Genomic DNA, 288358 nt, shown 5'->3' with positions numbered 1-288358 from the left:
CAATTGAATTCTGGAAAAATAATTATCAGCATGATATAAATCCACTGTAAAAATTAAGAGCCATTTCAGGTCTACACTAAACCTAGAGGCAATAAAGATGAAAAGTAGGGTAGCTTTGACACAATCATTGGACTAATTCATTAAACTGTGGGTTTGGGAGAAGCTGTGTGAGTTTGAGCTTTTCCTCTTTCCCTGGGGTTAGTGATGGGTAGTTACACCTGCTTTGTCCCTCACCCCAAAAGTGAATGATCTGCCTGGCATGTAAGTGATGAGAGCTGGAGAAAAAAGAGCACTGAAGTGACCCTAAACTTCCATCAGGACAGGACAGCAAGAGAAAGGAGAGTGGAGAAGATGAAGCAGGCACTTGCCTCCAGGGTGACATTGTGAGATGCTGTTCTCCGAGACAGCTTTCTGTCACAGGAGGGTGACACTTGCCTCCAGGGTGACATTGTGAGATGCTGTTCTCTGAGACAGCTTTCCGTCACAGGAGGGTCTGACTGGGACCAGAGAAGAATGCCAGATAATTTAGATCCCAAGAAACGATAGCGATCCCTATGCTCACATCCAAAATCACACTGCTCACAGACTCTACATGCGCTCAGACCCTGCCCAACCTCCAAAGAGCACGGACAACCACTAAGAATTTGGGAACAAATACTAAGAAATCAAAGTAAGGAAACATTACTATGCAAACAAGTGAGAAATCTTCCAAGTCATTATGTTCCAAGGAATCTTTTACCCATCTATTTGCTGCTTAACCAACTACTGTCCTGGTGGCTAAACGCAACCGTTTTATTCTCGACATTTGTGGGTCAATAAATTGGTCAGGTCTCCTCTTGATGATTTTTCTATTACTTATGTTACCAGGCAAGGTCACTTGGTCAGACAAGGCTGACAGATGAGCTGGTCTGAAGGGTCCAAGTCACATTCATCACATGCTTTGGTGCCTCGACGTCTTGAAGGAAATGGCCATAAGAATGGACTTAGCTGGACCTGTCATCCTAAGGTTACCCCTCCACATGGGGGTCTCAAGAGCAGTCGGACGTCACACACGAGGGCTGGCTTCCCCAGAGCAGACGCCAAGAGCATTAGCACCTGGTCTTGGAGATTCAAGATGTCAGATCTTCTCACATTCTACTGATCAAGCAAAATTAAGGCCACACCAAATTAAAAGGGGAAAAACAGAGTCCACCTCTCAATGTCAGAAACAGCAAAGGATTCATGACCAAATTCTTTCTTGAATTGGTGAGAGAAGGACAGTTTCCACTTCTGGCCGTACCAGAAAAACCCTCCTGCAATCAGCAAGCAGGTAGCCAGAAATAAGCATAAAACAGCGGCGGTGGAGGATGACAGTCTCTGAGAGAAGAAAAACGGAGGAGGGGACCCAGCAATCGCCTGGCCTTCTGCCAGGACACACACTTCCCAGAAATCAGTTTTGGGAGGGGAATCCGAGCAGGGCACAGGGGTGCAGATGAGCTGAGAAGACAGAGATTGAATTGTAGGGAGGCTGAGGTAAGTGAAAATCACAGAAAGGCGTGCGCACGCCTGCCTCGGCAGCATCACGGGTTAAGGTCCAGATAAAGTGTATGTGGCCATGAAGTGAGTCACACAGAGTGTGTGGCTTCCCCGTGCGGCCCACGTACACACGAAAAGACATGTCTGCTCTACTCTGTCAGGTGTTCAATAGCATGATGTCTAAAAGATGTACATACTTTAATTTTTTAAATATTGCTAAAAAATGCTAGCCATCACCTGAGCCTTCAAGTCATACGACTTAGTGCTGGCCTTGCTTCCATGTTAGTGGCTGCTGACTGATCAGGGTGGTGGTTGCTGATTGTGACAATTTCTTAAAATAAGACAGTAGTGAAATTAGTCATATAATTAATGCTTCCTTCCATGAGAGATTTCCTGTAGCATGTGGTGCTGTTTGATAACATTTTACCCGCCGTAGAACTTCTTTCAAAGTTGGAGTCCATCTTCACAAACCCTGCTGCTACTTTATCAGCTCCAGTTTATGAATATTCTAAATCCTTTGTTGTCATTTTAACAATGTTCACTGCATCTTATCTCAAGTAGATTCCATCTCAAGAAACCACTTTCTGGCCAGGAGCTGTGGTTCACACCTGTCATCCTAGCACTCTGGAAGGCTGAGGTGGGAGGATCCCTTGAGCTCAGGAGTTTGAGACCAGCTTGAGCAAGAGTGGACCCAATCTCTACCAAAAATAGACAAACTAGCTGAGTATGGTGGCAGGTGCCTGTGGTACCAGCTACTCAGGAGGCTGAGGCAGGAGGATAACTTGAGCCCAGGAGTTTGAAGTTGCTGTGAGCTATGATGCCATAGCACACTAGCCTGAGGTAACAAAAAAGAGACCACTCTCCTTGCTCTTCCATAAGAAGGAACTTTAGATCTAACCTTAAAAAAAAAAAAAAAGGTAGTTCCAAATAGATTAAGCTGATATGTAAATACATATAATTCCCAAATTATAATGGCTCAACTTAATGATTTTTCGACTTTGGTGTGGTGTGAAACCCATCTGTGATTCACTTTCAGTACAGTATACAAGAAACCACATGGGATGGTCAACCTATATTTTGTAAAATAGGTTTCGTGTTACATGTTTTTACCCAATTGTAAGGTAATTGTAAGCGTTCTCACCATGTTTAAAGTAGGCTAAGCTATGGTGTTCAAGAGGTTAGGTGTATTAACTGCATTTCAACTTATTTTCAAGTTGCAATGGGTTTTTCTAGATATATCCTTATTGTAAAGCATCCGTAAATATACGTCCAGTCAGAAAAAAAATCAGCATACATTAAAAGAAACAACAAGGCTTGGCACCCTTAGCGCAGACTGGCCGCATGCCCTGAGGCAGGCAGTTAGAACCCTGCCTAGGCCGGCCAAATAACAATGACAACTTCAAAAAAAAAAAAAAAAAACAGCTGGGCATTGTGGCTGGTGCCCGTAGTCCCAGCTACTTGGGAGGCTGAGGCAAGAGAATCGCTTAAGCCCGAGAGCTTTAGGTTGCTGTGAGCTGTGATGTCAAGGCACTCTACCAAGGGTGACATAGTGAGACTCTGTCTCAAAAAAAAAATGTTTTCCTCATTAGAAACTGCAGGAAAAAAACTATACACTGAAAATCATAAAACACTCCTGGGAGAAATTAAAGAAGTCCTGAATAAGCTAAGAGTTACAATATGTTCATGGGTCAGAAAACTCAATATAAATTCTTTCTGAATTAATCTATTGATTCAGTGAAATTTCAATGAAAATACCAGCAGGCTTTTTTTTTTCCCCTTAGAAATTGACAAATTGATTCTGAAATTTATGATAGATTGCAAAAATGTACAGGAGCTAAAATAAATTTGTGAAGAAGAAAGTTAGAGAACAAATATTACCTGATTTCAAAGTTCATTATAAAACTATACTAATAAAATGGTTCTTTCTTAGATAAATAGATCATCAGAACAGAACAGAGAGTTCAGAAATAGATTCATGTATACATAGATAACTGATTTTTTTTTATAAAGGCACAAAGACAATTCAGTGTAGAAACAATAGTCTTTTCAATAAATAATGTGGAAATAAGTGAATATCTATATGCTTACAGACTTTAACCCATATGTTGCACTATATACAAAAAGTAATTCAAAATGGATTATATACATAAATAATAAAATCTAAAACCACAAAACTTCTACAAGACACTATACAAGAAAATATTGGTGACCATGGATTAGCAAACATCATTTAAACGTAACACCAAAGGTATATTCTATAAAATTAAAAATCGATGAATTGATTTCATCAAAATTAAGAACTTCTCTTTGAAAGACGCTATTAGTAAAAAAGAATAAGTTGGCCAGGCACAGCGGCCACACCTGTAACCTGTAATCCCAGCACTCTGGAAGCCTGGGGCAGAAGGATTGCTTGAGCTCAGGAATCTGAGACCAGCCTGAGCAGAAGAGGGACCCCATCTTTACTAAAAATAGAAAAAAATATCCGAGTGTGGAGGCAGGCATCTGTAGTCTCAGCTGCTCAGGAGGTTGAGGCAGGAGGACCACTTCGAGCCCAGAAGTTTGAGGTTGGTGTGAGCTAGAGCTAGACTGAGGCCACGGCACTCCAGCCTGGGCAACAGAGTGAGACTCTGTCTCAAAAAACAAACAAACCAAAAAAAAATAACTCTAGGCCAGGCACAGAGGCTCACACCTGTAATCCAGCACTCTGGGAGGCTGAAGCAGGAAGATCATTTGAACCCAGGAGTTTGAGGTGCTGTGAACTAGGCTGATGTCATGGCTCTCTAGACTGGGCAACAGAGCGAGACTCTCTCAGAAAAAAAGAAAGAAAAAGAGAAGCCACTGGTAGGGTGAAATAACTCAAGTCAAATATATAAAAAAAGACTTGAATTCAGAGTGTAGAATTTTTTTTTATTGACACCGAGTCTCACTTTGTCACCCTGGGGTAGAGAGCTGTGTCTTCCTAGCTCACAGCAACTTCACACTCTAGGGCTTGAGCAATCCTGTTGCCTCAGCCTTCTCAGTAGCTGGGACTACAGGCACCCACCACAACACCCTGCTAGTTTTTTTATTTTTAGTAGAGACGGGGTCTCTTTCTTGCTCAGGCTGGTCTTAAATTTCTGAGCTCAAGTGATCCACTCCCTTCAACCTCCCAGAGTACTAGGATTACAGGCAGGAGCCACCAGGCCTGGCCAGAGTATGGATTCTCAAACTTCAATACAAAGAACATAAACATGCCAATTAAAAATGGTGACTCAAGGAGTAGGGCACCAGCCCCATACACCAGAGGTGGCGGGTTCAAAACCGGCCCCCGCCAAAAAAAAAAAAAAAAAACTGCAACAAAAATTGGGCAAACAATTTTGAACAGTCTCTTCTACCAAAGAAAATATATAATGGCAAATAAGTACATGACACGATGTTCAACATCATTGGTCGTTAGGGAAATGCAGATTAAAACCACAGTGATATACTGCTACACGCCTAGTAGAGTGGCTCAAATTAAAAAGACTAACCATGGCTCAGTGCCTGTTGCACACTGGTTACAGCGCCAGCCACATACAGCGAAGTTGGAGGGTTGGCACCCAGCCTGGGCCAGCTAAAACAACAACAACTGCACCAAAAAATAGCCAGGCGTTGTGGTGGGCGCCTGTAGTCCCAGCTAGGCTGAGGCAAGGGAATCGCTTGAGCCCAGGAGTTGGAGGTTGCTGTGAGCTGCGATGCCACGGCACTCTACCCAGGGCGACAGCTTGAGGCTCTGTCTCAAAAAAAAAAAAAAAAAAGTTAAACATACACATACCTTACAATCCAACAATTCTACTCCTTAGAATTTATTCATGAAAAATGAAAGCGTATGTGTATAGAAGATTTGTGGATAAACCTTGATTGCAGCTCTTCTTCTAATATTTCTAATAGCTCAAATTCAGAAACAACCCAATTATTTCATACAGTGGAGTCCTTTGCATTAAGAAAAAGGAATGAGGGCGGTGCCTGTGGCTCAGTCGGTAAGGCGCCGGCCCCATATACCGAGGGTGGCGGGTTCAAACCCGGCCCCGGCCCAACTGCAACCAAAAAATAGCCGGGCGTTGTGGCGGGCGCCTGTAGTCCCAGCTACTCAGGAGGCTGAGGCAAGAGAATCGCTGAAGCCCAGGAGTTGGAGGTTGCTGTGAGCTGTGTGAGGCCACGGAACTCTACCAAGGGCCAAAAAGTGAGACTCTGTCTCTACAAAAAAAAAAAAAGAAAGAAAAAGGAATGAACTCTTGATAAGAGCAAAAAATATGGGTAACTCTCAGAATAATTACGCTGAGGGAAGGGAGACAGACAAAATGAGTAAATTCTGCATCTTCTATTTCTATAAAATTCTATAAAATCTAAACTGATTTTTAGTTGGAGAAGGCAAGAGTGGTGGGAGGAAAGGATTTTAAATGTGTGCAAGAATGGGTGATGGGTGTATTCACTTTCTTAATTGTGTCAATGGTTTTTTGGATATATACATGTTTCAGAACCTTTCAGATTGCACACTTAAGTATAGTTTATTAAATGTTGATTACACCAAAAACCGTTTAGAAAATAAAAGTAATATTAGCCAATTTTTTTTCTAAATTTGATGAAAAATATAAACACTCATATCCCTAAAGTGCAATAAACATCAAGTAGAATCACACATAGAAAACCACACCAGCAAATGAAACACACAGAAACACACCACTCAGGTTTCCCTCCTAGGAAGGATTTGTTGCCTCAACTTGGAAGTTCCGTCAGCAAACAGCCTTCAGCTTTGAGCTCTTCAGCAAAGGTTTCAGGTATGCAGAGAGCTGCCTCCCCCAAGGTCGTGCCCTTCTAACAGAGGCCCTCTTTCAATGATCGATCTAGTTATCCAGAGCTCCTTGTGGAACTGACTGGGGCTTTGGGGTATTCAGCACAACCTAATGTCTCCTTCTATCCGCTTTCTTCTTAATTACCATCCTTTCACAGGCTCTGAACCCATGGGTACTCCCTAATAATTGAACCACAGATTAAATTCTGTCTTTGAATTTCCTTCCCAGGGAACCCAACCTGATCTGTCAAGATAAATCATTATCAAATGGGTGTAATTCAAGAGCAAAGAAAAAATTTCTAAAAGCAAACAGAGGGGCCAGGCATGGTGGCTCATGCCTGTAATCCTAGCACTCTGGGAGGCCGAGGTGGGTAGACTGCTTGAGCTCAGGAGTTCAGGACCAGCCTGAGCAAGAGTGTGACCTCCATCTCTATTAAAAATAAAAAAACAAAAACAAAAACAAAAAAACAACTAGCTGGGCATAGTGGGCATGCCTATAGTCCAAACTACTTGGGAGACTGAAGCAAAAGGATCACTCAAGCCCAAGAGTTTGAGGTGGCCGTGAGCTATGATGACACCACAATACTCTCAAAATAAATAAATGAATAAAATAAAAGCAAACAGAGGTAAAACACATTATTACATACATATTTTTTTTTTTTTTTTGAGACAGAGTCTCACTCTGTCACCTGGGCAGAATGTTGTGGTGTCATCATAGCTCACGGCAACCTCAAATTCTTGGGCTCAAGTGATCCTCACGCCTCAGCTTCTCGAGTAGCTGGGACTAAGGCACCTGCCACAATACCCAGCTAGTTTTTCTATTTTTGGTAGAGACAGGGGTCTCACTTTTGATCAGGGTAGTCTCAAACTCCTGGCCCAAGCAATATGCCTGTCTCGGCCTCCCAGAGTGCTACACACATAATTTTTAAGTCAACTTATCAAAAACACTGCAAGCCAGAAGAAAATGGAGCTATATCTTTAATGGATATAAAAGAAAAAAATGTCAAATTTGGATTCCATATCCGGTGAAAATAACCTTCAAAAATAAAGGCAAAGTAAAGACTTGCTCAGAATAACAGAGGATAAGATAATTGCCCCCCAGCAGACCCAGGGCCTGTAAGAAATGATAAAGTCCTTTACAGTGAAAGAGAAGGAAGCTGCAGGGAAAGGCATGGAGAGGGACGGAAATGATTGATAAACGATAAGTTAGATATCAGAGACTTATTACTATCTTCTTGTTTTTAATTTATTTCGGTTATAATTGACTATTTAAAGCAATCAATAATAACAATGTATTCTAGGGTTTAAAACACATGCAAAATGTACAAAAAGTAGCTCCAAGGACAGGATGGAAGAAACGGAAGTGTACGGGCAGAGTTTTCATGATGTGAGGTAGCCAGTTTGCAAGATGCCCCTCCGTCTTCCCCTTCTGATATTTAGGCAATTGTCTAGCACCCTCCCACACCCAATCTCATGATCTGTGCCCAGCAGAACGCCACAGCATTCATTTTGTGTCTCTTTTGAAGTTAGATTATATAAGGCATTATGATTTCTGGCTGTCTCTTGAAGTACTTAGCCGAGGGAAGCCTGTCCCCATCACACAAGGACACTGGACCGCTATGGAGAGTAACCCCCTGGGGAAGAGCTGAGGCCTCCCTCCAGAACAGCCACCACCTTGCCAGCCACCTGCAGGAGGTGCCTCAGACGCGTCCTCAAGACCCAGTGAAGACTTGGGATGACAGCAGCCACAGGTGACAGGCCCAAGGTGGAAATGTCAGTTGAGCCACTCGCAGTTTTTGGACCCTCAGAAACCAAGAAAGATTTTTTGAAATGGCCATTAGTGTCCTAAGCCACTAAGTTTGGATGTAATTGGCAGCACAGCAGGAGGGGCTGAAACAGATTTTGAATCCAACAGTTTGTTATAGGGAAGTGACTTTAAGTAACATGGGCCACTAACTAACACAGCCCTCTAAGGCTGTTGTGTTTGTGTCTGGTGCTGGACCGTGAACGCTACAGGAAGGCAACTGGGAGAAGGAAAAAAAAAAAGACTAGAAGGGGGAGTAAGGACTCACTGGAAGCCAAATGTAGTCTGGATGAACTGAGTTATGCCAGTCTCCCCGTAATTCCAGCTTTACTGAAAAGGGACTACAAGACCAGCTGGCCCTGGTCAGGGACCCGGACACGCAGCTCACTAAAGGCAGGAAGCTGAGGGAGGACCCGGGCAGGAGAAGTGGGGCGGCTGCCTGCCGCTGTTGCCAGGAGGCAACTGACACCGGTACGGGCTGCCACACACCTGGTGCCCCTGCACGACCTTCCGAAAATAAAAGTGGCATGAACTTAAAATATCTTTTATGTTCCACCATAGCCAGAAACATAAAAGGAAGGGACTTCTGAAAACAGGTGCGCCGAGTTAAGCCGACACGTTTACAAAACCATCACATATCATGCACTGAAGCATATGATGTTATTTAAAAGAAGACTATGGGAAATTAAAGATTCATATGGCAAGCATTAGAGCAAACTTTATAAAAAATACCAGAAAGAAGAAAGACAATAAGCTAGTAAATAACACAAAGTGGAAAACTAGAAAATCCTCAGTTAATTCACAAAATAATAAAGAGGGGCAAAGAGGCCAGGCAGGTGGCACATGTCTGGAATATTAACACTCTGGGAGGCAGAGGCAGGTGGATCACTTCAGCTCAGAAGTGGGAGACCAGCCTGAGCAAGAGCAAGAACTTGACTTTTCTAAAAACAGAAAAATTAGCCAGGTATCCCCGTGGGACACCTGTAGTCCCAACTACTCAAGAGGCTGAGGCAGGAAGATTGTCTGAACCCAGGAGTTTGAGGTTGCTGTGAGTTCGGCTGAGGTCATGGCACTCCAGACTGGGGCAGCAAAGTGAGACTGTCTCAAAAAGGGGGGCAGGGGAGAGGAAGGATGGAAAAGCAGTAATATAAAGAAGAAACATTTTATTGTATTTTATTAGTAATTAGATTATGTAAATGTTTTGGTACACCAAGCAAATAGATTAAAAATAAAAGTTTGGACCAAGTGCAGTGGCTCACGCCTATAATCCTAGCACTCTGGGAAGCAGACACTGGTGGATCCCCTGAGCTCGGGAGTTAGAGACCAGCCTGAAAAACAGTGAAACCCAGTCTCTACTAAAAATAGAAAAATCAGCAGGGCGATGTGGTGGGCACCTGTAATCTCAGCTCCTTGGGAAGCTGAGGTTGCTGTGATGTGATGAGTTGTGATGACACCAGGGCCCTGTGCCCAGGGTGCCAGAATGAGACTCTGTCTCTAAAGAAAGAAAGAAATAATTATTTTTCAAAAAGGCCAGGAAACGATATAATTCGCAAAAAATAAGAAAGCAGAAGTGGCTACATTTGTTAGACAAAGTAAATTTCGGAGCAAAAAATATTGCCAGAGATAAAGAAGTTCCGTTTGTAATGGCAGAGGATTAATTCACAATGAAGATGTAACCAATATGAATGTACATAAATCTATCAATAATAAATGCGCCATTATAGTTGGGTATGTCAACTCTCCAATTTCACTTATGATAGAACAAGTAGGAAATCATTGAGGATGAAGAATAAGTGTGCAGGAAGATACAGGGAAGCTGAACAACAGAATGAACCACTGTGACAAAATCGAACATTATCCCTAACAACTGTAGAACAGGCATCTTTGTAAGGGCTTGTGGTATATTCACTACGTTGAGAGCCTGTATCAGCCCACGAGACATGGCAGGAAGTGGGAAAGGACGGAAACCAGACATAGCACCTTCTCTGACCACAACAGAATACAGTTCTGAAATAACAACAAAAAGATATGCAGAATATTTTCAATAATTGGAAATTAAATAACATACTTTCTAATAACTTAAGAGTCAAAGAAGAAATCACAAGGAAAAATAGAAAATAATTTAAACTGAATTATAATAAAATTATAGAATATAAAAATGTTTAGGATGCAGCTACGTCAATGATTAGGAAGAAATGTGTAACTTTAAGTATTTATATTAAAAAAGAGGTGAGATTTTAAAACAATGATCCAAAGTCCCACCTTATGAAGCTAGAAAAAAAGAATAAGTCAAACTTAGAAGAGAGAAAATAAAGGTAAAAAAGACATAAATGAAAAAAAAAACTAATTTTTAAAAAATTCACAGAACCAAAAGCTCGATTTTAAAGAGATCAGTAAAACTGATGAACTTGGGAATAGAATGATCTGAGAGAGAAAGAGAGAAAGTTTTAACATTAGAAATGGAAGATTAGATATTCCTACAAATCCTGCAGATATTTAAAGGGTAATAATAGAATATTATGAGGATTGTTACTCCCACAAATTTGACAATGTAGATGAAATGGCAAAATTCCTCAAAGAAGACAAATTGCCAAAACTGCTACAAAGGACAGAATATGGGAGCACACCTTTTACCTAGTAAAGAAATTGAATTGGTGACATGAAACCTTCCCATAAACAGAGTTCTGAGCCAATATGACTTTACTGGTGAATTTTATCAAACATTAAAGGAAGAAATAATTCTCATCGTATATAAATTTCATTTTAGAAGCATTACCCTTATTCAGTCTCCCCATTCATTTTATAAGCATTACCCTAATATCAAAATCATATAAAAATATTACTAAAAAAAAACATAGACAAAGACCTACAGATGAAGTATATTTCATAATTAAAATGAAATACAAGCAGGCTTTATACCATGAATATAATGTTTAAAAATTGAATATTAGATTGCAGGAGAAAAACCATATGATCAGCCGGCCCCATATGCTGGGGGTAGGGGGTTCAAACACAGCCCTGGCCAAAAACTGCAAAAAAAAAAAAAAAAAGATCTACAAAATACATTACTTATTCATGATTTTAAAATAATAATTCAGTAAACTAGGAAGAGAAAGGACCTTCCTGGACTTGATATGGACATTTGTTTGTAAAAAGCAGCATTTCACTTAATAATAAAAGATAGCATATTTTCTCTAAGTTTGTAAAAAAAAAGGCTAAGGTGATAGCTCTGAACTTCCAGTCAACAGTGTACTGGAAGTGTACTGGGGGATCTAGCTAAAACAAGGCAAGAAAATAAAAAGAATGTATCAATAGATTGGAAAGGAGTAGGTAAAATGGCCTCTATTGCAGATAAACATAATCAAGTATATAGGAAATCTGAAGGGGTAACCAAAAAATTAAGAGAACCAATAAATCAATGTAGCACAGTCACAAAACACAGGTCAACATATAAAATTAACTAATATTTACATTACTAGCAAGAAATTATTGCAAAATAAAATGCAAGTAATACCATTTTAAATAATACCAAAACACATAAAATACTTAAAGTATATGCAAGATCTATATACTGTGCAAGATCTATATACAGACACTACAAAAATTTCTGAAATTAGAGAAGTCCTGAATAAATGCAGAGATACACCATGTTTGCAGCTTGCGAGATTAAATACCATTATGATGTCAATTCTCCCCAAAGTCATTTAGGAATCTGATGCAATCTCAATCAAAATCTGAGTATATTTTTTGCCTAAATTGTCAAGCTGATCTTAAATGTATATGAAAGTGCAAAAGACCAAGACTAGCCAAAATAATTTTGAAAAATGACAAAATTAGAGGACATAGGCTGCCTGAGTTTTAGACTTACTACAAAGTAAAAATAAGATATAAAGTATATAGTATGGTATATGGTATAAAGATAGACATGCGGATTAATGAATCAAAACTGAAAGTCCAGAAATAGACCCCCAAATATATAGTCAGTTCATTTTCTTATGAAGGTGCCAAAGTAATGAAATGGGGAAATGATAGCCTATCTTTTCAACAAATTTACTGAAACAAGTGGATATCATAATCTCCAAATAACTGGGGGGAAGAGAACCTTAAATGATTCCCCACATCATACACTAAACTCACTAATGATAAAATAAAAATTATACATGGCAGTTCATCAAAATTAAATTTTCTATTTCTAAAAGGCACTACTTGTGTTGCAAATAGTTTACATAAAAAGTCAACCCACAGTAAAAAACTATTTGCAACACAAATCAAGGATATATAACTAGAATCTTTACAAATCAATAGTGAGAAGACAAATGACTTAATCTACAAATGGGCGAGAGGTGTGAACAGGCAAACAGGAAGATACAGGGAGGGCCACAAAGACATGGAAGACGGATGACATCTTTACACATCATAGAAACACCTGTTTAACCCATAATGAAATACCACCATATGGCCATTAAAATGGCCATGACATAAAATCCTGACAGTAACAAGTGCTGGTGACCACCAACTGGTGAGGTGATAAGCAAATCATGACAGATTTGTACAATAAAATACTACTCAGAAATAAAAAGGAGGTAACTCCTGCTATATGCAACTGCTTGGTTGACTCACACAGATAGTATGGCTACCAAAAAGCAAGAAACAAAAGTCTACACAACATATGCTCTACTTATACCCAAAACTAACGTGCAGTGATAATTTTCAGGCAATGGTTGTCTCAAGGAGGAAGAACAGGGAAGGACCAAGGGCACCAAGTCATAAGGGAATTTTAGAGGCGATGAAATGCCCTGCATCTTGTTCAGAGTGGTAGCTACATGGGTGTATATGTTTGTCAAAACTCATCTAACTAGAAACTTAAAATATGGCAATTTTATAATATTATGTGCATATAATTTCTCTATAAAGTTGATTTTTAAAAAATAAAACTCTCATAAATGAAGACAATGTGTCTCTAAATTCAATAGGTAGAATAAATATGCAATGGACTCATTCAAAGATCAATTTGTTCATTTACTTATTTATCTATCTATTTATTCATTTTTGTTTTTGTGAGACAGTGTCTCATTCTGTTGTCCAGCCTAGAGTGTAGTAGCACTATCATAAATCACTGCAACCTCAAACTCCCCAGCTCTGGTGATCCTCCTGTCTCTCCCTCCTGAGAAGCTGGGGCTACAGGTTTGTGGTTTCATGCTCAGCTAATTTTTCTATTTTTTTGTGGAGATGGGGTCTCATCACATTGCTCAAACTGGTCTTGGACTCTTGGCCTCAAGTGATCCTCAACCTTGCCCTCCCACAAAGATCACATTATTGAGCTCAAAGATCCAAAGCAATATTTCTGACCAGCTTGGCGGCTCACGCCCATAATCCTAGCACTCTGGGAGGCCAAGGCAAGGAGGAACACTTGGGCTCAGGAGTTCGAGACCAGCCTGAGCAAGAGTGAGACCTCGTCTTTTACTAAAAATAGAAAAAAAATTAGCCAGGAGTTGTGGCAGGGGCCTGTACTCCCATCTACTTGGGAGGCTGAGGCTGGAGGATCATTTGAGCTCAGGAGTTTGAGGTTGCTGTGAACTAGGCTGATGCCTCTGCACTCTAGCCTGGGCAATAGAGTGCGGTTATCTCAAAACAAACAACGTAATGTTTCTTAGCCCAAAAGATATAGCAATATCAACTATTACCGAATTGTTGAGGATTTCAGGCAATTAAAAAGTTCCAATGACCTTAACTGGAATACTAAAAAAAAAAAAAGAATAGGGAATTATTTAGAAGAAAAAAACAGTTTTCCAGAGTTCTCTGGAATTTGATTGTTGAGCCTGTTTATCAGGCACTATTTCCATCCGTAACTACCAACTAGAAACAGTGGGGAAGAGCAGCGCCCCTGTGGAAATTCTAGGCAAACCCCAACTTGTGTAATAATGTTCAGGGCTGTGAACTCAAGTGTGGACGGGGGAGACAGGGAGGGGAAGCTCACGGGAAGAGAGGCAGCGTGCCCGGTGGTCCTGAGTTCAGCCTCTTGAGCTCAAATCACTCAATAATCACTGTCTCATCACTCATAAGCTTCTCTCCGTGGCCCAGTTTTCCTGACTATGACATGGAGCCGAATATTATGGGCCTCACAGGCCTAGGTGGATCCAGGTAGTGTTACTAAAGTGGGTAGAAGCCTGCCCGCTAGAAGGCAGGGGCTACAAGTGTGTTTATAAGTGGATAACACATGTCTCATGGGGAGTGCCTTTTCCAGAAAAGTAAAAGTATATGGCTAAGCCCTATGGCCAAGTGCTGCACAAAGAGTTAAGTAGCATAAATGCAACTTCAGAGAACCTAGGTCAGGTCTGCCCCCCTCTCCCCATCCTCAACACATTGTTTGGGGTTAAGAAATTCTGTTACCACAGCTCGGTGCCTATAGCACAGAGAGTAGGGTGCCGGCCACATGCACTGAGGCTGGCGGGTTCAAACCCAGCCCGGGACAGCTAAACAACAATGGCAACTGCAACCAAAAAATAGCCGGGCATTGTGGATGCCTACAGTCCCAGCTACTTGGGAGGCTGAGGCAAGAGAATTGCTTTAGCCCAAGAGTTGGAGGTTGCTGTGAGCTGTGACACTATAGCACTTTACCTAGGGCGACATAATGAGACTCTTTGTCTCAAAAAAATAAAAAAGAAAGAAAGAAAAGAGAAAAAGAAATTGTGTTACCAAGAGAAAAACTCAATTCAGGTTGGGAGGAGGAGGAAGGATGGGAAGGGGGGGGGGATTGGTGTGCTCCCACCTAATGGGCACAGTGTAAGGCACACCTTAGGCTGGATGGCACCTTACATTGGATTTATACCTTACAGTGTACGGCACACCTCCCGGGTGAGGGGCACAACTACAACAGGGACCTTACCTAATAAATGCAAACATTGTAACCTAATTGTCCATACCCTCATATTAATCTGAAAAAAAAAATAAATAAATATAAATACATAAAAAGAAATTAAAAAAAAAAGAAATTGCATCACCAGGAGCTTCCTGAAATATACAAATGTCTTCCAGAAGCTAAGAAAAGGTGGATAATTCTTATTTTTAAATTTCAGATTAATATGAAGATACAAATGATTGTGTTTCTAAGGTAAAGTTCAAGGTGAGTTGAGCCCTCCACCCAGAGGGTGTGCTGTACACCTCACACCGTGCACGTTTCCCAAGCCCCCTCATCTCCCCCCACCCTTTTTATAATTGTGTTCTTCTCCCGTGAGGTTATGTAGTTGTTTTTCTCTTGGTCTCATGTTCATATTGAGGGCATTGGATACTTGCTTGGCCATTCTAGTGACACTTCACTGAGAAGAATGTGCTTCAACTAATCAGGAGATACTTCACCAAAGTCTTAGTAAGGTCCTTAGGCAAGGCCTAGGATGCTTCATTTTAATAAACAGGAGCCAGAGAGTAAATTAACCTAACAAATATATACATAGGTCATTATGAAAGTTTTGAGACAAACTATTTTATGGTTCATTATTTCACTTTCAAAACATAGTTGACAGTATTCTTTCTGATTCACCATGCAAGTTCCAACCTGCTTGGCTTATCTGTGTTGCTGGGAGGGCTTCATTTGTTTTGTTTTGTTTTTGAGACAGAGTTTCACTCTCTCACCCTGGGTAGAGTGCTGTGGCGTCGCAGCTCACAGCAACCTCAAACTCTTGGGCTGAAGCGATCCTCTTGCCTCAGCCTCCCAAGTAACTGAGACTACAGGGGCCTGTCACAGTGCCTGCTAGCTTTCCTTTTCTTTCTATTTTTAGTAAAGACAGGGTCTTGATCTTGCTCAGGCTGGACTCAAACTCCTGAACTCAAGCAATGCAGCTGCCTTGGTGTCCCAGAGTGCTAGAATTACAGGCATGAGCCACCGTGCCTGGTCAGGATTTTACATTTCTCAATTTCTGTGTATCTTAAAACTTGGGTAATGACCCACATATTTCCTGAGAGTAGCTGAGGTGGGCTTGCTCTTTCCTGTTCCCCATGTCTTGTCCTCATGGGCCTGCATGTCCAGGCCCCCTGCATCTGGGAAGGGAACGTGAAGCTCTCCAGCGCACTATGAACACGGTGACTTGGTGACAGGACGCTCTGTCAGGTCATGGCAGACAGAAGGTACACTTGCTACATGCTCCAAGGACGTTGAAGTCCTGGGTCTCTAAGGACTGCACAGAATGGACCTTCCCCCTGCCATAATTCCAATCCAAGTTTTCTTCTTGTTATAGAGCTTAAATTGGAGCCTAAGAGTTAATGGGGCTTTGTTACTAAGATGCTCGATAAACGATATTACTTCACTTAAAACCAGCTTTGCTATTGAAGCTGTAGATCCATATTAGATTGCTATGTGAGCAAGCAATAAACTTTTATTGTATTAAACCACCAAGATTTGGAGGCTGTTCATTATAGCAGTTACCCTATCCTGATCAAAACACTCAGCTCTCCTACCAAGGACAAGGCCAGGCGTCCTGACTGGTGTGTGTAGCTCAGCCTCAGCTGGGCTTTCCTTATCTGTTGTGATCCAGATACACTGGTGTGAAGTCCTCTCCTGAGATCACTGAAAAGTCTGTGAACTTACACTCCTATGCTCACCTCTGGCCCTGATCCCTGGTTCTGCAGAATTAGAAAGTGTATTAGTGGGCAGCGCCTGTGGCTCAAGGAGTAGGGCGCCGGTCCCATATGCCGGAGGTGGCGGGTTCAAACCCAGCCCTGGCCAAAAACCAAAAAAAAAAGAAAAAAAGAAAGTGTATTAGTATTTACGCTGATTCTCCAGGGCTCTCTCTATTCCTAGTAGGATCGGCCAGACATGAAGTGAGACCTACGCTCAACTTCCACCTCCTCTCCCCCACCAAACTCCAATCTCACGGAGGTCTTTGTTACAGGGTCAACTTTACTGCATGTGAGAATGTGGTGAGAAAGTGGAGACCTTTACCCTGTACAATCAAAGAACTTCAAAGAGAATTTTGTAGAAGTCTTTCAACTCGACTCCACCTAATGAACTACCAGAGATAATCTTCAGACTCACTACAATCCTTCTTTCTTCTCAACCCTCTGATTCAGACGGCCCTGATGTAAAAACATCAAACTCTTCTCCCCATAGTACGTTATTCAGTAGTTTGAATTTAATCAAATTTACTTTATTTTTTTATTTTTTTTTTTATTGTTGGGGATTCATTGAGGGTACAATAAGCCAGGTTACACTGATTAATCAAATTTACTTTTAAGCCCAAACTCACTTTAGGCCCATCTTTGCAAAGCCAATTCCATTCAAAGCCACCTTCAGTACAGAGGGTCCCTGTACTTCAGGGTCCTTGTCCCAGACGCACAAAAAATACACAATTGTGACCACAGGAGATGTGTAGTCTGGTGGACGAGGTAAGACAAATACACAAATAGCTACAAACTAGAGCAGATCATTACAGCTCCTCAACCAGGCCACTTCACCCTTATCCCACAAGATTCTGGGACAAATTTGCAAGGCTGGGGTGGTCCCTTTCTGCTGCACCCCACGAAAAGATCTCTGAGCTTCGGGGGAATTAAAAATCGTTTCCCATGGGTGGCGCCTGTGGCTCAGTGAGCAGGGTGCTGGCCCCATATACCAAGGGTAGCGGGTTCAAACCTAGCCCTGGCCAAACTGCAACAAAAAAATAGCCGGGCGTTGTGGCAGGCGCCTGTAGTCCCAGCTACTTGGGAGGCTGAGGCAGGAGAATCGCCTAGGCCCAGGAGTTGGAAGTTGCTGTGAGCTGTGCGATGCCACGGCACTCTACCGAGGGCAATAAAGTAAAACTGTCTCTACAAAAAAAAAAAAAAAAAAAAAAAATAGCTGGACATTGTGGCTGGCGCCTGTAATCCCAGCTGCTCGGGAGGCTGAGGCAGGAGAATAGCGGAAGCCCAAGAGCTAGAGGTTGCTGTGAGTCCTGTGACATCATGGCACTCTACTGAAGGTGGTAAAGTGAGACTCTGTCTCTACAAAAATAAATAAATAAATAAATAAATAAATAAAAATAAATAAATAAAAATCGTTTCCCCTCCCAGTAGGGTGAGGACCTGCGGTCTTCAGCTTTTTAACATCATGACAGTCTTCTCTCCCCCCATGGAGAGAGAAGTAAATCCTAATTCTCCACTCCTACCCCTGAAATAATAAATTAAAGCTACAAAGACCAATCCAATTCAAGGTTCCTTCTTGTTGTGAGCACTAAATTGGAGCCCTCGAGTACACATTCTTCAGTGCCATGAATGGTTTTATGCTTAACACCAGCCTTGTTATTGAAGCAATGGATAGATGACTCTCAGAAATAGCAAACTTTGGCACATCGATTCCGGAATATTACATTTTAAGTAAAGTACAATGTAGAAAACAACTCAATACCTTAAATGTTTCTAAAATGGCTTTGCTGCTATTATATGACTGATTCTGGGCCAAATAGTTTATCGTATCAGATAACATAAATTGGAGTTCAAGTGCAGAGGAGAATATTGTGTGATTACAAGCATCCTCTACAGGGCTGATATTTGATAGAAAGTGCTAACTCATTTTCATTGTTAAGCATCCCCTAAAAATGCAGGTATTAGCATAGGAGGATGATCTCTGCATCAAAGGCTTGGATTTTTATTAGAATCTCGTGGTTAAACATGTCCTTAATTGATAAATTGAAATAATAAAGCTCTTTTAACTTAAGGCGATATGTTTTTAGGTCACAGAATTCTTGTTTTCTCTTTTGTTCTTTAAGCATTAATAGGTGGAATCTTTGTTTTACCAAAGTCATAAAGAGAAGCTAAATTCCATTACTGTTTTTTTTTTTTTTTTAATTCAGCATAGTTTCTAAGTTTCCACTCTGAATCACTGACTGGACTCCTCTTACATGGAAGTACATAAAGGTTAATGAGAAACTGAAGAGAGTTAAAAAATACAATACAAAAATACAATAAAAATATTGTATCTCCACTTGAAAATACTACATGTGCTTTCTAAGCCTAGCACCACTGAACTGGTATTCAAAAACAGCTGAAAACAGAAGATCCTAGATAAACCTCGTGTTCTAAATTATTGTTGGGTGATTGACTGTACCTTTCAATCAGTGTATTATATTTCACTCTGTCAGAAACAGCTGCATTTCAATAAACCCTTCATGTTAGCCTGCTCCAGAGAGCGAGCGAGAGAGCTGACCTGTCATCTGCCTGCGTACTCGTCCAGCATCTATAAGATCATCTGAAATAAAACCACAGATTTTAGGAACTGGAAGGGACTTTTGACTTTTCAATTGTAATCCAGACACCCTACTTGCCATGGCATCTGCTTGAATACCAAGAAAAATCTCACTCAGACTTTGAAAGAGAATAAAACGTAATTTTTAAAAACCAACATTGTAATAGATTGAACCATAGGTAAGAAGTATCAGAAAGGGGATTATTTTTTTATCTTGGTTTTAATTTGCTTTTAAAAAATGATTCAAGAGTTTTGTTTTTAATCAATGATTTTTTTTTTTTTTGAGACACAGTGTCACTCTGTTGTCCTGGGTAGAGTGTCATGGTGTCACAGCTCACAGCAACCTCAAATTTCAAGGTTTAAGCAATCCTCTTGCCTCAGCCTCCTGAGTAGCTGGGATTACAGGCACCTGCCACAATGCCTGGCCAATTTTTCTATTTTCAGTAGGGGGGTGATCTCACTGTTGGCCTTTGCTGGTCTCAAACTGCTGAGCTCAAGTGATCCTCCTGCCTCGGCCTCCCAGAGCGCTGGGCTCACAGGTGTGAGCAAAATCCAGAGGCTTTATGGCTTTGGGCACATTTTGTCACACTTCATTGATTCCCTGTTGAACCAAACTTCAAACAAAAATAAAGATGATAAGAAGGTTGGAAGTGTTTTCCGTTTTACACTTTTTTGTGGGCTCTTTTTTTGTGTATGTTTTGTAAAACTGAAATAACATTATACTGTGTATGGTTGAATTGATTGTATATGTGTTGAAGGTCTGTGTTTATGTAGAGTCTTTTCCTAATATATAAACGTTAGTATCACAATAAATGTTGGTTTTTCTTTCCCTTAGAGATTTGATTGGTGGCTTAGGAGGATGTGGTGGGAAGGGCTACAATAATGAAAATGTACAGCAGTTTTTATAGGCACAAAGGAATGTGATTCTGTAACTGACTCAATGTTAGATCTGTAGTTCCACCGAAGACCTTGCTTTCTACTGTGCTTATTAACAATTCAGCTATAGTGGTGCACAAAGGAAGTGGTTTGTATTTACTGAGAAAATACTGAACCTTCTACTGAAGATAAGGTTATACAGTCTAGCAATAAAGATGTATGCATGGGTAATAGGTTACTATCTTTTCCGGGTTGACTGAAGCTCTAGTAAGTCAAAGGTGGTTATTACCTCAGTGAGGCACGGCTGTGAAGGAAAGAACACTTGCTGATTTCGTGATTCTCATCTTGTTCTCTGCTAGAGAGCAGTTCTGAGATATTGGGTAACAGATAATACCGAAAGGTCAGGGTTCAAAACAATCTGGCACATGTCATAGAAAGCGCTACTGGTCTATATGTGGGCACATCTATACAATTTTTTTTTGTGTGTTTTTTTTTTGGCCAGAGCTGGGTTTGAACCTGCCACCTCTAGCATATGGGACTGGCACCCTACTCCTTGAGCCACAGGCACCACCCACAATTTTTAAGTACATATGTATGTATGCAATATTTCCACAAGCTAAATATACAAAGTTCTTATATTCTTTTTTTTGAGACAGAGTCTCACTTATTAACCCTCGGTAGAGTTCTGTGCCATCACAGCTTACAGCGACCACCAAATCCTTGGGTTTAAGCGATTCTCTTGCCTCAGCCTCCCGAGAAGCTGAGACTACAGGTGCCCGCTAAAACGCCCAGCTATTTTTGTTGTTGTTGTTGCAGTTTGGCAGGGGCTGGGTTTGAATCCACGGTATATGGGGCCGGTGCCCTACTCACTGAGCCACAGGTGCCGCCCGAGTTCTTATATTCCTAAACTAAGAATTTCAGAGTTCATGAACTGGACAGCATTTTTTTACAGGCCATCTAAAAATATATTATCTTTTATTAAGTCAAATGCCCTGGAACATTAAAAATTTAAACATTAAAAATGTAGAGATGACAGCACAAAGTACTTTTTATAATACCTGCTTCTTGCTGCCTTAGAGGTTTTTTTTAATTAAAAATTTTTTTTTTATTTTGAGACAGAGTTTCACTTTATCACCCTAGATAGAGTGCCGTAGCGTCACAGCTCACAACAACCTCCAACTCCTGGCCTTAGGCGATTCTCCTGCCTCATCCTCCCCAATAGCTGGTTACCACAGGCTCTGCCTTACAATTTTTTTGCTAGTTTTTCTAATGGTGCGAACATCATGCTGATGCCTGAGGTAACTGCAAGCTGGTATGTGAGGTGCTGATGTCAGTGTGATAATTAGGAGTGTGGTTCTATACACCCAGCACACACCTGGGTGTATTCCAGACCCACGATCCCAATATCGATAATAGCTAATGTTTATTAAGTGCTTAAGTTTGTCAAGCTTTGTGCTAGATATTTTACATATATTAAATCATGTACCCTTAACTGATGAGGAAGTAAGGCGCCGAGAGGTTAATTGACTGGCCTAAGTTTACTCAGCTGCAAGAGGCAGAGTCAGGATTCAGATGCAGGGCGTCTGACTACAAGGCCACACCCTTAACAGTTTTCTGCACCGCCTTCCCCACGGGATCACCGCCAAACTCCAGGAGGTCTCTGTGCTCACATTTCATCCACAGAGCCTGGTTCTGGTGATGTGTTCAGTTAATATTCCTAAAGAGTGAATAAACGATGTTGGTATTTCTCAAATCACTTGCTGTATTTTGCAAATAATTTCTTTTAAAAAAGTGTCAAATGAGGGCGGCGCCTGTGGCTCAGGGAGTAGGGTGCTGGCCCCATATACCGAGGGTGGTGGGTTCAAACCCAGCTCCAGCCAAACTGCAACAACAACAACAAAAAAAATAGCCGGGCGTTGTAGTGGGCCCTGTGGTCCCACCTACTCAGGAGGCTGAGGCAAGAGAATCACCTAAGCCTAAGAGCTGGAGGTTGCTGTGAGCTGTGACGCCATGGCACACTACTGAAGGTGACAAAGTGAGACTCTGTCTCTAAAAAAAAAAAGTGGAAAATGGGAGGCTGAGGCAAGAGAATCGCTTAAGCCCAAGAGTTAGAGGTTGCTGTGAGCTGTGACACTATGGCACTCTACCGAGGGTGACATAGTGAGACTCTGTCTCAAAAAAAAAAGTGTCAAAGTTTGCAAACTGTCCACTTAAAAATAAACTAGAACAGAATGAAGGTTGTTGGAAAATAGTGTCACACTTTACTCATTTGCCTTCTGATGTGGTAATGAACAAGCCCAAATATCTCAGTAGCTTAGCCTAAGAGTTTATTTCTCACTTAACACCAAGTCACCTGCAGACAGAAAATCCGCAGGTCAACTGTCCTCCCTACAGTGCCTCAGGTGCCACCACACTTGTGGACATGCTCAGTAAAGAACCTACAAGGCCACCCAGGGCTCTGCACAGCAGCCTGACGGAATGTGTAGTGGACACAGCATCACTTCCACTGTGAAGTTACTATCTGGAGGCCGGACATGGTGACTCATGCCTATAATCCCAACACTCTGGGAAGTCAAGGCAGGTGAATTGTTTGAGCTCACAAGTTCAAGACCAGCCTGAGCAAAAGCCTGGCTCTACTAAAAATACAAAAACTAGCCAGGCATTGTAGTTGCAGTTACATTGGAGGCTGAGGCAGGAGGATCACTTGAGCCCAGGAGTTTGAGGTTGCTGTGAGCTATGACAGCACAGCACTCTACTCAGGGTGACAGAGAGAAACCATGTCTCAAAAAAAAAAAAGAGGAAGAAGAAGTTACTGGCCAGAACAGTTAGTGGCACTCACTAGCTACATGGGATGAGAGAAGTGCAGCCTTCTCTGGTCCAAGGAAGAAAGGAAAATAGGATCTGGGTGAGTTCTAGTAACGTCCTCCATAAAAGGAAGGCCACTGGTCAGTGCTGGCCTTGCTCACCACGTGGAAAGGCCTGAGGAGGCTCCCACACACTGATGGCTGTGGCCTTCAGGGGAGCAGAGAGACAAGATGAGGGGGAGGCATAATTTAAAGTGTGCTGCGAGAAGTCATTACAGTATCACCTTTCTGTCCACGACTTGGAGAATTAGTGTACAGTTTGTCAGACACAACAGGAGGAGGAGGAAAACTGTCTGGCCATATACAAACAAAACATTGTAGATGGGGTAATGAGCTAAGTATAAAAGGAAATCTCTAAAAGATTTTCAAATACACAGGAGAGCATGATTATTACCCGAGGCCAGGAAAGCCCATCTTAAGAGACAGTACAAAACCTATAAAAGAAACAGATTTTTAACTACATGAAAATTAAAGCTTCCCTTTAACCGAAGACACAAGAAAGTTAAAAGACAACTGTATCACTGGGAAAATACATTTGTAACATTTTCAATAGAAAAATAAATTAATATCCAAAATGCATAAGGAATTCTAAACATTAAAAAAGACCAAAAATAATCAATGCCTTGGAGAGGAGATAGCAAGCACCAACAAGCTGATGAAAAGATGTTTTACCTTAGTGATAATCAAGAAGATAAAATTAAAACAGAAATAAGATAGATGGAAAAATCTAAATGATTAATTAAAGCCTGAGAACCTTGTGCAGAATTATACCTTCCTATATAGCACTGGTGGAAATTTAATGGCCATGCCAGAAGGCTATTTGGCAATAGTGATTAAAATACACATTCTACTGAACCCAGCAATCCCACCTCCAGATTCCTATTTTACAGAGATTTGTATGTACACACAAATGTATGGGCAAGATGGTCACTGAAGCATTTTTCAGAGCAGAAAAAATGAAAACAACCTAAGTGTTCAATAGTAAGTAAATCACAGCACTCTATGCCATAGACTTTTACCAAAAGCAGTGAAAGAGAATGAAATTAAGGTAATTAGAAACTCCAAGAAAAATGAAAACAAAACTCCCTAAGAAAAGGAATGATGCTAATATTTTTAAGTGTGGTATGATTTCGAGTAATTGGAAAAAGGAGAATACACTGTATGTTCACTGGATATTAGCAGTGTTGTTACAAAATCTCACTTTGTCACCTTTGGTAGGGTGCTGTTACGTCGCAGCTCACAGCAACCTCAAACTCCTGGGCTTAAGCGCGTCTCTTGCCTCAGCCTCCCAGGTAGCTGGGACTACAGGCGCCCGGCACAACGCCCGGCTATTTTTAGAGACAGGGTCTTGCTCTTGCTCAGGCTGGTCTCGAACTTGTGATCTCAGACGATCCACCCGCCTCGGCCTCCCAGAGTGCTAGGATTACAGGCACCTGGACACATACTACCGGTGTCATAACGCTGGAACAATAGGAAAGGAAATACAACACATTCTTTATCTCTGCAGTGAATAATATTTACGTGGTCCTGATAAAATAAGAACCAGCTTATTCCTTTCCATCTTTTAGAATCAACCTACAAAGCATTAAAAATTTAAGGTTACAAAAAGATTCAAAATATATCAACAAAAATTATTACCAATCATAACAGTATTACAGTAAAAGGAACATTGGCATAAAATGTGGCCAGTGGCAGGCACTGGGAAGCAGGATGGCAAGCAGTGTCACCGTGCTGAGACCCTTATCTTTCAGAAGGGGAGAGGCACAGTCAAGGGAACTTTTGCTAGATCTATAGTGTTTCCAATTTTTAACAAATTTAAACTAATGTCTATTATTTAAAGAAAAAGAAAGCCAAGGGTAAGAATAATTTTTCGAAAGCTCTCAAAGACCTAGTTAAATATCTCAATACCTCTGTGAATGTACTTTTTATTTAATTATCTGGAAAAACATTTTTTTTTTATTTTCCGCTTTAGGTATGTAGAGTAAAATCATTGTTAAAATACAGTACATTTTAAAAATGTTTCCAGGCTGGGGCAGCGCCTGTGGCTCAGTGAGTGGGGCGCCGGCCCCATATGCCGAGGGTGGCGGGTTCAAACCCAGCCCCGGCCAAACTGCAACCAAAAAATGGCCGGGCGTTGTGGCGGGCGCCTGTAGTCCCAGCTGCTCGGGAGGCTGAGGCAAGAGAATCGCGTAAGCCCAAGAGTTAAGAGGTTGCTGTGAGCTGTGTGACGCCATGGCACTCTACCCGAGGGCGGTACAGTGAGACTCTGTCTCTACAAAAAAAAAAAAAAAAAAATGTTTCCAGGCAGTGCCTATAGCTCAGCGGCTACAGCGCCAGCCATATACGCCGAGGCTGGTGGGTTCAAACCCTGCCTGGGCCTGGTAAGCAACAATGACAACTGCAACAAAAATAATAGCCGGGCGTCGTGATGGGCGCCTGTAGTCCCAGCTACTCGGGAGGCTGAGGCAAGAGAATCGCTTAAGCCCAAGAGTTGGAGGTTGCTGTGAGCTGTGATGCCACAGCATTCTATTGAGGGCAACATAGTGAGACTCTGTCTCAAAAAAATAGGGTGGCACCTGTGGCTCAAAGGGGTAGGGCGCCAGCCCCTTATGCTGGAGGTGGTGGGTTCAAACCCAGCCCTGGCCAAAAACTGCAAAAATAATAATAATATATTTTTTAAAAGTTTCCAAGTATATCCATATAAAAGAGCCCACAATATCTCTCTTTAATTTCCCCATTCAGATTGATATGTATTAATGTAACACATTTGAAATTTCTATAATATTTAGTAAAATAACAAATGAAAAAAACAGAAAAGAAATACCATCATATCATTCAAAAAGGACTTACTTGTCCAATATAATTATCTGTTAAGCCTCAATTATAATATATTATTATCCTTATGAAAAAAACAACTGTCTGAGTCATGGATAAATGTGTAGGATTAACATGGGAGGTTGAGGCAGGAGGATTGCTGGAGCCCAGGAGTTTGAGTATGCAGTGGACTATGCCATGATGGTCCACTGCAGTCCAGCCAGGGCAATGAAGCAAGACCTCGTCTAAGGAAAAAAAAAAACAAAAACATTTATTCTGATAGTCAATTATCTATTTTTTAAATTACCTATTTACTATTTTAAAAATACCTCCACGTCCTCTAAGTTCCTATGCCATGTTCCTTTCGATCTCAAATAAAAATTAAGAGGAAAGTGGAGGCATAACAACGTGTTCACAGAGCTAAGCTCTACCCTGACCTATTATCTGCTCCCTCTGCATCTTCCCTGGCGAGCAGGATGGTCCCTGGCAGATCCTCACACAAAGCATCAAGAGCTTCTGCCTCCCAGAGTCTGGAGGTTGCTGGAAACCCCACTGACTTCAAGGGCTGCCCATAACCCCAGACTGAGCAGAGACCAGGCATGGTTACCACTCCCTTCCGCCTTCTAAACCCCTCAACAGTACATTTGACTGGCAGAGCCCAAAGTGTATCTGAAACCCTACTGGCAAAGGAATACCACAAATGTTGTTCCCAGATTTCTAGCCCCTGCAAGACAGGGGCAATATAATGGTGAGAAAGTCTCCGATCTCTGGCCTGCTTGTGCATTAACACCTTAGCTAGGGGGCCTGTTTTACTGCAATGGAAGAATACGTATAAACAGAGAGGGCTGATGGCTGGTTGGGGAGCGTTGGAAAGAGTGGGAAGGAGAGGAAGAGAGAGCTAGACCTCAGGCAGAATAGACTGGACAGATATTTACTAGGGATCAACTCCTGTCCTTCTAAAGGAAAGTTGCATTATGAGGACAGTCCTTTAGGACAGGGACAGAATGGACCTGGTATAGGAATGGAAGAGACTTAAGAACAGACACCTTTTAAGAGGTAATTCGAAGAACCCACGAGTGAGATTGGGAGGCTTCATAAATGAGGGTGAAAGTTCTGACAGTGGAAACCCCAGGATGTGTGTGAGACACGTGGCTGGATCCAGACGTTCTCCTAAGTCCCTGAAGACACTGTAGTGTCCTCACCACCAGCCATGTCACCTGACTGACCTGTGGATCCACAGCCAGCCTCTGGAGGAGCAGCAGCCCAGGAGAGGAGCACACCCAGCCACACCTCCTGGCCTCTCCAGTCAGCCCCCCAGCAAAGGGTCCAGGGGCGCTTCAGCATTTTCGTGTCCTTTCCAACCTATTTGTCATACTCACACCAAATATGGACACGAGATCAGGAGAGCCCAGAAATTCCATCATGTTCCCTCTCCCACTGCCTAAAGAAAAACTGCAAACTCAACGTTCTTACAACTCCCACTTCCCTCCTCTTTCCTTCCCTTCCCCTCCCTTCCCTTCCCCTCCCTTCCTTTCCCTTTCCCTTCCCTTCTCTTTCCCAGAGTGCTGAGATTACAGGTGTGAGCCGCCATGCTGGGCCTAACTCCATTTTCTGCTCCAACCCTGCTGGAATGCTGCTTCAGCCAGGTTGATCTACCACCTCCTGCCAACAGGCATTTATTCATTAATACTCTCTTCAGTCCACAACTTACTGAGTACCTATCCTATCTGAGGCCCTGCTAAGGATTAGAAGTTAAACAAGAAGAATAATATAATGAAAAATCCCTACATCATAGAGCACATTCTAGTAGGCCCAGGCAGACAGGAAGTAAAATATGGAGTATGCTGGAAGGTGAGTGCAGGGAAGAGAAACCCTACCGGGTGCTGCATACCTCGAGATTTCTCTTTTCCTTTTTTTTCTCTCTCTCTCTCCTTCTTTTTCTCTGTTTTCCCTCCCCTTCCCTCCCCTCCCCTCCTTTTTCCTTCCTTTCTTTTTTTTTGGCTTATGCCTTTCCAAACCCAATTTACTTTTCAAGATTCAGACCAAAATTTCTTTCAACTGTCTGCCTCACCTAAGCCCTTCAGCCCCAAACAACCTGTCTCGTTCAATGGCCCTTATTGCCTACCCAAGTATCTGTGCACTGCTGATGCACACAACACTCCCCTCTTCCAAAAAGGATTATGTGGAATAGATGTGGTCACAGGCAAATGCAGGAGCTTGAGGATTTTTCTTTCCAATGTTCAGTGAAATTATATGACTTCTGTAGTAATAAGATGTTAACATTTTATAAGAGTCTAATTGACATAAGAAGTAAAACTTGGAAGCAAAAGACATCATGACCAATAGAAGTTGGGGGTTAGAAAAGTAAAGGACAGACTCCCTCCCCTACATCCTCACCGCTCTCGCTCTCTCCTCGCCCGCTGGGTGCTGAAGTAGGGCAGATGGCAGCGAACCGGCTATGCTAGAAGCCTGAGCAGGTCGGCCTCGCGCCCCAGGATGCAGCGGTGCGTTGCCCACACCTCCAGGCGACTAGTCCACAGGCACAGAAACTTAAAGAGCAAGAGGAAGTGAAACGAAAATTAGGGCAAGGAAACAGAAAAAAGAAATCACTCATAAGGAAGAATCAGCAGAAAACTTCAGGCAACATAATAACCAAAAGGAAATCCAAAAACAGAATCAAATAAGAGATGAAAGATATGAAGAATACAGAAAAGATATAGCAGAGCTAAAGGAAATGAAGCAGTCAATTAGGGAACTTAAAGATGCAATGGAAAGTATCAGCAACAGGTTAGACCATGCAGAAGAAAGAATTTCAGAAGTAGAAGACAAAGTTCTTGAGATAACTCAGATAGTAAAAGACGCAGAAAAGAAGAGAGAGAAAAGCAGAATGTTTACTGTCAGAATTATGGGATAATAGGCATTCCAACATACGAGTTATAGGAATCCCAGAAGGGGAAGAAGAATGACCCAGAGGAATGGAAGCCATACTAAAGAATATTATAAAAGAAAATTTCCCAAATATCACCAAAGATTCTGACACACTGCTTTCAGAGGGATATTGGACCCTGGGTCAAATCTAACCGAGCTTCTCCAAGACACATTGTGATGAACCTGTCCAAAGTCAAGACAAAAGAAAAGATTCTGTAAGCTGCCAGGAGTAAGCACCAGTTGACCTACAGAGGCAAATCCATCAGAGTGACTGCAGACTTCTCTAATGAAACTTTCCAAGCAAGAAGACAATGGTCATCTACCTTTAATCTACTTAAATAGAACAATTTCCAGCCCAGAATTCTGTACCCTGCTAAGCTAAGCTTAAAAATAGACGGAGAAAGTAGAGGCGGAGCAAGATGGCGGCCGAGTAACAGCTTCCTTGCATCTGGGCACCGTGAGTCTGGGGAGATAGGACTCCACGCATCTCTGGCTGGTGGGATCTGCCTATCATCACCCCTGAGAGGATACAGGGAGTCAGCGAGAGACTTCTGGACCCAAAGAGAAGGACTAAAACAGTGGAAAACTGGCAAGTGGTCGCGTGTGTTCAATCCATCTAAACCCGCCCGCAACTGCAAGTTCAGTAGCAGCGAGACTGCAAACCAGAAAGGCCTTACCTGTGAACTGTTTTGGTGTCTTTGGACTTGGCACTCAGCTGAACTGCCCTGGGGAGAGCCTGAGCAGGAGTGCGGAGAACTTTGGCCATTGTCTAGGGCCCCAGTCTGAGCTGCTGAGCCAGACGGAGCTGATAGTGTTTGGCTCTGGGTCACAGGCAGCCATTGTGAGCGATCTGCCCCGGCAAGCTCCGCCCTCAGGGTCGCAGAGCTAGAATTGGATGGGAGCTGGTAACCCAGCAACCAAGTAGCCTGAGGGCGAGGTCTGAGCCCCTTGCAGCCCTAACCCTTGGGGGCAGAGGGAGACCAGTTTTGGCACACAGGGTAAGTGGACAGCCACTTCAGCAGTGATTCCAGCGACAAGCACTTCCCCTGGGAAAGCTTCTGCTCAGCAAGTGAACAAGTTCAAAGTGCCTTTTAAGTGGGCTGAAGAGAGATTTAGGGTGTCTACCTGCTGGGGTCTGAGAAACTAGCAGCCTCCAGTCGTATCAGAACTGTAATTAACATCTCATACCCCAGAAGACCATGTGTTGCCCAGACAATATTCAATAACATATACATACTGCTTTGTTTTTGGTTGTGTTTTTTTTTTGTTTGTTTGTTTGTTTGGTTGGGTTTTTTTTGTTTATTTTGATGTTGTTGATTGTTGTTTTGTTTTTTAAGTTCAACCTTTTCCATACAGATCCTTTTTCTTTCTCAATATTTCTAGTTTAATTATAATTTCCCATTGCTGCCTATTTCAATAATTAGAACTTCATTTTTGTTAGTGTTTCTACGGCTATTATTTGGTTTTTCCAGCCAATTTTATCCTGTAAAGTTTTCTGTTTGCTTGTTCTGGTTTGATTTATAGCATTTTTGTCTTTCCTCTCTACTTGGTGGAGGTGGGGTACTGTGTCTGATCAGGTTAGCAAAGACCTGCTGACCTCAAGGGAACCACCCAACTGGGCACCCCCAGAAGGTGGTTTATTTTTTAAGGTTGTGTCAAAGTACCCTACTGTACACCTATATTGCTCTGTCTCCCTCTTTCTGTGCCTCTCTTCTTTTTGTCACTATTCCTTTTACCCACCCCCTCTCCTTTCTCTATTTTTCTTTTTTTTTTTCTTATCACTTGGTCCTCCTTTCTTTCATCGCTTTTTTGCTCTTCAACCTTCTCACCCTTCTGGTCCTGTAACCCTTAGTCTACAGGCACGAGAACTTAAAGAGCAAGAGGAAGTGAAAGGAAAATTAGGGCAAGGAAACAGATAAAAGAAATCACTCATGAGGAAGAATCAGCAGAAAACTCCAGGAAACATGAAGAACCAGTCCAGAACAACCCCACCAAGGGAACATGAGGTAGCTACTGCAGAGGATTCCACCTATACAGAAATGTTAGGAATGACAGAAAGGGAATTTAGAATACACATGTTGAAAACAATGAAAGAAATGATGGAAACAATGAAGGAAACTGCTAATAAAGTGGAAATTAACCAAAAGGAAATTAAAAAACAGAATCAAATAAGAGATGAACAATATGAAGAATATAAAAAGGATATAGCAGAGCTGAAGGAAATGAAACAGTCAATCAGGGAACTTAAAGATGCAATGGAAAGTATCAGCAACAGGTTAGACCATGCAGAAGAAAGAATTTCAGAGGTAGAAGACAAAGTTTTTTAGATAACTCAGATAGTAAAAGAGGGAGAAAAGAAGAGAGAGAAAGCAGAACGTTCACTGTCAGAATTATGGGACTTTATGAAGCGTTCCAACATACGAGTTATAGGAATTCCAGAAAGGGAAGAAGAATGCCCCAGAGGAATGAAAGCCATACTAGAGAATATTATAAAAGGAAATTTCCCAAATATCACCAAAGATTCTGACACGCTGCTTTCAGAGGGCTATCGGACCCCAGGTCACCTCAACTCTAACCAAGCTTCTCCAAGACACATTGTGATGAACCTGTCCAAAGTCAAGACAAAAGAAAAGATTCTGCAAGCTGCCAGGAGTAAGCGCCAGTTGACCTACAGGGGCAAATCCATCAGAGTGACCGCAGACTTCTCTAATGAAACTTTCCAAGCAAGAAGACAATGGTCATCTACCTTTAGTCTACTTAAACAGAACAGTTTCCAGCCCAGAATTCTGTACCCTGCTAAGCTAAGCTTCAAAATTGACGGAGAAATCAAATCATTTACTGATATACAAACATTGAGGAAATTCGCCACAACAAGACCAGCTCTACAGGAAACACTTCAACCTGTTCTGCACACTGACCACCACAATGGATCAGCAGCAAAGTAAGAACTCAGAAATTAAAGGACAGAACCTAACCTCCACATTGTTGCAAAAGATAAAACTAAGCAATGGACTCTCACAAAATAAGATGAATAGAATACTACCACACTTATCAATTATCTCAATAAATGTTAATGGCTTGAATTCACCACTGAAGAGACATAGATTGGTTGACTGGATTAAAAAACACAAGCCATCCATTTGCTGTCTGCAAAAAACACACCTGGCTTCAAAAGACAAATTAAAGCTCTGAGTCAAGGGTTGGAAGACAATTTTTCAGGCAAATGGAATTCAGAAGAAAAGAGGAGTTGCAATCTTATTTTCAGATACATGTGGATTTAAAGCAACTAAAGTCAAAAAAGACAAAGATGGTCACTTTATATTGGTCAACGGAAAAATACAACAAGAAGACATTTCAATTCTAAATATCTATGCACCCAATTTAAATGCTCCCAGATTCTTGAAACAGACCTTACTCAGTCTGAGCAATATGATATCTGATAATACCATAATAACAGGGGACCTTAACACTCCTCTTACAGAGCTGGACAGATCCTCTAAACAGAAATTAAACAAGGATATAAGAGATTTAAATGAGACCCTAGAACAACTGTGCATGATAGACGCATATAGAACACTCCATCCCAAAGATAAAGAATATACATTCTTCTCATCACCCCATGGAACATTCTCCAAAATTGATCATATCCTGGGACACAAAACAAATATCAACAGAATCAAAAGTATTGAAATTTTACCTTGTATCTTCTCAGACCATAAGGCACTAAAGGTGGAACTCAACTCTAACAAAAACGTTTGACCCCACACAAAGGCATGGAAATTAAACAATCTTCTGTTGAATAACAGATGGGTGCAGGAAGAAACAAAACAGGAAATCATTAACTTCCTTGAGCATAACAACAATGAAGACACAAGCTACCAAAACCTGTGGGATACTGCAAAATTAGTTTTGAGAGGTAAATTTATCGCTTTAGATGCCTACATTCAAAAAACAGAAAGAGAGCACATCAACAATCTCACAAGAGATCTTATAGACTTGCAAAAAGAAGAACAATCTAAGCCTAAACTCAGTAGAAGAAAAGAAATATCCAAAATCAAATCAGAGATCAATGAAATTGAAAACAAAAGAATCATTCAGAAAATTAATGAAACAAGGAGTTGGTTTTTTGAAAAAATAAAATAAAATAGATAAACCATTGGCCAGACTAACGAGGAATAGAAAAGTAAAATCTCTAGTAACCTCAATCAGAAATGATAAAGGGGAAATAACAACTGATCCCACAGAGATACAAGAGATCATCTCTGAATACTACCAGAAACTCTATGCCCAGAAATTTGACAATGTGAAGGAAATGGATCAATATTTGGAATCACACCCTCTCCCTAGACTTAGCCAAGAAGAAATAGAGCTCCTGAACAGACCAATTTCAAGCACTGAGATTAAAGAAACAATAAAAAATCTTCCAACCAAAAAATGCCACGATGGCTTCACACCAGAATTCTATCAAACCTTCAAGGAAGAGCTTATTCCTGTACTGCAGAGATTATTCCAAAAAATTGGGGAGGAAGGAATCTTCCCCAACACATTCTATGAATCAAACATCCCTTGATACCAAAACCAGGAAAAGACCTAACCAAAAAGGAGAATTTCAGACCAATCTCACTCATGAATATAGATGCAAAAATTCTCAACAAAATCCTAGTCAATAGATTACAGCTTATCATTAAAAAAGTCATACATCATGATCAAATAGGTTTCATCCCAGGGATGCAAGGGTGGTTTAACATACACAAGTCCATAAACGTTATCCACCATATTAACAGAGGCAAAAATAAAGATCATATAATCCTCTCAATAGATGCAGAAAAAGCATTTGATAAAATCCAGCATCCTTTTCTAATTAGAACACTCAAGAATATAGGCATAGGTGGCACATTTCTAAAACTGATTGAAGCTCTCTATGACAAACCCACAGCTAATATTTTACTGAATGGAGTAGAACTGAAAGCTTTTCCTCTTAGAACTGGAACAAGACAAGGTTGTCCTCTGTCACCTTTATTATTCAACATAGTGCTGGAAGTTCTAGCCAATACAATTAGGCAAGACAAGGAAATAAAGGGAATCTGAATGGGAGCAGAGGAGGTCAAACTCTCCCTCTTATACATGATCGTATACTTAGAGAACCCCAAAGACTCAACCACAAGACTCCTAGAAGTCATCAAAAAACGTAGTAATGTTTCAGGATATACAATCAGTGTCCAAAAGTCAGGAGCCTTTGTATACGCCAATAACAGTGAAGATGAGAAGCTAATTAAGGACACAACTCCCTTCACCATAGTTTCAAAGAAAACGAAATACCTAGGAATGTACCTAACGAAGGAGGTGAAGGACCTCTATAAAGAAAATTATGAAATCCTCAGAAAGGAAATAGCAGAGGATATTTACAAATGGAAGAACATACCATGCTCATGGAGGGGAAGAATCAACATTGTTAAAATGTCTATACTTCCCAAAGCAATCTACGTATTCAATGCCATTCCTATCAAAATACCAACCTCGTACTTTCAAGATTTGGAAAAAATGATTCTGCGTTTTGTATGGAACCGGAAAAAACCCCGTATAGCTAAGGCAGTTCTTAGTAACAAAAATAAAGCTGGGGGCATCAGCATACCAGATTTTAGTCTGTACTACAAAGCCATAGTGCTCAAGACAGCATGGTACTGGCACAAAAATAGAGACATAGACACTTGGAATCGAATAGAAAACCAAGAAATGAAACTAACATCTTACAACCACCTAATCTTAGATAAACCAAAGAAGAACATACCCTGGGGGAAAGACTCCCTATTCAATAAATGGTGTTGGGAGAACTGGATGTCTACATGTAAAAGACTGAAACTGGACCCACACCTTTCCCCACTCACAAAAATTGATTCAAGATGGATAAAGGACTTAAATTTAAGGCATGAAACAATAAAAATCCTCCAAGAAAGCATAGGTAAAACACTGGAAGATATTGGCCTGGGGAAAGACTTCATGAAGAAGACTGCCATGGCAATTGCAACAACAACAAAAATAAACAAATGGGACTTCATTAAACTGAAAAGCTTCTGTAAAGCTAAGGAGATAACAAGCAAATCAAAGAGACAACCTACACAATGGGAAAGGATATTTGCCTATTTTGAATCAGACAAAAGCTTGGTAACTAGGATCTATAGAGAACTCAAATTAATCCACATGAAAAAAGCCAATAATCCCATATATCAATGGGCAAGAAACTTGAATGGAACCTCCAAAGAAGACAGACGAATGGCTAACAAACATATGAAAAAATGTTCATTATCCCTATCTATTAGAGAAATGCAAATCAAAACCACCGTGAGATACCATCTAACCCCAGCGAGAATGGCCCACATCACAAAATCTCAAAACTGCAGATGCTGGCATGGATGTGGAGAGAAGGGAACACTTTTACACTGCTGGTGGGACTGCAAACTAGTACAACCTTTTTGGAAGGAAGTATGGAGAAACCGCAAAGCACTCAAGCTAGACCTCCCATTTGATCCTGCAATCCCATTACTGGGCATCTACCCAGAAGGAAAAAAATCCTTTTATCATAAGGACACTTGTACTAGACTGTTTATTGCAGCTCAATTTACAATCGCCAAAATGTGGAAACAGCCTAAATGCCCACCAACCCGGGAATGGATTAACAAGCTGTGGTATATGTATACCATGGAATACTATTCAGCTATTAAAAAAAATGGAGACTTTACATCCTTCGTATTAACCTGGATGGACGTGGAAGACATTATTCTTAGTAAAGCATCACAAGAATGGAGAAGCATGAATCCTATGTACTCAATTTTGATATGAGGATAATTAATGACAATTAAGGTTATGGGGGGGAGGAAAAGCAGAAAGAGGGATGGAGGGAGGGGGGTGGGACCTTGGTGTGTGTCACACCTTCTGGGGGGCAAGACATGATTGCAAGAGGGACTTTACCTAACAAATGCAATCAGTGTAACCTGGCTTATTGTACCCTCAATGAATCCCCAACAAAAAAAAAAAAAAAGAAAGAAAGAAAGAAAAGTAAGGGATAGATGGGCAGGATTGAGCAGATTTAAAAGAGCTGAAGAGGTCTTTTTACCTTTTTTTTTTTTTTGAGACAGTCTCACTATATTGCCCTTGGTCAAGTCCCGTGGCGTCACAACTCGCAGCAACCTCAAACTCTTGGGCTTAAGCAATTCTCTTGCCTCAGCCTCCTAAGGAGATGGGACTACGGGCGCCCACCACAACACCTGGCTTTTTTTTGGTTGTAGTTGTCCTCGTTGTTTGGCAGGCCTGGGCTGGATTTGAACCGGCCAGGTCCAGTGTATGTGGCTGGCACCCTAGCAGCTGAGCCAGAAGAGGTCTTTCTAAATGAAACCATGGTGACAGGAGAGAAAGGTGGGTAGAGTATCTTAAGAGGAACCTTGTGAGAGGAAGACTTAAGAGAAATAATATGAAGACTCAGAAATGGAGTAGGGGAAATAACACGTGAAGGAAAAGTGTGTTAATACAACTCTGTTCATGATAACGTCCTAGGAACTCAATATTTATTACCAGAGCAAGGCTAATCAGAGATAGCCTGTGGACTAATAATTCTCAAATTTGGTTGCTAAGAAAAATCCTCTGGTGTGTTTTTAAAGAATATAATAAATTCCTGTCTCTATCTCTAGGACAACCGAGTCAGACTCTTTCTGGGAAAAATCTAAGGAATGCATATTTTTATTTAGTATGTATGTTAGGTGATTCTTTTGATCTGGCAAGTTTAGTAAACGTGTCTCAGCAAAGCTTATGCAGTGGGTAGGAGATTTTACCATCTATAACACTTTCTTTTTGTCACTAGCTTTGAGAAAACCCATAAGCAACAACGGGTATGTCACGTCTCTGCCAGTTTATATAGTTAACACTTGAACAACAGGGGACTGAACTGCCTGGGTGCACTAATATGTGGATTTTATCCAACCCAACGCAGATGGAAAGTACAGCGTTCCCAGGAGGCCAACCGAGTGCAGGGAGGGCTGGCTGCCTTTCCTGTGTGTGAGCTCTCCAGAGCCAGCTGCGGGATGTAAGTGTGTGCGGGGGACAGTGTCCTGGATCCAATCCCCTGCCGCATACCAAGGGATGGCTGTATTTGAAAGTCCTCACGGATGCTGTTGGTTGACTGATCTAGGAGTTGTTCCCATCTTGTTGCCACTTTTCACTAGATAGTCTGGGATAGCTCAATACTCACGGTCCCCGAAGCCCTTGCTGCTAGGCACGTCCATGTGACCTGTGTTGGTCAACTAGTGGCAAGTTGAGGTTCCTTGGGGACTTCTGGGGGTGCTTTTGTTTTCTTGGTGTAAAAGAGAGACGCGACTGACCCCTACCCTGTGCTCACTTCCTGGCTTCGGACACCTCCCTAACCGCAGCAGCTGTCTTGGTTAATCCCAAGGCCACACGCACGCACTCAGGCGGCAAGGAGACGCTGACCCTAACACTGTGGCTATCGATTGCTTGAAGAAGAGGAGGAGGAGCGACAAGACACCAACTCTATTTTTTAAAGTCATTTAAAAAGGTTTTCTGTCACTTAACAACTGGAAATACTCCTAAGCCAATCAAGGGAAACGTTGAGTAAGCCTATCTTTAGAAATATGCATACAATAAATAATTGGCTTGGATTCTCTTTAGGGGATGGACGAGAACAGGATTGCAAAGATATTTAACCCTGGAATCTGAATCTGAGGAAGGATTCTAGGAAGGGAATGGAGTAACTAAAGTTGATACTTTAAGCCTCTGTTATCCTGATAGGATAGTTGACTAGAATAAGGCAAAATTAATTTGCATGGCTTAATAGGATGTATTTGATAACTTCACATTACCTCAACAGTATATAAAGTTGGCCCCAACATATAGTAGTTGAGGCCTCAGCTACCAGTGCATCTGTTGGCGGTCTCATGGTGGTAAAAGCAAAGCATCCAGCCGGGTGCTGTGGTTCATGCCTATAATCCCAGAACTTTGGGAGGCCGAGGCAAGAAGACCGTGTGTGGAATTTCAGGCTCCGAGCCAAGACTGAACCACTGTACCCTAGACTGGGTGCCAGTGAGACCTTGTCTGTTAAAAAAAGACACAGCATCTGATGAATTAGTAACTTGCTTTTTACTGACAATTTCATCTCACCTTGGGAAGAGGAAACAACCAAGATAATTGTTACTTTGAATTTATTTCTAACCAAAAAGGGAGAAACTTGTTGTGAAATGAACATGGGGTGTAAGGAGAAACCGCCCAGGTCACCTTTGATTTTGTGATACATGTATTCAATGAGTTCAAATGTGCTATTCACCAGGAAATTAGACTTTAGGAAATCGAAGGGAAAGGTACAACCAACAGAAAGGCCTAAAATTCTACTGGAAACTTTATTTTAAAAGCCTTCAAAGGCTAGGGCACCAGCCACATACACCTACCAGGGCTGGTGGGTTCGAACGCGGCCTGGGCCAGCTAAACAACGACAACTACAACAACAACAACAAAATAGCCAGGCATTGTGGAGGGTGCCTGTAGTCCCAGCTACTTGAGAGGCTGAGGCAAGAGAATCTCTTAAACCCAAGAGTTGGAGGTTGCTGTGAACTGTGACACCATGGCACTCTACCAAGAGTGACATAGTGAGACTGCCTCAAAACAAACAAACAAACAAAAAAGGCTTTAAAGAATGAAATATTCAACTCAACAAATATTTACTGATGACTGGCAAGGTGGAATGATTTGTAAGAGAGGTTGTAATTCATTTTTTTTTTGTTAAAAATATTTATTTAATACATTCTATTATAAATAAGTCAGTAGAGGTTCCGCGCTGCCAGATGCATCTGTGCTATCCAAATGGTGACCATCTGAAGGATGTCCCATCTCTTACTGCAGCCAGAGCACAAATTCTTCCATGCTGTTCCTGTCCACTGATTGCTTCCAAACCCAGATGACCAAATAGCGTTTTAACCCCAAAGCAAGCTCAAAACAGTTGGCTCAGGCATTCCAGGATCTGCACCCCTCTTAAATCCCAGATAAATCACGAGAGGAATAAAGCCCCAACGGATGACAAACTGGCCGCCCTTGAAGAGCTGCTGCAACCTCTGTTTGGCCTCTTTCCTCAGCTTCACCATGGTGATGGCCGGGCGGCACAGCCAGGACCCCCTCTATTTTTTTTTATTGTTGGGGATTCATTGAGGGTACAATAAGCCAGGTTACACTGATTGCAATTGTTAGGTAAAGTCCCTCTTGCAATCATGTCTTGCCCCCATAAAGTGTGACACACACCAAGGCCCCACCCCCCTTTTGAGGAGTTTATAGGCTGTGGAGGGAGGAAAATGAGAGACAAGCACTCACACACTCATCTATTTATACTATTTATTGAACATCTACTGTTAAAATGATACAATTAATAACATATAACATATATGATATTTAAAAATACCCTGGAATGCAGATATTATCTTCAGTTAACAAGCAAAGAGAGTAAGTGTTTAAATTGGTTAAATAAATTGCTCAGAGAGTCACACTCACCAGGCAGCCGCAGCCCCAACCCCAGCCCGACTCCTCTGCGTTTGTTGAATCAGCTCCATCCCCGGGGCTGCTAGGGCAAGAGGAGACTTTGCTCTGTCCTGTTTCTGCCTGTTTCTGCACTATGTATTTATTATATTTATTTATATATGCACTATGTATTTATTATATGTATTTATTCCCTAAAATTGGCAACTATTAGCAGCTGACTACAAAGTAATAAAATTAGTTTTATTTTTAACATTAGGAATATCTGCTAAACTTCTGGCAGGAGAATAAATTCTCTAAATGAAAGACCATTATTAATCCTCCTCTATTTAAAGTCTCCTGAACTGTCAGGACCTTTGGTAAATCATCACTTAAAATACAGCCATTTAATGACAGAATGTGTTAATAAAAAAAAAGAAAGAAAAGAAAAAACTTACCTTAACCATTCTAAAAGAAGGAATTTTTTTTTAAAAAAAGACCAAATCTTTAATATTGAAAATAACTTAGCTGCGCAACATGTGTAGAAACCTAAAATGTTAAAAAGTAGATCAAATTCTATCCTAAGAGTTTTTTCAACATTTAATAAGTTATATAATAGATGAAAATAGTTGTCTAAATAAAACTGATTATGTGCTGATTAATTTTGGCATATATACACATATAGATATATAGATATTAAATTTCAGTGAAACAAATTAAACATCTACTTGCTTCTCTATGGTAGTTAATCCTTGACTGAATTATTAGAAAATTAAATTTACATTCCACATTTATTTATGTATGTAAATTCAACTTACACGTTTTAGTTAAAAATCATAAAGACAATGAGGTTGCTAGATGGAGTGGTGCAGGCATTTAACCCCTAGAACCTCACTGCTTCTGGTGCTCCAGGGAGTAGGACGAGGTCATTTCAACCAAAGAATTTCATTGCATTGAAAGTGACATGAATAGAACCTTCTCTAAAGAAGACAGACGAATGGCTAACAAACATATGAAAAAATGTTCATCATCCCTATCTATTAGAGAAATGCAAATCAAAACCACCCTGAGATACCATCTAACCCCAGTGAGAATGGCCCACATCACAAAATCTCAAAACTGCAGATGCTGGCGTGGATGTGGAGAGAAGGGAACACTTTTACACTGCTGGTGGGACTGCAAACTAGTACAACCTTTTTGGAAGGAAGTATGGAGAAACCTCAAAGCACTCAAGCTAGACCTCCCATCTGATCCTGCAATCCCATTACTGGGCATCTACCCAGAAGGAAAAAAATCCTTTTATCATAAGGACACTTCTACTAGACTGTTTATTGCAGCTCAATTTACAATCGCCAAAATGTGGAAACAGCCTAAATGCCCACCAACCCAGGAATGGATTAACAAGCTGTGGTATATGTATACCATGGAATACTATTCAGCCATTAAAAAAATGGAGACTTCACATCCTTCGTATTAACCTGGATGGAAGTGGAAGACATTATTCTTAGTAAAGCATCACAAGAATGGAGAAGCATGAATACTATGTACTCAATTTTGATATGAGGACAATTAATGACAATTAAGGTTATGGAGGGGGAAAGCAGAAAGAGGGACAGAGGGAGGGGGGTGGGGCCCTGGTGTGTGTCACACTTTATGGGGGCAAGACATGATTGCAAGAGGGACTTTACCTAACAATTGCAATCAGTGTAACCTGGCTTATTGTACCCTCAATGAATCCCCAACAATAAAAGAAAAAAAAAGAAAAAGAAAGTGCCGTGTAACTAACCACACCCGTTCTCCTGCATATTCCTGGGAGGGGACTATGCCCAATAAACTGAACACGAAGATTACTTCATACAATTTTTAGTGCACATGCCACCAGCTTTCCTGGAAGTTCAGGGGAAAGCTGCCCATGCTTTTCTTTTAGTGGTAAATAATGTTGGTATTTGTTCATTCACATCTCTCCATACACAGAGAAATTAGAGAAACTCAAACACACGTTTAATCAGTTCTCTGCTTTATACAGAGCCACCCATTCAGGGCTGGTTAGGGTAGATATGAGGGGTTGCAATCTAGCCTGATCCTCTGGCCAAGCCTGCTCCTCTGGCCAAACACAGAGGTGTGTTTTCTTCTAACCAGTCCACCCAGAATAGGCACAAAGGACCTGGCAGAGGCCCCGCTCTGGTAATGAGGACCACAAAGGAGGATGCCTAGAAAAAGGTTTTCTTATAGGGGCATGGATGAATACACAGGTGCAACCTCAACTTGGCCCTTCTGAGCTCTGTGCATTCTTGAAATCATAGCTCTGAGACTACAGAGAGTAGGGCCACAGCCTCTGTGCTGTGCCAGCAGGAGTGGGACAGAGTGTGATCGGGTCTGCCTGCAGGTCGACAGGAATTTCTCTGCCAGAGGTATTTACAGGTTCCTGCTGCCTCTGCAATATAACCTTACTTGCTCCCAAAATCTGACCCCAAACAGACCTAGGTGTGCAAGCTCAAAACTATTTTATGGTGCTAATGGGAAAAATATCTTTAAAATTGCTCTCTTCCCACCTTATAGTCTTTTGCCCCTGGGCCCTAATTACTTCCTGACCTAGAATCCCATGGTGTGAGAGGGGGAAGGATCCTTTGAGATCAACCTCTCACCAGCCTCTTGCTCTCTGCACGACAGGATGAAGGCACCTTCCTGCTGTCTGCCCCACTTCATTCTTCTGATACCTGTTCACATTTTGCATCCTTCACAACTTCTGGGAAGTATGAGCTAGGAAACTTTGCTCACTGAAAACCTCGCTCTGCATGGCCTTCAACCAAAACTAAAGAACGTGAGAAAAAAGAAAATGGGAAAACTACATGTTTGAAAAGTTAGAGCACAGTTGCTACACATTAACAGTATTATTTGTTTACCATTAAGCCTTTTATTTCATTAGTTAAAAATTTCTTTGGAAGTAGGGGCTGTTTTTTTAAAATATCTTTTAATACATATAGAATCTAGCATAGTATCATGGGTCCCCAGGAGTTTAATGAATAGTACTCACTGACGAGGGGCTAGTCCATCCCCCGGCCACCAGCACGATCCCACATGATCATTCCAGACAGATTGAGAATCCAGCCTCGATTTTAAAGATCTCGAGGGAGAATCTAAACCTCCCTCCATAATTCATTTTACTGTCTAATAAGACTTGGAGTCTGCTGGAAGATTCTCCCCCACAAAAGGGATATTTAGGAATGTTGCGGAGTGAACCCTGGACTCCCCCCCAAAAGTGTTGGGACCAGGGACTTGAATTGCTAGGGACTACCCAGAGTGGGGACATAGGCTGGGGAGCCTAGGGGGGTTGGTGGGGAAGGTGGTCATATGAAGAACAAAAAGGACAAAGAACAGGATTCTTTCCTGCTCAAAGGAAGGGGCACTATCTGCATTTGTTATGGTAATGGTCCAGTGTGGGTGGTAGTCTGAAAGTAGTGGAGGCCGGGAGAGCTCTACGTGCTGGCAGGTGGTAGAAGGCACATGGGCCATTGGCTTCCCAGCTTTTTACACCCCTCCCCAGAGCTATCTGTCTGTGAGGATAAAATTGCTGTTACTATTCCTCATTACTATTCCATAAACATCAGTGTTAGTTCCTGTTAATAGACAAGGAATCTTCATACCCTAGGCATGCAGCAAGTGATCTGAGTACTTCCTCTGCAGTTGTGTGTGTGTGCAAGCTCAAGTGTGTGTGTGCATGCTCGAGTGTGTCTGAATGTGCATATGTGCAAGCTCGAGTGTGTGTGCATGTGTGTGCAAAGTTTGAAAGTGTGTGAATGCTCGAGTGTGTATGCATGTGCAAGCTTGAGTGTGTGCATGTGTGTACAAGCTCAAGTGTGTGTGTAAGCTCAAGTGTGTGTGCATGTGTGTACAAGCTCAAGTGTGTGTGTGTAAGCTCAAGTGTGTGTGCAAAGCTTGACTGTGTGTGCATGTGTGCAAAGCTTGAGTGTGTGCATCTGCATGCGTGTGCAATCTCGAGTGTGCACATGTGTGCAAGCTCAAGTGTGCATGCATGCTCACATGTGTGCAGGTGTGCACGTGTGTGCAAGCTTGAGTGTGTGTGTGTGTGTGTGTGCATGAAGAAGCTTGAAGGCAGGGGAAGGTGTGCGGAGCTAGCGTGATAGGAAGCGAAGGAAGGAAGAGTTAATGGGAAACTACCAATCTCTCAGGCCAAAGCAGACTGAAAACAAAGATCCAGATGAGGGCTGAAAATCAGAGCTGACGCCCAAACTGAGGAACTACAGACACGGTGCAGGTCTGGGAGAGGAAGGGAGAACAGGACTGAGGGAGGAAAGCCCTGGACAGAGACCTCTGTTGAGCTCTCTGCACTGCATGGGGGTAAAACGTGTCGGCAGGAGCCAGGTCAGAAGTAGGTTTCAGCCCTCTTGTCCAGGTACCCGTCAGGGCTTCCAGCCACCCTGTGCCCATGTCCTGGACTGTGGGAAGAGCAACCGGAACGTTGCGATGGTGGGAACCAGGCAGCAGGAAGGCAGGGAGGTGGCCTGGCCTCTGTCTTCCTGAGGGTTTAAGAGAAAATGGAACTGAATGGAATAAATGCCCATGTATGGATTTGAGGACGTATCCAGCCCTGATTATCTGGAGCAGGGAACAGGGCCTGCAGCTGGAAGGCTGCATAGGGGTAGTAGCCAAGGGCAGGGGGTGGGGGCACCTCAATGACGACAAAGTAATCAGTCACTTCAGAGAACTGAGGTCAGTTTAGGTGAAAAACTTCCTGGTCCGCCATACTTCATGTACCTCTCTCAGGAGCCCTGCAGACAGAGCAAGCCTTTGACTGGAGAACAGTGGGAAGCAGTGGGCTCCCAAACCAGGAGAAGAAGCCCTGGTGGTGGCAAGAGCTGGGAGGAGCCTGGAGCAGAAACAGTGGCTTGTGAGGCTTCTAGGTGCTGTGGGCCTCTGGGCAGAACGAAGGCTCCGTGCACTGTCCCACCCCGTACTCCACATGAGCCCCACAGCCGCGTTTTGTAGCTCTGCAGGCACCTGATAGTATTTGCTCAAATTGTAAATGATTTATTTTATGGATGTTGAATCACAGGACTACAGTTGAGGAAAACAGTCTTGACATGAAGAAGCAAAGCCCTAACCTGCTCCTTACACTTACTTTCGTCCCTCACGTGTTCGTGTGTATATTGATTATGATCCATACCAGATATCAGTATTTTCATTAATGCACAAGGTTTTTTGTTTTGTTTATTTTTTCTCAAGCTGTCACCCTGGGGACAGTGCCATGGTATCATAGCTCACAGCAACCTCCAACTTGGGCTCAAGCCATCCTATTGCCTCAGTTTTTCTATTTTTAGAGATGGGGGTCTCACTTTTGCTCAGGCTGTTCTCAAACTCATGAGCTCAGGCAATCTACCCACCTCGGCCTCCCAGAGTGCTAGGATTACAGGCGTGAGCCACCGCACCTGGCCTAATGCACACATTTTGAGGAAGTTTTAGTCAAAACTTGAATCCAAATTCAAAGCTGGCCAGAGACCTAAATATCATTCCTACTTTTCTGGGAATTTTCAGATTTCTCTGGCACATTTCTATGAAAAATAATGATATACTATTTATTAAACATTTTTATTGGGCGGCGCCTGTGGCTCAGTCAGTAAGGCGCCGGCCCCATATACCGAGGGTGGCGGGTTCAAACCCGGCCCCGGCTGAACTGCAACCAAAAAATAACCGGGCGTTGTGGCAGGCGCCTGTAGTCCCAGCTACTCGGGAGGCTGAGGCAAGAGAATCGCTGAAGCCCAGGAGTTGGAGGTTGCTGTGAGCTGTGTGAGGCCACGGCACTCTACCGAGGGCCATAAAGTGAGACTCTGTCTCTACAAAAAAAAATAAATAAACTTTTTTATTATAGTGGGTGGGCCTTTTGTAAATACTCGCTCATGTGTTACTATGTACCTGGTTTGGATTAGACGAGCTCATTTAAAGTGTTTAGTGAATGCAGATTAGAATGCTAATCTGTCTGTGGCAACATAGTCCTGAGATTTATTTGTTTGCTTTGTGGTCCAGGTGAGGGTACATCATCATAGCTCACTGCAACCTCAAACTCTGGGACTCAAGCAGTCCTCCTGCCTCAGCCTCCTGAGCATCTGAGACCACAGGTGCCTGCCACTACCCCTGGCTAAATTCTCAATTTCTGTGTACAGATGGAAACTTGCTCAGACCTCTTCTCCCTCCTTGGCCTCCCAAAGTGCCTAGGATTATAGGCATGAGCCACTGCCTTCACATTTTACTAAATTAAATATTTCCTGTATCAACCAAGGATGTGTTCTTTTTTTCTTTTCTTTTCTTGAGTTGAGACTATCCAACTTTAGAAACAATGTTTTACACATGTTGATTTAACTTTAAGTAATTTCGAGGGTGTGAGGATGGATTTTACTTACTGTTAAAATTCTAATCTTACATTTTAAAAAGATTATAGACAAGGAATCTTTCTTCTATACTTGGGATTTGTTTTATAATTCTCCTTTATAAGCACTTCTCAACCTTCCCACCTTCCACACCTGATGGTGGGACTCAGGCCCTGAGGCTGGATGGAGTAAGGGATGGGGGCAGGCTCTGCCCAAGGCTCAAAAGTTCTTTAAGTTTTCTTTTTAGATTAAAATACTATAATATTTCTTTGTTATGCTATAAACATACCCCTCTCTATACTAAACCATGAACAAATTGACCTTCAAAACAATATGTCACATTTACCCAACAGCTCTGCCTCCTGTGTTTCTGTGAACTTATCAGATGGAACAGTCTGACATCATAATTTTCTGTTTTTGTCACTTTGATAGTAGTAAACACATAGATAGCATTTTAAAAGATTCCAAATGAAAAGTTGCTGTATTCCCGACGTATATGACAATTGTAGCTCGCACTGCATGTGGATTCTCTCTGTGCCTTGCACATTAGTGACTAACCTGAGCTCGCTCTGCCAACAGGTACCCCCGGTTTAGTGGGTGAGACAGGCTGTCAGTCCTATCCTAGAGTCAGACCCCTGCCTGCAGAACGGCTGCCACGCAAGGCTGTGCTCTGAGCACAGGGAGGGAGCAGAGACTGGTATAAAGAGACCACATGGACAGCAGGGAGGTGCGGTCTGGTCCAGCAGTCAGGAAAGTCTTCTGCAGGAAGCGAAGCTTGAACTGAGACCTGGAGGGGAGGTGAAGGTGTCCCAGGCAGATGCCAGCCCAGTGGCAAAGGCTTGGGGGTGGAGGGAGAGCGGCACCTCTGATGAAATGGGAAGAAGCTCAGCCCTGCTGCCCCACAGAGCCCAGGGACAGATGGGGCACAGGAAGACTGGGGCGCTGGGCAGTGGCCAGGCCATGTGGGGCTTTGGAGGACGTAAGGCATTAGAGGTTTTTAGATGGTTTGTGTAAGCGTTTTGGAGGAAAGCTGGAAAGCCGGCAGCGAGAGTAGTGGGTAGGTTATTAGAGATGACAGGTACCCAGATATTTTTAATTAATTCCTACAATTTATGGAGATCTCTAAGTTGAAATTTATTTCAAAGCTTTCAGGTATTAATTGACCTAGACTACTCCAAGTAGGAAATTCTCCATGGAACACAAGCCTAAAGTTTACTCCGGGGCAATTTTCCCACTGCTGTCTGAAGTCCAGCGGGGAAGCCTCGGTCCACACGAGAGCCCTTATCGGGGCTGTCGGGTAAAGGGCAGTGCAATGAGCTCTGTGGGTATGAACCTCCCCAAGCTGCATTAGGCAGGCGCTAGGCCAGGGCTGTGGAATAGGGGAAATTGCTCCCAAGACCTTTCTGCCCAGCCAGTCACCTGCTTCAGGCCTCTGAGCCAATGTGGGCCAAACCCCTCCACCGGGAGCTTGCATTGGCACCTTCCTGTCTGTTTTCTTTCCCTACACTTCATATTCCTATTGAAAACTCTTTTGTCCTTTGCCCCATACCAATAACTTTCTCTGTATTCTATTTTATCTAGTCTCTCTGACACATGAACTCTTGTTAAATGTATTAGAAAGTTCTAATAATTTGGAAATTGTGGGTTTCTGTCAATTCTTAGGTGAATACATATTTTATAAATTCCCTCCCTTCCCCTCCCCTCTCCACTTGAAAATCATGCCTTTGTGTATTTAAGAATACCTTTAAATCCCAGCTTGAGATTTAAGCTGCTTGAGACCAGGAGTCTAGCCTGGGCAACATAGCAAGATCCCTGTCTCTTAAAAGACAGTGGTTAGCAGGTCACATTTAAGGTGGTAAGAGAAGATTGTTTTATGTCTGGCTATGAGACAGATAGTTGTGTACAAATGGTACGATTATGAGCTGTCCTTCTATTAAAAAGACATATAAATTAGCCAGTCATTATGGCAGATGCCTGTAAGCCCAGCTACCAGGAGGCTGAGGCAGGAGGATCACTTGAACCCAGGAGTTTGAGGTTGCTGTGAGCTGGGCTGACACCATGGCACTCTAGCCTGGGCAACAGAGTGAAACTCTGTTTCCAAAAAAAGGAAAAAAAAAAAAAAAGACATGTGAAGTTGCTTTCTTATTGAAAATCAGGTTACTTACAGGAGACATTATCCTTGAAAGTCAAGTTTACCAAATGGTACTGTTCCTTCTTGCTGAGGGCAAGCTCTTTCCCCAAACCATTTTTGGCCACCAAGAGGAAAGATCACTACTCCCATTTTTCTCCAATAATGCTGAGTTTCATTGCTCTGATTGTCGGGCATCAGCTCCCAGATGGAATGTAGCATGAAGCATAATTCTTGCAGAGTTGCTCATGTGTGCAGCTGTGCATGGCATGAAAATCCCTAGAGCAAACCCATAGGTTGCCAAACAGAGTTAGTTTGAGACCAGGAGTGGAACATACCTCAGATTTCATGAAGCATCACCATAGTCTGAGCTTTATGCCCTTTTCCTCATCTGAGTGCCTCTCCCAGTCCTAGTGAGACCCGATCTGGAGTTAAAAGGCCAGCACTGGAGAGGGGGGACAGGGTTAGCCTCGGGTAAAATGGTGAGGTTTACAAATTATTTCTTTAGGGCGGGAGTGGGCAAACTGTAATCCACAGACCAAATACAGCTGCAGCCCCCAGCCTGGAGCTACGATTGGACTGTGTATTTTCAAATGGTTGGGGTTGGTGGGGGCAGGAAATGACAAAGGAGCTCTGCAGACAGAATGGGCTCCACCCGGCCCTGCGTGGCGCAAGCTTGCTGGTTCCAGCTTCAGAGCCCCTCCCATTCCCCCTCCTTGGCCTCCTTCCTCTTTAAAGCCTCTTCATCCTCGCTAGAAGGGAGTCCCAGTGCAGCCCCCTGGTTTATTTACTCCACAAGTAGAGCGAATCCTTCTGTCCAAAGGCATTCCTCTGAACTGGCTGGTTTTTCCCAGCCAGCAGGAGAGCTGGCCTTCTGGCCCTTCCTCTCCTTCTCCCCACTCACTCCTCTGGTGTCCATGGTGGGGCCAAAGGACAGAGCTGCCACTCCCTGGGCTGTGGGTTTGCTGTTCTCAAGGCCTGGGGCAAGGGTTCCTATCAGCCAGGAGTTTCTGCAGACCACTGTGTATCCTCTGCAAGAGCACTGCAGAGATCTGCTCCAAGGGATCCCCTCGGCTCTGGACACCTGTTGTCCTAAGAGAGGCTTTACAGAACTCCAGGCTCACTTGGTGACCCAGGACACTCTGGCTGCCAGCCCCACTACAGTTCTTTTCCTCTGTTGTCAGGCTGGGATCTGTTTATCCTGTGGATTGGCAGTTAAAGGCATGAATTCATCCACCTACGTAGAAATCAAGCTCTGACATTTACCAGGTTGGGAACCTCGGTCATTTAACCAGCTTGTTGTTTGACTCCTCATCTGTGAGAGGAGATAATAATAGTTCCTGCTTCACCAGGCTGATGATTAAATGAGTTAATTTGCCTAAAATGGGTTTGAACAAGGTCTAACACCTGGTGAATTCTCAATAAAATGCTAGCTAGCTCTTACCATTGTTTGATACTCATTTTTTTTTTTCTTTGAGACAGTGTCCCATTTTGTCACCCTGGGTAGAGTGCTGTGGTGTCATCACAGCTCACAGCAACCTCAAACTCTTGGGCTCAAGAGATCCTCTTGCCTCAGCCTCCCGAGTATCTGGGCTACAGATGCCCACCAGAACACACAGCTAGTTTTTCTATTTTTAGAGATGGGGTCTCGCTCTTGCTCTGGCTGGTCTTGAACTCCCGAGCTCAGGAAATCCATCTGCCTTGGCCTCCCAGAGTGCTGGGATCACAAGCGTGAGCACCACCCTGCCCTGTGGTTGGACATTCTGAGGTTAAGCTGTGCTCTGCCTGGTCTTGGAGCAGGTCTCTACCTCCTTTGTCTGTTCCAGCTGAAGGTGAGGTCTAGAGCTTTCCAGTACAGGCCAGCTCACCCCCATAGGCAAAGCGAAGGTCTGAAACATGTGAACTGTGGTTCCCACCCCCTTATTCTTTATGCCCTTTACTATACAGAGAATAATGACTAAAAACACCTTGCTTTTGTATGGAGGTTATGACATTTAATTTGATGCATGCAACAGTCCAGTGACATTAGCTGGCACATGGCAGACACCCACAAATGTTGCCTGAATGAGACATGTGAACTGGGAGGCTGCAGGGCAGCAGACTGCTCCCCTATGGTGCACCCACCATCCTCTATTCTGACTGGTTGGTGCCCAGGCACAACTAATTGGTAAGTATTTTGAACACTCGAAAACAATGTAGTTAATGTGGTCCCTATTTGATTAATAAGGAACAGAGTTTCTGAGCCATTTGATGCCTTGTCTAAGAACACACAAGGATGAGGGTTGTAGAGCTGTGTCTAGAACCCCACTGCCATGCTGTTAGACCTATTGCTAACCATGTGTACAACAAACTTGTGTTGTTCGATCATGATAATAAACTCAGTATTGGCATGCAGGGTCTTCCTGGTTTTCTGCTCAAGGAAGATTCACAACATCAGAACGCCGTGCATAAAGAAGAGTGTGTCAGTCTGCTCTGTGCTGCTGTCACACAAGGCCCAAGGTGGGCAACTCACAACGAAGAGAGATTTATTCAGTTCAGTGTTCTAAGGCTGGAGAATTCAAGAAGCATCTGCGAGGCTTCTGCATAGGGCCTTTGTGCTTTATCATAACACAGAGAGAAGTCAAAGGGGGCACAGACCCATGAGAAGAGGAAAGACCGCCTGCCCAGAGCATCTCGGTTTATAACCACCCCTCCCCAGAACAAATGCCATCTCCAAAGAGCAAGAACTCACTCACTAAGTGATCTGTCCCCCAGATCCAAACACTTTACCCTGGGCCCCACCTCCCCACATGCCCCCACTGTGCATCAAATGTCAACCTAAGTGTTGGGGGGGGACAAACCACATCAAAACCATAGCAGGCAGGCCAGGTGCAGTGGCTCACGCCTGTAATTCCAGCACTCTGGGAGGCTGAGGCTGGTGGATTGCCTGAGCTCAGGAGTTCAAGACCAGCCTGAGCAAGAGCAGGACACTGTCTCTACTAAAAATAGAAAAACTAGCAGGCACAGTGTCGGTCACTTGTAGACTTAGCTACTTGGGAGGCTGAGGCAAGAGGTTTGCTTGAGTCCAAGAATTCGAGGTTGCTGTGAGCTATGACGCTATGGCATTCTACCCAGGGTAACAGAGTGAGACATTATCTAAAAAAAAAAAAAAATTATAGAAGACAGACAGCTCACATACCCAAGAAGAGTTCTCTGCCATTTTTATAAGGTCCCTTTTCCCCATACAAGAAGTGATGTACCAGATTATGGGAAGGGAGTGAGTGGGCACAGGGCTCAACCACTTCTCCTCTCTCTTTGAAGGGGCACTGGCTCAGGACAGTTTCTCTTGCCCCTGCCCCTGCCTAAGCAGTTTCCTTTGTAGGGGAGGCTGCAACTGTTGAGTTTTGCCTGTAGCTGAGTGGGATAAGTTTAGGGAAAGGAAAATATTAGGCAGCCCGTTTGGTGGCATATCTATGTCTTGATCTTAAAAAAATGAAAAATTAAAGGACCAAGAAATAAAATAAAAACATTTTACCACATAAAAACCCAGTTTTCCAAGCTATTCTACAGAATGGGAACTTTGCAAGATTTTAAAAGATCTGTGTTTTAAAAAGGAGTGTTCAGTGAGGCTTGGTGCCCGCAGCTCAGTGGTCAGGGCGCTGGCCACATGCATGAGGGCTGGTAGGTTTGAACCCGGCCCGGGCCTGCTGAACGACAACAAAAAAGTAGCCGGGCGTTGTGGCGGGTGCCTACAGTCCCACCTATTTGGGAGCCTGAGGCAAGAGAATCTCTTAAGCCCAAAAGTTTGAGGTTGCTGTGAGCTGTGACGCCAAGGCACCATATAGAAGGCAACATAGTGAGACTCTGTCTCAAAAAAAAAAAAAAAAAGAGCTCATAATATTTTCATAGTGCGAGTTCTCTCAGTCTTTAATATACTAACAAACATTGCAAATCCCTAGAAGGAGAATTTAACGTGTGCTATTTCCCAAACTTCTATAATGTTGGAATGCTTTACTTCCAGAAGCACTATGTGTCCATTATGAGTGGAAAAGTGTGCAAAGTGCTGACATAGGAAATGACAATGATGACAGCTGTCACCTCACCAAAAGGTAGGTGACAGAATGAGGTCTGCTCACTTTCCAATGGCTCTATCAAGGTTATGGGGTGTGTGTGTGTGTGTGGTTGGACCTGCAAAGCCAGCCACAGAGACGTGCGCATGCACAGTTAATTTCTGCAAGAATTGGAGCCCCTTTAGTAGAAAAACATGAAATGATTCAGGGTGAGATGAACAGATATAAAATGTAGTACGTAAGTGAAGAGAGTCCAGTCAGGAGTGTCAGCGAGCTGCAGGAGGGGCACGTATTCAAATCATTTGAAAGAAACAGTCCAGTCAGGATCTGTGGACTCGCATGGTGGTAAGACAAACCCATTTGAAGGCAGAAACTTGGAGCTCCCCTTCGCTGACATTAAGGACAGCTCAGCACATCCAGGTAGCTCCGAGGAAAAGCTGCCCTGATATCTGCATCTCCAGCCAGAACCGGTCAGGACAATAGTCCACTCGGCCGACAGGAGAGGCAGGCATGTGCTGTGATCTGAATGTTTATGTTCTCCCCAAATTCACATGGCAAAATCATAACCCTAAAGTGATGATATGAAAAGGTGGATGGGAGGGCCAGGAGCAGTGGCTCATGCCTGTAATCCCAGCACTCTGGGAGGCCAAGGCGGGTGGATTGCCTGAGCTCACAGATTCAAGATCAGCCTGAGCAAGAGGGAGACCCTGTCTCTAAAAATAGCTGGGTGTTGGGCGGGCACTTAAGCCTAGGAGGTTGAGGTTGCTGTGAGCTATGATGCTATGGTACTCTACTGAGGGTGAGAATGAGACTCAAAAAGAAAAATAAATAAATAAATAAATAAATAAAAGTTGATGGGATCAGTGCCCAGTGTCCTTATAAAACAAGGAAGCTTCTTCGCCCCTTCTACTATGTCAGGACACAGCAAGATGGCACTATCCACTATCTAGGCAATGGATTCTCCCGGAGACCAAATCTACCAGCACCTTCATCTTGGACTTCCCAGCCTCCAGAAGTGTACAAAATAAACTCCCATTGTTAAAAGCCCCCAGGTTTGCTGCTCGGGAGGCTGAGGCAAGAGAACTGCGTAAGCCCAAGAGTTAGAGGTTGCTGTGAGCTGTGTGACGCCACGGCACTCTACCCGAGGGCGGTACAGTGAGACTCTGTCTCTACAAAAAAAAAAAAAAAAAGCCCCCAGGTTTATGTCTTTTGTTATAGCACCAAAACTAAGACAGCATTCCAGCTCCCCTGGGTCAGGAGAATTGTTTGTTTATTTGAGACAGAGTCTCACTCTGTCTCCCAGGGTAGAGCGCTGTGGCACCATCATAGCTCGTAGCAAGCTCAAACTCCTGGGTTCAAGCATTCCTCTTGCCTCAGCCTCCTGAGTATCTGGGACTACAGATGCCTACCACTATGTCTGGTTAGCTTTTCTATTTTTAGTAGAGACTGGGTCTTGCTCTTGCTAAGGCTGATCTCAGAATTGTTTATTTAAAGTGTAGGTTTCTTTTAGACTTAGGAAAGCATAAAGTTAAGAGATAAAACAGTTTAAATTCATAGTACTATGATTTTTATTTGTTTAGAAATATTTGTGCATATTTGTATTTGGTATTTTAACCATGTATAATCTTTAACCTGATTTGACACCTTAGAATGCCTAACAAGTTATACTTGTGATATCACAGTATCTAAATAAGAGCTGTAATTGATTTAGATTTATGATTTTAAGTGAAAAATATGAGAACTTTACTAAATCTGTAAACATTTTTGTAATGCTCAAGAGAACTTAAGACTCGTCATATTTTAAAATGAATTAGTTAACTACTTGTGATTCTTTTGTTTGAACAACTGAGGTATTTTAAAAAGATTGAGTACATTAAATTAATTAATGCAGTTAATAATTCAAGGGAATTTAATTAACCGAATTGTAAACATTCCCTTAAAAGGGAGAGCTAGATTTGTAACTTGAATTTCAAATCTTAAAGGAAAGCTAGGTTTTCAAATTTGAAATAAATTAAAGTAAGTTACTGTCTATTGTCTTCCTTAGCCACAAAACCTGTCTTTAAGAATGGCACAGGCCCAAACTGCCATATAGTGAGACAAGGAAAGAGGAGCTGGTGGGGCAGGTGGGGGAAGTGGGACTGGTGGGGCTGGTGGGGCAGGTGGGGCTGGTGGGGGAAGTGGGACTGGTCTGGTGGGGCAGGTGGGGCAGGTGGGGCTGGTGGGGCTGGTGGAGAGTGAGTGGGACAAAGGTCTTGCTCTCCTCCTTAGTAGATACACTAATAACATCAAACACTGTAATAGAGGAAATCCAAATGATTATAACCATGTGAACATTTTTCTAGATTCTAGTCTAAGAAATGAGGGTCATGGGTGGTGCCTGTGGCTCACTGAGTAGGACGCTGGCCCCATATACCGAAAGTGGCGGTTTCAAACCCAGCCCCGGCTGAACTGCAACCAAAAAATAGCCGGGCGTTGTGGCGGGCGCCTGTAGTCCCAGCTACTCGGGAGGCTGAGACAGGAGAATCGCAGAAGCCCAAGAGCTAGAGGTTGCTGTGCGTCCTGTGACATCACGGCACTCTACTGAAGGCAGTAAAGTGAGACCCTGTCTCTACAAAAAAAAAAAAAAAAAAAAAAAGAACAGAAATGAGGGTCATATAAATGTGATTAAGATGTAGCTTTTCTCCTCAAGCAGTTTCTCCTTTTTTCTACTTTGCGTTTCTCTGCTCTCTCCATTCAGTAAGGCGCTTTATAACAAGCATTTGCATCTCCCTGCCTTGACCTGCTGACTTCCACTCAGCTGAAAAGCAGATCCCGCAGTCAGACAGCATTGAATTCAAGTCCTTGTTTTGCAGCATGACTTTAGACAAACTACCAGTATTTGGTCTCAGAGATATATTATTTACCGGTTATGATCTACATGTTTGCATTCTCCCGAAATTCATGTGTCACAACAGTACTCCCAAGGGTATGGTATCAGGAGGTGGAGCCTCCGGAAGGTCATTAGGTCATGGGGTGCAGCCTTCAAGGTGGGGAACTGACGCCTTCATATGCAGAAATAAGCGAGCACTTGCTTTCTGTCTTTCTGCTCTCCACTATGTGAGGACACAACAAGATGATGGTCATCTGCAACCTAGGAAGAGGGCCCTCACCAGAGCTTGGCCCTCACTAGAGCTTGACCCTCACCAGAGCTTGGCCATGGCCCTCACCAGAGCTTGATTTCAGACCTCCCTGCTTCCAGAACTATGAGAAATAAATGTTGCTGTTTAAGCCACCCAGCCTATTGGCATTTTTGTTAAGGCAGTCCAAACTGACCGAGGCCCTACCTTTTTAAGTTGTTGAGAAAATTAGAGATAATAAGCATAAAATACCTTGAAAAGTTCTTGGCAACATGCTTCATAATTATAGCAGTCTGTGGTTTTCATCAATGTTCTAATGGCCGGAATGTCACCTTATGCTGACCTGTGAGGAAACACATTTAGAGGCTGGGCACGGTGGCTCCTGCCTATAATTCTAGCACCCTGGGAGGCCAAGGCAGGAGGATTGCTGGAGGCCAAGAGCTCAAGACCAACCTGAGAAACAGAGCGAGACCACATCTCTACAGAATCAAAATATAATTTTAAAAGGCTGGGCATGGTGGCTCACACTTGTAATCCTGACACTCTGGGAGGCTGGGGCGGGTGGATGTTTGAGCTCATGAATTTAAGACAGCCTGAACAAAAGTGAGACCTGTTTCTACTAAAACTAGAAAAACAAGCTGGACATTGTGGTGGACTCCTGTAGTCCTACCTATGCAGGAGGCTGAGGCAAGAGAATCACTTGAGCCCAAGAGTTTGAGGTTGCTGTGAAGTAAGATGCCAGGGGGCCCTCCAGCCTGGGTGATAGAGTAAGACTTTTTCTCTTTATATACGTATATATATATATATATATATATATATGAAATTTTTAAAAAGGGAAACATGTTTAGGTTTGACTGCATCAGCAGCAGAGGAGAATTGGTAATAAAAGGACACATCTGAGGCAGGAGACAGCCGAGCAAACAGAAAACCTGACTATTTTACCTACTCAGAGATCCTCAAACTTTTTAAACAGGGGGCCAGTTCGCTGTCCCTCAGACCGTTGGAGGGCCAGACTATAGATTGAAAAACACCTAAGAACAAATTCCTATGCATACTGCACATATCTTATCTTGAAGTAAAAAAACAAAACAGGAACAAATACAATCACACCGCCGCATATGGCCAATGGGCCGTAGTTTGAGGACCCCTGCAAGGTAATGGCCTATAGGCCTGTGATTTCAAATATCATTATTGATGAGTCTCAAAATTCTAACTCCAGTTCCAATATTTTTTCTGAACACCAGACTTACATGTCTGGGTGCCCAGCCAACATCTTTATAGAGATATCTGATAGCCACATCAAACTCTAAAAACTCTCAATTTTTCCCTCATCGACTGGCTTCTATTCCAGCCTTTCCCCTCTCAGTAAGAGGCAAATCCATTGTTTCATATACCCGGCCTAAAATCTTGGACTCCTATTTGGCTCTTTTTCCCATATAACATGCTGCATAATATATTCCAATTCTCTCCTTTAAAATTTCAGACTGATCTAACTTCTTCTAACAAGCTCCTGCTACCATCCCCAATGCCACCATCTTCTGGGATTTCTACGCTAGCCCTCTAACCAGCTGTGCTGCCCTCATACTGATGTACCATTGCAGTGTTCCACACGGTAGCCGGAGGAGCCCTTTTAAAACAGAACATAGTTCAAGTCACTTCTCTGCCCGAAACCTTCCCAAGGCCCTTCACAGCTGGTCTCCCTCCCCCTTTCCCACCATGCCTTTGCTTATTTCATGCCAATCATCTGACAACATTTTGATTCCTAAGATAAAGCACCCTTCCCTCTCTGTTCCTTCCTACTTAATATTCCCTCTACCTGGAACGTTCTTTTTTCTGATATTTGCACACTCAGTCCTCCACTTCATTTAGTTTTATGCTCACTTGTCACCTTAACTGAAAAACCTTTTCTAAACTAGCTATCATATATGCCTGACTCTCTCCCCACTTTTTTGTATATAAGGTTGCTTGTCGATCGCCTGAATTAACTAGCAATTACGTGTGGTTATATGACTAAGAACTGGCCAATAGACTATGAGTGCAGGTGATAAGGGCAAAGCGCCAGGATGTGTCCTGAAAGAAATGGCACAGACTTCTATTTTCCTTCTTTCTTTCCAAATGGCTAGAATTTGAATGTGAATGCAGAATCTGGAAAAGCCATCTTATACCAACTGATGGAAGATGTAAAGTGAGATATAGCAATCTGGGTCTTTGACACTTTACTCTGGAATGCTACATTTCAATGTTAGCCACATGAGAGAATAAACTTTCATCCTGTTTAAGCCATTTGTTTATATTGCTTTTCTTACAGCAGTCAAACCATAGCCTATACAGACATAATTTTGTGAATGTCTGTCTGTGTTCCCAACCCCCACCAGATATGGGACTGGGATGTAAATTCCATGAAACAGCAGGGGCTATGCTTGGTACACTATAAACAGCTTCCCGAACTGTGCTTAGAACACCAAGCATTCCATATGTGTTAGTTTAATGAATGAATAGCAGAAACATCAACTATTCAGAATAAGTGATGGGTACAGGAATGTGCTGTGTGCGTGGTTGTTTCTCTGTTCTGACTGAGTCGCAAATGCATGCTATACCCTGCTATTTTCATTATCTGAGAGGCATAAACACTTTTAAGATGGTTGTGTATTTTTACTTTAAATGCAGAGTCCTAAGTAAACTTCATTACTGTAATTAAGTCAGAGAAGCACAGACAACTGTGACAGGGCTCACACTGACAAGGAGCGGTCCTCAGCAGCATGCTACCCGCAGAACAGGAGCTCTCACGCTGCGGTCCTGAGATGTGCAGCTGGGACTCAGGTCGTCAGGACCACAAAGAATTGCGCAAGTCAAAATGAAACAGAAACATATACAGGGTAAAAGCTAGACACCTGGGGGTAAACGCTACAGACAGAAAGCCCAGAAAGCCACGGAGTGAGTTCCAGGGTGGCTCAGTCGGTAAGGCGCCAGCCCCATATACCGAGGGTGGCGGGTTCAACCCCGGCCCTGGCTGAACTGCAACCAAAAAAAAAAAAAAAAAAAATAGCCGGGCGTTGTGGCAGGCGCCTGTAGTCCCAGCTACTCGGGAGGCTGAGGCAAGAGAATCACTTAAGCCCAGGAGTTGGAGGTTGCTGTGAGCTGTATGATGCCATGGCACCCTACCGAGGGCCATAAAGTGAAACTCTGTCTCTACAAAAAAAAAAAAAAGAATTTAAATGAGTGACAGCACCAGGGCACTATTTTTGGTATCAAATATCTTTTTCATTCAATTAAGTTTGTTTTGAATACTTTAATTACGTAGATCAGCTAACGTAAACAATTTCAAACTTCATGGTGATTTTAAAGATATACAGTGTACAGTAATGAGACCTGTAGGCCTAGGATTAAGCCAGCGTAACTTCAAAATGTTCTATGTCTTGAGTAGTAAAAGTTGCAAAGGTGTGGGCTATCTTGCAATACCACATCTCCTGGGTGTACTATTTCTGAAGTAAAACAAGTCAGGATTTGCTTAGTCATTTTGCATTATACATGTAACTTCTGGTAAGAGCTACTGGTTCAAGAGAACTTTTGTAATGTGCCCCTTTGCTTTATAACTTTTTAGTAACAGTAATTTCTACTTTCTCAAAACATATTTTAGTGGAGCTAGTTTATGGTACAGATCCCCAACTGGTGATTTCTATCATGGTAATCAAAAGAAGTAATTTACACACAGTAACACAGTGAACTACAGAAGTAAAGGCGTGGATCACTGTTATTATGATGAGGCTCAACTGACACTGAACAACTTCAGGAGGCAGCTTGGGTTAGGGCAGTGTTTTGCATTTTTTTTTTTTTTTTTAATCTACTGACACACTTGAACCTATAGTTAAAATTCCATGGCACACTTAAATTATGTTGATAAAAAAAAGAGTAAAAAGAGAATATATTTAACTGTGCTTTTAACTTCTTTCCAGAATAATTCAATTAATGATCCTTACAAATTTTCCTGGCACAGCTAAGGTCCTCTCATGGCACACAGGTTGAAAATCACTGGTGTGGGGTAGAAGCCCTTCAGCTGGAAACCCTGACTGTACCAACCTGAAGGAGGCTGGGTCCTCCCTTGAGGAGTGAGGGATAGGGGTTTTTTAGGAGAAGGATAAGTTTGGGGCCCCGGGTTACTTGGACATGACCCTTTAAGAATCAGCATGGGTGGGGTGGTGCCTGTGGCTCAGTGCTAGGGCCCCGGCCTCATATACTGAGGGTGGCAGGTTCGAACCTGGCCCCGGCCAAACTGTAAGGAAAAATAGCCAGGCGTTGTAGTGGGTGCCTAGCTACTCAGGAGCCTGAGGCAAGAGAATCACCTAAGCCCAAGAGCTGGAGGTTGCTGTGAGCTGTGATACTGCAGCAGTCTACGGAGTGCGACCAAGTTATTTTTATTTAGAAAAAAAAAAAAAAAAAAGAATCAGCTTGGTTGGGAAGTCCACATTCCCTGCAAGATTGGTTTCATTTTAAAGTAGCTGCTGTCTGGAGAAGTCCACTGGAATAGCACAATGTACCACTTCAAAAACGTCTCGGCCAATATATTTGTCTCGTTGGGCAGCTATGATAATGCACCCTGATTGTATTGTGATAGTTTGCTTATTGAAGAGAGGATTATGTTTAGTGACATACGTGTCATTAATCATCTCTTTAAAAAATGAGAAGATATGGTTCGGTTCCTGTCGCACAATGGTTAGGGCACCGGCCACATGCATTGAGGCTGGCAGGTTCTAACCCACCCTGGGCCAGTTAAACAATGACAACTGCAACAAAAAAATAGCTGGGCATTGTGGCGTGGGCCTGTAGTCCCAGGTACTTGGGAGGATGAGGCAAGAGAATCTCGGCACCTGTGGCTCAAGGAGTAGGGCGTCGGCCCCATATACTGGAGGTGGTGGGTTCAAACCCAGCCCCAGCCAAAAAAACAAAACAAAACAAACCCTGCAAGAAAATGAGAAAAAAACCCCCATAAGCCCAAGAGTTGGAGGTTGCTGTGAGCCGTGAAGCCACAGCACTCTACTGAGGGTGACATAGTGATATTGTCTCAAAAGAAAAAAAAATTACTTTCATCACTTTCTGAAATAAAGTCTTTGTGAAGGTGCTAGTTTTAGAATCCAAATGAAATGCAGAACTTGCTTTCTTTGTGCTGTTTTCCTGTACACTCTGCACAGTGTTTTGGAAACCTACAGTTATCAAAATTCCCATCGCGGACATTGTTTAATCTAACGTCCTCACTTTCCTACATGAAAGGTCTAAGGGCACATCACTCATAAGCTTTGAACTCACTTTTTGGTGGTTAGAAGGGAGTTTCCAATCCCACTCCATTTCCTCTGATGGTTTTCCTGCCCCACTAAGTTCTTCCTCACTGACCTTGGTCAAAAGAGCACTAATCACTGAGCTTATTGGGACCCGCAGAGCCCGGATAGGTCAAAGTGACTTCAAATTTAGTTTTCTGATGTTGAGAAGAAAAGATTGCTTTAAAATGGATAACTTACACCCATTTCCAAACCTTGTAATTAAAGTATGACAACAAAACCCCTCACCGAAGACATAAACATTATACTACTTTGAAGACAGTAATAACTGAAAGTATGAACAACAAAAAAAGTTTCAAGTCATATATGAAAATTAAAAGGATGGCTGTTTTTATTTCTTAAGCTCATACAAAGGTCTAAGGAGCATCTCCACCCTTGGTTACTGAAAGCTTTAGAAAGAATCAACACCACCACGTTTAGTTTAAAAACTGAGGAAACAGCACCCTCCTTCCTCTCCCCCCCAAAGAAAAAAAAGACACCAAACCCACTGCACGCCTCTCAATTACATTTCCTGTTGTCACATTATCACTCACCCAAGTTCTACCCTATAAACTGCCTTCATGTGCCACACACAGGCAAGTGCGTAAAGTGGGTAAACTTCCGGTGTGACGCCGCCGTGGAGGTATATATTTAGTAAACATTTCGTTACATTATTTTATTTTTGTGAAATAAGAACTGATCAACCAAACCTTTTAAGCAGACCTACCAGATGATAAATACCACCATATGTCTGATTCACAGTACGTTTGGGCATAAACATTTCAATTACAGCTTTGTGTTTAGCACCAGAAACCTCCTCGCGCGCGCGTTTTCTCTCCAGACACGGCGCTGCGCTCCCATTTCGCAAAGCGCCCATCACAGGGAAAGCGCCTTTCCAGGTACGCGCCCGAGGGCATCTGTATTCACGCACACAAAGGTGTGCACCGAGCTTTACACACACACACACGCGCGCGCGCCCAAACCAAGCCGGCGCCGCGCTCCCCGCCAGCCGCGCAGAAGCCCTCGGCCTCCCGGGGAGAGCCGCCCGGCGTCCTCCGCCCCGGCCCAGCCCCGAACCCGGCTCCGGCCCGCGCGGCCCCAGCCCAGCCGCCCGCACGGCCGCGCGCGGGGGTGGGGGCGGGGCGGCGCGGCCGAGACGGGAGGCGCCTCGAGGCGCCCGCGGGGCTCGCGTTATTTTTAAAAGAATGCGCCGCCCCAGCCCATCCCCCAGCGCCGCGGCAACCGGCCGGGGAGCCCCCCCCGCCGCCGCCTCCTCCTCGCGTCCGCGGCGCCCCTCCCCCGCCAGCCCCTCCCCCGCGCCCGCCCGGCGCAGGCCGCTCGGGTTTGTTTTGCTGCGCGGCCGCCGCCGCCGCCGCCGCCGCGGGCCTCGCGAGCTCATTTGTGCCTGGCTGGTCCCCATTCCTCTCTCCCCAGTGTTGAGTGTCTGAGCCGTTGGCTGCTCCGAACCGTTTGGCTCTTTCCCTTAGTAACAGCTTTTACCTTCTGCCTCAATTCCTCTCCCCGCTCGCGCCCTTCCCCCGCGCGCGCCTCCCCCCGCCGCCGGCCGCGTGCGCCCCCGCCCCTCCCCCCGCGGCGGGAGCACCTCCGCTCGCCACCTGGGGACCCGCGCCGCGCTCCCCGCCCCCGCCCGCGCCCATCCCCCGCGCCCTCCGCTCGCCGGGGTTATAATTGCTTCTCACCCCCCGGAGGGGTTATTTTGGGGGTGGTTGGAGGCGGTGGCGGCGGCGGCGAGGAGGGGAATTTCCTTGTGCCTCCGTTCCCGGGAGGGGGGAGCGACGTTGGAGGCCACGGTTTCCAGGTAAGCTCGGGGGCCCCGACCCCGGAGTGGGGGGTGGCCGCGGGCCCGGGCGGGGGGCGCAGGCCGGAGGAGGCCCGGGGCGCGGGGGGATGGGCGCAAGTGGAACATGCGTTTTTTTTAACTTAGCCCAGAGGGGAGCTGGGCTTTGGGTGGGGGAGGGGAAAGGAGCGAGGGCACTTGGGGTGCCCCATCCCCCCCTTTCCTCCTTCAGGCTTCTCTGAAATACTCACGTGCCTGCCCACCCCTGTTCCTTTCCTGGTCTCGGGGGATCCTCACTCTAATTATGTTGTCCCCGAAAAGCTGCCCCTCGGCCTTCTCCCCCACTTCGCCCTTCCGTGCATTACACTCCCTTTTTGTGCGTGTGTGTCGGGGGAGGCTTTCAGGAAAGAATTTGCAGCAAATTGAATCAAGGAGCCATCACAAGGCGGACTCCTTTATAGCCTATTTTTAGCCGAGGAGAAGGCTCTGTTCGGTGCACGCTGTTTTGCTGAAGCTCGGGAAGCTCAGCGGCCTCCTTCCCCCGGGCGCGCCCCCGGCCCGCGCGGCGACCCCGGCCAGCTCGCCGGCCTGCGGGCGGCTGTAGGGGCCGCGCGTCGGGGCGGGGGCGGGGGCGCCGGCCGGGGGAGGGGCGCGGCCGGGCCTGGCCCCGGGACGTGTCTGTGTGTAACTTGGTTCTCCCCGGTCGTCTCGGGAAGGCATTTGGGTAGAACCTCTTTGAAGTTGGGTTCAGAGTGTAGAATTGGTAAAGTTATAGCCAGCTTCCTGGTAAGTTTTGGGTGGCACAGAGTCACATTATTTTCTGACTTGTGTAAAGGCCACGTTGTGAGGGTGGTTTCTCAGCAACTTCCTCTTTACAACCGATTTAATTTTTTTTTTTTTTTGAACAGGAGCAATCTTTTATTTAAGGGTAATATTAATTTTAAATGGCAGCTCGAGGGAAGCCATGCATGTGTTAACGTGTTCAGTATTTTTGGAAGTTCCTAATTTGCTGAAACCGGCGTCACTTTGCAGTGGCACCCGGGATTAAATTTAGGTTGTGAAAATATTGTGTTTCATGTAAAATTTGGGTTGTGGTGGCTTTTGAAAAAGGCTCTCTTCGTGGGTTTATCTAACACTGTTTCAAATAATTTAATGATTACAAATGAAATGTGTTGGAACCTAGTTAAAAATTGGGTTTCCTTCGTGTCTGGAGTTTACTTAACAATCTTGGACTGCGCAGGCACCAGGGGTGAAGAGTTTTGTGATTTACACTTGACTTGAAGTTTACTGTTGACTTTCTTGTTTTCCAAACAAGAACTTCAGCAGATCTGAGCAAACTTGTTAATAAAGTGTGGTGGGTGAAATGACAGTTTGTTTATTTTTAGTCTGGATTTTTAGACTGGATGGTTTCTCCTTTCCTTCTCCCCCCACACCTGATTAAGTTATCATCTTCCTCCGTTCCCCCGCCCCCCCCCTTGTTTCCTAAACACTCATTCACTTGTTTGGATAATACGAGGTCCTTATGGTGTTTGCATCCACTTACCTAAAGCAGCTTGCAGTAAGTATTCTGATTATGCTCAGAAGATACAGGGAGTGACTTTTTGGGTTTCCCAGTGTGATTTATTTTCATTTCTATTAAAAGAGACACATGCTACATTTGTGTATTTTAGTAATTCTGACTTTCTTGGACTGTATGTTCTCAACATTTTAATACGTTTATAGTTTAGGGAAGTAGGGCAGCTTTGTCACCATGAAACATCGTGTTATGTTGGATTGTATCATGGGAGTTGATGGCAGTCTTCCCAAATTATCTCTGAGAGTTCTAGAAATAGTTTGCATTTATGTGTGGGGGATGGGACGCAGAAAGAAAATATCTGCGAGCCTTGAGGCATGTGATGTGTTTATACTTTTTCTCCTTAAATTGAGGTTTTCCTGCTTGTTTGGAAAGCAGTTCTGCCCTCCTGCACTGTGTGATGTGTGTAATCATGACCGTTAAATTCATAAGTAGTATTTTTTTGCCATTTGAATAGTTGGAGTCAGACCTTTAGGACAAAATACTAAACTGTTACGGGGGATGAAAACAATGTGAATGGAAAACAGTTTTCTGTTAAGGAACTTAACTGACACGTTAGTGGCTTAAAAATTGTTGCCAAACTATCAGTTTTTCCTTTATGCCCGCCTTAGTTATTAATGTGGGAGACATGGATGGTAAATGGAGTGGCTCCTTGTGGAAGTGTATTTTTGCATTTGCTACTTCATAGAGGTATTAAGCATTTTAATAACTTTTTGACTGTGTTCAGGAATCTTTTGATACTTGTGTTCTCAACACCTAATTAACGTTTTTGCATGATTACCATGGTACCAGTCTATCAAGACAGCAAGGAAAAACTTCCTGTGCACTTAGAGCCTTCCAGGCTGCCGTGCTGAGAGGGCAGGTGTGGGCGGAAGCAGAGGTTACTGACCGAAGGTGTGATGGGTGGACTTCCTGATCATCAACCTGTTGATTAAATCCATCACTTCACGTGTAGCAATGCAGTATAAATACAACCTTGTCCTGTGAGTAGCTGATCAAGGAATCCCTGAACACATTTTGATGAAGTTGATTGAAATAATTTGTTGGATTTTTCAATTTTGATATTGTTTATGTAAAGGATAGAAAAGAATGTGAATGGTAGGACGTTGGGAGGAGAATGGCAGAAACACAGGCGGCGTCTAGGACTTGTATTTTCTACTACATGTGAATTTGACTGATTTCACAAATAACATTTACAGTGAAAGTCACTGAAATGCAAAAAGGGAAGGCAGCTAATGTGAGCCATTTATACTTTGTACGTAAGCATTTTGGTAGTGGAGAGGGGCTGGGACCTTAGGGCTGTGTGGTAAAAGAGTTGGTTATAGTACACTGTTAAATTTGGTGTTATCTCTTGGTCTGCCGCTGGCAGAAACGTAAAATTAAAAAAGGGGTACTGTGTCAGAGCTGACGCTATGGGCTGTTACTCTGGGATTGAACTCCAGGACTACTATTAATTGCTCTGTTACATAGAGCCAGAGAAAGGATTGTCTGCTTGGGCTGTGCTCTCAGAGGTGTGTGTACTTTGTTATTTACCTCCGGGCTCAGTGCCCTGAGGTAAATGCTGTTGGGCCCTTTTGTGGGTGATGAAAGAAGTGCAAAGAGGTTATTTCACTTGTCCAAGGCCACAAAATGATTAAGTGGCACACTAGGACTCAAACCTAGATCTGTCTTAGATGACAGTTTGTGTGCCTTATTTCCCCAGCTGACCTGTCAGTCTTGATGCGTAGATATCCTTGTAAAAACTTGGGTATTTCTGATCAAGTTTATAATTCTATAGTTGGGCTTCTCTACTGACTGGGTTAAGTGATTGTGTGGATAAGTGAAATTCGTAGGACTTGTGTCACTGGACTTAACTCTCTAGCTCCATTTAATAATAGTCGCATCCCCATGGGGGGAGTCAGGGGCTGCCTGTTTTCATGTTGTCTTGACCCCCACTGCCACTGGTACGGGTCTGTTTAATAAGATGCAGTCTTGTCAGCTGATTGGCAGCGGTGGAGTAGCCTCTCCAAATACTGACAGCAGAAATGAGAAAACGGTGTTTGTGCCAATGGTTAAGAAGGAAAAGCAAGTAAATGAGACTCTAGCTATCCTTGGAGTGTATATTCCTAAAATGTTGTGTTTAATAAACTCGTGCAAGTCTTTGTAGTGTAGTGGTTTGCGCAAGGGCTCAACCTCAGGCTCTGCCTCTTGCTAGGTGTCATTAGGGGCTGTCATGCCCGTTGGGTCTTAGCTTCTTCCTGTGTGTTGGGGGCAGACAGCTCCCTAGAGTTGAGGTTTGGGGAGTCAATAGTGTAAGGTATTTCCCAACATGTGGTGTAAACTGCTGCTGGTAGCTTTGGTTTTTAAAGTTTGTTTCTTTGTATTACATTTTATTTGCTTGTTATTTATTTTAGTGGGAGCATAATGCCATAGAAAGTATTTGGCAATTCTATTTCCTGAGTTGCTAGGCAATATTTGAAATAAACTTAGCTTGATTTCCTCTCAGAGTTGTGACTTAAGGCTCTCACACACCCTGAATTAGTGTTTTAACACTGAATGGGAACAAGGTCAAGCTAGGGCCTTGGTGTGGGCACAGTGATGGGTTTTCTGCCTCGTTCTGTCACTTGGGCTTGGACTTAAATCTCCTTGGATTGTTCGAAATATTTTGCAACTCTTTAAAAAAAAATCTTGGGACTGTAATTCAGCAGAACCTAGAATCTGCCTCTTAGTGATTGTTTTGGGTAGGGATTTTTCTTCTAGCCTTGACCTCTCACCTGTTTTCTTTTCCGTATTACCAAAGTTCCACTCCTGTGAGCCTTGTCTTACTTCATGTCCCATTTTTTACCACTCTTAATTCAACAGCAGTGTTCATTACTAATAAAGTTCCATGTGTTGGGACTGTAACAGGTACTTGGGTGTTTGTGACAGGTGGCTGATATCCTGAATTTGAGTGAGGAAATTGAGGCTCTGGTAGTACAGGCAGAACAGAGATTCTAGTTTGACTCCTAGGCCAGTATTCTTACCTGGGTTCTACTATCTTTAAAGTGAATGAATGAAAGGTTTTAGATCTGGGTTATTGTGTTAAATAAATTTTAGTTGGTTGCCCTGAACAACCTTTCTTCTCCATCTCCTGTAACCACTTACAGTGTAATTATTTAAAATCCTAGTTTCATCATGTCCTTTTTCCTGCTGGAGACCCCAGAATGGATTGTCTTGGCCAGCAGGATTGAGTTCACAGGTCCAGTCTGGCTTTTAAGGCTCTTTTCTACCTTTGCAGCGTCATTTCTCACTCTTCCCCAACTGGGTCCCTGTCTGCCTCTCACACGCTACAGTCTTGCCACACTCACTACTCCTCTGCCTTTCCTGCCTCTCGGCCTTGGGAATGTGGTCCCTTCCCTTTGTCCTTTTTATAGCCTTGTTTCAGTCCCACTTCTTCCATGAAGCCATTCTTAGCCATCCTGACTCAGGATATTTATTCTCCATAGTTCCATTGCATTTAACGAATATACCAAACACCATAACTATTTACTGTTTTGTATTTGTTGAATTATTCCAATCACATTTCTTGACGGGAAGGACCTTTTTCCTTCTAGTATTTGTCAGTCTTATTTTCTATATCAAGAGCTCAAATGATACCATTTTCATGTTAAAATGGATTATTTCTACAGAGGCCCATGTTAAAACGAGAGTGGTGACAGTTCCAGTCCATAGGTAGCACTCGTCGTTGCTGTGGCAGAATCGCCTTTTTTTTTTTTTCTCTCGAGATAGAGTCTCACTTTGCTGCCCTCCGTAGGGTGATGTGGCCTTACAGCTCACAGCAAACTCAAACTCTCCTGGGCTTAAGCCATTCTCTTGTCTCAGCCTCCCAAGTAGCTGGGACTACAGGTACCCGCCACAATGCCTGGCTATTTTTTTTTTTTTTTGGTTGTAGTTGTCATTGTTGTTCTGCAGGCCTAGGCTGGATGCGAACCCACCAGCTCTGGTGTATGTCGCTGGTGCCTTAGCCGCTTGAGGCACAGGCGCTGAGCCCGGCCATTTTTTTTGGTGGTGGTTATTGTTGTAGTTGTCAGCGTTGTCTTGCAGACCTGGGCTGGGCTCAAACCGCCAGGTTGTGTGTGTGGCCGGAGCTCTAGCCTCTGAGTACAGGTATTGAGCCAGAATCTCCTTTTTGGATTAGGCCTTTAAGATTTAGGTGTATTGTATTGTAGTCACATTTAACTGTTCACTTGAATGTTTTTTTTTTTTTGTAGAGACAGAGTCTCACTTTATGGCCCTTGGTAGAGTGCCGTGGCATCACACAGCTCACAGCAACCTCCAGCTCCTGGGCTTAAGCAATTCTCTTGCCTCAGCCTCCCAAGTAGCTGAGACTACAGGTGCCCTCCACAGCACCTGGCTATTTTTTTTTTTTTTTTTTTTTTTGTTGCAGTTTGGCTGGGGCTGGGTTTGAACCTGCCACCCTCGGCATATGGGGCCAGCGCCCTACTCACTGAGCCACAGGCGCCGCCTGTTCACTTGAATGTTAATGCTACTTGAGTTGCTAAGGAAGAAAAAAACTGGGAGAAAAAATCTGGGATAGTAGGAACAGTATTGGGGGAACCCTACTCTAGTTAGGAATCACATCACACCAAGTTGACTTTCTGGGGATATATATATATATATGGCAGGCATGAAGATTTGAGACTTTTTAAATCTCTCAGGCTTTTTTTGCTTATGATTTTCTCAGTAGAGTTCCTAAATAAAATTGTGTTAGCTCTCCCTCTGTGTCACAGCATTCCAACCACATTGGGGTTTCATTTGAACCACTACTAGGGATGCATTTAACGCTGAAAATGTAGGTGTGTCTGTTAGTGTGATGGGTTTAATCTACCAGTAGTCATAATCTTTCCCTTCAGTAGGTTTTCATGGGTAGACTCTGCTATTTTAGTTTCAGACAACCAGGTAATTGACTCGAAAGGCAGCTAATTTGGTGTTATATCCTTTCAGAATTTTAAATGTTGATAGTTTTAAAATGTAAGCTTTTCAGAATGATTTCAAGCCCAACAAAATGAGTTGGATGTTGCCCTGCTTTCTGAGAGCTTAGATTTGTAATTCAGAATTTGTGAATGAAAGATCAATAATTTTTAGTAAACACAGAAATAGTGTCTAAGGAAAAGATTTATGTGAAATGAGTATGTTTGAGGAATGAGTGAAGAAGAATAAATGTTTAAAATAAAAATGGTTCCATGGCTGAGTTTGCCCCTATTTTCCCCTTTATCTGGGTTCTTTCAAGAGGTAGAATTTAAAAAAGAGAACTTGAGGGGCAAGGGTCAAAGATGGTCATTCCAGAATCTTAGTAGAAACCCTTCTTTCATACTGGACTCCTATTAAACTTTCTTTTTCTTTTCTTTTTTTGAGACAGAGACTATGTCACTGTTGGTAGAGTTTTGTGGTGTTGCTCACAGCAACCTTAAACTCTTGGGTTTAAGTGATTCTCTTGCCTTATCTTCCCAGGGGGCTGGGACTACCAGCGCCCACCACAAAGCCTCGTTATTTTTTTGTTGCAGTTGTTGTTTTGCTGACCTGGGCCGGGCTCGAACCCGACAGCCTCAGCATACGTGGCCGGCCCTACCCACTGAATGACAGGTGCCAAGCCTACTAAACTATTTTTTTAAGTAAAGGAGAAGTTTGAAAATTAAAATTTATTTTTATTTATTTATTTTTATTTTTAGAAGCTGAATGTCAGTCTACTTGATGTCCTCAGCTTTGTCTGAGATCGGAAATGGTATCAGGGCTCTCCTTTTTCCTTTCATCTTGTCCTCAGCATTCTGGAGGGCAGGGCCTTGTAAAGGGGCAATCAGTGACTCAGTTTTTAAATGGATGTTTGTGTTTTTTTTCTTACTGTTGTATCTCCTTGAATGGTGTATTTTAAGATGGATTAAGCAAACAAAATTTTTAAATCATTTTTTGCAAAACCATAGCTGAACCTGCTCAGTGCTTTAATTCCTGTATTGAAATTCTGAAATTCTGTTGTTTCATTTTATGATTTTGGGGGGAATCTGTTGGAAATTTTTCTCGTAGCATGTAAGGACTAAAAATCTACAGCCTTACATGGAGTAACAGTCTGGGAAGTACTTAAAATTAATGTAAGCGAGCACTTTGCCAGACATGTTGTGGTTGTTAACTGATTTTGGTGGCTACCATCACTTGTAAATAGAACCAGCTTATGGGGTAGGGAGAAGTGTTTTATACTTTCCCTTTAATTTGAGCAGCTAATTGGACAGAGTGTATACGTTCTGTTTCCACTTAGTGGCTATCATATGTCATTAACTCATAGTATAAGGCAATTGGGTCATCTACTTGGGGTTGTAGAACTAAGGTAATGGGAATAGATAATGAATGAATTTCCTTAATATTCTTTTTTCTTTTGCTGTGTAATTATCCTTTTATGGGCTAGGGGTCATCATAAATGTATGAATTTTTAGATACTATTTATAGCTGTACAATGTTCTTTGGCATTTTTTAATGTAAAAGTACAATATGATTTGTGCTTAAAATTTTTTCTCTAATAAAATGATGGGTTTTCTTTAAATCACCTTTCTCTGTCATCTTTACTAATTGATGTACATTCGTAAGATTGTGGATTGGGGTTAGGAGTGGGAGCTGTTATGGTGTCAGGGAAATAGTTTCCCATTGTTTGTGTGGGGGGGCAAAACCCAAAACTCAAAAACCAGACCCTCCTGGGGGTGCATTGTTAACCGGTGGCTCCTCATGTCTTGCCAGCAGAGGTCAGCGGTTTTGACACATAATGAGGGATTTTTGAGTGAACTGTTCCTTTATAGATTTTAGATTTGTTGTTTACGACATTCTTGTTAAAATTTAAAATATTTTCTCAGGGATATGTTTAAGTGAAAAAAGGGGGCAGGCAATTTGTATAGTCTGCTGCTCTTTTAACTTAGGGAGGGAAGAATGGAAAAGAGGGCACATCCTAATGTGTGTACACCCTAAAGAAGACAGTCCTGATGTGTGTACACCTTAAAGAGGGCACAGCCCTAATGTGTGTACACCTTAAAGAGGACACAGCCCTAATGTGTGTACACCTTAAAGAAGACAGTCCTAATGTGTGTACACCTTAAAGAAGACAGTCCTGATGTGTACAGCTTAAAGAGGGCACAGTCCTAATGTGTGTATACCTTAAAGAGGGCACAGTCCTAATGTGTGTACTCCTTAAAGAGGGCACAGTCATAATGTGTGTACAGCTTAAAGAGGGCACAGTCCTAATGTGTGTACGCCTTAAAGAGGGCACAGTCCTAATGTGTGTACACCTTAAAGAGGGCACAGTCCTAATGTGTGTACACCTTAAAGAGGGCACAGTCCTGATGTGTGTACACCTTAAAGAGGGCACAGTCCTGATGTGTGTATTCCTTAAAGAGGGAACAGTACTAATGTGTGTACACCTTAAAGAGGGCACATCCTAATGTGTGTACACCTTAAAGAGGGCACAGTCCTGATGTGTGTACACCTTAAAGAGGGCACAGTACTAATGTGTGTACACCTTAAAGAGGGCACATCCTAATGTGTGTACACCTTAAAGAGGGCACAGTCCTGATGTGTGTACACCTTAAAGAGGGCACAGTCCTGATGTGTGTACTCCTTAAAGAGGGCACAGTCCTAATGTGTGTACAGCTTAAAAAGGGCACAGTCCTATTGTGTGTACTCCTTAAAGAGGGCACAGTACTAATGTGTGTACACCTTAAAGAGGGCACGGTCCTAATGTGTGTACACCTTAAAGAGGGCACATCCTAATGTGTGTATACCTTCTGTGTGTGCTCAGAGTGACTCAGACATGGAGGAGACCACTGAACAGTGGGGAAGGGAAGGGCTGAGATGGACAGATTATGTGGTCAAATGTGTGAGAGATTTAGTTCATGTATAACTTTTTGAGCTGTTTGAATGTGTTTGTATTGCTATTTTGAGAAAAGTAGGGTTTAAAAAATTAAGGCATCTGGTTAAGAATTTTTAATCTTTCTACTTTTAATTTGAATAGTCAGAAGAAGAGAAACCTGTTAATTTCTCCCATGTTTTTCAGTCCCGAAGAGCTGGAACTGTATATATATGTATATATATATTTTTTAGATAGTCTTACTCTGTCGCCCTTGGTAGAGCGCCGTAGCATTATAGCTTACAGTAACCTCAAAACTATCGAGCTCAAATGATTCACTTACCTGAGCCTCCTGAGTAGCTGAGACTACGGGTACCCGCCACAATGCCGGGTTAATTTTAGACATGGGGTCTTGCCCTAGCTCAGGCTGGTCTTGAACTCCTGAGCTCAGGCAATCCACCTCCTTGGCCTACCAGGGTGCTGGGATTACAGCCGTGAGCCTCCTGCCATACCCGGCCTTGGAGTTATATATTTCTGTAAGGACCTATTTTTATTTCCACTATTTGTTTTCAGAATTAGAGTAGTTGTATGATTAAAAAGTGTTGATTCTATTTAATGACTGGGTCATTAGACCAGTGGTGAACTGATGACTTTTGAATCCTATTCAACCCTGGTAATTAGAAATTAATTCAGTACAAACCTTGAGGAGGTTTTGGTTGTCTAGAAGTACATAACTGTTACCTTATTTCAAAGGTATTGCTTTGTCAAGAGTTTGGATATCTGGTGAAAATTGGTGTTCTCAAACAGAGTGTACAGTGATTTTCAGCTGTGTGCTGGGAAAGGATCATAGATATGCTGCAAAAAATTTTAAAGATCATTAAATTATTTTAGAAAGAAGTTTAAAGCACAGTAAGTTTGTTTTTTTTTTTTTTAGACAGTCTTTGTTGCCTTTGGCAGAGTGCCATGGCATCATAGCTCATAGCAACCTCAAACTCTTGGGCTCAAGGGATCCTCTTGCCTCAGCCTCCCAAGTAGCTGGGACTCCAGGCATTTGCCACAGTGCCTGGCTATTTTTAGAGACCGAGGGGTCTCACTTGTGCTCAGGCTGGTTGGTCTTGAACTCCTGAGCTCAGGTGATTCACCCATCTGTGCCTCCCAAAGTGCTAGGAATGTGTCCTTTTACTCTTTTCTGATCAACATAATTTAAGTGTGCTGTGGAAGTTAACTCTAGGTTCAAGTGTGCCGTGATATGGGAAAAAAGGGTGAAGAACTCTGGTATTTGATTAAAATCAGCTGCTGTTGATGTTAATAATTACGATAGTCGGGATAGTCGGATTTGTGGAACTGTAGTTTCTGATGTTACACAGGCCCTGTAGTGACTTAGGGACCTGTGTGTGTATTGTTGACTCCAAGGAGGTAGATAGATTTTGAGTCAGTGTTGGGTTGCAGTGGGTGCACTGGCAATTAATTCTTCACAGTTGGTTTGCCAGAACAGGGGCTTGTGTGCCCTCCCCATCATCTGGAGCACCTGTATCTTGCACCTTTTCCTGCTTCACCCTGGCTCTCCCCAGGACATGCCCTCTCCTCAGCAGTAAGGGAGACTAGCCTGGTGAGCCCTGTGTCTCCCTGTTGCTGCCAGCTCTCACTCTCGGATGTTACAGTGATGAAGACCTGAACCAGGCATACCCTGGTTTGAATCTTATTATTCCTACCAACTTGTATGACTTTGGGAAATAATTTTTCAGGTGGTTTCCAGGTTTGAAAAATAGGAATAAAGGGTACTTAATACTTTCTTCGTATAGCGGTTGTGGGACTTGGAATAGGAATGCATTTATAAAGCAATTAGCATAGGGGCTGGCACATAGGAAGCACCCAGTAAAAGCTGGCTACTGCTTGGTTAGCCGCATTAGCAGCAGCTGTAAAGAGAGGCAGAAAAGTGACACCCTTCCTGTAATCTTCCTGTAAATCTGTCATGGCTTACTCTGGCAACTGTAGAGATGGGATGGGTAGAATTTCCAGTGCAGAATGCTAGGTCTCCATTTAGTTACCGAGCTTTTGCTGTTCACTCTAGAGTGAGAATGTGTACCATGGAGTTTTGTTATGCGTCTGATATATATATGTGTGTGGGGGTGTTTCACAGTAATATTTCATGTTGAATTTGGTTGCATTTTGGTAAGATGTTTCAAGAAAAAGAAGATCGCTGTCTTTCTTAGAAAATAGTCTTTTTGCACTCTGGAATAGAATTGTTACTCTTCTCCAGTCCTTAGGTTGTCAAACATGGCTCTGCTTGGATCATCTTTATTTTTGTAGAGATGGGGTCTCACTATGTTGCCTAGGCTGATGTTGAACTTTTGGCCTCAAGCAGTCGTTGTGTTCCAGCCTCTCAAAGTGCTGGGATTACAAGCATGAGCCAGTGTGCCTGGCTGAAATCAGTCAATTTAAATATCAACATGTTACGTTTTATGCAAACTTTGACATGAACTCTCACTAAAAATATATTGGGCACAACATAGTTTATGCGGCGCCTGTGGCTCGGTGGGTAGTGTGCCGGCCCCATATACCGAGGGTGGTGGGTTCAAGCCCAGCCCCGGCCAAACTGCAACAAAAAAATAGCCGGGTGTTGTGGCGGGCGCCTGTAGTCCCAGCTACTCGGGAGGCTGAGGCAAGAGAATCGCCTAAGCCCTGGAGTTGGAGGTTGCTGTGAGCTGTGTGACACCACGGCACTCTACCGAGGGCGATAAAGTGAGACTCTGCCTCTACCAAAAAAGAAAATAAATAAATAAAATAACTGAAATAACAGTTCTCAGGCATTAATACTTTGATACCTGGAGACACACTGATTTTTTATAACTAATATAACTTCATTTAAAAATTTTGTTACTTAGGCTTGGCATCTGTAGCTCAGCGGCTAGGACGCCAGCCACTTTGTGGCTGGTGGGTTTGAACCTGGCCCAGGCCTGCCTAACAACAATGACAACTACAACAAAGAAAAATATCTGGGCATTGTGGCAGGTGCCTGTAGTCCCAGCTACTTGGGAGGCTGAGGCTGGAGAATCGCTTGAGCCCAAGAGTTTGAGGTTGTTGTGAGCTGCGACACCACGGCGCTCTACCGAGGGTTACATAGTAAGACTCTGTCACAAAAAAAAAAAAAAAAAAAATTAATGAATTTAGGAAGTACTAATATAAAAGAGTAAAAAATTATAATTTTCTGCCTTTATAGAATTAAAATCAGTACTTAGAATGAGAAATAAATTGACATTCTGAATGGTAGAGCATAGATAAGTTACATGTCTTGGTGCTAATGGTTTTAGGTGGTATTCTGAGGCTATATGTTAGGATTCTGAAGTTCTGGTGCTCTAATTGTATAAGGCATAGATACGAAGTAAGAATAAGAAGTAAGGGATAAGATAAGAAGTAAGGAATTTTGGTTGCTATTAAATGTGACTATGATTTTTTTTTGGAGGGGAAATCTCCAAACAGCTCTGGATTAAAAACCAAGGTAGCAGTCATTAACAAAGGAATGACTTACATTAAGTTTCTTGTATCTCATTAGGGAAGTTTAAATATTATATTACACTTTTAACAATAAAAGTGAGTATGCTGTAGCATGTTGCCTATGTGAAGTTACACTGTTTGATTGAAGACTAACCTTCTTTCCATGACAGAAGTTACCATTCTGGTTTCCGGCATAGACTTCTTGGTTAGGAAGTATTTTGTTGATTCTCCTCAAAGGCAGGTTTTTCCTTGAGGACAGGTGTCTCCCCCGTGTGTACCCTTAGGACCTGGTCCACTGCCTGACACGCTGTAGACTTCCTACTCATGCTGATTTGAATCCCATGAGGCTCTCTGGTTTTCGGGTTATAAGTTTCCTAGTACAGTAGAACCTTGTCTGTTTGAGGATGATTCACTAGAAAATGGATTCTTCCAGTTTCACAAATTCATTGCCCCTTGGACTCCTTGTGTAGGAATTGTGAGGGGCTGCTTTGTAACTTTGCACCCTGCTCTGTGGTTTTTGGCATCTCCAGAATCTTTTTTGGCTTGGGAGGAGCGTGGACTTGGTAGGAGAAGCAGATAGTCTCAGAACCTGGATTGAAGAGACGGAGACCTTGACCTGCCTGAGCAGGTCGCCCTGAGTCCCGAGTTGCTGTGTTTGTCTGCTTGTTCCTGACACTTGTGTGCTTTTTGTAGTCTGTTCCTCTTTGTCCCTCTCCCCACAGTTCGATCCCTTATTTTGCCTGATTTCTTGGTATGTCATTCTTCCGTGGCTTTTATTCCTGGTTCTTTAAACCAGCCATAGCTACTTAAGTGATTTTTTCTGAACTCCTGTCCTGGATCTACCGTTACCCACAATCTAGCATGGGGACATTTGTGCTTTCTTGTGTGTTTCTCCCGTTCAGCGTGGCAGTAGGTTTTTGTTTAATGGTGATGAGTTGTGACAAGACAGAGCTGGAAGGTAGAGGAGGTTCAGAGTTGGAAGAAATAGGGGTAGCTGATGGTAACCCTGGGGCAGCTTTGTGTACTGGCTATTGATGACAACATCCCTGATGATCTGAGACCTTGGATGGGGGCGAGAGGTCTTGGTAGATTGGCTTCTAGGATCATTTGAAGCCTTCCAAAGTAGAAGATGACCCTTTTGTCAGAAGGGAGATTAGTCGAGCTTCTTTCCAGAAACCAGAATTCTTTGAACTAAAATAAATGTGACAGTATCTCAGTGATATTCTAAAAAAATACTTAAAAGTTTAAAAAATTGCCAAGGATAATTAAGATTAATTTTTCATCTTCTTTTGAATGTTTAAAACAGACTGGGACTAAGATAGTGTTAATGTGTGTTCGCCTTTGTCTTGTTCCCCTGGCTCGTGCTCACGCCGGTGCTGTCTCTGTACCGTCTCTGGGCTCTCCCCTTTTTGTATGTTTCTGATTTGTTGCATCTTGCTTGGTTTGTTTCCCTTCTGGGGTCAGATGCTGTGAATCTGGCTGCCTTTTTATCTAGTGTCATTTGCCTCTCTTGTGTTTTCTCCCAGGTGACTCATGTGTGTTTTGTTAGTAGATATATTGGTTGATTTGTTGGTTTGGTCTGTGAAATCAACATACAAGTGACTTCCCGAAAGTGAGAACCGGTAGTGGCAGGAAAGGTGGCTTTTAATTTTTGGGAACTGTGAGTAGTAATGGTCTTTTGATAAGTATGATGATGAATGAGTACAGTCTAATTTTAAGGTCCTGGTTTGAAGCCCTTTGAAGAGTAGCTGCTGGTGTTGGATAGAAGGGAAAAAAAAAGTTTCCTGGAATAAATTCTGCATCTTTTTTTTTTAACCCGATACCTCCGGTATATGGGGCCGGCGCCCTACGCCTTTGTGCTGCCCTAAATTCTGCATCTTTTGCTCCCCTCCCTGGGAAAGTTTGGATACTTTTTACATGCCTTTCTTTAACTTCAGTTCATTTCCAAAACACCAAGTTCTTAACTCATAAGGATCTAATTAGAATATGCGTACAGTTTATTTATTTATCTTTGAGACAATCTGTCATTAATTAGAATATATTTATTATTTTTTTGAGACAGAGTCTCAGTTGCCCCGGGTAGAGTGCCCTGGTGTTATAGCTTACAGCAACCTCAAACTCTTGGTGTTAAGAGATCTTCTTTCCTGCCTCCAGAGTAGCTGGGATTACAGGTACCTGCCACAACACCCATTTTTCTGTTTTTTTTTTTTTTTTAGTAGAGATGGGGTCTTGCTCTTGCTTAGGTTCGTTTTGAACTCCAGAGATTATGCAATCCACTCTCTCGGTCTCCCAGAGTGCTAGGATTAGAGGTGTGAGCCACTTTGCCTGGCCTGTTTGTTTTTTTATTTGGGAGGCTATCATCCAGGTTAGAGTTCAGTGGCATGGTCATAGCTCTGTGCAGCCTCAGACACCTGAACTCATCTTATCCTGCCTTAGCCTCCCAAGTAGCTGGGACTGTAAGCATGGGCCACCATGCCTGGCTAATTTTTCTATTTTTTTTTTTTTTTGTGGAGATGGGTTCTTGCTCTTACTCAGGCTGGTCTTGAACTCCTGGCCTCAAGTGATCCTCCTACCTTAGCCTCCCATGTGCTGGGATTGCAGGCATGAGCTATCATATGCAGCCTAGGATCTAATTAGAATAAAAGAGGTCACATAGGGGCGGCGCCTGTGGCTCAGTCGGTAAGGCGCCGGCCCCATATACTAAGGGTGGCGGGTTCAAACCCGGCCCCTGCTGAAATACAACCGAAAAAAAAAAAAATAGCCGGGCATTGTGGCGGGCGCCTGTAGTCCCAGCTACTTAGGAGGCTGAGGCAAGAGAATCGCTTAAGCCCAGGAGTTGGAGGTTGCTGTGAGCTGTGTGATGCCACGGCACTCTACCGAGGGCCATAAAGTGAGACTCTGTCTCTACAAAAAAAAAAAAAAAAAAAAAGTCACATAATTTAAACTTGTGGGGGGTGGTGCCTGTGGCTCAAAGGAATAGGGCGCCAGCCCCATATGCCGCAGGTGGCGGGTTCAAACCCAGCCCTGGCCAGAAACTGCAAAAAAAAAAAAAAAAAAAAAAAAACCAAAACAACAACAACATAAAAAACTTGTGCTCCATTGTGTGTTCAAACCCTGAATGGGCTCTTGTGTGATTGATAAATGGGGGAATTGCGGCAGTATAATAAGGAAATTGCTCTGGTTCTTACATTATCTCCCCAACATAGTCACATTTTGCACTAAGTAACAACAGCTGAGCTCAAAGTGCATTAAGCACTCTAGATGCAACAGGCCACAGACATCACTCTTGAGTTTTTTTCCTTTTGGACTAGTTTGGCCACGTTTTCAGTCTAGGAAGTTCTTGGAAGGGCTTGTGCAGTTCTCCCTAATCTCTGCATTTTGCCTCTGTCTTACTCAGCAGCCTCAAGCGTCTTACGTGCTCTTTCTGTGCTGCTTTCCCCCTACAGGGGTGTGTGCACATGCACATATATGCGTATTTTCTTTTGGTAAATAGGCTCTCACTCTGTCACCCACGTTGGAGTGCAGTGATAACTTCATAGCTCACTGCAGCCTTGAACTCCTGGGCTCAGGGGCTCCTGCTGCCTCAGTAGCTGGGGTTTGAGGCAGGCACCACCATGCTAGGCTAATGTTTTCTTGCATAGGTGAAGTCTCACTTTGTCGTCCAGGCTGGTTTTGAACTCCTGGCATCAAGTGATCCCTCTACCTTTGCTGCCCAAGTGCTAGGATTACAGGCATGAGCCACTGTATCTTCTGAAAGTTGTGTGTGTGTGTGTGTATGTATTCTTTTATTAGAAACTCGATAGTAACAAATTTTATTAGCAATTTTATTTGGATTGTTGATTGCCTTTGTTAATATTTTGGTTACAAGGTGGCATAAGTTTTGCTTGTCTCCCTTAACCTTGTTTTTTTCCTGATAAAGTGTTTCTTATTTTTAACATGTGACTTTGCATTAAGTGAACTTTTCCACAAATGCATGCATTGTTTTATAGAATGGGCAGGGGAAACATTTCTACGTATTATTTTGTCTGGCACCATATAAGATACTCAGTTAATTTCAGTTTCCTTCCCCTTCTCCTTCCTCAAAAGAGTTTTCATTAACAGTATGAAAGAAATTTAAACGTCTTTCCTGTGCTGGTCCCTCGTGGCCCAGCTCCTGCCCTGTGGTCTGCCCTCTGGCCGCCTTGCAAGCCTCACTTGGCAGCTCCCTGCCCATGGAGCAAGCTTGTTCCAGTCTTACTGTCTTCATTGCTTTGTTCTTTGCCTCATGCTTTGCCCTGAAATTGTCATACAGCTAATTCTTTTATGTCATTTAGAGCTTAGTTCCTAGGCCACCACCTCAGAGAGGTTACAGGGAAATAGCTGCCTCCCCCAGCCATTTCAGTCACAAGATCCTCATTCTGACTGCACTTTCCTCTCTGAAATGGCTCTGATGGCTTTTTTTTTTAACTTCCCTCTACAATTGAAACTCCCCAGAACAGGGATGGGTTCTGTCTTACTTGTCAGCCTGTCTTCATCCACTAACTCCAACAAGACCTGGTAGGTGCTTATTAAATATTTGAACAGATTGTTGTCTTAGGAATGTTTTCATGACTAGCTGTTAAATTGGCTCATTTGTACAATAAAATACTGGAAATAATTCATTTCAAAGTCAACATTTAGGGGAGGGTCAGAAGGGACTTTACTAAATTAGTGTTTAAATTTGGACACCTAGGGACATATGTGAGTATTGTTTGCTTTTCTTCGAAGAATGTACTTATATTTGAGTCAATGTGGAAAAACAAGTAAATGGGTGGTTGATGACGTGGTCTGAATGTGCGCGTGGTGCCAGTCTCAAGTGTCAGACTTGAGAAGTTAATGTTTTTTTCTTTTTTAAGTTATACGTATTTCATTGTTCAAGTAGTATGGTGAAGGCGAGGTACCCCCATTTATATTTAAATACAGGTTCAGGAGATTTCTGTAGTTTGCTTTTAGTTAAATTTACCTGTGGTGGTGCCTTGATGAATCATGATCCACTTCCTAATGTTGGTATGTGAGTCAGGATTCTTAGTGGCATGATAAAAACCCAATTTAAATTTTTGGCTTAAACCCAAAAGGGGATTCATTGGGATGTAGACCGCTAGAGTGGCTCAGGTCAGCTATAGGAAGGGCACTCGGTCAGCCGGGCTTCAGAGACCAGACCCATTTCAACACTGCCAGAAATCCCTGTCAATAGCCCTGCTGTTTTATTTTCATTTTTTTTATTTTTTTAACATGTTGGTTCATTCTCTCCTGATCAAACGGCTTTCTTTACATGGTGGAAACATAACTCGGCAGTCTTACATTTTTATCTTCTGTTTTTCTCTGATGTGTAGTGACTGCCTTTTTGTTTCATTTGGGAAATTAATAAAGTTTGATTTGGAAGGTGCCTACCATGGCCGTATAAAAACCATGGCTGTAGGTTGGGTGTGAGTTGTTCATGCCTGTAACTTCAGAACTTTGGGAGGCTGAGGTAAGAGGACCAGTCAAGGCCAGGAGTTTGCAACTAGGCTGAGCAACATAATGAGATCTGGTCTCTACAAAATAATAAAAAGCCGAGGCAGGAGGATTGCTTGAGGTTACAGTGAGCTATAATGATTCCAGCGTGCTCTACCTTAGGTACAACAAGACCCTGTCTCAACAACAACAACAACAACAACAAAAACAAAAACAGATGAAAATATGGCTGTTTCCAAGTCCCTGGAGTAGGGAAGAGCAGTGGATGTAACATTCGAGTAGACAGGGGAGCCTAAGGGGAGCCTGCCACCCCTGCCAAGATGTCCATTTATAGCTGGGGAAATTGTGCCTTTAATCCTTGATAGAGTGTCACTTAAAATTCTCTCTCTCTCTCTCTTTTTGAGACAGAGTGTGACTCTGTCGCCTGGGTGTCACAGCAACCTTAAACTCCTGGGCCCAAGTGATCCTCCTGCCTCAGCCTCCCCTGTAACTAAGGACTATAGGTTCTGGCCACAGTGCCCGGCTAATTACTCTGTTTTTAGTAGAGACAAGGTCTTGTTCTTGCTCAATCTGGTCTGAACTCCTGAGCTCAAGCAGTCAACCTACCTCTGACTCCCAGAGGGCTAGGATCATAAGCGTGAGCCACCGTGGCAAGCCTTTAAATTTTTCTTCTAACTAGAAATAACATCTGTTGATCTCTGGTTCCCATCCTTTTCAAATACACAATCCATTTTCAAAATGAAAAGTTGAGGCTCCTTCATGTCATAGTAATTGCAATTTTATGTACTCTGTGTATAGTTAATATGGGTTTGTCTTCTCAGAATGAGATACCTAGTAAAAAAAAATGATGCTGTTAATTTTGGTTTTCTCTTTGACATCACTTCTGCTAATATAACAGCTAATGGGATCTGGTGTTTGAAGGCCCTTGGTAGGAAATCATCAAGTTCATTATCCAAATTTAGGGGATACTTTAATCTCTGAGGAAGATAACCATGGTTATTCTAAGCAGACGTTTAAATTTAGCAAAATTTGAGGGATATTTTAATCTCCCAGGAAGATAACAGCCTTTATCCTAAGCAGACGTTTAAATAATTTCAGTGCATAACAAAACAAACAAGTTACAAATTCAATGCTTCGTTCATCAGGTAACCAAAGTAAGAAAATGGGTGTAGCCTGTAGAAGCAGTCTTTTGCAACCTGAGAGATTGATTTTCCTGGGCTTTAGTTATTTCATCTTTAAAACATTGGATTGAGTCTTAGATTTCTTCTGACTCTGATGCTGTTTAACCATATGATACCGTATATAATTAAAAAATTAAACATCTTCAGCCAGATTACGTGGAAAATCTACAATACTGATCTTTGCTTGATCTGATTTTTTTTCTCAAAACATTTACTTTTTCAGACTCCTGATCACTTATGTGCAAATTAATCTTAAAATATTTTTTAGGTATCTGAAGAAGAAACTTATATCATGTAATTAATCTTGTGAGTTCAGGTGCATTTATTACATTTAATTTCATGGGAGAGAAAGTTAAAACTTATCAGCCAACACGGTTTTTAGAATGGGTTCTTCCCTTTAATGCCCTTATTTTCATGCTATGATTCCTACATGTCAGAGCCAGTTCTTCAGCAGTTAAGCTTTTCATTTGCTCTGTGTGCTGCATAGTTTAGAAATTGTACACTGGAAGTGTATTTTTAAGTACCATGAGAACATGCTATTCACATTTATAACTCTTAAAATATTTAAAATAAGTTTTAAGAGCTTTTCATGTTAACTACTAATTGAGAATTAGCATATGTTAAGATAATTTGCAATAAAAATCCACGTGTGAAGGAGGAGGGAGGGTTTCAGGGCATAAAGATGCCAATCACACAACCTGGTGTTTTTGGCACTTTGGTTTCCGGCTCAGGGTTGGTTTCTAAGTTGGAAAGTGATGAGAAAAGAGCCAGAAAAATAAACAGGGATTGATCATAAGTGATATTTTTTTCTGTCCAAAGGACTTTGGACATTCTTTTGTTACCAGGAAGGTAGTGAAGGATTTTCAGTAGAACAGGATTATGATTTTTTTTTTTTTTTTGAGACAGAGTCTCACTATGTCACCCTTTGTAGAGTGCTGTAGTGTCACAGCTCACAGCTACCTCCATTTCTTGGCCTTAAGCGATTCTCTTGCATCAGCCTCCCAAGTAGCTGGGACTATAGGTGCCCACCACAACATCTGGCTATTTTTAGAGGTGGGGTCTTGCTCTGGCTCAAGCTGGTCTTGAACCTGTGAGCTCAGGCAGTCCACCTGCCTTTGCCTCTCAGAGCGCTGGGATTATAGACGTGAGCCACTGTGCTGGGCCCTAGGATTATGTTTCAACCCTGGGTGGACTGCAGGCAGGATGGAGTGAGGGCATGGGGGGAGGGACTGAGCTCTGGACAGAGGGGAGAGAGTTGAGCGGGTAGGAGTATTCACACTGGTCCATGTTTCTGCATTCTGTAAAAAAAACAAGTGGACGTTAAGGAGAGATGGAAACTGAAAAGAGGTGAGCATACAAGGTTTCTTTCTCTCTGGCTTGCTACTGCTCGTTTTCTGGGGAACATAAGGAATATGAATGAAGACTGGGAATTTTTTGGGAAGGAGAGTTAATTTGCTGTCTCAATAGTTAATGGATAGAAGCTAAGCCAGTAGGATGAGGGATGAGAAATTGCCATTGAGAATGAGGAATTTCGGCTCGGCGCCCGTAGCTCAGTGGTTAAAGCACCAGCCACATGCACTGGGGCTGGCGGGTTTGAACCCAGCCTGGGCCAGCTAAACAACATGACAACTGCAACAACAACAAAAATAGTCAGGTGTTGTGGTGGGCACCTGTAGTCCCAGCTACTTGGGGGGCTGAGGCAAGAGAATCGCTTAAGCCAAGAGTTTGAGGTTGCTGTGAGCTGTGACGTCATGGCATCTACACAGGGGGGCAAAGTGAGACTCCGTTGCAGGAAAAAAGAAGAATGAGGAATTTCTTGTCATCATGATAAACCTTACTTAACCAAAGGATAATTAAATTAGATGCTTATTTGAGAATAGTCACAAGGAAGACAGGTTGGTGTAGCATTACCAGTTCATGAATATTCTAATGTATAATTTGCATCAAATTAGTACGTTTTTATGTATTTTTGAAACTATTTACGTTAATGTAAGTTACTAGAATCTGAGTTTGGTAACATTAGAGATTTAATCTGGATTAAGTACTATAAAATAGATTAGAATTATGTAAATATTAACTTTATAAAACGATTTCACAATAATTTTGGATTTAACCCAAAGGAAGTTGCAAGGGTAGTGCAGAGTTCCCATGCTGCGTTCATTCAGTTTTGCCATTGTTAAAGTCTTACATAGCCGTGGTGTGTTTCTCAAACCTGAGAAATCAGCACTTGTACAGCGCTAAACTAAACTAAGGTTTTATTTGGATTTCCCTACAAGTATCTTTTCTTTCTTCTAGGGCCCCATGTTGCATTTACTTGTGGCTTTTATCTTCTCCAATCTGTAACAGTTTGAAGTCTTTTCTCTTTGTCACGACTTTGACATTTTTGAAGGGTATTGGTTTGTCTCATATTTGCAGTCATTGGACTGAGGTTGTGTGTACTTGGGAAGAACACCGGGGAGCTGATGGGCCTCATGTTCCTAGATCTTTGTCACTGTGGGATTGAGTGGAGACGCAGAGTAGAGGTGTGGGGAGGGAGGACATTCCAAGAAGAGGAACAGCATGTAATTAAAGACCACTAAGCGTAGTCATGTGTGAATCAGGTCCAGGGGTAAGTGTGCGTATGGATGGTTGGTGGGGGATGGATGGAAGGATGTTAGCAGGACCCACATTATGAGGGCCTTGTGGATAAGCCATAGCTTTGGAAAATTACTAACTTGTTGAAGGCATTTGATCGGGAAGTAACGTACTCAGATCTACTTGGCAACACCTTGGGGAATGTATTGGGGTTCAGGAAGCTATTGATGCGATGGAGGTGAGAGGTGAAATTCTTAAGAACTGCGACAGCGGTTCTTGGACTTCAGTGTGAATCAGAATCACTTGCAGGGCTTATTAAAACTCGGCCCCACCTCTCGTTTCCAGTTGGTAGGTAAGTGTGGGATGGGGCCTGAGAATTTGTTTCTAGCAAGTTCCCAGGTGATGCTTACGCTGCTGTGGATAATGCTGGTTTGAGGACCATACTTTAGGGCACCTGAACTCTGCTGAAGGGGAGTAGAGAAAAGTGAACTAGGGGGCAGATTGAAGTGGTGGTCATCATTGAACTAGGGGGCAGATTGAAGTGGTGGTCATCGTTGAACTAGGGGGCAGATTGAAGTGGTGGTCATCATTGAACTAGGGGGCAGATTGAAGTGGTGGTCATCGTTGACCTAGGGGGCAGATTGAAGTGGTGGTCATCGTTGACCTAGGGGGCAGATTGAAGTGGTGGTCATCATTGAACTAGGGGGCAGATTGAAGTGGTGGTCATCGTTGAACTAGGGGGCAGATCAAAGTGGTGGTCCTCGTTGAACTAGGGGGCAGATTGAAGTGGTGGTCATCGTTGAACTAGGTGGCAGATCAAAGTGGTGATCATCGTTGAACTAGGGGGCAGATTGAAGTGGTGGTCATCGTTGAACTAGGGGGCAGATCAAAGTGGTGGTCCTCGTTGAACTAGGTGGCAGATCAAAGTGGTGATCATCGTTGAACTAGGGGGCAGATCGAAGTGGTGGTCATCGTTGAACTAGGGGGCAGATCAAAGTGGTGGTCATCGTTGAACTAGGGGGCAGATCGAAGTGGTGGTCATCGTTGAACTAGGTGGTGGTCATCGTTGAACTAGAGGGCAGATTGAAGTGGTGGTCATCGTTGAACTAGGGGGCAGATCGAAGTGGTGGTCATCGTTGAACTAGGGGGCAGATCGAAGTGGTGGTCATCGTTGAACTAGGGGGCAGATCGAAGTGGTGGTCATCGTTGAACTAGAGGGCAGATCGAAGTGGTGGTCATCGTTGAACTAGGGGGCAGATTGAAGTGGTGGTCATCATTGAACTAGGGGGCAGATTGAAGTGGTGGTCATTGCGGGTCTTTGTCCCCTCATCTTTCTGATGACAATGCTTGTGCAGGTTTGATCTTGGTCTCATTTCAGTCCTTTTAGAGCTCCTGTTTTGCTGACCAGTGACAACAGAGTGGAGAATGGTTTTTAGAAACATTTACATGGGTAAGTGTGCAATTTGTTCTGTAGATTAACAGTGGCAGAATTTTCTTTTAGTCCATTACTTGGAATACTGGTGGTTTCTGCCTTGAACTTTCTGGTGATGGTGGTTTTCAGTGGCCTCGCCTTAGTCTTCATGTGGTGATTAGCTTCCAAATTTTTCATGTCATAGACTTCTTTTGGATAGTTGTTTTTTTAATTTTATTTATTTATTTTTTAATTCGGTGTATTTGCTAAGACCATGCTTTTTCTTAGCTTTGGTTTAGTCTCCTAGAATTCTTGTGATAGTGACTGAAATGTGAATTTGATTGTTTTTATAACTTGGAATCTAAAGTTAATGAAGTGTAGTGTTTTTACAAAAGCACAAATAATTGTAAAATTTAAAGATTTATCTACTTTTATGGCTACAAGGTGGTGGTTATTTCTCTGTAAAGATTACATGAGATATATACCTTCTAGATCTAAAGTTTCAAGAAGTTGCTGTCCATAGAATTTGGTCTGTTTGGACATTTGAATGTATTGAAATGATAACCCCCCACTTTCTCTCTTGATCAATGAATAATACTCTCCAATAAAATAATATTGTTATTGCATTAATAACTGAAATGGAGTTTTCATTTTTTAAAATATATAGTCAAGTTTTAGGGAGTCAAGAATCCTAAAATCATAAGAAAAAGTAAATTTTGTAGGTTACAAGAGAAGTACTGCTTGATTTAAGATGACTGGTTATGGGAGTAATTGGACGGATAAAGCAAAAGGTAGACAAGGGAGGGTTGGAAACTTGTTTGTCTTCCCAAATCTGAATTTTTTAAACAGGGAAAACAAAAATGTGACTAAAGATTTCAATGAAGTACATACTTTAAGTAATTGTAAATCAAAGACTGGAGGTTTTAGGTTTATTGGGCAAATGTAACGCAGAAATGGTTGGCTTTTTTATTTTAACACTTAAATATTTTTTGAAAGTATATGTTGGGGGCGATGCCTGTGACTCAAGGAGTAGGGTGCTGGTGCCATATACCAGAGGTGGCGGGATCAAACCTGGCCCCGGTCAAAAACTGCAAAAGAAAAAAGAAAATGTAAAAATGGAGACTTTACATCCTTCGTATTAACCTGGATGGAAGTGGAAGACATTATTCTTAGTAAAGCATCACAAGAATGGAGAAGCATGAATCCTATGTACTCAATTTTGATATGAGGACAATTAATGACAATTAAGGTTATGGGGGGAGGAAAAGCAGAAAGAGGGACGGAGGGAGGGGGGTGGAGCCTTGGTGTGTGTCACACTTTATGGGGGAAGACATGATTGCAAGAGGGACTTTACCTAACAATTGCGTGTAACCTGGCTTATTGTACCCTCAATGAATCCCCAACAATAAAAAAAAAAAAAAGAAAAAAGAAAATGTATGTTGGTATTGTAGTATCAAATGTGCACTACTTTGTAGAAAGAGAAAAGTTCAGTATTATATTCTTTAATGAACACTTCAATACTAAGTAAAGCGGTAACAGCTGATGGTGAAATATTTCATATTTGGAGCATTTGGAAAATGGTTTTTATTTCTACAGCTTGTTCCATGTTGATTTGTTTTCACTTGAATTAGTAATATATTTCTTACAGTTGTGTAGCCAGGGGAACACTTTAAAATATAGTAAAATGTGGCTTTGTAAGTTTTTAATTTACCTGTTAGAGAAACCTGGTTTCCATGTTATAATGCGGCCTGTTGTATTGTGTTTATACATTTACTCATCAGTTAGAAGAATCTAGCTTATGATAATGGAAAGATTACAAGTTGTTGGTTATTTTTAATTTTATGATTTCAAAGTATAGGGTTCCCAAAAGTTACCCTGAAGTTGCCATACATAGGGAAAATGGGAGACTGTAGCTAAATGCCCCTTTATTTACAAAATATTCATTATAAAACTTTACAAAGATGTGGCTAACACATAGACAATATTTTAATATTTTGTAAGCTTTTGTAATGAGTATTTTGTAAATAAAGGGACATTTAGCTACAGTTACCTGTTTTCCCTATGTATGAGGTCTGACAATTAAGTTTGCGAACTTGCTACCATGCACTTGCCATTGGCAGCATGGTATGAAGCAGCTCAGCCGGGTTTCGAGTTCGTCCGCATCTCACAGCTGTGTTCCTGTCAGTGTGTGGTGGTGTCTTTCTGAATGATGTTCATTATCGTGTGTTCTTGTGTGCTGTCATGAGAATGTCAGAGCTTGAATTAGAGCCATGAACAAATAATTTTTTTGTCGAAGTTTGCAAGAATGGAAGTCAGGGACATGTTAGTCTCAGTTTGTGGGGATAATGTCATGAAGTAAACGGCAGTGTACAAATGGAGCGAATGGTTTTCTGAGGGGAGAGAAGGCATCAGTGACGAAGGGAGGTCAGGATTACCAGCAAGGAGCAGAACTGAGTAAAACATGGCAAAAACTGGTGGAGTTGTGCATCACGGTTGTTGGCTGTGAGAAGGTAGCAGACTAAGAAAACATCAACAGAGAAACTGAGGAAAATTTTAACTGAAAGTTTCGCCTGCACCATCTCACGTGGCACCGTCTGTGAGGGGTTTGTAGTCTGTACAAAAATAACTGTATGGGAGCATCCTCCCCATCTGGCTCCCAGTGACTTTTTTATTTCCCTGAAGATAAAAGAAATATTAAAAGGAAGAGGTTTTGATGACATTCAGGACATCAAGGGTAATAAGATGACTGCTCTGATGATCATTCCAGAAAAAGTTTCAAAATTGCTTTGCGGTGTGGACCAGGTGCTGGCGTTGGTGCTCAGCTCCCCGAGGGGAGGACTTTGGAGGTGAGCATGGTGACACTCAGCAACGAGGTCGGAGCTCGGCTCCCCGAGGGGGGGACTTTGGAGGTGAGCACATGACACTCAGCAGCGAGGTTAGAGCTCGGCTCGCTGAGGGGGGCACTTTGGAGGTGAGCATGGTGACACTCAGCAGCGAGGTTGGAGCTTGGCTTCCCGAGGGGGGGACTTTGGAGGTGAGCACATGACACTCAGCAAGGTTGGAGCTCTGCTCCCCGAGGGGACTTTGGAGGTGAGCACGTGACACTCAGCAGTGAGGTCGGAGCCGAGGGGGGCTTTGGAGGTGAGCACATGATACTCAGCAGCGAGGTGGGCAGCAGTTTTTCTAGGATGAATGTCCAAACTTTATCGTCAGACCTTCTGTGGTGACGTTAGGGGCAGGAACACCCTGTGTAAGAGATGTAGTTGCAAAATTTGTAATGATGTTTCTGTTTTATAACAACTTTTTTTTAAAAAAGACAATTTTTGAAGATTAGTGGTAGGTTCACAGCACAATTGAGAGGAAGACACAGCTATCCCACATCCCCTCTGCCCTGCACATGTATGTAGAGCCTCCCAATCATCAGCACGCTGTTCTGGAGGGCATGTGTGTCACAGTTGGTGACCAACACTGACATCACCCCCCCCGGGGGGGGGCGCACAGATATGACATAGGTCAAGCATTACTGTGTCACACAGAGTCTTCACTGCCCTAAAGATTTTTTGTGCTTTATGTTTTCATCAATCCTTTTCTAACTGCATTAACTAATACTCATAACAAATTTTTGTGTACTGAAAGAGAGGAAGTCATTAAGGTTTACTAAAATTATACTATCAGTATACTTCTCTTTCTTTCCATTGTAAAAAAAAAAAATTTGAAAAAAGGAAACTCTTCCAACAGACTCTAACATGTTTAAAATATTTTAAAGTAAAAATATATTGTATTCTGTAACATCAGAGTATTTAAAATTTTGAGACACCATAATCTTGTAGTTCATAATCTGTATACAGCCCAGCTCTAGAAGATGTAGTTAAAAAGTAAAAGTAACCTAGAAATAAGTGGTGATAGGTGGAAGATGCCATCCAGGCTTTTAACAATTTATGGGCCATTTGGGGGGGTCCTTGCAGGACGAATATTCTAATATCAAACATCATAGAAATTTTAAACATGAATGGTTTTCAATGTCTAGTGGGAGAGCCTTAACTGACCAAGCCATAATGGTAAGTTCTACTGAACTCTGCCACATGGATTTAGAATGTTTCTGAGTTTATGTACGTGGAAGATAGACTGGTTGAATCTACTTGGCTTTCTTTATAGTTGATTTTTTGTTAATAATTCTCTGATCAAAAAAAAAAATAATTTCCAGGGACATCATGGGAATGTGTTTGGGGCAGAGTGAGTAGTGCTGTGTTTTTACCCTTCAGTTGTAACAACTAATTCAGACCATTGGTACTTTTTATGAAGTATAAACCAGCAAAACTTGTGTAATTCAGATTGTATAGCAAGTGATATACAGGAATTGAAGCTGATAACTACATCAAAAAAGATTTATTGACTAGGTAATATATTCACATTGCTCAAAATTCAGAAGTATTCTGTCTCTCTCAGATCTCCCCACTCCTGGCCACCAAGTTACTTTCTAAAGCCAGTCACAGACACCGGTTTCCTTTGAAAAGTAATTACGTGCTACCTGCCTGCTTTATACCCTTTTCCCCGTGCAGGCAGTCTCCCAGCCACAGACGACCCTACTTGGCTGACTTGAGGTGTTCTATACTGACGCTAATTCATCATTAAATAATTAGTTACTGGGGAACTAGTTTTCTTTCAGGCACAGAAACCGTCCCACTTGGCTTTAGTGTGGTTCATTGGCCTCGCTTGTGGCTGGCCTTGTTGTGTATGTGGTTGTTTACACACAGCATCCCTTTGGTCTTGGCTTTTTTATTCATTTTGGTGAGTCTGTGTTTACCCTTATGACCATGCCTCCGAAGCAAGCGTCCACTGCAAGTCCAGTTGAACTGTCAGTGAAGGGAAAGGTGATCATCGAGAAGTGAAAGGAGAAATAATTATGCGCTGGGAGAAAGGCCAGGTGCCTTCACTCATTGGGAGAGAGTTCGGTTTCAGTCGCTGGAGGACTGGAACAGTTAGAAAGGATAAAGTGAGAATAATGGAACGTGTGAAAGGCAGTCCTCTAATGAGAGCATCAGTTATTACCAAGCAACACAATAGATTGATTACTGAAATGGAAAGGTTATTATTATTGATTTGGTTACAATATCAACATGAATGAAACATTGGTATTAACCTAGCATTGATGCAATGTTAGGTGTTAACTGCTAATATTTTTTGAAATTTCATTTCCTACCCTAAGTTTTTGTAGAAGTTTGTTTTTATGTTCTGTTTGTTTGAATTAAAAGAGCAAGCCCAGTAGTTTCTGTACCTTATTGTACCAGGGGTATTATTATTATTATTATACTGTATTATTATCACATGCAAGCCTTTAAACAGGGTGTCCCAGAAGTTACGATATGTAGGGAAAATGGGAAATTGTAGCTAAACGTGTCTTTATTCACAAAATATTCGTTAGAAATTTTACAAAGAGGTGGCCTACCTGTAGAGAATGTTTTGTGAATGTTTTGCAAATGGTACGGTTAGCTGCAATTCCCCATTTTTTCTGTGTGGCTACTTCAGGGGAGACTTTGGGACATCCTGTCCCATTCTTGTTACTGCGTATGTGCCATTCATCTGGGGTCTGAGTCACATACAGATCTGAACTAAAGAGGTCTCAGGAACTCCCCTTATCTGCGACCCAGGGATCACAAATAACAGCCAGGCCCAGGAACTCACGCCTGTAATCCCAGCACGCTGGGAGGCCGAGGCAGGTGGATGGCCTGAGCTCAGGAGTGGGAAACTGGCCTGAGGAAGAGTGAGACCCCGTCTCTACTAAAAATAGGAACATTTTAGCCTGGCATGGTGGTGCACGCCTGTTGTCCCAGCTACTGGGGGTGCTGAGGCAAGAGGATCACTGCAGCCCAAGAGTTTGAGGTTGCTGTGATCTGTGTCACCACAGCACTCTACCCAGGGCGACAGTGAGACTCTTGTCTCAAAACAAAACAAACAGAAGTAATAGCCTCTTTGCTGTATCTTGCTGTTTTTAGCACATGTATTTTGTATTTTTTCACATCAACATGAAGAGCTTTCCTGTTTTTATTTTTTAATGGCTGATAGGCATTTTATTGTGTGGTATTCATCGTTTACTCAACTGGTCTCTCAGTGGACAGATGCTTACATGGCTCCATTCTGTTGCTGTCACCGTGTTACAGTGACTGTCCTTGCTACTTATGTCATTTCCTGTATCTGTATGATAAGGAAGTAGAGCTGTGGGGTCACAGGGTAATCAGCAGGGCCCTGCCAGGCTGATGGTGCCAGGCTGACTGCGTAGAGGCGGGGCCCGTTCACACTCCTGCTCCTGTGTAATCAGCAGGGTGGTGCCAGGCTGACTGCGTAGAGGCGGGGCCCGTTCACACTCCTGCTCCCGTGTAATCAGCGGGGCCCTGCCAGGCTGATGCATAGAGGCGGGGCCCGTTCACACTCCTGCTCCCGTGTAATCAGCAGGGTGGCGCCAGGCTGACTGTGTAGAGGCGGGGCCCGTTCACACTCCTGCTCCCGTGTAATCAGTGGGGCCCGTTCACACTCCTGCTCCCATGTAATCAGCGGGGTGGTGCCAGGCTGACTGCGTAGAGACGGGGCCCGTTCACACTCTGCTCTCAGGGCGACCAGCTCTCTTCTCACCTTCTTGCCAAAATAGTGTTAACAAATATTTTGCTCTTTGCTAATCTGGTAGTAGAGATATTATTTTGGTGTCCTGATTGGTTTTTAATTTTGAATGACGTTGAGTATCTTTTCATATATTTGAATCATTCATACATTTGAGTTATTCTATTTCTTTTTAGTGGACTATTTTATTTTGGACTCTTCCACCATTTTTTATTGTGGTATAATTTACTCAAGGTAAAGTATATACTATTTATTCTAAACCCAGTAAAGTTTTTTTTGGTTGAGGTATAACTTAACTTCCAGTAAAATGAACAGATGTTAGGTATACAGTTTTGGTGAATTTTGATAGCTTTTATCTGACCATCTAACCTGTTCCAGTCAAGATTTAGAACATTTCCATCCCCCAGAAGGTTCCCCGCCCCCCAGTCCCTTTCCAGACACCTGGGCTGAGTGCTGTGGATAAGCCTAGCTCACAGCAACCTCAGACTCCTGGCAATCCTTCTGCCTCAGCCTCCCAAGTAGCTGGGACTACACAATACCCACCTAATTTTTTTATTTTTAGTAGACATGGGGTTGCTTTCCTTAGGCTAGTCTTGAACTACTGAGCTCAAGGAATCCTCTGCCTCAGTCTCCCAGACTGCTAGGATTACGGGCAGGAGCCACCTATTTCTTTCTGTTATATACATTATGGTATTGTACGTTATGTGAGAGGGAAAACATAAGGAAACAAATTGGATTTTTTCACATTTAGGATTCACCTGAATCACTGTTTGACTTCTCAGTATGTTTGTTTATATATATTTGCCATGAAGAATTAGAAGGGGCTTTTTTTAATAGAACCCAGAAAAGAACTAAATGCCTTTAGTGCCAAGCTCTTAAGCTGACTTTGCAAATATAGAACTACCTGTATTTTTACTTTACCTGTAGAGATCTTCGTAAACTTTTCTGATTCTCCACCTTCGCATGAATGATTTAGTGTCCAGAGGTTAAAGACTCTCCCTCTGTTGTTTTCCTCTGAAATTGCAGACCACCATTATGTAGTTGTTGCTGGTTGCATATTTACAGGAAATGACTAATTTGACATGTTAGTTGGCCAACAGTAATTGTAATATGAATTCTGGTTTCAGATTGCGTACCCTACTTCAGATTCTGTTATCTTGCATTACTTTGATTTCAGTGTGAAACACAGCCATGTGTTGTTTAATGGTGGGGACAGTTTGTGACAGTGTGTCACTGTGCGAGCGTCACAGAGTGGTGCGCCCTACGTGGCATATTCCACATGCCCAGGCCTTGTGGTGTGGCTGTCAGGGTGGGACCTGTGGCCTTTTGAGTAAATCCAAATTTTACTGTGTGTGTAGCTGAACCATTTACTGTCTTGTAAACATTTGCAGCTTTGGTCAGTGGTGCTTGGGAGAATCAGTCCGGTGCTGATGGCTGTTTTATAATTACTGCCTTTCCTGTGGGTTCCACACGCTCACTGCTGAGTCCAGTCTTTAATTTGAGTGTTATTAATTGAAAAATGGAAGTGACCTAACTGGTTCACAGTGTACATAAAGACTCGAGGTATGTGTAAGAAATAATCTCTTTGCCTGTTGCTTGTAAAAATCTTCAGTCAGGTTTGGGGGACAAGAATCCTCAAAGGGCACGTAGACCAGCTAAACAGCCACAGAGAATTGAGGAAGGTGGGAACTGGAAAACCATCAGAGTACAGGAAAACAACGCTTGGAACATTAGACATGGGGAACGAATGGAGTCAAGCATTTGCCAAAAACGAATGGAGTCAAGCAGCTTCCAAAAACGAAACAAAAACCAGTGTACTCAATGTTTGTGTGCATTGATGTGTGCGAGATTGTTGTTTAACTGGCTTGGCTTGTTTAGTGCTCAGTATACACATTTTAAATTTGTTATTTTACAGAATGTTTTATGATTTAGTACTCTTGAGTTTCTAATAGCAAAGAGTAGTTGGGAGCCTGATGAGAAAGGAAAATTTAGGATGTTCCTCATGAAACCTGGTGCAGGTGTGTGTCCTGGAGCGGACTCTGGAGACTGTGCTGGACGTTGACTGTTTTTCCCTCTGTGCCAGCGGTATACTTCTTTATAGTTACATGATCCACAAGGCAGCAAACCGGGCTTCCGGCAGCCCTTAAATTCACTAAGATTTTCTGAGCTCCTGGAGAAAGCTCTCTTCCCTTGTTCCCTCCCTCCTCCCCCCTTTCTCAGATTAAGTAATGAGTGTAAGGTCACATGCAGATGTGACTGTCTAGCTGTGCTGTTAGCCACTACTTTATATTATATTATTACATTAAATTAGATTTAAACTATGAGGTTAGATGCGTTAATGTGGTGGTATCAAAAACCTCGATAAAGCTATTGATAAAGCTTTAAACAGTTTTAAACAGATCAGATAAACATGCTAACTTTTACTGCCATAAACAAAATTGTCGAGTCCTTACTGAAATATGTAACTAGTGACTTTATTTTTTTATTTTTTATTTTTTTGTAGAGACAGAGTCTCACTGTACCGCCCTCGGGTAGAGTGCCGTGGCGTCACACGGCTCACAGCAACCTCTAACTCTTGGGCTTACGCGATTCTCTTGCCTCAGCCTCCCGAGCAGCTGGGACTACAGGCGCCCGCCACAACACCCGGCTATTTTTCTGTTGCAGTTTGGCCGGGGCTGGGTCCGAACCCGCCACCCTCGGCATATGGGGCCAGCGCCCTACTCACTGAGCCACAGGCGCCGCCTGTAACTAGTGACTTTAAACTCAGGCCAGAATGGCTTGTCTTAATTTAGTAAAGTATCCCAAGAATGGAAGAAAAAGTACCCAATGTACACAGCCCTACTATGAAACTAATTTGAGACTCTCACATGAAAGCTATAACCCAGCTACAACTTAACAATAGGGGGAATTGGGAACGGGGGGTGGGTAGAGGGAGGGGGATCGGTGGGATCACACCTGTGGTGCATCTTACAGGGGTATTTGCGAAACTTGGTAAATGTAGAATGTAAATGTTTTGGCACAGTAACTGAGATAACGCCAGAAAGGCTATGTTAACCACTGTGATAAAAATGTGTCAAATGGTTTATGAAGCGAGTGTATGATGCCCCATGATCATATCAATGTATACAGTTATGATTTAATAAAAAAAAAATATCAGCCTGACAAGAAAAAAAAAAAATAAAGCTATTCTAATAAAAAAAAAAAAAAAATTTAAGGGCGGCGCCTGTGGCTCAGTGGGTAAGGCACCAGCCGCATATACCAAGGGCGGCCAGCTAAAACAGCAATGACAACTGCAACAACAACAAAAAAATTTTAATTTAAATCCTTATCATCAGTGTTTGCCAGGACTTAGGCGGAGGCAGAAACATACTTTTTACTTGCTTGCTTAGACTTTCTTGGTCTCATAGGGTCTGGTATTGCTTCTTGATACCTAGCACAGATTGCAAGTATTTACTGACCTTTCTTCCTTCCTTCCCTTCCCTCCCTCCCTCTGTCCTTTCCTTCTTTCCTTCTTTCTTGACAATCTCACTCTGTTGCCCTGGGTAGAGTGCTGTGGCGTCATAACTCACAGCAGCCTCAAACTCTTGGGCTCAAGGGATCTAACTGCCTCAGCCTCCCAAGTAGCTGGGGCTGCAGGCGCCCGCCACCATGCCTGGCTAGTTTTTCTATTTCTAGTAGAGACAGGCGTGTGTTTCTCAGGTTGGTCTCTAACTCCTGAGGTCGAGTGATCCAGCCTCCTCAGCCTCCCAGAGGTTGTGATTACAGGCGTGAGTTGCTGCACTGGCTATTAACTTTTTGGTATACCCATTACATTGTTAAGGACTCGGATATCTTTAGTGGTTCAAAGGGGGGCTTAAATACTTAATTTAAAAAAGAGAGCGTGAGTATGAGAATTCGTGCTCAGAATTTTATGTCTAGGTGTTTTCAAGTAGTTACTTTGATCAGACTTGTCATTGCTATTTGTATAAATTACATATATTGACTTTTATGGTTTTTCTTTTTAATCACACAGTTCTCACAGCAGCCTTAAACATGCTCTATTTTAAAAGAGTTCTTATTTTATAAAATGTATACTTTAGAAGGTGCTATAAGTGGTAATTTAGTTACAATTTTTGAAGTAATCTTTTTGCCCTTAGAGAACTGATATAATTTCAAGACACTGGTTCATTCAGAATTGGAAGTGAGTGACTTTTCAGCATCAGGAATCAGGCTCAGCATTTTAAACCCATGATAGGAACGGAATTCTCCTTTGAGAAAATCCAACTGAGGGCCATCTAAGTAAAAAACATCTTTGTTGCTACAGGAATTGTAAGAAGAACAGGAAGAATTTTTAAAATTTTATTTCATAACAGGAGATCTAAAACTTTTACCAGGACATCGCTACGTTGAGGCTTTTTGAAAGCTAACATGTCATTTTAGTGGCTTTGGCACTTTATATGTGTAACCCCCGGGGATGGATGAGTTGTTTGTGATATTTATTAAGTACTACTTGAGGGAAGTTCGGGTAATTTCCTGAGTTGATACCACCTCAGGGCTGTTAGTGGTTGTCCTTTTTTTTTTTTTTTTTTAAGCTAGTGGTGCTGCACTCCAGTACTGAAGGCTCCACAGCTGACTCCCAACCACTCCCGTGCCAGCCTGGGCATCTCTTCTTAGCCCTGCCCGCTGCTGTCCAGCTGCTTCCTGAAAGCAGCACCCCAGCAACAGGGTTTGCAGCCTCTGATTTATAGAATGAAGCTTGGAAATGTGCTGTGAGGATAAATGGTCCTCTGCGGGAGTTGTGGCCTTGTTGTAATAAATTCTTGTGTGTACACTAGGATTTGCAACCGGTTTTTCTTTAGAAATGTTGTAACAGCTGTTTAGTTCTCTAGTGGTAAATGTTATCTTCCTTCTCATGTAGATGTTCTAGTGAAAACTGCCGTCATGGGATGTGAGATGAAGGAGAACAGGAGCAAACCTATTACAGCCTGTGGGAGAAATTACTTAACAAAGATACTATTTATGAATTTAAACTTTATTGAGCTATGCCTTATGAGTGATATTCATTTGAACCATCATTCACTGAGTTTTGAATTATAAAGAAATGTATATACGTGTATAACAACCACAATTCAAGACAAAGATGACGTTCGTGTTGTGAGAAGTCCTGTTCCCAGTTAGTCAGCTCCATGCTCCACCCTACCCCAAGCAACCATGGCTTTGCTAACACCACTGACTAGTCTTGCTCCTTCAAAAATGTTATGTAAATGGATTTCCATTTCATTTTGTGGTGGGCAGAATAAAGGTCTCTCAAAGATGTCTGCATTGACTCACAGAACCGTGAAGATTTTACCGTACACTGCAAAGGGGATTTTATTTTACACACGTGATCAAGTTTAGAGCCTTGATGCAGACAGCAGTGCCAGGCCCACCGAGTGGCCCGAGGGGTGTGCCCAGGAGTGTTCTGGCTTGAATTAAAGATGCTGTTTCCTTACAGTAAGTTCAAGATTTTATAGTACTGTATAATGCATTATGTAGGTCGGTCTAATCTAATCGTGCAGGTGTCCATAACATGTAGTCATAGGGAGCTGGGCCAACTGATGGCGGATGAATGTCAGAGACAGAGGATGGGGACATGGGGGGTGGGGGAGCTTTGTCTCTGTAATCTTCAAAGGGTGAAATGAACAGGTTTCTCCTATGAGCTCCCAGACGGGAATGGGGTCCTCTTTACACCTTAATTTAGCCCAGTGAGACCTGTGTCACATAAGGGGAAAAATTTGTATTATTTTAAGCTACTAAGGTTCTGCTCATTTGTTATGGACGCGTAACAAAGTAACGCGTACACTGTGTATTTTGGGGTTGGGTTCCTTCTCTTTCTTTTCTCCTTCCCTGCCTCCTTCCCTCCTTTCTTTCTCCAGCCCGTTGCTGAGGTGGTAGGTAGTTCCTTTTTATTTCTGAGTTACCATTCCATTGTACGGGTATGCCACAAGTATTTTTTGTTTGAGACAAAGTCTCTGTCCCCTGGTCTAGGGTGCAGGGGTGTCATCATAGCTCTCAGCAGCCTTACTCTCCTAGGCGGAAGCGATCCTCCTGCCTCAGCCTCCTGAGAAGCTGGGACCACAGGAGCACGTCAGGATGCCCAGCTAAGTTTTGTGTTTTTGGTAGAAACGGGGTCCAGCTCATGCTGAGGCTGGTCCCCAACTCTTCTCCTCAAGCAGTCCTCCTGCCTCTGCCTCCCCAAGTGCTGGGATGACAGGCGTGAACACTGTGCCTGGCTGTTAGTTGTGGTATTGAGCTACATTCTAATGTGTGGTAGTATCTCCTTGTGTTTTAAATTTTTATTTCTTGATGACATGTATATATTTTTGTGATATTTTAAATATTTCTCTCATTTAAGATTTTTGAATTGTGTGTCTTAATATAATTGTACTTTTCTTTATACTGGATACAAGTCTTGTCAGAATTTTAGTATGTAGTTTTTTTTTTTCCAGTACATGGTTTGTTTTTCTATTCCTTTTAATACTCCTTTTTTTTTTTTTTGTGGAGTAGAACCTTTAAATTTGGATGAAGTCTACATTTTTATAATTAAAAAAACAATTTCTGGTTTTTGTGCTTAAAAACTGTTTCCTTATAGTAGTTTTAGAATTTTAGCTTTTACATTTAGACCTGTGATCAAAAATTAAGACCATTTAATTTTTGTGTGTGGTATGAAGTAAAGATTGAAGTTCATTTTTTTTTTCGTATCCAAATATCCCGTTATTTCAGAACCGTTTGTTGAAAAAGATCATCCTTTCCCTTGTGAAGGACCTAGGCATCCAAAGTCAGCTTTCTTTTGGTGGATAACTTACTTAGGAACGTCTGTGTATGTGTTCTCATGTCTGTAGACAGTTTATGCTGTGTGGTCTGCCGTTGGTTTCTGGCTTTATTTCGGCTGTCTAGGAGCCCAGGCTGTGCCGTGCATCTGTGCCTGATGCAGGACAGTCACACATGGTTCCCAGGCTTCGAGGCAAAACGTTCTTTCACCATCTAATAGGATGTTAGCTACTGGTTTTTCATAGATGTTCTTTTTCTGCTTGAGGATGTTTTATGCAATATTCTGTTGCTAGTTTGCTGAGTTTTTAGTCGCTAAATTTTGCAGGTTTTGCTATCTACTGAGATGATCATACTTGTTTTCTCATTTATTTTAGTTGCCTGGTCAGCTGGTTGAGACAGGGTCTTGCTCTGTTTCCCAGGGTGGAGTTGAGTGGTACGATGGTGACTCCACACTCCTCAGCCTCCTTATAGTTAGGACTACAGGTTCATGCCTCCGCGTTCAGCTGGGACTACAGCTGAACTACAGTGCCTGGCTGTTTTTAGAAATGGGTCTCACTGTGCCTCAGGCTGGTCTCAAACTCCTGAGCTCAAGCAATGCACCTGCCTCCGCCTCCCAGAGTGCTGGGCTTATAGGTGTGAACCACTGTGCCTGGCCTACATTTTCTTTTAAAGGCACATTTTGGCTTGTGATTATTTTTCAAAAAACTGTTAGAGCAATGTTTATGAAACCATGGAAAGTAAAAAAATCTATGTTGTTTTTGAATATAAGTTCTCTTGTGGAACCAGCACAGTGCAGACAGCTTGAACTATGAACAGAGTGTTGGAAGGATGTGGCTGAGGAATGTGCAGAATGTACATGAGAAGCTCCGTCCTGGGGATTTTAATCTTGAAAACGAGCCCAATGTGGATAATGAGGAGCTGAAAGCTGCAGTGGAAGCGAATCATCTCAGCTTTGGAGTGGATTAGCAGTTGCTTGGTCAGCACCTGACATTACTATGCCAACATCACTGGACCATTTGAAATAAATCGGCAAGGTAAGGAAGCTGGATAGATGGGCTCCCCATTAATAAAATGAGTGTCAGAAAAGAAACAGTCTTGAAGCTTGCCTTTCTTTCCTGTCATGACATAAAGATGAGCCACTTTTACATCTTGTATTGTTCCAAACGATGAAAATGCGTCTTTTTGACATCACAAGTATTTAGCACAGTCGTTGGATAAAGTCGAAGTACTGAGAGAAACACAATCCCGAACCAAATATCCATCACAAAAAGCTAATGGTGTCCATGTGGACATCCAGCGCTGGTATTACCCTCTACACTGGCAGTGGATCTCAACCTGTGGGTCACGGTCCCTTCGTAACAGTGACAACACGTTGCAGCATTAGGAAGGTTGAGAACCACCGCTGTATGGCTTCGTGAAACCTGGTTGGACCATTGCAGCGGATTCCACTGCAGCCAGCTGGAGGAAACGGTGAGGATGCCGAGATTGAGCAGCCGAGACTGGTCAGTGGAGACAGGCCCGTCCTCTCACAAGACAGCCGTCCACCACGTGTTGTACAAACAGAGCCGCTCCAACCACAGAAGCTGGACTTAGAAGCTGTATCCATTGTATTCACCAGCCCTCACACCAGCTGATGCCACTTCTTCCACTCTTTGTGAGGAAAAATATTTAGTTCTCAACAAGCTGTGGGAAACGCCTTTTGTGGTTTCACTGCCACTCGCTCTCCAGGATACTTTGCTGCTGCTGCTGCCACACACAAGCTGCCTTTAAGATGGCAGAATTAGGGCGGCGCCTGTGGCTCAAAGGAGTAGGGCACTGGCCCCATCTGCTGGAGGTGGTGGGTTCAAACCCAGCCCCGGCCAAAAACTGCAACAACAACAAAAAATGGCAGAATTATGTCAGCAGTTTAGACGCACACTTTGATTAATTGTTCTGCTTGTTTGAGATATAACAAACTCAACTTTCGATTTGATAGTGGACATTTTGCATTTAATGACCTAATTGGTAAAGTCTTTGTTTCGTTTTCATTTTTGGAGGTTATTTGCACTGGGTATGGGAACATAAGCTGTCGTCTTTTTATGTGAGCAGTTTCTAGTATATTCTGCCTTGCATTGTTTTGGATGAAATGTCTACAGTTCTTTTATTTCTTTATGTTTAGTTTGTTGGGTATTTGGGGGCTGCTTTTATGATTTTTCTCTTTGATATTGATTTTTAGCAATTTTATTTTAATTTGACTTTGTATAGTTGCCTATTTGCTTGGGTTTTATTGAGCTTCTTAGATACTGGATTTCTAGTGCCAAATAACTCAAAAAAATTGTGATTCCCCTCCACCCCCCAAATCTAGCCTTATTTCTGTAAATGTAATTTATCTTGTGTGCTTGACCACTTGTTAGATTAGTGTGGGTTTTTTTTTTTTTTTTTTTTTGGTTCATTTAAAAAGAAACATCTGACTTCTGTGGCTCAATGAGTAGGGCGCCGGGCCCATATACCAAGGGTGGTGGGTTCAAACCCAGCCCCGGCTGAACTGCAACAAAAAAATAGCCGGGTGTTGTGGCAGGCACCTGTAGTCCCAGCTGCTCGGGAGGCTGAGGCAGGAGAATCATGAAAGCCCAAGAGCTGGAGGTTGCTGTGAGTCCTGTGACGTCATGGCACTCTATCGAGGGTGGTAAAATGAGGCTCTGTCTCTACAAAAAAAAAAAAAAAAGAATTAATCTAAATGTTACAGAATAGTCGTGGTTCTTGATAGATGCTTTTAGTATGTGGTATCTGTTTTAAATTTAAAGTCTTCTGTGGTTCCTTTCTGAGTTCTCTGTGGCCCAGTTGGGAACTGTAGGGCTGCGGCTGTATGAGAGAGTTGTGAAGCCTTAAGATACAGTCTTTGGGTATTAGTGGCCTGTTGGGAATAGAATTTTATTTTATTGAGGATGCTGGAATTCTACAGTCTTTTTTAAAAAATTTTTGTCTTTTCTATGGCCTTGAATCTTAATCAGATTTGAGTTCTTTAGTTTTAACTTTTGTACTAATGTGATGAAATACATGTAACAAAATTTAAACTAGTTTGAAGTGTACAATTCAGTGTCATTAAGAAGCCCTCATTATCATCTGTCTCCAGAACTTTTTATGATCTTAAGCAAACTCTGTATTGATTACTCTTCATTCCCCTTCTCCCCATCCCCTCGTGACCTTCATTTCTTGCCTCTAAGGATTTGCCTGTTCTAGTTACCATGTAGAAGTGGAATCATAGAATGTTTACTTTTGCATTTGGCTTTATTGCACTTAACATATTTTAGGGTTTGTTGTGTATCAGAATTTAATTTTTTTTATTGCTAAATAATTTTTTTTTTTTTTTTGAGACAGAGTCTCACACTGTCATCCTGGGTAGATGTTGTGGCCTCACAGCTCACAGCAACCTCAAACTCTTGGGCTCAAGAGATCCTCTTTCCTCAGCCCGCCTGGCTAGTTTTTAGAGATGAGGTCTTGTTCCTGCATGGCCGGGTCTCGAACTTGTGAGCCCAAGCAGTCAGTCATCCATCTTGGCCTCCCAGAGTTCCAGGATTACAGGTGTGAGCCACCACACCCAGCCCTGCTAAATAGTATTTTGTTGTATTGTTTATCTATTTTTTAGGTTGTCTTTGTTTTTTGTTTATTGTGAAGAGTGCTTTTATGAACATTGGTGTAGAAATACCTGAATCCTTAGTTCTTTTGTACTCAGGATTGCTGGATCGGACGGTGATTCTATATGCTACTTGAGCAAACAGCCGTCTTGTTTTGCAGTGGTTGTGCTGTTTTACATTGCCCCTGTGCAAGGGTTCCATTTATCCATATCCTCATCAACAGTTATTTTTGTGTTTTGTGGGTTTTTTTTTTTTAACTTTAAAATTTTTCTTGTGGTAAAATACACATCACACAGAATTTATTATCTTAGCCATTTTTTAGAATACAGTTTAGCAGTGTTTGGTCACATTGTTGTGTAGCCTGTCTCCAGAATTTTTTCACTGTTCAAAACTGAAACTTTCTGTGCACACTTATTCTCTTATTTTTCCTTCTTTCCCAGCTCCTAGCTACAACCCATTTACTTTGAGTTTATGAACTTGACTGTTGAAGAAACCTCATGAAAGTGCTGGTGCACAGCGTGCAGTTTCTGTGAGGAGCTGTTTACACCTAGCATCATGTTCTCAGGGCTCACCCCTGTTGTAGCTTTCCTTGGGAAGGTTGAGTGCATTCCATTGTGTTTATACACCCCATTTTGTTTATCCATTCATCCATTGGTAGACACTTGGAGGGCATCCACCTTTTGGCTGTGTGAATAATGCTGCTCTGAACATGGGTGTACAAATGTCTCTTTGAGATCCTGATTTTGATTCTTTTGTGGAATTGCTGGATTGTATGGTGATTTGATTCTTGATTTTTTGAGGAACTGCCTTTCTGTTTTCCATAGCAGCTGTATTATTTTACATTCCTCCCAGCAGTGTACAAAGGGTCCAATTTTTCATATCCTTGCTACATTTTTTGTAGGAGACACCCTAATGGAAGTGAGCTGATATCTCACTTGTGTTTTAATTTGTGTATTCATAGTGATGAGTGATGCTGAGGATTTTTTAATATGCTTTTTGGTCATTTGTACATCTTTGGTGAAATGTTTGTTCATGTTCTTTGCCCATATTTTAATGAAGCTGTTTTCTTTTTTGTTTTTGAGTTTCAGGAGTCCTTTATATTCTGGATATAAACTCCTTAGCCAGTATGTGATCTGCAGATATTTTCTCTGATTCTGTAGGTTACCCTTTTACTGTTGGCTGTGTCTTTTGATGACCTATTTATTTATTTTTTGAGACAGAGTCTTATTTTGTTGCCTTGGGTAGAGTGCCGTGGTGTCATAGCTCACAGCAACCTTAAATTCTTGGGCTCAGGTGATGCTCTTACCTCAGTCTCCCAAGTAGCTGGGACGACAGGCACCTGCCACAATGCCTGGCTATTTTTAGAGACGGGGGTCTGGCTCTGACTCAGGTTGGTCTTGAACTTGTGAGCTCAGGCAGTCTACCCACTTTGGCCTCCCATAGTGCTAGGATTATAGGGGGGGTGAGCCACTGCACCTGACCCTATTTATTTATTTAAAAAAAAAAATGCCATGCTAATGGATGTGAGGTGGTATCTAATTGTGGTGTTGATTTATAGTTCACAATGCCTCATTAAGTGCAGCTGTTTTTCATGTGCTTATACAGTTACAGGTTGTCTTTGGGAAAGCTTAAGATTTTAACTAGTGTTTCTGTGCACTGGCTCCCTGCTTTCATGTACAGAGGGTGCCAGAAACGTCAAATACATTTTAAAAGGCAAAATTAAATTAAATTTGTGTTTACAATTTACAATAATTTACAATTTACAATAATACAATTAAATTGTATTAAATTTGTAATACTGATGTATGTTTGACTTCTGAAATTATAATATAGAGGCGCTCAATGTGACTTGTATTCCTCTTATTATTGGTGTATATTGAATATTACAATTTTAATGCAGTTTTTCCTTTCTTAAAATGTGTATACATACTTTTGACACCCTCTGCGTTTTTTATCATTGTATTATGCATTAGTTTTAGTGTTTTAATTAATATTTCCATTTTTATCTGCTCTCTATTATTTTTGAAACAGAGGTTGATGCGATTCTAGATAAGATGAAATTCGGGTTGGTGAAGAATTACTTTTATTTTATTAAATCTTGGGCTTGCCATTAATTATATGGGCAGGTCAGTTTATTTTTTTATTGAGTCTATAAAAGGCAATAGTGATACATGTCTTGGTTACATGCCTGTCTTTAAGCCACGTGGTTCTGTTGGGTAGCATCAGGTGGGGAGGAATGTGAGAGGGAACTGTGGGAAATAGAGCAGGAGCCAGAAGTAGGTGGAAGAAACAGCAATTCAGTTAGGGCTAATCGAGAGCAAAGTAAACGGGAGTTCAAACTCTGAGGCCGCTGTAGAGAATGATGGCCAGAGAGATCTGTTCAGTTAAGGCTAATTGAGAGCAAAGTAGATGGGAGTTCAAACTCTGAGGCCGCTGTAAAGAATGATGGCCAGAGAGATCTGTGTAGAAAACAAAGGAAGAAATTCATAGAACCCAGGGCCAACATTACAGAGTGGGTGAGGGAAGTCAGTATGGATACAGCAGCGAAAGTTGAGAATAGGATGGGTCTTGAATTAGTCAAGTTCTTTGCGCTAGCAAAACCAAACAAAGAAACAGTGGTCTAGGATTGAAAAATAAAAGGCACAATCCAGAGTGAATGTAGCAATTTAAAGGAAGGGTCCTGTAGGCTGACTCCAGGGCACTGGTATTTAAAATTATTGATCACAATCAGTTACAGATTGTTTTTTTTTTTTCTTTAATTCCACTGTTTCACTTGACTAGCTTTTTAAAGGCTAGTCAAGTGAAACAGTGGAATTAAAGAAAAAAAAAAAACAATCTGTATACTGGAAAAGAAGGGTGGCTGCTGTGAGGGTCTTTAGAAGATGCTGTACAGCATAGCCAGGCCAACTGAGCAACCTAACTAAAACTTTCACTTTGCTATAATCGTATTTAATTTTTTGCTCAAATTCCATCACACTGTTACCCACTTGAATCAAGTTGGAACAAATTGTATTTAGCAGCATTTAGGACAAAAGAGCACAGTCCGTAATGGGAGAACTTACCTTTGGGTGGTAAAAAATTATTCTGAGATTTCACAGTAGCTGAGACAAGGAACGTACATCAGGTGTCCCCGAGTGCAGCTGGTTTCACGGTAGCCTGTTCATTACGTCATCACACAGTGTAAACTGTCAGTAACAGAATCACATGCAACTGTTCTTAAATATTGCTTCTCACACAGGCTGGTAAAGTTAAGCTGTAGTGAGACATATACTTTAAAAATACCTCCTGAGTAGCGGTGGTTCAATCTGAAAAACGTGTGGCTTTGAGATTGGTAGGTTTGGCTTTACTCCCAGCTTTGATTTTTGTGTATCACTGTAACCGTGTGGGAGGGACTCAACCTTCTCGTCACTGTGAAGTAAAGGAGATGAACATGGTCTTTAAAGCGTCCTAGGGTTTTTATTATTATCATTAATAATTAACTTTTCCGAGCTGCCTTACAAGCAAGTATATTATATACATAATATATGTACATTATATATTATATTTTACATTATATATTTATCCTTATTTTAAGGAGAGGATATGTTTTAAATTCTGAACAACCAGTTCACATTCCAGTATAGTGAGGTCAGAGCTCAGATTGTGACAAGTACTTCCAAATATGTGCCTTAATTTTTAAGGGAAGGTTAAAGACACACCTGTGTGACAGTTTCTCCTATTAATACCTCTTGCTCCATTTCCAGCCTACCTTAACTAGGATTGTATCCTAATGTCCTTAGGTAATTACTTTGTTAGTTGCCTTTTAAGCTGCTTGACACTTGGACAAAGGCTTATAGGACACACTTTTCCACAGAGAAAGCCATTTTGGGGGTTGGGGATGGTCATGTAGAGCTGGGGATACTACCAACAAATAGGACGAAGAATTCACGTTGAACTGTATGACAGGGAAGGGCAGGATTCAGAGAGGGTTGGTTTTTTTTTGCTAGGTAACTGTGTAGTTGCTGGAGGAGCAGGAGAGGATGTGGGACTGCCCTGGTAACTTCTGGCCTGTGGATTTTGGTGTGCTGAAAGGCACCCATCCTCCTGTCAGGCATTTCCCAGCAGCTCCACAGTCCAGTCATTTGCCCGTAAGTTTCTGTTCAGTTTCTGGGGAAGGTGAATAATTAGGGGCATATTTGGCTCTAGGCTGTCAGCATCTTGATTGTTCTGAAAACAGCTCCCTTTGACACTAACTTCTAGTTTGATACCCTTGCTCTGGAAACAGAAAAAAAGGGGACTTTCTGGTTTAATGATTTAGTAAATTGTATAGTATGCTGTATTTATTATTCTCAAAGTTGATAATATGGAGTGATATACATCTTTAGCTACTTTAAGATTTATTTACATCAGCATTTCCTTTTATATTAATTTTAGAGCAGAGGTCAACATACTTTCTGTAAAAGGTCAGATGGTATTTTAGACAGCGACTCAAGTCTGCCGTTATAGTGGGGCCAGCTGTAGATGGAGTATGAATGAGGAGTCATGGCTGTGTTCTGATAAGATTTATTTATTATACACTGAAATTGAAGTTCATATGATTTTCATGTTCTTTCCCCTCCCAACCATTTAAAAATGTAAAAACTATTTTTAGCTTGTGAGCTATACAAAAGCAGGTTGATTTTAGCTCATAGGCATAGTTTACCAACTCTTCTTTTAGAGCAATGATGATAAATGTTTCAGTTACTTTCCTGTACTATTTAAGTAATTAATTATAGAAGTGGTATAATACAAATTAGCAAAAAGGCTTTGAAATCTAAGAAGTGTTATTAGCAAACTTAGTCATTTTAATCTGTTTCTAATATGTAAGATGTGCATAATTATAAATTTTAGTTCTGCACTATAAACAACAGAACTCATGTATCGTAATCAGAGGAAGGAATTCCTAAAGAATTTCAGGTCTTCCACGGAGTCATTGGGAATGCTGGAGACATAGATCTGATTCCAAAGCTTCTGGGAGCATTGGCTGAAACTCTCCTGCAGAGCTGTGTTTGAGAAAAGCTGGTCCTCAGCACTGAGCACCAGCACTGCATGTGACTAGTCGTGAGCGCTGAGCACCAGCACTCCATGTGGCCGGTCCTGAGCCCTGAGCACCAGCACTGCACGTGGCTAGTTCTGAGCACTGAGCACCAGCACTCCATGTGGCTGGTCCTGAGCCCTGAGCACCAGCACTCCATGTGGCTGCAGACACTGCCTTAGTTGCTTTTGGTGTCGTTTTCATTGACAGGTGCTCTGAGTTACGAGGCTGACTGGCAGCTGGCTGACATCTGCTTCTGCCACTCTCAGAAGCCTATACCTTCTGCTTTGTGCATGAGAAAAAAGGGAAGCTTTACCTACTGTTCTCTTCCAAGTCAAGGTATCTTGGAAGGTTTTTTTTTTTTTTTTTTTTTTTTGAGATAGTTTCACTAGGTCACCCTTGTAGAGTCATAGCTCACGGCAACCTCAAACTCTTGTGCTTAAGTGATTCTCTTGCCTCGGCCTCCCAAGTATCTGGAACTACAAGCTCCAGCCACAGCGCCTGGCTATTTTTTTGTTGTAGTTGTCATTGTTGTTTAGCAGGCCTGGGCCAGGTTCGAACCCACCAGCCCCAGTATATGTGGTTGGCGCTGTAACCACTGAGCTATGGGCGATGAGCCTGGAAGGCTTTTTTTTTTTTGAGAGATTGAATAATATCTTATGTCCCTAGCTATAAAGGAGGCTGGGATTTAAAATTTTTAATTTCTATATTAAGTGGTATCTGTAATACATACAAATTAAAAAGTCTATTCAGCCTGCATGGTGGCTCACACTTATAATCCTAGCACTCTGGGAGGCCGAGGTGGGAGGATGGCTTGAGCTCAGAAGTTTGAGACTAGCTTGATCAAGAGTAAGACCCTGTCTCTACTAAAAATAGAAAAATTAGCCAGGTGTTGTGGGTACCCACAGTCCCAGCTACTTAGGAGGCTGAGGCAAGAAGATTGGTTGAGCTTAGGAGTTTGAGGTTACTGTGAGCAATGATGCTAGGGCACTCTGCCCAGGGCAGCAGAGTGAGACTCTGTCTCAGATAAAAAAAAGTCTCTTCAGACTTTCAGTAGTGATGAATATGACAGATGTCCGCAGTAGTAGAATTGTCCCCATCAGCATAGTTACCTCCCTTTATAAACTTTAAACAACGGGAACAACCTCTCGCCATAAAACTCTACAACTTATGGGAGGTTTGTGTTCTAATGTGGTGTGTGAGTTGGTTATTTAGAACCTCCAACTGGTTTTCCATTCAAAACAAAAGGCTTATAAATAGTGGACTTACTTCCAGGGTAGCCTGAATACTACAGTTGCTTATGAAAGCTGTTTGTCACCTTCACAGAGCGGAGTATTGCTGTCTTGCTTGTGGGGCTCTTTGCCCTATGGAATATGGTACTGTTTGGCATGGGCGGGTGGGGAGGGAAGCACTAGTAAATTGTTATTTATAATAGATCATGGTATTGCAAATTAATTGCTTCTCTTCCTTGCTGGGCCTCTCTCTGCAGACCCCCTGCGTATGGGAGGAGGGGGACTTACTTGTTCCCTTGGCACCAGGCTTGCCCGTGGAACTTGCTTTGGCCGGGGAAGACGAATAGAAGTGGTAACCACTGTGTCTAAGCAGAAGCATTAGGGGCCATTTCCTGAAGCACTTTTTACTCATGTTCCTCTGCCCCAAGAAAAACAGGTGCCAGATAAAGCCTGTTTTTTTGACAGATTCCAGAATGAAGCACATACGTGTAGTCAAACCAAGATTGACTTAACAAAAGTGAGAATACATTTTTATGTATTTAAAATTAGTGAAATAGTGGTTCATTAAAGTGCTGCCTATTAAACCTAGGACCCTGTTATGGTTTAAACATATTTAATAATCCTAATTGCTTTTTTCATTATGTTGACATTTGTACTATGGTTCAAAAGTGGTGCTTTGGTCTGGGTGTGGTAGCTCACATCTGTAACCTTAGTATTCTGAGAGGCTAAGGCAGGAGGAACAGCCTGAGCAAGAGTGAGAGACCTTTTCTCTACAAAGGATAAAAAACTACCCTGGCATGCTGGGGCACACTTATAGTCCCCAGCTACTCAGGAGGCCAGGAATTTGAGGTTGCCGGAACTAGGACGATGCCACTGCACTCTAACCTGAGTGATAGAGCAGGACCCTATCACCAAAAAAAAAGCGATGCTTTGGACAACTTGGTGGTTAGGAAAAATCAGTGCAGTTGCTCCAAACTGTATTCACCACCCCCACATATTTAGAGTATACAAAGAGTATACAAAAAGCTTTAAGAGTATGCAGCTTTGCAGTAGTCTTTGTGATGAAATGAGAAGTTCATAAAATACCTCTGTGGAATTATGATGGTTGTCACAGGGAAAGCATGTGAGTATTTGATTATGAGCCCAACTAGTCTCTTTTCATTCTTAACTTGAACGATGACTCACTGTGAGCATTTGAGAGATTTTTTTCAAATGGACAAAGTGAGCCTTCAAGGAAAACAACCAGCAGTGCTTTTTGCCAATGATAAAATCAGATTTCAGTTGAAATTTAGGATTTTGGAAAATTGTCAGCCACTGGGAACTTGACAGCTTGTTTGCCAGTGTACTGAGGTTTTTATGATGAGATTGGTAGTGATAGTAGTGAATAGAATTTTGAAAATTTTGATGCTTTACAATGAAATGCCAACATTTGGGAGATCTGACTTGTAGACCAATATTTTCTAGTTTTCTAATGTTAAAAATGCATAGGTAAAAAGGTTTATTCAATATTGCCAAACCAGTGGATCTTAATATAAAGGTATGGAAAATTCATTAATGGGATTTAAGATTTCACCCTGCAGTGAACTTTTATGAAATTTTCACCTGTTGAGTTTTGGTGTAATATCAAAGAATAAAAGTCAGAGCAGTCTGAACAGAGTGTGAAATATTCCTTTTTATTGGTAACTACATATATATGTGAGGTTTGATTTTTTTTTTTTCTGCACATGTTTCAGCCAAAAACAATGTATTTCAGCTGATTGATGCAGAAGCAGAGAGGAGAATCTACTGTCTTCTGTTAAGGCAGACCTGAAAAGACTTGCAAAAACATAACACTGAGAATCTGAGAATTTTTTTTTTAATTAAAAATTTATTTATGTTGTGGCTCAGTACCCATAGCTCAGTGAATAGGGTGCAGGCCACATACTTTGAGGCTGGAGGTTTTGAGCCTAGCCTGGGCCTGCTAAACAACAATGACAACTACAACCAAAAAATAGCCGGGTGTTCTGGTGGGCACCTGTAGTTCCAGGTACTTGGAAGGCTGAGGCAAGAGGATTGCTTGAGCTCAAGAGTTTGAGGTTGCTGTGAGCTGTGACGCCACGGCACTCTACGAGGGCAACATAGTGAGAGCCTGTCTCAAAAGAAAAAAAAATTATGTTAATATGTATTGGTTATTTAAAAATCAAATAAATACATATTTTGTAGATTCTTCATTTTAATTTCTAATGTAGTAAATATAGTTATAACTTAAAAACCCACAAGTCCTTTTACGGTGATGCATTTTTAAGAGAACAAAGACACCATAAGACCAAAACGTTTAAGAACTACCATTGTAAACTATTGTTTATCACTTCATAACCTGGAACAGTGGTTCTCAACCTTCCTAATGCCGAGAGGGGGTTGCGACCCACGGGTTGAGAAACACTGACCTAGAAGCAGATGGTGCTTTGTGGGCGTAGCTGAGTCAGCCTTGCTGGTGTACTGAGAGTTTTTATGATAAGATTGGTAGTGATAATAGTGACTGGAAGGACACTTTCCATTTTCTCCATGGCTGAGAAGGACAGGTTGGTGCCATTTGTTGGACTTGCTTTTTGCCATCAGTGCTGAGGTCTAAGGACCAGATCATCTTGCTTCACGTGGTTGATTCCACATGATCACTGTGTCTTCTGCACCGTTGGGACTTCTTGGTGAAGACTTCACATGGGGCAAAAACTCTCTGACACTCACTCAGTTCTGATACCTCTTCGGATTCATTGCCCATCCTTGCTCCTTCTGAGGCCTGGCCTGGGAGTCCAGCTCTGCTGTGCACCTACTCACTTGCCCTTCTTGACCATATGGACCATAAAGTGTTGTGTCCAGTGGGAGGATTTCTCCTTTTAACTTTTCTTTAAGAGCTTCCCCACCATGGGGCAGTATGATTGAAAATTAGTTTCTGAAGATCTCCACCTGACCTTCCCTGATAAACTGCTATCCTGTTACTCACGCATGGCCTCAATGTGGGGACTTGGTCAGTTGATGGTCAACTAAGATAGCAGGATACGGGGCAGAGTCGTCTGTAATCCAGGATTATATTTTTTCCTTCCCAGCACATCATTAAGGAATCCCCTTTGCACATGGAGGGCTTGTTTGAGGAGGGAAGAACATTTTAGTAGGAGTAAATACATAGGACACGTGAGCCGTGTGCCTGAGCGTGGAGTTCTGTGTAAACCACTGACACAGGGTGGTGGAGTATTTGTCGTATCATCGGATCGTGCTGATTCCAGATGCGCAGGTCATTGTTCACACTCACCTGTGCTTAGATGTTTATTCTCCACCGGACAGGTATACAAGTAGCAAAGAACTTTTTTCAGAGAGAATCGAGAATCTTGGTTTGAGAAAGAGGGCATGACAGTGCCTAAAACACTCCTAGGGGTCTTTGCTGAGATTCTTCTACGTGGATTTGTCACTGGCTCCTGTGGCACTGTTGAGTTGACGGTTGGAGTGTCATTGCATCGCAGTCATGGAATCACAGTCAAGTCCACAGAGCTAGTTACCCTGCAGCCTGGATGGATGAGAGTGATGCCTGTGGGGTTTCAGGTGGCTCCGGGAAGAGCAGAGCAGCACACATAGAGTGGTGTGTGTTGTCCCCAGTACCAGAGAGGCCCAGAAGCTTTTTGCTTCTCAGTTGTAGGACATAAAAGGTGCAGAAATTTGTCCTCACTTTGCAGGGCCATCCTGACATGCCAGGGGTCACTGCCCCTAGAAATTTATTTGGGTTCACAAGGCCCTGTGGTTTCTTGGTAGGTGTTTTCTGTTTCCAGGCGCACGTGTGTCAGGGGTTCTGGGCGGCTGCTACTCCTCCCACGGTGCTCTTGACCTGATGTCATGAGCTAGTGGACCAGCCCTGACATCCAGTGGTGTGGTTGTAATTAAGAAAGGTAGAAAGTTGACTTAACCTGAGGCAACACAGTGCTTGTGTATTGGTGTCCAAGCCAAATGAAAGCAAATTGCTTTTGGAGTTCTGTTTGTGAAGATAAACCGTTTGCTGGGTGCCATGTCCTGCCCTAAATAGGTCATATTTGGATACCAGCTGTACTTTTAGTCATTAAGATTAAAATACTGTCTGCCACAATACTGTCTGAATAATATTTCTGTTCTATATTAGCCGGACAGTTGTATTAAGTAATATCTGCTAGGGATTGTAACCCTGCCTCTTCCAATTTTTTGATAATTCTGCGAATGCAATATTAATTTTATTTGGAAGGAGAGCTTTAGGTATCTCCACCTGACCTTTCCTGATAAACCACTGCCCTGCTACTCATGCGTGGATCACTGTGGAGACTTGTCAGTTGATGGTTAACTGAGGCTGCTCTTTGCAACTGTATGTTCTACACCTGGGGAAGATAAGGACAAGATGGGAAGATTGATCCCCTCTCTACAAACTTGGACCAAACATACCTTATTTGACCCCTGTAATCTGCCATTCTGACTCGAGTATCACAGTGGTGCTATTGAGGTCTTCAGAAAGTAGTTTGAGTTAGATTTTATGGTTCTGGAAAGATGCGGGTATTTTAGTAAGTGGCTATTGATCTTTGTGTCAAGCCAAGAGGAAAATCAGGGTACTTGTGACATGATTACAGAGCTTTTCCGGAAGCACATTTTTCTGATTTTTCTTTCCTGGTAGTTTACGTCCCTTTCGTCAGGCCTGTCTGCATGCTGCATGGAGGAGTTCATTTGTACAGATAACGCAGTCAGCAGACTTTTTCTCTATGAGGCCAGATGTACGTAATCACTGAAAAAAAGATACCCACACTGTCGTCATCATAGTGCTCCAGCAGCTCTGGAATATACATGCACGAGCACGTCTGTGTTCTCATAAAACTTTATTGACAAAAACACAATGGGTCAGATTTGGACCTCAGGTGCTGTTAATAGATTTCACATTTCTGGTACCGATCACATACGTAGTATTAATGGAGTGCCCTTTTGTTATGGTTTTAGGGACTTTATAAGGTCCTTGAAGGTAAACCCGTTTGATAACCAGTAGGCTCCTGTTTCTTTAACCTTGCTGCGCACCACTTGATGTTTATAACTAATCAGCAAAACCAGATTATGCATTTGATTGTTTGGCTTTGAAAGCTTTAGTGTAAGGGTTGGCAAACGGCAGTGTGCAGGCCAAATGTAGCTCACCACCTGTTTTAACTTGTGGGACCGTAAGTTAAAAATATTTTCATATTTTTAAATCATTAAAAAAATCAAAAAAAAGATAATGTTTCATTACAAGTGAACAATCACATGAAATTCAAATTTTTATACATGAGGTTTTATTTCCAACACAGCCACATTATTTATGTGTAGGTTACGGCAGCTTTTACTTCAGAACAACACAATAGGTAGGTGCGAGAGAGAGCTATGGCCTTAAAAACTCACTTTCTGGCCTTTACAGAATGTGTTACTCCTATTCCGGAGAATGGAGAGAGATGGTTTTATCTTTATCAGTGCTGAGTCAGGGATTTGCCTTGTGAATCTCTGTCTTTTCTGAACTCTTGGGCTCAAGTGATTCAATGCAAGTGGGGGTGGGGTTCCTAGAGACAGAATCAAATGCTGTTGCTGTGGCTGAGTGTAGTGGTGTCATCATAGTTCACTGCAACCTCAAACTCTTGGTCTCAAGCAATTCTCCCACTTCCCGGTGTGCTAAGATTTCAGGTGTTAGCCACTGTGCCTGGCCCACTTTCTATTTCTGAACTCTGTCCAGTGCCGTTAGAAGCAGTGGTCCCACTCCACTGTCCTTGTGTTTCCAGCATGCCCTTCACAGTTTTCTACTGCAGTTGAGCCTTGTTTTCAGTTGGTTTCATTATGGTTGACCACAGTGGATAGTTCATAACGAAATTAAATTATCAGAGTCCTAGCTTCTGTAATTGTGTCCGCACTGAACCCAAACCTAAACAGTAAGGTAATTTTTTCATATGCCCATTGCACTGAGGTTTGCTTATATACCTGCCGCACTGGGTGGTGGTTAAGACTTGACCGAGGTAAATATTATCCAGTGTTAGTGAATCTTTGTGCAGAGACTGAACCAAGTACTTCTCATACATAAGACATAGTTGAAATGCCTCAATAGTATTCGATAAAGGTTAACTGGTATTTTTCAATTTAGGAGTAAATACTTCTCACATTATTATTTCATGTACTGTTAAAAAAAAAAGCCTTCATTAATCTTTAAAAGTTTTAAAAACCACATTAACATTAAAGTGGTTGATATGAATTAATATTTTTGCCTGTAGTCTTTTTTTCTTTAGACTAGTAGTGAAGTGCAGTTGATTTCTTTTTCTTTTTTTTTTTTTCACGACAAGAGTCTCACCTTGGCACTCTCTGTAGCACGCTGTGACATCATAGCTCACAGCAACCTCAAACTCTTCGGCTCAAGTGAGTCTCTTGCCTCAGTCTCCTGAGTAGCTGGGACTACGGGCGCCCACCACAACATCCAGCTGTTTTTTTGTTGTCGTTGTCATTGTTGTTTGGCAGGCCTGGGCTGGGTTCGAATCCACCATCCCTGGCACATGTGGCCGACACCCTAACCACTGAGCTACGGGTGCTGAGCCACTATTTTGGAAACTATTTGGCTTAGAGACATGGTCTCGTTCATGCTCAGGCTGATCTCAAACTTGTGAGCTCAGGCAGTCCACCCACCTTGGCCTCTTAGCGTGCTGGGGTTACAGGTGTCAGCCACCGCACCCAGCCGTACAGTTGATTTCATTATTCACAGTAGTTATATTCTGTTAAGTCTGTGTGAACACTAAATCAGCAACTATGGGGGAAATGCAGGGTTTGGTTCCTACGAGTCTCTGGTCACATTTTTGTGAACTAATCAGCACTAATCTTGGATTTCTGTTTAAACACCTTATTTAATACATGTGTGTTGTTCATTCATTGAACAAAGCTTATCTTTCACACCTATTTTCTGAGTGAGGAACATTGCTGCCTTCCTTTCTTTGTGCTTCTTTTTATTTTTATTTTTATTTTTTGAGACAGAGTCTCACTATGTCCCCCTTGGTAGAGTGCTGTGGCGTCACAGCTCATAGCAATCTCAAACTTTTGGGCTTAAGCAGTTCTCTTGTCGCAGCTTCCCAAGTAGCTGGGACCATAGGCACTTGCGACAGCACCCAGCTATTTATTTGTTGTAATTGTCGTCATTTAGCAGGCCCGGTCTGGGTTTGAACCCGCCACCCCCAGTGTACGCGGCTCATGCCCTAACAACTGTGCCACAGGCACTGACCCATGACCCAGTGCTGCCTTTTTGAACCTATCAACATGGAGATAGTGCTTTAGCTCCGTATTTAGGGCTAAAAAATCCCACATACAGACATTTGTTTACCGTGTGATAGCTTGTTTGATCTCAGCTGGCTGTGGGGTGGGAATTCTGTGCAGGTCTGTATATGACCCCAAAGTGCCACAAGTATTAATTTCTGGGTTGCATATAAATTTTAGCAAACAGACAAAATTCACAAATATAAAAATCCCTGAATGAATGAGGATGTTACTGATATATTATTTAAATTTGTTTTTTATTTCTAATTTTAATTTTAAATAAAAATGTTTTAGATTTTATTTACTAATGCATTTTTAGAGTAAGGGTCTTCCTTTCTCACCCAGGCTAGACTGCAGTGGTGTCATAAAGCTCCCTGCAGCCTGCTAACGCCTGAGCTCAAGCAATCCTCCTGCCTCAAGCCTCCTGAGTAGCTCGGAGTGCAGGTATGTATGGATAGCTAAATTTAAAATTTTTTTATTCTATTTGCTTTTTAAACTTGTTTTTAATTGTAAAATACATGTAACAAAATTTACTATCCTAACCATTGTTAAATGTGCTACGGTTTGGTGGTGTTAAGTACATTCATGCTGCTGTCCCACAGAACTTCAGCATTCTTTACCTTACAGGCCTGAAACTCCCACCCATTCAGGAACAACTTCCCATTCCGCCCACCTCCCAGACACTGTTCTTTCTGTCTGTCTGAGTCCGACCACTCTTGGGACTCAGATGAGTGTGGGCCTCCATGCTGGCCTGTGTGGACGCCCCGTCTTACCACACTTAGTGCGGTGTCCTCAGAGTGTCTCTGCATTGGGGAGTGTGTCAGAATTTCCTTCTCTTTATTTACTTATTTTTATTTTACCAACACCTTCATGTTAGCCCAAGAATTTCCTTATTTTTAAAGGATGAATAATACTCCTTTGTGTGTAATTACTACATTTTGTTTATCCATTTATCGGTTGATGGGCATTTTGGTTGCTTTCACATTTTGGCTGTTGTTAATCATGCCGCTCTGAGCACAGGTGTTCAAACACCTTTGGAGACTCTACTTTTTCCTCCTCCACTTACAGTTTTTTATGTGCCATGTAGACATACTGTAAAAATGAGGTAAGTAACCAGATAGAACAGGTGTATACTATAAAGTGATAGGTGAAAGTTCTGTTTGAGCTTCTTTATAATAATTCACCAAAGACAGCTGTTGTTAAGAGTTTGGCATATAACCTTGGAAATATGTTTGTATATGTTCAAGTGTATTTTAAAAACGTGAGAAATATTTATCATGCCTTATATATGTGTACTTAATAATTGGGATTATACACATACTGTTCTGTTGACTTGATTATTTAATACATTGGGGATATTTCATATAAATACAGATAAAATCTTATTCTTAACTACTACCTACTATTTTAATGTCTGTATATACTATACTTCTTAGAAATTAAAATCAGTTTTTAAATTATTTAAAAATAATACATATGTGTGGTAGAAAAAGCTCCAAATAGTACAGAATGATTCAAACAGCAAACGAGGGCTGTAGAGGCAGCCACTGTCAACAGTTCAATTTCTTGCTTCAGTTACTTTAATAAATTATGCCAAAGACCCTTACATCTCCATACATTAACCAGGGGATGCATCTTGTTCGAAAGCTTTGAGGAAGTTAGGGCTTTTATTCTTCCGTATATATTTTTCCTCTTTCCAATTTAAGAAAATATATTATTTTTAACCAGTGAAGGATTAGAGTTGGCAACTAGTTTTGTAACTCTCTCCTCCCATCACCACAGGATGATTAAAACATGGAAAACAAAATTACTAATTGTTACGACTTATTTACTGTGTAATATTTACGAGGAGGGAGATATCCGGTGTCCTTAAACCTTTGGTGTCCTTAAACCTCTGTTAAATGAGATTCTTTTTCACTTGTTATTTCTGGTTCCTACTCAGCTGCCACTGTTTCTTTTACCTCATGTTGTGTTTTCTTGGATTCCTTTTTTTGGTTTTGCTGTTATATCTTTTCAGTTTTTTTCACACAAGTACAATTTCATTTCTTGAATATACTAAATGTTTTTATTTTGACTTTGAGAGTGATGCTTTTCAAATTTATCATGTCACAACGTATAAATCTTTTCAGTTTGACATCTCGTTCTTTCTTCAGCTCTTGGAAAATTTAACCTGCTTGTTTTTTGATTAATTACCCTCCATCTCTCTTCCCCACTTTTGAATGTCTTATGTAAGTGGATGTTGGACTCCTCCAAGACTATCACAGTTTAGTGTTTTTCTCATATTAAAATAGTGCTTTTTTCTTTTTTTAACTTTACCTTCTGAGATTTTATCTCGCACTTTTAATCTGATGTTTAGTCATGCCCATTTTATTCATTAACTACAATTACATAGTTATTTTTTTTTGGCTTTAATGATTATTAATTGCCGTTATTATTGTTTCTTTCTTGACTGTGACCTATTTTTATCTTGGAGTGTTTTTCTTCAGTCCCTCTGAAGATACTACTGAGAATTGAAATATATTTGTTCCTAGATTTCTGTTCTGTCAGCCATTCTGTTAGTATTGCTCCTTTTTTATGGAGACTCCGTCTCGTAGTTGGTGGGTCTCGGTCAGCTCCGGCAGTGGCGTGTTTCTCTCCGTGGGGTCCGTCCCGTAGTTGGTGGGTCTCGGTCAGCTCCGGCAGTGGCGTGTTTCTCTCCGTGGGGTCCGTCCCGTACTTGGTGGGTCTCGGTCAGCTCCGGCAGTGGCGTGTTTCTCTCCGTGGGGTCCGTCCCGTAGTTGGTGGGTCTCGGTCAGCTCCGGCAGTGGCGTGTTTCTCTCCGTGGGGTCTGTCCCGTACTTGGTGGGTCTCGGTCAGCTCCGGCAGTGGCGTGTTTCTCTCTGTGGGGTCCGTCCCGTACTTGGTGGGTCTCGGTCAGCTCCGGCAGTGGCGTGTTTCTCTCCGTGGGGTCCGTCCCGTACTTGGTGGGTCTCGGTCAGCTCCGGCAGTGGCGTTTTTCTCTCTTTGGGGTCCGTCCCGTACTTGGTGGGTCTCGGTCAGCTCCGGCAGTGGCGTGTTTCTCTCCATGGGGTCCGTCCCGTAGTTGGTGGGTCTCGGTCAGCTCCGGCAGTGGCGTGTTTCTCTCCGTGGGGTCCGTCCCGTAGTTGGTGGGTCTCGGTCAGCTCCGGCAGTGGCGTGTTTCTCTCCGTGGGGTCCGTCCCGTAGTTGGTGGGTCTCGGTCAGCTCCGGCAGTGGCGTGTTTCTCTCCGTGGGGTCCGTCCCGTACTTGGTGGGTCTCGGTCAGCTCCGGCAGTGGCGTGTTTCTCTCCGTGGGGTCCGTCCCGTAGTTGGTGGGTCTCGGTCAGCTCCGGCAGTGGCGTTTTTCTCTCTTTGGGGTCCGTCCCGTACTTGGTGGGTCTCGGTCAGCTCCGGCAGTGGCGTGTCGGTCAGCTCCGGCAGTGGCGTGTTTCTCTCCGTGGGGTCCGTCCCGTACTTGGTGGGTCTCGGTCAGCTCCGGCAGTGGCGTGTCGGTCAGCTCCGGCAGTGGCGTGTTTCTCTCCGTGGGGTCCGTCCCGTAGTTGGTGGGTCTCGGTCAGCTCCGGCAGTGGCGTGTTTCTCTCCGTGGGGTCCGTCCCGTAGTTGGTGGGTCTCGGTCAGCTCCGGCAGTGGCGTGTTTCTCTCCGTGGGGTCCGTCCCGTACTTGGTGGGTCTCGGTCAGCTCCGGCAGTGGCGTGTTTCTCTCCGTGGGGTCCGTCCCGTAGTTGGTGGGTCTCGGTCAGCTCCGGCAGTGGCGTTTTTCTCTCTTTGGGGTCCGTCCCGTACTTGGTGGGTCTCGGTCAGCTCCGGCAGTGGCGTGTCGGTCAGCTCCGGCAGTGGCGTGTTTCTCTCCGTGGGGTCCGTCCCGTACTTGGTGGGTCTCGGTCAGCTCCGGCAGTGGCGTGTCGGTCAGCTCCGGCAGTGGCGTGTTTCTCTCCGTGGGGTCCGTCCCGTACTTGGTGGGTCTCGGTCAGCTCAGGCAGTGGCGTGTTTCTCTCCGTGGGGTCCGTCCCGTACTTGGTGGGTCTCGGTCAGCTCCGGCAGTGGCGTGTTTCTCTCCGTGGGGTCCGTCCCGTAGTTGGTGGGTCTCGGTCAGCTCCGGCAGTGGCGTGTTTCTCTCCGTGGGGTCCGTCCCGTACTTGGTGGGTCTCGGTCAGCTCCGGCAGTGGCGTGTTTCTCTCCGTGGGGTCCGTCCCGTAGTTGGTGGGTCTCGGTCAGCTCCGGCAGTGGCGTGTTTCTCTCCGTGGGGTCCGTCCCGTAGTTGGTGGGTCTCGGTCAGCTCCGGCAGTGGCGTGTTTCTCTCTGTGGGGTCCGTCCCGTACTTGGTGGGTCTCGGTCAGCTCCGGCAGTGGCGTGTTTCTCTCCGTGGGGTCCGTCCCGTACTTGGTGGGTCTCGGTCAGCTCCGGCAGTGGCGTTTTTCTCTCTTTGGGGTCCGTCCCGTACTTGGTGGGTCTCGGTCAGCTCCGGCAGTGGCATGTTTCTCTCTGTGGGGTCCGTCCCGTACTTGGTGGGTCTCGGTCAGCTCCGGCAGTGGCGTGTTTCTCTCCATGGGGTCCGTCCCGTAGTTGGTGGGTCTCGGTCAGCTCCGGCAGTGGCGTGTTTCTCTCCGTGGGGTCCGTCCCGTAGTTGGTGGGTCTCGGTCAGCTCCGGCAGTGGCGTGTTTCTCTCCGTGGGGTCCGTCCCGTAGTTGGTGGGTCTCAGTCAGCTCCGGCAGTGGCGTGTTTCTCTCCGTGGGGTCCGTCCCGTAGTTGGTGGGTCTCGGTCAGCTCCGGCAGTGGCGTGTTTCTCTCTGTGGGGTCCGTCCCGTACTTGGTGGGTCTCAGTCAGCTCCGGCAGTGGCGTGTTTCTCTCTGTGGGGTCCGTCCCGTACTTGGTGGGTCTCGGTCAGCTCTGGCAGGTTTCTCCTGTAGCAGGTGGTTCTTTCTGCACAGCTCCTGCATCTCTCTTGAATGGCAGTTGTGTTGATGGTTCTGTGAAGTAGGGTCAGATGTGGACCCTCAGGACTCCTTGTGCAGAATGTGGTTAGGGGTCAGGCATGGTGGCACCCCACTCCTTAGCTGGGTATTTTAAATGTTTCTTTTGGATAGTAATTGTGACACCTTTCCCTTTCCCTCTTTTTCCTCCCCTGTTGCCCTCTAGCTCCTTTTATTTCTTCCTTAGCACTGACAGTCTGGTGTGTCTTCTCTTTCAGGCCTGGGTACTCTCACAGGAAGGCTTACTTGGGCTGGAATGTCCACTTTTTTAAGTGAACTGGCCTAAAGGCAGAAAAGCCATTTACTAGGGGAGAGGATGGGCCGCTGTCCACAATGCAGGTGATGTGGTGCCCTGATCAGAGTCCATGGTCATCTTCTCCCCTGGTTGAGATGAAAAGCTGTTCACTGGGGGGAGGATGGGCCGCTGTCCAGGATGCAGGTGATGTGGTGCCCTGGTCAGGAACACGGTCATCTCCTTGTGGATTGTGACTAGTGTAATGGTAACTTGGAAGCTTTTGTGTGTGCCCTTGAAAAGACTGGTGATGTATTTTTTATATAGGTTCTTTTTTCTTCAGTCTTTTCTATCTTTAATCTGTCCAGAACTCTTTAACATTTATAATGACTTAGTGACATCTTGTTGTGTAATAGTGCTGTAGTTTCCTTTTAATTTAGGTCTTTTCTCTGCCATTTTGGTGGGACCTTGGGAAGGGGGAGCCATAGGTAACATTGATTCAGCTGCCTTGGACTGAGATTGACTAATTTCTGACTGGTTGCAGTCTCTCCCAATGTGTCTTTCTCTTGAGTGCCATCACTTCTTTTTGCATAGTGCCTTAAAAGAAAAGTTATTGCTTTTCCTCCATTAACAAAGAACACTGTAACGTTCAGTGTTTGAAATTTACTGTACTGTCCTTTGGGTATATGGCCCCTTGTGGAAAAAGCCTGCACAGCCCTCCTCATATTGCCTGCCATCAGCTACTGAGTGCTTTTTGTGTATAAAGTTATACATGTGGGAGAAGTCATTTTTTTTAAAGGGATAGTCAATATAGAAGAATATTTATCCAATCACTCATAAAAATGGTTAGAAAACTGATAAACTTGGGTTGTTACCTTTAGTGAAGCCTAGGAAAGTAGGGAAACAGTTGTGAAAATGACTTGGTAAAAGCCCTGGGGTGGGGAAGAGAGTGTGAGAAATGACATGTAGTTTACTTTTCGTCTTTGCCATCTTATGAATGTGCAGTGTAGTTTTAAGGTACATTTTGTCAGTGGAGATGACAAGTGCCTTTTCATATAACACCTTTTAAACCTTTTTATTTTTGTTAATATATTTAGCACATTGTGTTGGATTTTATTGCCAAATGTTTTAAACATCAATTTTGATGGACAATTAAGAGGCTGTGTCAGTACACACAGCAGTTGTGATGATGGTGCCTAGTTAGGCCCAGGGCTTCCACACCGTGATAGTGATGCCCAGGAAGGAACAGGTGAACGTCGCTGCCTTGTACATGTGTGTATAATACTGAAGTGGGAGGATCATAAAACAGTATTTACCTTCGTGTGATGTACACGTACTGTTTCATTAAATAAGGGTCTGACCCACTATTATCTTATGATCTGCAAATTGGTTGTGACCTGCAGTTTGAGCACCCTTGATTCTATCTTAATCTCTTGGAAAAGTGTGAAGTTGGAGAGATTTGAATGCAAATAGAACTAAGATCTTCTACCTCAGGTTTTATGTTATTTCCCTCTTTGAGTCTGTTTTTGCAGTTTAGGGAATCATAACATCTTCTTAGCTGAATGTGAGAATTAAAAGTATATGCAGGGAGCCTAGCAGTGCTAGGAAGGATGCAGATATTTGATAGTCAGAAGCCTTCTGTTATTGATGTTTTTACTATGTCCTAGCTATAGTATTAAATAGACACTGAGGTTCAAACATTATTCTTGCTGTTAAGGAGGTAACATTTTATTACTATGGAGTGATTTTTCAGCCTTTTTAAAATCTCACAATGCACTTGAACCTATAGTGAAACTTCTGCAGCACACTTAAATTATGTTGATCAAAACAAAAGAGTAATAAAAGGATGTACTTACTGTGATTTTGACTTCTTTCAAAAATAATGTTTAATGATCTTTAAAAAATTCCACAGCATACCTAAGACCCTTTCACAGCACACTAGAGTGCTGTGGCATACCAGCTGAAAATCACTCCTATAGAGACATACAGACATCTTTGCCACACAGGGCACTGTTATTAAAGTAGATGACAGGTGTGGTGATCTGGAGGTGGAGGACAAGGTGGGGAAGTTACAGGTGTGTCCTTTTAAAAAAGTTTTAAGGAGCAGAGTCTCTTAAATTACCTCCAGTTCCAGTTACTTAAAGAAATTGGGGATAGGGGTGAGGTGGTGTGGTAAGAGAAAACAATAATAATTTTAAAGCTGGGAAGCCAGGAATTTTAGAGAATTGCAGCACTGCTTTGATCGTAACTGATTGTTTCCACTGTCTGGCTTTCTGTATAACTGGCCTCTGTTCCAGAATGTAGCACAGTCTTGGAGACTGGACTGTCGCGTCCCCTCTTAACAGCAGTTCCAGGTGTCTGTGTCCTGCACCCTGTGTCCCAGTCAGCCCTCTCTATCCTCCCTCTCTGTCCTCCCTCTCAGCAGACGACGTGTCCAGCACCCTGTGTCCTGGTCAGCCCTCTCTGTCCTCCCTCTCAGCAGACCACATGTCCAGCACCCCGTGTGTCCGTCTGCTGCTCAGCAGACCACGTGTCCTGCACCCTGTGTCCGGGTCAGCTCTCTCTGTCCTCCCTCTCAGCAGACCACATGTCCAGCACCCCGTGTGTACGTCTGCTGCTCAGCAGACCACGTGTCCTGCACCCTGTGTCCGGGTCAGCTCTCTCTGTCCTCCCTCTCCGCCCTCTCAGCAGACCACCCTTCACTCCTCTGCTTTGTGCTTCCTGCTTGTTGCACTGTGACTTGTGCTGACCTTTCCACAATCTTGGTTTCTTGAGTCCTAGTTTTTTGGCTGAAAATAAAGCAGTATAGTTAATTGAAGCAAAAAGGAGGATGTATAGTAATTCATTGTATTAAAAAAGCCCGGGAGAACAAAGAATCTAGGCTGTGGGAATCAGGGACTGACTTGGCAGTGGTTAAATATCAACTGGAATTATTTTCCTGTACATTCTCTCTTCTTGCTTGCACATACCCAGGAAGGTGTCTGCTCTGCCCAGTGTGAGTTCTTTGGCCAGGGGAGGAGATAGCGCTGTGATTGAAAATCCCAAGACTACGTACAACAAACTGCAGTTTCCCGAAAGCAGAATCAGAGGACTAAAAACAACAGACATCCAATATAGTGTTACTCATAAAATGATACATGCATATATTATTTTATTCGTCCTTAATCATTATCCAGTACAGTGTGTGTTTATTGCGCATATATGTGGTATAAAAAATGAGTGGAACTTTGGAGCAGTATGATAGAGTTAACAGTATGTATCTCAACTGTCATAGGAAGGGAGAGAAAGAATAAGGATCATGTCAACCCCAGGATTTTGGGTTCAGTTATTTTAAGGTGTGAAACTACATAATTGTGTTTAGAGCATTCACTCTGGAAGCACCCGTCAGTGGGGAGTGAGGGCCAGGGCTGTGTGCGCAGGCATAGGTCAGCGGGGGTTGCGGGGGCCAGGGCTGTGTGCGCAGGCCGCCAGGGTTGGGGTGTGTGTGTGTGTGTGTGTGTTCTGTAGAGAGAGTTGGAGTCCACATTTCTGAGGCCTTCTGGCATCTGGCCGCACAGGTACCTTGTCATTTCCTCCCATTTGTCCTTTGCTTACCATTCTCCAGCCACACTTACTTTTGGCCAGAGTCCAGCCTTGTTGTTGCTTCAGAGCCTGTGGGCTTGCTGGGGTTCTGACTCCTGGAAATCCTCTCAGCCCTCACCACTGGCTTGGATTCCTGTCATTTGACTTCTGCCTCTGTCTCCCCTGCACCTTTCCTGGCTGTATTTTATAATCTCATTGCCTCTACGCCATTGGTTCTCAACCTTCCTAATGCCGCGACCCTTTAATACAGCTCCTCATGTTGTGGTGACCCCCAGCCATAAAATTATTTTTGTTCCTACTTCTTAACTGTAATTTTGCTACCGTTAAGAATTGTAATGCAAACGTCTGATATGCAGGAGACCCCCAAAGGGGCCTCAACCTGCAGGTTGAGAACCACTGCTCTATGCATTTTATATTCATATTATTCCGTTCTATTTTTTAAAATCACAATTTTGTTTTTAGGTCCACTAACAGTGGCAAGTAGGCAAAATTTGATTGCTATTTAAGACCCACATGACCCAAAATGACAGTGCTGATCAATTTGTGGTTTACTGTTGTAACTTCTTGAAAGAAAGGTGCTGCCTCGCAGTGCTGGAGCTGGAGGGGCAGCGCGGGAGCTGCCCTCGTGCAGGAGCTGGAGGGGCAGCGCAGGAGCTGCTCTTGTGCGGCTGCAGGCCATGTGGGGGTCGTCTCTCCCAAGATCAGGATCAGTTGTGTGTTCAGGGCACACCTCAGGACTATGGTTCTTGTGATGGGGTCTCAGCAGGGTTTATATCCTGCTGGCCACATAGGCATATTTGTGCTACATAACTGGCCCCCGTGGAAGAGCCCTGTGCGTCTCACCACACACGTGCAAACTATGAATCTCACAGGTAACACTGCGCAGTGCTGAGAAACTGCACAAACAGGCATCCGCTGGTGGGACTGTGGTTTCACTGCAGCGCTGGGCGTCCCTGTGTCCTGTGCTCTGACCAGCATCTGTCTTTTCAGGGGTATACTCAGGCCAGTTCCCAGCCTTCTGGGATTAACCCGCAGAGTGCTCTTTATTTACATTAAAAAAACAAAAAAACCTCTTGCATTAAATTGTAGTTACCAGGTACAGCACAAATCTCATCTTTTCTGGAAGATGTCAGTACTTTCCTTAACGTGTGTAAGACTGGACAGAGGATATGGAGAATGGCCAAGCATCTTGGGTCTTTTACATTTAGGTTCTTTTTCCCCCGACTTTTATGGGTGGGACACAGCATCTTTGGTACCGCAGGTGCTCCGTGCAGTGAGTGGTGAGAAGGTAGGGTGTGTAACGTGAGTGCTCTTCTATCCCCATCTTCTCAGTCCCTCATTTCTCCTTCACTTTCTGATCTTTATGATTACAAGAATAAGGTGGTTCTACTTTCTCTGTGTGTTGCACATCTTTGAGGAAGAGTTAGATGTTCAGGAAAGAATTACATCAAACATGTTAGTGATAACATAGCTACCATTTTTTGAATGCCTTTTATTCACCAAATGTTGTGCAAAGTTTTTTTTTAATATATTAGGTCATTAAGTTTGAAATGTCCAATTTCAAATCCAAAGTTTAGTTTATTATATTTGCAAACAAGAAGCAGTACAATTAATCAAGAGAATGAGCCTAACCTGTCCACACAGTTTTGCTATCTGAATGGTAGCTTGTATGCGCCAGCAGGGAAGAAGCTTGGAGAACTAGTGGCAATAAAATCACAAAAGGCATTTCCCACAGCTTGTTGAGGATTAAATATTTTTCCTTGCAAGAAGTGGTCCAGAGATTGGGAGAAGCCGTCCACTCTCTAGTTGAAACAGCATTGTTTGTGTGATGTGGTAGAGGGTTGTCTTGTGAGGGGACGGGCCTGTCCACACTGACCAGTCTCGACTGCTCAATCTCAGCATCCTCACCATTTCATCCAATTGGCTGCAGTGGAATCTGTTGCAATGGTCCAACCAGGTTACATGAAGCTATAGCGGGTAATGCCAGCGCTGGACCACCACACAGACACCATTAGCTTTTTGTGATGGATGTTCGGTTTTGGACTGTGTTTTGGCTCTTCATCTTTACATAGCCATTGTGCCAAATGCACACGATTGTCAGAATCCATCTTTCGTCACATGTGACAGTGTGGTATAGATATGGTTCACCTTTGTGACAGCAGAGACTGGCAAGCTTGGGAACGACATCTCTTCTGACACTCACACAGAGCCCACCTGTCCAGTTTCTTCACCTTGCCGATTTGTTTCAAATGTTCCAGTGTTGTTGGAATATAAGGTCAAACCTCACTGCCAATTCGTGGGTAGGTTGAGATGGATTCCCTTCCATTTTCAGCTCATATTATCCACGTTGGTCTTAGGTGACCCGAGTGGCTCGTTTTCAAGATGGAAATCGCCAGGACGGAGCTTTTCAAACTGTAGGCGCACTGTGCATTCATCAGCCACATCCTTTCCAAACACTTCGTTAATATTTCAAGCTGTCTGCCCTGCATTGGTTCCGTAATGGAACTCATATTTAAAAATAAAATGAATTTTTGACTTATGCATGTTTCACAAAAATTGCTCTAAAACATTCTTTTTGAAAGATAGAACCACAAACCAAAATATGTATTGAAAGAATGAGGATGTGTGTACCTTCACAATTTAAAAAAAGTCAAAGTGAAATGTCAGAGATGTCAACTGTTGAACTTAATACTTAAGGAAATCTGATAATTTCATATTTAAATAAACTAACATATTAGCTCTGCTAATTAGGGGGTCCATGAGGTGGGTAGTAATATCCCTATTTTACATAAAGGTAAATATTTTACAAGGGTAATCTGGGGCTCAGAAGTTAAATACTGGGCTCAAAGGTGGTCTCCTTGCCCTCCCCTGGCTCTCACTTTGTTGGTAGGGTGATAGTACAGCTCACTTCAGCCTCAAACTCCTGAACTTGAGTAATCCTCCTCTCTCGAGGTAGCTGGTCCTACCTACAGGCGCCTTCCACCACACCTAGTGAATTTTTCTGTTTTTGTAGAGACCTGGGTGTAGCTCTTGCTCAGACTGGTCCTGAGCTCCTGTCCTCAAGCCATCCTCCCGCCTTGGCCTCTCAGAGCACTGGGAGTGCAGGCGAGAGCCTCCGTGCTGACCCTCGAGAGAGTGCTCATTAATTTCTTGATAGTGGTAGATTTGGACCTTCACTATCTGGCTCCAAAACCAGACTTCTCAATGTGCCCTGTAGTGGAAGCAAAAGCCGAGAACCTCGTCGTGAATGTAGCTAGCATAACTTCTCAGCATGTGTTGGAAATAGAGGCGAGAAAAAAAGGTCAAAGTTCCCTCTCTTTCATCTTGCTGATTGCAGAACAGCAGTAACTTTGGAGGGCTCTGTCTTGTTTATTTCTCTTTTTCCTTTTCATTTTGATTGAGAACTCTCAAATTGTCTCAAGATATCCTGAGTTGGATGCCCCTGGGTTGTCCCATCACCTGGTTTCTGTTTGCGCGGTGCCCCTGGCCTCACTGTGCACTCTCCTGTCTCATTGCGCAGCACAGCTAAACCCCAGTATGGGGGGCTTTCTTCCAAAGCATTTCTAGAGGACCCTTCTCTGAGAATTTAGCCATTATTTTGTCTAGATTATTTTGTCTGCTCGTCTCTTTATGTATCTCGATTCTTGCTTTTCTTTCAGGTAATTATTTTTTAACTTGTTTTAAACATTCTATCAGGTTTTATATTTAAAATGCACACAGCAAACCATCTTCCCATACTTGTCCCCTGTCCACCTGGTTTTTCTCTGAAGCAAACAAGTATTATCAACTTCTGTATGTCTCTCCGGGGGTGATGTGACTATGTACAACCAGTATAAAGGAATGTTCTTTCCCTTTTTTTCCTTGAAAATATTGTATTATAATACACACTGATTTGCTTTCCCTCCCACCTCCCTTGATAGCCTGACAGTGTATCCTGGTGATAATGCCCATATCAGTTTACGAAGAGTTTCTTATTTTTTTCACTGAATAGTATTTCATTGTATTTCCAGGCCCCTATTGATAGAGGATAGGTTGTTTGTTTTCTTTACCTTTTTCTTTTTTTGGTTAATGCTACAATGAATAACATTGTAAGTTACTTTGCATGTCTGCAAGCATATTTTGAAGGGTAAATTTCCTTCAGTGGTATTTCAGAGTTAGAGGATAAGTGTATTTCAAAATTTCACTGCCAGATTATTGTAATTGATGCTCTTACCAGCAGTGTGTGACTATACACAATAGAATGTTACAGGACATTTTTTATCTTTACCAAACTGGTAGGTGAAAAATGATACCGTATTTTTTTTTAAATACACTTTTCACTATGATATACATGATATGTAAAAAGGCAGAAAGTACAGATTCATGAATTTCACACATTGAACATACTCACTTAACCACCACCCAGTCATTCCTCCTTTCTTGGCCTCTGTAAGGTAACTGTTATCTCGATAATGAATCTATTCATTATTATGTATAAATCATACAGTGTACGCTGTTTAGTATTATAACCAAGATTCCTTCAGATGGTATCAGTGAAATCTTAATTTGTGTGAATACCTTTTCATGTTTTAAGCTCTTGTGTCTATGAGTGGAAGATTGTTTCCTTGTGATCTCTTCCTACGTGAAGGAAGGTGGAGGTTATCTGGGGTGTGAGTTGTAACTACATTCTTTCCTTAGTCATGCCTTAAAAAAAATACACAATTTTAACTGCATGTCAATTTAAACAAAATAAAGCTAAAAAGTTACAATATGAACAACCATTTTCACATAAAGATTAAAGAAAATTGTAATTTGAGGATTTTTATTAAACTAAATTTTGTTCATTTAATTCCACTCTATTATAACAGGTCCTTTGAAAGTGACCTATTACATATGGAAAATATACGACCTTGTTTTGCTTAATAATTAAACACTTTTTCTTACTCTTTCTTGAACTACAAATGTTATTTATTCAGTCATGGCTTTCCTTTATTGCATGTGATGGTCTTGCCATGGAGAATTCTCTTTACAGAGTTGCAATGTGATGTAACATGTTGTGCTCTGCAGTTTCCTCCGGTTCTGTTGTTTCCTCAGAAGATCTGCTGTCTTCTCAGCATCCCCCAACTTCTGTAAAATCACACCTTAATATCTGCAAAGGTGAAAGTGCAGTAAATAAAAAGTGCTGACTCTGAAAGTGAAGTTGGAAGCAAATGTGAATGGAGTCAGAGGAGATGTGGCCGCTGGGAGGTTTTGTGAGCAGCACGTGGAGGGTCTCAGTGGTCAGCAGAGCCGGCATGAGGACCGAGGGCAAGGCCTGCAGGAGGCGGCCTAGACAGAAGAGACTTCACACCAAAGAGTGCTCTCGTGACTTGGAAAGTATAAAACATAAAATGTTAGAAGCTGGTCCTAAACTTAGAAAGGTGCGTGACGGTTCCCCAAGATGTAGAAAACGTTCTTGCTCTGTGTTACATAACGGGAAGTGCTGTTCCAACTACTTGATGAAGTATTTACAAAGAACTGAAACAATTTGTAATAGTTTTTTTTTTTTTTTTTGTGGAGACAGAGTCTCACTGTACCGCCCTCTGGTAGAGTGCCATGGCGTCACACGGCTCACAGCAACCTCTAACTCTTGGGCTTACACGATTCTCTTGCCTCAGCCTCCCGAGCAGCTGGGACTACAGGCGCCCGCCACAACGCCCGGCTGTTTTTCTGTTGCAGTTTGGCCGGGGCTGGGTCCGAACCCGCCACCCTCGGCATATGGGGCCGGCGCCCTACTCACTGAGCCACAGGCGCCAATTTGTAATAGTTTTAAGTTACGGTGTACAAAATTAATATGAGTTTCATAAAATTTTTTCTGTGCTTTTATAACTGATGGTAAGAGAATTTTTAATATTTAAAAAAAAAATTTAAAGGTCATGGAACAATTCCCACTGATGAAGATCACTTTCACAGTACCTTGCTATCATCCAAATTGAGGATTGCCTGTATATGTTTAAACAAAAGCAAACCCCATAACTCCTTAAATTGACTTAATGTTTTGCACAGTGGCCCTGTTGTTTGTTCTGACCGTGGGTCTATCACGGGGTAAATTGAAGTGCATATTTGAGGTTCTGGAGCTGCCTTAGGTCTTTTTTCTTTCCTAAATTGTCAGAAATAGATACTTGTGGCTGGGTGCGGTGACTCAGGCCTGTGATCCTAGCATTCTGGGATGCCAGGGCATGCGGATTGCCTGAGCCAGAGCCGAGACTTTGTCTCTTTAAAAAAAAAAAAAGAAAAAAAAAAAATAGCCGGGCATTGTACTGGGTGCCTGTAGTCCCAGCTACTCGGGAGTCTGAGGGAAGAGGATCACTTGAGCCCCCAAGAGTTTGAGGTTGCTGTGAGCTATGATGCCATAGCACCCTACAAAAGGCAATAGAGAGACTTTTGTCTCAAAAAAAAAAAAAAAATACTCTTGTGGTGCTAATAGGTACTAATAGTATTGTGAGCTGTGTGAGCACGAGGATGCAGGCTCATGAGTAAGCACCTGCTGCCTGCCAGGCACTGTTACGCTTTGGAGAATATAAAGATAAATAACATTTCTTCTCCCTGTTTTCTTTCCTTCACAGTCTACAAAGGGCAGATAGGTAAAAGATAATACAGTGGAGTTAAATATAAAACTATCATAGAAGAGTGATAGTTAATGACACTGAGAATTTCACATTATTTCTGACATTTGTTAAGGTGCTGCTGAATTCTGTGCTGCTTTCTGTGACGTTGGAGACACCACAGAGGAGCCTTTCTGGACCGGGCTCGCTGGCTCACTCCTGCAATCACAGCTCAGAGTGAGGCGAATCAGGAGGATCACACCAGGCCAGGAATTTGAGACCAGTCTGGGCAAAATAGCAAGACCCCATCTCTACAAAAAATAAAATTAACTAGGTGTGATGGCACACACCTGTAATCACTCAGGAGGCTGAGGCAGGAGGATCCCTTTGAGGTTGCTGTGACCTATGTTGATACCACTGCACTCTAGCCCAGGCAACAGCAAGGGTAAAAAAAACAAAAAAATGATTATTGGTTTCAAGGGGATTTCAGGATACACGGCATAACACAAAGATATTTTTAATGTGAATGACACATTATGGAAAGAATGACACTTGGGTACCAGGTCTCTCTTTAAAACAAATAGCCTGACTTTGTATTGTGAATGAATTTTATGAGAAGTAAACTGTAGGTTAGTTGACTAACTGAGGAGTTCTGTTGTAGGTTTTTGTTGAAATGAGGTTTGAAGCCTCCCATTCTAGTGTTCTGATTCTTAAGGCTAACCCTAAACGGTTAAATGCCATAATTTAACATTACACATAGTCATTTTACATAATGTCTGTGTAAAATCCAATTATGTTTTTCTTTTTTTTGGGGGGGTGAAATTAGGATATATTCATTTTAATAATTTACTAAATGCATACTCAGTCTTTATAGAAAGTTTGTGCTGGCTCAGCACCTGTAGCTCAGTGGATAGGGCGCTGACCACATACACCCAGGCTGGTGGGTTTGAGCCCGGCCCGGGCCTGCTAAACAATGACAACTACAACAAAAAAAATAGCTGGAAGTTGTGGTGGGCCACAACTTGTAGTCCCAGCTACTTGGAAGGCTGAGGCAAGAGAATCGCTTAAGCCCAAGATTTGGAGGTTGCTGTGAGCTGTGACGCACGGCCCTCTACCAAGGGCCCTCTACCATAGTTGAGACTCTGTCTCAAAAAAAGAAAGCCTGTGCCAAGAATTCTAAGGGTATGGAAACCTCTGGCAGTAGACTGTTCTGGAATTCAGTTTAATACGTGAGAGAAGTCTTGAGTGTGAATAGTCAAACAAATGCTATGAGTCAGCAGCCCTTACCTTGCAGTGAGGTTACAGGGAACAAGCAGTTACTCCCAGCGAGCAGGCCTCAGGCGTGCAGTACTTGAGGGACGTCTTGGGGCCCTGTTAGTAGCTGGACCAGTTGGAGCACACAGCTCTAGGAAAGTCTTGGTGGTATAAGGGCTTCTCTGCTACCTCTTAATTATTTTACTTAACCCATGTTTGGTAAGTGATAATTTGACAAGTGATTGTTGGATCATTAGTATTAACTTTGTTCTCAAACTATGAATTAGCTGAATCAAGATCATATAGAGGCTTTTGAAGTGCAGTTCTTGGCAGTACCATCCTCTGGTAACTCGTTAGAAATGGTAATTCTGAGCTGAATCCCAGATACAGCAGTTTGGTCAGAAAGTCAGGGATGGAACCTGGCAACCTGTGCTTTTAACAAGTCTTTTCTCGTTTTGAGAGGGGTGGGCATTTCTAGTCCATTGTTACCTTTTTAAAAATGTGGTATCTGTATTAGATTTATTAAGCTATTAATGATTAAAAGCCCATTCTATAATTTTACTAAAAGTCACTTCAGCATCCTATTTAAAATCTTTGTCAATTTGAAGGGTAATTTTTTTTACTTGAAAGTCTAGGAATTGAATAGTGAGCTCTTTTAATTGCCTTGTCAGTTGTAAGAAAACTGCCAGCACTTTTCTTTGGCATGTCAAGTATACTGGCTATTCTGTTTGCCTCCTAGAATTTAAAAACAAGTTATTATAGTTGTTGATGATAAATACATAGAGCAAGGAACCACATCCTGATGTATTTTTTTATTCTTGTGAAATTTTACAAATGACACCTATCAATTTTATATGAAATATGCTTTTGAAATTCTAGTAATGCATAATTTCTAGTGAAATTCTAATGATTGAATGACCAGATTGTTTTCCAAACCGATTGCATCATTTCCATCAACAGCAGATGAGGCTTCCGTCTCTTTTTCTCTGCCAGCCCTTGTTACTGAGCTAGCCTGCTGGGTATGGGGTGGGGTCTCAGAGTGACTTTGATTTGCATTTCCCCAGTAGCTAATGATATTGAGCGTATTTTCATATGGTTATTGTCCATTTGTGTATTTTTCTTTAGTAGAGTATCTGTTCAGATTTTTAAAATTGATTTGTCTTTTTTTGTTGAGTTGTAATGCTTCATATAGTCTAGATGCAAAGATATTCTAGATATTCTAATCTAGATATTCTAGATATCCCCTGTGTGATTTACAAACTTTTCTCAGATTCTCTGGTTATTTTCACTTTCTTGATAGTGTCCTTTGACGTTAAAAGGCTTTCAATTTTGACATCAGTTTTTTTTTCTTCCCCTGTGGTTTATATTTTTTTGGTTATAACTAAGAAAACTTTGCCTAATCCTAAATATTTACCTATATATTTTCTTCTAAGGTTTTGGATCCATTTTGTCATATTCTTTTTCTCTTTTTTTTTCCAAAGGAACGGGGTCTTGGCTCGGCGCCTGTGGCTCAGGCGGCTAAGGCGCCAGCCACATACACCTGAGCTGGCAGGTTCAAATCCAGCCTGGGCTCGCCAAACCCCAATGATGGCTGCAACAAAAAATAGCTGGGTGTTGTGGCAGTTGCCTGTAGTCCCAGCTACTTGGAAGGCGGAGGCAGGAGAATCACGTGAGCCCAGAAGTTGGAGGTTGCTGTGAGCTGTGATGCCACGGCACTGTACCCAGTGCAACAGCTTGAGGCTCTGTCTCAAAAAAAAACCCCACAAAACAAAGAGACGGGGTCTCACTTTGTTCCCTGGGTTAGAGTGCAGTGTCACAGTCATGGCTCATTGCAACCTTAAACTCCTGGGTGCTAGTGATCCTTCTGCTTCAGCCTTTTGAGTAGCTGGGACCACAGGCATGTGTCATCATATGCAGCTAATTTTTAAGGTTCCCTCCCTCTACGTGAGATGGGGGTCTCACTGTGTTGCCCAGGCTGGTTTTGTGCTACTGACCTCAAGTAATCCTTCTGTCTCCCAAAGTGTTGGGATTACATGTATGAGCCACTGGACCTAGCTGTAAGTTTTTATGTGGTATGACACAGGGTGTAACTTTCATTTTTTTTTTTTTTTTTTTTGAGACAGAGTCTCACTTTGTTCCTCTGGGTAGAATGCCGTGGTGTCACAGCTCACGGCAACTTCAAACTCCTGGGCTCAAGTGACCCTCTTGCCTCAGCCTCCTGAGTAGCTGGGACTATAGGTGCTGGCCACAACACCCAGCTATTTTTTAGAGAACCCGGTCTCACTCTGCCTCAGGCTGGTCTTGAACTCCTGAGCTGAAGTAATCTATCTGCCTTGGCCTCCCAGAATGCAAGGATTATAGGCGTGAGCCACTGTGCTCAGCCCACTTTTATTCTTTTACATGTTGTCTCAGCACCATTTGTCCGCCTCAGTTATGATGTAAGATTTTTGTGAATGTTTATCTTAGACTTTCTTATTAGCAGTTGAAGAGATTTCAAGTTTTACTCCCACCCCATTATCCAAATTAAGAGCATAAGTTTACTAAGTATTGAAAAAAAATGCAGTGAAGAAAGCACTGAATTTTATTTCAGGAATCTTTTTAAGGAAGACAGAAACTGGAGCAGGTTTTGAAATTATGTTACAAAATTTTACAATGGAAAGCAGAATATTGGAAATGAGAGACTGGCAGAAGGGCCTTCCAATAGCTAAAAAAATTTTAGAGCAGAGTTAAGCTTGTTTTGTATGGCCCCAGAGCCTGTGAGTAGTGGTAGTAAACTAGATATATTTTAGAGAAGAACTTTCAGACAATTACAACTCTCTACTAACTCTGTAAAATGGTGCTCCTCATCAGAGATGCTCAAGTGAGGTTGAATGATGGGTTATTGAAAGTACAGGAGGGATGTCTGCATTGAGACAGGCTGTTTAAGAGGTGTTCTGAGATATCTATTGTTGTAACTGAATTAGTTGGATTTGCTATTTCTATTTGATCTAGTTTACTTTTATATTTGTGAAGATTGTATCCTGGGGTTCATCTTTTTCCAGACTTCTATCAAGTATCAGGATGAAAGTGAGGGAAAATTATTGTCTCGAAGGATTAAGTGGTAGAAATACTTCAGTTTTTGGTTAGCTGAAACAGGACTGTATTAACTCACTTGGAAAGAGTCATTGTGTTAGAGTACCCCCCATGAGGCACCACGGCAGCAAGTGAAAGTTGAGATGGCAACTAAACATTAAAGTATTAGTCCCACACACAGAAAATAATGATGATGATGAAGTATTAGTCTCCCATCACTTATGACTTGTAGATTGTGAATTGAGAAAAGCTTGTGTGAATTGTGAATTGCAGGGCAATATAAGTTGTGATAAGAACTATCACTGTCATTCCTTTCAGGAAGATAAAGATGCCTTTACTAATTCAGAGACATAATGTTCTTGCTTTGTAAGAGTAGATCGTCCCATATGTACTCAGGAGAAGACCTGCTGGCTCGTATTTGTACTTTTGTGATGGGTGTGTTTGAATAATACGTTAAAAGGTTCGGAAAAACATGATGATTATTTAATCTGATGCAGGCAAATGAGTGAATTTAAACATCTGGCTTTCAGATAGAATAATTTAAGGATTTCTTAGGTAGAAGACTCAAACTTCAAAGTACTAGATTGCTCAAAATAGAATTGGGAGCAGGATAAATTAGATGTCTTTTTCTTTGATGTGAGATTTTTGGAATAATCTTTTAAATAGGGAAACCTTTTAAGCTTAATCTGTTCTGTGTTTTAAACATTTGTCTTGTTTGTCCAATTGTAGAGTCTTTCTGTATTTGAAGGTTATTCCGGTTATTGGCTTCAAACAGAAGCTTGCTTTCTCTGATGTTGGTGTAAGAATGGCTCAGTGAGCATTTGGTGCAAATCCATTAAAATGGAGATGGTAGGCTACTTTGTAAGGCCTACTTTTTTAATGTGATGAGTTCTCTTTGGAGTTAAGACACATTTCTTAAAAACAATTATAGTTTACTAATATTTTTATTTCTTTTTGAATGGGCTAAAGATTGCTTCTGTTCAGTTTTCTCTCCATGGTTCTAACAGACTTCAGTTTCCCTTCCCATGTAAGGCACATAATGTGCAGGAGAGGACTGAATGTGGGGGTACTGCCTGTGTTTTCCTCTAGCTGATTTCTCAGAATGCTTGACACTCCTGTCACTTGAATTTAGGGAGGAATTCATTCTTTTGGAGTCCCTCTCCAGTTATAATCTACATTGTAATTTTTGAAATGCTGATAAGAGTTGGAAGGTGAAGACGTTGTTGATGCTAGTTCTTTGGTGTTGGGGAATGAGCCTGAAAAGACTAACGTTTGGTCTTTTCTGCACTTAAGAGGTGGCCTGTGCTTTGATTTGCAGCACTGCCACTATTTAAAGAACCTGTTGCTTTTTGCAGCTGCCTCCTCTGGCCCTGTCTGCTGGAAGCCGTGGATGCAGCTCTGCTTTTCCCCACACTTGACTGTGTCGGCTTCAGGAAAGCCAGCCCCACAGGACTGAGTCCTGGCAGGGTCACTGGGCTTGTAGTGTCTTAAGGTGACAGACCTTGTCATTGTCAGTGCGTAGAGAGCCACATTTGACATCTGTGTTAGAGGCACGTCTCATGATAATGTTCAGGGCTTTGGATCCTTACTTGGCAATTTGTAGGGGACGAGCCACGCTTCTTGATGGTGTGTGTAGTTCTGTCGCATCAGCTCTTGTGTGACCCCAGCCTGGAGTGACATTCTTGTCTGAATTCCGAGATGCGTTGGTTGACACAGGTTTATGTGTTTACATCTGTCTTGTATTGCAGTTACGTGTCTGTCTTGTCTTATTTAGAGGAGGGGTATTTTAATCGTGCACTCTGTGTTACCTAACAGTACATTCCATTTAGTGAACACAGTGTTAGGAGATAAGTAAATCTGACAGTAATCCTCAAAAGTAGCATTTTGGTAAATTTATCAACGTTGTACGATTGTGCCTTAATTTAAGCATACTTCCTTTTAATAGAATAAAACTTTGCTTGCTAATATAGTATCTCAGTTTCAACACTTTGTAGTTTCACCTTTGCATTGATTAATTGGAATGCTCAGTTTCTTCATCTGCAGGATTAGGATGAAGACTGTTCTTGTGTTGTGATTCCCTCAAGCCTCATATCTTCAGAACTTCTAGTAACTAATGGCTCCTTACTAGTTGCAACTTGCATGGATTTTACATCTTTAAGCAAAGAACATTCAAAATCACTTGTCATATCTATAAATGTGTCAGACATGAAGGTGGCCTGAAAAAAGACCTGCTGCCTTAAACCTCTCAAGGAAGTGGGTTTGGGAGTGTCACCTCCCAGGTGCCAATGAGCCGGAGTTTAGAGCCGCTGATGACAGGGGCTGCAGGACCCTGTGGACCACAAAGTTCATGTTAATCACCAGATATGACTCCCTTCCCTCAGGGAGTTCAGTATTGAAAGAGAAAGTTAATGCATGTAGTTTGTAATCTATGTGAATTTAGTCTAGTTTAAAAAATTGCCCATTGTTGGAATAAGGAAGGAGGATGTGTAAAGTGAAAATCTTCCTTGTTTCTGGAGAAGGTAGGTTTTGGAAAGGAGGAAGAAGATTGACATCTAGCAAGATTTTTCAATGAAAGCTTTTATTTTTAAACTTTTACTATAGAAAGTTTGAAAATATATAAAAGATTAGCATAATGAATTTTCATATTCCTGTTGCTTAGCTTTAACAGTTACCAACACATGTTGAGTTCAGTTGTCACGAGTCTTTCGTCTTTAATCTGGCAGAGTTCCTTAGCCATTCTTCGTCTTTATGACTTTGACAGTTTAGAATACTTCTCCTTACTTTATGTTTGTCTGTTTCCTCAAGATTAGATTGAGATTATGTTAACTGTGATTTTGAAGGAATAAAAAGAATCTTCTGAGAAAAGAAGCCATAGATTATAATAGAATTCTGGATTAAGAATCAGGAGTCCTGATTCTTTTTTTTTTTTTTTTTTTTAAGACAGATTTTCAGTTTGTCGCCCTGGGTAGAGTGCTGTGGCATCACAGCTCACAGTAACCTCAAACTCTTGGGCTCAAGAGATTCTCTTGCATCAGCCTCCCAAATAGCTGGGACTACAGGTGCCCGCCACAACACCTGGCTGTTTTTTAGAAAAGAGGTCTCACTCTTGTTCAGGCTTGTCTTGAACTTTTGAACTTGTGAGCTCAAGCAATCCAATACCCTGTTTCTCCGAAAATAAGACAGTGTCTTATTTTAAGGTGTGCTCTCAAAGATGCGCTAGGTCTTATTTTCAGGGGACGTCTTATCTTTCCTATAAGTAGGTCTTATTTTCGGAGGATGTCTTATTTTCGGGGAAACAGGGTAGGCTGAATTCTCATTCTTAGAAAAGAATTTCAGTATACTGTATTTAAAGAATTTAGAGGTAGTAATGTAGTGTTTAAAGCCCAGCTTTTTTGAGTATATTGTGATGTATAATATATTTGTGATTAACTGTACAAATTTAATCAAATTGGTTAAGATCTTAGGACTATTTGTAAAGTATGACTAATAAATTCCTGCCTTTCTATGTTGTTGGGAGTAAACGAGATAACATGTAGAGTACTAAGATGCAACACTGTGTGATATTGATTAAAATTACAGTAAATTTGGAAAGGAGGGAAATCAATGAGTTTTATGCTGTTAAAAACGTTTGAGGGGAGAATATTGTACTTAACTTGCGATTTGAGGGATCAGTTGAATTTGGATCAACTCATCCCCTAGAAAACTCCATGAGAGCATATTGTCAGATTAGTGTGGGCAGTCACGGGGGCGGGGTGTGTGTGTGACATTGGGTATGCCAAGTCTTCGCAGCAATTCTCCTTTCTCTGGGATCTTGGCCCTTCAAATCCTTGCAGAACTGAGCCTGCCGTAAGCTGTAGGAGGCACTTGCCGTTAGACTCTATGCTTCAGGCCAACCATCAGTTGGTTAAGAGTGAGGAGGTTAGAAGAACAGGTGAGCTTTGGAGTTTGAGTTTGAAGTTCCTGATTGTAGTCCAGCTGTGCCATTGGGTGGTGTGTGGTTTGGGGTAAGTTATTTAACCCAGGGTGGACCCTCCTTCCAGACTGTGAAGTGACCAGTCTGCAATCGGCAGTCAGCAGGGAAGGGAGACATGAGGGACGGACGCTCTTAGGAGGAAGCCTGCCAAGCTGGATCTTGGAAAACTGGCACGCTCTAGATAGGAGGAGAGGAAAGGGGAAGGCTATTAGAAGAAGAATACTGAATTAAAGAAGGCATAGTTGGAGATAAACCTGTCCTGTCATGAGGTAGGGAGGGATGTGGCTGGATAGTGAGTAGGAGCTAAGGTTAGCAGTTCTGTGCAGCCTTCATAGTTGCATCTGCTCTTCTGAGTCGGTGCTGGGATGTGGCCTATTATTTAAATAAAGGTTGGTGAGGTAACTCTGTGGAGCATAACTCACCTTGCATAGCACTTTGGAATGATGCTTTTAGGCAGTTTGCCTTGGAAGCTCAAGGGCAAATACCAAGTCTTGGTGGAAGAAAAGAGCAGTGAAAGCACTATAATAAACCACCTTGTAGAAAAAGAGTGAGGTTGAAATGTAGACCTAAGGATTTTTGGGAAAGTTTCTGTATGTCATATGTTGATTCTGAGCTCCTGGAGACCCAGCCATTCAAGTCTGGCAGTTGATCTTGGAAGGACAATAAATGGTCACAGAACTGAGAACTAAAATGATCTGCAAAATCAGTAATAGGTGCTGCTGCCTAGACCAGAATCTGGGCCAGCAGGGCTTTGCAGCACAGAGAATGGCAAATTTCAAGTCCTGTCATGGACAGTTGTTAAAACAGCTCCAGGAATAAACTTAATTGGGTAGAGTATAAATATTCTTTGCCCATGGCTCTGGTGTGGTTTCTTTTCTATTAAAATCTGATTATACAGGTTTTTCTTTGTTTTTGTGAGGGAATTCTTGGAATACATCCCATTTTTTTTAAGTTATCTGGAATTACTATCTGACATTTGCAGTCAATATACCCGAATGGTTTCAGTGCTAAAACCGAAGTTTCTCTTGATTTTTTAAAAAAAATTTTTAAATAAAGGTTTAGTTTGAGAAATTGAGAAAGACACTCGCCACCTGTTACAATGTGACCACTTTGTCCTCCTCCACTGGAATACATGGCATCACTCTCAAGGAGTTTTTCTTTTTAAACTTGTGTCCTTAGCACCAGAAAGGATTCCAGGCAAATACTAGGCTCTCAATAAATAGTTACTGAATGGACAAAAAAACTGTGGTATTTTACAGCATAACATGGAGCAAAGCCTGACACAGATTTCTATAAAGTCTTACTTCCTTTATATTTTGCATAAGAATCTAGTTATGCCTTTCTACAAAAATACCATAATCAGGCTTGGTGCCTACTCAGTGAGTAGGGCACTAGTCACATGCACCAAGGATGGTGGGCTCGAGCCCGGCCTGGGCCAACTAAACAATGACAACTACAACTGGGCGCCTGTAGTCCCAGCTGCTTGGGAGGCTGAGGCATGAAAATCGCTTAAGCCCAGGAGTTTGAGTTTGCTGTGAGCTGTGGTGCCACGGCACTCTACCGAGCGTGACATAGTCTGTCTCAAAAGCAAACAAACAAAAAATAAATAAAAATAGAAAGAATAAGGAGTGAGAGCAAGATGGCGGCCGAGTAACAGCTTCCCTGCAACTGGGCACCAGGAGTCTGGGGACATTAGACTCCAAGCATCTCTGGCTGGTGAGTTCTGCCTATAATCGTCCCTTTGAGGACACAGGGAGTCAGTGAGAGACTTCTGGACCCCAAGAGGAGGACAAAATAGGTGGAAAACTGGCAAGTGGTTGCATGTGTTCCGTAGGTCTAATCCCGCCAGCAGCTCTAAGTACAGCAGCAGTGAGGCTGAAAATTGAAAAGGCCTTACCTGTGAAATGTTTTGGTGTGTTTGGACTTGGCACTCAGTTGAACTGCCTTGGGGAAAGCTTGGGCAGGAGTGCGGAGAACTTTGTGTGTTGTCTAGGGCCCCAGACTGAGCCGCTGAGCCAGACGGAGCTAATGGTGTTTGGCTGTGGACCGCAGGGAGCCATTGTGAGAGAACTGCCCTGGCAAACTCCGCCCTCAGGGTCCCAGAGCAAGGGTGCGGGGAGCTAGTAACCTAGTGACTGAGCAGCCTAAAGGCAGGTACAGCCGCTTTATAGCCTTAACCCTCAGGGGCAGAGTGAGACTGGTTTTGGCACACTGGGTAAGTGGATAGCCACTTCAGCAGTGATCCCAGGGACAAGCACTTTTCTGGGAAAGCTTCTGCTTAGCCAAGTTTAGAAGTTTAAAGTGCCTGTTAAGAGGGCTAAAGAGAGATTTAGGGTCTCCACTCTGTGGGGTTTGAGAAATCAGCGGAGGCCTCCAGTCCTATCAGCTTTATGATTAACACCTCATACCCCAGAAGACCACCTGTTGCCCAGACAATATTCAACAAGATATATATACTGCTTTGTTTTTTGTTTATTTATTTTTTTTTTTGTGGTGGTGGTTTTGTTTTTTAATTTCAACCTTTTCCCTACAGATTTTTTCTTTTTTCTTTCTTTCTTTTCTTTCTTCATTTTTCTAGTTCAAATACAATTTCTGATGCCTGCCTTTTTCAATAATTAGAACTTCATTTTTACTAGTGTTTCTACCCCTATTAATTTGGCTTTTCATCTAATTTTATCCCGTAAAGTTTTCTGTTTGCTTGTTTTCGTTTGATTTATAGCATTTTTGTCTTTCTTCTTTACTTGGTGGAGGTGGGGTACTGTATCTGATCAGGTTAGTAGAGCACTGTTGACCTCAAGGGAACCACCCAACGGGACACCCCCAGAAGTTTTTTTTTTTTTTTTTTTTTTTAAGGTTGTGTCAAAGTACCCTACTGTACAACTATATTGCTCTGTCTCCCTCTTTCTGTGCCTCTCTTATTTTTGTCAACATTTCCTTTTACCCACCCTCTCTCCTTTCTCTATTTTCTTTTTTTTTTTTTTTCCTTCTTGCTCTTCAACCTTATCATCCTTCTGGTCCTGTACCAAAAGGACTCATTGAAACCTTAGTCCACAGGCATGGGAACTTAAAGAGCAAGAGGAAGTGAAAGGAAAATCAGGGCAAGGAAACAGATAAAAGAAATCACTCATGAGGAAGAATCAGCAGAAAACGCCTGGCAATATGAAGAACCAGTCCAGAACAACCCCTTCAAGGGACCATGAGGTAGCTACTGCAGAGGATTCCAACTATAAAGAAATGTTAGGAATCACAGAAAGGGAATTTAGAATACACATGATGAAAACCATGAAGGAAATGATGGAAACAATGAAGGAAACTGCTAATAAAGTGGAAAATAACCAAAAGGAAATCCAAAAACAAAATCAAATAAGAGATGAACGATATGAAGAATATAAAAAGGATATAGCAGAGCTGAAGGAACTGAAACAGTCAATCAGGGAACTTAAAGATGCAATGGAAAGTATCAGCAACAGGTTAGACCATGCAGAAGAAAGAATTTCAGAGATAGAAGACAAAGTTCTTGAGATAACTCAGATAGTAAAAGAGGCAGAAAAGAAGAGAGAGAAAGCAGAACGTTCACTGACAGAATTATGGGACTTTATGAGGATTTCAAACATATGAGTTATAGGTATCACAGAAGGAGAAGAAGAATGCCCCACAGGAATGGAAGCCATACTAGAGAATATTATAAATGAAAATTTCCCAAATAACACCAAAGATTCTGACACACCCCTTTCAGAGGGATATCGGACCCCAGACACATTATGATGTGTCTAAATGAGCTTCTGCTAGACACATTATGATGAACCTGTCCAAAGTGAAGACAAAAGAAAAGATTCTTGAAGCTGCTAGGAGTAAGTGCCAGTTGACCTACAGGGGCAAATCCATCAGGGTGACTGCAGAATTCTCTAATGAAACTTTCCAAGCAAGAAGACAATGGTCATCTACCTTTAATCTACTTAAACAGAACAATTTCCAGCCCAGAATTCTATATCCTGCTAAGCTTTAAAATTGATGGAGAAATAAAATCATTTACTGATATACAAACATAGAGGAAATTCACCGCCACAAGACCAGCTGTACAGGAAATACTTCAACCTGTTCTACACACTGACCATCACAATGGATCAGCAGCAAAGTGAGAACTCAGCAATTAAAGGACAGAACCTAGCTTCCACGCTGATGCAAAAGATAAAACTAAGCAATGGACTCTCACAAAATAAGATGAATAGAATAATACAACATCTATCAATTATCTCAATAAATGTAAATTGCTTGAATTCCAAACTGAAGAGACATAGATTGGCTGACTGGATTAAAAAACACAAGCCATCCATTTGCTGTCTGCAAGAAATACACCTGGCTTCAAAAGACAAATTAAAACTCTTGAGTCAAGGGTCGAAAGACAATTTTTCAGGTAAATGGAATTCAGAAGAAAAGAGGAGTTGCAATCTTATTTTCAGATACATGTGGATTGAAGGCAACTAAAGTCAAAAAGACAAAGGTGGTCACTTTATATTGGTCAAAGGAAAAACAACAAGAAGACGTTTCAATTCTAAATACTTATGTACTCAATTTAAATGCTCCTAGATTCTTGAAACAGACCTTACTCAGTCTGAACAATATATCTTATAGTACTATAATTCAGGGGACTTTAACACTCCTCGTACAGAGCTAGACAGATCTGTAAGCAGAAATTAAAGAAAGATATGAGAGATTTAAATGAGACCCTAGCACAACTGTGCTTGATAGACGCATATAGAACACTCCATCCCGAAGATAAAGAATATACATTATTCTCATCGCCCCATAGAACATTCTCCAACATTGATCACATCCTAGGACACAAAACAAACCTCAACAGAATAAAAAGAATTGAAATTTTACCTTGTATCTTCTCAGACCACAAGGCACTAAAGGTGGAACTCAACTCTAACAAAAACGTTCAACCCCACACAAAGGCATGGAAATTAAACAACCTTCTGTTGAATGACAGATGGGTGCAGGAAGAAATAAAACAGGAAATCATTAACTACCTTGAGCATAACAACAATGAAGACACAAGCTACCAAAACCTGTGGGATACTGCAAAAGCAGTTTTGAGAGGAAAATTTATCGCTTTAGATGCCTACATTCGAAAAACAAACAGTGCATCAAAAAACTCACAAGCCATCTTATTATGGAATTGGAAAAAGAAGAACACTCTAAGTCTACACCCAGTAGAAGAAAAGAAATCTCAAAATCAAATCAGAGACCAATGAAAATGAAAACAAAAGAATCATTCAGAAAATTAATTAAACAAAGAGTTGGCTTTTTGAAAAAAAAAATATATATAGATAAACCATTGGCCAGACTAACTAGAAATAGAGGAGTAAAATCTCTAGTAACCTCAATCAGAAATGATAAAGGGGATATAACAACTGATCCCAGAGAGATACAAGAGATCATCTCTGAATACTGCCAGAAATTCTATGCCCAGAAATTTGACAATGTGAAGGAAATGGATCAATATTTGGAACCACACCCTCTCCCTAGACTTAGCCAGGAAGAAATAGAGCTCCTGAACAGACCAATTTCAAGCACTGAGATCAAAGAAACAATAAAAAAGCTTCCAACCAAAAAAATGCCCTGGTCCAGATGGCTTCACACCAGAATTCTGTCAAACCTTCAAGGAAGAGCTTATTCCTGTACTGCAGAAATTATTCCAAAAAATTGAGGAGGAAGGAATCTTCCCACATTCTATGAAGCAAACATCAGCCTGATACCCAAACCAAGAATAGACCCAACTAAAAAGGAGAATTTCAGACCAATTTCACTCATGAATACAGGTGCAAAAATTCTTAACAAAATTCTAGCCAATACATTACAGCTTCTTATTAGAAAAGTCATACGTCGTGATCAAGTAGGTTTCATCCCAGGGATGCAAGGCTGGTTTAACATACGCAAGTCTATAAACGTTGTCCACCGTATTAACAGGCAAAAATAAAGATCATATGATCCCCTTAGAAGATGCAGAAAAAGCATTTGATAAAATCCAGCATCCTTTTCTAATTAGAACACTCAAGAGTATAGGCATAGGTGGCACATTTCTAAAACTGATTGAAGCTATCTATGACAAACCCACAGCTAATATTTTACTGAATGGAGTAAAACTGAAAGCTTTTCCTCTTAGAACTGGAACCAGACAAGGTTGTCCTCTGTTAACTTTACTATTCAACATAGTGCTGGAAGTTCTAGCCAATACAATTAGGCAAGACAAGGAAATAAAGGGAATCCAAATGGGAGCAGAGGAGGTCAAACTCTCCCTCTTTGCTGACGACATGATCTTATACTTAGAGAATTCCCAAAGACTCAACCACAAGACTCGTAGAAGTCATCAAAAAATACAGTAATGTTTCAGGATAAAATCAATGTCCACAAGTCAGGAGCCTTTGTATACTCCAGTAACAGTGAAGATGAGAAGCTAATTAAGGACATAACTCCCTTCACCAGAGTTTCAAAGAAAATGAATACCTAGGAATATACCTAACGAAGGAGGTGAAGGGCCTCTATAAAGAAAATTATGAAATCCTCAAAATGGAAATAGCAGAGGATTTTAACAAATGGAAGAACACACCATGCTCATGGATGGGAAGAATCAACATTGTTAAAATGTCTATACTTCCCAAAGCAATCTACCTATTCAATGCCATTCCTATCAAAATACCAACATTGTACTTTCAAGATTTGGATAAAATGATTCTGCATTTTTTATGGAACCAGAAAATAACCCCGTATAGCTAAGGCAGTTCTTAGTAATAAAAATAAAGCTGGGGGCATCAGCGTACCAGATTTTAATCTGTACTACAAGGCCATAGTGGTCAAGACAGCATGGTACTGGCACAAAAATAGAGACATAGACACTTGGAATCCAATACAAAACCAGGAAATGAAACTAAGATCTTACAACCACCTAATCTTCGATAAACCAAACAAGAACTTACCTTGGGGGAAAGACTCCCTATTCAATAAATGGTGTTGGGAGAACTGGATGTCTACATGTAAAAGACTGAAACTGGACCCACACCTTTCCCCACTCACAAAAATTGATTCAAGATGGATAAAGGAGTTAAATTTAAGACTTGAAACAATAAAAATTCTCAAAGATAGCATAGGTAAAATACTGGAAGATACTGGCCTGGGCAAAGACTTCATGCAGAAGACTGCCATGGCATTTGCAACAACAACAAAAATAAACAAATGGGACTTCATTAAACTGAAAAGCTTCTGTATAGCTAAGGAGATAACAACCAAAGGAAATAGACAACCTACACAATGGGAAAGGATATTTGCGTATTTTGAATCAGACAAAAGCTTGATAACTAGGATCTATAGAGAACTCAAATTAATCCCCATGAAAAAAGCCAACAATCCTGTATGTCAGTGGGCAAGACACTTGAATAGAATCTCTAAAGAAGACAGATGAATGGCTAACAAACATATGAAAAAATGTTCATCATCCCTATCTATTAGAGAAATGCAAATCAAAACCACCCTGAGATACCATCTAACCCCAGTGAGAATGGCCCACATCATAAAATCTCAAAACTGCAGATGCTGGCGTGGATGTGGAGAGAAGGGAACACTTTTACACTGCTGGTGGGACTGCAAACTAGTACAACCTTTCTGGAAGGAAGTATGGAGAAAACTCAAAGCACTCAAGCTAGACCTCCCATTTGATCCTGCAATCCCATTACTGGGCATCTACCCAGAAGGAAAAAAATCCTTTTATCATAAGGACACTTGTACTAGACTGTTTATTGCAGCTCAGTTTTCAATCGCCAAAATGTGGAAACAGCCTAAATGCCCACCAACCCAGGAATGGATTAACAAGCTGTGGTATATGTATACCATGGAATACTATTCAGCTATTAAAAAAATGGAGACTTTACATCCTTTGTATTATCTTTGATGGAAGTAGAAGACATTATTCTTTTTTTTTTTTTTAACAGGAAAAAAATTTTATTGTGAAACTCTTAAAGGTCAAAAAACATGGAGCGCTTCACGAATTTGCGTGTCATCCTTGTGCAGGGGCCATGCTAATCTTCTCTGTATCGTTCCAATTTTAGTATATGTGCTGCTGAAGTGAGCACAGAAGACATTATTCTTGTAAAGCATCACAAGAATGGTGAAGGATGAATCCTGTGTACTCAATTTTGATATGAGGACAGTTAATGACAATTAATGTCACGGTGGTGGTGGGGGAAGGGGAGAGCAGAGAGAAATGAGGGAGGGGTGGGGGAAAGGAAGAGCAGAGAGAGGGAAGGAGGGAGTAGGGTGGGGTCTTGGTGTGTGCCACACCTTTTGGGGCCAAGAAGAGATCATAAGAGGGAATTTACCTAACAAATGCAATCAGTGTAAGCTGCCTTATTGTACCCTCAATGAATTATTAAATAAATAATAAAAAATATAAAAAATTCCATAATCAGATTTTTAGTCTTAATGAGAAGGGACCTTATTGGGTCATTTTGAGTCATCGGAATCTATGTTAAAGGTCCCCGTGAGGTTTGTTGTACAGAGACATGTAGTTAATGTTTATGGTCTGTGTACAAGAAGTTCATTTCTTGGCCCTGAGTCATCTCAAAACCACAAATTTTAGCACCTTTCCCCCTCTTACTAGCCCGGAAGTGACGAATGTGTATACTAAAATACTAACTTTTACATTAAGTGTTCCATATAATGTCTTGATGAAATGTGTTCTTTGAATAATGCCTGAGGATAGAAACTCATTGTAAATTTACATAAAGTGTGAGAGTGCAGTCGATTAGGTTTATTGGGTGGGAGAAATGTTGGGAACAAGTGGGTGAGAAGCTGCAGAATCGTTGTCTATATACTTCAAATGCTAATCTGCTACTCGTTTGTTTGTGCCCTGCTGTGGACTGTCCCTCAGTCTAGGAATTTAGATCTGAGTAGGATTAGACTTGGGTACGTCATGTTTTCCATTCAGAGAATTCCTTAGAGACTTGGAGTTTGAAGTAATTCTGGAAGTTTGTTTTTTCTTGTGTAGTATGGTTGTTAATTAGACCATTCTCTCCTCCGTTAGGATGTAAAATCCTGGGTGACAATGCCTGGTTCCCAAATGGACTCTTAATAAATGAACGTGCTCAAGAGCACATTAGAATTCTGAAAAGATCAAGTGGTTTTGAAAGAACAGACTCTTGTATCTGGACCTCTGTGTTAACCTGGAATGGAATCAGTTTTTTAGAGTGTGGGTTAGTCGTTGCTAGAGCATTCTACAAATACGTCTAGAGTTTCTGGCTGAGAACAGTGGATAAAATGGTGAGGAAAAGAAAGAAAGCCACAATTCAAATGTTATTAAGAGATCTATGAAAGGCCGTTGGCTCTAGACTCCTGGTTCGTAATTCCTCACTTTCTTGCACTTTATGAAAAAGAGCAAATTGATGGGGTCACAGTGTTAAGTAGTTCTTGGTTGACAGTCAGCCTTATTCCTTCCCACTAAAACTTTCTGCTTTTCAATACCACTTCTTTGATCTTTGAAAGAAAGAGCGAGTTTTACTTAGTAGTTTTTCCAGTCAGTGACGTGGATATTAAGTGGGATTGTTGTCCTAAAATGTCCTATTTCAGGCAGCTGCCTGTATCCTCCCTTCTTGGAGTGCTTTCCGTCAAAAATGACCAGACCCGCCAAATTAAGGCCAGCATGAAACAAAGTTGGTTGAGGAAGAGAAAGATAGGCTTACATGGAAGGAGGTAAAGAGGCCCAGGTTATGGCTGGTGGTTCCCTTTGTACTGTCTGGAACAGCCCTACCTGGTGGTTCAGAGGTCACCCTGGAAGCAGAGTCTTCCCGTGCAGCTGGACCTCCCCTGAGCCCACTGGGAGTGAGTCATCCTGCGGTCTCCTTTTAACTTTTAAATTAAATGTTCCATACAATGTCTTGATGAAATGTGACATACATTAAAATCATACAATGGCAACGACCAAAAGAACCAAAACAGGAGTGCTTACCATTGGCTATCTCCTGACAACCAGGTACAACTAGGGAAGAAGTCTCTCTTCTTTTTTTTCATTTTAGTATACACATTCGTCATTTCCATGGTAGTAAGAGAGGGAAAGGTACTAAAATTTGTTTTAGTTTCGATTTGTTTTTAGTTCACGTTTTGTTTTGAGATGCCTCAGGGCCTATTGGGGGTGTGGACACAGTGCAGATTTGAGCTAGTGACATAGTAATTTGTCTCAAGGAAGGCTCTTCCAGGTCACCTTCAAGAGTACTGTACCTGTTTCCAGGCTAGAGAGTCTTCTGCGTCTTTCTGCAGTTGGAGCTAAGTTACGATTGGTGTGTGAGCAATCATTTGGGACAGAATTAAGGTGGACAAGCCGACTTGGGGGCGGGTGGAGTCTGCTCCCTCACCCATTTTTTTCCCCAGGAGAGCTGGATTTCTAATTACCTACTTCTTATATCCCAGTAGTATTACAAACTTGATGTGCATTATCTTAGTTAGTAACACGATAGCACTCCTTTGAGAGAAGATACCATTACAATCCATATTTTATAGGTGAGATTAAGGTTTTGAGAGGGTAAGAATTGGCCTATTGTTTCATCTTCAGAGTGATAGGGTCACACTATGTTCTGTTCGTAGTTCTGAGTTGTTTTCTCTCTTTTATTTCCTAGCATTTGGTAAAGAACAGGTGAATCTATGGAATGGAAGCCAGTGTAAATATTACTCAATAAATAAATGCCCTAATGTAATCGATAATTGTTTAAAAAGAAGTAGACATTTTGTTTGACTGTGTATTTTGTGAGATTTGCAAATGATATGGCCTGGCATTAGATGAGCATGAGAAGGAATAAGGAATTTGGTGTGGTTACAAGTATGAAAAATAAAATGATGATTTGGAAGGGGATTAGTAGGAAGTACACGTGTTTGATGGAAGGGATGAAGTAGAGATACAGTTAACTTTTGTTGGGATCCATATCATGGTAGTCATCAGTAAATCCAGGTGACTTGGAAATGCCGGGGGAGCGTCCTTATGGTCACATGTAAGGGGCATCCCTGTGCTTTCAGGTTTTGTCCTTGCAGGGGTGGAATGCCAGGAGAGTGAATTTGTCTGTGTCACCTTTCAAACTCATGGTGGAGGGAGTCCCTGCTTATTCCAAGGGACTGGAATTCTAATTTCCTGGAGTAGTCTCGACTAGGTTCCCATCATTCTCCTTAGCTATAGAGTAGGAAGGAAAAATAACAAACCTTAAAACCTTTCTCAGTGAACTTCAGGCGATTTTACTTTCTCTTCTTTGTAATTCTCTGCCTTTCCAGTTTCTCAACTCTGACCTTAAGGAATCAACAGGATCAAAATGAAGCCTGTACTCTAAAAGATCAAAACTATGGAAAAGCCTTCTACGAGCAAAGATTATGTTTATAGGGTGGCGCCTGTGGCTCAAGGAGTAGGGCGCCAGTCCCATATGCCGGAGGTGGCGGGTTCAAACCCAGCCCCGGCCAAAAACCACAAAAAAAAAAAAAAAAAAAAAAAGATTATGTTTATAAATGTGCACGCATGCATTTGTAACAGAATAGCACTGGATTGAAATGCTTTAATTTGCTAGTTGAAGATGTGATAGTTATGATAATGTGTTTAGGTATACAGTGCTTCAGAGTGAAGTGCCATGGTTAACACTTGGTCATAGTTCTCATGCTTTACCTTTAGAACAAAAGTTATACTTCCATTTGAATTTCATATATGGTTTGCTTTAGGCTAACATTTATCTTAATTTTTCCTGAAATTGATTTTTGTGGGGGAGTGAAAAACAACTCAACAATTTAGTGGCCATTGATTTTAGTACCTGGTTTTCCCGAAAATAAGACAGTGTCTTATTTTCAGGTGTGCTCCCAAAGATGTGCTAGGTCTTATTTTCAGGGGACGTCTTATCTTTCCTGTAAGTAGGTCTTATTTTCAGAGGATATCTTATTTTCGGGGAAACAGGGTAGTACCTGTAGAAATGAGGTCTTCATTTTAACCACTACTTCTTTTGTGGGAGGGCTGCATTTTAACATAGTCTCCAGGCACTGTTCTAGGCATTGACATTATAAAGCTGAATAAGACTTTTTTTTTTTTTTTTTTTTTTTTGAGATGGAGTCTCAAGCTGTCAACCTGGGTAGAGTGCCCAAGCATCATATCTCACAGCAACCTGCCTCAATTTTTCTATTTTTAGTAGAGTCAGGGATCTCACTTTTGCTCAGGCTGGTCTTGAACTCCTGAACTCAAGCAATCCACTCACCTTGGCCTCTAGCATTATAGGCATTAGTCATGGAGCCTGGCCTGAATAAAGCATCCTTTAAGACCTGTATCTTCGGTAGTAAAGCATCGGTAGGGTGTGGGTGATCTAAAATTGAGGAGGAGTTTGGGGAAGTAAAAACATACATGTGAGGAAGCACCTTAGAAATAGAAAATGATGGTATTTGGTGATTGATTAGCTATAGGAAATGTGGGAGGAGAAAAGAGCCCTATTTTCTTGTTTGGGTGACGTGGGGAGTGGGGGTGGAGCCATACACAGAGGTAGGGAATATGAGAAGAGGAACAAGTTTGAGGTAGGAGATGAATTAAATTGATACAACAGTGGGTTTGAAATGCTTTGGGGACACCCAGAGGGTAGAGATGACTTCCGATTGGCTTTAAGTAACTAAAACACTATTTTAAACAACTGTGAGTTAGGAAGGTGCTGGCTTTTGTTTTGTTGCTTAATCCCATTGTCCTTAGTGCCACACATTTCCCGGGTTTATCACATTGGTTGAAAAGTGTCTGTGGTGCAGGAGGTATAATGTTTAAGCCAGAAGAAATGCTGCTGCTCCTCTTAAATTTCAGAACAGCAGAAAATCGCCCCCAACCCCCAGTTCACTGGCTGCTAACAACAAGAATGGCTAGGAAGGCAAGAATTTACCTGGGTCTGTTGCTACTCTGAGCAAAGTTGGAAGTATGTTAGTTGGGAGGCTGAAGTCATGGAAACAATTGTTATTTGAGTAGTTAAGTAAACCATTGCCTCAACAAAGAAAACTCACTATTGCTTTTTTGCTTCAAAACTAAAAAAAATAAAATTGGAAGTTTTAGATATAAGTGATATTCAGTTATAAATTTGGAATTCATTTGAAGTAATTCAGGTTTTAGACTCCATCGCAGCTGCAGGGGAAGAGGAGGAGGAGTCTGGACAGGGTGATGGAAGGAGGGGTCAGGTAGGCAGCACGGAGATGCTTAGGAAGACAGGTTGACAAAATTAAAAGATTGTGGCAGACAAAGGAGAGAGCGAAAAGAAGTAGGAGTGACTTTCGGGCTCTGGGGCTGGGTAGTGAGCAGTAGTTGGTAAGACCAAGTCCTGGGTCACAGTCAGCAGGTCTTTGCTGCAGAAAGGGCTCTAGTGCTTTTGTGTCTTCTAAGACTTCTGGGTAAACTTCCAAAAGGAGGAGTATTACACATGCATCCTTGTACATTAAGTAAATTTGACCTAATTAGATGAAGTGCCTGATTTACATATGTAACATTACTTTGTAAACAGTCAAATCCACATGAATTTATTAGTTGTATGTAACTCTCTCTGTCAAAAGTATTTGGAAACTGGTTTAGGGTGGTTGGTAAAAAAACAAACAAACAGAAAACAACACTATTTATTGCTCAGTGGACTCACAGTGTCCTCCAGTGGGCGCCCGAGAGTCTCACTGTATTGACTCTGCTATTGGGGCAATAAGAAAATGTAGCCTTAGATTTCCTGTCCTTTAGGGAAGTGACAACTTTCATTTAAAAGTCAAAAAATAAAACACTTTTTAAGGCTGGGTGTGGTGGATGGCACACAACCTTTCATTCTAGCAGTTTGGGAGGTAGGACGATCGCTTGAGGCTAAGAACTTAAAACCAGCCAGGGCAACACAGTAAATCCTCTGCATCCATAAAAAATTTAAAAATGAGCCCAGTGTGGTGGTGGGCGCCTGTAGTACCAGCTATTCCAGAGGCTGAGACAGGAAGATCACGTCAGCCCAGGAGCTTGAGGTTGCTGTGAGCTACAGTGATGCCACTGCCTGCCACCATGTCTCAAAAATCAGTCAATCAAAACACAATTTTTTTAATTGAAATATACATTATTATATTTTTATCATGTACAACAATAGCGTTTGAAAGTATATATACTAATCTAGCTAATTGTCAAATGCTTTACTTGCATAGTTATTTTTGTGGAAGGAAAATAATGTCTTTTAAGAATACTCTTTTATGTTGTTATTACTCTGGTCACCTGGTGTGCAGTAGATTTCTTGGAATTCATTCTTCTCATCTCACTGCAATTGTAATAACACATCTTTTGCCCAACATCTCTCTGTCCTTCTCTCCCTCATTGACGTACAACCTCTGGTAACCACCATAGAATTTCAACTTCTTTATGATGAAGTTTTTAAGATCACACATATGAGTGTGACAATGTGGTGTTTTTCTTTCTGCGCCTGGCTTATTTCACTTGGCTTGGTGTCTTCCAGTTACATCCATATTGTGAGATTTCATTCTTTTTTATGACTGGATGGTATTACATTGTGTATATGAATCGCATTTCCTTTACCCATTCATGCGCTGATGGACCCTGGGGTTGAGTTCATGAACTCATCCTAGAAAAAGTGCCACATACTTCACTGCTGAAGCCTCTGAGGTTTTCTCCTTGTGTATTTTTGGTACCTTTGTAAATAGTTGGCTGGGGTCTGGTGCCTCCTGTCACAGTGACGCTGGGAAGTGGGAGCCCTCTGTGGCCATGCATTGGTCTGTCCTTGTGAGCCGTTCCAGCAGACGGCCCAGGCATCCACAGAGCAGACGAGGGGAGACTAGGGCAAAGACTCCTTGTCAGGAGCCAGTGAGACACACCATGGCATGAACTGCTGCCTCTCACCTGCCTCGGGGCTGTGAATGTGTCTCCCAAAAACATGCAGGCCTGTAGACCTGGAGGATGGTACTGCCTGTGCGCCTACAGGCTGCTCTGTGCCCGGAGGTGCTTCCTCGCAGGGGCCACAACCCGCAGCAGCTGTGTGTACGTGTGTCCCCCTGTGTGTGAGCAGTTCCTTGTGAATGTTGTGTGTCCCCCTGTGTGTGAGCAGTTCCTTGTGAGTGTTGTGTCCAGCTGTGTGTGAGCAGTTCCTTGTGAGTGTTGCGTCTAGCTGTGTGTGAGCAGTTCCTCGTGAGTGTTGTATGTGCGTCCAGCTGTGTGTGAGTAGTTCCTCGTGAGTGTTGTGTCCAGCTGTGTGTGAGCAGTTCCTCGTGAGTGTTGTGTGTGCGTCCAGCTGTGTGTGAGCAGTTCCTCGTGAGTGTTGTGTGTGCGTCCAGCTGTGTGTGAGCAGTTCCTCGTGAGTGTTGTGTGTGCGTCCAGCTGTGTGTGAGCAGTTCCTCGTGAGTGTTGTGTGTGCGTCCAGCTGTGTGTGAGCAGTTCCTCATGAGTGTTGTGTGTGAGCAGTTCCTCGTGAGTGTTGTGTGTGCGTCCAGCTGTGTGTGAGCAGTTCCTCATGAGTGTTGTGTCCAGCTGTGTGTGAGCAGTTCCTCGTGTTGTGTGTGCGTCCAGCTGTGTGTGAGCAGTTCCTCGTGAGTGTTGTGTGTGCGTCCAGCTGTGTGTGAGCAGTTCCTCGTGAGTGTTGTGTGTGCGTCCAGCTGTGTGTGAGCAGTTCCTCGTGAGTGTTGTGTGTGCGTCCAGCTGTGTGTGAGCAGTTCCTCGTGAGTGTTGTGTGTGCGTCCAGCTGTGTGTGAGCAGTTCCTCGTGAGTGTTGTGTCCAGCTGTGTGTGAGCAGTTCCTCGTGAGTGTTGTGTGTGCGTCCAGCTGTGTGTGAGCAGTTCCTCGTGAGTGTTGTGTCCAGGTGTATGTGAGCAGTTCCTTGTGAGTGTTGTGTGTCCACCTGTGTGTGAGCAGTTGTGTGTCCAGCTGTGTGTGAGCTGTTCCTTGTGAGTGTTGTTTGTGGTGGGGGTTGTGCCTTTGTTCCACAGCTGGGCTTCTAGGCGTCTTGTGCTCTGCTGAGCCCCTCCCTGCTCCTGCTTGGGCTGTGTGGCTGGGTGATGTCTGCTACCTGGTGGTTCCTGTGTGGGTTTGTTATGGCAGGCGAGTTGTGGGGGCTGCCTTGGGCTGGTTAACCTCACCACCATGGAGGGCCATTTTTCCCCATGTGGGGAACCACATCACAGTTGATGACAGAATCCTTAGGAATAATTAGCTGAGCGTTAAGTGTGTGGATTTATTTTTGTTCTGTCTGTCCTGTTAGGTGGGTCTGTTTCTCTGCCAGCACCAGGATGTTGTTACTATAATGTAGTGCAGCTTGAGATGAGATGGCGCGATGCCTCCATCTTTGTTCTTTTTGCTCACGGGGCCTTCTGTGGTTTTATATGAATTTTAGAGTTATTTTTTCTATTTTGGTGAAGAACGTCATTGGTATTTTGACAGAGTCATTAATATTTTTTTGGCTGTCATGTTAAACATTTCTTGCATAACAAAGGCTTTGAAAAGAGACTCAGGAGATCTAGAGGAGGGTAGTTAAGAATCTAAGATCTGGTATCTGATGTTCACTTATTCTGCCTGTGATTTTGGTCTACAAACTTCTTTGAGCTTCAGTTAACTTGTTTCTGAAACTACCTACGTACAGAGTTGAGGTGTAAATGGTACCACTGCACAGCCAGTGAGAAGTTTAGTGTTCATTCTGTCGCCTTGGTTAGATTCAACCTCTTTGGTCCTCAGTCTGTCTCTGCATTAACATAGAACAAAGTGGATTGAACTGGACAGCTTCTCTAACTTTTTTAAAACTTGTTATCAAAGCAGATTTTCTGTGCTATTTATAGATATTTTTAGTTTTTTGGCTTGGTTTTATATCCGTTGCCTTTTTTTTCAGAAGGCAAGAGATGATTTCTTCTTTCTTTTGAGGGCCTGGTTTTCTGTGAGCCTGCCTCTTAACTTTTGCTTTAGTTTAAATTATCTCAGAACCCAACCCAGTAAAACCCCATCCTTGCTTATAGGAAGTGAGTCAGTCCCATAGAAGCTTAAATCACAGGCCCAAGACTGCTGCCTCCCTAAAAGCAGAGTCGGGACAAGGATCCAGGTGCCTTGTGAAGAAAGGACACACCAAACCCTTTCTCCTCCTGGGGGCGTATGACCTGGGTTTAATGTTTAGCTCTGATTGATTGGAAACCCGAGGGCAGAATGTCAGCGGTGTCACCAGCCAACACAGGGCATGCGTAGTGACCCCTAACACGAACTGCTTCCGGAGTGGGGTGAATGAATTTATGATGGGTAGGTATGGCACATTATCAGCTTCAAGTGGAGGTTTTTCTAGGTTCTTGGTGACTGTAGAGAGAAAAGGATTTCAGGATACCATGTAAGCCAAACAAGCAGCAGCTTTTATTGAAAGCTAAAGGGACACTATTTTGCGGGAGGATGGGGGCTCGAAAGAGGGCAGCTGCGCTGGGAGTAAAAAGTCTTACAAATCGAAGGGAGGAATTTGCTTCCCTCCCATTTTCTTTTCTTTTTTTTTTTTCTTTTCCTCTTAATTCTTTTTTTTTTTTATTTTTTATTTTATTTATTTTTTTATTATTAAATTCCCTCCCATTTTCATACTTTATGTGGTTATCTCAGAAATGGTGATTTCAAGGGCAGAGACATTTTAAAAACACAATGAAAATGATCTTATAATTAGCTAAAGTTCTTGTGAGGCGGCAGAGACAGCTGACAAGCTTGTTGATGCTGGTTCTTCCTGTGGTTCTGAGCCTCCCACTTCTGCCTGAGAGTGGTTAGCTTTAACACCCACAGCCACTCGCAGTCCCTTGCTCCTGGCCCCAGCCTGACACTTAGAACTGAGCTTATCTTTTGATGAGTTGGGTCCATGAGACGCTTCTTGGGTGGACAGTGAGGTCTCTAGGCCAGGGTAGCTGTGCACTGTTTGTTATTGACCCCCTTGCCCACCACATGTGCCGTGGTGATGGTGGTGGTAGTTGGGAGAGGTGTAGACAGTAGCCCCTGGATTGTATGTCTCGTATGTCCTCCTGTTGTGTCTGGTCTGATGTCGCCTGCTATGTCCCTCGGTCATGTGTCCTCCTCAGTGAACAGATCCCAGGTATTGTGAATTCTTCTGTTTGAGTCTGAGTTGGCAGAAATAGTTCTTGTCAACCAGTTGGTTACCTCTGACGTGAGAGCGGGGTTCAGTGAAAAAGCATACACGATAGAGTGTTATCCTCTTTGTGAGTAATATGTTTTCCTCTCACGGATCTCATCTGGAAGAATAATTCTGGCTCATCTCCTTTCCTGGGTAGAAGAGGTAAGAATTTATTGTCACACTTCCCTCCCTTTCCCTCCCTCCACTCCTGTCCCATCTCATTGAATACTTACTAGAATCCAGAACTGTTTTCAGCTGTGATGACAGTAGGTAATTATCATAGAAATGCACTCATTTATTCCTGAGAATTTACAATTAAAGTAACTGAAAAGTCTCTACCAGTTTCTTTATCGTTCAAGTGTTGTACATTTTCATAAACTAGTTTCCCTTGCTTCCTCTTTATTTTTCTAAAGAATATTGAACACAATCAGAGAAAAAAACCCACAAAACAAAAACCAAGAACATAGTTTCTTAAGCGTTTTAAGAAGTTTTGGAGCTGGGCATGGGCGTGGTGGTTCACACTTGTAACCCTTGTACTCTGGAAGGCTGATGCAGGAGGATCAACTTGAGCTGTTTGAGACCAAACTGAACAAGTGCAGGACTCTGACTCTACTAAAAGTAGAAAAATTAGCCAGGTACGGTGTTGCATGCTGGTACTTGGGAGGCTAAGTCAGGAGGATCGCTTAATCCCACGAGTTTGAGGTTGCTGGGAGTGAGGCTGTCAGAGACCACCACTCTAACCTGGGCAACAGAGGAAGATTCTGTCCTCCCCTAACACTGCCACCCCCACCCCAGAAGTTTTGACTGTGTCCAAATTTGTGTTTTGTTATTTTTACCTAGTAAGATGTTTTGAAGAGTGATGGTAGGTGTGTACTACCAGGCACACTATAAGAAATTACTGAACATTTAAAAATTAAGTCTGCTGTCTCAACTGTATTTAGGGTGAAGGTGATTAGATATTTCAGTGACGTTTTTCTATTTTTAGTATCATGTATTTTGGAAAAAGTTCAGAGCTCTTTGGTGTTAACTTTGTAAGAATTTCTGTATGAAAAATTGAACAAACTGGGCAACATTTATGAGCTTCTTAGCATATCTTCTCTTTAACATTTGATAATTTTAATGATGACCTAATAATATGATAATGCTAAAAAGAAAACAGGCAGCTTAAAACTCCTATAATCTCTAGAAATTGTAGCTTTACAGTTTAGGAGATGTAAGGCAAGATATTGCAGAGAAAAAATTAGAGTAATGGAAACATAAATTATCTATTTTGTGAATAGGGATGTCCTAGTTATGACTTTAGCAGTACGCCCAGGTAAGGCACATCCTGGTATGTGATGACCTGTGTGCAGAAAGTAGAACATAGGATAGCGTCCTAAAAATCCTGCCATCTTGTAAAGGAAATGTTCAGTAACAACCTGCTGTGGCCCTGGCTTGGCCATACTACTTAATATTGCAACCTGGGGATGCCTTCCTGGGCCCCTACCCTGCTGAACCCCTTCACCATGCTTGCACTTTTTCTTTTTTCAAGGTATTTGTTACCTTCTAACAATAGTCTTTCCTCCTAGATTCTGCTAGTATTTAAATTCTGTGAGGTCAGGGATCTTTGTTTTATTTACTGATGTATTTTAGCAAGTTTCGTGCCAGTGTTGGTGAATTAATAGTGACTTAATGTAAAGGACTAACGTTCAGTCTCTATTAGAAAGGCTGATTAGAACTTGGGGTTTCTTCCTTCTTCCTCTGCTCCCCGCCTTTTCATTTCCCCCCATCTCTTCTTTCTCCAAATCTTACGGTCATTAAAAAAATGCAAATAATGTAGGGTGGCGCCTGTGGCTCAAAGGAGTAGGGTGCCAGCCCCTTATGCTGGAGGAGGTGGCGGGTTCAAACCCAGCCCCGGCCAAAAACTGCAAAAAAAAAAATTAGAAAAATACAAATAATGTAACCTAATTTCATATTAACCAGAAATGTAAAAAAAAGATCAGTGCTGGGCATGGTGGCTCATGCCTGCAATCCTGGCACTCTGGGAGGCCAGAGTGAAAGGATCACGGAGGGCAGGAGTTGGAGACCATCCTTGCCTGTAGTGAGACCCTGTCTCTACAAAAATGTCAAATTAGCCAGGCACTGTGGCACATGTCTCTAGTCCTAGTGAGGAGGGCCTGAGCAGGAGCAGTGCCTGAGCCCAGAAGTGTGAGGTTGCAGTGAGCTATGATGGCACCACCACTTTCTAACCAAGGCAACAGAGCAAGACCCTTTCTCCCAAAAAAAAAAAAAAAAAAAAAACCCATAGAATACAGTCAACCTTCTGTTTACCATGGCTTTGAGATGAGCGTGGGCTGTAAATTACATTTCTTCCTGTTGTCTTGGAGAGTCTTGAGTTTCTTCCTGATGTGTATTCTCTCAGTGAGTGGTGCATGGCTGATGGAGAGCTCGTTCACAGGGCACAGACCCTCTGCTGTTGGTGGAATTGTTGGTTGCTTTGATGTTACCATGTTCCATTAGGGACCTGGGAAAAGATAAGAAAATTGAGTTGTACATATAATTGTGTTTACAGATGGTGTTATAAATTTGTTTTTTAAATATAATTACAAATACTCCATTGCCCTGTATTTTTTCCACATTTTCCTGTGAATTAGATTATGATTTAGAATTGTTACAGAATGTGAGGAGAAAGCATGTTTGACAATACCGTTTTTGGTTGATTTTTTGTGTCCAGATGTCTCAGAAAGCTAAAATATAGGCTCAGTTTCTCTTAGTTTTAAAAATATGCACACCATTTATTTCTTCTTGTTCACTGCTTTGTTCCCATTCACTGCGTGGTGAGCATTAACCAGTATTGGCAAACTTAGGTGCAGTGCTTTTTCTTCTGTTTGGTCTGGCCCAGAGAAATCATTGTCAGTATAACTTACACTTAGTCCTATATCTTCCTTGTTATGTTTCATTATTTGTATTTTTCAAAATGCTTACCATTAATATTTTGTAATCTCATGATAAGTTATAATTCAAATATTTGCTTACGACCTAATTTATTGGTTGTCTTTGAATACTCTGCTATTCTTAACACTTTTGTACCCTTTAAAACTATATAAGCAGGGCTGGGTGTGGTGGTTAAAATTAGTTCTGTGTGAAAAAATCTTAGGGGATTTAAGAGGTTTTTAAATAATCTTCTTTGTAATAAACCAAAAGCTTATGTTTATACCTGTTACCACGTTGTGTGTTACGCTGTCCCTACAGAGTGTAGGATTACATTATATAATAACTTCACTTGTGGTGAGGACATTGATGACGTCCAACGGAAAGCCCTTATTCTTTCCATTCATTCTTCACTGTCTTTTGAGGTTCTGAAGGTGGTATAGGAATGCTGAAGTTTTAATACTCGTAGCTTTATTATGTATATTGCCACATAAGGTGCTAAGTTTGAAGGCATTTGAGAAATTCCTCTTCATAGAATGGCTGTATATTTCTTAGTTTGTAATGTGTATTCATACTTTTTTTTTATTTGTTAAATTTTTTTTTTTTTTAAATCTCATTTAACCCTAATGTTTTATGCCCCATCTTGGATCTGTAGAATTTTGAGCGGTTCTGGGGATTGATTGCTTCAGGGTCAACAGACTATGTGATCTGCTCTGTTCTCTTTTTTGTTTTTTCTTTTTGAATAAACTTTTATTGGGAACAGTAGTGGCCCATCTATACATTCATTAAATACATATTTATGTATTGTCTGTGGCTGCTTTGCTCTGTAATAGCAGAGTTGAGTAATTGTTACAGAAACTAAATGGCCTGCAAAACCAAAAACAGTTAATTTCTGGCATAGGTTGCCACCCCTAGACCACTGCATATCAATATCTGAAAGCAAGACAGGGTAGTTGCAGTGTTCACATGGTCTCCCAGCACTTTACTATCATTTGGGGGGCGGGGAGAGGAGGATTGTTCTGTAGTATCCTGGATGGGTGGATGGATGGACGAACAAATGGACAAACTGTGTGTGTGTGACTCTAGTTGTATTCGGAACGGATCAGAGAGATTAACACAGCTTTTGTTTGATGTTTTAGTTGGATTATTTTAAATTTGAGAAAAAAGTAAACTGAAAGCAATTTTGCAAATTAACATCAGATGAGAGATCATTAAAAAAATCATATACAAACTTGATTTTTTTGTTTTGTATTTGAGATAGACTTGTCTCTGTTGTGCTGGGTAGAGCACTGTGGCATGATCATAGCTCCAGGGCTCGAGGGAGCTCCTGCCTTACCCTCACAAGCAGCTGGGACCAAAAGCACGTGCCACCACTCCTGGCTAATTTTTTGCTTTTAGTGGATCAGCCTAAGCTTCCTCTTGCTTAGGCTGATCTTGAACTCCTGTGGTCAAGGAATCCTCCCCCCTCAGCCTCCTAGATACCTTCTAAACCTTGCCTGGACCCTAAACCTGACTTTTTAAAAGAGGATTTCCAGCAGCTGATCTGATTGGAACGTGGCAGTTGTCTGTTGAACAAAGAATGACACTCTGCATCCCTCCGTGATAAGCAGAAATGCAGTATTTCACCATTGTGGCCTAACACCTAATTTAAGTATACTTTTTTCTTTGTGACAGTTTTTTAGTAGTAGTTATTTGCTGAGACACTAGTTTTGAGATGTGTTTGAGAGATTGTTTCAGTGAGACAGTGCTCCTTGTCACTTTGTGAGGTTACATCAGTCAGGATTATTGTGTTTGGGGCACATTCCGAATCTGTTGTAGTTTAAAAGGTTAATCAACAATGAAATATTTTTGATTATTAGCTCACAAAATACATAATAAAACTGGACTATGTCTAGTCTTGGAAACAGCTGTGGTGCACAGCTAAGGGGGGAGCCGAGGTGCTCTGCCAGCCATCTCGTTCCCTGGTGTGGGACTGGGACTTGTCTGAGGGAGGGAGCTTTTAAAAATTTATTTATGGGGGCAAGACATGATTGCAAGAGGGACTTTACCTAACAATTGCAATCAGTGTAATCTGGCTTATTGTACCCTCAATGAATCCCCAACAATAAAAAAAAAAAAAAAATTATTGTTTAGCAAATAATTACCTCTGAATCCTGTCCCAGGCACTGTTTAGCACTTTATAAATGTTAAGTTACTCAACTCTGCTAACTTAATTTACAGATTAAGAAAACCAAGGTTAAGCAGAGCCAGTTCCACAGTCAGGCCCACAGTGCACAGTGCATGGCTGGGCAACTCCAGGCACTCAGCCCTGCACTGTGTGGCTGCCGGCTTCTGATTTGTCCTGCCAGACTAATATGAACAGTGGCATCACAGGGGCTAATGCAGTCCTGGTAGCACACCTGACCACTGAGTTAAAGGGGGCCGGACACAGTGGCATCACAGGGGCTAATGCAGTCCTGGTAGCACACCTGACTACTGAGTTAAAGGGGACAGGGCACAGTGGCATCACAGGGGCTAATGCAGTCCTGGTAGCACACCTGACTACTGAGTTAAAGGGGGCCGGACACAGTGGCATCACAAGGGTTAATCCAGTCCTGGTAGCACACCTGACTGCTGAGTTAAAGGGGACAGGGCACAGTGGCATCACAGGAGCTAATGCAGTCCTGGTAGCACACCTGACTGCTGAGTTAAAGGGGGCCGGACACAGTGGCATCACAAGGGTTAATGCAGTCCTGGTAGCACACCTGACTGCTGAGTTAAAGGGGGCCGGACACAGTGGCATCACAAGGGTTAATGCAGTCCTGGTAGCACACCTGACTGCTGAGTTAAAGGGGACAGGGCACAGTGGCATCACAGGAGCTAATGCAGTCCTGGTAGCACACCTGACTGCTGAGTTAAAGGGGGCCGGACACAGTGGCATCACAAGGGTTAATGCAGTCCTGGTAGCACACCTGACTGCTGAGTTAAAGGGGACAGGGCACATATACTCAACCTCGTATCATGTCCTACAGGCCCACTGTGTAACTGGTAAGTCACTTATCCATGTTTTGTTTGACAATGCCATTGATTTGTGTGATGGTTTTCCATTATATTGAGTAGGCAAAAAAACCAAACACATACAGAAAAACCTTTCTCTAACTTCTACTTACTTAAAATTTTATCACACTCAGCTGACTCTCATTTGGTTTTTCTGTGTCTGTTTATCAAATATAAATACCAGCACTGCTCTTTGCCTTCAAGGCCTTTTAGGGTCACTCCTCTGTAATCTTCCTTCGCATCTTTCTATTTATGGTGTCTTTATCACTGTCCTTTTTAATTCATGTTTGGGGAAATGGAATGAGTTTATCTTTTATTTGCCATCATTAATCTTTTTTTTTTTCTTCTTTTTGAGACAGAATCTCACTACGTGGCCCTTGGTAGAGTGCTGTGACGTCATAGCTCACAACAACCTCCAACTCTTGGGCTTAAGCCATTCTCTTGCCTCAGCCTCCCAAGTACCTGGGACTATAGGCGCCCGGCACAATGCCAGGCTATTTTCTTGTTGTTGTAGTTGTCATTGTTTGGCAGGCCGGGCTGGGTTTGAACCCACCAGCCCTGGTGTGTGTGGCCTGTGCCATAGCCGCTGAGCTATAGGCACTGAGCCTTTCCCCCCACTCCCTGTGAGACAGAGTCTCACTCTGTGCCCTGGATAGAGTGCCGTCACGTCATCATAGCTTATGGGAACTTCAAACTCTTGGGCTCAAGTGACACTCATGCCTCAGCCTACAGGACTATAGGCGCCTGTCACCAAGCCTGGCTACTTTTTCTATATTTAATAGAGACAGGGTCTCATTCGTGCTCTGGCTGGTCTGAAACTCCTGAACTTAAGCCAGCCTCCTGCCTGGGCCTCCCAGAGTCCACCACACTTGATTGTCATCATTAATCTTCAAATCAGATTAATAAAACATTTAATTCTTGACATACTTTCCTCTGTAGTTCTGAACACCCCTCATTGTAAAGTGCAAGAACATTTGAAAGAAATGGCCTCCCCCACCCAAAACTTAATAATTAGAATATAACTGGCAAAATTTCCCATCTCATCCTTTCTTTCACATAAGCCAGAGGTTCTCAATTCTCATCGAAATCACCTATGAGAGCATTTAAATGCAAGTGATATGTAGGTCTTACCCTAGCCTAGACCAGTTAAATCGAAGTGAGGGGCCCACTATGTCTTAGTTAGATTTGAATCTGGAAAGGTGTATTTCAGCAGGACTACGTTTATCAAAGACCCATCATCCTTGGTATAGTCCTTCTAATTTTTCATTTTTGGGGGAGACATACTACATATTACTCAGTTGAATGATTTTTGTATTGTCATAGCCAATGAGCTATTCACATTCTTGGTATCTTGAATCAGACATTCAATGTTTAGGAAGAGAAATCTAGTAAAAATCTAGAAATTATATCAGTTTTTTCTCCTAACTTAAGTGCTGGCATCTCCTCCTGAGTGGTCTTAGGCAAGGAGCTTTGAACTTTGCTGTAGCCCATTATTTGGTAGATCTTCCCCTGTCTCTCCTGACCTCCCACCCTCGCTGCTTAGAAGCCATCAGCATTGTCAACAAAGAAACAATGACAGATCTAAGTTCCACCATTAATTCAGTAACTTTTTTTGGAGAAAGAAATTATATTCACTTTTTTATTTTTTAAAAGAATAAACTGTCATGGATATTTGTCCACACATTCCTGTTTCAGTATCTTTTAGTACCTTATAAAGTTTGAGTGTAAGCTTTTTCCCATGTTCACATTCTATATCATTGAAAATTAGCATGGGTAGATGTTAGTGTCTAAATAATACATTTGACTTGTAGCATTTGAAATTATTCAAACTTTTTTTTTCTTTTTTTTTTTTTTTTTCATTAAATCATAGCTGTGTACATTGATATAATCATGGGGCATAATTCATTACCTTCACAGACCGTTTACCAAGTTTCACATGCACCCTTGTAAGATGCATGGCTGGTGTAATCCCACCAATCCCCTTCCCTCTACCCACCTCCCCCCACCCTCCCCTCCCTTTCCCCCTTCCCCCTATTCTTAGGTTATAACTGGGTTATAGCTTTCATGTGAAAAACCTAAATTTGTTTCATAGTAGGGCTGAGTACATTGGGTACTTTTTCTTCCATTCTTGAGATACTTTACTAAGAAGAATATGTTCCAGCTCTATCAATGTAAACATGAAAGAGGTAAAGTCTCCATCTTTCTTTAAGGCTGCATAATACTCCATGGTGTACATGTACCACAATTTATTAATCCATTCGTGGATCGATGGGCACTTGAGCTTCTTCCATGACTTAGCAATTATGAATTGAGCTGAATTAAACATTCTGGTACAAATATCTTTGTTATGATGTGCTTTTCGGTATTCTGGGTATATGCCCAGTAGAGGGATTACAGGATTCAATGGCAGATCTATTTGTAGATCTCTAAGTGTTCTCCATATCTCTTTCCAAAAGGAATGTATTAATTTGCATTCCCACCAGCAGTGCAACAGTGTTCCCTTTTCTCCACATCCACGCAAACATCTCTGGTCTTGGGATTTTGTGATATAGACTAGTCTCACTGGAGTTAGATGATATCTCAAAGTAGTTTTGATTTGCATTTCTCTGATGATTAAAGATGATGAGCATTTTTTCATATGTTTGAAGGCTGCGCGCCTGTCTTCCTCAGAGAAGTTTCTCTTCAAATCCCTTCCCCAGCCTGCGATGGGATCCGTTGTTCTATTCTTGCTAATGTGTTTGAGTTCTCTGTGGATTCTGGTTATTATACCTTTGTCAGAGACATAACATGCAAATATATTCTCCCATTCTGAGGGCTGTTTGCTTGACTGTGATCTTGGCTGTACAGAAGCTTTTTGGTTTCATCAAGTCCCAGTAGTGTATTTTTAAAGCTGCTTCAATTGCCCGGGGGGTCCTCCTCATAAAATACTCACCCAGGCCAATTTCTTCAAGGGTTTTCCCTGTACTCTCCTCTAGTATTTTTATAGTTTCATGTCTTAACTTTAAATCTTTGATCCAGTGAGAGTCTATCTTAGTTAATGGTGAAAGGTGTGGGTCCACTTTCAGTCTTCTACAGGTTGCCAGCCAGTTCACCCAGCACCATTTGTTAAATAGGGAATCTTTTCCCCACTGAATGTTTTTAATTGGCTTATCAAAGATTAAGTAACGGTAAGTAGCTGGATTCATCTCTTGGTTCTCTGTTCTGTTCCAGACATCTACTTCTCTGTTTTTGTGCCAATACCTTGCTGTTTTGATCACTATCGATTTGTAGTATAGTCTGAGGTCTGGTAGCGTGATTCCTCTTGCTTTGTTTTTATTTCTGAGTAATGTCTTGGCTATTCGAGGTTTTTTTCTGATTCCATATAAAACGAAGTATTGTTTTTCCAAGATCTTTAAAGTATGACAGTGGAGCTTTAATAGGGATTGCATTAAAATTATATATTGCTTTGGGTAGTATGGACATTTTAACAATGTTTATTCTTCCCAGCCATGAGCATGGTATGTTTTTCCATTTGTTAATATTTTTAGCTATTTCTTTTCTTAGAGTTTCATAGTTCTCTTTGTAGAGATCTTTCACGTACTTTGTTAGATAAATTCCCAAATATTTCATCTTCTTTGGCACTACTGTGAATGGGATAGAGTCCTTAACTGTTTTTTCAACTTGACTGTTGTTGGTATATATAAAGGCTACCAATTTATGAATGTTGATTTTGTAACCTGAGACGCTGCTGTGTTCCTTGATCACTTCTAAAAGTTTTGTAGTAGAGTCCCTAGTGTTTTCCAGATATACTATCATACCATCCGCGAAGAGCGAAAGTTTGATCTCTTCTGACCCTATATGGATACCCTTGATCGCCTTTTCATCCCTAATTGCAGTGGCTAAAACTTCCATTACAATGTTAAAAAGCAATGGAGACAATGGGCAGCCTTGTCTGGTTCCTGATCTGAGTGGAAATGATTCCAATTTAACTCCATTCAAAATGATATTGGCTGTAGATGGTCTCTATCGGTTTAAGAAATGTCTCTTCTATACCGATTTTCTTAAGTCTTCTGATCATGAAGGGATGCTGGATATTATCAAAAGCTTTTTCTGCATCGATTGAGAGAATCATATGGTCTTTGTTTTTAAATTTGTTTATGTGCTGGATTACATTCGTAGATTTACATATATTGAACCAGCCTTGACACCCTGGGATAAAACCGACTTGGTCATGATGTATAATTTGTTTGATGTGTTGCTGGATTCTGTTTGTTAGGATCTTGTTGAATATTTTTGCATCTATATTCATTAGTGATATTGGTCTATAATTTTCTTTTCTTGTTGGGTCTTTTCCTGGTTTGGGGATCAGGGTGATGTTTGCTTCATAGAACGTGTTGGGTAGTCTTCCTTCTTTTTCTACCTTTTGGAACAGGTTGAGTAATATAGGTACTAATTCCTCTTTAAAGGTTTGGTAGAAGTCTGACGTGAAACCATCTGGTCCCGGGCTTTTCCTTTTAGGGAGGTTTTGTATAGTTGATGCTATTTCCGAACTTGATATGGGCCTTCAACATTTCCACTTGATTCTGGCTAAGTCTTGGAAGGTGACGTGCTTCCAAGTATCTGTCAATTTCCTTCAGATTTTCATATTTCTGAGAATAAAGTTTCTTGTAATATTAAGGATTTTTTTGATTTCTGAGGAGTCTGTTGTTATTTTGTCTTTGTTGTCTCTGATTGATGAGATTAGAGATTTTACTCTTTTTTTCCTGATTAGGTTGGCCAAAGGTTTATCTATTTTATTGACCTTTTCAAAAAACCAGCTTTTTGATTTATTGATCTGTTGTATTATTCTTTTGTTTTCAATTTCATTTAATTCTGCTCTAATTTTGGTTATTTCTTTTCTTCTACTGGGTTTGGAGTTGGAATGTTCTTCCTTTTTCAGTTGCTTGAGATGTCCCATTAAGTTGTTAACTTCTCTTTCCGTTCTCTTGAGGAAGGCTTGCAGTGCTATAAATTTCCCTCTTAGAACTGCCTTTGCGGTATCCCAGAGGTTCTGATAGTTCGTGTCTTCATTGTTGTTTTGTTCCAAAAAATTGGCGATTTCTTTCTTAATCTCATCTCTGACCCGGCTATCATTCAGCGTAAGGTTATTTAACTTCCATGTTTTTTATGAGTATGCAGATTCCTGTTGTTACTCATCTCAAGTTTTATTCCATGGTGGTCCGAGAAGATGCATAGAATAATTTCTATTCCTTTAAATTTACTGAGGTTAGACTTGTGACCTAAGATGTGATCAGTTTTGGAGTAAGTTCCATGGGCTGATGAGAAGTATGTGCATTCAGTTTTGTTGGGATGAAATGTTCTGTAGATGTCCGCTATATCCAAATGTTGGATGGTTAGGTTTAAATCTAAGATTTCTTTGCTCGGCTTCTTGTTGGAGGATCGATCCAACACTGCCAAAGGAGTGTTGAAATCTCCAACTATTATGGAGCTGGAGGAAATCAAGTTGCTCATGTCTGTTAGTTTCTCTTATAAATTGAGGTGCATTCTGGTTGGGTGCATAGATATCAATAATTGAGATCTCATCATGTTGAGTATTACCCTTAAGAAATATGAAGTGACCGTTTTTGTCCTTCCTTAGTTTTGTTGGTTTAAAGCCTATTGTATCTGCAAATAAAATTGCAACACCTGCTTTTTTCTGATTATCATTCGCCTGAAATATGGACGACCATCCTTTTCACCCTGAGTCTGTATTTGTCTTTTAAGTTAAGATGTGACTCTTGTATGCAACAAATATCTGGCCTGAGTTTTTGTATCAAATCAGTTAACCTATGCCTCTTTAGAGGACAGTTTAAGCCGTTCACATTAATGGAGAATATTGATAAATCTGGTCAAGTTTTGGGTATTGAGTTTTTCAAAAGTCCAGTGGGCATTTTCAATTGTTTATCCAGTGCGGAAATTGGAGTTTGATCCGAAGTTTCTTGAGTGAGTTTACTTTTGTGGTATAGGATTGGTTTGGTCATTATGGAGGATAGGTCTGAGAGTATCCTGAAGAGCTGGTTTGGTTATGGCAAATTTCTTCAACATATGAATGTCATTGAAGTATTTAATTTCTCCATCATAAATGAAACTCAGTTTAGCTAGATACAAGATCCAGAGTTGAAAGTTATTTCGCTTTAGGAGATTAAAAGTCGGTGACCACCCTCTTCTGGCTTGAAAAGTTTCAGCAGAGAGATCTGCAGTCATTCTAATATTGTTCCCTTTGAAAGTAATGGTTTTCTTTCTCCTGGCAGCTTTGAGGATTTTCTCCTTCATGTTAACTTTAGTGAAGTTAATTATGATATGCCTGGGGGATGTCTTATTGGGGTTGAGTCGTGCTGGGGTTCTGAAGCTGTCCGCTATCTGAATTTCAGAATCTCTAGGCATGTCTGGAAAATTCTCTTTCATAATTTCATGCAGAAGGGCCTCTGTGCCCAGCGAGGCCACTTCATCTGTTTCTGGAACTCCAATGATTCGGATAGTCGCCTTTGAATTATCCCAGAGCTCTCTGAGAGAATGATCCATTTTTGCTGTCCATTTCTCTTCCTCTTTGAGAGTTTGGGAGCGTTCAAAGGCTTTATCTTCGATGTCAGAAATCCTTTCTTCTGCTTGCCCCATTCTGTTGTTGAGGGATTCTACTGTATTTTTCATATCTTTGAGGGCTCCAAATTCTTGCTTCAGTGTGTCTAAGTCTTTGGTGGTTTTGTTTTTAAATTCGTTAAATTCTTGGGACAACATTTGAATTTCTCCTCAAATTCCTAATTCCACTTTCTTAATCTTGTCTGCAATCCAAATTCTGAATTTGATTTCTGACATCTCAGCCAGTTGTTTATGAATGAGATCTTCAATTACATCTGCCGTATCTTTCCTTGGGGGGCTTGATCTAGTCTCGTTATTCATGTTACCAGAGTTTTTCCACTGATTCCGCCCCATAGTTGTTTTACTGCCTTCGATTTTTTTCCCCTGGGGCTTTGTCGAGGGCCTGTACAGTGTTGTGGCCTGAGAAACTGGGCCCCTGTCTGGTGTGGTGGGGCTAAGTGGTTCTTTCCTGTTTTCAGCTGGTTTCTGTTACACCCTAGTGAAACAGATACTTTGGATTGAAGTCTCAGCTGTGGAGAAATAACAGCAATTAAGTCACCCCGCCCCCCACCGGCAAACAATTGGAAAAGAAAAATCAAACCTTCCTACCACCGTGCACCCAGGGCAGCACCTGGTTTATCCTCAGGCGATTGGTTCAGTTCAAAAGGTCCAAATCAATTGTCTCAGTCTGCACTTGTCTCGGGTGAGAGAGTTTTAAGAGGTCTCTGGGAACTGGATCACAGGGGTCTGGTGACTACTCTGGTGTGGCTTGCTCCAGTGCTGTGTGGAGTCAGGAGGAGCCACCCAACCAATAGATCAGTCTGGGAAGGTTGATGCCTCCTTACCCACCTTGCACCACTGTCACACCCAGTCACTGATAGCCCTGCAGTTGGCTGACCCAGTTGCCTGTAGTGAAGCGGTACTCCATGAGTTTGCACCTGCCTGAATTACAAGGAAGTTTGCTAGGCCTCTGTGCTCTACCTCTCTCCAGCAGGAGGGGGTGAGGCCTGACAACCTCAGGCGCTTGATGAGGGTTGGGGGGTTTTCACTCAGGTTCTGTCTCGCCCCTGATTAATGTTACTGACAGAAGAGAACAGAACAACTCTGCGGTTCCCCTGCAGAAGAGAAGCTGAATTGAGTTCCAGTCAGCTTGTCTTTGCTCTTGTATTGTCTATAGGCTGACAATCCCCTGAGGGCCAGGGGCGCTTAGGTTTAGTGAAGCAGACCTCTGGGTCAGCCCCACCCTGGGAGTTTCCCTGGTTTATAAGTTGGAGTTGCCTCAGGCAAACTCAGAGTCTCTGGTTGCCCAGGGAGACAGGGGGTGTGGCTTCAGAATATTTGGTAGTGAGCCCTATTGCTAGCAAAAAAGGGCTGCTATTTTATGGCTCAGGCAACCGCTGCAGCTCCCTTCTGGCCAACTGTCCTCTTTCCGCTCCTGTACCCCAGAGTCTGTACTGACCAGCTGTAGCCCAGTACTGTCTGTATACACCCCTTCAGCAATCGCCCAAGAGTCTGGACCCCTGGGGTATAGGCCTCTAGACCTTGGAGCGAGAGCAGAGGGGAGCGTGGGGAGCGCTGGTAACCTGAGGCTGTGGGCAGAGAACACACACAGCTCTACACAGTTTTACGCCTGGCCGTATTGTCACCAAAAGACGGCTGTCACACTGTGCCTCAGGGAACTGCCACTCTGGTGCGGTCCCCTCTCCGCCAACCTGGACTGTCCTCCAGACCTCAATGAGTGAAGGGGAGCATTGGGAGCTCAGAATTCCAAGTAGAGACTATATACAGTTTATACAGTTTTATGCCTGGCAGGAGGACGCCGTGGCACCCTAGTAGGGGAGGTATATCCAGTTTTTAGAGGGTCTCTCTCGTGGAGTGTAGTGGGAGGACCTTTGAACTCTGCCCGATTGTTTGTGGGGCACTCTGAGCCGTTCTCATGGGGGAGGGGACTCCCGTCTGCTTGGTTATGGATTTTGTACCTTTTGTTTGTATCCTTGTGTTCGCAGCTCGCCTCAGCGGGGTTGACGTGTGTTCACAGCCTTTTTTCTTAGTGCAGCTCAAATCCACCAGGTTACTTGCTAAATTTTTGTCCTTTAACTCTACTTCTGGACGGGAGCCTCTGTGGAAAGCTGGTTTCAGTCAGCCATCTTGTCTCCTCCCTCTCTCAGTATTTCAATGGGAACTATGGGCCTGCTTTTGGCTAATGAGATGGTCAATGTCTGGTTGCATATTTGTCACTCTATTCAAACTTTTAATTTTAAAACTCTGTGGCCTGGGGTAAGAGAGGTAGTGGTGCTGTATTCAGTTCTATTACTTACTCTGTAATGCACAAATTTTAAAATACTTTGATAGTTTTTTTGTTTTCTTCTTGTATAACAGTTCATTTTTTTTATATAAATTGAATGTAATATTTAACCACATGTGATATTACCAATGAAACTAACTCAGCTGAGGTAGCAATTGGATGATTAGACCACAAAGCATGTTTAAATTGTTCTTTATGTGGGGTGTGGTCTTGACAATAACTTATTTTTAGAATATTTAAGTCAGGGGTCCTCAAACTGCGGCCCACAGGCCATATGAGATGGTGTGATTGTATTTGTTCTCGTTTTTTTTTTTTTTTTTTTACTTCAAAATAAGATGTGCAGTGTGCATAGGAATTTGTTCATAGTTGTTTTTCTTTTTATTAAATCATAGCTGTGTACATTAATGTGATCATCGGGCACCATACACTAGTTTCATAGACCGTTTGACACATTTTCATCACACTGGTTAACATAGCCTTCCTGGCATTTTCTTAGTTATTGTGCTAAGACATTTACATTCCACATTTACTAAGTTTCACATGTACCCTTGTAAGATGCACTGCAGGTGTAATCCCACCAATCCGTCTCCCTCTGCCCACCTCCCTCCTTCCTCCCCTCCCTTTCCTCCTTTCCCCTAGTCTTTGGTTGTAACTGGGTTATAGCTTTCATGTGAAAGCCATCAATTAGTTTCATAGTAGGGCTGAGTACATTGGATACTTTTTCTTCCATTCTTGGGATACTTTACTAAGAAGAATATGTTCCAGCTCCATCCATATAAACATGAAAGAGGTAAAGTCTCCATCTTTCTTTAAGGCTGCATAATATTCCATGGTGTACATATACCACAATTTATTAATTCATTCGTGGATCGATGGGCACTTGGGCTTTTTCCATGTCTTAGCAGTTATGAATATGGCTGCAATAAACATTCTGGTACAAATATCTTTGTTGTGACGTGATTTTTGGTCTTCTGGGTATATATGCCTAGTAGAGGAATTATAGGATTGAATGGCACATCTATTTTTAGATCTCTGAGTGTTCTCCAAACATCTTTCCAAAAGGAATGTATTAATTTGCATTCCCACCAGCAGTTTAGAAGTGTTCCCTTTTCTCCACATCCACGCCAATTGGAATTTTGTGATACAGGCTAATCTTACTGGAGTTAGATGATATCTCAAAGTAGTTTTGATTTGCATTTCTCTGATGATTAAAGATGATCATTTTTTCATATGTCTGTAGGCCACGCACCTGTCTAATGGAAGTTTTAGCCACCGCAATTTGGGAAGAAAAGGCAATCAAGGTTATCCATATAGGGTCAGAAGGAATCAAAGAGATCTTTGCAGATTATATGATTGTATATCTGGAAAACACTAGGGATTCTACTACAAAACTCTGAGAAGTGATCATGGAATACAGCAGCGTTTCAGGTTACAATGTCAACATTCATAAATCGGTTGCCGTTATATATACCAACAGTAGTCAAGTTGAAAAAACAGTTAAGGACTCTATCCCATTCACAGTAGTGCCAAAGAAGATGAAATATTTGGGAGTTTATCTAACAAAGGATGTAAAAGATCTCTATAAAGAGACCTATGAAACTCTAAGAAAAGAAATAGCTAAAAATTTAACAAATGGAAAAACATACCATGCTCATGGCTGGGAGGAATCAACATCGTTAAAATGTCCATACTACCCAAAGCAATATATAATTTTAATGCAATCCCTATTAAAGCTCCACTGTCATACTTTAAAGATCTTGAGAAAACAATATTTCATTTTATATGGAATCAGAAAAAAACCTCGAATAGCCAAGCCATTACTCAGAATTAATAACAAAGCAGGAGGAATCCCACTACCAGACCTCAGACTATACTACAAATCGATAGTGATCAAAACAGCATGGTACTGGCACAAAAACAGAGAAGTAGATGTGTGGAACAGAATAGAGAACCAAGAGATGAATCCAGCTACTTACCATTATTTAATCTTTGACAAGCCAATTAAAAACATTCAGTGGGGAAAAGATTCCCTATTTAACAAATGGTGCTGGGTGAACTGGCTGGCAACCTGTAGAAGACTGAAAGTGGACCCACACCTTTCACCATTAACTAAGATAGACTCTCACTGGATCAAAGATTTAAAGTTAAGACATGAAACTATAAAAATATTAGAGGAGAGTACAGGGAAAACCCTTGAAGAAATTGGCCTGGGCGAGTATTTTATGAGGAGGACCCCCCAGGCAATTGAAGCAGCTTCGAAAATACACTACTAGGACCTGATCAAACTAAAAAGTTTCTGCACAGCCAAGAACACAGTAAGTAAAGCAAGCAAACAGCCCTCAGAATGGGAGAAGATATTTGCAGGTTATGTCTCTGACAAAGGTATAATAACCAGAATCCACAGAGAACTCAAAGGTATAAGCATGAAAAGAACAAGTGATCCCATCACAGGCTGGGCAAGGGATTTGAAGAGAAACTTCTCTGAAGTTTTTTTTTTTTTACTATGGTCCGGCCCTCCAGTGGTCTGAGGGACAGTGAATTGGCCCCCTGTTTAAAAAGTTTGAGGACGCCTGGTAATTCATAACTTTTTAATCCATTTCCTCCAAGTTAACTTTAATAGCAATAGGAAGTGAAAACATAAACAGGGATGGCAAAGTTGTGTTTGGTGACTGTGGGTCTGTTCTCAGCATCGCTCTCCTTAAGATGCCTCTGCTGTTAGGGCTCCTTCCCCTCCCCACCTGCCTTACCTTTGGCCATCTAGAATATTATCTCTCTCTGTGTGTGTGTAATTCTGTGGAAAGTGAATATTTGGTAAGGGAGATGGGGCTGTGATGTATTAGAGGCTTTGAGTTAGGAATCCATGTTTGTATCTGTATATACACATGTACAGAGGATGTCAAAGATGTATACAGATTTTAAGAAAGGAAACTGTATTAAAATTGTAATAATATATATCCATAATAAAAGATGTCATATCGAGCACCTCAAAGTCAAAAGTGATTTATTACACATTTAGTGCAGTTTTTATCTTTTCTGAAAATGCATAAACCTATTTTTGGTACCTTCTGTATATCATAGATATGTGTGTGTATATATCATTGGAGATTGTCAGGTTGAAGAAGGCAACTAATAAATTCCTTTGTGTAAAATGGATTGAGAATGTTCAGTTGAAACTCTTTGATTTACAAATTACATTTATTTTTAATTGTTCAGAGGTAATACTATATTTTATTGTGTTTTCAATCATGTGCTAAGGAGTTTAATTTGAACTTCATCTATGACTTTTCTGGGGAGTTCATTTAATTAAAGCCTTTCTGAAGAGCATCAATTCTGATAGGATTCTTGAATTTTTCTCTTCAGTTATGGGATGATTTTTCCACATTTTTTACATGAAAGAATTCGTTTTTAACATTTCCTTCTTTTCCTCCCTTTCCTTCCCCACTCACTCCCCTCCACCCTTTCTTTCTGACAGAGTCTCACTTTATCACCCTGGGTTGAGTGCCATGGCATGGTAGCTCCTGGGTTCAAGTGATCCTCTTGACTCAGCTTCCTAATAGCTGGGACTACAGGCACTGGTCTCTATGCCTGGCTAGTTTTCTATTTTGGGTAGAGAAGGGGTCTTGCTCAGGCTGGTCTCAAACTCTTTTTTTTTTTTTTGTATAGGTCTTAGTGTGACCATATGTTTTTATTAGTCTTGGATACATTTATTATTTTTTATTAAATCATAAGTTTGTACATTGATTCATTTATGGGGTTCAGGGTACTGCTTTGATATACAGGGAAACTCTTACATTGAACTAAGTAATACATCCGTCACAATTATACTCATTTCTTAATAGTTTTGAAATGTACTATTGCATCATGCACATTAGGTGAGGTCCCCCCAAGTACCTTCCCCCTCCCATATCCTTTCTCTCCTCTTCCCTTCAACTTTCTGGAATATAGTTATGTTTAACCATTCATATGAGTGTATAGGTGGTTACATATTGATTTCATAGTAGTATTGGGTACATTGGATACTTTTTTCCATTCTTGAGATATTTTACTAAGAAGACTATGTTCCAGCTCCATCCAGGTGAACATAAAAGATGTGAAGTCTCCGTCTTTTTATGGTTGCATAGTATTCCATGGTGTACATATACCACAATTTATTAATCCATTCATGGATCAATGGGCACTTGGGCTGTTTCCATGCTTTGGCTATTATGAATTGGGCTGCAATGAACATTCTGGTGCATATGTCTTTGTTGTAAGATAATTTTTGATCATCTGGGTATATACCCAGTAGAGGAATTGCAGGATCGAATGGTAGGTCTACTTTTAGTTCCTTGATTATTCTTCAAATTCCTTTCCACGAAGGTTGTATTAGCTTGCATTCCCACCAGCAGTGTTGAAGTGTTCCCTTCTCTCTGCATCCACACCAACATCTGTAGTTTTGGGATTTTATGATGTGGGCTAATCTTACTGGAGTTAGATGATATCTCAAAGTGGTTTTGATTTGCATTTCTCTGATGATTAAGGATGATGAGCATTTTTTCATGTGTTTGTAGGCCATGCGCCTGTCTTTATCAGAGAAGTTTCTGTTCAAGTCTCTTGTCCACATAGAAACAAGGTTATTTAGGCTTTTCTTATTGATTAGTTTGAGTTCTCTGTAGATTCTACTTATCAGACTTTTGTCAGAAGCATAACCTGCAAAAATCTTCTTGCATTCTGAAGGTTGTCTGTTTGCTTTACTTACGGTGCTCTTGGGTGTGCAAAAGCTTTTTAGTTTGATCAGATCCCAGTAATGTATTTTTGGTGTTGCTTCATATGCCCAGGGGGTCCTCCTCATAAAATATTCTCCCCGGCCAATTTCTTCAAGTGTTTTCCCCACACTGTCTTCTAGTATTTTTTTTATAGTTTCATGTCTTAAGTTTAAATCTTTCATCCAGTGAGAATCAATTTTTGTTAATGGTGAAAGGTGTGGGTCCAGTTTCAGTCTTCTACAGGTCGCCAGCCAGTTCACCCAGCACCATTTGTTAAATAGGGAGTCTTTTCCTCACTGAATATTTTTGATAGACTTATCAAAGATCAAGTGGCGATAAGTAGCGGGGTTCATCTCTTGGTTCTTTATTCTGTTCCATAAACGTACTGCTCTATTTTTGTGCCAGTACCATGCTTTTGATCACTATAGATTTATTGTATAGCCTGAAGTCTGGTAATGTGACATCTCCTGATTTGTTATTTCTGAGTAAAGTATTTGCTTTTCGGGGGGTTTTCTGATTCCATATAAAACAAAGCACTAGTTTTTGAAGCTCTTTTAAGTTTGACAATGGTGCTTTAATAGGGACTGCATTAAATCTGTAGATTGCTTTGGATAGTATGGACATTTTAACAATGTTGATTCTTCCCAGCTTTGAGCATGGTATATTTTTCCATTTGTTAACATCTTCAGCTTTTTTTTTTTTTTTGCAGTTTTTGTCCGTTGTTAGTCTGGGTTTGAACCCGCCACTTCTGGCATATGGGGCCAGCCAGCACCCTACTCCTTTGAGTCATAGGCGCTACCCCCTTCAGCTATTTTTTTTTTCTCAGAGTTTCACAGTTCTCTTTTTTTTTTTTTTTGTAGAGACCGAGTCTCACTGTACCGCCCTCAGGTAGAATGCCGTGGCGTCACACGGCTCACAGCAACCTCTTAACTCTTGGGCTTACGCAATTCTCTTGCCTCAGCCTCCCGAGCAGCTGGGACTACAGGCGCCCGCCACAACGCCTGGCTATTTTTTGGTTGCAGTTTGGCCGGGGCTGGGTTTGAACCCTCCACCCTCGGCATATGGGGCTGGCGCCCCACGCACTGAGCCACAGGCGCCGCCCTCACAGTTCTCTTTATAGAGCTTTTTCACGTCCTTCGTTAGGTAAATTCCCAGATACTTCATCTTCTTTGACACTATTATAAAAGGAATAGAGTCCTTGATTGTTTTCTTCAGCTTGACTATTGTTGGTGTATATAAAAGCTACTGACTTGTAAGTATTGATTTTGTATCCTGAGACGCTGCTGTATTCCTTGATCACTTCTAAGAGTTTTGAAGTTGAGTCCCTGGGATTTTCCAGGTATAGGATCATATCATCAGGGAAGAGTGAGAGTTTGATCTCCTCTGACTCTATTTGGATACCCATGATCGCCTTCTCTTGCCTGATTGCTATGGCTAAGACTTTCATTACTATGTTGAATAGCAGCGGAGACAGTGGGCATCCTTGCCTTGTTCCTGATCTGAGTGGAAATGTTTTCAGTTTTACACCATTCAATATGATATTGGCTGTGGGTTTGCTATAGATAGCCTTTATCAGTTTAAGAAATGTCCCTTCTATGCCTATTTTCTTAAGTGTTCTGATCGTGAAAGGATGCTAGATATTATCAAAGGCTTTTTCTGCGTCAATTGAGAGAATCATATGGTCTTTGTTTTTTATTTTATTGATGTGATATATTTATAGATTTGTGTATGTTGAACCAACCCTGTAGCCCTGGAATAAAACCAGCTTGATCATGGTGTATAATTTTTTTGATGTGTGGCTGAATTCTGTTTGCTAAGATCTTATTGAATATTTTTGCATCAATATTCATTAATGATAATGGTCTGTAATTTTCTTTCTTTGTTGGATCCTTTCCTAATTTGGGGATCAGGGTTATATTTGCTTCATAGAATGTGTTGGGAAGAATTCCTTCTTTTTCTGTGCTTTGGAAAATGTTGTATAATGTAGGTACTAGTTCCTCTTGAAAGGTTTGATAGAATTCGGATGTGAAGCATCTGGTCCCGGACTTTTCTTTTTTGGGAGATTTTGTATTGTCTCAAACTCTTGAGGTTAGGCGATCTACCTTACCTGGGCCTCTCAAGAGTGCTAGGATTTCAGACATGAGCCACTAACCCAAAGCATGCTGTGAAACTTATGTTTTTTAAGGATAATATGTATATATTTTCTCAGTCTTTTTAATGACCACTAGTTTCTAGATTAGATTATGTAGCTTAGATAAGTACATTTTTATTGTATTTGTATTTTTGCTAGGGAAAAGGGCCCTTTAATGTATTGTATCTTTTCAAAGGGACCTATATATTTAAATAAATAAATTTACTTCTTGGTAGTTTTTTTTCTTTTTCTTCTTTTTTTCCTTTTCCTTTCTTTCCTGGGCTAGAGTGCAGTGGCATCATCATAGCTCACTGCAGCCTCAAACTCCTCATGTGATCTTCCTCTCTCAGCCTCTTAAGTAGCTGGGACTACAGGTTTGTGCCATACTACCTGGCTAATTTTTCTTATTTTCTGTAAAGAGGAGGTCTCGCTGGGTTGCGGTTGCCCAGGCTGATCTCAAAACTCCTGGTTTCAAGCGATACTCCTACCTTAGCCTCCCCAAAGTACTGGGATTACAAGCATGAGCCACCACACCCAGCCCAGGGCAGTATTTTTGAAGATAAGTCAACATATATGGTTTTACTGTTTTACAAGATTTTTGCAGCTTAAAAAATACCTAATTATGTATAGGTGACAGATCTTAGAAACATCTGCTGAGCCAACAATGTCTTTTCTATGCTGAATATCTATTCTAAAATTAATAATTTATTTGAGATAAAATGTTCTTATATAGATTTTAGAAGCAACACTTTGTTTAGAGACAAAAACAAGGCCTATAAATGTTTATTGTATTACAAGTGGAGCAAATGGGTTATGCTAATTTTATAATGGGATTAATTAATCATGTGCTCTTGAATTTGAGGTCAATGGTGGAAGATCAGCCTTTATTGGCCATCTCCTAGAAGTGGAACTAGAATAATTGGTGTAACTAGGCTCTCCTAGGTATTTTCAAAATAATGTTTCACTGTTAACTTCTTCCTTATCAGTGGGATTTATTTGTGCTTTAAGTCAGTCTCTACCAAGGTTTGCTTTCAGGTATGTGTCATTCCTGAAATGTATGTACGTTCCTGTGCATATAGACAACATAACATTTATCAACCTAAGAGAGGCACTGTTGTCAGGGGAGGACAGCAAGATGATCGCATCTGTCCCTGGTCTCTAGAAGTCTGATAAGAGAAAAGGCACTTTCTCAACTGTGGTTAGGGAGGTGTGGTAATGGAGGATCATATTTCTCTCTTCACATAGCAATGTGGTTAATCAAAAGAGGAGGCTGATCTGAGCTGAGCTTTGAGAAAAGAAATGGGGTAGGTTTGTGGTCAGAACCATAGCTGCAAGGACATTTCTGAGAAATGACCAGTGTCATGGCAGCCAAACACTACAGGTAACAGTGGCGCAGTCCCCTGCTGTGGTGAGAGCAGAGGATGTTGAATAAGTGGAAATAGAAAAGCAGGTCTGTAGGAAACACTTGCTCTTGTATTTCAGACAATTAGAGTTATTTTAGAATAAACAGTTTTAATATGTAGGATACAGGAGAAATAACACTCTCTTGTGCTTGAAGGTGATATTTTTGTGTTACAGAATTACAACGTTATGATTTTGTAACAGAAAATAGGTATAGATGACCAGATCGTAGAAGGGGCATTATTTGTGCCATTATGTGTAATGTGCATTGTTTGCATATAATTCTGTAACTTAGCAGTGTCGTACTCAAGACAAAAAGTGTTACTTCTGCCAGACCCTGTGTATTGTCAGAGTATGTTAAATGCACCTTAAAGTTTTGTGACTTCCGTGTAAAGTATGTAACTGCTTCTTTTAAAATTGAATTTTTTTAAAATTATGTGGTATCCTTTCTAAATCTACTATGCATTGGCCAGGATTTAGGTAAATGAAATGAACTAGGAAACTAAGATAGAAACCAAAATATGGCTCTGCATGTGTTTCTAGATTTCCTTAGTTTTTCAGATTAAATTGTAATGTGCAAATGTGCATACATGTTGGCATACCGTTTTTCACAGATTTACTTCTCCTTCAAATCACGTATTGCTTAACCATTTAGTTACTTACTACATCACTGTTGTCTTTCACCTTATAGGACTGTAGCCTAATCGAAAAAATTAATGAATACAAAGGTAAGGAAAAGATGATTAGTGAAAACTGAGATTAGCTACATCTTGAGGGTAATCAGAGTAAGACTCATTGAGCACAGAAAAGTAAGAAGGAACCAAGGAGAGGAGAAAAACTGGAATGATTTCATTTAGCGTTCTCCAAAGGCAGATGTGTGTGAGTTGTGCGTGTACACACAGGGTATTTTGCCCTATTAGTCTATTTTTTGTTCATTTTAGATTAAAAATTAAGTATTTGTAGTATTTAATACACGGGTTCAGATTTGTACCCTCACTTGGTTCTGATGTTCAGAGGGGCGTGTGGGATGTGATGCTGTTTGGGGGAAGAGCACAGTGGCACGTCCTCGTTTAATCTTCTCACTTTCTAGAATCGCCACTCATTTCTGCTTTTACATTTACCTGTTTTCGTCTGTGTTCTGCTTTGCTAACAGAGTGGTTTTCAACCTTTTCATCTCATGGCACACTTGAACCGAAAGTAACTTTGTAGAATACTTAAATTATGTTGATTAAAAAAAATAAATAAATAAAAAGAGTAAAGGAAAGAATATACTTTCTGTACTTTGAATTTCTTTCAAAAATAATTAATCTTGAAAAATGTTTGCAGCAGACCAGTTGAAAATCACTGCTCTAACAGTATACTGCATACAGGGTAATCTATTAAAAAAAAAAATTATTTCTTAGGATCTGGAGGCTGGGAAGTCTAAGGTCAAGGGCCACATTTGGTGAGAGCCTTCTTACTGTGTCTTAACATGATGGAGGGTACCACCTGGGGAGAGGACCAGAGCCGGCCAGCTTAGCTCTTTATCTCCTTAGAAAGCTCCCAGGCCTATCATGGAGGCCACACCCTGGTGACCTTACCTAATTTTAATTATCTCCCAAAGGCTTCACCTCCAAATATCATCAATATATGAATTTGTATTAAATTTATAGCATGTGAAATTTGGGAACATATTTAAACCATATCACTTGTTTACTTGGGTTTGATTATGTAGATTTATGAATTTTATTACCTAATTTTAATCAAAACTTACAAAAACAGTCCAATGACTAATGGATTCTTGCAAAGAAACTGCTTATGGAAACAAGAATGAGAAACAAGAAAATGGCAGAGCTGGTACTTAATCAACTAGAATGAACTCTTCACCTGCCATAACTAATAATTTTTAGATGTCTGAAAAAAGTTAGATTATCAACGTGTCTGAAATATAGACACACATATATTATTATATGAAATATAGACACACAAAAATATTGTAGCATTGTAAACAGTTGTCTTTTACTTGTTTTGTTTTACAATATACATCATTTTGTAGCGGATGTTAATTATAAGTAGAATGCATATATGCCAGAATTTTCTCTGATAAAGGTACTTAGTTGATTTTTGGGTAATAAGCAGCACTATATAACTTTAGCTCAAAAATTTATGAAAATTCTACATTAAAATAATTGATGCTTGTAACAAATAATTCTGAGGTGAACAGAACCTAGTGATATATGGTTTTTGTTTGGATTGAGTCATGATGTCTAAGAACATTCCCCTAGTTGGTGATAGGAGGGACCTACCAAATATCTCACAAATGTCTCATGGCAAAAATCCTTATGGCTCATTCCTGTGGCATGTTGGAAGCACCAGAAGTTGGGTGGGACATCTTAAGTTGGTGTAACCATTTATATAATTTCAATAAGTGTGGTATATTAAATATTATTTTAATTTCTAAACCTCTTACGACGTAAGTATTTGGCAGTTATATACAGTGGAACCTTGTAAGTTGGCCACTCGGGACTGTAACCAGCTGGTCAGCATACGGAGATGGTCACCATCAGGAACTAGGCCTGCCGCACTGCTATGGTGCATGTCAGGTCTGTGAATCTGAGGCCAGAGGAGGGAGCTGGTCAGCTACGGAAGGCCAAGTGTAGTAGCACTGTGGTTATTTAGTATGGCCGTGGGGCCAGGAATCAAGGCAAATAAGTATTCCAGTCAACTAAAGATTAAGCCAAAGGGAGGAAATTTCTGCATTTACTCTGAGGGTATTTGCTTAGTTAATCTTTTTAGTGTTTTGTAGTAAATGCTCTTTTCTCTGGCATCACATACCCTTACCACTTCTCCCAAAAGCTGTTCTCTACTCTAGCACGTGCAGAACCTGCACCGGCCAGCGTTCTCCCTCAGTCTTCCCAGCTTTCACATTTACACAAGCAGTTCCTGAAATGTCTTGTGGTGTGATTTATTGGTTGAGAAAATTTGGCAAATGCCATAAAATATAAGCAAAGACACTTTGGTTTAACAAATTTTGATTTAATTGTTCAAAACCAATGTGTTTGTCTTTATTATCTAACAGAAGAGACAGAATGCAAGTTCTCACCATTCCTTGTGACGTATGATCACTGATCTTGAACATACTGTGTTGGCCTCTCACTCAGCAGTATTCTGTTCAGGAGTTGACTGGAGTGGTGTTGAAGCACCCTGTGTGGCATTCATTTCTTTGAGTCTAATTGTGTTCACAGTGTTGAGACGTTCTTAGGACCGTTTTGAAGACCTGACACATACAAAGCACTCAGAAGTTGCTGCTGTTGTTTAAAGATACCATTTGCTTGGGGGAGAAAATTTGGTATGGAAAAATCTTTTAAATGAGTTTGTTTTAGGGCACATTGAATACTTTACTTTCCTTTTTCTCAGCATCAGCAACTTGTAACTGGCGGTACGGACACTCAGTCGCACCTCCCACGTCAATGCACTGCCAATGGTAAGACCCCCACCTCCCGATGTCAGCCTGTTTTGATTGCACTGTTTGTTACTCTATTGCTTTTAGAATCTTTTAAGATTTTTGAAAGAGTCTCTCTCACAATTTGACAAAATACATGTGTTCCCAGCCAAAGTAAATGTTTCAAAAACCATATGTGATTTAAAATACCAAATAATTTTTGAATGTTTAGTAAAAATCTTACTTTGAAGATTTTTTTCTGTAGTTTTTCAAACCTCTTCACTGTAGTCATCAGAAGGAAAATTACCATAATTATGAACTTGTGTTTTGTCAAATGAACTATATTCTGTGAATAGAATTTTCTTATTAAGAAAACAGTGACAGCGGTAGTAAAATAGATGGTTTTGTATATTGTATTTATCCTAATATTTTTAGTTAATGGGCAGTTAAATGGCTAAAATTCTACCTGTTTTCACTTAATGAATATAATTTTAAGGAGAGCCATTCTTATAAGGAGATTTTTAAAGAGACTTTCTTTGTGTAATATGATTGTTAACCATGTGATGCAGCAGAAAGACTACTGGACTCTAGGAGTTGGAGTTGGCTTTATTTCCTGAATGTGCTAGGAATCTTGGATGACTTTTGGCAATTACTCCTGTAAAAACTTGGTAGTGGAATTCAACTAAATTTCAAAGGTTTATTCTAGCCATAGACTAAGTGATCTCATAACTGTTAACTAGAATTCAGAATGATTCTCTCATACAAGAATTAATTTGTTACCTTAATTGTATTGTGTATTTTGGGGATCAATAAGCAGAAGAACTTTTTTTACATTTTTAGAATTAATTACTTAGTAATATGTTCTATTTAAAAATATTTTCTATAGTATATTACCAAAAGTTTTAATTATTTTTACTTAATCAAATTTTAGTTTTCTATGTTATATCAGGGAACTGTAGAAACCGATTAAGATTTGTAGAATTTGGTGGGAAATGACAGATATATCAGTCTGAAATAAAAACTATTGAAAGTTAATAAGAACCAGAATAGGGTGGCGCCTGTGGCTCAATGAGTAGGGCGCCAGCCCCATATACCGAGGGGAGCGGGTTCAAACCCAGCCTCGGCCGAACTGCAACCAAAAAATAGCCGGGCGTTGTGGCGGGCGCCTGTAGTCCCAGCTGCTCGGGAGGCTGAGGCAGGAGAATCGCGTAAGCCCAAGAGTTGGAGGTTGCTGTGAGTCCTGTGTACATCATGGCACTCTACCAAGGGTGGTAAAGTGAGACTCTGTCTCTACAAAGAAAAAAAAAAAAAGAACCAGAATAAATGGGTAAGACATTTTTAAAACTATTTCTCAGGAAATGATTCATATTAAAGATGGACTTCTTGATAAGAGGAGAATTTCTGTCTAATCTTCTGTATTCTTACTGAGGGAAAAATTGACCTCTTCCTTTCTTTCCCACCTCCCCTTCTCTCTCTGCTTCTTCCTCACCCTCCTTCCCTTCCCATCCTCTTCCCCTCTTTTCTCACCTTCTCCTCTCTCCCTTTCTCTGTCTCCTCCTCTCTCTCTCTCTCTTTCTCCCCCCACCCCCCCAGTTGGGAGAGGGTAATGAAGAAAATAATAATTTCCTCCTGCAGCCTTACCTAGCACAGACGATGACATGGCTTTGCATTAATTTAATCACCTGGCCAGGTTCTTTAGGTTGCTTGGGGACCTCATTAGCCATCATTAAGTCTGCCATTTCCCCGGGAGCACTATCGAGTTTCTCAGGTGAGAAGCAGCTCCATGGTAGATCAGCTTTGGCATTTGGAGTATCTGCTCTGGGCTTTTTGTGTAAAGTTCACGTTTGAAACCTGTTAGTTTTTTTGATTGTTGGAGCCTTGTTCGTGGCACATGTCCCTGATAATAAGTCCCTTGGGCCTGTTGAGTCTCTGAGATGCAGATGCCGGGCACCCAACCCTTTCTAAGTTCCAATCCTCAAGTGTATTTGTACTGTGCCACTCAAGTAGATGGTGCTTTGTTTTGTTCTTATAACAACTCTTTCTGTTTTAAATTAGATCACTCCAAATACATTGGCCAAATTTGTTGACTTCCTTAAAATCGTTTTTAGGTCATCACCACAGAAATGTAAAGAGTGTGTGGGTGTTATTACCAACAGGTTGTGTAATTTTGATCTTTTATTATGAAAAAAAAATTGAAGCATATACTAAATTATATTGAACAGCTTAGTGAACTCTCAACCAGCTGCAATAGTCACCAGTCTTATCCCTAACCACCTTGTTCCCATGTTATCTCCCGCCCCAAATTATTTTGAAGTCAGTTATTCACATCATACAGTTTGACTCATAATAGTTAAAGCATTTATCAGAGAGTTAGAGTATTAAAAGCTGTAGCTATAACACTATCTTCATATGTAAAAAATTGATACTTTATTTGAAAGGAAAATTTGTTTTTGTTTTGTTTTGTGATGGAGTCTTACTGTATTGGCTTGGCTAGAGTGCCTTGGTGTCAGTGTAGCTCACAGCAGCCTCAAACTCCTTGGGCTCAAGTGATCCTCTTGCCTCAGTCTCCCATCTGGGACTTCAGGTGCCTGCTACAATGCCCGGCTTGTTTTTCTGTTTTTAATAGAGATGGAGTCACTTTTCTTCAGGCTGGTCTTGAACTCCTGAGCTCAAGGGATCCTCCTTCCTTGGCTTCCCAGAGGGCTGGAATTCTAGGCATGAGTCACCTGGCCCAGCCAGAAAAGAAACTTAAATATACTCAAAAGTTTATGGGAAAAATCATACAACACAAGTTAACCACCTTAATTATTTTCAAGTGCATACTTCAGCAGTGTTAAGTGTATTCACATTGTTGTGTAATAGATCTCTAGAATTTTTTTTAATTTTCAAAATCAAAATTTTATGCCTATAAAATACTTTTCTGTTTCTTCCTGGCAACAACTGTTACTTTTTATTTCTATGAGTTTGACTACTTTAGCTATCTCTTATGAGTGATAACATGTAATATTTGTTTTTCCTGTGGTTGGCTGCTTTGATTTAACATAATGTACTGAAGGTTCAAACATGTTGTAGTCTGTGACATTATTTTCTTCTTTTTAAAAGCTGAATGGTGGTCACATGTGGTTGTTCACACCTGTAATTGTAGCACTTTGGGAGGTTGAGGTTGGAGGATCACTTGAGGCAAGGAGTTTGAGACCAGCCTGAGCAAAAGCAAGGAACCTCCCCCCCGTCGTCCCCCCCTCCCACACACACACTGTCTGTACACATGCTCACATACACACACACATACAAGAGAGAGATTGAGAAATTAGCCAGGTGTGGCAGTGTGAGCCTATAGTCCCATCTACTTGGGAGGCTGAGGCAGGAGGATCGTTTGCTTGAGTCCAAGAGTTAGTTTGAGGTTGCAGTGAGCTGAGCTGTGACGACACCAGAGCACTCTTGCTCAGTGGACAGAGTGAAACCCTGTCTTTTTTTCTTTTCCTTTCTTTTCTTTTTTTTTTTTTTTTTGCAGTTTTTGGCAGGGGCTGGGTTTGAACCTGCTACCTCCAGCATATGGAGCCCATGCTCTACTCCTTTGAGCCACAAGCTCCACCCAGAAACCCTGTCTTTTTTTAAGGGGGAAAAAAAAAGGCCAAATAAGATTTTATTGTATGCTTATCACACATGTTCTTCATTCCTTCATCTGTTAATGGACATTGGGTTGCTTCTACCTTTTGGCTATTGTCACTAGAACTGCTCTGTGAACACGAGTGCACAAATATCTATTTCTTCAAGATCCTGATTACAATTTTTGTGGGCTTCCAGAGGTGTGAGGTTGCTGGATCATATGGTAATTCTAGTTTTATTTTTTAAAGAACTCTCTACTGTTTTCTGTAGCAGCTGCACCATTTTACAGTCTCACTGACAGTGCACTAATGGTCCAATTTCTCCACATCCTGGGCGATATTGTTAAAATTCCATTTGTTTGATAGTGGCCATCCTGGTGGGTGTGTGGTGTTGATGATTCATGAATATTGCTAAGTTTGCACTTAGTTCTGAGTTTTCCTGAGCTGCTTGTAAGGATGTCTTCACAGAATCAGAACACAATCCACGCATTACATTTGGTCTCTATGCACGGCTTATGCTTTGCCTATTTCTAGAAAGTTTCCTACATTTTGTATTTTATTAATTGCATTCCAGTACTTTAATGTCTTGTCTTTTCCTTGTGTTTTCTGTGAATTGGTAGTTAGATCTAAAATTTAATCTAGGCCTAGTGTGATGCCTGACGCCTGTGTTCCTAGCACCCTGGATAGCCAAGGTGGGTGGGATTGCCAGAGATCACAGGTTCAAGACCAACCTGAGCCAAAGCGAGACCTTGTCTCTAAAAAATAGCTGGGCGTTGTGGCAGGCGCCTGTAGTTCTAGCTACTCGAGAGGGTGAGGCAAGAAAATCACTTGAGCCCAAGAGATTGAGGTTGCTGTGAGCTGTGACGCCCCAGTACTCTACTCAGGGCACAGAGTGAGACTGTTTCAAAGGATTTAATCTAATTCAGGTTTTTCCCCATTACTTTGGGAGCTTGGGGTGGTGGAATGTCTTATATGTGGTGCTAAAGTGAAGGTTGAGTATCTCAAAATCAGACAATGCTCAGAATCCAAAAAGCTCCAAAATCTGATTTTGAGTACTGACATGGCATTTAAAGAAAATGCTCATTGTAGCATTTCAGATTTCATACTTTTGGATTTGGATGTTGAACCAGTATACTGCAAATATTTCAAAATCTGGAAAAAAAAAATCTCAAATCCTAAACACTTCTGATCCTAAGCATTTTGAATAAAGGATATTTCCATGAAGAGGCAGTGTTTGTGTCTGTTTGTAACATAGTAGGTGACCATTGATTATCTTGGCTGGATTCAGTGAGAGGATATACAAAATGTTGATGTCCTAATTATATCAAGCTTTTAGATACTGTAATATTTCTATGACTTCCTTGTTGGATATTTGGTTATTCTTTGATAGCAGTTTGTACAAGGAAGACAAGCTGAATGCTTGATTCTTTTATTTGCTAGTTTTTGAAGTGCTTTTGAGTTGTTTCACAGAGTCCTGAAAAGGTAAACAGTGATAATTTTTGTTTCTAAAGAGTTATTGTGCGCTTGTGAATTTAAGCCTTCAATATGCTTCATTACATTTAAGTTTTTATTCTTACTGATGTCGAATTGTCTTGGCTAAAAGAGCCTTTTTGACCTTGGAGTCTTTTTGACATGACTCCAGTTTTCTCTGATATAACAAGATGTTCTTAAGCTTATCTTGTACATGTCCTTCCTTGGTCCTCAAATCAGTTACTCCTCTGAGAAGTCCTGATTCCTTTTAGTGAAAAGCAACACTTGTGTATTTATATCATGTGTAATATTATATATAGTCTTTATTATGTAAACATAATAGAAAGTGCATTTAAATATAAAAATGAATAGAAATGAAATATAAAAAATATAAATCTGTAGATAATATTAAAATCATACATAATATATTTTAATTTTATAACTATCTTTTAACCAGTACCACCAGTTTATTATTGCTAACTATTTTGTTTTTTTATTTATTTATTTTTTATTTTACTGAGACAGTCTCACTTTGTCCCTCTGGGTAGAGTGCTGTGGTGTCATGTTCACAGTAGCCTCAAACTCTTGGGCTCAAGTAATTCTCTTGCCTAAGCCTCCCAAGTAGCTAGGACTACCCGCCACAATGCCCTGCTATTTTTAGAGATGGGGTCTGGCTCTTGCTTCAGGCTGATCTCGAACTCAGCTCAGGTGATCTGCCTGCCTTTGGCCTCCTAGAGATTATAGGTATGAGTCACCACACCCAGCCTATTCTGCTTTTTTTTTTTGATAGAAAAATTCTTTAATCAAAACAAGTTTACACATTGACACTTACGGTTTAACTAGAATAAATCTGTCCAAGTTAAAACTGTATTAAGGACCAAACAGATAGCGACTGGTGTATATATATGGGAGTTCTCTGAAAACAGTAGGTCCTAGTACCATTGTAAGATCTCTCAAAAGCAAAAATCCAAATATTGAAAGAATTCAAATTTTTAATCTGTAGGTGAAAACAATTATCCTAGAGGTCAAAGCACACAGTGTTACATACAAAGTGTGTATTTTGCTTCAAAAAAATTTTTTTTTTTGGCCATATCCACTGGGATTGACAGCTAAAATTTTCTTTTTTTAAGTTTAAAACAAAATTTAAAAAAAATAGATGAGGTCTTGCTTTGTTGCCTGGTGTGGAAATGCATTCATAGCCTTGGACCCCGGGGCTCAGGCAGTCCTCCTGCTTCTGCCTCACGAAGCACTAGGATTATAGGTGTGAACCCCCGCACCCAGTTATTTTTAAGATTTTATTTTGTAGAGACAGGATCTTACTGTCTACCCAGGCTCGTCTCCAATTCTGGGGCTCAAGTGATTCCCCCTCTTCCCTGCCCTGCAAACTCTTGGCCTTCCATGGATGGCATTCATTATAGGTACTATGTTTTTAAAGTAAAATTCCCTGTGTGATTCACCCGTTCCCCCCCCCCCACTTTTGTGACTTGATATATGATTGTTTCTACGTTTTTAATTTTATTTTTAGTATTTAGGATTTAAAACTTTTAATTTGTTTTATAATTACAGAAGACTTTTATATCACTTTAAAGTGAGATATATTTTTACTTTCTTCCCTTTTAGGTAACTAAAATTAAAAAAAAATTAAAACTTTTTAGTTTGTCATGTGTTATTTAAAAATGCAAGCAAATATGTACATATACTTAATATTCTGGAGATCACTTTATAGGTTCATATAGAGGTAGCCCACACTTTTTTAAAATACCTGCATCATATTCCTTTAGTAAGGATACCAGAGCTGTTTTAGGAATGGGAGTTTTAGGTAAGATCATTAAATGAGCATATAATTTTGAGTCAGTTTGACAAACTTCCTTCTGTAAGGCCTCATGCCATTTTATGTTCCTTCCAGCAGTGTGTGAAATTGTCTGTTTTCCCAGTCACCTTTGTAGTGAGGAATTTATATTTATTTATCTTCTATCTTAATTGGATAACTGAGAAATAATATCTCAGTATAGTTTTTGCATCTTTTCACATCTTTTTCATGTCTTTTTCTTTCTTTCACAAAGATTCTTATTTTCAAGAAAAGTCTACCAGCTTTGCTGGTTGGTCCCTTAGCCCTGAGCCCTTCTGCTTGCTCTGACTCTGTAGTCATCTCATAGCAAGTACAAGTTAATTTGGATCAATACGATCTTCCTCCTAAGAATTGAACTATACTTAACAGTAGGCTTAGGTTTGATTCCTATGGAATCAGACCCTGGATTGTAACCATTTTATTTGAAAGGTGAATCTAGAAAGTTCCTGTGGCCAAGTGGGGATGAGAAAAAAAGGAAAAGATAAGGAGGCCAATATAGGGTGCTAGGAAGACTGGGCATTTGGGCTCAGATCATATGGTGACCTATGGGGGGCAATATAGAACGTGCTTCTGAGTTGTTCCCTGAAAGTGATAAGCAAGCTGGGTTAATTTGTCTGCCAGCCTTCATTCCTCACTAGTGGAATTATGCTTTGGGGAGGGCTGGGTGTCAGCTGCTAGCTCTCTCCTCCCTGACCTGACCTGTGGTCAGAGCAGGCTCCAGGGTGCTTTTCAGTAAGATGCAGGCCAGCTGCTGAGGAAAGATGAGTGATTGAGGGACCTGGACTGAGCGCTGCCAGCCTCAATTGCATCAGTGAGCGTTCCGTCTGCTAGCAGTTGCATTTCTCAGGGTAAATAGTAAATCTCCTCTTTGATCCATAAACTGTTGTATTTTGGTAGTACCTTTTCTGCCACAACTTTATTATCCTAAAATAACTAAAAGTAAATGATGACTTATCAGACCGAGGGTAAACCCCTAAAGAGTTGTGACTCTACCAACAGGTAGCTGCCAGGAGCAAAGTGCATACTGAGGAGCCTGGGATCTGTTTGTTCCTTTTTACTGTCTACTTCTTAAGCACAACATCTATAAATTAATGTGTTCTGTTCTCTATAGGAAAAGTTCATTGTCATTATTTCTCATTTTTTATCTTTCACTACTCTATGCTTTTGAAGTTTTATTAAATACAAAGAGTGAATGACATTGCCACATAGATGGCATTGTGTGAAATTTTCATTTTCTTTTGCTGGAGAATTTGTCTTTGGAGAACTGATTTTCAAATCTCTAATTTTTTCCCCTTAAAACAAATGAAAAAAGATCATATACAAATGAGAATTATATTTAACTGATCACTTGTGCCTTTGCTATTAGATGACTATTACTGATCTCAGGCTAAAATGACTGAGTCTATGTGAAGTGTAATTTGTGAGATTGTGGTATCACTTGAAAGGCAAAGAAAGTTTGGATTTAATCCTTATACAGGTTGAGTAGCCCTTAACTGAAGTGCTTAGAACTAGAAGTGTTTCAGATTTTGGATTTTGGATTTTTTCAGATATTGAAATATTCACATAATGAGATAGATATCTTGGGGTTGGGATCTGGGTCGAAACACAGAATTCATTTATATTTTATATACTGGGTAACCATAAAGTCCACATGCAACTTTAAATTACATACTACTTAAAATTGCATACAAATTTTACGACCACTTGTATATAGTTTGTAGGTCATTTCATTCAACATTTTAACAATTTTGTGCATGAATCAAAAGTTTAGGGTGTGTTTTGACTGTTACCCATCACAGGAGGTCAGATATAAAGTTTTCTATGTGTGGCATTATGTCAGTGCTCAAAGATTTGGTTTTGGAGTTTCTGATTAGAGATACTAAGCCTGTATTACCATTATTAAATGTAATAATCGAACTTGGTATGGTAAGTTCTTGTTGGTACTTAAGAACTTATATTTGTTGTGCTTCACATAATTTTGGTGTGTGTTCTACAAGTTCTTAGCATATTTAGCCAAGAAAAAAATCGAGCTCTGGTTATCTAGGGAACTCAGAGTATGTGGGAACAAGAGCTACACCCACAACATGGCATCTGGGTTTAAATGTTGAAAAGGTGTGCTTGGATGTTATCTGGCTTATTTTTAATTCTTTCTAGCTTCTCAAACTATTCACACTATATTAAATTTCTTCATATTAGATTCATGGTCTCATCTTAATATAGTCATAAAATGTTAACTAAGGCCATTGCTTATTTCATGGGTGTATTGAAGCCATTTGGAAGCTCTTTAATTTTTTCCCCCATTCTTTCTTCCTTTCATCTGTCCATCTTTCCAATATTACATGCTTTTTTGTTACTTAATTTTTAATTTTTCTTGGGATAAATTAACATATTAAAGTTAGTGGGCACAAGACAGGAATTTCTAGTTTTATATAAATTGCTTATTTGCTTTTTTAAATTCTGTCCTTTTTCTTAAGCTAGTTAATTTCAGTTATATCTTTTGGTTTTACCACTGTTGCCTAGGCACAGAGATCCTTCACTATGCCTGTTTTTTTTCCTTTCCTCTAGGGAGAGGGTGTGATTCCAAATATTGATCCATTTCCTTCACATTGTCAAATTTCTGGGCATAAAGTTTCTGGTAGTATTCAGAGATGATCTCTTGTATCTCTGTGGCATCCGTTATTATTTCCCCTTTGTCATTTCTGATTGAGGTTACTAGAGATTTACGTTTTTATTTCTAGTTAGTCTAGCCAAAGGTATGTCTATTTCATTGATTTTTGCAAAAAATCAACTCCTTGTTTCATTAATTTTCTGAATGATTGTTTTGTTTTCAATTTCATTGATCTCTGATTTAATTTTGGATATTTCTTTTCTTCTGTTGGGTTTGGGCTTACACTGTTCTTCTTTTTCCAATTCCATCAGATGGCTTGTGCGTTTGTTGATGTGCTCTCTTTCTGTTTTACGAATGTAGCATTCTAAAGAGATAAATTTTCCTTTCAGAACTGCTTTTGCTGTATCCCATAGATTTTGGTAACTTCTGTCTTCATTGTTGCTATACTCAAGGAAGTTAATGATTTCCTCTTTTATTTTTTCCCCACACCCAACTGTCATTCAGCATAGGGTTGTTTAACTTCCATACCTTTGTGTGAGGTTGAGCATTTTTGTTGGAGTTGAGTTCCACTTTTAGTGCCTTGTGGTCTGAGAAGATGCAAGGTACAATTTCAATTCTTTTGATTCTGTTGAGGTTTGTTTTGTGTCCTAGGATATGATCAATTTTGGAAAATGTTCCATGGGGTGATGAGAAGAATGTATATTCTTTATCTTTGTGATGGAATGTTCTATATGCGTCTATCAAGCACGGTTGTTTTAGCGTCTCATTTAAATCTCTGACATCTTTGTTTAATTTCTGTTCAGAGGATCTGTCCCGCTCTGAGAGTGGGTTGTTGAAGTCCCCTGTTACAGGATATCATACTGCTCAAACTAAGCAAGGTCTGTTTCAAGAATCTGGGAGCATTTAAATTGGGTGCATAAATATTTAGAATTGAAATGTCTTTTTGTTGTATTTTTCCCTTGATCAGTATGAAGTGACCATCATTGTCTTTTTTGACTTTAGTTGCTTTCAATCCACATGTATCTGAAAATAAGATTGCAACTCCTCTTTTCTTCTGAATTCTGTTTGCCCGAAAATTTGACTTCCAACCTTTAACTCTGAGTTTTAATTTGTCTTTGACGGGAGGTGTGTTTTCCTGCAGACAGCAAATAGATGGCTTATGTTTTTTAATCCAATCAGCCAATCTATGCCTCTTCAAGCCATTGACATTTATTGAGAATAATTGAAGCCATTGACATTTATTGAGATAATTGATAAGCATGGTAGCGTTCTATTCATCTTATTTTATGAAAGTCCATTGCTTAGTTTTGTCTTTTGCATTATTGTGGAAACTGGGCTCTGTCCTTTAATTTCTGGGTGTTTACTTTGCTGAAGGTCCATTGTGATGGTCAGTGTGTAGAACAGATTGAAATATTTCCTGTAAAGCTGGTCTTGTGGCATATTTCCTCAGTGTTTGCGTATCAGTAAAATATTTGATTTCTCTGTCAATTTTAAAGCTTAGCTTAGCAGGATATAGAATTCTAGGCTGGAAGTTGTTCTGTTCAAGTAGATTAAAGACAGATGACCATTGTCTTCTAGCTTGAAAAGTTTCATTAGAGAAGTCTGCGGTCACCCTGATGGATTTGCCCTTGTAGGTCAGTTGGCGCTTACTCCTGGCAGCTTGCAAAATCTTTACTTTTGTCTTGACTTTGGATAGATTCATCACAATGTGCCTTGGAGAAGCTCTATTTGAATTGAGGCGACCAGGGGACTGATACCTCTCCAAAAGGAGTATTTCAGAATCTTTGGGGATATTTGGGAAATTTTCATTTATAATATTCTCTAGAATGGCTTCCATTCCTCTGGGGCATTCTTCTTCCTCTTTTGGGATACCTATAACTCGTATGTTTGAACACTTCATAGAGTCCCATAATTCTGTCAGTGAGTGTTCTGTTTTTTTTCTCCTTTTCTATGATTTCCTATCTGCTGTAATGAAAGCACTGAGGAGCCTGCGTGATGCTAATACCTGGGGAGATGGAGTGATCTTCTGAAGGTCACTGAGATTAGATCTTGGACTATATTACAAAGCCAAGTAAATTTTCATTACTTATTATCACTTAGAGAAGTGACACTGTTATCAGAGGCATCCGTTTTAGTTACTAAGACTTGAGCTGACTTTCTTCAGAGGTGAGTCAGGAGTTCTTTCACCACACCTCCAAAGGCCATAATACAATAAGTATGACAGCATCTTCAGAAGAGGATTTTAGATTTGTTTCTTACTGTTGAGAGCTTGAGATTTTGTTATTTCAAGAACATTTTCTTTTATTAAAACTGAGAATTTTATTCTTACTATGTGTGTTATATCACTCAGGAAAATCAGTCATTTGGTGTTTGCTCTCCTTTTTTCTACACTTTACATCAGTGGTTCTCAACCTTCCTAATGCCACGATGTATTTTCATTGTTACAAAGGGGTCTCAACCCACAGGTTGAGAACTACTGCTTTATATTGTCTAATTATTTTTCAATAGTTTCCTTTTTTTTCTTTATTAAATCATGATTGTGTACATTAATGCATTTATGGAGAACAACATGCTGAATTGATAAGCATTGATGGAATGCTTACATCAAACCGATTAGCACCTCACTTGCTTATTTGTTGTGGTAAGACATTTATTCTTAATAGTTTTGAAATGTATCATTGTATTATGCACCTTAGTTGAGGTCTGACTAAGTACCCTCCCCCCGCCCAACCTCCTCTCTTCCCTCCCCTCCCCTCCCCTCTTCCTCCTCTGCCCTCTTTCTTTCTGGACTATAGTTAAGTTTGTCCATTCGTATGAATGCGTACATGATTGTATGTTGGTTTCATAGTAATATTGAGTATGTTGGATACTTTTTCTTCCATTCTTGAGATACTTTACTAAGAAGAATATGTTCCAGCTCCATCCAGGTAAACATAAAAGATGGAGAGTTTCCATCTTTGTTATGGCTGCATAGTATTCCATGTTACATTATACATACACCACAATTTGTTAATGCATTCATTTTCTGCCTCTGAGAACTGTCTTTCCTGTCAATTCAAGTGTATCTTGTATCATCTCAGGGCTGGCATTTGCCACTATCTTTCCCTTTGAAAATTGGTCAGAGTTTCCTGGTTCTTTTTGTATGTTGAATAATTTGGGGTGATATCCTACCTGGAAAGTATTGAATTTTTTTTTTTAATTGAAGCAAGATATCAACATGGTTAGGCTCAGACTGCAAGTTCTGTCTCCCCTGTGGGCATGTTCCAATTTCAGCTCAGTTCTCCCAGTCCTTGCTGTGCTGCTTGGGGTCTGCTCCTTAGATATTCCTGCAGGATTTAGTGTGGGACCTGAAAAGTGGCCTGCACACTGGGTTCTCAGGACCCTTGCAGGGCTGCTCTTGGTGTGTTCCGGCTGTGCATCTTGGAATGGAGCTCAGACTTGTGTTGATTCATAAGCAGAATTAAAGCATGCCCTTCATCAGGTCTCTCCTGTTCTGTAGCATTCATCAAAATTGATACTGTTTCTTTAAATTGGAGAATAGCTTAAAGCCTTTATCTGTGACATTTTTCTGCCTGTGCACTGAGCTCTAAACTGCTTAATAAGATACAGCGAAGAGAGAAATCAAAAGCGAGAGGACAAAACAAACTCACAATAATTTGATTATTTCAAAGTGATACAGCAAAGACTAAGAAAGGTCATTTATAATACATAAATTTGGAAGGGATGGATACGTAATTACAGTATGCTTAAATCCAAATATGAACAAGGGGAGGTAGAACCCGTGGGGCTGCTTATTTCAAATAAGTTTTAATAAGTGCTATTAGGGGAAATGATTAGATTCTTTTCATTCTTTTAATTGATCAGTTGTCATATGAAGTATGGCTCAGGACACTTTTTTTTTTAGTGTGTTTTTTTCAAAAAAGTTAACACCGTCACAACCTAGTGTACACAAAAAAAGGAAACATACACTCTTAAAAGGTAATGTTGTATGATTTTTTTGTGCTGGAATTGCTAGCCAGATTGAAATGATAACTTCATTTCCAAAAAAATCTGCATTTTAGGATTACGATAACAGTATATTAACAGATTGTTGAGTTAAAAATCACTGTTCCAGGATTTTGTGGAATTTTTTAAAAATACAGAATATAATATCCAATGTTATGTACAACCATTATAAATACCAATTCATTTTTTATCCTTTGTTAATATATTGTTAGGAAAGTTATTTTGATAGCCTGTATTTTTAGATAGATATAAATTGTGTGTGAGAGAGGATGAGAGAAAAATAAAATACTGATATTAAAATATAATTTTTAATTACAAAGTATGACATTTTTAATTATTAATTTTATTATCTCAGTTTCTCTCTACTGGCCTTTTCTCTTCTAATCCTGAAGTATACTTCCAACAAAACTAAGCAGTTAAATTTTCTAATGTAGGGCGGCGCCTGTGGCTCAGTGAGTAGGGCGCCGGCCCCATATACCGAGGGTGGCGGGTTTAAACCCAGCCCCGGCCAAACTGCAACAAAAAAATAGCCGGGCGTTGTGGTAGGCGCCTGTAGTCCCAGCTGCTTGGGAGGCTGAGGCAAGAGAATCACGTTAAGTCCAAGAGCTGGAGGTTGCTGTGGGCCATGTGATGCCACGACACTCTACCAAGGGCAGTAAAGTGAGACTCTGTCTCTACCAAAAAAAAAAAAAAATTTCTAATGTAATTTACATGAAATTACTTGATGTTATAAAGGCTTCATATTTCTCTGGATTTCTTTTTGGTCTTATGCCTTTTTAGTGCTTCAAATGTATTACAGTAATTAAAAAAACCCCACCATTTCTAGAATTGTACCTTTCTCACAGCAAACGTGCTGTTGTGTTTTGCCCAGCTCTAGCCACTTACATTCTAAGAATTCTGTGTTACTGATATCTAAATGAGGTATTTGCGTTGTTGAGACAGTTGTGCTGTATACAAACGTTGGAAGTGGTAGAAAGAAGTACAAATGTGTGTTTACAGATAGAAATTCACTGGGGAATAATCAAGTGGGCTTCACACTCCATACCAACTAGTTATTTAGATATCAAATTTTCCTTATCTTAGTACCACTGCCTTCCTTGAGAATATTTTAATACAAACAGTAATTCAGTCAGCCTTAAATTTTCACGGGAGCTGGTTTACATTTGTATAATCTTGGCTAAAGGCAATCCTAGTATAGTAGCATCATCATTAACAGTTGTATTTTATCATTAAAGACCTTGGTATTTAAGTCTCTCTGAAAAAATGATGGGGGAAGTATGGAAGATGGGGAAAATTGCTGAACATAGCTCAAGATCAGAATAGAGCCCTAATTGTTTAATCTGTATATCTACTTGATTTCTGTTATTTGCCATTAAATATGATGTTATTTGATCTGCTTATTAAGATATAATACCAAATACCATAATACCAAAATTAAAATGGAAAATATATTCAATGTAAGTGAAAGTTTGGTTTCTAAGATTTCTATCTCAGGGAAACATGGATAATCACAGCTTAACACTGGCCAAAAGCAAATTTCATTTCTATCAAGCAGAGTTTATTTTTTGCCGTTGTTTCTGCTGACCAGAGAGAAATTTTATTAGGGATTCTGAGCATCGAGTTAGGTGAATAACTGTATATTGCCAAGGTGACATGTTCAAATTAATAAGTAGTCAAATTGTCTATATGTCAAGTTATTTACTTTATTTTATTTCTTTATTTTTTGAGACAGATATCTCACTTTGTTGCCCTCAGTAGAGTGCTGTGGTGTCATAGCTCACAGCAACCTCAAACTCTTGGGCTTAAGTGATTCTCCTGAGTAGCTGGGACTACAAGTGCCCACCACAATGCCTGGTGATTTTTAGACCGGGTCTTACTCTTGTTCAGGCTGCTCTCCAACCTGTGAGCTCAGGCAGTCCACCTGCCTTGCCTCCCAGAGTGCTAGGATTATAGGCATGAGCCACCGCTCCTGGCCTATATGTAAACTTATATTGTATAATCACTTTAGATAATTTACTTTTAAATAGCCTTTCTCATCGAATGTTTCATTGTATCTTTATATTGTTTAAAGATACTTTGAATAGATTATTGATAGATTTTTTTTTTTTTAAGAATTTTATTATTTTATTTTATTTTATTTTTTGCAGTGTTTGGCCAGGGCTGGGCTTGAACCCGCCACCTCCCGCATATGGGGCCGGCACCCTACTCCTTTGAGCCACAGGCGCCTCCCTATTGATAGATTCTTGATTACAGAGGTATGTTTGTGGTTCTCAGATGATTGGAATTTTAAGCTTGATTACAGAGGTATGTTTGTGGTTCTCAGATGATTGGAATTTTAAGCCTGTCAGGCAAGATAAATAAATACAAAGTAGAACTCAGCTTAAACTAGTAGTTAAATTTGTTAGACATTGGAGGATTAACTAGGACCAGTATATTTATAACTATATTTAGGAAATTGCTGTAAGAAAACCATTTTTTGAGGTTCCAAAGCCTTTCTATTATTTGTTGTTGATAGAAGCTTGATTTCTTTAGTAGAAAAAATAGAAGCACAAAATCATTCTTTTCTTTTTTTTTTTTAATGTTTCTATGTGTCATGGGAAAAACTTCATTATTTTCAATAGCTTTACTGTCAGAGGGAGAAGCCAGTCTCTATTTTGAAAGCTAACCAGAAAAAAAAAAGTAATAATTGTGCATAGGGAAAATACACTTACTAGCACAGAAGGACATCACAAGCATAATTGTTTTATGACATTTTAAAATTAAATAGTTTAATTTACTCTAATCATTTTTCTTGTCATTTTACTCTTTGTTCAGTTATTTAATTGGGAACAGTTACAAGGCACTTTATCACATAATGTAATTACCAGCCCTCGAGGTGTTTTTGTACTATTTTCTAGGTGTACTTGGGCAGTCTTTCTAGCCAAAGGTGAAGAGGACTTTTCAGTTCAAAATTTCATTACTAATTTGTCTTAGATGATAAGGCTAGTATATCCTAAAATTCTTGGCAGTTAAAGTTCACACACGAATTGCTTTTTATAGTTTAAGATTTTTATTTGTGTCTTTTTTATAACCTGAAAATTCTTTTTCATCCCTTTACGTCCTGCTGTTTCCAGTCTTAGTACTTAAACTTTACTGTTAACAAAAATCCTACATTTTATTGATTCTTCTTAAATTCATTGGTAGACTCACTCAGTGTTAAGGCTGGAGGAGCCCTGGCAGAGTGTCTAATTCAGCACCCTCATTTTACAGATGAGGAAGCTGAGCCCTTGGACTAGGACAGAGGCCTCCTGATTCAGTCTGGGCTCCCTATTCCAGCGTGTGCCTGGTGTTTGTCTTTACGGAACTCAGTGACAGCATATGCAGGGTGAGCTTTTTTTTCCTTTAAATGAACACACAAATGGTTTGCTCTTCTCACAAGCTGCTATTCATAATTCTTGTCTAAATCTCATTTTCCTTTTCTGTCGAAATTTACTTTGTTATCTAGTTCAGTTACTCGTAACACTTTTTTATTGTGTTGATACTTCTTGGCCATTATTATTATTATTATCATTTTTTGGCCATTATTTTTAAAAGTTAAAGGCTTTTTTTTTTTTTTTTGAGCCTTTGTCACCCTCGGTACAGTACTGTGGCATCTTAGCTCATAGCAGTGTCAAACTCTTGGGCTTAAGTGGTCCTCTTGCCTCAGCTTCCCAAGTAGCTGGGACTATAGGCACCCACCACAATGCCTGGCTATTTTTAGAGACGGGGGTCTCGCTGTGGCTCAGGCTGGTCTCAAACGTGTGAGCTCAGGCAGTCCACCTGCCTTGGCCTCCTGGAGTGCTGGGATTACAGGCATGAGCCACCTCGCCCGGCCTAAAAGTTAAAGTCTTAAAATAATTTCTTATGAAATAACTACTGCTGCCTACCACGTACTATAGTAACAGTTGATTAAAATTTACAATAGGGACAATTTATAGTCTTAGATTTAGATATAAAACATTAATAATAGTTTGGTGCAGCAGCTCACGAGCCTGTTATCTTAGTACTCTGGGAGGCCGAGGTGGAAGCTCAGGAGTTCAAGACCAGCTTAATCAAGAGTGAGACCCTCTATCTACTAAAAATAGAAAAAATCAGCTGGATGTTATCAGGTGCCTGTAGTCCCAGTTACTTGGAGAGGCTGAAGCAGGAGGATCACTTGAACCTGTGGGTTTGAGGTTGTCGTGAGCTAAGCTGATACCAAAGGACTCTAGCCTGGACAGTAGACTGAAGTTCTGTCTCGAAAGAAAAATTTAATTACAAGTAAGTAACAAGGGTATGGGGTTAGCTCTAAGAGCAGATAGAGTAACATGTATGAGAGTGAAATAACAGAAGAAATATCAGCGAATAGACAGTGTGACACAATTGCCATAAAATTGGCCAGTACGTGGATGTAAACACATATATATTTTAGGTTATTAAATTATTTTATGTAGTGATGTTCAGCTTGGCCTTAAGTTGGCTCCTGTATCCTTTTGATGAGACTCTGGAAGGTTTTTGTAACTTACTTGCTTTCTGATTTGATAGGATATTATAGGCTTTTGTGGTTGTCAAGGTAACTTAAAGGATGTTGTTTTTCAAGTTCTTGATTTACAGAGTTCTGTGGAACTGTCTTCATCCCTGTGCTGGGTTAGTCCAGGTTCCTTAAAGAGACAGTACGAACTCTGTGCTTGTGCGCACACACACACAGAAAAGGGATATGCCAGGGGAGTGGCTCACAGAATCAGGAGAGCTGTACAGTCTCATAGCAGGTCATCTGCAAGCTGGAGGGCCAGGGAAAAGTGGCTCAGCCCATGCCTGGAGACCTCTGAAGGAGGAAAGCCAGTGGTGTAGCTCTGAGGCCAAAGACCTGAGAACTTGGGGACTGCCAGGACCAGTTATGGAGCCCAAAGGCTGGGGAGGTGGAGTTTTCATGTCCAAGGGCAAGAGAGGAAGGGTGAAGGATGTCAGAGTGCTTAGAAAGGGGTAGAGGGAAAGAGACTGAGAATGAAAGAATATATGCTTTTCCTCTGTTTATTCTAAGGACTCCCTCAGTGGATGAGATGGTGCCCACTCACATTGGTCGAGGACAGACCTTCCTAAGCTCATGCACTTATTCAAATGCTAGTCTCTCACCCTCACAGTCAAACCCAGAAGTGATGCTTTACCATCTATCTAGGGATCTCTTAATCCAGTCAGTTGACATCTAAAATTAACCATCGCTACTGCCTGCTTTCCATTTTTGATTTTTGAATTTTTATAAACATTGTCCATCAATTTTGATTTTGTAAAAAAGTAGGAAAATACGGTCTTTGAGCTTAATGAAGATGAATACTTTTCTTTTGTATATTCAGTTATTAAAACTTTGCCATTCTGTGTTACTGAAATAACCATGATATCAAACTTGAGGATTTTTCAGGTAAACCAAGGTACTAATGCTCATCAGCTATGAATGTTGGATAAATTTGTTGAGTTGAGCAGAACACTACCATCACAATCATACAAGGCACTGTATCACATACATAGATATACTAAAGCTTTCTGAAAAAAAATTTTTTTAATTAGCCATTTACAAGTATTCCTAATTACCTGCCAGTTAACTGATTGTGATTCAGGTGAACCAAATCCAAGATCTAGAAATATTATGTGACTATAGTTTTTCTGGAAAGATATCTGTGCAGAGAAAGGTTGTAGATATTTTGATCAAGGTAAAATATAAGTTGTTATTAAGCTATATTTTATATGCTGTGGACCACGAAGGGTGTATTGATTAAGATTTAAAAAATGTATTAGTTTTTTTTCTTTCTTTCTTTCTTTTTTTAAAGAGATGGGTTCTGGGTCTGTTGCCCAGGCTGGAGTACAGTGGCATGATTATAGCTCAGTGTAGCCTCCAGTTCCTGGACTCAAGTGATTCTCCTGCCTCAACCTCTTGAGTAGCTAGGACTACAGTTGTATGTTACCATGCCCAACAATTTTTAATTAATTTTTTTGTAGAGACCAGGTCTCTTGCTCTTCACCCAGGTTGGTTTCAAACTGCTGGCCTCAAGTGATTACTCCCCTCTGGACTCCCAGAGTACTGGGATTATAGGAGTGAGCCACCAAGTCTGGCCTAAAAATATATTTGAATAGCTAATGTGATAAGTACAGACTACTTTTTAAATGCTTATGTTTGGTAGTATTTGAGAAATTGTCACTATGAAAGGTGACATAACAGCATCAACACATAATAGATTTAAATTTTCATTCCTTCTTACCCGTGTATGTAGGTTAGATTTTATTCTCTTTACTGGTGAAGAAACTGGGACCTTGGGAAGTTAAAATGATTTGATTTAATAGTGTCTTAGTGTGAAAAGCCAGTAGCATTTGAGAGTAAAGGTCAGTAATCTTTATTATTAAAACTACCTCAGGGATGTAGGAGTAAATTATCACACATCTTCAGTGTTGGTATTTGGACAGGCATTGTAAAAGAAATGACATGAGAACAAAAGAAGTTTAACCCTGGTGGTTGTGACAGAGAGCTAAAGAGCAGGAGAGTGGGAATTTGGGGCATGTTAGAAAAAGACCAAGACCTTCTTCTGAAGGTGCATTTAAGGCACATTTAAACGTGACGCTGGACGGCTGGATGCTCTGAAACTGTAGAACAGAGAACTTACGTGCAGGCTATGGGGCGCGGAGTGAATCTGGAGGCTGAGTAAACATAAGCAACATAATCGGAGGTAGGTTTATGCCCAAGTGTCCCAAGAGTTTAGGAAGAGACAAAACGCCGAGGCTGTTGTCACGATGCTGGTGACAGGCGCGGTAGGAAGGAGACAGGACTGCGTCGTATTAAAAGATGGGGGCTAGAGCCGTGTCCCAGCCTGTGGCCCGTGGGGGGCTGGAGTGGGCCGCGGGCCATCACGCCGGGTGCTCCGGTTCACAGCCGACCGGCTCGCCTCGCTGCCGGGCTCCTCAGGTTGGTGCTGCCTCGGATTCTCCAGGAGCGCGACCCACCCTGGCCACAGACCGCGCCTCAGGCCCCAGAACCCTCCCACGATCCCCGCCTCAGGCCCCGAGACCACCCCCATGGCCCCGCTCAGGCCGTGAGACCCCCTCACGCCCCCCCGTCAGGCCCCGAGACCGCTCACGCCCCCTCCTCAGGCCGCGAGACCCCCCCCACGCCCCCTCCTCAGGCCGCGAGACCCCCCCACGCCCCCTCCTCAGGCCGCGAGACCCCCCCCACGCCCCCCCCTCAGGCCGCGAGACCCCCCCACGCCCCCCCCTCAGGCCGCGAGACCCCCCCACGCCCCCCCCTCAGGCCGCGAGACCCCCCCACGCCCCCCCCTCAGGCCCCGAGACCCCCCCCACGCCCCCCCCTCAGGCCCCGAGACCCCCCCACGCCCCCCCTCAGGCCCCGAGACCCCCCCACGCCCCCCCCTCAGGCCGCGAGACCCCCCACAGCCCCCCCCTCAGGCCGCGAGACCCCCCACGCCCCCCCCTCAGGCCGCGAGACGCTCCCCCATGGCCCTCCTGAGGCCGCGGACCCCATACGCCCCCACCACAGGCCCCTGCGACCTCCCCCACGCCCCCGCTCAGGCCCCCGGGATTCCCCCCACGACCCGCCCCTCCCCTCAGGCCCCCGGGGCTCCCCCCACGACCCGCCCCTCCCCTCAGGCCCCCGGGGCTCCCCCCACGACCCGCCCCTCCCCTCAGGCCCCCGGGGCTCCCCCCACGACCCGCCCCCTCCCCTCAGGCCCCCGGGGCTCCCCCCACGACCCGCCCCTCCCCTCAGGCCCCGGCACCGCCCTGCTAGCAAAACCTGCCCCGAGGTCTGGCTGGCACCTCCTTGTGAGAAGCCACCACGTTCTCAGGAGCAGCGGGCGGCGACATCAGCCCGGCCGGACTTGGGCCCAGAGGTTTGAGGCCCAGAAACCACTAAGTCAGCGGCCTGCAGCCCTGTCGACTCTCCCCCTGAATTTGGAGGTAGTTTGGTGATTACTGACCGTTAGTTAAATTTAGAGCTGACAAGACCAAAAGCAGAACTTTGCCAGTCCGAGTCCTGGTTGGCCTTGGGGGTGCGCGCGTTGTCTTCTACCCAAACGGGACCGTCCCTTTTCCTCCTCCCGTGGCCCGTCCCGTGTTTCTAACGTGACCGTGGGACATTCCGTGGCGCGAAGGCACCACGATCTCAGTTTGCTTTTTCTCTTTTGGTGACATCTGCTTTGTTTCCTTTGGGGGGAAGGTACTTAAACACCCTTACGCTTGTTATATTTATTTAGGTTTATTTATTTAAGTAGGTAAGTAAATAAATAAGGTATATTGATTAGTTGCATTATGTGATATTGTAACACTTGAATCTTTTCTACAAATAAGAAAGCAGTGATTATGGTCGAATCTAATGTTTTTAACTGGGCTGCAAGATGATTTTCAAAAAAAAAATCGTACATTTCCACTACAGTATATGAGAATAAGCTGTACCCCATGTTCCTACCAGAAATAGGCATGAAAGATCTTTTAAATTTTTATTGGTTTTATTCCTTGTTACTTTAATATTTACCTGATAACTAACTAATACATCTTTATAACTTAGATACAGCTACTTTTTAAAAAAATAGTTTTTGAGTTTCCAGTATTGGTTTAAAAGTTTTTTTCTGCTTTTCTAGATTGGACATGGAGCTTCTAGCATTTTGATATGACATACATATTTAAGTGTGTGTGTGTGTGCACATACACATGTATACATATGTTTATTTGAAATAATTAACATATTAAATTCATTTGAAATTTATTTCCCTCTGTGGTAAAACATACGAGCCCACTTTCATTTCCTTTGACATAGTCACTTGTGTCAGCACAAGTCTGTACTACCACCCCTTCTCCCCCACTGAACTTAGTCCCCCTTGGGCTATACTCAATATGTCTCCACTTCACTGCTTCTGTGATACTCTCCTTGGCTATTTTCAGTCATTAATTTTTCCATGTAATTTCATACCCAATTGTAAAAACTACTGAAATCTTAGTAGGAAATTGAATTAGCATTACATATTAGTGTTATGATGATGATTTGCCTCTCAAAACATGATATATCATAGTTCTTTTGCTTGGAACTTAATACTTTTCTTTAAAATATTATGTTTGATCACAAAGTCTGTGCCTTTCTTACTAATTTTTTTCTAAACATCTAAAAGTTTTTTGCTTTTTAAACAATGGAATGTTTTCTCCTTTGTATTTATAGGTGTATATTACCAGAACAGAGAAAAATTATTGGTTTTGTTAGCCACTGTATTAAATTCCTTTATAAAGGGATATTAATTTTGGTAATGAGACAGTATACCTAGAAGACCTAACAGATTCTATGGTAGAGACAATTCATTCTTTTTTATCAGTTATTATTTTTTCAGAGTCACCACAAAATAATAGGAAAAATAAAAATAAGATTTTTGAGATGGACAAAATGTCAAGACTTTATATTAACTTTTATCACCTGAGATTGAGGGGCTGTTGGTGAGATGTAGTTTTTGAGGAAAGTTAACATTTTTGAAAACTCAGAATGGAAAATTTGATAAGGAAGTTAAAAACGTTATGATTGCTAAGGAGCACAGGGTGCCAAGTGGTTTTAAACATTATGCGAAATGTTGGTAGATGAAAATGCAAGGGTGAAAGGTAAATCTAAGGCAGATGCTGTTGGGTTGAGAGCTACTAAGAAGGATAAGTAACTTACAGTGCTTGTAAAAACTTGTTCCTTCAGGGAACTACGTTGATCAGAGATTTAAGGAGTTGACAGTAAAAGAGAAGTTTTGAAGTATTGTTGTAATGGAAGCCATGGTTTGCATGACCTGAGATGCATGTCAGAATACATATGCTGGGCTATACTCTGTCTTGCTGAAATTAAGATTTTTCAGGGTTGTTAGAAAATTTATGGCATTACTTTGGAAAGGCTGCTTCAAGTGATTTTGATACACTGTAGTGTAGGGAACCACTGGAGCATGGACCGTTTTCTTTCTTTCTTCATATTTAGCATTTACCCCAAAAGAAGTAGAGAAGGAAGTTACTGAAATTAAGGATATGATGATAATATGGGAATGGATAAGAAGGAATGTTATATTTTAGTCACTGAATATTATTTTGCGTGAGTAATAACTGAGCCATATTCATTTTTCTTCAGTATAATAGTGCCTCCTGTGAATCAAAACATTTTGAAACAAATGCTTTCATTTTTCTTGTAGTTATCTCTGAACATATTGCCTGTTATTTCTAATTTAATATATATTCTTTTTATAAATTCTTATTGAGTGTTTCCATTAGGGTTAAATGTTGTTGAGATCAGTGCCCCAAACAGAACTTCATATTTTTTGAAGGAATATTTCTTTCTCATTTGTTCATAGAATATGCAAGAAAAGGGCTTTTTTGTTTACCTAATTGAGGTAAAAACATTTAAATATCTGATTACTATATGGTATTCATAGGATTTTAACTACTCTAAGAAGAAAGCTTTGCTACTAATTTCTTAACATTATTGAAGTAAATCAAACTGATTCTGTTGTTAATAATCTGGGTAGAAGGCAAGATACTGGCTTTTCTCTGAATGTTTTCTTTCTCTCCAAGGAAGAGATGAGGTTGAAGGCAGTGAGAAGGGGAGTAGTCTCTCTCATCTCTTCTGCCTTAGGGTTTTGTTTGTTTTCTTCAAAACTCTGGTCATTGAGTACTTGTTTCGCATTTGTAATTGTGTTGAGGAAAGAAGGCTATTCCAGGTCTGTAATTGAGAAGCAATAAACTGATCAGCAACTTGACATAAACGGTGTGATGAAATTCTCATGAAGGTCCTTAGAGTTCTCACAGATGAAGAACTGTATTTAAGGTGTCTTCATGCACTGCAGTTGTGTTTCTTATTGGCCTCAAATTGGCCATTGTGGGAGTCCCTTCAAGTTGCCTCTCATTTCCTTTTGACATTACACCAGTGTCGGTTGGTAGTTCTCTTGCTTTTTTGTGTGACAAGGTATGCTAGGCTTCAGCCCAGAAATTGGCCATTTCTTCAAGGACTTAATGATTCCTTTTAGTGGGAAATGTTCGTATACGAGACTACAGTCTAGGTATGGGGTGTCAATACTATTGGATTGTCATTAATTGGTTCTAGACTTTTTTTGGAATTAGGTAATACATATTTTAATACACTTGATCTTAACCAAAGGGCCGAGAAGCGATAATACATATTTTAATAAATCATTAATTCCAACTTATGTTTCAGTTAATGTAAAGTGATAAAATTTTAAAGCTTCATTTATATTATGTGAATTTTTTGAAATGCAATTGGATCTCCATAGTTGACCAACTCCTTATATCATCCACCTCCTTAAGTTGACCTAATTTCCATAGACTGGCCATGTACCACACATACATATCAGGAACTAGGCCTAGGCCTACTGTACTGATATTGACTAGTTTGTTACAGTCCCTTGGATGGTCAACTTACAGAGGTTCTTCTACATATTTTTCCTTCTTGGAAATTTTGTTTTATAATGAATTTAATATAATTTCTTAATTTTTAAATCTGTATTTATAAAAAATTTCAAGTTGCGACAGCGCCTATGGCTCAGTGAGTAGGGCGCTGGCCCTATATACCGAGGGTGTTGGGTTCAAACCTGGCACTGGCCAAACTGCAACAAAAAAATAGCCGGGCGTTGTGGTGGGAGGCTGAGGCAGGAGAATCACCTAAGCCCAAAAGCTGGCAGTTGCTTTGAGCTGTGATGCCACAGCACTCTATTGTGGGCGATAAAGTGAGACTGTGTCTTAAAAAAAAAAAAAATTCAAGTTGATGCTATTAATAAAACTGTTATAAAAAGACTGTTGAAAGCAGTTTAAAATTTCTTCATGGTTCTTTCTGGTCCCTAAATTCTATACCCAGGGATATGTACATTTAAAATACTGTTTTAAGATATATTAGTTTTTTTATGGTAACAGGCAGTTTCACTGTTTACAATAAATAATAAAGATTTCCTTGTCATTTGCCTTATATGTAGATAAGGTAGGCTCACTGTGGCTCTGCTCCAGGTGTCTGCTCCTTTTTATGCTGATTCCCTAATTCTGTGTTAAATAGAGGATGAAATATTCATGGTTTTTCTTGGAAAAAGGTGGAGAATTTCCAGAATGCCAAAATCTCCTCTTTTTTTTACAGTTTCCAGGGGTTGCTTGGTATCTGTAAACTGTCCTGGCACTGGTGGGTGTGATTTTCACTGTGCTTTAATGAAAGCAGGTCACTTAGTGGCACTGTTACTTCTGAAGACCCTCCGTGTCCCCTGGTGACTTCTCTGCCTTTCTGGCTGGAAGCCCCCTCGACGTGTCGTCATTCTTCCTCAGGATCTCCCTCTGTCAGTAGACAAGGCACCTTCTAGTGCCATCTCCTCTCTCTCCCTGTCCCTACCTAACAGCCTCCGAAAATTATAATTTTCACTATTCTACATTTTATTGTTTGTAGATGCCATACATTTTATCAAAACTAGAATTTTGGTATGCTGATGTTTATGGCTTTTAAGTACCTTTGTATTTATTAAGTATAAATTTATTAGATAACTAATATATATTACAATATAAACCCAACAGAAACCAAATTAAAGATTAAGGTCATATTAATATCTGAATAAGATTGTGGCCAAGGGAGCCTACTTCCCAGCCTTCTCAGAGAAACTCTTTAGGTTTGACAAGAGGGAGTCTAATTTTTATAGTAACAGTTCTTGAACATTTTGGTCATTGAGTCCTGTTAATGATGTTAATTTATTGATCATCTCAAAGAGCTTTTGTTTATGTGTGTTGTAACTGTTGATATTTACCACATAGATGTTAAAACTGTGCAATTTCATATTACTCATGCATGTTAACAATAACAAATCTGTCCATACACAAATTCTGTATTTTTTGAAAATTAAGTACTTCCGAAGCCAAAATGTTTAATGATGACTGAATTTTAATCCACTGGCCTTTCTTAGACTATAATGGATCTTTTTCTCTCACATAATTTTGTACTGGCCCTGGAAGAAAAACTGGCTCACTGAGTTGTGAAGATGTTCCATATGTTTATTGTACAGTTTTTAGAAAGATCACAGCCGTTTACATTGCACTGGTCTTATTAGAGAAGTTTTTAAGTATTGGGACCTGTTAAATTCATGACAGTTTTTCCCAAATCCTACTTTTCACTAAAAAATTTAAGTTTTATCCTTGGCAAAAATTATTGGTTGGTATTTTTTTTAAATGACAGTTTACTTTGTTCATTTTCAAGAAAATGTCAACTTTTCAATCTGAAAAACTATCTTGTCATTCATTCTTTGAAATATAAATAGTATTCAGGCGCAGTGGCTCACACCTGTAATTCCAGCACTCTGGAAGGCTGAGATGGGTAGATCCCTCAATCTCAGGAGTCCGAGACCAGCCTGAGCCAGAACAAGACCCTGTCTCTACTAAAATTAGAAAAACTATCAGGCATAGTGATGAGAGCCTATAGTCCCAGCTGTTTGGGAGGCCGACTGAAGATGATGCCATGGCACTCTACCCAGGGCGACAGAATGAGAAACTCTGTCTTAAAAAAAAAAAAAATACAGTATTTCATGAAAAAAAAAGTTGTTAATTCAGCTTATAATTCAGATAATTGCCCAATGATTTTTCTTTGAGACAGCCTTTGTTTAGTATGTAGAAACAAACCTTTACAGCTTTGGTTTAGTGCTTTCTGTGTAGTTAATATTTTGTTACATTAACATTTAAGAAATGTGTATTTGAGCATTAAGATTTTAATAAAATTAATAGTTTTTGCTGTTTTATCAAAGGATAATCTTCAGGGAATAAATTTTTAAGTGCATGGTATTGAGAAAATACAGTAATTACCAGGAGTACAGTAAGGCATCACTGCCCTTGATTTATTTGTACTAACTCGTTAGCAGTTTACCCACAATGCTTTGAAACAGTGCAGATGCCAATCAGTGAAAAAGGCAAGAATTTAATAATATCTTAATAATATAATAAAAATAATTTTGACTTCACGAACCCCTTTAAAGTCTCACAAATGTCAGGAGTATACATATATAACTTTTTATACTAAGTAAAAAATTGATCAAATTTTGTCATGAGCATAGCAAAAATATTACGGGAAGAAATGGTACCCCCTTGCAGGCAGAGGATCTGCGGCCTGGCTGGGTAGGATATTTACAAAGAATAGACTCCTAAGAGGCCTTGTGTGGGTATGGAGTGATGGGGGTGTGTTGGTGCTCTGAGGGCTTTTTTGTTTGTTTACTTATTTTTTAAACAGGACATTTTGTACAGAGTATGCCAACTATTTTCTCTCACCCTGTGAAGTGGACTTGTGAGGCATTCATGGTGGACTTCTCCCAGTTTTCAATAAAAGTTGGAATCCCACTCCAGTTTATACCTGTTGTTAGTCTCCATTCTCCTTTGCCCTGTATCTTCCAGACTTACTGGTGAGTGGGTTATGTTTGTGTATGCGTTTGTGGATGTGTCAGTCTGTCCTCTGAGTGCTGAACTTGGTTTAAGACTTCTTCACTTTACTGCCCATCGGGACAGTAAAATCCTTTACAGGTTTTTAAAACTATGCTTAATCTGTATGAATCACATATTTGTGATACCAGAACATTCTTTTGCACATTTTCACTCTTGCCCTTCCAAAGAATTTACTGAGCATAAGCAATCTATAGATGCTTGTTTTGTTTTATGTAGGATTCAGCCTTAGTTTTGATTAACTAGCCCCCTTCCCCTGAGGAACCAAGGAATAACCATGCCTTCTTATCCAGTAAATTGTTTTTTAAGTAATACGTACTTATTACTTGTTACTTACACCTGGTACTATTCTTTGTTTTTTGTTCCTGTTATGCATACGATTTTAAGTTAAATTTCCATCTATTCAGGTAACTCTCCTTTTAAAGTTTTGCCGTGTATGCTAGTCTTTAAGATTCTCATGACATATTCGTTCTAACACTAGGATAATAAGTTTGTTTTGAGATTCTGTTTCATTAGCTTTCTAATACTAACTCCCATTCAAAATCAGAGTTTTTCATGCCAGTAGTAGGGAAGCACCTTCTCCATGTTTTATTTTCCATACCTGACATTCTGTAATTCTCTCACAGACTCACACTGAGAACGACCCGGAAGTGTAACCTGTCCTGACCCCTTAGTGTTTCCTTTCTTATCTTTCTTAGATCCCTTGTCTCATACACTTTGGCTATAATTTAAGCAGTTATTCAGCACATGTTCTGTTTGTTAAGTTCTTCCTGCTGGAATAATGTCGGTTTATACTGTAACAGGACCTTAGATGTCGTCTGTGTAAACAGTCACTCTTTCATATGTTGAGGAAGATGAAGTCAGCATCTATGGACGATGAGGCAGCTCATCAGAGATCTTTTGGTCATAAAAAGAAATAAGACTATAGCTGATGTCATTGGAACTGAAATTGGCTCATTGCAAAAAGGATGCTAGTTTATTGCTGTCAGTCCAGAAAGATTTGGTGAGAGTCTAAATTTGCTTAATTGAGATTTTGTGGTAAGTGTTCCCTGTCATTGGATCAATGGCAAGTGTCCATTTTTGTTTTTTTCTAAATGTTCTGTGAAAATTATTCTTACCTTGTGGGCCGTGCAGAAATAGATGACAAGTCGGAACAGACACATGCTCGCCCTCTCATTCAGGTCACAAATGAAATAAGTAATTGACTCAAGTCTCAGTTACTAATGAACAGTGGGTTTGATGTACCATTTATCTATATCTTCATAAAGTTCAGTGTTTAGAAAAGGATAGTAGGTCTGAATAAGCATCAGGTGCAGTAGGAACTTAGATATTTCTTAATGACGTGAACTTACTTGTTTACCCTTTCCCCATGTCTGGAAATGCCCATCTGAGAGCTGACCAGTATTGGATATAATGTATTTTGTAGGTCTATAAAAATGTTTCATTACGAATTACTATATGATCTAGAACCCTGGAGGCCTTAAGATCTCCTGCGTGATGTCCTGTGACTTACACTGACCTGAATCACTAAAGTTTGGAAGTAGACGAGACAGACCAATTTTCTCATTTTATAGGCGAAGAAGTAGGCCCAGAAGAGTCGTGTCATGATCTGAAATCACACAGGCTACCTGAGATTTTACCTCTCTGTCTTGTTGCCTTTAATTTACATCTGAGAGCTCTGCATTCTGATGAAAAAGGGAAAGAAAAGAAAAGTAATTTAGCAGTTTATTACTCCCAAGTTTTAATTATACTTTAGTTTCTTACAATTCACCAACTTTGAAACTTGGTGACCATTAAATCTGTTAATAAACAAAATGACAATCACAATCCCCCACCCTTACCCAAAGAGTCTGACAGCTCAAAAATTGCCTATAGCTGAAAAAAGAAAGTAGCCTTTATATGAAAAGTATACATTGCTGCTGACCCCAGAATAACTAGTACTGTCATTTCACAAGAAACCTGTGTATTTTGGTATCGTACGATTAACTAAGAACACGTCAGTCACATTCCCTGTGTGTTCTTCCCGTTGTGTTTCCTTCTTGTGATGTGTAGCTGGGGCAGATACATTGCTGAAAGATGCTCAGTGCCAAATATTAGGTGAAGTCAGCACAACTGTCGTGTCTACCTTTTTTTGTTTGTTTGTTTGGTTGGTTTTTTAAACCTGAATTTGTTTTTTGTGGGGAGAAAACAACTATAGACATTTCAGTGTGATGTTAATAGTTCATAAAAAAATAACATCTCATTTATTTTAAAAAGATATTTTCATCTTTTTAATGTGAGTAACATTTTGTGAGATTGGGCCTTTAAAAATATGGTGTTTGTTTGTTTTAAGGCAGCGATTTTCAACCTGTGGGTTGCAACCTATTGAAACTGTATTAAAGGGTTGCGGCATTGGAAGGTTGAGAACCCGTCTTAAGGAAACACACTGCTTTCCTTCCCTTTGGACGTATTACGGCAGCCGTGAAAAATATCCTTAAAATTGGCTGGGTGTGGTGGCTCACGCTTGTAATCCTAGCACTCAGGGAGGCTGAGGTGGGAGGATTGCTTGAGCTTAGGAGTTTGAGACCTGCCTCATCTCTACTAAAAATAGAAAAACTAGCTGGGTATTGTGGTGGGCATCTGTAGTCCCAGCTCCTCAGGAGGCTAAGAGGATCACTTGAGCCTAAGAGTTTGAGGTTGCTGTGAGCTATGATGATGCCACAGCACTCTACTCAGGGTGACAGAGTGAGACTCTGCCTCCAAAGGAAAAAATATATATATGTGTGTGTGTGTGTGTAAATAAATGAATAAATAAATATATATCCTTAAAATGTTTGCAAATAAACTATAGTTGTAGTTTTCAGGGATCATACAAATAAAAAGTAAATGTTGTTTGTCATCAATGCTGTAAGAAATCAGTGAAATTATTTGATTTTGTTACTCTTTGTTTTGGTATTAAAATAAGCTGAGGTATGTGTTTCATTTGGAGTTAGTGTTTCTAATTTAGATTATCCATAAGATAATATCTAAATCCTCATGTTCAATTTGCTTTACAGTTTACAAATACATTTTATAAACATGTTTTCATTTAGTCTAATGTACTTAATTTAGTCACATCTTAAGCTATGTTGCTGAAGAGTTAAAACTATGTCTTAAATTTTAAAACTGTATCTTAAAATTTTCAGTATATTGGGGTTGGGGGGGTTGTTTCTGTTTTTTTGTTTGTTTGTTTTTTTTGAGATAGAGTCTCATTTTGTCACCCTTGATAGAGTGCTGTGGCATCATAGCTCACAGCAACCTCAAACTCTTGGGCTTAAGTGATTCTCTTTCCTCAGCCTCTGGAGTAGCTGGGGCTGCAGATGCCTGCCATGACTTCTGGCTATTTTTAGAGATAGGGTCTTGCTCTCTCTCAGGCTGGTCCCAAACTCCTGAGCTCAAGCGATCCACCTGCCTTGGCCTCCCAGAGTGCTAGGATTACAGGCATGAGCCATCGTGCCTGGCCCCAGTATACTGTATTTTATACAAAAAGAAAGTGGCATTACCTAAAATTGGTAGTATTTTAATTATTATTTTTAACGAGGTGGTTAATTAGGGGCAAAGCATTTTTGAGTGCTGTTTCTGAGAGTGTATGATTGGAAGGGGGCATTGGTAGGCAGAAGGTTTAAATGCTAATGTCTCATGTTAGTCTCCTTGTCTTTGATAAAACCAGAAGGTCAGGATATATTTGCAAAGGTAGAGTCATTTTGTCAAAAAGGCAGCTCCTAGCAAGTGTGAATTTAATATCAATAACTCTAAAGGTACCAACTGATGGAATAGAGTCTTAAGAATTTGTGAGGGTGCATATGTGTTTGCTAGGACTGCCATAACAGACACCATGGTCAGGGTGGCGGAGACTGCGGTGGTCTCTTTCATCCAGGTCGGATGCTTGGAGTCCAAGGTTAAGATATGGCCAGAATTGTTTCTTTTGAGGCCATTCTCCGTGGTCTTCAGACGGCCCTGTTCTTGCCGTGTCCTCACCTGGCCCTTTTTCTGTGCGTGTGCCCCTGGTGTCACTTCCTCACCGTCTTCTCGCCGTGTCCTCACCTGGCCCTTTTTCTGTGCGCGTGTGCCCCTGGTGTCACTTCCTCACCGTCTTCTCGCCGTGTCCTCACCTGGCCCTTTTTCTGTGCGCGTGTGCCCCTGGTGTCACTTCCTCACCGTCTTCTCGCCGTGTCCTCACCTGGCCCTTTTTCTGTGCGTGTGCCCCTGGTGTCACTTCCTCACCGTCTTTTCGCCGTGTCCTCACCTGGCCCTTTTTCTGTGCGCGTGTGCCCCTGGTGTCACTTCCTCACCGTCTTCTCGCCGTGTCCTCACCTGGCCCTTTTTCTGTGCGTGTGCCCCTGGTGTCACTTCCTCACCGTCTTCTCGCCGTGTCCTCACCTGGCCCTTTTTCTGTGCGCGTGTGCCCCTGGTGTCACTTCCTCACCGTCTTCTCGCCGTGTCCTCACCTGGCCCTTTTTCTGTGCGCGTGTGCCCCTGGTGTCACTTCCTCACCGTCTTCTCGCCGTGTCCTCACCTGGCCCTTTTTCTGTGCGCGTGTGCCCCTGGTGTCACTTCCTCACCGTCTTCTCGCCGTGTCCTCACCTGGCCCTTTTTCTGTGCGTGTGCCCCTGGTGTCACTTCCTCACCGTCTTCTCGCCGTGTCCTCACCTGGCCCTTTTTCTGTGCGTGTGCCCCTGGTGTCACTTCCTCACCGTCTTCTCGCCGTGTCCTCACCTGGCCCTTTTTCTGTGCGCGTGTGCCCCTGGTGTCACTTCCTCACCGTCTTCTCGCCGTGTCCTCACCTGGCCCTTTTTCTGTGCGTGTGCCCCTGGTGTCACTTCCTCACCGTCTTCTCGCCGTGTCCTCACCTGGCCCTTTTTCTGTGCGCGTGTGCCCCTGGTGTCACTTCCTCACCGTCTTCTCGCCGTGTCCTCACCTGGCCCTTTTTCTGTGCGTGTGCCCCTGGTGTCACTTCCTCACCGTCTTCTCGCCGTGTCCTCACCTGGCCCTTTTTCTGTGCGCGTGTGCCCCTGGTGTCACTTCCTCACCGTCTTCTCGCCGTGTCCTCACCTGGCCCTTTTTCTGTGCGTGTGCCCCTGGTGTCACTTCCTCTCTGTGAGGGGCCCGTCATGGGGGAGTAGTACCCACCCTAGTGATCTTTCACCCTCATCACCTCACTCTAGGCCCTGTGTCCAAATGCAGTCACCTTCCAAGGTGATCCACTCCTGTTCTCCTCAGTTTTTTTTCTTGTTCATGATGATGGTTTAAGCTTACAGTTAAAAGGTGTGATAGACCTGCCATATCAAAGAAATGGTATTGTCACAAAGTTTGTTTCAGCAAGACAGTAGGACAAGAGTTTCCTATGGTAGCCCTGTGGGCAACATGGTAGCAGAGGAACTGTTAGTTTGCCTCACAGCAGGTTGAAAACTCACACCCCCAAACCAAAACAGTTTTAGTGGATGATTCTGTGTGAGTTTAGATATTGCTCCTTAGTGGGTGTTGTAGTGGTCCGTCTGTGGCGGTCGAGCCTGGGTAATCATTTAGGGTCGCCTGTACATCACAGTCCGTGTAACCACAGGGTGTCGAGGCTGGGTGATCATTTAGGGTCGCCTGTACATCACCCTCGGTGTAACCGCAGGGTGTCGAGGCTGGGTGATCATTTAGGGTCGCCTGTACATCACCCTCGGTGTAACTGCAGGGTGTCGAGGCTGGGTGATCATTTAGGGTCGCCTGTACATCACCCTCGGTGTAACCGCAGGGTGTCGAGGCTGGGTGATCATTTAGGGTTGCCATGTACACTACAGTTGGTGTAACCACGGGGTAGCACGCCCTGTGCACAGGGCCTTGCAACATATGTCATGACCCAGAGTCAGCAACAGGACCTTCTACTGCTAAGAATTTTGATTCTTTTTAAAATTATTTTTATTTTTTTAACTTTAATGTTTAGTATTATGGGTACGTAATAGTTACATACTGCTGTAGGGTACATTTGGTGTTTTGATCTGGGCATACAGTGTGAATTAGGGTAATCAGGAGATCTGCTACCTCAGGCCTTGACAAAGTCTCACTTGTCGCCCTCTGTGGAGTGCTGTGGTGTCACAAATCACAGCAACCTCAAACTCTTAGGCTTAAGTGATTCCCTCGCCTCAGCCTCCCAGCAGCAGGGACTATATAGGTGCCCACCACAGGCTAATTTTTGGTTGTAATTGTCATTGTTGTTTTTAGCTGGCTCGGGCCAGGTTCCAACCTGCTTCCCGTGTGTGTGGCCTGCGCCCTACCCACTGAGATCCAGTGGCCGCCTACCTCAGGGATTTAGCATTGTTTGTGTGCGTTAGAAACAGTTCAGTTTCCCTCTTGTAGAGAATTTTGATTCTTTATACTCATTTCTTTTTTTCACTGGTACTGCCAAAAGTCTAATATTTGAGTAACATTTCTGAATACATGGACTTCTAAGTAGAAATGCTGTTCTCATATTTCAGTGTTGTCACATTAAATGAGGAAAATAATAATGAGGAGGAAAGTAAATAATGTTTTTACAGTCCAGTGCCAGACGAAGCATGTATCAGGGCCTAAGTAAATGGGAACACCCTGCCCCTTTGTTTTCCTGAGGCTCAGATGAGTGAGGGGCAGTGCGCACACAGGTGGGAGCCAAGGCAAGTGCAGAAATTAGAACTGTAAGAAAAACAGCCCCTGAAGCCCAGTCAGCTACCCACATTTTGCATCCTTTGCCTACTTGTGACCTTCAGCCTTAGGTTGTATGCTGTCACAGTTTTCTGTACTTTTTTTCATCCAAGTTATAATTAATTGTTGCCCCTCTCCCCAAGGCCATACGGTCTGGTCCTGGTCTACCTGTTTAGCTGTGTTTTCAGGACCTGTCACAGTACCTGGAAGTGCTCAACCATGTGGTTTTCACTGAGTGGAGACAAGAAAAACTGATCAGAGAAATAGTGTAGCTGTGCACTTTGCACGTCATCTTTGCTACCCGTGTGTCATTACACTTTTCCTTTCCACTGCCTCAGCCGAGGCATCCACTAGCATTTGTTTACATTGGTTTTTATTACCCCACGGTAATAGAAGTAACTGGAAATTTGATTTTCACATATGAGGGGAACAGAACTGTCTCCACGAGCTGTGAATGGTGCTGTTGTAAGCCCGCTGGAGCCTGTGTCTCTACTATGGTGTTGGTCCTTTATCCTTAGCTCGGCACTGTGAGGTGTGACACCACAGAGGACTGTGCTCTCCAGGCACCCACAGTCTAGTCGGGAAGCATTTAGAAGTATCTGTAATTCCACCCCCCCTTTCTTATTTCTCCAACTGTGGTCTGTCACTAACTTTTTGTCATTTTTATTGATATTCATTTAGAATTACAATACAGCCATGCGTCTATATTGTTTGATGCAATAATTTATTCCTATGAACCTTTCCTAATCTCAACATATGCCAACACAAAGAAATGAAAGAAAAACACGTTTAAGCAGATTATTCTCATAGTCATCATAGAGTAATGAAAATTTAGAATCATCTAAACGTTGAACAAGAATATAATTAATACACTTATTATGGCCATGATTCATTTTTGACTAAATTATTTTTGTAAAATAAAGTATTATACTTTTGGTGGCACCCGTAGTTCAGTGGTTAGGGCACCAATGACATACACTGCAGCTGGCCAGTTCAAACCCAGGCTGGGCCTGCTAAACAACAATGACAACTCAACAAAAAAAAAAAAAAAAATAGCTGGGCGTTGTGGCAGGTGCCTGTAGTCCCAGCTACTTGGGAGGCTGAGGCAAGAGAATCGCTTAAGCCCAAGAGTTGGAGGTTGCTGTGAACTGTGACTCCATGGCCCTCTACTGAGGGCAACATAGTGAGACTCTGTCTCAAAAAAAAAAGTACTATACTTTTGATTATACATTTAACTTTAGGTCATGCAAAGGGTTTTCTTCTCTCTTGTTAGTATGCTGTAGGTACGAGATTTAAGAAGATAATTTTATTTTTTTCCCTCTGTCCATAACTCTTCCACTTTTTTTTTGTCATTTATTTTTAACATAATGTAATCTAGGATCATAGATGTGCCCTAGCTTGCTTTCAGGAATGGAATCAGAAAAGAATACTTGGAGAGCGAGGCACTAAAAAAAAAAAAAAAGAAAGAAAGAAAAAGAATATCTGTCTTGATTGAGGCGGTGAAAGTCTAAAGTATCACTGAATGTGTCGAGCAGGAAACCAGGGTGATGCCGTCTCTGGAGTAGGTGTGCACTGGGAGGCTGGCCCAGTTGTGTGATGCAGGGAACACTAAGTGGAGTCCAGGAGTCACACCTGAATTGTCTCTGCAGTCCTATGTTTCTATAATATTTGCTAAATTATTGCCTATATAGCTACGTGGCAAAGTGATATTTCATAGTGAACATTTAAAATGTCAAGTGTTCTTTTGAATATAACCACTTGGCTAACTATTAATTAATACTATGATTTGGTATTTGATTTTGGCTACTTTAATATAGATCTGGATTAAAGTAAATGATTACCTATAACTGGAGTTTTAAATAAAAACTTTAGTGAGTACAAAAGCCTTTTTCAGAGAGTTAGGATAGGAAAATACAAAGATAGCTAATTTTTTTAGAACTCAGTGTTTTACTATGTAAGTAGAATCAGACAGGCTATCTGAGAGTTTAGGAACTGTTAGTTTTATTTACTAGCCTATAGGCTCCTTAGGGCAGACTGATTTGAGTTCACTGCATAATATACTCTCCCCCAGGGAGGCGTAGGGCAGAGGCTGGGTTGAAAGTTTACTTTTGTTTGTGGCATAGCTTAAAGGTAGTTGTTCTGAAAGATACCACAATGGAGGGGATGAAGTGGTGAGTCTTCTTGTGCACGCTCTGAGATTTTGAAGTATCTGTTATCAAGTCTGCATGTGGGGCAAGTAACACAGCTTAGCCGACTCACATTGGCTATACAAAGAAACCGGCCATGTGCGTGAGTTCTGCAAAGCCATACTAAGCCCACTGATGAAGTGGTGGTGTTGTCTCTAATTGTGCTCTTTGACATACAGGCTTTTAAGACTCTTTGGAAATGGACCTTTACCGTCTTTTCCCTTAAAAAATGTATTTGTGATTACCAAAAACTGATAATGGCAGTATGATCAATTGAATCATCACGTTCATAGCTGTTTGCTCTGCTTATCTGGTAGTTTTTGTTAGGACTTTAAAAAATACCCCAAATATGTATTTATTGGAGGAATTTTTATGTACAATAATTTATGTGTGTATTTTTTGCCCTGGAATGCATTGGGTGATATGGAAGCACCACCGTAAGTTTGGACGTTGATGTTCTTCACTTATCAGAACCAGGCATTGTGAGAACCTTTGTATCTGAGATGCTTCCTCGGGGCCAGTGTTTGTTATCCGAGTCATGCTGAGTAATGTATTAGGGGAGAAAATACTCAACAGCCTATCTCACTCATATTCTACCTAGCCCATCCCTAAAAATAGTTGCTTATTGTTCCCCACGGCACACAATTGGTCAAATTTTGACTTAATTTCTTATAATTTCATAAATGACAGAGGTGGTAATTTTATTTTTAAGAGCATTCAGTTATGGGCGGCGCCTGTGGCTCAGTCGGTAAGGCGCCGGCCCCATATACCAAGGGTGGCGGGTTCAAACCTGGCCCCAGCCAAACTGCAACCAAAAAATAGCCGGGCGTTGTGGCGGGCACCTGTAGTCCTAGCTGCTCGGGACGCTGAGGCAAGAGAATCGCTTAAGCCCAGGAGTTGGAGGCACTCTACCTCGGGCCATAAAGTGAAACTCTGTCTCTACAAAAAAAAAAAAAAAAAGAGCATTCAGTTAAGCATGCTTTCAGAATCAGCAGGTACCTGCTACCTGCAGGTGCTGAGCGCTGAGCTGCAGTCCTGAAAGTGGGGGCAGTGCCGAGCCAGGCTCCTCCCACACACTCAAGGGTATTGCCCTGCAGACAGCAGACAGAACGTTCTGGGCCGCAGTCATCCAAGGAGTCTTTACTTTTATCATTTCATTACACAGATATTGAACATTCAGTTTACATAAAATTAATGGTACTATATAAAGTAATTTTTAGGAGGTACCTGTTTCTTTACATGGAGGCCATTGTTACTCTTCCTCTGTGGTTTCACATGTAAGTAAACAGGAGCACCTATCCTGTTATCCACAAAGAAACCTTTGGTACTTTTCTTCAACCCTGTAGTGCAGTCAAATGCCATTGAGTCTGTTTACAAACACAGTAGAACCTCGGTAAGCTGAGCCCCCAAGGGACTGTAACAAAATGGTCCATGCACAGGTGAGCAGGAGGAGGAATGAGGCCTACAGCACTGATGGGTACTCATGGTGCGTGTGAGTCCATGAAAATTAGGTCAGCTTGAGGTGGGAGATGGTCACTGCGGATGTTCTGCAGTATCTGGGGAATCCCAGCACTGCCCTTGCTTTGAGGGCCCAGCCCAACTTTTAGGCTTTTCCTGAATCACTGCAACTTCTCTGACTTGGTTACAGTCCGGTTTCCTCACAGTATATCCTTTATATCAGAAGCAAGGGGATGTTTTAAAAATGTAAGTCAGGTTTTCTCTTTGCTCTACAAAAAAACTTAACAGGATTCATTTTCTCTTAGTGCTATGCCTTCAAGGCCCCTGTAATATGGTTTGTACCAGCATCTCAGCCCCTCCTGGGGCTCACCTCTGCTCACCCAGCCCTCACTGACGCTCTCAAGGGGCCGTGTCTGCTCCCTGCCCTCTCCCCAGAGCACCCTGTTTTCAGACACACATCCCATTTTGTCTGATAAAAAAGATGCATTCCCAGGCTGCTGCATTTGGTCAGGGCTGCTTCTGTGCATGTCCTCCGGAAAGTTTACCTCTGGGTCTGTCTGTCTTACTTTGGAAGATAGGAGCTTGATGGGTACTTAGGTACCACTTTTCCTACAACTTAGGGTACGAGCTGTTTCTGTCACATCGAACCTACAAAAATGCTTGTAAATTTATGATTTTTTAAATACTGTATACTGTTAACTCTGTATCATAAAGAGATCCATGATGTATCAGGATAATCAGCACAGGTCCACAGTGTTAGATACCCCTTTATACTGAATAGAGTTAGCATATCCTTTTTAAACAGGAATCAGCAGACTATAGACTGTGGGCCAGATCCAGCCCTCTATACTTTTGTAAGAATCACAAGCAAAGAAAGGTTTTTATAGTTTTAACTGTTTGAGGAAAAATGTTAAAAGATTAATAGTGAAACAACAATATCGTGAAATTCAGATTTTAGTTTCCATAAGTAAAGTTTTATTGGCACACAGCCACATTTGAATCTATTTACATTATGTGTGTTGCTGCTTTTGTCCCACATGGCAAGTTCAACTATATGGCTGATAACGCCTAAAATGTTTACCGTCTAGCTCTTCATTATAGAAAAGTTCCCTGACCCTCCTTTAGAAACCTTCTGTGGTATGAGAACAGATGAGTATAATCAGTCGTATTTCAGTCATGTCTCAGTTTTCCTCCTTTCCCACCTCTGTAGGCAAACTTTAATTATGTTGAATAGAGAATGTCATTGGAGTGTTGGGAACAGTAGTCCAGCTTCTTTATCTCACACTTACTTAGAGCCTTTTGAGATTTGAGCATTGTAGATTACATGTTGAAAAAACAGAGACTTCTGTTTTGCATGCAAAACCAGAGTGGAAGACTCTTGGTCTAAAATCAGTCTTTTCCTAAGAACTAATATTCTTTTTTTTTTTTTAAGATTTATTTATTTATTTATTTATTTGTGTATGTGTGTGGTTTTTGGCCCGGACTGGGTTTGAACCTGCCACCTCCGGCATATGGGACCGGTGCCCTTCCCCTTTGAACCACAGGCACCGCCCAAGAACTAATATTCTTGATTTTTAAAACTTACTGTTTTTTTTTTTTTTTTTTAAGTTAAGGAGAAAAAAGGAAATAGCCTTTTATGCTATTTGATATAATCATTGAAGTATTATTGCCAAAGCCCTCTTAAAATTTTGATTCATTTTTGCTGCTCTGTTACCTTGCGGAAAAATAGCATCGGCCATGTTTTGGTTGTGTAATAATTTTCTTAACTATTCAAAGTAACTTTATCTGTTAGGGTTTATTATTAGGCAATATAGAATCTTCAGTTTACATCATTTAGTAAAATCAAATGGTTGTAACAATATTGTTTACATTTTGTTTAAAAATATTTTACTGAGAAAATAATTAACTTTGTTTTATTTTTAGGGTTATATCCTGTGTTGTGACCTCATGGTTTAAGTGGGAATAAAGATGAGTATAAGCAGTGATGAGGTCAACTTCTTGGTATATAGATACTTGCAAGAGTCAGGTGAGTACTTTTATAAAGTAAATAGGCCTCAAATCATTTTAATATCCTCAAAATAATCTTTTATGCATTTGAAATTTGTATCAGTCCAAACTGTTGAACTTTGTATGTTTCCTTAATGTCTGGACTGTCATTTTCAAGCTATGTTTTGCTGCATGGTTTAACTCTCTGACTCTTTCAAATATGTTGGGATCATCTCAGGCAAATATTTGTAACAAACGGTTTGGCTTTCGCTGTTCAAGGACCATTTTTATAATTTGTTATGAGGTGAAGTTATTGCACGTGTTTAGTTAGAAACATATAAACGCCTAGATACCAGCAGTTTGAAATGTATATCCAGAATCCTCAACTAAATGTTGTTGTTCCTAATTATAGTTAGCATTTCAAAAGGTAAATTAAATGTAGTTTTTTCAGAATACTTTTCATAAGTAGTATCTGAAGTGATTAAATGTATCCTTAACCTGAATTCTTACTAATATGTTGAGGGTAATTATAAATATAAATCATTGAAAGTCATTTGTAATATTAAACAGTGGTCATCCAAATTTTCTACATAAAGAGGTGTAGTCATAAAATTGAAGCATTACTGCACGGGGAAATGTGGATGGATTAAGCAAAAAAAAAAAAAAGTAGAAGAAAAATTTAGGTATGGGTAGGACATAGGATGTGACTAGTTGCTTGCAGTGGTAAGTGCTGATTGCTAACGTGAAATGAAATTACTGGGTGGTTGAAAATCACCCAAGATCTCAGAGTCTAGAGATCGAATTTTAGAAATTGTACCATAAAGTTCCTATCATATTTTAGTAGTGAGATGAAGTACAGCATAAAAAAAAAGTAATTTTCGAAATTGCACGTGAGGGACAGCAGAGGGCCTAGAGTAGAGGTCTAACCATGTAGGGCCCTGAGCCCTGGGTTCCGGTGCTCCGTGGCTGGCACAGGTGGTCTCCTTTCCTACCTACGTGGCCTTACATCTTAGACCCTGATGTTCGCTGAGATGCTCCCAGCTGTACTCCAGTTCTGAGCCTTTCTCCTGGGTGGGTTTTCTCTTCCCGAATACCCTCATCTCTCTGGCGTGGAACAGCTGAGAAGATGATGTACAACACTGGTGGGAAAGACAGAGAAATAACTAAAGTGACCAAACAGTAGAGGATAATTTGTTACGAAGATCTGAAATTCATAGACTTGTTTTGTTTGTTTAAAATGGTAAACTGTTATTGAAGGCATTTAAAAGAGGATTTCCAGAGAATGTTTCAAATAAGATAAAATGATTGATAAACTAAAAACTTAGTATCATTACATAAGAATCATGTAAACCTGTGTTTGGACATTTTATATTGTACTTTGAATCAAAATGCAAAGAATTTGTTGGGTAAAAATAAACTGTGCTTTCTGCTTCTGAATTTGACCATCTTGTAGGTCAAAGCTTTGAAGCTTTTGAAAAGTGAAGCAAAAGACATTGTAGAAAAGTAGTAGGGAGGAAATAGTGTGGTGAAGGCTTCTGAGTTTATTGTAAAGGCGACTATTTAGATTGAACCGTTTGACAGTACTGTTTTTGAAAGTCTAGAAACACTTGAATAGCTAGCAGTGTGCCCTGTGGCTCAGGCTGTGTGGGGTGAAAGAGGGTAAGATGTGAGAGGAGTTAGTGAGCATGTAAATTTTCCTGTTTCAAAAGTTCATAGATCTGTATTTTATATTGCAACAAGAAAATAAATGGAGTAAAAGGGTTAATTTCTGAAAGAGTATCCAGTGATTAAATACTACTATAAGTAAAGTTACTTATGTTCTCGGGGGGGGGGGGGGAAGAAAACCTTGTTAATTCCATGTTTTAAGCTGTTTTATGTTGCAGTAAAAGTAAAATAAGAATTTAAAAAAATCTTTATATGGTAGACTGATGTGTCATATGAAGTTCTTTATAGTTGTTTACTGTAGTCTTAGGCATGTTTTGTGTATTCTTCAGAAAGTTTTATATTGTACTGGTGATGTTAAGTCACATCTAGAAATAAGAACACCAATCCCTTGGTAAAAATTGTAAATTCCAATTTAGATTAGAACTTATAGGGGAAAAATCAGACTTAACTGATAACATTTTGACTTATGGCAGTTTTTTTAGGATTACAACTTGCCATAAATTTTAGAATCACCTGTGCCAGAGTTCTAAAGCTTGATCCTCTGGCCACCTGCATCAGAATCTCTTAGAGAACGCTGAGGGGGCCCAGGAATCTGCATTTTACAAATGCCCCAGTTGATTCCTAGTCTTAATAACGTCTGAAAGCCACTGGTCTTTATTAATTATAGGAAAATTAGAACTTGACAAAGTTGACAGCAAGTATGTGGCATGTTCACAATATCTTGAAAGAAAGATTATAGTTAGTAAATAACTCAAGATAAAGTAGAAAGCATGAAATGTCCACCCCCTGAGACATGGCATGGGCGAAGAGGAGGTACCCCTGAAGTGGGGGCACTTGTGTTTGTGGACAGAGTTCAGGAGGGATGGATGATAAGGCATGTTTATGTCAAAAGGATGCTTTGAGACATTCATTTGAAATTGCTTTTTTAGAAATAGGAGGTGGGGGAGAGTTTATGAATTTTATAGTTCTGTGAACCCACCCTGGGTTCACATAGAGCCCTGAATCTCACCCATAACGAGGACATGTGGTGACTTTACATCTGGGCACCTGCCACATACTCCCAAGGCTTGCTCTTAGTTCTGACCTCCTGCTATCTGTATAAATATGGCTACTTTTGCAATAGATTGTGACGTGGAATCACATAGTGTAATAAAATTTCTAGGTTGTTTTGGGATTTAGCATATTTATCACCATCACCTTCAGAGGATACTTGTTGAGAATTAGTTCTAATTGTTAAATATCTAAGAATTATGATATAAATTACTTTTAGGTCATAACTATTTCTCTCAAAAGATGCAGAAGAAACTGGAACATTAATAGTGTTCCTTTGCCTATGCAAGAGTGTGAGCTGGATGGGGAGATGTGCAGAAAAGAAGGGGTTTGTGTAAAGACACTCAGAGTGAGTTGTGGAGGCTGTCAGAGAGGAAGGGAAGTCTCCTCGCGCCTGTCTCAGTATCTAAAGGCTCGCAGTCAAGAAGTCCGGAACACAACCTTATGAACGTGTTACTATGTTTTGATAAATATGTGCTTTAGAAATGCTGTTTTGTCAGTAAGAACTTTTAATATTTGTTCTCTGCAAAGTGTTTATTGTTGACTGGACTATGGTATCCATCTCCAGGGGGAATAAAGTCACTTAAATTGTTTTTACTTATATATTTTGTACCATTATCAGTACTAGAAAATATTATTAAAAGTTCTCTGCCTCCCTCTAAATTACATAACTTCTCAGATTCATGTTCCTCATCTGTAAAATGTGTTGCTACTTAAAAAGCACTGTGATATTCAGCCTCAAATTAAGTTTAATGGACATCTCTGCTTGAAATAAGCCCTCCTCCTCCTGACCCTTCATAACTAAGTAAGAAAAAGGTATATTTATTGTAGGGTTTTTATTAGATGTTGAAACTTTTAAAAGGAATTTTATCGTTAGAAAGCTTACCTTCAGCAGATTACTTTGGTTCTCACCACTCTGCATTTCTATAAATCAGACTTCCATAGTCAACAAATAATTCCTAGGGAGTAAAGTTATTTTTTTCTTTTTTGAGATGACTTGAAGATTGAGTGTATTTGATGTGTAGTACTATAAACGATGGTCAACTTGATTGAGTATGCTTCCTTTAATTAGTTTTTGCCCCTGGGCATTAATTTGATCACCTTAATAACTCATTTAGCAACCATATGGATGTAAATACTTAGTGGTACCCTCCCAGTTGAATATAACAGAACCTGATGCAGTGTTGATCCTGGCAGAGCTCACCTGGTCTGGAGCTTTATGACCCCCCTTCTCCCCACCCTCGCTGCAGTGTTGATCCTGGCAGAGCTCACCTGGTCTGGAGCTTTATGACCCCCCTTCTCCCCACCCTCGCTGCAGTGTTGATCCTGGCAGAGCTCACCTGGTCTGGAGCTTTACCCCCCCCCTTCTCCCCACCCTCACTGCAGTGTTGATCCTGGCAGAGCTCATCTGGTCTGGAGCTTTACGACCCCCCTTCTCCCCACCCTTGCTGCAGTGTTGATCCTGGCAGAGCTCACCTGGTCTGGAGCTTTACCACCCCTCTTCTCCTCCCCACCTCGCTGCAGTGTTGATCCTGGCAGAGCTCACCTGTTCTGGAGCTTTACCACCCGGCTTCTCCTCCCCACCCTCACTGCAGTGTTGATCCTGGCAGAGCTCACCTGTTCTGGAGCTTTACCACCCGGCTTCTCCTCCCCACCCTCACTGCAGTGTTGATCCTGGCAGAGCTCACCTGTTCTGGAGCTTTACCACCCGGCTTCTCCTCCCCACCCTCACTGCAGTGTTGATCCTGGCAGAGCTCACCTGTTCTGGAGCTTTACCACCCGGCTTCTCCTCCCCACCCTCGCTGCAGTGTTGATCCTGGCAGAGCTCACCTGGTCTGGAGCTTTACTCCTATTATTCACAGTCGGCGTTTGCTTTTTCTGAAGAAATTGTTCATGGTGATTAATTATGAACTTTCTGGCCTCTGTTTTTCCTTGGTGCTTATTTATAAGAAAATGTCATTTTATTTTGATCAAACTGTGTATTTGATTTGGGGGAGAATTGTCAGTATTAGATTCAGCTATCACCTCCTGCATGTTAAGAGCTCCATAACTTTTCCATCTATGATGGACTTGACTTTTGGAACATAGGAACTGTTTCATTTTACAATTAAAGACTACCTAGAAATTTCAAAAGCAAAATGTCCTTTTTGCTTATTAGATTGCTATTTATTAGATTATTTATTTTCTAGATTGTGATTCTGAATGCTATGACTTTTTAAAAAATCTTCATGTTTTTAGAATTGAGGTTCACATTGCATATAGCCTTGTAAGAAGGTAATGATATATGTAGCCTTGAAACATTTGGTTTACGAAAGATCATCTGATCTCTTATGTACCTTGCCTGCCTCCACTATTTTTCCCCCTAACCCTTTCTAAGGGATATCACTTTTTCTTAATATAGCGATTACTTCAAATGTTAATGTTTATGAGATCATGTCAAAACCATATATATATATATTTTTTTTAATTTAGAAAACATAATCATGTTAGGCATAAACTTACCTTAATGTTCATGCATAACATTAAAGTTTTGACCTGTGCTACTATGTAGCTCATTTATTCATTTTTTCATTTGTAGCACCTGTAACTGTTAATAAAATATCAGCAATTAAAGGACAGTATGGTTTCTCTTGATTCATATAAAGGTAACTGAGCTAGATAACCATCCTGCCTCCGTACTTCATTCCCAGCCCCATTTATAAACAGACTTTACTCATGTATTCAATGGAATCAGGTTAAACTGGCCACTAGTGATGGGTCATTAGCCATGAAGAACTGGTGTGAAGAGAGCTCAGGATGTGGTGTATCCACCTTCAGTCTTCCTTTTAATTTTTATGAGTAGACGACCAGCCACACAAGTATAAGTAGATAGGGAATAGCTTTGATTTGACACATGCAGTTATTGTATACGTGACTAATTAACAATAAATAGCAAGCAGTTCTCACAAGTCCTGGTAATTGCAATACTTCTATATTTCCCAATCAGTTTTTCTCCTTTTTATTTATAAGCTAAATGACTCATTTTTTAATGACCCAAGAAATTCCTATCACATATTCCTACTGACACACTTATTAAAGGACAAAGGTCCTTTTAATAGTTGCCAAACCAAGAATTTCTTCTATCTTAATTAGTTATCCTTTTATTTATTTGTTTGTTTAGGACGACTAGTCAGCATAGCAACTAGGGTACATAGCAAGGGTATAAGGAATCATCTGTAAATTGCTGATGGCATTATGAATTTACACTTTTTTTGGAAAGCATTTGGCAATCACAAAAACTTCCTTTAAAATGCTCATACTCCCTTCAGCTTTTGAAGGAATCTATCCTAAGGAGAAAAAAAAATTAAACATGGCAAAAGCCTATACCTACCTATTTGAGGATGAGAGTCTTTTAAAATAGTGAACATTGGAAAAGTCCAAATCCCCAGCTATGGTATGACTAATTTATTGGCTGAATATTATATGCTATTAAAATTATTTCAGAAGGTATAATTTACATAAAATGTTCATAGTGACATTTAAAGGCAAAATTGGGACACAGAATTGTATAGCCAGAATGAGAGTGCTGGGTCTGACTCTTCCGTAGCCAAGATCCTCTATAAACAGCATCCACTCTCCACCCTGCTTATCTTTTCTAAAATCTGGATCTGTGGTGCAGAGTTGGAAATTGATATGGAGGCAAGGGAACATACGATTATGGGAACAGGAATGTGATTTTATGAGCTTTTGTGACCTGAAGCTTAAATAGGACTTTGGATAAATCCGATTTTTTCCCAAAACTAGGGTACTATGTTGTGATTATATTCAAGCTTTGCCTTTTCCTCAATTTTTCTTACCTAGACACCCTTTATCATAACCATGGTATCTAGGGTCCATTTTCTTACTCCTGTATTGTCTGTTTGCAAAGTAGTGCTGGCAGGCGCTAGAGGGTTAACTCCCCCGTGACACACAGCCCCAGTCCTAGTGTCTAAGGTAGTGGTTCTCAACCTTCCTAATGCCGCAGTGTACTTTCACCCACAGGTTGAGAACCGCTGATCTAAGGGAAATCACTCCCTGGAAAGAGCACCAAAGAGGCAGAGGGGTTTTGATTACATTGTAACCCCGGCCACCACCGGCCACCACCGTTTGTCTTTGTCACTCAGTGACTATTCACTGAATTCCATGATTTTCACCTTTATTCTCATGGAATTTCTTCTTTACCCTAGTGAATGCTTACGGTGTTACTTATCAGTTTTGGTTTACCCTTGGAAAGAATTGCTATTTCAGGCACTTGTTTAGGATTTTAACATTTCACAGGTTAATAATCCCTTTTGACTCCTACTATGTAAAATGAAAGCGGTCCTAATAAAGTATTTCCTGCTTATTTACAGACAAATGGGAATATCTTCTGGCAAAAACCTGGCTCAAGTTTTAGATTATTTTTCAAGGAAGACTTGAGTCATCATGCTTTTTCTTTCTAGAGTCGCATTGTTTGATGTACTGAGATACATAGAGTAGCATTGCATTCGGATTTAACAGATGTTTATTGGTTAGTTGTTAAGTCAAGGAAGGTGTTAGTGGACACAAACCCTTTGTTCAGGAAGCCCAGGCTGGTAGTCAGACACAGGTGATAACCAGTGTGGTAAGGGCCGTGCATGTAGGAGTTACAGGATCAGTGTAGGAAAAACTTGGCAACTCGGGGGGGAGGGAGGGGTGAAGGAAGATTTTACCTCCATTCAGGTAGGAGAAAGGAGCATAGGAACACATAAGCTCAGAGGTGTGATATAGCACAGCTTATTCAAGATATTACTTGCAGTTTGCCATCATTCGAATTTAATGTGCAATGGAAACAAGATGAGGTGTGTGGAATTGGAAGGAGGAGGCTGGAGAGATAGGTAGGGCCAGACTGAGGAGTCTGGCCTTCATTATGAAGGCTGGGGATCATTACAGATGTTCAAGTGAGAAATGATGTGATCAGTCTGCTTTAGAGGCAGGGTGCTTGCTGCACGGTGGCATGTGTACTGACCCAGGGCCGAGAGGAGAGGAACTCACAGCAGGGATAGTCCAAGCAAAAATAGGCAAATAATTGGCATGCAAGCAAAGGCTACACTCAGGTTCTGGCAGAAGAGGAAAGGTGCTGAGAGGATCCGAGGGGTAGAATTTGGTGAATGGTCAAATATTAGGGGCCAAGGGAAAGATGGGAGTTGGTGTGATTGTGATTTTCGGGGGTAATGAAATGAAGCCAGAAGTTTCTAAGGAAAAAGAAGCTTTAGATAGTTTTGGGCATAATGATTTTAAGCTGCTATGTAATGCTGTAACTAGAAATAAAATTATAGTTGAACTCAACATTTAAGCAGAATATTTAAGAGTAGAACTCCAATGGAAGCATTAGTGAGGAGTGCTCCCAAAATGGTATGACAAGGTCAAGATTGTTCTGTCTGCGTGTGAGAGCATTCTAAGCACATTTGCAATAACTCGCGATGCATGTAAGCACCCGTGATAGCTTTTCTCCTGATCTGACATAAACATTCAGGATGTATGCAACATTCCAGCAAAAAATTGGTATGTTTCACCTTTAACTCTTAGATATTCCAGGATGTATTAATTACTATAAGCTTAAACTCTTGTTAAATAGGGCCTAAATATAACAAGTTTCACTACTTAAATTGCGCCCTTAATTAAGGGAGAGTATACACGTCATAGAGTTCATAAATACTGAATTTTAAAACCTCAGTACTAAATATGGCTAATGAGGTGTTAACCTGCACCATACATACCACTTTGCAGGTCTCTGACTTAAATGGAACAATGATGTAATCTTTTACTTTCTGTCAGGAAACAGGAGCTTATTCTCTGCCTTAGCTTTCTGGTTGACCACATTTTAATTGTTCAAGAGGAGCAGTAGAGGGCGAGGTGCAGTGGCTCACACCTGTCATCCCAGCACTCTGGGAAGCTGCAATAGGAACCCTCAGGCTTAGGAGTACTGAGACCAGCCTGAGCAAGAGAGTGAGACTCCTGTTACTACTAAAAATAGAAGTAGCTGGGCATTATGGCAGGCACCTGTAGTCCCAGCTACTCTGGAGGCTGAGGCGGGAGTTTGCTTGAACCCAGGAGTTTTGAGTTTGCTGTGAGCTATGATGCTACAGCACTCTAGTCTAAGTGACAGAGTGAGACTGTTTCAAAAACAAACAAACAAAAAAAGGACGGTAGTAGTGCGTCTCTGACTTTATATCCTATTCCCTTACTTCGTGTCTACTTTCCCACCAGATTCTGAACTAGGAAGACCGTTCAGCACATGGTGTAGGCCCCTCAGGTACCTTCTGTCTTGAAGTCTGCTTAAATTTCTAAACTACTTAGCTGTTTGGATGTTTTTACTATGTACAATTTACTGCAAATTTATTTAGGGAGGGGTATTGAAAACAAGAAGCTCCAACTTTACTGTTGGTGGATTTCTCTGCCATACGTCACCCTTTCTCCCCAACCTCTCCCGTCCTTATTCTTCCCTGGTGATCTAGAACCTACTCATATTTGAGTAGTTGTGGGTTTCCTTCTAGGGGGAATTCAAAATGGTATTTATTTTTAGTCATCTCTGTGAGCTCAGATTAAGCTGAGCATTATAAATGCATTTAATTTTGATCTTGCCTTTGGGCAAAAATTGGGAGGTTAAAATCAAGGTCTTAAACATAACACTTTTTCAGTTCTTATAGTGGTTAGGTGCTTCAAAGAGAGAGTTAGGGAGTCAGCTTAAGAATACTTTGACTATCAATAGCCAATTAAAATATTTCCTAGCCCCACACTGCTTGTGAAGCCACAGGAGTGTCAGGAGCAAAAACACAAAATGCAAAAAGGACGTGTGCTGAATGCTAAAAACTCGTGTAGGCGGTCCAGACAACAGAACTGTCGGATGGGTGATATAGACCCCAAATAAGCCTACGTTTATTTAATTTTTTAGCTTGAAAGTTTAGCATGCTATGGTATATATGCATTTTAATTGAATTGTTTAAAATACAGTATATAAATTAATATTTAATGATAAAATATGAATATTTTGGTAAAGATAATAACCTTAGGCTTCTCAATGTCCTAGAATTTTAGTCTTGAATTTTGAATAGACTTTAATTAAAAGGCCAATATAAAGTGATTTTTATGTGATTATTATGGTTTTACATATTTCAAATAAACATAAATAATTGCTGATGAATAACTACACTGGAATTTTTTTTGCCTTATTTAAAACTTCAGAATATTATAGGGTACAGATGTTCGGTCACATGAACGGTTTTGTACAGTTGAGTCAGACCTATGAGTGTGTGCCTCACGAGGTAGTGTGTACTGGGTTTTCATTTGCCTGCTTTTCATTTCTGAACATTTCATTTAGATGAGTTATTACTAAGTGACAAAGTATTCGTATTTTTAAAAGCACTTAAGGCATACATAAAAATGGGACTTAGAGATTAGAATTTTTTCATTCTCAAAGTTAACTCTTTTTATTAGTTATAGTTTGCCTTTTATTTCCTAAGTGGTTTGAAAAAGCTGCGACATATTAAATTTATAAGCGTGTTTAACAGTTTGTACATAGAGATGTAAATATACTACAGAAATATTAAATGTTATTTATTCTGTATTCACCTCAATTATGTTGAGAAAAGCAAAGGTTTTTTCAATTTTTAAGTTGATTTTTTTTTTGGTGTGGAAAGATAGGTTATCACTGCTGCATTTTAGAAAATTTGAAGCCATGCAATCAACTAAGTTTTAAAGAGTACATTTAATAATTAAGAGAAAAGGAAAATATTATAAAAGCCAAGAAGTAGATTTTGATACTACTTTTGTTTAAAAACATACTTGACCCCAGCTACCAGTTTGGGGTTTCTAGCAGCTGAAATGTCATTTTGAAAGATTATAGGGATATTTTGTGTTTGTCATTTAGCATGTTGCCTTTAGGAAAATAAATTCTCATACCTGTTCTTTTGCTCGTAGGATTTTCTCACTCCGCATTTACCTTTGGTATAGAAAGCCATATCAGTCAGTCCAACATAAACGGAGCCCTCGTCCCGCCTGCTGCCCTGATCTCCATCATCCAGAAAGGCCTGCAGTATGTAGAGGCAGAAGTCAGCATCAATGAGGTGAGGAAGACTGTCTCAAATACTGATTGTTACTCTCAAATATGGACTTTAGCTTATTGGATATCGGACTTTGGCTTCCCTGTGTTAACAAAAATGCAGGGTGTTATTCCTAATGCAGCAGTCAGACCCCACAGGCAAAGTTGTGCTGTTCCCAGTTGTAAGGACTGTTATTTGTACCTTATTTCTCTTAATAAGATTCTGTAAATAAACACTAAGAAGTTTATTTTAATTAATATAAGAGCACTGTACTGAGGAATGCTGAGACCGTGATTGCTGGTCTGATAATTGGAAACTCATGTCATTTGGGCATCCTCTGATTTGCTGAATGTATGTAATGGAAGCCAACTCTGGCTGCTGGTGCCTGTGCGGCTCATGTGTCAGCAAGTGTCCTGCTCCTGGGAGAATCAGGTAGTTTGACAGAGACTTTATGGCCTGCAGAGCCTAAATTAATATTCATTATCAGGTCTTTTATAGAAAAAAATGTACAAACTTCCAATCCAACTTGAAATTTTGGCCAGGAACTTTTTGCCTTATTTTCATTTCAGAGATGAACATGTTCTCCTTTTGTGAGTATTCTTTTGATTTCAAATTAATATGAGGGCATTTTATTTCTTAAACTGAAACATCCATGATTCTAAGATAATATTTATTACTATAATTACATAGCGTATTAAAATTACTTTTACTATTTTTGGTTCCTTCATCCCCATGACAGAATTTCATTTAATATTAAATTCAATCTGTCCTCGTCTTTTAGCATTTTCCTTCCTAAGCTAAGCTTTGTTACAAGGGGAATCAGCAAGCTCTGTCACTGGCCAAAGATGAAGCTCAATTTTAGTTGAAAAATTTTGTGTAAATCCAACATAATACTTACTCCACTGTGTACATGTACTGGTTTCCATGTTATTTCAGTTATTTACAAGTTAATGCTTTCTCCTGCTCCTCGAGGACGGCCCCACAGGAAGGTGTGCTGTGTGTGGCTCACAGCTCACCGTCTTACCCTGGGCTGGTCAGTGGTTCCCACTCGCCAGTCCATGTGGACCAGGCGTGCCACAAGCACGGTCCTGGCTGACTCCCACTCTTTCTGACATGCTCTGTGTCTGCGTCTCTTATGCCTACTAGGAGAAACTTTACCTACGGTGAACTTCTTAATGTTAGTGAGTTGAGCTCTGGAAACGTTGCAGCAGCTCTGTAACATTTAGAGAGCAGCAGCCTGTGAGTTACAGTGGCACACCTCACCTGGTAGCCCTAGAGCTGGTTATTAATAACTGTGGGTCCCAAGCCCTCCCTTTCGGAGAGTTTTGATTCTGTATGTTTGGATATCCATTTCTAACAAGCTACTAGGTGATGGCAGTCCTTTTGTTCCTTGGATCACACTGTGAATAGCACTGGGTTTAAAAGACCCCATTTCCACTGACTAGCTAGCTAATCTTTAAAACTTTTGCTTCCATATCAATATTAGCAGAATAAGGTGATTGTATGGCATGGTATGCAAAGTCTATTTCTGCTTTTATATTTTAATCAAATCACAGGAAACTTCTGGGTCTGACAAAGCTATTTTTTGAGTTTTTGAATTTTTATAAGAAACATTTGGTATCATATTGCACCAGGCTACTGATCATGTACCAGCCATCCGCCAGTGGTGGTTTTGACTAATGGAATCTGGAGGTCTGTCATCTGGGCCTGCGTTTTGTTTTGCCTTTCCATTTGCACCAGTGACTTAGGTTTTGGCTCTGCCTGTGTAGCTTGACAGTAGCATAAACTAAGAGAAGAGGAGAGTTTAAACAGCTGTTTGCAGTTGCCTCTCGTAGTTCCTTTCCTCCTGACATCTTTCCTTTGCACTAGAGTTCTGAAAATTTCTAAAACTGTTTTTCTTAGAGTAAAGATTGTCATTTATGTTGTTGATATGCATGAATACAAATAACCTTAAATACTACCTTTTGTTTTTCTTCTCTTACAATTTTCCAAATCTAGGATGGTACCTTGTTTGATGGCCGACCAATAGAGTCTCTGTCCCTGATAGATGCCGTAATGCCTGATGTAGTGCAGACAAGACAGCAGGCTTATAGAGATAAGCTTGCACAGCAGCAGGCCGCAGCTGCTACCGCAAACCAACAGGGGTCTGCAAAAAACGGAGAAAACACAGCGAATGGGGAGGAGAATGGAGCACACACTATAGCAAGTGAGTTGGGACGAAATATGTTTCTTTACTGGAATGTCCCATCTTCTAAACTGAAATAACTTCATGTGGTTTATTTACACCAACTTGTTCCCCTAACTTGTATCACACCATTCAGATTTTAATTACTAAAGCTCCAGAAAACTAGATTTACTTTTATTGACATTATTTTCTTTTAGAAATATTTCGAAATCCTTTTTCCATTGTTAGGTGAAATTTTACATCTGCATTTGATTTCTAAATAAAGTTTATAATACTAGCTTTTAGTCCAACACTGAGATATAAAGTCAAATCTAATGTTATGTGAATGATACCAGCAGCCCCTACTGGCAGAATCTCAGAATGGTGTTGGTATACACTATATTTAATTCAAACCGTTCTATCATTTTAGCCATGTTTAGGTATAATCTTTCACATTCCTCCTCCTGCCCCTCTAAACACAAAATCATACACATACTTTCAAAAATAGCATGATCATGATTTACTAAAGATAGGAATTTGTTTTCCATGTGACAAAAGTATATAGTCATGTTTAGCTTAACATGACACAGCAGAAAATTTTATACTGTATATGGAAAAGGAAGAATTTTTTTTCCTCTCAGGCTGTTGTAATATGACCTAACTGGAATTTTCCACTTGTTTCTCATAATGCAGATAATCACACTGATATGATGGAAGTGGATGGGGATGTTGAAATTCCTTCTAATAAAGCAGTTGTGTTACGGGGCCATGAATCTGAAGTTTTTATCTGTGCCTGGAACCCTGTTAGTGATCTCTTGGCATCAGGGTATGTTTCTCAAAGTGGTAACTAAAATAGCTTTTTAAAAGATGTTACTGAATGGTTAACATATTTTATAAATATATTTTCAGGTTTCTGTTGCTTATTTGTAGTCATTTTGTTTCTGCAAATCTTATTTCTTCATGAAGTAATTTTAGAAGTTTTGTTTAAACTTAACTACTTCGCAATGCTCAGGGAGGCCCCAAAAAGTAGAATGGAAAATATACTAGAAATGCAGATCCCTGATAATCTAGTTTATATTTGCCTTGTTAGTAATAGGATATAAATTGGTTGCTTTGACTTTGATACTTAAGAATGTCGTGAAAATTTTAAGTACGTTGTACTTCGTAGGTCTGGGGACTCAACAGCAAGAATATGGAATCTTAGTGAGAACAGCACTAGTGGCTCCACCCAGTTAGTCCTCAGACACTGTATACGAGAAGGAGGGCAAGACGTTCCGAGCAACAAGGATGTAACGTCTCTAGATTGGAATGTGAGTATCCCTGTTGTTCACGAGGTATAACGTGACTGATGCACTTAACCCTCAGAGCCCAGAATGATGGCAGAGTTTGTTCAGATACTCTTGGATTTCACTACCTACTGACGACAGACTGGCAGGCCCCACTCCCAGCTGTGGAGCAGTCCGACTGAGGTCCAGTGCTGCCCCCACAGCTCATTTAGCAGCATTCACTGGGTAGAATTGTTCCTTTGTGCTCTGTGCTTCATTTTCTGTACGTATGAAGTGGAAGCGTGAAAATGGCACCCACATAAATGCAGTAAAAGATGACTATCCCTAGTGTAGTAACAGTAAATTCTAGAACAATTAGATTAACAGACAACATACTCTATGTTTAACAGATGAACTGTTAGTTGGGGGAGAAAAGAAATCTATATAGCAAAAAATATATTCTTGTTTTTCTCACTGTGTTGTGAACTGATACAATTTCATTGCCAACTGTCTTTTAGGGGCCATTAGTCTAGATTACTTCCAAGATTTATTCTGACTATTTGGAATCTGAGAATTCTCAGATCCTATATGTGACTCAACATCTTTCAGGGTAACTAACCCACTCTGACTTAAAAATAGTTTGATTTTTGTTGTTCATACATCTTCACCCTTTCTGTTCCCAGTGTCTCTTCCCTACGTGCTGTCCCTAGCCTCTCAGCCTTAGAGCGTAAAGTGTTGTAACAAATAGCAGGAGTTAGAGGTCCTTTCATTGGCAGGTGAACATTCTTTTTTCCTCTGGCCTCTCCAACTTGTGTGGGAATTTCCAAAGGATCTCCAATCTCATTCCGAGATCTATCTTTAAAAAAAATACTATGCCAACTTTAAATTTTTAGTTTTCCGAGAAATTCTTTCAGGATGTCTGTAGGTAGACGTTTTTAACATTCTCTTCCAGAATTTATAGCAGTGTGTTTAACCTTTTCCTTCTGCAAAGTGTTGACAATTCTAAACATTAAAAAGGGGTTAGCACCTTGCAGTGTAATTTGCTTGTAGGATCAGGACGAAGAACTAACAGACTTCCCTGTTATATCTTAGACCAAAGACCTGATAGCTGTCTATGCTACTTGGCCCCCTAATCGTGTTAGTTTAGTGAAATCTTACAGTTTACCCTAAAAGGACGATTAATGAACATTGATTTGTTGAGCTTGGCGATTCTGAACTACAAGTTATATTACATTTGGCTTTTTTTCACTGTGAACTTGAATATTTTACTAAAAAGGAGAAAATATCCTCAATTAACAATTCCTCCCCATTACTAAAGTAAAGAGCCTATGAGATGTCTAATTTTTAAAGTTTTCTTTTTCTACTAATACCTGAGTAGGTCTAGAACAATTAGGTTAAGTGTGAAATGTCCAATTTCTTTAAATACTAACTTTGACCCTTGGTATCTCTGACATCTCACTTTGACACTATGTGTGTTTAAATGTGAAGATACATCCTCATTCTTTCAAATGCACATTTTGTTTGTGATTATCTTTCAAATTTTTTTTGAGTAATTTTTTTTTTAAACCATGGATAAGTAAAAAATTTGTGTTATTTTTCAATATGAGTTCCATCGTGAACCAATGCACCACACACAGCTCAAAATAGCAGTGAAGCGTGTGGGAAGGATATGGCTAATGAACGCACGGTATGTCGATGGTTTGAGAAGTTGATTTTGTCTGAAATGGAGCCACGTGGATGATCTGAGACTAAGGTGGATAATGATGAGCAAGAGAAGCTAGAGTGGAAGAGAATCCTTTTCAACCTGCGTGTGAAGTTGCAGCAGGTTTGATGTTAACGTCCCAGTGACAGTGGAGGTAAAATTGTCAAGGCAAAGAAGCAGACAGATGGATGAATTAAATGAGAGAAGAGAAATCCTCGCCAACATTGCCTTTCTGTTCTGTCGCAACATAAAGGTGAACCATTTCTGTACCATGTTGTTACATGTGATGAAAAATGGATTCTTTTAGACAATCATAAGCATCTGGTACGTTGAATGAATGAAGAAGAAGTGCTGGAACATATTCAGACCCAAACTGAATATTCTTTAGTAAAAACTGAGGGTGTCTATCTGGTGGTCCAGCACTGGGATTACCCACTATGGCTTCATGAAATCCGGTCAGTCCAGCAGGTGCCTCCTGCAGACAATTGGACATGAGGATGCTTATGATTTTTTTTTTTTTTTTTTTTGAGACAGAGGTTCACTATCACCCTCAGTAGAGTGCTGTGGCGTCACAACTCACAGTAACCTCAAACTCTTGGGCCGAAGCAATTCTCTTGCCTCAGTCTCCCAAGTAGTTGGGACTACAGGTGCCCGCCACAATGCCCAGCTATTTTTTTGTTGTAGTTGTTGTTGTTTAGCTGGCCTGTGCCAGGTTTGAACCTGCCAGCCTTGGTACATGTGGCCGGTGCTGTAACCACTGAGCTACGGGCACTGAGCTGAGGATGCTTATGATTAAGCAGCTAAGATTGGTTGTTAGAGACAGGCCAATCCTCTTGCAAGACACACTGGACCACATGTTGCACAAACAGTGCTGTTTGAAACAACAAAAGGTGGACTTGGAAACTGTCATCCACCATGTTCACCGGACCTTGCACCAACTGACTGCTGCTACTTCGAGGCTTTGGACTGCTTCCTGAAAGGAATGATGCTCTGTTCCCAACAAGCTGTGGACAGTGTCGTTTGAGATCCCATCGTCGCTCACTCTTCATTCAGGGTTCTTTGCTACTGCCATACGCAATGCTGCTACCCTTGAGATAGGGAAACTGTGGATGCTTTGGGCACGTACTTTGATGAATTCTACTGCTTCTTGTTTGAGATGTAATCCACTTTAAACTTTAATTCAAAATTGGACATTTTAGATTTAATGACCTAATAAACGTTTCGAGACTGGTAATTTAGATGGAACTTGACATTGTACAGAATCTGGAAATAAGCTTTTGCCGTTTTCCACATGGCTCCTTCTTGCTCAGGTAGAACTCTGAGGGATTTCCAGGTCCTAACAGAATCTGCAGTTCCCAGAGTATTTGTTGGTCACTTGCCTTAACAACAAAAAGACTTGAAAGGTATGAAATGTATGCTTTTGTTTGGAATGCCCTCACCGAATAACCTCAAGAAGGCACCAAGTAAGTCAGGGCTCTGTTCTATAACTAAGTGACATTGATTCATTCCCACAAGAGCCTCTTATATTGATCTGTAACTTTTGCATTTGCGTCGAGTGAGATCTGTCCTTCTGTGACACCATCATCAAGGCAAGGAATATAAATGTAGAGAAAATTTTATGGGTTTTTCCTCTCAGTAGAGCAAACAGTTGTACTCTCTTCATTCGCTGTAAGGTCAGCCTCACTCTTCCCTGGTTCTTTTCCTTGCATTGCTCTTTTTATTGGTAAATATTTCAGAGTGGGAAGGAATTAACAAAGAAATATTTAAATGTTTAAGAATCTTGTTATCTGGGTGGTGCCTGTGGCTCAAAGGAGTAGGGCCCTGGCCCCATATGCCGGAGGTGGTGGGTTCAAACCCAGCCCTGGCCAAAAACTGCAAAAAAAAAAGAATCTTGTTATCTGAAACAACGAGGTATGTATGGATCATGCACACTTTGTAGAAAGTAAAGGATATAGAAGGATGGGCAAAAACTTTTAATCATAGCCAAATATTTAGGAAGACTTTTCTTTTTCATATCTATTAAGTCATTATAAAATTATGATTTTGATTCCTCCTAACCTACCCACCCTACCTCCATTCTTAGATGTGTGTGTCTGTGAAAAAGTAGAGACCTGTGGTGTGTGTGACATGAGTGTGGTGATGCTGACAAACCAGTCCCCCCCAGCAGTTACTGCTTTGCTGAGATTTGGGGGTGAGGCGGCGTCTAGCAGGGCTCGCTGCAGTGAACGCTGGTCCGTAGGCCTTTGGTAGCACTCACGAAGAGGCAAACTGGGAAGTTCTGAAGCAGGGAATGTCAAGGTCTGCTGTATCTAGGATTTGTTTATTTATTTATTTTTATTAAAAGGCTGAGCAGGAAATAATTATGATTTACAATATTTGAACCTTGGCATCTTAACAGTGTTCCAAAGCGATGTTTAAATAGCTATTACGTTCATTCAGGTTCTAGCAGGTAAGATCCTCAAAGGACCAAGTAAAGGGCCTGGCAGAGCAGAGGAGACGTGCCCCGGGAATTGGGGGTTGTCCACTGCACCCCGCAGGAATGTCCACCCCAGGTCGACTTGTGTGTGGCTCTGGGAAGAGAAACCGTGGTCCCTGGAGTCCGCCCCCCAAGAATGGCAACAGGGCCAGAGCAGAGAAGGATCACCCTGGGGAGGGAAACCCCGAGGAGGGGAAAGGCAGCCCCACGCTGCAGGAAGGTCTGGGCTCCTGGCGTCCTCCTCCTGAATGTACCTCGCAGCACTCCCTGGGCCGAGGAGCCGTTCCAGGGCATCCTAGGAGTCATCACTGTCCCCTAACCTGGAGCCCTGGGGGCTGCACGGCCCGGGCCCAGCTCCGGGCTCTGGCCTCCCCCACAGCCCTTCCCCTGGGACCCGGTGCCAGTGTATTTAGGATTTAGACAGGAAATATTTTGGTTAACTGTTAGTGTCTTTTTTTGATTATGTAATAGAAAAATGTTTTTCTCTGACAGAGTGAAGGTACACTTCTAGCAACTGGTTCATATGATGGATTTGCCAGAATATGGACTAAAGATGGTAAATGAAGCGTTTTTCTTTTTCGTTTGTTGTTATCTAATATGCAGTTGGAAGTAATTTTCATGTTTTTCTTTTTGAATTCTAGGTAACCTTGCTAGCACTTTAGGGCAGCATAAAGGCCCTATATTTGCATTAAAGTGGAATAAGAAAGGAAATTTTATCCTAAGTGCTGGAGTAGACAAGGTAAAAAGAAAATTGAATTAAGTTTGTGAAGGTTAATGTATTACAGGGTTTAACTAAAAGCACTACTTCCTCTTCTCTGCTAATCACATAAATAGAACATTCACATTTGGGAAATTCAAGTGTGAGTTTGTGATGATAATAGAAATGCTTTCTTAGATTTTCTGTTAGCTCATTCCTAAATCTACTCATCAAAACGCCCTGTGTCCCTTATCCATATTACTGCTCCTCACTTCTGTTACAGTTTGAGCCAGAATGAATGTCATGGCTCCTGCACTTTTTGCTTCACTTGTATGGTTTCTACATTTTCTATGGTTTCTGGTTTATCTTATCAGTGGATGTGGCTCTGGCGTGGTTCTGTCTGAGCTACTGGAGCCATTTGTTAGCCTAACTCTTGGTACTTAATTGAAACTTCAAAAAATGCACCATCTGCCTAGTTTTCTTCACCTAACTAGACTAGTGAATATGTATGAGCAGAAAACACAGTCCCTTCCTTTCCTGGGGTCCTCTCCTCTGCTGCACCTCTAGAAAAGGATGTGCTGATGACTGAGGTTTGTGTCACCCAGGGACATGGGGAGGAACTGGCTCAGGTTTAAAGTAACAAAGGGGAGACAGGTGGGTGCTGGGCGGGGGGCAAACCCTGCTGGGGTCGCTGCCACCAAACTTTACTTCAGGTCCTTGTTTTAAATATCGTCAAAATTCAAGCCGCTTTTTTATATAAATGGAGGCTTTAAGAATCTTTCAATATTGGGAACTAACTGATTACGTTATTAACTGAGGCTTTTCTTTCTTATAGCTAAATAGCTGTAAGAATCTTATATTAAATACAGTATTGCTGTGGGGTTTGTTAGTAATTTAATGTAATGCCTGGCACTTTGTGGACAGCCAGCAGCTTTTATCTGAAGTTGAGGCAAAATCATCAGGGAAAAATTAAACTGATTTCCTCCCAAAGTGAGTATAGCCTTATTGTACTGTTTGGGATGAAATAAACCCACATTGACATTTAATATTGCTTCAATATAGAGTTAGGCATCTAATTTATGTATCTGTGATAAACTCCTTTCCATGGCCATTTATTTTTCTTTTCCTTTTAACCTCAGACCACGATTATTTGGGACGCACACACCGGTGAAGCCAAGCAGCAGTTTCCCTTCCATTCAGGTAAATTTCTTTCTTCTGTTTTACTAATTAAACTTTTAACAGCATATAATTCATTCAAAATCTTGAAATACCAAGTACCAGTCTTGTTACTAGACCTTTCAGAAGTTGATGTTTCATGACATTCAGACTGTTAATTGTCAGAAACCATCAGGCATTCTCTGTGAAATGCACCGTAAAGAAGCCATTTGCAGCCTGGTGCACTTGGGGGTGGTAGGATACAATAAGACCAACACAGATTTTTTTTTTTTTTCTTTATTTTGAACTCCCTCAATGTTCTCCAGGATAGCATAGGTTTTCTTTCTTTCTTTCTTTCTTTCTTTTTTTGAGACAGAGCCTCAAGCTGTTGTCCTGGGTAGAGTGCCCTGGGGTTAAGCGATTCTCTTGCCTCAGCCTCCCTAAGTAGCTGGGACTACAGGCGCCCACCACGATGCCTGGCTGTTTTTAGGTTGTAGTTGTCATTGTTGTTTGGCGGGCCCAGGCTGGATTTGAACCTGCCAGCTCTGGTGTATGTGGCTGGGATGTAGCCACTTGAGGCACAGGCACCAAGCCAGCATAGATTTTTTTAATCAGAAGTTTCGGAGATGAATGTCATTCAGTCCATTTACACTTGAGGACTAAGCACGTCATTTAATCTTTCTGAGCCTCATTTTCACTGTCTAGAGCAATGTTTTTCCACCTTTCTTATCTCACGGCACACTTGAACCTGTAGTAAAACTTCTGCAGCACACTTACTATTTTGAACTTCTTTCAAAAATACCCTGTTTCCCCGAAAATAAGACCTACTTACAGGAATGATAAGATGTCGCCTGAAAATAAGACCTAGTGCATCTTTGGGAGCACACCTTAAAATAAGATACTGTCTTATTTTCGGGGAAACAGGGTAATTTAATTAACGATCTTTTAAAAATTTTTGCAGCACACCTAAGATCCTCTCACGGCATGCCAATTCAAAATCACTGGTCTACAGGAATAATAATAATGCCTGTTTAGTAGGATAAAACTAATTATACATGTAAAGAATTTTATAAACTCCTACAATTTTAGATGTTGCTGGCCTCTCTGACTTTGGGGTAACATATCTAAGTCATTCCTCCTGTGTACATGAAATAAAAAGGCTTCCCATTCTTGTTGGAGCTGTGATGATGAAGACGGATTTATGTTTTAAAAAGTATTCAGTCTGATACTTGAATCCGATCAGTCTAATCCCCCCACACAGTGCTCCTTCCAGCTTCCCTGCAGTGCACCACTGTACGCCCGGGTATTCAACTTGAGAGAGCTCGATTCATACCTGCCCTCCCTTTCAGCCCTGTGGTTGAGGAACTCAGGGCCTTATGGAAACTTGTGGTCTTCCTGGTCCTTAAATTTGCCTTTTTATTGACTCCAAATTTCACATAACAAATCCTTTTATTAAAAGGGGTGCTGCAGAGAAAGATGAAGCTTAATTTTGCCTCCTTTGGTGAATGAAAAAAGAATGAATGATCTTGAGATCAGAAGGCCAGGGGTCTTGACTAGGGTGACCAAGTGATGTTAAACTGTAACACGATTCTCAGTAACTACTAGAGTAGTAATTTTAGTACTAAATGGTTTAGCTGCTGCTTTCAGGATTTTTTTGGTTTGTTTGTTTTTTTATTTCTTTGGCGGGGGCTGGATTTGAACCGGCCACCTCCTGTATATGGGGCCGGCGCCCTCCTCCTTTGAGCCACAGGTGCCACCTTGCTGCTTTCAGGATTTTATTGTGGTTAAGGAGAGTTCTGATTTAGGAGGCTGACTAAAATAACCCCAGTTATTCTGAAATCTTTCCCAATAACCTTTTATAAACAGCCAAGGGCACAGCATTACCTTTAAAATGGAAACTTGGAGCTTCAGACATCTTGGTGGTTTTTTCCCTTTCTTTCTTTCTTCCTTTTGTGTGACTAAACAAGCCTAATAAGATGCAAACAATTTTCTGTAGTATGTGAGTGAGTTTGCAAGCATCACGTAAAGCAAGTCAGCTTGATTAAAGCCTGCCTACTGACACGAGCATTTGCACGTCGTTTCTTGTTTAGCCACTTTACTTCCTTTTCACCGTTTGCTTGTAGTCCTTGCCCAGGTAGAATTCTCTTAGCCTTCTGGCTGTTCTTCTAAAACTTTTCTTATACACGCTAGGAGTGATACACAGCTGAAATGGGCGTATGTGTGGCACCATCATTGGCTCCCACATTAATGAGCACCAGCTTTGTGCCAGCAGTGACGTTCTTTCCATCCCACGTAGTCCTGAATGTGGCCTTACAAGGTAGATAGAATGGAAGTCTTTTCGCAGACAAATAAGCCTCAGTTTACTCATGTTATTCTTTCTAGCTGTGCTTTTTTTTTTTTTTAAAGTTTTATTGAGGCATAATTGATATAAAATGAAGTACACATATTTAACTTGAACAGTTTGTTAATGTTTTGACCTGTGCACACAGCATTGAAGCTGTCACCACACTCAAGATAATGACTACGTCTGTTACCTTCAGAAGTGCCTGCCTGCCCCTTTGTGACGTCTCTCTCCTATCCCCTGTCTGTCACTACTCTTTTTTGGTCTGGCTTTTTTTCACTCTGCATGATGATAATGATTATTACAGAACCTCAAGCTGTAGTCCTAGGTAGAGTGCCATGGTGTCACAGCTCACAGCAACCTCAAAGTCCTGGGCTTAAGCAATTCTCTTGCCTCAGCCCCCCAGGTAGGTGGGACTACAGGCACCTGCCCCAATGCTTGGCTTATTTTTTTTTTTTTTATGGCAGTTGTCACTATTGTGGCCTCTCGACCTGGGCCGTGTTCGAACCTGCCGGCCTCGGTGTCTGTGGCCGGCGCCCTGCCCACCGAGCCTCAGGTGCTGCCTGCATGATTATTTGAACTCTTTTATGCTGTAACATTTTAGTGGCACATTCCTTTATTTGGCTGCACCACAGTCTATCTGATCAACTGTTGACATGAATTTGTATTTTTTCAGTTTGCAACTATTATAAATAAAACTATCAGCATTTATGTACTAGTCTTTACATGAGCATTTTTACTTTCTTCAGAAAACTTAACAGATGAAAGGCTATATTTGTGGTATGTGTGTAGTTAACTTGATAAGAAACTACTAAACTGTTTTCTTGTTGATTTGCTTGAGTTCTTTGTAGGTTTTATAGAGAATTTAACACAAGGGAATAGTTGCAGAGCGGAAAGAATGAGAAACAGGAATGTGAGGTAACTCGGAGATTAGCACTGCGGGGGACCTGAGCCCGTCCTGTAGGCATTGGAGCCGTAGAGGAGAGGGTCCCTGGCAGGACACTCACCTGATAGTGTCTCTCACTGTACGAGCCCACCGTTACTAGCCCCTGGACAGATTTGTAGCACACAGATAACCTTCTTCCATTCCGTGGGACATCTTGCTCGTTGACTATGTCCTTAGCTGAGCAGAAAGGGAGTGAGGTTCTCTACTCACTGCAACAGTAATGAACCTGAACGCACTGTGCTACGTGAAGTAAGCCAGACCCAGAGCCATAAATAGTATGATGATTCTTCTGTGAAATGTTTAGAATAGGCAAATTTATAGACACAAAAAGGTAAATTAGTCACCAGGAGCTGGTGGAAAAAGGGAAATGATTATAGAGTGTCTGTTTGAAGTGATGAAAAGTTTTAGAAGTAGTAGTGATGATGGTACAACATTGTGAATATAATAATTAATGCCATTGAATTGTATACTTAAAACTGGTTGAAATGGCAGATTTAGCATTTTATATATATTTATATATATTTAGGTCCATAGTTTTAAAGATTAATAATGTAGCAAAACCATTGAATTGGATACTTTCAATTGGTGAATTGTATGATACGTGAATTATATCTCATAAAGCTGTTTTTTTTTTTTGGCTTGTTTAAAGCAAATGAGTAAAAAATGTGCCCTTTCCCCCTTCCATTGTAGGTTTGTCCTTTCTCTTTTTAAATTATGAGGACTATATGGGATAAGAAATCAGAATGGGACAGAAATTTTAATCTTGGCTCCAGAATTTCAAAACTTATATAACAATGGGAAAATTAATTTTTCTTACCCTCTCTTATCATGTGTAAAATGAGACCAGTAATAGCAAACACACCTCTCACATTGGATACAGAAAAATATCTTTTATGTTAGAGATGTAGTGCTGAAGAACTCAAACTGGGTAGACTGGCTTTATTTTAGGAATAAGTGTAAAGCAGGGAAGCACATGTTCTGTTAGGTCAGCCTGCAGCCTTTACATTTTATAGGCCATGGATACCACAGAAGCAGTGATCATAGCTCCTGTTTGCCTCATTCCATTATTTTGTTCCATAGTTGGGTTTTGCCTCTTCTGTCCCTGCTGGTGTCTTTGTGTTCGGTCGGTGTCTCTTTTCTCAGCTCCTCTGCCATCTTGCAGACCTTCCTGTACTATGGAATCAGCTCTGTGCTGCCTTGTAGCATTTCACTGAATCTTTATTTTCTAAATGAATTATGTTTTTCAGCCTTCCCCCCTTTTCTACTTGTTAACACTACAACAATTATTTACCAAAGAATTGTTAAAATTATTTTTTAAATGATATTTAATGTAACAATATCTAATGTTAAAGTGAAAGTATAATCGTTATCGAAACAGGTTCTGGACAGGAAAACAGAATCTGAAACAGGTAATCCAAGAAACAGAATTTAATACGAAGAAATAGTTGCAGAGTGGGAAGTACAAGAAACAGGAATGTGAGGAACTCAGAGATTGGCACTGCAGGAGACCTGAGCATGTCCAGTAGGAACAGCAGCCGTAGAGGAGAGGGTCCCTGGCAGGACACCCACCTGGCAGTGTCCCTCACAGGTTGAGCCTGTCTGGAAACCAGGAGGCCCAAGAGCCTAGGAAATGTACTTTGCTGTAGCCAGCCTTGCTGGGTTGCATGGCACCGGGAGGAGTGTGGTGCGGATGAATGTGGAGCAGCCTGATGAGTGCACAGATGAGTCACCCGCACTGCTGGCAGAGGTTGTGACACATAAACAGAGGCAGTGTTCACACACCGTGCTGGTAAAAGTTGGCTGGTATTTTTTGTTTACTGGCTAATATAGGTTGGATTCTCCCAAAAGACAGGCAGGCCCTGAGCCATACATTTGAGTGAAGTATCTGTGAGGAAACATGGAAGCAGAAATAAAATGAAGCTCCAAGCCTGGCTGTACAACCTTATTAATGGTTAAAAATAGTTTTATTTACTCATTATTATTACATTCAAGTTAAAAGTAAAAATGTACTTTCTCTAAAACAGGTTATATGTTATCCTCAGATAGAAAGGAAACCATTACAAAAATAAAAACAAACAAACAAAAAAAGAAATATGGGAAGCAGGAAGGGGAAATGGGAGGAAGCTGAGGAAGGAAGTGATTTCTGGTGAAGAAGGCCCAGTTTCTGCCTGGCCCAGCGGGGAGGCTTGGAGTATTCATTACTAGAGTTTCTCTTATCCTGAACCAAGTGTGCTAGGTCTTTAAATCTCCCCTCTCTTGCTTTGAGTAAACTGCATTCCACCAGCCTTTGGGAACCACAGAGGAGGGCAGTTTGGAGGTTTGCCACTGGGAGGCTGCAGCAGGGAAGTGCTTAGACCTGGGAGTCAGACCCACAGCCCAGGTGCCAAGCTCTGGAGGGCAGAGCAGGTGCAGGATGGGGGTCAGAAGTCCAGCACGTAGTTCAATAGCTTGCCAGCCCTAAGGGTATGTGATTCTTGATTATTTTTTTTTTAACTTGTTGAGAGTTCTCAGAATCTGAAATTTTACATACATTTTATATAAAATTTTTCTTTTCTTTTCTTTTTTTTTTTTTTTTTTTTTTTTTGAGACAGGGTCTCACTCTGTCACCCTGGGTAGAGTACTGTGACGTCACAGCTCACAGCAACCTCAAACTCTTGGGCTTAAGCGATTCTCGTCTTAGCCTTCCAAGTAGCTGGGACTACAGGTGCCTGCCCCAGTGCCCAGCTATTTTTTTTGTTGCAGTTGTCACTGTTTAGCTGCCTGGGTCGGGTTTGAACCCACCAGCCTGGGTGTATGTGGCTGGCACCCTTACCCACTGAGCTATGGGCGCCGCCTGTGTTAATATTTTTGTATGTCACCATGATTTACATAAGGTCACTTGCAGTGTTAATATTTTATATATTTATTAACCATTTCATACCTCCTCTGTAGTAAATTCCCATTTTAAATATTCTTTTTTACCTTATCTTGCAAGTTTTTATATTTCCTTTATAAATTGACTTAATTCAAGCAGTGTCTTGATAGCTGGTTTTTCATCATAGACGTACCCAAAACTAGTTTTTTAATGTCTGGTCATATTATTATCCTTAGCTTTTTTGAGCTATTAGTTTTACCTGATTTGTCTTTAGCTAGTTAATGAAATTGGTTTCACTCTTGCCTGTAGTCTCTTGTCTTACTATATATAGTTGTGAAAGTCCTGATTAAATTTTCCTTTCTGAGTCATCAATGTGCTAAGTTTCCCTCTTCCTTCTTACTGCTCCTGTCCTGAGTTGCAAATTCCATGCTTGACACGCCCTGTGTGGCTCAGCAGTATGATGCTCCAGCCACTTGTTTAGAACGGGAGAGGGGGAAGGAGGGAGAGGCATGGGGCAAGATGTGGTGTGTGCCACACCTTCTGGGGGCAAGACAGGATTGCAAGAGGGACTTTACCTAACAAATGCCATCAGTGTAACCTGGCTTATTGTACCCTCAATGAATCCCCAACAATAAAAAAAAAAAAGAACGGGTTTGGTTTTAACATAGCCAGTTATTAAAGTTACATACAGTGAGAGTCTGCCTTTGTTTTTCCTTCTCACAGACACAGCTCTGATCTTCTTTATTAAATACTTTGCATTTCTAGTAATTAGCATGCGTAACTTAACTTTGACCCTCCTGCTTTTTTCCTTGTCTCTAAGTTTTCCTTCTAAATCAGGGGTTAAGGTTCATGTGCTTTTCATATTTATGTGAATTCCTTAGATCCCCCAACTAATGGCAGTGTAAAAACTATTTTTTGTCTCGTGTGTGGGTTTGTCAGTCTGCTTTAACCCAGTGTTCTTGGTATGTTCTCACTGCTTAACCCAATTACCTAATGTCATTACCTTAATCTGTGTTGCTAATTACGGAGAGCCCTTCACCCTGCAGCAGGGGAAAATGAGGGGAAAGAACATTTAATCATATTGGAGCTAACATCAGATTAAATACTTAAATGTCAGCCAGCTTTGGGGCTTCTGAGATTTTAAATTCAATGGGTTTTATGAAGTATTTGATACAAAATAGATTTTAAGTATTTGACAAGAATTTCGTAGAAGAAAATGTATTTGGAAGTCATATGCACTATTCTGTGTATTTAGTTGAGTACAGGATAATGGGAATGGTACTTGGACCAGTGTAACGTTTGTCTAGAGTGTCCATCCTGTGTCATTTACAAAGTGCTCTACACACGCAGCACCTCACTGGATCCTCACGTCCTCTCTGGGTACTGAGCTTAGTGGTGGTACAGATTGAATGTCGATTCCTGATCCAAAGTGCTTAGGACCAGAAGTGTTTCACATTTTGGAATATTTGCACTGCTATAATGAGATGTGTTAGGGATACAACCCAAGTTTAAATGTGAAATTAATTTATATTTTATGTATACCTTATACACATAGTATTATATACAGCATTTTTTTTTTTACTAATTTTGTGTGTGAAATAAAGTTTGTGTTAATACGCAGTTTTTCACTATTTTCCACTTGTAGTATCATGTCATCACTTAGTTTCAGATTTGGGAGCATTTTGGATTTTAGGTTTTCAAATTAAAACGTATTCAACCTGTCTGTTACACCCCCACCCCCGCCGTTTTGTATGTAGAAAGACCACGAGAGGTTAAGTGACTTGGTTGGGCTTACTAGCTAGGCCGTGGCAGAACAAAGGTTTATTGTCCCTTGAACACTCTCAAATTTTAGAAGTAAAAAGAGTGCTATCGTATTTAATTTTTTTTGTTTTTAAAAAGGGAACCCAAGACCCTGGGCTGGTAATTTACAGTACAGGCTCTGAGGAGCACTCTGGCTGCCCGTGTGCTTTCTTTTAGGCTGTGTTCACACAATTAAAATGAAACTAATACTTGTGATATTTAAATACTTTAGTTTTATTCTTAGTATCTTAAAAAATCTGAGGTACAGTGCTGAGGTACCTGGTAGCATACCTATTAGTCTGGCGGTGGTTGGTAGCTGAGCTCCCAGCCTGGAGCACTGGCGTGGAGTAACGTACAGCCCTCTCGGTTCCCTTGCAGCACCAGCACTGGATGTGGATTGGCAGAGCAACAACACCTTTGCTTCTTGTAGTACAGACATGTGCATTCATGTCTGTAAATTAGGACAAGACAGACCTATTAAAACATTCCAAGGACATACGGTAAGAAAACTTTTTTCCCCATTAAGGTGATTATGATGAACAGTGTTTCAGAATAGTTTTGAAATATGTATGCTTAATATGTGAACAGCAACCCAGTCCATAAAATGAAAATGTGAATGAATATTTTCTGTTATTTTTAGAATGAAGTAAATGCTATCAAGTGGGACCCAACTGGCAATCTCCTGGCCTCCTGTTCTGATGACATGACTTTGAAGGTAATTCAGTTAATGTGGAAAAATGGGATGGGAGTGTCATGCAGTATGGCTGCTCCGGCCATTTTAAGACCATGTAGAATGTCACATTTACGTTGAATGTTTAAACCTGAGTGAGGACTTTTCTTACTTTTTAATGGTTAGTCATTGTTTTTATATATTATATTTTCTAAAATATATAAAAATACTTGAATATAGGCAAATAAATTCTATTAAAAGATGGCTGTACCGTGGGAATTATGATACTTTATTAGTAAGGGATCTCCAAAGATACAGGAACAATAGATGGGTGAGAGATTTCTTGTGAGGAATTGGCTCACATGATTATGGAGGCTGAAAAGTCCTATAATCTGGACACCCAGTGCTGGTTCCAAGGCCAGAGAACTAGGGGTGCCAGCGGTCTAAGTCCCAGGCCTCGTGCAGAGGGCCAGAATCTTAGCGCAACTGCCAGAGGCTCACTTTCTCCACCTTTTTGTTCTCTTCATGTCTTCGTCTTCAGGGGTCTGGGGGAGACCCAACCACCTTGGGGAGGGCAGTTTGCTTTACTCAGTTTGCTGATTCAAATGCTAATCTCATCTGGAAACATCCTCGTAGACACACCCAGATACAATGTTTAACCAAATATCTGGGTACTCCTGAGTGAGTCAAGAAAACAGATACAATTAACCATCACACATAATAAGAAGGGTCAAGTTAATAATTGCATTCACCTTTACAAAGTGATATATGTTGGTGAAATTAAAGTTTATTTGCACATGTACATCTCACAGGGAAAAAAAAAGGATTTTGGGATAAAGAATAGCTGTTACTAATCTCCAAAATAAATGAAACCTTGACCCCTCTTCTGCAGTAGCTAACTCTGTGCTGAAAACAATTTGTCCATGACTTTGGCAGCACCAGCCTGACAGATGTAAAAATCATGAGGGAAGATGCTTCTCCTGCCGTAAACCAACTGAATGTAACCTTGGGAACCTTGTGGGTGCTGTGTTTTCAGTTAGGTAGTTCTCGAGTCTGGGCTCCCTTGCAAACATTGCTAGTAAAATGCTTTCCTGAATGCTTTTGTCTTTTGAGTTTTCCTTGCTTGCATATACATCAATGGTTGTAAGTGAAAAATTCTCTTTAGAACAGCATGTAGCACATAAGGGGGAAATGAACAAAAGAAGGCTGGTGTCCAGAGGGCCTGTGTCCTGGCGTGGTTGAAGTGAGAGAGAAAGGCTGGAACTAGAATTGTTAAAAAGCCTTTCTTCATCTTAGTAATTAAAGGTAACAGAGGATTGTAAAACAGAAACTATGTAGATGAAAGAAGTATAATTGAAACGTTCTCTGAGAAGAGGGAATACCAGATTGGAGTGAGAGAAGCTCATGTCGAGCTTGAACAGTGACTTTGAGTCATCCCAGTGGAGATGACAGGTAGGCCTGATGCTCAGGAGAATTCTAAGCTTGAGGTCAAAACTTGGAAATTCTCAGCAGGTGGGTCGGGTAGCTATTGAACGCCTTGGGCATGGATAAGACTATGGAAATGGGAAGTACAGGTAAGGACAGAGAGAACCTCAAACAGTCAAGTCTTAAGAAACTCATAACCATTAACAGATTAAGAAGGATGAACTTCCCAAAGGAAACGGAACAGGAATGACCAAAGTAGAAAGACAAGAGAGTGTGTGGAGAAGAGTATTTCAGGGATGGTTAGGAATGAGAGACCAAAAGGATCAGGTGCCACTGAAGGGTTTAATGAAGTAAGTTCTAGAAGCACGTCTTTTGGATTTATTTTACTTGGAGTTGTAAATACCTAGGATACAAAAAAACACATCCTGTTGCTTCATTCTTCATTACCTGAAGTCCAGATTTTTTTTTTGGTTGACTGCTGGGTTTGGAAGCTGTGTGTTTGGCAAGGCATTTTTTATTGAATGATTATAACAGAAATACCCATGGTATAGATTTCTATTAATGTTTTTACTAAAAAATAATATACATTTTTAATCTACATACACAGATGTATTTCCATCTCAGGAAAAAGCATATTCTCTATTACTATTTTAACTTTATTTATTTATTTATTTATTTATTTATTTGGAGACAGAGTCTCATCATGTTGCCCTCGGTAAGAGTGCTGTGGCGTCACAGTTCACAGCAACCTCAAACTCTTGGGCTTAAAAGATTCTCTTGCCTCAGCCTCCCACGTAGCTGGGACTACAGGCACCCACCACAACACCCAGCTATTTCTTTGTTGTTGTTGTAGTTGTCATTGTTGTTTGGCAGGCCTGTGCCGCGTTCAAATGTGCCAGCCTAGGTGTATGTGTCTGGCACCCTAGCCACTGAGCCTAATTATTACATCTTTTACTTTTCATAGTTCTGTATGAGCATATTATTTATAAGTTGCTTATTTTTTCCTCCATTAAAAAATTTGCCCTCTTTTAAATTCTGAGAGCAGTTTATAATGTAGATTTTTCTTTTTTTTTTTTTTAAGAACAGCATAAAAACTGTGCCTTCAACACTTCAGGATTATTATTTAAGGAACTTGTTGAATGTTGAAATTTGTACCATCAAAAAGCCATCAAAAGTGGTCCTAGAACAGCTACAGTTAATTAAGTCTTATTTCGTAAGAATATTATTAAAGGCTTAAAGTTACCTTTTTTAACATAGATACACAAATATTAGATACTTCTATTACATTTAAATTTCTTTGTAAATATTCTCTTGACTTTTGTAATTCTAGTTCCATTGCTTATATTTTGGACTGGCAAGATAGTATTTTAAATGTATCCATTGTGAAGAAAACTAATTATATACATTTTTTTGTTTGTTTAGATATGGAGTATGAAACAAGACAATTGTGTCCATGATTTACAAGCACATAATAAAGAAATTTATACTATCAAATGGAGTCCAACAGGCCCAGGGACAAATAATCCAAACGCCAACCTTATGTTAGCAAGGTGATATTTTTGTTTTATTCTTCCTGTTATGAGTTTTCTACAAATAAGATTTCTAGTAAATATGTCAGAAGATTTCATGAAACCTATCCTACAAGGAATATATTTTTAATGGGAACCTTTAAACACAGGGTTTTATTACTAATATTTCAGGTAATAATGTTTTTTTTAATATCTGTAGATAATCAAATATTAACTGATGATATATCAAATATTGATTAAAACCCAAGTAATTGAGGCATAGTAAAATCTAGTTTCTTTAGCATGTTTTAAAAAAAGATAAATTTAAAAGTATGGCCAATTCAGTGTTCAAAACCATGGACCACTAAAAAAGAACTATTTATAGAAAAAAGGAATACAGTAAATTGGTTCAGGAATCTTTTCAATTCAGGACCTTGAGGAAAATTCTTTTTTCTCTTGTTTAGCTTACATTTTCCAGGTTACTCCTTCCTAACAGTCCACTACTTCTCTTAAAGAATTTGTCAGTGCCTGTGTATGGGGGGAGTATCTCATCTCCTAATCAGGTCATGTTTCTTCCTTCCGTTTCAGTGCATCCTTCGATTCTACTGTTAGGTTATGGGATGTAGACCGAGGAATTTGCATCCACACTTTGACAAAACACCAAGAGCCTGTGTACAGTGTAGCTTTCAGTCCTGACGGAAGGTATCTGGCAAGTGGTTCTTTTGACAAATGTGTGCACATCTGGAACACACAGGTAGGTCTGAGTTTATTTAAATGGTCTGACATCCTCAGACTCAGGAACATCTGCCAGGACAAAACTTTTCCTTTTTTTGTTTTCCTTCTTCATGAGGCATTAATTCGGGGGAGTTTACAGCTAAGTGAAGATCAAAATGGAATTTTTGAAAGTAATTCAGATTCTTATTATTATCATCATCATTATTATTATATTCTTTGTTTTTTCCAACAGTTCTGTTAATAAGTATTTATTTAGGTATGCAACAGGTTTTATTTTCTAAAAGAATTTGCCTTGAAGGAGCGATATATGAGCAGTAAAAAAATGTGTTAAAGGACAAAATTTTATGGCTGAACAAAGTGATTTATCATAATCAAACTTAGGTTGTGTCTTCAGGGATGGTGCTATAGAGATCCATTCTTAAAAGTGGAGAAAAAAGCCTGTTGTTTTCATTTTTTAATCTTCTCAATGTTGTAGTATTTATGTTTGATTTACTTCATTTTTTAACAGCAGGCACTGGACTCATGCCCCCTGCCAGTCATTAGGTCTTGATGGGCTGTGGCGCGTGCACACACACATAGACAAGATGAATTTCTGTGATCTGTTTCCATGTAGCTGGCCACTACCAAAGTTGATTTCACAAACTGATTTGCATAAGTCATCATTTGCAAGTGGTTTTTGATGAAGTTAATACATTCATGTTTTGGGAAACACCAAACATTATATGAAGGCATACACTAGGAAGTATTTGCCATTTCTGGCTTCATTTGCTACTAGCTATTTTTATTAGTTTCTTTTTTCTTTACTTCTTTCTCACTGCTTTTTTGCATTTTACACTATCACTGGAAATGGAGGAGAATGTTACCTCCTCACATTCTAACCTATAGGTGAAAAATTATATTTCAGTGTAGTTTCATATTGCTTTATGAATGTGGTTGAGAATTGTTTTATATATTTAAGGATTTATGTTTATTTTTCTGTGAACCATCTGATCATGTTTTGTCCTTGCTTTTCAACTGGGTTTCCCCTTCCCCAAAGGAAAAAACACGTTACTCTAGAACAGTGGTTCACAACCTTCCTAATGCCGCGACCTTTTAATACAGTTCCTCATGTTGTGGTGACCCCCAACCATAAAACTGTTTTTGTTGCTACTTCATAACTCTACTTTTGCTACTGTTATGAATCGTAATGTCTATATCAGATATGCAGGGTGCATTCAGGTGACCCTTGTGAAAGGGTTGTTTGACCACCAAAGGGGTCGTGACCCATAGGTTGAGAACCACTGCTCTAGATGATAATTTGTTTTGGCTGCTCTAGAACATTATATGAATATATCAGTTTTTTAATTTGTTGTCCTATTGAGGGTCTTTAAAATATTATAAACAACATGTGAGCATACTTGGCGCATGTTGCCTTGTACACAGGAAAGTTCTCTAACGCTTTACTATAAATATATCTGTAAGTGGAAATCGTGGGCCCATAGGGTATACTTGCTAAACTGCTCTCCAAATTGCTTAACTCGTTTACACTTCTAATGGCAATATTTAGGGTTTCCCATTTTTTTCCTCTTGTAAGATTATCAGACCATTAGACATTTTTCTAATTTGATGGGTTTGAAATAGTTTTGTTTGGTTTGGTTTTTTGAGACAGAGCCTCAAGCTGTCACCCTGGGTAGAGTGCTGTTGCATCACAGCTCACAGCAACCTCCAACTCCTGGGCTCAAGTGATTCTCTTGCCTCAGCCTCCCAAATATGTTCAGATTACAGGTGCCCTCCACAATGCCCAGCAATTTTTTTGGTTGTAGCCGTCGTCGTTTGGCCGCCTGGGCTGGATTCAAACCCACCAGCTCAGGTGTATGTGGCTGGCACCTTAGCTGCTTGAGCCACAGGTGCCGAGCCGAAATAGTATTTTTTTTTAATTTGCATTTCCTTGTTTATTGATGAGTTTAAAAGTCTTTTCAAATAGTTACTATCCGGTTGGACTGTGATTTCTTTGAGTCTGCCCTCCTACTTTTCGATTGTTTCTTTATCTTTCATGTTGATTAGGTAGCTTCTTTATGTATTCTGGATACTAACCCTTCTTGGTCATATGGATTTCAGTATCTCCCTGTTTCCTGTGTTGTCATTTTCTTTGTGAGGTATTTATAATACAGAAGTTTTTTAATTAGTATTTGAATTTATTGGTCTATCTTTTGTGGTCTTAGGTAACTTTTTTTTGGAGGGAGGATGTCACAGAATTGCCCAGGATGGACGTCAGCTCCTGGGCTCAGCATTCCTTCTCCTCAGCCTGTAGCTGGGTCTGTAGGTAGACCACTGCGCCCAGCGGGGCTCTCCTTCTCATTGGTGCTTCTTACAGATAGCTTGATACATCCTCCTCATGTAGATGTCATTGACGCCTCGGATTTTTTTTTTCAGAAGTACTTAAGCTTTATTCTTTTAAATTTTTAACTCTCATGGAACTGATCTTTATATGTGGTGTGAGGTAGGAATACATACTTATTTTTCCATATATGCAGTCAGTTGTCTCATTATAATTCATTGTCCCCTTAACTGTTTTCATAATGCTGCTACTTTTATTTATCAGGTTTGTGTGTGTGGTTAGTTTATAGACTCTCTTTTATTCCATTGACATGCTTGTATATACTTGAATCAGTAACACAGTTTTTTTATACTAAATTTAACTTTATTAACCCCTCTTACGCTTCAAAATTGCTTTTCTGTTCTTAGCACTTTAGTCTCTGTATTTCCCCCCCAAAAGACCATATAGCCATGGATTTTGTTTATGACTGCCTTGAATTTATAGGTAAAATTTATAGGGAAATTGTTATCATATGTACCTATACATATGTCTCCAGTTATTTGTCTTTTATTCAGTAAAGTTTTATAATTTCTCTATAAAGATCTCTTTGTTTCTTAATATTTTCTAAGCTGCCTTCTGGATTTGTTATTGTGACATCTTTTAAGAAGTATATTTGTTTTACTTACTAAAAGTAAATTGCTTATGTTTAGGTTATTTTCAGTCACGCATTTAATCCATTGTGACAAAATCATTTTTGATGAAATACGAGAATAGGACTGTGGAGTACTAAAGGAAGATACTACTAAACATTTAAGGGCCCTCAGCTGCTTATCCATATTATTTTGTATCACTGTGGGATATCAAAATTCCCATTTTACTTTTTTTCTTTTCTAAGTTTGAAAATGGCAAAATGGCATCTAGTTGATTTTAAATACAGGAAAAAGTCTTTTTGTTTCTATAAACATTATATAAACATACAAACATCTAGTTGGGTGGTTTTTTTTTTGTTTGTTTGTTTGTTTTTTTTTTTTTTCATTCATTACTTGGGTGATGTGTTACCTAAGCATTTGGGGAGGTGTATAATTGAAGCCTTGCCTCAACATACATCAGATTAGAGATAGATAGTGGTGATCCAATCCATTGGCCTCTCCCCCTACCCTCCAATTAATATAAGGGTACTTAAGATTAGCTTACATTGTTGCATTTGCTAGATAAAGTCCAAATTGTAGTTGAGCTCTTCGCCCAGTAGGTGTGCCAGAAACCCCTCCCTTGTGCCTGTCAGGGGAGATTACCAGTCCCCTCCTTCCTCTCTCCTCTCCCCTTTCTTGAATGTAATTGTGTGTCTTCTGTGTGGGAGTCTAAGTTGTTCATCTCCTAGTTTCATATTAGTATTGAGTACCTTGGATGCTTGCTTTTCCATTCTTGTGATACTTTACTAAGAAGAATGTGTTTCAACTTTGTCCGGGAAAATACAAAAGATGTAAGTCTTTGTCTTTTGGGGGGCTGAATAGTATTCCATGGTGTACTGATACTATAGTTTATTTATACGTGCATGGATTGATAGGCACTTGGGTTGATTTCCACATCTTTGTGATTGTGAATTGAGCTGCAATAAACATTCTAGTGCAAATGTCCTCATGGTAAAATGATTTTTTTTTTCTTCTGCATAGATACCTAGAAAAGGGATTGCGTGATCAAATGGAAGGTCTACTTTTAGCTCTTTGAGGATTCTCCATACTTCTTTTCAAAGAGGCTGTATTAGTTTGCAATCTCATCAACATGGTATAAGTGTTCCCTTTTCTCCACATCCACACCAGCATCTGCAGCTTTGGGACTTTGTGATGTAGGCGATTCCCACTGGGGTTAGATGGTATTTCAAGGTGTTTTTGATTTGCATATCTCTCATGATCAGGGATGATGAGCAGTTTTCAGGTTTTTGGTCATTTGTCTGTCAAGGTTCTGTTCCTGCCTGTTGCCCAGTGATAGATGAGATTGTTTATTCTTTTCCTGTTGATTAGTTTGCGTTCTCTGTAGATTCTGGTTGTTTGCTCTTTGTCAGATTTGTAGTATGTGAATATCTTCTCCCATTTCTGAAGGTTGTCTACTAGCTTTAGTTGTTGTGCTCATAGCTGTGCAGAAGCTTTCGGCTTAATCAGGTCCCATTTATTTATTTTTGTTGTTGCTGCCCTTGCCAATGGGGTCATCGTCATAAAATCTTGCCCCAAGCTGACCTCCTCAAGAGTTTTTCCCTCACTTTTTTCTAGAATATTTATCATTTTGTGTCTCAGTTCTAAATCTTTTATACGTGGTGAGTCAATTTTTGTAAGTTGAGAAGTGCGAGTCCGAGTTCAGTCTTTTACTTGAGGCCAACCAGTTGTCCCAGCACCATTTATTATATGTGGATTCTTTCCCCCAGTGTATGTTTTTGTTTGATTTATCGAAGATCACATGGGTGTATCAGGCTGGTTCCATCTCTGGGATTTTTGTTTTGTTCTGTATGTCAGTGTCTGTCTTTTTGTGCCAATACCATGCTGTTTTGATCACTGTGAACTTGTAATAGAACTTGAATTTGGTAAAGTGATGCCTCCAGATTTTTTTTTTATTTATTAGAATTGCATTGGCTGTTCAAGGTTTTTTCTTTATCAAACACCAAAATTGCAACAACAATAACGAAGCTTCTAACAGAAAAAAGTCCTAGACCAGGTGGTTTCACACCAGAATTCTACCAGGCCTTCAAAGAACCACTTGTACCTATATAGCAGAACCTATTTCAAAACATCAAGAAAGAAGAAACTCTTCCTATGAAGCAAACATCACCAGGAAAGGACCCAACAAACAAACAAAAAAAACCTGTAGACCAGTTTCACTAACGAATATTGATGCAAAACAACTCAATAAAATTGTAACAAATAGAATACAGCTATAAGCTATACAACATGATCAGGTGGGCTTCATCCCAGGGATGGAAGGTTGGTTTAACATATGTAAATTCATAAATGTAATTCACCACATAAATAGAAGCAGAAACAAAGACTATGTGATTTTCTCAATAGATGCAGAAAAAGCATTCAACTTAGCATCGGTTTCTGACAATAACACTTAATAGATGTAGAAGAGATTTCTTAAATGGATGGAGGCCATCTATAACAAACTCACAGGTACTATCATACTTGAATGGAGTAAAAACTGAAAGATTTTTGGCTTAGAACTGGAACCAGAAAGAATGTCCTCCATCACCACTACTATTCAACATTGTACTGGAAGTTCTAGCCAATGCAATCAGGCAGGAGGCAACTATCAAGGGTATTGGAAGGGGAAAGAGGTCAAACTTTCACTTTTTGCTAATACGGTATTATACCTCAAAAACACGGGGTACTCAACCACAAGACTTCTAGAAGCAATCAAGAAATAGAATAATGTCTTGGGATATAAAATCAGTGTCCACAAATCAGTATCCTTCATATACTCCAATAACAGTCAAACTGAGAATCAAATCAAAAACAAAGTTCCCTTCACAGTAGCTTCAAAGAAAATGAAATACCAGGGACTATAGCTAACAAAAGATGTGAAGGATCTCTGCAGAGAGAACTATGAAACTCTGAGAAATAGCAGAAGACGTTTGACAAGTGGAAGAGCATACCGTGCTCGTGGCTGAGAAGAATCAACATTGTTAAATGCCTATTCTACCCAAAGCGTTCCCCATCAAAGCACCAGCATCATACTTTGAATAACTTGAAAAGGTAGTTCCTTACATGTGGAGCCATTGGCCTTTTTAAACATCATAGCTTTGCATTGTTGATCAGGCTATTTTGATTCATTTTAGCCTAATTCAAGCTTAGAGATTGAAGAGTGCTTTTGAAAGAAAGCGGTTTGTTTTTTAACCCCAACAAACTGATTGTAGACTGTATGCATTTTGATCAACTGTGGAGTTTACTTTCTATAACTCAGAAACTTAAGATTTTGCTGGTTCTACACCATTCTTTCCTCATAAACCATAAATCTTCAAGGCCTACTAAACTCACACTCTCATACATTATGGGGAATTTTAAATGGAGAAGAAAACCATTTGAGCCTTTCCAGTGTGTTAAGCCCTAGAAGAGCACCTGGGGTTTGCATCACGTCCTAAGACTGAATTTGAAAAGGGAAGGTGGGCACAGTCTTCTCTCCTCGTGGTTAACTTGGATAGGCCATATGGGGAGTATTGCCAATGTATGTGATTTTTTGTCATGTTTTTAGGGAGATCTGCTACCTCTAGCTTGGCGTCTAATGTTATCGCAGAGCTGCAGAGGTCACTTTGCTGACACCAGAGTCACGTTTCTCATGGTTTTCCCAGTAGGACCTCTCTGCCCACTGCCCTGTGTCACTGGCTTCACAGGAGAACACATTTTTAAACTGTTTTTGTTTTTTTCATGGGTAGCTGAATGAATTTTGTTTTCATTGCTGAAGGAATAAAATAACTTAGTTACATTCAAGATTCATCTAAATTGATGAGATTGTTAGTATTCCAGGCTGTGGGGTTTTTATTTTAATTTATGACATCTTTTAAGCATAATGTACATATCATGTATTCTTTTAACTTCTTTTATCTCCGCTAGTTTAAGGTCTATGCTATATAGAGTGAATAACAGACTTATAGTGGAATGGTCTTTACTAGTTTGTTTTTACTGGTTCTTTTTGGGATGTTTTGTCCAAGAAATTCCGAATTAATTTTGTTTCTCTGTGTGTCAGCTAAACTCATTCATCCTTCAACAACAACAAAAACTTCTCCATGTCACATACTGAATGTTTACTGCTAGCTGTTGTTAGCTGTGTCAGAGGTCAAAGATACCTTAGCCGAGAGTGATCATTGACATGGGAGAAATTGAATGTGTGAGTAACTTTTTGAGAGCAGGCTAGTATTATCTTTTTATTAAAGAATCATCATTACCTGTAGAGTTTCAGAACTTGTACTTATTTTATAATTGAAGCTAAGTCCCATCTCTGGTTGCTGGAAATAAGGTCATGAAATATTTTTTTATCCCGTTGTTTGGATTCACAATGATACAATGATTAAGATTTTGCTTTTCATTTTTTTAGACAGGTGCTCTCGTCCACAGCTATAGGGGAACAGGTGGGATTTTTGAAGTCTGTTGGAATGCGGCAGGAGACAAAGTTGGAGCCAGTGCATCAGATGGTTCAGTAAGTACAGTGAAGTGTCTCCAGAGTGGGTGTGCACAACGCGTGGCTTCTCATGGTAGTGACACCAAAGTGTTCTTTTCAAAATAAATTTTAAGATCACTACTGCTTTTTTCCCCCTGATTGTTATATACTTTTCATGTTTATTATATTCAAATAGTGTAAATAAAATTTAGGCTGTCTTTGCTAAGAGTGCCTTTGTAAGCAAGAAATGAGAGTTATTTTTAATGTAAACCGTTGTTAGTGAAATTAAATATAGCAGAGTACTACTTTGAGTGTGATTTGAAATTTTAATGCCTGTTTCTACCTTCTCCCCACAGAAGAATGTGGTTGGCCCAAGGCAGGTGGTGTTAGAGGATTAATTCCTACATTGAGAAATGTGATAGGTTGGCCAGCCCTTTACAGAGAAACTAGGATGGCTTCCAACGCTCCAAAAGTAAAGGGAAGATGGAAAGAGCACAGCCAGGAGCTGTTTACTGAAGCTGTATCTGAATATAAACAGTGCTATCTTTCATTAGGGTCCAAGCAATAGGGAATGGTCTATTTTGAACATTTTTCTCTTTTTATTTAGTAACTTGTAAAAGATCTTAGCCATGGTTCTTTCCCCACAGTATGAGTTCATGATTGTCTGCTGAACCGACTTGCTGATCTGTCCAGTGGCTGTTGGTTAAGTGCCCATTTCTACGATTATTATGCTTTATCAGTTTCATGAATTTGGAACTAAGAAACAGATTGCAAATTGTACTAAAAAAGAGTTAAACACAAAATGTACAATAAAATTCTGAACATACTGGTTGATTTGTTTACTCTCTTACAGGTTTGTGTATTAGACCTTCGGAAATAGCGCTACTAGTTGGAAGCCATGGACCGACTATGAATGTGTACATAGCCAAAACGACTGTCCCTGACCCACGTACTGCTATAGTCCCACTTGAACCATGGCCAGCCCACTGCAGCCAAATCTAAAAGAAACACATACATACAGTGTATATAAACAAAATTGCACCCTGAAGATGACAAGAGTTTTGTCACAGCTTGTGAATTTTGTTCACCAAGTGCTGGAATCTAATCTGCTGTGCCCCTAAATAGCATTTAGAAGTTTTGGATATGAAAAACAGAAGAGAGAAAGAAACACACGTTATAAAACCAGACCATACATGTACCAGTTTTTGGATACTGATGACAGCCTTGTTTCTCCCCTTTGAATCAGCAGACACCATGGATTATATTCTTTTTTTCCCTTCAGTAGTGAGCAGTTTGTATGTACAGAGAAAGTGGACTTACAAAAACTTGCAGCAGTAGTTTGTTCTTGCTTTTAAATTTTGTTTTTGATTTAGATTATGGATGCATGAAGTAAGGGAGTGAATCAGATTATTGTTTATTTTTTTCACCTTTTAAACAACAAAAAAATTCTGAAAAATATTATAATGCATTCTTTTGAAGAGGTAGATGTTTGGTACATTTTATGGCTCCCAGAGCATATATTCAATTGGTGCATGTTGTGGAAGGGGGAATTGGAAATTAAATGAAAACGTATGACTTTGGTCATGTCAATCTGTAAGACACATCAGTAAAAGGGTATTATGCTCTGTTTTTTTTTGGTGATGTGGCTTAAATGCAATAGTTTCTTTTTTGGGACATATTTCCGCCAATTAAAGACTAGAAGGGCACAAAAAAAAATTTTTTTTAATACCATAGAGAAGATACATTAAAAAAAAAAATCTTCTGATGTTTTGTAGCCATAACTAAATTATGGTTAAAATGTGCACTATTGTGAAAAGGAGCAAAGTAGTTTGGAGTTTTTTTGTTGTTTGTTTTGCTTTGTTTTTTAAGAGATTAAAATGTTTCTGGATAAGGATTAGCTTCTTAAAGCGTCCATCATTCTGTGTAGAAGCTTAAATATGTAATGTAACCAAACTCCAGTATTAAAGAATCTCTGATGTTATGTTTCTTTATACAAAGCAAGATAACGGCATATAACACTGCCATTACATGGCAAAATGTTTGCTACCTTAGTTTAAAAAACAATCTTTAAAACAAAAGACTTGCTTCAAGATGTTATTAAATAGCAGTGATTCAGAATTTTTTTTAGAAAAATAGTATAATTGCACTAACCTCCCTGCTGCTTTGATCTGCATTTGTGGTACTTGTGACTACATTTTTTCAAATACAGATAGATTTAAGCTGCTATTTTTTTTCCATAATCACTACCATATCATGTCTTTTTATAATATCAGATATTTTCTTAACGATGTGGGTAGCAAATCACTCCTTTCGTGTTCATGCAACTGAAAGTAAAATATGTGGACAAATGATAGTCTGAGGCCGTGTTTATATATGTGACCAACAGAGTTTGTTATGATTAACACAAGAATACAGGAATGTCATTTGGAAGAGAATAGTTGTCAGATTTATATATCTAAAATTTTAATTAAGGAATTGCTTGTTATCGAGTTTAGCAAATTGGTAACACTATATCTGCCGCTAATTATTTTGAGGCCTTTACAACTAAAATTTTAACCTATGTTCTAAGTTTAAGTAGCAACTAATTTAACCCAAGTAACACAGCTTTAATTTTTCCACATTTGTTGCTTTGCTATTTTTACAAAACAGCAGTGATTGAAGCAAGTCTTGGTTTTACTAAGGTAGGATAGCATTTGCTATTGGTAAAGAGAATAAATACACTTAATTTCACAATACATTGTTATATGTACCCCAGTTGTTGTTAGTGGGGACTATGATACTGTAATATTTTTTAAAACTTACATCCAGAGAGGCAGTCATTCATGATGGTTTTGTGCCAGCTCTTTTTAGGGTTTTGGAAAACATTAGAGATATTTAGAACTTATTACCCTGTGACTTATGTAGGAAACCTAATATGCTGAGTATCTGGCACTTGAAATCCTGCTTTTATTGCTAGAAGAGGTCCACATCTGTGGTTTACCTCTGTTGTTGTTTAAAAAACTAAATAAAAATAAAAAAATCTGTGCAATAATTTTTAAATGTGCTCCCAGGAATAGACACAAATGTTTTGAGTATGTTTAAGCTGCATTTTCCTTTAGTGATGCATTTGTCAATTGCACTGAATTTAAATCTGAAAGTCAGAGGTGATTATTGATAGTACTTTTGTATTTTGATATGGACAATTTATTCATTTGCATACAGTTATTGACTTTTTCCCAGCTGACAAAAAGATAGTCAAGAAATTCTGCAATATAGCTGCCAAAATAGACAGCTACATTTTTATGATATTGTCATCTTTTCTGTTTTTTTTCTTTTTAATACTTTCACTATTTTACTTAAGCATAGTAGCCACAATAGGACATATAAAATATTATAAATACAGAGCTTTATTATCCTGAAGTCTTGGGTCTTCTCAGTATAAACTTTTCTGAAAGGTATCCATTTTGTAGGCGTGGGTTCTTCATGAGCACATGATTTGTTTACTTTTGCTGCTGTTCTCAAGATCATCATTGCCTGCTGATGTGCCACGATGCTGCTCCAAAGACAAACGTAAGATTGCCTCTGATTTGAGCAGTAACATGATTGCAAGAGACCAAGTTTCACAGCCTGTAAAGTTCTGTATTTGGGGTTCTTGCTCATTTTTCCTCCTATATTCTTGTGAAAACTTACTCCTGAAGATCAACTGAATCCAGTAGTTTTTCTGTGGTATTTGCATAAATCGTTGTATAAGCTACTGTAAGAAACCTATCATTAAGGAAAAATAGAAAGGAAAACTTGAATGAATACTCACTGATTAAAACAGAGTAAAGGAAGAGCAGCTGCCACTCTTAAACAATAAAAAGGAATATTGTTTTTTCTCCTCCCTGTAGGAAACCCGTAAGTTCTTACATTTGCTCCAGTCCCCATTTCCTTTCATCAATCAGGTAACATCATTGACTTTCAAAAGACTTTTAGAAGTGGTAACTTTTAATTTTCTAATAGATATTAGAGTATATTGAATTCTGTTTAATTATTCTCTAGGTAAGTATGTTTTAGGATTAAACACCTTTTACAGATACTGAAAGTGCCTCCTTTTGTGGTGTAAAAAAACAAATTATGGTGCAAAAAGTAATCACTAGATTGAATTACATGAAGGTTTTTTGCTTTTTGACATGAAAATGTCAAGAGAAAGGCCAAAGATTTGTACTTTTTCACTTAACTTATAAAGCACTCCTTTTTTTCCTTAAACTTCTTTCTGTCAAATTAGATTTAATGAGAGAGTACTATTTTTCCGGAGCTATCTGTTTATGTAGAATGATTTGTTAAAGAGTAATGTAAACTATTATTGAGTAGAGGCCTGAAGAGGACTGTGCATTTTTGCTATTTAAAGGAATCAAATGACCGTACTTATGTGAGCAAAAATGACAAGTTTTACTAGATAAGTAGAAAATTAAATCTCAAATGCAGTGCTATTTACTCTTTTAAAACAATTTTCATTTTCTTAAGTACATTGTACATTTCTACAGAAACCTGTGTTTATTCTCACATGCTAAGGATGGTACTTGCATATGGTGAATTACTGTTGACAGTTTCCGCAGAAATCCTATTTCAGTGGACCAACATTGTGGCATGGCAGCAAATGCCAACATTTTGTGGAATAGCAGCAAATCTACAAGAGACCCTGGTTGGTTTTTTGTTTTGTTTTGTTTTCCCCCCCTTCTCCTGAATCAGCAGGGATGGAAGGAGGGTTGGGAAGTTATGAATTAACTCCTTCCAGTAGTAGCTCTGAAGTGTCACATTTAGTATCAATTTTTTAAACATGATTCTACTTAAAATTAGAAGAGAAAAAAAGGAAGTGTTCACTTTTATAATACACTGATTTAGAAATTTGATGTCTTAGTAGTTCTGAGGTATTGATAGCATTGTTTATTTCTGCCTTTACGTTGAAAGTGTTGAAGCAGGGTGAATAACTAGGGCGTATTTTTTTTTTTTCCTAGTAAGCTGTTTCATGATGTTTTCTTTGGAATTTCTGGATAAGTTCAAGAAAACGTTCTGCATGTTGTACCTAGTCTGATGTTCTTACCCATCTCATTGCAAACACACACATGCGGAGTGCATCTGTAGCTCTGTGACTGTTGATACAGAGGTGATTTTCTTCTTTCCTGACCTTGACATTGTAGCTGTAATGTTTTCATTTTGATTTTTACAAATCCTTTGGGTCTAATTCTGTGAGCCTACCTATAGCACTGGATTAAAATGTCGGCATCATTTCTTTAGTTACCCAGTTAACTTTAAAACTGTTGTAAAAGTGTAAACCAGCCCATGACAGTTTTTTGTACTTGTTAAAGAACTTTATTGTTCAGTTTCCATGATTATTGTGTAAGGAAGACTGATATAGATGTTCTATGCTGTCCTGGACCATGTTAATTACACTTCAGATGTATTTTGGTTCCACATCACAATGATTTGTCCCCAATGGCCCTTTTCTCCTTTCTAGGCACATTTTTTGTTGTTGTTGTTGTTGTTGTTGTTGTTGCAGTTTCCCTTTGCATTGTATTGCTTTGACAACTGTAATTTGAATCAGATCTGAAAGAGGTCCAGAATAAAATATATTTTGATATTATGTTGGCTGTGTACATATATAAAACCTTTGATATCTATGTAGTTTGTACAGACTATTTACTAGTCAAGTAAAGAAAGAGAGATGTTATTTCTTGTTTACAGTTTCTTATTTACATTTTAATTGCTTTTATTTCTCCAATGTTCTATTATAGAATAAACTTTTTTGCTCTGAGTTAGCCTTCATAACCTATAACATGTGTATTCTCTCCCATCCTGGTGTCTCTAATTGTAACTGCATCAGAACCCAAACCACTGTTTTTCACAAACATCTTGTTTTTCAAGATACATGCTTTAAAGTAAACCCATACATAAAATTACAAATTTTACTATTTTATTACTTCTCACAGGTGATAAGATTTTTTTTAATGAAGGGATTATTTACTATTTTTATTAATAAAACATCTAGCTAAGGAATAGCAATTTTTAATTATTGTGAAAAATCTATATTGTATTTGAAGAACATAATTCCACATAATCAAACTAAAAGAGACCTCAGATTCATTTGTTTGCTTAGCAGTTGAGCAGAAAACAGTGTGGATATGTTGACCATTAGGGCAAGGGCTCAACTTCCCTAAAGACCTTTTTCCTCTTATAATAAACCAATGATAATATAATTATTTTCTTTCTTAGTTGCTTATTTTACTACAAACTTTGTAAGAAAAGGGATTAGGCACTTTTGGTTTTAATTAATCCCAACTCCTTAGAGTTAGAGGCTTTTTAAAGAAACTGTTGAGTATATTTTCTGCATTCTCCGTGCCTTCTGCCTTCCCTTCCCGTTTGCTCACACAGAAACCAGTGACAGGCATTACCTCACCAGGCCATTGCAGTCGCCAGTGCGGGCAGCCTTCATTCTCAAGGGGGAACTTTTATTGCACAGCATAGATTGTTAATAATATTCTGCATTTGATCCTTTTTCAAAACATATTGATCTACTAAGGTTTATAATCCATATAAGTTTGAGGTAAAGCCAAAGTGAATTTGAGCAGTCATAGAAGAGATTATTTTATGTATGTACATATGTATGTATGTATGTAATTTTTTAGAGACAGAGTCTCAGTATGTTGCCTTGGTAGAGTGCAGTGGTGTCATAGCTCACAGCAACCCCAAACTCCTGGGCTCAAGTGAGTCTCTGGTCTCAGCCTCCTGGGTAGCTGGGACTACAGGTACCTACCTCAGCACCTGGCTATTTTTAGAGACAGGGTCTTGCTCTTGCTCAGGCTGGTCTTGAACTCCTGAACCCAAGCAATCCACCCATCTCAGCCTCCCAAAGAGCTGGGATTATAGGTGTGAGCCACCACGCCTGGCCTAAGAGATTATTTTTAATTTTACAGTTTTTATACTTTATAGTGGATTAGATTTCTTTCCTGTTACAATACATAGCAGATCAGATTAAAGCTTACTGTTTTCTCAATATATTCATTTGAAAACTACAGTGGGGAGAGGACACTGCAGACAGTAGTCAGTTCTCTGGAGCTGTGTCTGCTGCTCTCTGCATGCTGCTTGCATGTCATATCTCAATGGGAAACTGTCCCTAACTTGTAATATTTTGTGTTAAAATGTTCAGGAGTTCCTTGTAATTTCTTTATAATTCAAAGTACATTTAACACAAAGTGTTTAGTAAAGTACAGAAAATTATTAATGTTTCTTGGTTGTTTGGTTTGTATAATTAATTGGGCGGATAATTCACATTTTCAGAATTAGGGCCAATAGGGGTGCAGTCTACACAAAGAATAACACAGTGCTACTTTTTGGAAAAACTTTCTAATGTACTAATCTCATGTCAGAGTGGGCTGCCTTAAGAGGTACTATGCTACCAGGAACATGAGATGTTGGATGGCCACCCAGGATTGCTATAGAGAAAGTCAACAAGTACTTCATAACTGCCTCAAGTAGTCGAGCTCCTGTGTTAAAAAATGCGTTCATTTTGAACTCATTTTGAGATCAGACACCAAAAACATCAGCTTTCAGAATCTTACCTATTCAGTAGAGGGCAAAATCTGCACGTCGCCAGGATCTTCTTCTTTTCCCCATCAGCTTTTATTGGCTTAATTTATATGTAGTATTTGACCAGGTTAGTTATTGGATTTTCCAGCTCGAGTGCATGGGGAACACACAGGACTTCCCAGTGGAAGGTTAGGAAAAGGCGAAGCGCCTGGCAGAACATGAAGACGTGGGCTTTCCACATGGGTAGCATAATGCTGCCTGGAGTCGTCAGATAATTCAGACTGAGCTTAAAATGGCATCAAAATGTAGCTATATAAGAAAAAATGTAGCTATGTGGTTTTTAACAGTTGCAGCTGAAGTGGTTGAAATTGGAGTAAACTCTAAAATTGGATAAATTTGGTGTTGAAGTAAATGAAGTCTTAAATCAAGATGAAGTTACAGGTAAGTGCGGGTTACCTTTTAAACCATGCTTGTTAACCTGGAGTGTGCCCTGGGATCCTTTTTGAAGCAGAGTGCCTGGCCTCGCTGTGACTGGCTGGCTGGTGTGGTGGCACTCGGTTAAGTGTGCGTTTCTTCACGTGCTTGTTTGTTGTCTCAGGTGACTGAGGGAGGCGTGCTGGCATGTCGTATGTCATTGTAGAGCTCAAACTTGTGAATACATTCAAAGTATAGATGATAGATTCTCATTTTCAGTGCACACTTGAAAAAATATAGATGAGATTGTCATAGAGCTCATCTGGGACTTCTGTTTCGTCTGCCTAAGTGCTGTGCTGTTGGGGTTAAGAGCTTGGATTCTGCCTGACTGCCGGGGTCAATCCAGACTAGGTGTGTGACCTGGTTTCCCTGTCTGTAAAATGGGTCTAGTGACAGTTACTTACCTCACAGATGGGATATGAGGACTAAAATTTTAATGTTTCGTTTATTGAGTATGAAATGTCCAGTTAAGTGCCAGGTTTGACACTTTCTGTTTTACATTGTGAAGGTACCTCCTTATTCTTTCAAATGTACGTTTTGGCTTGTGATGATCTTCCCAGTTTTTTTACGAGCAGTCTTAGTGAAATCATGGGTAAGTCAAAAATTTATTTATTTTTGAATATGAGTTCTGTCTTGGAACCAATGCAGCACAGACAGCTCAAAATACCAACCAAGTGTTTGGGTGGGATTTGCTAAGAGCACACAGCATGTCAGTGGTTTGAGAAGGTCTATGCCGGTGATTTTAATCTTAAAAGTGAGCCACGTGAGTGGCCTGAGACCAAGGGAGTTAATGATGATCTGAAAGCTGTGGAGTGGAAGGGAATCAATCTCAACCTACCCCCAAATCAGCAGTGAGATCTGATGTCACTACCCCAACAACACTGGACCATTTGAAACAAATCGACAAGGTGTAAAGAAGCTGGATAGATGGTTTCCACATGAGTTAAATGAGTGTCAGAAACCCTCTCGAAGCTTGCTGTCTGTGCCAACATAAAGGTGAACCATTCCTAAACCGTATTATATATGATGAAAAATGGATTCTTTTTGGCAGTCACAGGCTTCTTGGCGCAATGATTAGATAAAGATGAATTGCCAAAACAGTGCAAAACTGACTATTTGTCAAGGAAAGTTTATGGTGACTGATGGTCCAATGCTGGTATTATCCACTACAGCTTCATGAAACCTGGCCAGTCCGTTCACAGTGGACGTCTCCTGCAGCCCACTGGACGAGAAGATGATGCTTGAGGTAAGCAGCCCAGATTGGTCAGTAGAAACAGCCCAATCCTCTTGCAAGATAATGCTGGACCACATGTCGCACAAACAGTGGTGCTCAAATACAGAAACTGGACTTGGAAACTCTGTCATCCACCGTATTCACCAGACCTTGCACCAGCTGATACCATTTCTTCCACTATTTGTGAGGAAAAATATTCAGTTCTCAGAAAGCTGTGAAAGTACCTTTCACGATCTCGTCGCCACAGGCTCTCCAGGCTTCTTTGCTGCTGGCGCACACGAGCTACCATTAAGGTGTCAATAGTTCGGGTGCGTAGTTTGGAAGCAAATGTACTGCTTCCTGTTTGAGATCTAATAGTCCTTTGATTCCAAATAGGACATTTCATATTTAGTGACCTAAATGTATCCAGAGCCCCTAGAAGGTAGTTGGGTGTATAAAGCCTGCTGTATGTTGCCATCATTTATTATTATTATTTTTCATGGTCACGTTGCATTGTATATCAAGTATTAACTCCCCAAATGCATACTTACTTTTTTATTGTTTACTATTATAAACAACGATGAGTAAACAAATATTTGTGTATCTATAGGACAGGTAGAACAGTGCCACTTTGAAGAGTGTGAACTTCTCTGCCAGATACTTTGTGGCATCAGCTGAATCTCTTATTTCAAAAGGAGTCTTTTAGGAATGTGTAGAAGGGAAATTTCTTGGAAACAGTGGTTTGTGTATCTGTGCATTGTGACTATAGGAATGAGAGAGAAAGTAATATAAACTGGTAAAAGATAATCCCTGGGGAAGAAAAAAAATATATATATATATTTTTTTTTTTTTTTTTTTTTTTGAGACAGAGCCTCACTTTGTCACCCTTGGTAAGTGCTGTGGCATCATAGCTCACAGCAACCTCAAACTCTTGGGCTCAAGTGATTCTTTTGCTTCAGCCTCCCAGGTAGCTGTGACTTAAGGCACCCGCCACGATGCCTGGCTAATTTTTAGAGTTGGGTCTCGCTCTTGATCAGACTGGTCTCGAACCTGTGAGCACAGGCAATCCAGCCGCCTTTGCCTCCCAGAGTGCTGGGATTACAGGTCTGAGCCACAGTGCCCAGCCAAGAAAATAATTTTTTAAGCCTTTTTTTCTTCTTTAGCGTTTGGTCATTAAATGCTAAAGCTATGACAAAGACTTTGCTAAATGTGGATAAAAAGTCTTCTACCACAGAGCACAACACACAGGTTAAATCCCACTAAAAGTTCATGGAACTCGAGTCGTAACAGCGTACACTGATACTGCTGGAAGCCAAATTTCGGGTCCATGTATTAGATGAGCAGATGCCGTTTTTTTTTTTTTTTCTAGGACATTTTTATAAAGGCTGCTTTAACCCATTTTGTCTTCTTGATTCCTAGGTCATCTTTAGTTTTATTTTTCTTCAACGAATATTTTGTGTGTAACATGTTGCAGAAAGTGTGTCTGGATGTACAACAGTGAGCAAGAAAATAATAGGCTCTGTTCTTGTGTGGTCTGTTGTATAAGAGGAGATGAAATCTCATTAAGTGCTATACCGAGAATTACTTAGAAACATCTGGAAATCTCTCTTTTGGTTCAGCCTATTTGTGGTTCGAGGGGAGTACCTAGCAGTTTCGGGTTTCAACCCAGACTAAGCTGATCATCCCCCTGTGATTTACATTACACCTGGAGTTGTTTTTACGTCTTCTAGTGTCCACTGTCATGTTAAATAGTTACATCTTCATTTATTACTTTAAATAATTTCCAGTGTTTTCTTAACCATGAAAGGCCAAGAAATTAGGCATTTCATCCTCCCTCTTCTCAGGCAATTGGTTATGATTATTTGCTAAAGATCAAACAGTTTATAACCAAAGTAATCTGGCCACAGACCCCCTGCAGAGCAAGTTCTTGATGTCCATGCAGCAAAGACTTCAAGCACAGGGTCACAAGCAGAGTGAGAATCCCAAGTATTTAGTAAAAGCAGAAGCAGACAAGTTTGTTGAAAGCAAAGTACAAGTACAGGCTGTTCCAAGAAGGCCCACTATCCCGTGGGGTAGGTTCTGTTCTTTCATGCTAGTCTCTAATAGTTAGCTAAGAGGGCATGGAATATTCACGGTTTCTGGAAAAGGGGTGGAGGGATCCTAGAACCAGGAATCCTGCACTTTCTTAACCCTTTAGAGCAGTGGTTCTCAACCTTCCTAACGCTGTGATGTATTTTCATCATTACAAAGAGGTCGTGACTCACAGGTTGAGAACCTCTGTTTTAGAGTAAGTTCCTGGAGTTACCAGCATTTGTAAACTGTCAGAGCACTGATGGGTCTGACTTTTGCTGTGTTGCTGAGGGTAGTTCACTTAGCGAATATCACTTCAACACACTCTATCACACACATTTAAAGGAATTCCCTCCTTTACCTTAGATAAAGATGCTGTAGCAAAAGTAAAGGGTCCCTATCGGTTACATTTATCCTGGTCAAACACATTTACGTTCTTGTGACTCTGTTTTCCTGTTGGCCTTCTTTGAGCTCCTGTTGAGCCCTACCCTAAGCATCTGTGGGCTCTGACACCGGTCTCAAAGCCCCCCTTTCTGCGAGCCTTTTCCTGCCCTAAGCATCTGTGGGTTTTGACACTGATCTCAAAGTCCCTCTTCACAGGCTGCCCCATCGCCCAGTTCTGTGCTCTAGAGAGAGGCTGGTGTGGAGCGTGTGATTTAGCCATTTGATGCTCAGAAACGCAGCCATCAGCCTTACCTGGAAACCATTTTAGACATGACCTTGTCATCTCACCCAAAGCCTAATGACTCAAAAACTGCAATTCCAGGATCTCCAGGGTAAATCGTATACACATAGAAATTTGAGAATTAGTTTGTGGTCCAAGTCAAAATAGAGGCTCCGACACTTCTCTCTTCACATTTATCCTAAATTCCTTGAGATTAGCAGCAAATCCTGAGGCCGCCATCGCATAGTTGCTGGCAGGGGTAGAGGAGAGAAGAGGCTCCCCCTGCACCTCCTGAAAAGACGTGGAATGGGAAAATTAAACTAGGGTACCTAAATTGCTTTTGAGGGTTCTCAGACAGCAATCCTGGCCCAGTCTCCTGGCCGTTTTAGTCCCTGGGTGGCGACACTGGTGGAGGCGGCTAGGATGCCATGTGAAGAGTTGAGATTCCATCCCCGACTCCGCAGCTGTCTGTGTTCAGCTCTGTGTCACAGCAGCTCCAGTGCTCACTAGGTCCACCCCCGACTCCGCAGCCGTCCGTGTTCAGCTCTGTGTCATAGCAGCTCCAGTGCTCACTTGGTCCACCCCCGACTCCGCAGCCATCTGTGTTCAGCTCTGTGTCACAGCAGCTCCAGTGCTCACTAGGTCCATCCCCGACTCCGCAGCCGTCCGTGTTCAGCTGTGTCACAGCAGCTCCAGCGCTCACTTGGTCCATCCCCGACTCCGCAGCTGCCGTGTTCAGCTGTGTCACAGCAGCTCCAGCGCTCACTCAGAGAGAGCTTCATGCCTGGGCTCTTCCTTGGGATTTCATTTTCAAGTAGGGCTGATGAGTTCTGTTTTGAGAGTTTTCATGTTTGAGACTTGTGTTGACTTACACAAAAATGAATACTTCATAGGAGTATCCTTTTTTTTTTGCAGTTTTTGGCTGGGGCCAGGTTTGAACCCACCACCTCCCATATATGGGGCCGGTGCCCCACTCCTTGAGTCACAGGTGCCACCCAGGAGTATCTTATTTTTTTATTTTTATTTTTTTAGGAGTATATTATTCTTGACTCTTATGACTCAGTAAATCAAGGACTTCCACCATGAGAGTAAATGTATCCTGTCCAAGACCTACTGCAGCATAATGTATGCAGAGGGTCTGCGGCCTGCATTTTGCTCCAGCTGTCTAGATACCCTGAACGCACAGTAAAGCCAGAGGGGCTGTAATTCCAGTCATGTCTCAGGATTTGCCCATGCATGGATCCCTTCTGAAGCTACCCTAGGACCCAGGAGGCCCCATAGAGCCCACTTTGGTGTTTCCCTTGATCTCAGTGGAGCTTGTATTGTGTGTCTGTCTGTGATAATCTGTTGGTCCTTCCTGTGGGAAGTGACCAGCCATGAATGGCAGAGATCTGTGGCTTTGGGATTTGTTCTCCACTAGTCCTCAATGTGCCTGGGGAGGTGGGTGTCCTAGGTGGTGATCAAGCCCAGGAGGGTCCTAGTCTTGAGGGAACCCCATTTTGCAAATGAATAGCACTCTTACTTCTGGGAGAGAAGACCCTCCTGTCACATGGTCCCTGGGAGCAGGTGTGGGTAATACCTGTGAGAAAATTGGAGTTTCTGGTGTCTGGGAGGATGTCCACGTCTCTGGGAAGAACCAGCTGCAGCCTAGGTTGAAGGCCAGGGCCCCTGGCTTAAGTCTGAACTCAGGTATGTCTGGCGTCCAGACGTGGGAGAGATCAGCCAGAATCTCCTGTCACCGGGAGAGGGCCTTGTCAAAGGGGTTATAATGTTAATGCTCAGCAATTCAAGATATTTGTGGGGTTGGGTTGGGTTTGGGGGTGCTGTGAGACAGGCTAAGTAGACTGGACCAGGCGTGCACTGATCAGGAGTGGCCAAGGTAGCTTTGTCTCCTCCGCACATTCGGTCCCATTCTTCCCTGACCTACTGAAAATACATGCGACTCCTGTAAGGGCTGCTTCTCCTTAGCTACGCAAGTGCTTCTTCCTGAAATACCTTCTCCCCTCATTTGCCTAGTTCTTGTCAGATTCAGTGGACCTGCTCTTTGCCTCTCTCTGCGTGTCTGTCCTCAGTCTGAGGAGGGGTCCCATGTCCCCCAACCCTCTGTCTGAGGAGGGCTCCATCTCCCCCCAACCTCAATCTGAGAAGGGGCCCGTCTCTCTCCTTTGATTTGAGGAGGGCCCTGTCTCCCCTCCTTGGTCTGAGGAGGGGCCCCATTTCCTCCCCACCCCACCAGGAGGGGCCATCTCCCGCCCTCTGTCTGAGGAGGGGTCTGGTCTCCCACCCACAGCTCTGCTCTGCTTATGCTATTCTTATTAGACTGTGTTCCTGACTGTCACATCTATTTCTGGATCTCCAGAGACTGGCAGTGCCTGGAAAATAGTAGATGTTTAATTAATTTGGAGTGTTAACAAGAGGGGAAGGTTTGCCATCAAGATGACTGATGATAAAAAATAGCTTGGTGTGGTGGGGTGAGCCTGTAGCCCCAGCTTTATGGGAGGCTGAGATGGGAGTGTCGCTTCAGGGCAGGAACACTAGGCTGCAGGGAGCTATGATCATACCACACTGCACTCTAACCTGGACAACAGAGCCAGACCCCACCTCTTAAACAAACAAAAAACAAACATGTGATAGGCCAGATGCAGTTCTTAGCACTTTGGGAGGCTGAGGCAGGTGGATTGCTTGAGCTCACAAGTTCGAGACCAGCCTGAATAAGAGCGAGACCCTATCTGTAAAACTAGCTGAGCTTTGTGGTGGGTGCTTATAGTCCCAGCTACCCGAGAGGATCGTTTGAGCCCAAGAGTTTCAGGTTGCTGTGAGCTATGATGCCACAGTACTCTGTGGAAGGCAACGAGATAGGTGACTCAAAAAAAAAAAAAAAAGGCATATAATTAGGCATTCCTTGGGAGTAAATTGTAAAAATGAGAAGGTAACATACTGTAGTGAAAAAACATCACTTTTTTCTCACGGATATGAGCTTGAACAAGTCACTTCACCTCTGAACATCAGTTTCTTATTAGTAAGAATCATTTGTATAAGATACCTTTTGAGGTAGTTCTAAGGCATTAGCAGTCACATAAATTAGCACAGTGAATAACATAAATTAGGTTTTTATATAAGATATTATTATTGTAGCTATTTTGACTTATTTATAAACATGCCAGAGAAAACAGTCGTTTGACAGGATGATTTATTGAAAACAATTTGTCATAACGAAATTTACAAAGCAGTACTATTATGGACGGGAACGTGGAAGAATTAGAACATTTTCAAATTGTCAAGAATTGGAAAGTGCACTTTTAAAAAGCAAACTTTGTGCCACATATCCATTTTGTAATTTATTATTTATAGAAAACATTAGAAATTGCATCAGTATTAAGGACCAAAGTTCTGAAGGGATAATATTTCACATTTCTCTTTTGGCTTCTTTTTCAATTATCTCAGTTGCTCTTTGATTTTGAAACATCAACCAAGGTCAGAATAGCACTCTTGTGTTTAGTCACTGTCTTTCTGGCATAGATCTTTTGTTCTATGTAATTTTTATTCTTTATGGTAGTAATACATACATGTTCATTTCAGAAGATTTGAACATTTTCAAAAAATGGGGTATGTGTCTGCACCCGTGTGGTGTAGGGAAGAGAAAGTCACGGAGTATAAATTTTATCTAGGCTATTTTATCCATAGCTCAGTGGTTAGGGTGCCAGCCACATACAGCAAGGCTGGTGGGTTCCAGCCCCCACTGGGCCTGCTAAACAAAAATGGCAACTGCAACAACAAAAAAAAATAGCCGGGTGTTGTGGCAGGTGCCTGTAGTCCCAGCTACTTGGGAGGCTGAGGCAAGAGAATTGCTTAAGCCCAATGAGGTTGCTGTGAGCTGTGATACCACAGCATTCTACAGAGGGCAACATAGTAAGACTCTGTCTCTAAAATAAATGAATGAATGAATAAAATAAATAAATTTTATCTAGCTTTCAGCAAATTTTTTGGTGCTATTTATATGGGCCCTTGAGCTTCCTGAAAACCCACATGGGACACAGCAAAGTGAGAAAGAGAACATCATGTGGTCACTGAGATTTTTGGAGTTGTTTGTTACTGTGGCATAGCCTAGCCAGTACTGATTGATCCTGTCCCCACACTGACCCTCAGGCACAGTCTTCTCTGTAGACACTTAGCTCTGCATTTACAAACATAAAGCAGTACGTTTTGTTTTAACATAAAGGGGATTATGCTATACTTTTGTGTAACTTGATTTTATTTCACTTAACATTTAAACTTGTCATTTTTTCTTTAAACAGCTTTACTGAGCTCTAATTAATATAAAATAAGAACATAAGGTGTATAATTTTATGTATTTTGACATACATATATGCCTGTGAAACAATCACATCTTAGAAAATGAATGTCCTTGTCACCTTTATAGGTTCCCTGTTGTTCCTGGGAATCCTCTCAGCCCACCATTTTCAGGCAACCACTAATTTGCTTTTGGTCACTACAGGTTGGTTTATGTTTTCCAGAATTTTATGAAAATCATAATTTATTGTTTGGGGGAGGGAACAGTGTGGCTTCTTTGAGAACAGCGTGATTATCTGGAGATTCATCCATGTTTCATCAATCAGAATAGTTGATTACTTCCTGCAGTTAACTGGTTGCTAAGTAGTATTCCATTGTGTGATTATAACACAAATTATTTAGACAGTAAGCTGGGGTGTTTTTGTTTTGGGAGTTTTTTGTTTGTTTGTTTTGTCTCACTATATTACCCTCTGTAGAGAGCGGTGGCCTCACAGCTCACAGCAACCTCAAACTCCTGGGCTTAAGTGATTCTTTTGCCTCAGCCTCCCAAGTAGCTGGGACTATAGGTGCCCACCACAACACCCAGCTATTTTTTTTGTTGAAGTTGTCGTTGTTGAGCTGGCGCAGGCTGGGTTCAAACCCACTAGCCTCTCGGTGCATGTGGCCAGCGCCATAACCACTGTGCTGTGGGCACTGAGCCAATAACCTGTTGATAACATTGGATTGTTTCCACTTTTTGACTATTACTAACATTGCTGTGAAGATTCAGAATACTATCACTGCTTACTTAGTTGCTCACGTTTTTCCTTTAGCCATTGAGGGCTCTTATGGGTGGACTCCAACCAGTTTACTTGTGAGTTCTGGCAAAATAAATTATTTTCAGGTAAGTAGCTACCTATGAAGTATCAGGTATAAATGTCCCATTCAACAAACAAAAGTGATAAATAAAATTTTCTTTAGTTTTTTTTAATAAAATTTAATTTCTGACTTTGAGCCATCATTCACCCACCTTCTTCCATGAGCTCAAAGAAAAAATGCCTTAGCACTTGATGTTCCCACTAGCCTCCCTCCCTGGGTGGCACCATGGCCCTAGGCCTCTTTCAGATAATCCATCTACCTGGACACGGTTTACTGCCTTTCCTCTCATGGTTTTGTAGACTACACAGTGGTGTCACCTGGAAAGAGAAAATAACTCTTCTCTGGTCTTGGCAACTCGTCACCTTTCCCTCTTTTGGTCTTCCCAGTACTTCCCAGCCCTTGCCACCAGCCCTAAAGTCTAGAGAAAGTCTTGTTTTCTCTTCATGTTTCTTTGTGACACTTACAATATTGAAAAATCCACTCAGTTTTCCTAAAGCACTTGAGCTTTTAGGTAGCACCACTCAAAAAGATTTGGAGAATATTTCTGCTTTCTGCCTTGCCATGTCTTTCCTGAGACAAGGAACACATAGCTGGCCACCTGCTGGGATGTGAAGAAGGGGTGGGTGAACTTCCTATCTCTAAGTATTTTTAAGAGAGTAGTAACAGTAGTAACAGTAGCTGCTTGAAAGTAGTAACAGCAATGATTTCTAGTTGTATTCTTCAATATTTTATATTTTTAAAAAAATATCTTCTAAAAAAGAGAGATACAGTGGGGTGTGGTAGGCAGAATTATGACTTCCTAGCTCAAAGATGTTCACATCCTAGTCCCCAGAACCTGTGAATATGGCATGCTACATAGCAATGGGAAATTAAGGTTACAGATAGAAACAAGATTGCTTGTCAGATCGCCTTAACATATGAAGATTATCTTGGATTAGGAGCAGCTAAATGTAAATTAAGGGTCCTTAAGGTAGAGGTGGGAGAGATGGAGACATGGTGTGAGAAGCTTTGGGTTCGACTTTGCTAACCTTAGACACAGAGGGACAGGGAGGCCCACAAACCAAGGAATGAGGGCAGCTTGAAGCAGAGGAAGGGCAGGGATAGGGGAGGAATGCAGCTCTGCTGACTTTGAGCCCAGCCTTCGATTTTCAACTGCAGAACCTAATTAAAGTCCAAATGTAGATTAGGAATCGGTTGGTTTTGACATGTTTAAGTCTGATCTTTCTTTTAACCCAATGTGACTCATTTGGGCTTCTGAGCACTATAAATTTGGCTAATTTTAAGTCACTAATGAAAACCTGGGATACTGGAGAAACACTTCAGGACGTGTAATAAAGGACACCTGGGTTTGTCTCCTCACTTTCACATATAAAAATCTCTGCTGCATCACTGCTTCACCACCTGAGGAAGCAGATGATTAAAACCACACACACACGCACGCACACAAGGACGGGCTCCATGTTCTATTTTCTCTCAAGATTTCATTCTCCCATCACTACCTCTTTTATATTATTTTTTCAAAACATTTTTTTGAGGAGAGGAGACAGGGTCTCAGTCTGTTGCCCAGGCTGAAGGGCAGTGATAGGTCATAGCTCACTGCAGCGTCTACCTCCTGAGTTGAAGCTGTCTTCTTGGTTTGGCCTCCCAGAGTGCTGAGATTACAGCTGTAAGTTACTATGCCTGGCCCCATGCCTCTCTTTAGCAGAATTTACCAGGAAAACGTGACCAGAGAAATAACACTGGCAGGCTGCCTGTCCCAGGAGAGAGGAGGGTATAGAGAGCAAGGATGAAGCAGAACAAGGACAAACACTATCCGGCAACTCTTTTCTTAATATGTACACATATTTTTTTTAATTCAAATTAATAGGATACAAATTTTTAGGTTACATTGTTCTCATTTCCAAGGTAAAGTTCAAGTTTAGTCCTTCACCCAGGGGGTGTGTGAACACGCACATCACTCTGTGCATATTAGGGAAGATCCAACCAGTCGCCCTCCCCGCTCCCTCTTCTCCCCCTTGTTAGACTATATTTATGTGGGTGTGTAATTGTTTACATATTGATTTCATATTAGTATTGGAGTACAATGGATATTTTTTTCCATTCTTGAAAAAATATAAAAGGTAAACATAAAAGCTATAAAGTCTCCATATTTTCTTGGCTGAATAGTACTCCATGGTATATATAAGCCACAATTTGTTAATCCATTCATGGGTTGATGGGCATTTGGGTTGCTTCCACAACTTGGCAATTACGAATTTTGAGCTGCAATAAATGTTCTATTGCAAATGTCTTTGTGGTAAAATGATTTTTGTTCTTCTGGGTAATGGGATTGTGGGATTAAATGGAAGGTCAATTTTTAGTTTTTTGATAATTCTCTATACTTCTTTCCATAAAGTTTGTATTAGTTTGCAGTCCCACCAGTGGTGTAGAAGAGTTCCATTCTCTCCACATGAATGTCAGCATCTGAAGATTTTGAACTTTGTGATGGGGGCTAATCTCATTGGAGTTAGGTGATACCTCAGGATGGTTTTGATTTGCATTTCTCTGATGATTAGAAATGATGAGCTACCTTATCATTTCATGTGTGTGTTGGCTATCTGGAAATTCTTAAGTTCAACAGAAGTTTAATAGTGTTTTCTCTAACAAATATTCTACTAGTCTATGTTTATTCTCACATCAATCCTATAAGCATTATAATCCCAGTTTTTATTTTTCAGATGAGGAAAATGAGAGGTTAAAAAAAATTCACCATAGCTACTAAGTAGCAGGGATGTGGTAAGTGGCCAGGGTTTCTCGATCAATCCAAATTAGACATCCTTTCTGATACACCAATGGCTTCTAAACATGAGCCAGAAATTGTGAGATGTGGTATGCTAAAGGATTACTGCAGAAGATCTATGCATCCTAAATATGTATGTGCCAAAAAGAGGGTGTCAAGACATACAAAGCAAAAGATAGAACTCAAAGAATAGACAAGTCCACACTTTCACTTGCACACTTTGACACTCTGACACTCTCCTCAGATTAATCAATAGAGTAAGTAGAAAATCAACGCGGATCCCTGAAAAGCTGAACAGCATTTGGCCACTTGTGCTGACCGTTACAGAACATTCCAACACATCCTGGATACTCTGTTCTGGGCCATGAACAAACCTTAGTGAGCCACAAGAGCTGAACTCATACAGAGTATTCTCTGAACCTAAAAAAAATAAGTGAGAAATCAAAAATGAGTATTTGGAAAACCCTTAAGTATTTGGAAATTAAACAATGCATTACAAAAAAAAAAAATTGAAAAAACTTCAAAGTCACTGAACAAAGAGGAATTCCCAAGGAAAAGTATACATTTAAGTTGAATGGAAATGGAAACAAAACATTGCCAACATCTATGAAATATTGCCAAAGAAGTCCTTAGAAGAAAATTTATAGGATTAGAGAGGAAAAAAAAGACCCTCTAATCAAGGGGAAAAGCTGGAGCTATTGAATAAGGTAGACTGGTGGGTTACTTAAAGTCAGAAATTAAGCTTTATTTAAAAAAAATAAAAATTATATTTAACACTTTCGTTTGTTGAATGGCATTCATACCTGGTACTTTGTAGGGAATTTACCTGAAAAATAATTCATTCTGCTGGAATTCACAATTAAACTGCTTCTATGTTCAACAGCATTGATGAAGAGTAAGAGTTCTCTATCTCTTTAGAGATAGTGATCTCTTTAGTGATGACCAATGAAATTTATTTAAAAACGTTCTACTTTAGAATGTAAGTCCAATCAGTTGGCTTTGACCCATTTTGGGTGGAGTAAACAGTTGTAGTCAGGAAGATCCAGGGAAGAGTTAATCTGAACCTGCTTAAAAGTTTTCCTCTAAAATCTAATATTATAACTTGATAACATTTGTACATACTCTTTCCCTTAAAAGAAATTCTCTAAACAAATAGCCCGAAATGGTGTTGCTTGATTTTCAATATTGTATTCCAAAATGAAAAGAGTAGATTTTAGAATAAGGTTGTCTTGAATACTCAGGTTTAACTAAGGGAAGCCAGAAAATACCTTGGTAAATCCACACTGAATGATTTGAGAATCCTTGCATCATCACTCAGTACTAAGGAAGTAAGATGAAGAAGGTGCTGGCTGTAGTCTATGCTATGTTCATTACAAATGCGTTTGATGCTCCTCTGCTTATATGGGGCTACATCTGGATAAACTCATCGGAATTTGTGCCTCTTAACATACTGAGCCTCAGAGCTTAGCCTCGCTTACCTCAAGTGTACTCAGAACACTCACATCAGCCTGCAGGGGGGCAAACATCATCTGGCAGCACAGTAGTCCTTGTGCATGGGCTGGTTCCCCTTGGTCACGTGATGGGAGTTACAGCTCGCTGCCAACATGTGGCTTAGGGAGAGAGTAACACCACATATTGCTAACCCAGGAAAACATGCACATTCAAAATTTGAAGTACTTTCTGGAAAAATGGCCCAGCTGGTAGCAACCCTCTGGCAGAGGCTCCTGACCAGAGGAAGAAAGATTGGACAGAATTGGATTCTATGAAGCCAAAGGTGGGGAGCTGAGCCAAGAAAGATATTCGGCAAGCTGTGACTCCAAAGAAGAGCATTCCAGAAAACAAATTATAGATACAAAGCCTATTGACTAGAGGACAGGAGACCCCTTCCCCAAGTGGGAAGCCCAGCATGGGATTTTTGTGAGCAAGCAGGGAACAAAAGACCTCTCATTTTACTTCACTGGAAAGAGCCGCTAAACACCAGATCTCTTTCTCCAGGGAGGTCCCACTTATGAACCTAGACACCACCACACCAGGGATAAAATTGAACAGATATTTTGCCCACAATTCCAAACTCTGAGTCGACCCTTCCCTCCTCGCATGGAGGTCTGAAGTTCTGCCCCCTGCAGAGCACAGTGTTTTCCTGAGAGATCTGGGCATAGTGTGGACCACCGACCATCAGGACAGAATCTGTGACTAGTGGGGAAGAAAGGGACACTCATAAGGAGGAATAGCAGTCCCCTGTTTATGACTTTTCCAGCCAGTGGTGGTGTTGATTCTTCGTTTGGGCAGTGTCTGGCGGGAGGGGGTGCAGAACCCCCAGCTCTGACTGCACCACAGTGGGAGAGTGGTTGCACCATGTGGACTGAGTTCAGCAGGCAGGGCTGATCCACAGCCCCAGCTGAGCCAGCGAGTGGAGGCTTGCCAAGGTGTGGACCAAGACTTGAAGGCAAGGGCATGGCCCCCTGACTCCCAACAGAACCCTAGAGCAGAGGCTTGCTGGATGTGACTGAGACCTGATGGCAATGGCATGATTCCCTGATTCCAACAGAGCCGGTGAACTTCTGAGAGTGGACTGAGACTTGTGGGTGGGGGCATGGTCCCCTGACTCTAGCTGGACCAGAGAGTAGAGGCTAGCTAGTTGGGAACTGAGACTGGAGGGCAGGGGCATGGTCCCCTGCTCCAACTTGGCCTGTGAGCAGTGGTCCCCTGACTCCAGCTGGACTGGGGAGCAGAGGCTTGCCAGGTGTGGTCAGAGTTCAGGCAGGAATGTGGTCTGCTTGACTCCAACTGGTCTGACAAGCAGAGCCTTGCTAGGTGTGGACTGAGACCAGTGATGGGGGGTGGCATGGTCCCTGGCTCCGACTGGACCTGTGACCAGATAAGCGGACAACAGTGCAGACTGAGTCTGGTGGGAGTGGTTGTAGTCCCCTGCCAACTGGTCTGGCAAGCAGAGGCTTCTTGGGTGTGGACTGAGACCAGCGGGCAGGAGCGTGGACCATGGCTCCAATTGTGCCTGTGAGCAGATAAGAGGACAACAGTGTGGACTGAGTCTGTGTGGCAGGGGCATGGATCCCTGGCTCCAATTGTACTGTTGGAGACCCTTGATTCCCTCTCTGTTGAGCAGGGTTTGCACTGCCTGAGACAATTTAATTGGAACTTGTGTCTGGGGCTGTGAATCCCGGGACACTCTGAGGTTGACCTTCAAAGTTCTGTAGTGGAAAAGAAGTGAAGGATAGGGGCTGGGCACCCCTGCTGTTTGTATCTCTTCATAGCTGAGATTTAAACCTAACACCATGCCTTCTTAGGATAGGGTAGAGGTTGGTGGATACCAAAACAGAACTAGCTTGCGCTTTCTCACCAAGTATGTCCTCAGAGTCTCTGGCCAAAACTCTGAAATGGGGGCCTTTGTAAGGTTGTAGGAGATAAGCCATAATTACAAAGCCTAGCACTTTGGTAAGGGGCTAATTATCTCTACTACCTGGTATCCCCAATTCAATCTCACCCTACCAGTTCTAATAACCAAACAGTGGAAAATAAACATGGTGCAGAACCAACAGAAGAACTCTGGCAACATGAATAACCAGAGAAGATCAACCTGCCCCCCACCCGCGCC

General features: G+C 41.1%; 2 protein-coding genes and 1 non-coding gene across 14 annotated transcripts; 1 reads left to right on the top strand and 2 right to left on the bottom strand.

The window, feature by feature from the left end:
- Positions 1 to 38589: 38589 nt before the first annotated feature.
- LOC128572839 (mitochondrial import receptor subunit TOM7 homolog) lies at positions 38590 to 38989 on the bottom strand. Its single transcript, XM_053572941.1, has one exon. It carries the CDS (start codon positions 38957 to 38959, stop codon positions 38792 to 38794), a length of 168 nt encoding a protein of 55 aa, XP_053428916.1. The 5' UTR covers positions 38960 to 38989; the 3' UTR covers positions 38590 to 38791.
- Positions 38990 to 61816: 22827 nt separating this feature from the next.
- TBL1XR1 (TBL1X/Y related 1) lies at positions 61817 to 270454 on the top strand. 12 transcript variants are annotated; one of them, XM_053572375.1, is made up of 18 exons: positions 62023 to 62127; positions 116579 to 116677; positions 184548 to 184614; positions 212370 to 212538; positions 224824 to 224926; positions 235558 to 235703; positions 237678 to 237885; positions 238537 to 238669; positions 239012 to 239153; positions 243779 to 243842; positions 243928 to 244025; positions 245123 to 245183; positions 253458 to 253579; positions 253720 to 253794; positions 256597 to 256724; positions 257271 to 257436; positions 264790 to 264891; positions 265706 to 270454. In XM_053572375.1, the coding sequence occupies exons 5-18, from the start codon at positions 224869 to 224871 to the stop codon at positions 265730 to 265732; spliced, it is 1530 nt and encodes a 509-aa protein (XP_053428350.1). In that variant the 5' UTR covers positions 62023 to 62127; positions 116579 to 116677; positions 184548 to 184614; positions 212370 to 212538; positions 224824 to 224868; the 3' UTR covers positions 265733 to 270454. The 12 variants fall into 12 exon arrangements, with proteins under 12 accessions (XP_053428356.1, XP_053428350.1, XP_053428346.1 ...); XM_053572371.1 differs by lacking the exon at positions 212370 to 212538 and adding an exon at positions 201359 to 201473; XM_053572369.1 differs by lacking the exon at positions 212370 to 212538.
- LOC128573276 (U6 spliceosomal RNA) lies at positions 147921 to 148027 on the bottom strand. The gene has a single exon (XR_008376419.1). It is a non-coding gene; the product is annotated as a U6 spliceosomal RNA (small nuclear RNA).
- Positions 270455 to 288358: the final 17904 nt, after the last annotated feature.

The sequence above is a fragment of the Nycticebus coucang genome, chromosome 20 (assembly GCF_027406575.1).
Source record: "Nycticebus coucang isolate mNycCou1 chromosome 20, mNycCou1.pri, whole genome shotgun sequence".
Classification (NCBI taxonomy): domain Eukaryota; kingdom Metazoa; phylum Chordata; class Mammalia; order Primates; family Lorisidae; genus Nycticebus; species Nycticebus coucang.
Note: the sequence above shows the minus strand (reverse complement) of the source record. Positions and strands in the feature narration are given on the sequence as shown.

Coding starts and splice junctions, on each gene's coding strand:
- TBL1XR1 (XM_053572369.1), top strand. CDS start 224,869: ATGAGTATAAGCAGTGATGAGGTCAACTTCTTGGTATATAGATACTTG. Junction 243,843..243,927: donor CAGAATATGGACTAAAGATG/GTAAATGAAGCG, acceptor TTTGAATTCTAG/GTAACCTTGCTAGCACTTTA. Junction 253,580..253,719: donor AAACATTCCAAGGACATACG/GTAAGAAAACTT, acceptor TGTTATTTTTAG/AATGAAGTAAATGCTATCAA.
- LOC128572839 (XM_053572941.1), bottom strand. CDS start 38,959: ATGGTGAAGCTGAGGAAAGAGGCCAAACAGAGGTTGCAGCAGCTCTTC.